This window comes from Ambystoma mexicanum, chromosome 4p, assembly GCF_040938575.1.
Source record: "Ambystoma mexicanum isolate Mex_15411 chromosome 4p, UKY_AmexF1_1, whole genome shotgun sequence".
Taxonomy (NCBI): domain Eukaryota; kingdom Metazoa; phylum Chordata; class Amphibia; order Caudata; family Ambystomatidae; genus Ambystoma; species Ambystoma mexicanum.
Genome location: NC_090927.1, coordinates 298,673,897 through 298,962,254, shown reverse-complemented (window position 1 = coordinate 298,962,254; position 288,358 = coordinate 298,673,897). Strand labels below are relative to the sequence as shown.

The window sequence follows — 288,358 nt, the reverse complement described above, 5'->3', positions numbered from 1 at the left end:
CAACTTACTAACATGTCCAGATTGCTTTGGCCTCACAAAGCTACCAAGCAAGCAGGCAGTGGGGATCTAATGTCTAATGTTATACCCGCTTTGGCCAAGGCCTTAGCTATCTCTTCCCAGTATTGTCTGATCTTCATACAAGCCCAAAACATGTGCACCAGGTCGGCGTTAATCAGTCCACATTTCGGCAGTATTGTCCCCATGCTTGACTGAATTTGGCTATTTTCCCTGACGTTCGATATGCCCTATGCGTTACATATAATTGAATCAGCAGTAGCTTAGCATTTCTGGACACTTTCTTATGATAAGCCATCGCTTTGCTCCAGCTGTCATCCATCAATTGTTCCTGCAAATCTGCTTCCCAGTTACGCATCGTCTGCGCCAGCATATCCCTTGGTCTTGACATCAACGTCTTATATATTCTCGATACCGCATGCCCACCTTCTGAAATATCGTTGAGTGTTTCTATTATTTCATCCTCCTAGAGTACCCTGTCTGCCTCCGGCCATTTCTGCTTATGTTGCGTGAGAAGTGTGGTGTGCATAATATGTTGGCCCATCATCACCCCTGTTTCCAGGGCGAGTACCTTGAAATTAATTGGTCTCCCCTCCCGCAACACATCCCCCACCGTCGCCACCCCCATGGGATCCCAGTACTTCCTCACGTTGAATCTAAATTGTGTATCTTCCGGCTTCAGTGTCACCAAAGCGACAAGCTATCTGCCATATTTTCCTACCCAGCTGCAGCAATAACCGGGATCGTGAGTCTTGCATCTCTACATTCCATATCACCTCTTTGAGGAAGAATGGAGCGCATGCTACTTGTAGCAGTTGATTATCTTGGGTCGGTTTCATCTGACAACCAATGTGTGACAAATTGGAGTTGCCTCACCACAAAATATGCTTCGAAATGTGATTCTTTTATACCCCCTTCGTCATACGGGCTCTGCATTTTTGTTAGTGCCACCCTGCTCCTCGAGTTATGCCAGAGGAATTCTCGACATATAGCATTGAGTTTCCTAATAAAATGCTTTAGGTATGTCATACGGAAGATTGGTGAAGTAACGAAGTAGTCGCATCTTCAATAGTGCATTCCTACCCATTAGTGAAAGCGGCAACTTAGTCCAGAAAGCCATAGATTTCTGAATACTGTATGTGTTCCGTCTTAGGATCCTGGAAAATATCTACCCCCAGGTATTTGAATGTACACACCTCCTTCTTTATCGGTAACTCCGGTAATGTGTTCGTAGGTTTCCCTCTATAACCTCCCAGGGGGAACAGACATGACTTCTGCGCATTGATTGTGATACCATACAGGTTTGTGTACTGCTTCAACACATCCAGTACATACTGTAAGTTTGTTATTGGCTGTTGTAGGTATAGAAGCATATCAAGAAATCAAGGTCCTACTACCCTGTATAAATATACCTGCTTCTGAATATTCTTTCTGGAGATGCACCGCTTATGGTTCCAAAGCTACAATAAATAATATGGGAGACCATGCACAGTCTTGTTGTGTGTCTTTACTTAACTGCCAGTGCTCCGAGATGGGGGTGCCCACTGCCCATCTTGACTGGCGCTACTGGGTTACTATATAACAACCGTACCCATTTAATGTATGTGGACCCTATACCAAAGCTTTTCAATACTTCCAGAAGCCACGGCAATCCGACCGAATCGAATGCCTGGACTGCCTCCAGAGGGGCCACAGCCAGATGTTATGTACTTCCTTGGGTATAGTCTATGATATGATGTAACCTCCTAAAATACCATGTTACATTCCTGTCTGGAACATACCCAGACTGGTCTGGATGTATGAGTTTAGATGTATATTGCTGACTTCAGCCTATTGGCCAAAAAAGCCGTAAGAATCTTCCCATCCTGATTAGGCAGTGAAGTCTGTACGACCCACAGTCTGTATCTGGCTTACTGGGCTTCAGTAGTGGAATAATAATTGACTCTCTCAATGACATCGGCAGAGTGCCTGTGTCTAACGCTTCATTCAGCATAGCCAGCAGCGAGGGGAGAGCGACATCTGCCATACATTCTTTATAAAATTCACTTGGTAGTCCGTCTGCTGCGGGGGCTTTACCAGTCGGCAACTCTCTTATGGTGTGTTCCAATTCCTCTATGGTTATGGGGGCTTCCAGCCTGTCCGCGGTTTCAGCCTCCAATGTCGGGAGTTGAATCTGTGAAAGCACCTACTCGGATAACTGAGTTACTGATGTCTGTGCATACAACTCCCTGTAATCATCCTGAAAATATGTATTTATACCTTCCTGCGTCACAAACTCCTCGCCATCCACCCTTACAATCGCTCTCATCATAGCCCGCTTGTATTCACTCTTATAGAGCCAGGGCAGCAAGCGTCCTGGCTTATCTCCTTCGCCATGTTGTCTTTCTACATATTTCTTGTAACTAAGCATACCTAACCATCTCCAGTGCTCCATACATTCTTGTTGCAGATGGAAGGCTTCCTGGGTTCTCTCCAGAGGCATGTTCCTTGAACATTCCATGGCTTCTAACTTAGTTTCCGCCTCATGTAGGTCCTTTTCTACTGTGGCTTGTATTCCTTTTGTTTTAGCTATCGCCGTCCCTCTAATTACTACTTTGAAGGCTTCCCATAGCGTACCCGCTGATCTTACACTTGCTGTGTTATGTTTAAAGTGTTCTTTCACATTTCGTATCTCGGGGAAAGTACAGAGTTAAGTATCGCTTGGCTGCGGTGTCTGTTGCTGTTGCATGGCTCTGCTATTTGCTACTGTTGAAGCCCGGTGTTTCCTTGCAGCAGAGAAGAGACGTGGACGTGATTACATCAGCCTGATTGACAGCATTCATGTGGCCCGCCTCTGCCGCACTGGGATTGGCTTGCTTTCTTGACCTTTCATTGGATTTTGTATTTGAAAACAACACGCGCGCATCGCGTGCGCACATCTCGGGCAAGTACTGAGTTAAGTACCGCTTGGCCGCTTAGCTGCACAGCCACGGTACCGCGATAGAATCCATCACATTTAGCATCTGTTCAAGAACCCTGGAATATTTATTTACTTGCACTCCTCAAGGGCGAGGAGGAACAACATTCGTGTGGTTGGCCTTCCGGAGGGGGAAGAAGGCCAAGACCCCACAAACTATCTGGAAAACATGATCCTACAAGGGATCGGAGCAGGGAATCTTTCGCAAGGATTTATGGTGGAGAGGGCGCATCGCGCCCTAATGAGGAAACCCCGGCCGGGGGCCCCGCCAAGACCGATCATCGCGAGGATCCTGAATTACAGGGACAGAGAAAAGATCCTCGAATATTTTCGTAAGGGCGGTACGATAGAGAGAGCATCCACCAACATCACAGCATACCCGGACTATACGATACTGGTGCAAAGGCAGAGGTATAGTTACATCGTCGTCAAAAGAAGGCTGAGGGCGGCGGGAGTCAAATATATGCTGCTGTATCCGGCACGATTGAAGGTGCTACATAAGAACAAAGCGCTATTTTTTGATACCCCGAAGGATGTTGTCACATGGCTGGACCTGCAGGGCTGCCCAGAACAAGAAGCGGATCGTGATCGCCAGGGGCATACCGAATGAAGAGTTTGTAATACGGACATTGTGTGGGTGAGTGGTAGAGTCTGGTCTCTGGATCTATCTGGAATCTAAGTTCTGGAGTTTGGATTCTAAGTTCTGGTCGCTGGATATTGTCTGAGTTTGAAGTCGTCCGGCAAAGTGCTGCTCAAGAAATCGATTGAAGAGTGGAAAATGAAGTCCCTATCTGGGTCTCAGCAGTCTCCTTTTATGTCTTTTGAAAGTGGGTGGGAAGGCTGACTTTCTATGCCCAACCCTCTGAGGATTTGATAGGTTAAAGGATTTACTGTCCTCTGACTGGTGAACGGAGTAGTGAGTCAGAATGAGTCATCCGGTATCATCTCTATGACTGACGGAAAGAACACTCCCCCTTGCATTTACTTAGAAAACAATTTTTCATAACCAGACATGCTTCGCAGATACACAAGTTGTTGAAATTACATGTACACATCACAGATTAATTAAGACAGGTCTCTGTTCAACCCTGATCTTTCTAAGAGCTTGGGTTCAGAAATGACAACTTATTTGCGATTTTCGTGGGTTTCACAATATTGGGTTCGCACCAAACCTTACACAGAGGTACACACCCTCTCTGCGCATATTACAGTAAGTTTTCATTTTTCTAGCATAAACACAGCAGTGACAATATTAATAATTACGGGGCTTGGCCTTAGAACATCCCACAGCATCCAACTTAGTCTCAAATTGTGGGTGCATCTTTCATATTAAGAATCCCCAAATTGTACATTTTTGTCAGCTTGAAACAATATTTTATGAACAATTTAATAAAACATACATTTACCGGGCTCTCTGAATCCACAATGGTTTGTCTCCGCCCCTAGAAGTTTGGCTCTGACTCAGAGATCACATGTCTTGCCTTCCCCCAGAGCAGTGTTGTTCAGGCACACCCAAATCAGCATATTCTATTCAATTAAAAGAGTCTATTGTTCCTTTCTCCAGGCTGCAGGGAAAATCTCCTCCCTCTTAATCAACAGGACCATGTGATTTTCTGTGCTGTTGCTAGGAAGACTAGGTGTGAAGGCTTCCCATGGACAGCCAGCCTTTGAAGTCTTAGCTACATCAGGTTCCTGTTTAGCTCCTGAAATACAGGTCTCCTGTCAGAATTTAGATCGCTAGCGCCGGTCAGTGTCAATCACCGGTATTGCACCCATTTTTGACAGCTGCCTTACCAGTAAGCAATCCTCAAAAGATACTTTGTTCAAATATAGATACACTTCTGTGGACCTCAGATTCATGTAGATTCTTGCGGAAGAATGATGTTGACCCCCCCCCCCCCAACAAGGAGGTGGGACCTTTTTAGTGGTTTTGGTGAGCCATGATATTAGCACTTTTTGACATCAAGAAAACGAATTCCCAACAGCCCTGGGTTGCTTTTGGTAATCAGTATTGCTATTCCCAAATGGTATCAGGCTACTGTGTGTGTAGCCCAATGGTGGTTTTAGGCAGTGACCTCCTGTGCTCACTAATATAGGCAAAAGTGGATGGCAGCCTATTTTTCAGATTTTTACTGTGCATTTTTGGATGATTTCTGGCGAGCAGCATGCTTTCCGGCGGCCATTATGATGTTTCCGCTGCCAGTAATGCACAATGATGTAGCAGAGCTTGGATGAGTGGGTTCAAACATCCCACAGCCCGCACCAGCAACATTGTGTCTGTGTGTGTATGTACGGAGGTGGGGGGCTCACGGGCCACGTGGCAAGTGGCAACAGTGGCGATGAGTCAGGATGATGACCCAGGCACAGCAGTAACTTTCAACGGTGATTCCTTTGATGTGTCCGACATAAAGTGCACTGTTCGAAACATGCTGCGGTGTAACGCTCACCTGGTATCCACAGGGATGTCACTCAGCCTGTTCTGACCTCTTACGACCTCAAATCCTACCCTGGGGTCTACTCGACTGGAGACTGGGCCTGAAACACAGGATTGGTAGAGTTTAACTCCATATTGTCTCTGTGTGCTTGAAACCCTTCTTCCCCAGGGTCCAACCCTTCCCTTTGATCCACAGCTCACCTTGTTTTCTTGGATAGTGTGCTCTCCGTCCGGCTTTCAGCGCAGGGGCGCGTTGATTGATGCAGGCTCATTGCTGCCTAGTTACTTCACTGGCAAGAGTCCGACAGGTAAGTATAATGAGTCTTTTGAACAGTTCTCTAACTTCGTTCCTTTCCTTTCCTTCCTTCGATGATGGCTGGGGTCGGGGGATGGCGACGTGCTGCTGAGATGAGTAGCACTGAAGGTGAGTGAGAGCGCGATGCAACCCTTTCGTATTTGTATTGAACTGAGTTCTTTTTCTGTGTCTTCTAGGTGCCGCGACGTTTTCAGCGTGGATGCCGGTTATGAAGAAGAAATGCGGTGAGTAAGCACGGTATGCAGCTCCTCTAGATGTTTCCACGCTAACCTGGAGTGTCTTTTCCCTCTTGCAGATGGATGAGAAGTTCCGGAGACAGAGTTCCCCCAGAGCGGCTGGGATTCAGGTAAGCGTTTGAAGCTCGCACAATCTTTAAAAATAAGCAAAGATTTGCTGAATGCTTACTAATGCCTTTTTTCTGTTCTTTTCCCTTTTCCTTAGGAAGTGGCGTGCCGCGATGGGAATGACACCGCCGAAGATGCCTGCAGAACAGAAGAAGCGATGAATGATGGGCAGAAGCGCCGCAAGGTAAGGCTGTTCCTAACGGTGTTCTTGTTCTTGCAGGAGCTGAGTGCAGATGAAAGATGCAGGCCTACTGGCGACCGATCCGAACACGGTGAGTGTCACGCTGCAGGTGCAGAAAACACAAAGCATGTTTCTCAGCCTGGGCGTGGCTTAAATAGTCTCTGGGTATCCCAGGTGTCTCTGGGCTGAACCACACCCAAAAGACTAGAATGCACATACAGTTCTGGGAACCGAAATATGTGGGGGCATCCATCTTGTCCCCATCAATGCACTACAAGTCCAATCCCTAATGTTATCCTATGTGAGTGAGTCTGGTGCCACAAGCGCCAAGTCTGACTCCAAGCGGGTCTTTGGAGGGATGGAGAGGCCCTTGAGGGCTATGTAGGTGATCTTGGCCTGGCTCCAGCCTGTCATCTTGGAGGGCTGGGGACATGAGGGGCAGGAATCATGACAAGTAACCCATTAAGGTAATAATTCACTTGGGTGTCATCCGCATAGTTAGTGTAGATGACACCCAAGCCATCGAGGTGATCAAACAGAAGCTCCATAAACAATATTATATAGGGTAGGCAAGGCGCAGGAGCCCTGAGGGACTCCACATGAGATTGGAACGGGATCTGCAGAGGAATAAGGAGAGAAGACTCTCTTGGTCCTGTTGGCAAGAAAGGACTGGATCCAAGTCGCAGCATTGGTGGAGAAAGCAGCTACAGTAGTTAGATGCTTGGTGAGGATCTGATGGTCAACCAAATCAAAAGGCTGCTGACCGGTCTAGCAGCAGTAGGATGGTGATTTTGCCGTTATCCCATAACTCATTCAGTTGGATTTTTAAGTCGAGGAGGGCCGTTTCTGTACCATGTCTAGGTCTGAATCCGGATTGATGCCTATGAGGTTGTTGTCTTCCAAGTGCTTTTGTATCTGGATATGCTTGGTTAATGATTTTTAAGAGGAACGGTACTGTAGTTATGGGTTTGTAGTTAGTGGGGATATTCGGATCTAAGTTAGGTTTTTTGAGAAGGTGCATGACCCAGGCCTCCTTAAGATTATCATGGACAATGCCGGCTTCGAATGAGGCATTGATCAAGGAAGTGATGAAAGGTGCGAGGTTCTTGGCTCCTTCCTTAATAGCCGTGGCTGGGCAAATGTCCCCTTGACATTTAGAGGGGTTTAAGCTGGCTATCATGTCTTCAACCTCTTTTGTGGTGACTGCTGTGAATTGAAAAGGGTGACACGGTATGGGCTGTGAGTCATGAGATTGGTTGAAGTTGGTACTAAGCGTCAAGATGTTTTTTTGCCTCTATTTTGGTTTGCAACAGAGCAATTTTATCTAGAATGGCTTTTTGGATCTTGGCACACCAAGAGGCGTTTTTAGTGCACACAACTATCAGTGGAATTGGGGTCTCCAATTCCCTGAGGATAGTGAAGACCTTTTTTGAAATTTATTTGGCATTTTGTATTCTGGCGTTGTAGGTCTCTTTTGGTGTTTAATATGGCTGCTTTGTATTTGGCAGCCGCAGATATAGATTTATCTTTGTTGAAGGCAGTGGGTGTTTTTGTCCAATTATGTTCGGTGGTTCCGTTTGCTTTGCGCAAGGCTTTTAGGTCAGCAGAAAACCACTTGTTTAGGTGTGCTGTTGGCTTAGCTTTTTTAATTTTTAACGGGGCAATTTTGTTTAGTGCCTGAAGTAAGGTATGGTTATACAACTCCACTAGTAGTGACAGGTCCTTTTCAGAGCTACTAGATGGATTAGTGATCGGTTGAAGTAGAGGTCGGAGATTCTCTGCCGTAATGTTATGGTTGTTTCTCGTTGCGATCTGTGGCGCTAGTAAGGCCTTTGGAATAGGGCGCAGGCTGTCCTGTATGGTAATTGAAATGCAGTGGTGGTCTGGTCATGGACAAGGAGTATTGGCAAGCAGGGTGGGCGAACAGTTCAAGTCTGCTACCCAATCCAGGATTCTACCTTGGATGTGGGTTGGGCCGCTAACATGGTGTTCGAATCCAAGTTGAGAGATGGAATTCTGTACCGCGATAGCATTGGTGGTGTTCACATTGTGAAGACCTAAGTTGAAGTCTCCCAGCAGAACAATTTGGGAGTTCAATTTGGTGTTACGCGAGATGAGGAATGTGATGTCTTCCTCGAAGGATATTTGGTCCTGGGGGACGGCATATGAGATGTACCAGAAGAGTCTGAGAGGCTCTTTCAGATTTCAACTGAAAGAGGTTGGGAAACATTCTTTGGTGAGTTCTGAGACCGTTGTGTTTTCACAATGAAAACCACTCCGCCTCCTCTGCCAGATTCTCTGTCTGCTCTAATAATGGTGTAGTCTTCTGGGATTGCTAGGGCAAGGGAGGGCCCTGAGGCAGAATGTAGCCAGGTTTCAGTTATTGCCTGAAAGTCAAGCTGGTTAGTGGAAATGATGTCAGATGTCTAGCGCATAAGTGATAAGAGATCTGGAGTTTGAGTGTTCCTTTGATACTGGGTACACTACAGGTGGTTTTTGCAGTGACTACAGTACTGGTTGCAGCCACAGAATGTTTCTTAGAGAGGTTGGGCAGTGTGCCCGTGCTGGTGGTGTGGAGAGATGCATTTAGTGGGAGAAGAGTTATGCAAGCTGAGACTTATCGGGGGTTTAAGGTGGGATCTTAGTCTGGCACTCAGTGGGCATGGTTGATTAGGTGTGGGCAGAGAGGTGAATAAGGAGATCCATTGTGCTGGCGTCAGGGGGCAGTAGTCGGAATTCACCAATGCAGAGTTATAAGTCATGGGTGTGATAGGCATGAGCGAGGGCAAGAACCTAGTGGGTGTAATTTTGTTGAAGAGGGGAAGGAGAGTAGCCATAGTGAGGGTTACTTTCCGTAGGGTAGCCATGAGTGACAGCAGTCAGAAAGCAAGACAGCAGTCAGAAATCAGGATGCAAGGAGCTTGGTGGCCTCTTTTCATCTAAACAAACAAGTTTTTTTATTAGGGAAATTCAATCACCTAACGTTTAATGTCAGACATTAAACAATACCTTTACAATACCCATTAACAATGTCTCTTCCTTTGCCCCCTCCCGGTCCGCCAATTCCCAGAATTTTAATGTTACCTTTTAGTACGCCCATGAGTGCTCCGTTTCTGGTGTCATTGTATTCAGTCTCAAGTTTTTTCAAGGTTTCTTCTATTTTACCCAGCTCCTTTCCCGTGCTATCATCATTCCATAGAACCAAACTTTAAATGTATCCCATATAATGGCGTGTGTCACCATAGATCCCTCGTTTATTCTGAAAAAGTTGTCCATTTCTATCCTTAGGGTTTTGGCCAGGGCAGTCTCAGTGAGTGCAGTTGGAGCCATTTTCCACATAGGGCAGGCCTATTTTCGGGTGTCAGTTCTACCTGAATTACTATCAGGGAATGGACCGACAAGGTGCATGGAAGTCGCATGGATTCATGCAATCCAAGACCAGCCAAAAATCAATTCTGGATAGTGCATCATGCACCGTGGAATAGTATGTGAATTCAGCTTTATTGGGATGTTCGGCTCTCCATATATCTACTAGCGAGTACTGTGCCAGGATCTGCTGTATCGTTTGGGCAGCTCTGGTATTTACCAGATTTGTCGTGTTGGATCCGTCTATGGAAATATTCAGAATGGTATTGAAATCGCCCCCACCTCCCACAGAACAGGGGCATCTGGTGTCTTCCCAATCAAAGTTGCCACATGGGCACAGAAGGTTGGGTCATCGATATTTGGGCCATAAGTGTTAACTAACGTAACATTCTCATTATTGATTGCCCCTGTGATAATCACATATCTGCCGTTGGGGTCAATATGGGTGGATTCAGTATTGAAATGTATGGATTAGTATGATCACGCCTTGTGCTTGTGTGGAATATGGAGTATAGTATCTCAGGCTGCCCCACTTAGGTGCAATTTTGCTGTGTGTCCTGTCAATGGCATGAGTTTCCTGTATCATTACCACATTAGGCGAGTGTTGCTCCAGATAGGCCCATATCTTCCTGGCTTTCATCGGGTTGTTTAAACCACGGAAATTCCATATCATCAATTTAAAATTATCTGGCATTCATATATAGTGTGTGTAACTTGCTCTGGATTAGATCTTGGCTCCCCAATATATTCGAGCACTCTGCCTTTTCATCCGTTCCCCCAAGTGCAGGTTTTCTGGTTTTCATACATTCACACAACATACGGACCTGGCCGAGTGAGACAACTCTCACCCAGCCACCTTAACATAACTTGGACAACTCCCCCCTCTCCTCCCGCACCATCCACCCCGACTCGATGATGTTTTCCCATTTGAACCATGGATACTCCTGAAGGCATTTTGTTGGCCGCCATAACCTCCCGATCAGACTCTGGTGTATTCCACCTGCTTTTAATTACTGCATATTTGCATGCCTATTACTATTTACTCATTAAGTAGTTATGTCCCACTTAGGGCCGGCTCAATTGTTCTCATCTCCCCCACCTTCCCCAACTCTTATCGAGTTATTCGGTTCTTTATGCCGAGGTAGCAGTGAGGCAGGTATAGAGGCCTTGATATAGTTGAGCGCATCCGGTGGGAACTCAAAGAAATGGCCCTTCCCCTGTACCATAATTACTTTCAAAATGATGGTACTTTACGTGCTCTCAGAAGCCTCTTTACAGGGTTATACGTTCTCCTCTGGGCTTGCACGCCTGCTGCAAAGTCTGTGTAAATGTGGCTGTTTCTTGATTCAAACCGCAGCGTATCAAGTTCTCTGGAAAGCTTTAGGATAGTATCTCGGTCTCTGCAGTTTAGCAGCCTGGCTATAATCGTACGTGGGGGTGCGCCAGGACGTGGTGTTGGGGCAAGGGTGCGATGAGCTCTTTAGACAAGGAATTGCATGGAAAGTGTGGAGGTGTCCAACAGAGTTTTTAGGAGACACTCGACAAAGGGTTCCATCGGGCACCTACATGCTGATATGGGCACACCAATCATTTGTATGTTAGGCCTGGAGCGCAATTCCAGGTCCTCGCACTTGTTTTTTATCTTGGTTAGCTCCGTTTTGAGGGTCGATACATTGTGGTCATGTTTATGAAGAGTATCTTCGGCCGTGCTGACTCTAGTTTCCACCTCATTGATTCTCTCACTCTACTTCTCTAATTTCGCTTTAAGGGAGCCCATGGTGTTGACAATATCTTCCAGTTTCACATTTATGGCCATGAATCCACTCTGCATGGTCTGGAGGAGGTGGTCGTCTCATGTGTTTCCCTCCGCCGCCCAGTCCTGATCGGCGTTGGAGTGACATGCCACCTCAGCAGACGAGGGCCAGGGACCAGCAAAGGAATTGATTGGGCCTTTTTTCCTTGTTGGTGTCTTTAGTCATGATGCCAGGGGATGTTGTGGAATGTTGTGCCAGTATTTGTCTGCAGTAAGTGGCTGTTTCGGATTCCAGAGTCATGGTGCCTGGCCTGCACAAGTTGTCGGCTTGCGATTTTATTGGTGATCGCCTTGTGTTCTCCATTGTGTTCCCTTTGACCAGTATGTGCACTTCATTTTATCCTTGAGATATGTTGTATGGTCAGTGCTCGAGGGCCCGCCACGACCACGTATCATAAGGAGGTGTTTACAGTGTAGTCAATACGTTCCGGTGATTCCAACATAGGCCGCAATCACCAGTCAAACAAGAAGTATTAGCCCTGGGAAGGCCCTCAAGCAGAGCTTGAGTATTTAATTGTAGTATGTGGGAATCACGGCAGTGTGTTGTGGCCTCTGTTCTGCCAGCAAGGAGTGGTCCGTACGCAGCAGCACCGCCTCAACCTTAAGGGCCCCAATCCCATTTCGTGAAAGGGGCAGTGCACCTATCAATTTAAGTGACCTGACTGTGCCACTTGATTAAACCTCCGTGTCTGGCAATCTTCACTTCTCTTCACTCTCGAGTGCCCCAAGTCTGCATCAAGTGTTAGCACCCTTAGTTGCAGCTGTGTTAGTGATCAATGGCACTACATTTTCACCAATTCAGTGGCTGGAAGTAATGGGACCTTGCCCACTTCCGTCACCTTTTGTGAGAAATCTACGAGTCACAATAAACCGCAACCTAGAAACATAAATCAAAGCCAGGCATCCAACGTTGCTGCTTCAACTAGCCCTGCACTTTGCAGCACTTCATACCCTACCAAAGTGTCACATAAGTGACCATGGAAAGTGATCTTCTGAGTACCATCTCTACCTCTACCTCAGACTACCTATTTAACAGACTCCAAAGAGTCCAAAAGGTGGCAGCAAGACGAATACTTAGAAAAGACAAACATCTCTCCAGCCCTCCACTGGCTCTCAATCAAAAAGAGGATCTACTTCAAAACCCTATGCATCGCCCAAAGCTCCTACTATGGCAAAGAATCCACAAGAGGGAAATTCTCACACTATATACCCTCAAGAATAACATCTAGCAACAACTGACTTTTTTTAAAAATTTAAAACATGTTTTTATTGCATTTTAACAGGTAACACTTAAGAGTAAACTGTGGGACTCAAACAATGTCCCTTTACCCTCCAGCCTACCCCTCCCACACTGCCCTCCCCCCCACCGGCCGATAGATGGTTAGCCAGATGTTGGTGTGTCCATTTTATTGTTCCCTCATGTGAACATGTCCAGGATTCCGATTCTATGTGGGCACCATTGCAGCATATAGTCACTTTGGAGGTATTCTAGCACCAGCCCCCAGTCTGTTTGGAAGTTTTGTCGAGCCCCTTGTAAGTTATATGTAATACGCTCGAGTGCTATGAGTAGTCAGACTCTCTCTAGTCATTCTATCGTTGTTGGCGGTGATTTCTGTTTCCATCATTGGGCTATTGTTAGCCAAGCGGCAATCAGTAGGCCCATAAAATTCCTCTTCTGGGTTTTCGTTATCGTTCTAGCTCGGGGGTCCCAAAAGCCGCCCAACCACACCTCTTCTTTTATTAATTCTGCCCCTTTGAAAATCTCTTGCATTTGGGTTTTTATCTCCGACTAGAAGTCCTGCAGTTTCGGGCAGCCCCACCAGATATGTCTCCAGGTGCCCACCTCATTGCAGCCTCTCCAGCATACATTTTGTTTTGTGTTGTACATTCGTGTAGCCTTTCGGGGGTGTAATGCCATTGGATCATTATTTTTGTCCAAGTTTCTCTTTGCTGGATCGCCCAAGTCCATTTGGGGATGATTTGCCAGATGTAATCCCATTGGTTTCTCGTGATCTCTCTCCCCAGTGTAGTTTCCCATCTTTTCATGTATTGCCATTTTGTGTCTTCTGGCTGGAAGTTTATGTATGTGTATAGTGTTGAAACAAATGCTTTGTCTCCTGTGTGTGACATAATACATGATTCGAATGGGGTAAGATCTCTCATGGCTGCCAGTCGTATCCTTGGTGTAGAGAGCCAATGATGAAGTTGGTCATATTGGAATTTGTCTTTTTCCGTGAGGTCGAGGAGTGAGCGGCATTCCGCGAATGTTCTGATCTGTTGGTCTTCGTACAAGTCCCCCACTTTGGTGCATTCGGCATCTACCCATTTTTTTAACTTTTCTTTCTCAGTGCCGGGTTTGAACTACGGGTTCTCGAACAACAGCATAAAGGGGGCCGGATTTATGGACAGGGTTTCTTTTTTTGTCGCCCTATTCCATATGTCGAGGGTGGCGCTCAGGATTTTGCTGATCCTGAGGTTTGGGTGCCTGTGCTCGGGGTTGGTCCAAAGTAGGTGTTGGAGGTTTTTCTTTGCCACTGCACTGTCTTGTGCCGCCCATATCGTCTGTGATGTGTTGGGAATCCATTCATTCAGGACCCACAATTGGGCCGCCTCATAGTATTTCCGGAAGTGTGGGAGTGACATGCCTCTTCTGACTTCGGGGCTGTAAGCGCTATGCTGGAGAGTCTCAGGGTTTTGTTCTGTGAGATATATTTGTTGATCATTTTGATTAGTGTTTTGAAAAACATGGGCGGGATTCTGATTGGTAGAGCGTGAAAGTGATATAAAAGTCTAGGTAGTACTGTCATTTTTATCACAGTAATTCTGCCACACCAGGACGTCGAGAGAGGGGTCCATTTGTCTAAGTCTCTTCTCACTTTGTCTAGCAAATGCGGGTAGTTCCCCGCGTATAGGCCTTTGGCAGAGTTGGTGAGGTTGACCCCCAGGTATTTGAGCCCTTCCTCCGCCACTCAGAGTTGTAGCTCTCCTGTGCGATTCTGAATTTTCTGTTTGTCTCCGGCTAACACCATTAGTTCTGACTTTTGCCTGTTTATCTTCAGGCCCGAAATCCAGCCAAATTCGTCTATTGCTTGTATTAGTGGGGGTAATGTGTCTTCCGGTTCCGCTAGGGCCATCAGCATGTCGGCCGTGCAGGCTGCTGTTTTGTGGGACGTGCCCCCCATTGAGATGCCTTTGATTTTGGGTGCGTTTCTTATTTTCATCAGCAGCGGCTCCAGGAAGATGGCGTACAAGAGTGGGGAGAGGGGGCACCCTTCCTTGGTACCTCTTTCAATTTTTATTGTGTCTGAGAGTTCCCTGTTCACCACGATTCTGGCCGTTGGTGTGTTGTAGTTGGCCCTTATCATGTCTATGTAGGTTTCACCAAGGTCAAATTTCTCTAGAGTCCAGAAGAGCATGGACCATTCCACTCGGTCGAACGCTTTTTCCGCGTCTATTACAAGGAGGGCGGCCGGGGTGATTGTGATCCCTGTTTTCTCAATCAGGTGGATGATTCTTCTAATATTATCGTGGGTTGTTCTGTTGAGGATGAATCCTGATTGATCCTGGTGTATCAGTTTAGGGAGTAGTGGGGTGAGTCTATTGGCTAATATTTTGGTATTGTCATGATGCCTACCCCCGGGCATCGGGATCGAGTCCATCAGCCCCGGGAGCAGGCATCCAGATACTCATTAAAACCCCAACAGCCCCGGCTGGGGGCTGTTCGGATTCAGTCCTGGCGCCTTAGGCGCCAGTCTCATAGAAATCAGTCCTGCCGCCAGGCTCATAGACTTTACTTACCTTATGCAGACCATGCTGCAAATGAGTCCAAGCCAACGTGAGGCCTGGATGGGACTATTTTATTACAGGGACTATTTTTTACTCGGGTGTGGTTCTGAGGATCTTCTTACCTGGGACTACTTTGCAGGTTATTTAAACCATGCCTGAACAGCAGCTCATGCTTCGTGTTATTCTGCATCCAGCAGCGTAACGCTCACCGTGTCTGCAAGTCAGCATCCAGTCTTCTGCCACGCCCGCCTGGAATCTGGAGCTCCTAGACAAAAGGAAAAGAAAGGAGAAGAGGTTAGATCACGGACATTATTTGATTCTTTACCTGATTCCCGACCCAGCACATCTGCGAGCTTGGAAAGGACGTTATTTCAGCACGCGTCGCTTCGCCAGCAGCAGTGCCGCGTTATACTCACCAGTCCACCACATCTTTCAACTCGGCGCTGCCTCCATCATTTTCTTCGTCGAAACCCAGCACCTGGGGGGGAAATAAAAGGAATAACAAGGTGAGCCGAGAAAACCGACAAAGACAATCTCTTTGCCACCATAGGCTTACCTGCTTTACCACCGCAGGTATTCTCCTTTAATTCGCTGCATCTTTCTATGCCGCACCTATAAAGGGAGAGAAAACAGCAAGTTAAACTCCTGCAACTTTTACCGGACAGTGTTTGGTAATACAGACTCTTACCGCCATCAGCTGCCTCTAGGCAATATTTTTTTGGACCCAGCTACAACCTAATGAGGGAATGGAACAAGAGTGAACATCGGACATATTGAACTCTTTGAACTTTATAGACACTGGAGTCAATATTCCTCCGGAACTCCTCCAGTACCTTCAAACCAGTGAAGTAACTGGTATCTACGCGCCCCTGCATGCCATGCAGGATGGAGAGCTCATCATTTAAAAACATAAGGTGAGGTTACAAAGAGGGGATATCGGAGGTGATTAGTGGGGAGGACGAGAACAGTTGGGGGGGCCATCACTAAAGTCCACGGGTGGCTAAATCCCTTTCTCCACTTGCAGAAGAATACTTCTAGGAGTCCAACAGACAAGATTAGGCGGGCCAGTCCAGTCTGTCATCTCTTCACTACGCATCACGTTGGTGGAGACCACAGCTGTCCGGGTCCGATCGACACCCCTCTGGGAACCAGGTGAGCGTAACAGGTATATAGTTTGCCATCTAGGTTAATTAGTGCTATGGGACGTATGCTCCTGGTGACTCTAGATTCCTCCCTTTCTTATGGAAGACCAAGATTTGTGCCTTGTTCATTGTCCTTTTGATGTTGGCAGAGTCTTTGAAGGAGTTGAAGAGATCTGTGAGTATTGGGCTTAGAGTTCTCTCATAGGTTTTGTAAAAGGTGGCTGTAAAGCCATCTGCGCCCAGAGCTTTATTTTTTGGCAGCTCTTATCGCCTTTGCGACTTCCTCTACCGTTATGCGCGCGTTGAGTGCCATTTTCTCCTCTGGTGTGATACTTAGGCGTTTCATATCTTTTAGGTAGTTTATTTGGTTCATCTCTTTTGGTTTGTCTGAAGAATATAATTCTTGGTAGAATTCTCTGAAGACTTCTTTTATGTCTTTCTCTTAAGACTTCTTTTATGTCTTTCGATTGCGTTTTCACTTGGTCATTGCGGTCCCTCAGCGCCAGTACTGTTTGCCTTTGTTTTTTTCCTTTCAACTGCCTCGCCAGATGTTTGTCTGCTTTAACTTTCAAGGTGTACCAATGTTTCAAGTGTAGTAGTTGGTTCTCTGCCCTCTTGGTTCGGATCGCCTCCAGCTGTCCCTGTAAATGTCTATAAGCCCTTTTTAGTTTCTGGGTTTGCTTTTGAGCAATTTCTTCTCTAATCTTCCCTTGTTGTTTTCGAGCTCCTCTTCCCATTTTCGGGGTTGTCTATCTTTGCTTTAAAGGCTATCATGTGTCCCCTCATGACCGCCTTGAAGGCTTCCCATAGTGTATCCTTGGTCACTTCAGGGGTATTGTTCTGGTCGAAGTACTCTTCTATGTAGCCTCTGATTTATTTATTTTATTTATTTATAATTTATATAGCGCAGAACCACTGACCCTAAGGCTTAAGGGCGCTAACAACAAGCAAAACAAATAAAACGTTCACGAAGAAAGAGGTCACGGATGATAAATGTTATACCAGAAGGGAGGATCTCAGACCAAAGAAAAGGAGATTAATTAAACAGATAGATCTTAAGTCCTTTCCTAAACACTCTATTAGAGCTTTCATTTCTAAGTTTAAGTGGAAGGTTGTTCCATGCAATGGGAGCCGCAGAATAGAAGGCTCCACTCTTTGTCTGAGATAATCTGCAGTTTGGAACGACAAGTTGAGAGAGGACATTAGATCTGAGACTATAGTTACTGGTCTTAGGTTTAAATTCTTCTTTAAGGTAGTTTGGACCAGAACCTGTGAAGCAGTTGAAGCAGATGGAAAAAAAGGCGAAAGAGGATACGTTCCTTGATAGGAAGCCAGTGAAGTTCCCTTCTAGATAGAGAGATATGGTATGATCTCTTTTTGTCCATAACAACCCTGACCGCATTATTCTGCACTTCACTTCACATTTTGGAAGACCAATGAGAAGACTGCTGCAATAGTCTAACCTGGAGCTAAATCAATGCACGGGCCAGCGTCTCTCGACTAGTATGAGAGAGGAAGGGGGGTGCATGAGAAAGTAATTTAATGTAGTATGAGGACGAGGAAACCAAATTACCGACCTTGGCTTTCATACTCAGATTACAGTCCAAGTAAATCCCCAATGTCTTAACCTTTTTCTTGGTCTTTATGACACAGTTATCAATCACAAGCTGGGAGTATAAATCTTCCCCTTCATCACTGGGTAGTGCTTAACTTCTCAGGGAAGTGTCCATCGCCACAGGCCCGATTGTTTGCGGATGACCGGTAGAGTGATCCAAATAGGGGCATGATCTGAGATTGAGAAGGGGCCGGTCTCTACCTCCTGTATCTCACCCGGAAGACTCACTGACGCCCATATATAATCGATTCTGGAGCTTGATCCGTGCATGTGAGAGTGATGTGTATCCCGGTGTCGGGCCTCTAAATTTCCGCCAAACATCTTCTAATGCTAGATTTTGTATGGCATTCCTTAGTGCTTGTGACGGGGCGCTCTGTTGTGAGAGGTTGGGGTTTGATCTGTCTTCTCCTGTTTTCCAGGCCAAGTTGAAATCTCCTGCCAAAATGATCTCTTCATGGGAGAAATTTTCCAATTTGTAAAGTGTGTCTTTCAAGAATCCGTCCTGGGCCGTATTGGGAGCGTATAATGTTACCAGAATCAGAGGACGGTTCTCTATTTGGATCTTTGTTGCTAAGTATCTCCCTGGTTTGTCTTCAAGGTTATCTCGAATGTGGACGTTGAGAGAGTCGGCAAAGGCTATTAACACCCCCTTATTTTTCTTTTCCCAGTCGTTTGCTTGAATTATCCTGTTATAGCGTTTGTCGGATTTTCCGCTTATACTTCATCTGTATATGTGTCTCTTGTAGCATTACAATATCGTATTTCCCCTGTCAGATTTGGTGTTCGACTTTTTTTCTTTTTACTGGGGAATTTAGTCCTCTGATGTGTGTCAGGATTTTCAGCCCCATCCTGTTGTATGTTCATCTGAGCTTTGTATCCATCTTTTTGTTGGACTGCTGTGGATTCTTATCAGCGTGCAGGTGGTTTTCCCTTTCTCCTGCAATGTTTGCATCTCCTTCTTCCCTTTTAACGGTCCCTTCCCCCCATAATGGTCCCCAACTTCCCCACTCCCCTCCCTTCCCCTTGAACTTTCCTTGAGGAGGGCCATGGGCCCTATGATCGCTTGGGCGTGTTGCCCTTCGCGCCATGCCCTCTCATACTCAGGGGTAACTATAGCGTGAGGAGTCCTAAACCTCACTAAACGTCTCTTAGGATTCGTTTGCAATGCCAGCTCGCCATGGCTACGTGTTGCCAGTGGTCACCTTTTATTTACTGAGATTTCATAGGAAGTCTAGTGGTCATTGTATTGTCTCTCTGGTGGTTGCGGCCATTATTTTCGTCTTGTTGAATCCGTGGCACGTCTCGATTTTGCATTCGCAGTGGACCAGCCTTTTGGGGTCCTTTTCCCTTGTGGTGGTTCCCTGCCATTATTCTGCGACCCCTCCTCCTCATGTATATTCAAAATCTGCTCCCCTTCCTCGCTCGTGGTGATCCTTTGCTGTTTCCCTTCCCACGTGAACAAGAGTCCGAAGGGGAACGTCCATTTATAGCGTATTTGTTTTGCCATCAGTTCTTTTGTTATATGTAACATCTTCCTGCGTTTTTGCAGGGTGCATTGTGCGAGGTCTTGATACAGTTGTATTTCTGTCCCATTCATTCTGATGTGATCCATCATCCTGGCTTTTCGTAAGATCTGCTCTTTTTGAGGGTATGAAGCCATTGCTATCTGGACGTCTCTGGGGCGGGCGCCTGGTACTCCGCTGCGGTGGGGGCCTACTCTGTGGATTCTATCCATCTGGATGACTGTTTCGTCCTCCTCTTCTAGTATTTCTCAGAACACCTGTTGGACTGCTTGTTTGAGATCCTTGTCTTCCACTGTCTCAGCCATATTTTTGATCCGGATGTTGGATCTGCGTGACCGATTTTCTAAGTCCTTGCATTGGGATTCTAATTCTTGGGAAAAACTCGCTAGTCTCTCCTGTACTTCCACAAATTGTTGTGTTTCTTAATCTAAGTTATGCACCGTCTTTTCTAGTATGTCTGTTCGTTCTTCTAGGTTCCCTAAATCTATTTTCATCTCCTGGATCACTTGTTTCATTTCTCCTTTCATGGTCTCGAATTGGGAGTGCATGGAGGTCATGAATTGGTCTTGGAATTCTTTGAGCCATTCCGTCAAGTCATCTTTGGTAGTCATGTCTGTGTTGTCTTCCTCACCTGGGTCACTTCCCCCTTTCTCGCTTTGTACGGTTATTTTCTGGTTTGATGGCGTGTTCGTGCCCCAGAGGCGGTCAAGGTTTTGATCTGGTTTCACCTTGTTAGATGTGGCTTGTCCTTGCCTGGCCAGGATTTGGACATGTGTGCTTCTCCTGTGTTATCTTGGGTTGGATACTTAGAGTTCCTCCAAATGTGGCTAGGTCCCTTGCTGGATTACTTTTGTGCGTCTATCGCCCCGTCTCCTATATTCCTTTCGGGTGCTGTTGGTTTCGTCCTTCCTGTGGGGATTATTCTGCGTGGGATTGCCACCTTTGGGCTGGAGAGTTTGGGGAGAAAAAGGTCACTGGCCTCTGGCCCCACTGCTTTGCCTCGTGTTTGAGCTGTTAGTTGTTGGCGAGCGCCTTTGTCCCCTTCCTGTACCTGTTTGGGGAGGCTTGCCTTGGATCCTTATCTTATCAGGATCTGTGATGTGCTGGGGGGGCGGCTCTACCTGCGTGATTACGAGGTGCTGTGCTTGTTGCTGGGCGGGTTGTATTGTAGTGCCTTGCCCCCCCCCCCGGCTGTCTGCTGGGTTTTTGGTGAGGTTGGGGGCAATGGCTTGGTTCCCTGGGGCTTTTTCGTTTGCCCCTATGGCCCTCTTTGCTGGTCTCGCAGGGATATATTATGCTGTGGGGGATGGGAGGGAAGGGAGATGCAGCTTCTCTCTGCAGATCCTCTCGCCGGCCCCTGGCCTTCCTCTTGTGCCCATGGGGTGTTGCAATGTGAGATGTGGGTCCCCCCTCGTCTGCCTTCTCCTCACCTCTTCCGTGTTGTTGCTGGAGTTTCTCGTATGCTCCCGCGGGGCGGCGCGCAGCTCCTCACTCCCTCGGTTCCCGGCTCCGTCTCTGGGGCCGAGTCTGCAGGGGCTCTCCCGTTGCTCCTGTCGGCTGTTGCTGGCCTCCCCACAGGATGCGGTGGGGCGTCGGTGTCAAGGACTCCCTGCTCCGACTCGCATGCCCTCCGGGGCTCCCCGCCGCAGCGTCCAGTGTGCGGCCTGGGGGGGGGGGGGAAGATTCCTGCTTTACCCAGGGAGGTTCGCCGGAGGCTGGGCGTTCCGCATCCACCTTCGAGCCCCCAACTAGTTTAAGTTTCTGGCTGCTCTGCTGGGTGACGTGTATGGCTAAGCGGGGTTCTCGCTTCGCCGGGTGCTGCGTGTGGGGTGCCTGCTCTTCTGGGTTGTTGCGTGTCTTGCAGGATTGGTGGCCGCCTGTTTCCCGTTGATCTGAGTTGGCCCGGGTTTGCGCTCTCGCTCTTCGCCGGGTATGAGCGCGGGTCCGCTGGATGGACGTGCCTCTTTCCCAATATCTATCTTCAGTTGACCTCCAGGTTCCGTGCTCACGCTTTGTTTGCTTTGCTTTATGTTGCGCCCTCATGCTGGCAGACGGCGCTCCACTCACGCACGTCTGCTCAGCACAGCCACCATCTTGGAATCTACTACAACAATGAACTTTTAATGATATCAAATTTCAATTGAAATGAGACAAAACTCTGGAATTCGATACCCAAAAACCTCTGTACAGATTAAGACCACCAAATCTTCAGAAAGCAGCTAAATGCATAGCTCTTGAACTGATCAGCTCACAAGACCATAGTCTTAAACTGCCAGATCGACCAGGCCCAATAGCCTCAACCTCCTCCCACAGATCTCACTTTCAGAATTACAGAAAATAATGGGAGCCCTCCCTCAACCCAATGACCAACTCACAATAATGATCAGGATGCAACCTATTTCAGACAGTGATAGCGTATGGCTACGAGCATGCCAGTTTTAAACAACCACATCGCTCATTTGGTTTCAATCTCTCATCTTCTCTACCCTTCACTTGATTTGCAAATGTCTTTCTACAGTAACTTGGGATTTTGCAATGCTTGATCCATTGAGTCAAATACTGATGTGTTAATTTTATTTCTATTTACTTATCTTTCCTTTGACTCATAAACTTGGCGTATGACTGCTATTTTGGCTGCTCTTACTACTTCTGTATTATCTTTGTAGCACACAGCCAAGCCAATTTCCTTGGGAGGTGAATTGTGTTTAAAACGGATTGAAACATTGATTTTCTGTAGAAAAATGTTTTGTGTAACTCTGTCTGATATTTGAACCAATAACAATCCATGTGTTACGGTATACATAGCTTTAAAAAGGAAAATAGACTTTTTAAAATCTTCTAGCATTGATGTACTATTTGAGCCTTTCTTCTCTTGGTATTTCTGGTTCTGCTCTTCATTGGATTTCTACTGCACTGGTTTAATCATTCATTTGTGTTACGTTGGAAGGGGGCAGTGCTCTTCTCCCTCATCGCTTCCATTTGGTGTTCCCCAGGACTGGGTTTTAGGTCATTTGCTCTGTATACTATTCCTCTTGTTTCTATAATTAATGACTTTGGTTTTTCTGAACATGTAAAAATAAAAATCTTTTTTTTCTACATTCACTGTTTATCTAATAATCTTTCTGCTGTTAATTATTTGATGTCTTAGCATTTTCTTTGTTTAAATATTACCCCATGTGACGGAGCCCACCTACTTTAGTAGGGTTTGCTAACAAATATATTTGAAAAACATGCAAATAGTGATTTTTAAAGGACTTTCCTTCATAGGAATTAAAAAGTATTTAAATGTAGCAAAACAAATAATAGTTAAGCGTGAGGAATAACACACTGCAAGCTTTGTAACAAATTCTTTACTTCAAAGGAACGTGATGAGGAGAGATGGAAGGAACAGAACGTGGTGCAATGTGGGAGGTGATGAAAAGGAGCAGAAACCAGGATACCCACACAAAGGAGGCCAATGGCGCTGAGACCTACCAGGAAATCTCCACAGTTCCCTGTAGGTTAGTCCACCAACATTTGCTATAGTGTGTCTTCCAATTCCTTTTTCTGTTTCTTTTCCTCCACTTACTCTACCCATTTCTAAGCAGGCCTGTCATTTGGTCTTTACTTTTTGATACTTTCTGTTCTCATAAGGAATATATTACAGCATTGGTTCATGCATGTCGTTTCCAGCTCCATAATATCAGGCACATTCATAATTTTCTCCCTTTTTCTGTAAATAAACTATTGTGAACTCTTGTTTCCTCATTTAGGTTATTATTTGCATGTAATTGTATTCAGCAGTCCTTATTCTTTTTGGTTTAAATAATTCTGTCTGTTTATCCTTTTCTGTCACAACACAAATTGTTCTCGGGTCAATGTTGTGTTGACTTTTGTTTATGTATTGTTTTTCAATGCATTCATGCACTAGCCACTCACTATCTTTGTGATCTGGTTTCCTTTTACTATCATCTTCTTTGATCACGTTCTCAGTTTCTGCTTTCTGCTCAGCACCCTCATTGCATTTCTTCTAATTTCTTGTCTTTTTAACTCTTATCCCCTACATTGTGGAATAATCTTGCCCTTGAGATTAGTATCATTCCTACATTATCCTTGTTTTGAAACTGATATGTTCCTTTTGTAATTGGGTTCTTATGACTATCATACTTTTACTTCATTATAAATTTTTCTGGTGTTCAATTACTGTTCCCTTCCATTTTGGTTCTATTCTCTTGCATTGCTGGCTACCTCTTTGCTTAAAGGCGCTATATAAGAAACTGTAAATAAAAAATAAACCAAAGGGGAAACCAACACCAGTAACAAGCACCCTGCCTACTTTACAGCCAGACGCATCCCATCACGGATACCAACCTGGCTGCACATTCAAGTCTTCCGCTCCCACCACTCTTTCCCCAAAATATCCACCCCTCACGTCACCAACCTCCAATCCATTTGTACACACCCCCCCCCCCCCCTCCCTAGTAAGCAACCTCTAAATAAATCACAGGACAAGTCAACACCCTAGGAATATTACCAAACTATGAAAGTAACTCATCCTTTCAGCTCAACCACACTACAGCCGCATTAGTAGACAACACTGCTGTAAGCATTTGCTACACTTTCAATCTTTGGGATCTTCTTTCAGGATAACATACCTGTGGAGTCGACCTTAAGAAGCAAGTTCACATATATCCGTAAAGCAAGTTTATTGAACAAACGACTGGGAGGGGCTAGATGATGCCTTGGAATTAAACTAACCAGAGTCTCCTCGTACTACACAAGTTTACACATTTTAAAACACTCCCACATATTTCATTACAAAATAATCCCCCCTACATGATTGGTCAAACCTATACAACATACATTTGCATCATTTCATATTTACAGAACGCCCCTTCTCAGGATCTTTCCGTAGTAGGTCTTACATTGTTACATTGTTACATATTCACACAACAAACATGTTATTACTGATTCCATCTGGTCAAGGATCTCTAACCCCGGTCGTGATGCACATGGTCTTTGCAAGGACACTTCAACAATATGAGAAGGGGAAGAGATAAATTGAACTGGTGATAAGTATCTTATCCGCCCAGACTTGCTGGCATCCTCATGTCACACTAATCTATACGACTACCAAGTCAGTATGCATGCCCTCTAGCAACATCTTGGTCATTCCTAAGAACCTGATTGAAACCCATAAACCATTTGTCAACTCTGTCCTTAAGCATCCCTTTACACCGGGTTTATTACCCGACCCCGAACTGACCCTATGAGGTGGCTGGACTTCCCTGGACAATCTAACAGGCTCCCATGTACTTAAAAAGATTACATTTCCTCTCTACAATAGTACGAAGTCGTAAAAACTTGAGCATGGCCGTAACTGACCATTTGATGTTATCGCAGCTGCTCGATGCCATCCCTCAGCCTGCAACCTCGCTTAACCAGCTTTCCCGGTCACACAGAGTTTATTTCAACACCCCAGGTTTCTGGACCTTTACAATCCCTATTTAGGGGGAGGCTTGCGGCATACAGCTTTGTGTATTTGCCATATGCCCTGTGTTCCCCAACTGTCGCCGACATATGTCCCTAAAGACCCACAGTGTGTGCATGTATGTTCAAGACTACTGCATCCCCTCACAGTGGGTTCTCCTTCCACAAATCTCCTTTCTCGCGTGCACGTGCATATGAATCTCCTCGCTGCCTATCATTTAGGCGCTACGTGGCACACCACACACCTATATTGTTTTCCTATTGCATTGGTAGATTTGACATGTTACTGTACCCGTGTGACTCTAAAATGTATCAACTAAACACAAAGTAACACTAATAGGAACACTTATCCCATTCACATCAACTACACAAGATACATGCTAAATCACAACATCACGCCAACATCGCAGTCACCTCAGTCACAAATATGGAATGCACAACGCAAACCCCTTTCCTATTGAAACCTTTGTCGACCACTAACATACCCACAAACTTTGATGCCCATTCCATAAAAAACACACTGGCACCAGATACTTCAGATCTGCACCCATCAACACTATATATTTTGTTCTGCCTTTCCTACGATGTCACATCCCTCCTCCCCCCAATCTCTTTTCTTACAGGGCCATGCACACCAAAGACGACAATATCATCATCAAACACATTGGTACTCAAACCATTTCCATGTAAGGTACTAACCTATACTCATAGACCCTCACCATATAGGAGGTTTTGTCCTGAAATACTCTGGTATGCATACCATTGCCAGGTATTGCTATCAAAACGCCAGATTCTCACGTTATTGGCGGTTCTTTCAAACACCTAGTTATTCCGAAGAAAGCTACAGGCTACAAATTATGTATGCAGCCCATCCAAATATTGGGGTGAGAATTGAAGAGGGGCTATATGTAAACAATGTCCACTTTCCAACCCCATATGAAACGAGATACCTACAGTCAGTTAACCTTTGAAAGGGTACCCAGTATTTTAAAAGACTTATTTGAAAATCAGCTTTTTGTTTGTGCAATTTTGGTTGAATCAACCAATTACGTATACAGATGCATATGCATGTAGATGTACACGTGGTGGTGGATGTTCGGAGGGTGGAGATGTTGAGTAAGGGACCCCCCCCACCACGAACAACAAAAAACTATCAAAATTATCAAATTCAGGTTGACCAAAATTGCTCGTACAAAATGCAGACCTTCAAATTAAATTCTTTCAAAACATGTAGCAACGTTTGAAAGGCTTATGTAGCGTAAAGTCACATGTTCCAGGGTGGCGGCAAGCCACTAGCCTGAGCCTAGGTAGGCCTGAGTAAAGTGAGGGCATCAGTAAGGCATTGGGGCTGGTACCACCCAGGCCCGCCCAGGAACATGGTGTTAAGCGCTATTCACACACGGCTCATTGTGCCAGGTATTTTTTCCAATAAATATTTTTCCCTTTGATGAATAAGCACATGTTGTGCACCCATTCATCAAAGGGGACATTAGGTCACTTAAAGATGGCCATCACGATTCCAAGATGGAAGCCAGCACCGAGTAGACATGCTGACGGCGCTCCCAAGCCCCGATAAAGTAACGGCGTACCCACCACCCCGCCAGCCACCCCAGAGAAGGAGCAGATAGGAGCGTTATAATGCTTAATAACGCGAGAGGAAGCGAGTGGCAACAAGGAGCAAGAGGAAATCTCGCTTCAAGGGCGAAGGAAAATGAAAACAGCAGAAGGAGCACGACATGGCCAGGCAGAGAGGCGGCAAAGCTGACACTTGGGCATCCTGATTGTAAAATTGGGACCTAGGGAGGAGCGGATATTCACGAGCGGGACAGAATGGCATCTGGCAACCAAGGGGAAGAACGAGCCAGGCAGAGCCCCACGGACCGACGGCAGCGTGGAGGCAGTTTGCACCCCAGCAGAGAGGAGGTCCAGTGAGCGGAGCTTCCGAGGAAGCGGGAGAAGGAAAGGACCCCGAAGTCCCAGTATACCAGCAGAAAAAAGGCAGTGGGTCCAGAGGGACCCCCGAAGCACACAAGGGGGGTGGTTGTAACACCGACCCCACATAGGACACGGAGGCACCAAGGTGCAACGGGCTGATGTGCCTGGCAGTGAACAGAGGAGAGAAGGAAGCAGACAGCTCGCCCCCAATGGAGCAACGGTGAGAGGAAGACGCTATATATCACCCGGCAGACGAAGGAACGAATATCCCATAAAGTATTTTACTGTGGGAGCATGCCTAGGAGGGGGGAATCAGGAGGGTGAATTCCACGCTATACCGTTCGGGCCAGAGGGAGAAGCTGGGGGAGTGGACAGGAATATTATAAACTCAGCATTGGCAGAAATAGGGGAAATAGCCCCTAAGTGGAGAGAGTCAAGGAGAGCCACAGACTAACAAGGCTCAGAAACGGGCAAGCCAGAAAAGCAAAGAGGGACACCACCCAGGAGAGGAAGAGAAGAGAGCTGCACGCCTCAATCAAGGGGGAAACCAAGAGGGAGGCAACACAAGAGAGAAGCAAATTGTCCTGCCAAGACACGGTATGTAGAGCAAGAGGAGGGGAGAGCGCTGCATTAGGTGGTGAGAAGAAAACTGCCCTGGAGTGGCAGAAGAGGAGAAACATACACTTCAGCCTAGGGTAGGGGAGCACACCACAACCACCCATTAAGGGCAGCCCCAGGGACGGCAGCGGCCCCAGAGATCCAGAAGAGACATGACCACAAAAACTAAAGGCAGAACAGTAAAGACAGGTCAGACACCGGGGGTTGCACATGGAACCCTCCCAACCATGTGGCCCACACAAGAGGACAAAGACGCACCCAAAAGCAACCAAGAGGGGGTGACGGGATGCAGCACCCCAGAGGACATAGAATCAATGAACCCCATGTCGCGACAGGACTTCTGGGGGGGAAATGCTCACCCTTCTGGCCACACTGGCCAAGACATTTCAAGAGCAACAGGCGGAAGAAGGGGAGGGGGAAAACTGAATACCCTAGGAAGGGAGTCGTTTCTTACCTGTAACTCCATTTCTCCAGTGTTGGTATCTTTCATGGATTCACATGCTGTGAATATTCCCCGTCGTCAGGCTGGGAACCTCGGTCATTTTAACTTAGCTTTTTCCTGTGGAAAACCTCAACACTTCAGTGTCCTATCAACATCCTTTTTGGGTGCTTTAGTCCCCACCAATAGGATGTAGGGTATAAATAGCCCCACCCCCACGGCTTCCCTTCAGATTTTAACCTCCAAAGTAGAGCAAACCTAAACAAGGTTTGCTTGCAGGGGCGGCCGGCGGGCGCATGTGAATCCATGAAAGATACCAACGCTGGAGAAGAACAAGTTACTTTCTTACCTGGTAACGTTCTTTCGATGGGATGGTCCGACGACGTATTCCATATCTATGACAGGTAATGTCCACAGCTGTGCTGCTTCGGAAAATCGTCTGCGTCGATGCGCCGTCCCCGAGGACCTCCTCCGACGTCACCCGATGTGATAAGCAGGACACACGACGCCCATAGCCTGTTAGTTTTTCCCCCCCAGAACGTGTGCCACCAGTTTTCTGCCAGTCAGACACACAAGGCCTTGCGGAACGCAAGCTGCAATCGCAAAAGAAATTCTGCAGCAGGGAAGATAGGGAGGGAGCGATATGGAATACGTCGTCAGACCATCCCATCGAAAGAACGTTACCAGGTAAGAAAGTAACTTGTTCTTCGAGGGGATTGGGTCCTCCGACGTATTCCATATCTATGACAGACTACCAAAGCAGTACCAAGCAAGGAGGTGGGAAAAGAATTTAGAACACAATTTAGCATGCCCAATCAAATTGCGGAATATAGGACTGCCTTGCCAAAGGCCAGATCCTGCCCTCTGATGGAATCGAGGGAGTAGTGACGTACAAAAGTATGTTCTGAAGCCCAGGTGGCTGCATCACAGATGTGACAAATAGGAACACCCCTCTGTAGGGCAGTAGACGCAGCCACTCCCCTGGTAGAATGGGCCCGCAAGCCAGCCGGAGGGTCCTTACCCGCCAAGCGGTAACACTCGGAGATGGCTAAAATAAACCAACAAGACAGTCTGTTTCGTCACAGCTTGTCCCAAACGTTTTCCAGCATAACCAATGAAAAGTTGATCGTCCACTCTGACCCGGGACATGCGCGAAATATAAAAGCTCAACGCTCTCCTAGGATCAAGCCTATGGAGCCTCTCCTCTTCCTTACCAGGATGTGGAGGAGGATAGAACGCTGGAAGAACAACCTTCTGGCTCAAATGAAATTCCGAAACCACCTTCGGAAGAAAAGGACGAACTCTAAGGACAACCCTGTCCTTATGAAACACAATGAAGGGTGGCTTAACTGAAAGTGCCTGTAACTCACACACTCTGCGAGCGGAAGTAACCGCAACCAAAAACACAGTTTTAAGAGTTAGCAGTCTCAAAGGGCAAGAATGTAAAGGCTCAAACGGAGCACTCATAAGAAACTTAAGACCAAGGTTCAAATCCCAACCGGGCACCAGAAAAGGTGACGGAGGGAACACATTAGTGAGCCCTTTCAAAAACTGAGAAATTAAAGGAATCTTAAAATAGGAACATTCTTCAGACGAGCGCTTAAAGATGGACAGCGCCGCCAGGTAACCTTTAATGGTCCCCACTTGCAAGCCCCTGTGGGCCAAGGAAAGCAAAAAAGACAGAACCATGGGAATGTCACATTCAAAAGTATCCACATTCTTAACTCTGCACCAGTCGCAGAACTTTCTCCAACGGCAACGGTACAGAGACTTTGTTGAGGGCCTTCTGGCCGAAAGCAACACCTCCATCACGTCTTCAGTGAGGTCCCAATCCTTATACCTCAACCTTTCAGAAGCCAAGCGTGAAGGTTGAGGGATCTGACCTCTGGATGGAGAACCTGAACCCCCCCCCCCCCCTCCCGTGAGAGCAGATCGTCTCGGTAGGGAAGATGACATGGAGGGCAAATGAACAAGTCAAGAAGGTCCGGGTACCACGTCCTCCGGTCCCACGCCGGAGCAATGAGGATCATTCGGAAACTGAACCTCCGCAGTACTTGCGGGATGACGGGGACTGGAGGAAACGCGATCAGCAGTGGGAATTACCACTCCACCACAAACACGTCTCCTAAGGCTCCTTTTGGAGGAAATTCCCGCAAGCAAAACCTTTTGCACTTCCGGTTGACACTGGAGACAAAGATCTACTTGAGGGGTCCCCCAAAGGGCGAAGATCTCCAGGAGAATCTTCTGAGCCAGCTCCCACTCGTGAGAGATCGTGCTCTGCCTGCTCAGAGCGTCCGCCTTCTCGTTGTTGTCTCCGGCCAGATGAACAGCCGAGATCGAAACTCCCTGCTGGATGGCCCAGAACTCGAGCTGCATCGCCTCCCTGCACAGAGGAAGTGACCCTGCCCCCCCCCCCACCCCCCTGTTTGTTGAGTTAGTGCATGGCCACCGTGTTGTCCGTTAGAATCGGGACACTCTTTCCTCGCACAGTCGGCAGAAAAGCCTTCAGGGCAAGCCCGACGGCCCTCAGCTCCAACAGATTGATATGGAGTCTGGACTCCGACGGAGACCAACGACCGCTGACTGTCAACTCGTTGGCATGAGCTCCCCATCCCGTGAGGGATGCGTCCATCACGATCGTCACATCCGGCCAGGGCAGCCAAAATGGGGCCCCCTTCATCAGATTGCCTTCGATGGCCCACCACAGAAGGTCCTGGGCGACCGAGGGCAGCACCTGAACAGGGTCCGACAGCCTGCCAGAGGACTGAGGCCACTGAAGCTTGAGTGCCCACTGCAAAGATCTCATCCGCAGACGAGCCTCTGGCACCAGAAGAATGCAGGATGCCATGAGGCCGAGCAGTCTCAAGAACTCGGACGCTGGGAGATTCTGGGCAAGTTGAAACTTGTGCACCATCTGCTGAATGTGAAGAGCCCTCACCTGGGGAGGAAAACACTGCCCCAAGGATGTGTCGAGCACTGCTCCGATGTACTGGAGCCGCTGCGTTGGTGTCTAATGGGACTTCTTTAAATTGAGGGAGAAGCCCAGCTCGTGAAGGGAGTGGCAGGTGACGGACAGATGATCCAGGACTTGCTCGGGAGAGCTCCCCCTGATCAACCAATCGTCCAGGTCGGGGTAGACCTGAATCACCCCTTTCCTGAGATGCGCTGCCACCACCACCATGAGCTTGGTGAAAACCCTCTGGGTGGAGGTCAATCCGAACGGCAGGACCCGAAACTGAAAGTGCGAGTTGCCAACCGCGAACCTCAGGTACTTCTTGTGCTTGGGATGGATCGGCACATGGAAGTAAGCATCCTTGAGGTCGAGAGACACCAACCAGTCCTGAAGTTGAAGGGCCTGCAGGACTTGAGAGAGAGTAACCATCTTGAAATTGTCCTTCCTGAGGAGTTTGTTCAAACCGCGCAAGTCTATGATGTGTCTGAATCCCCCGTCTTTCTTCGAAATCAAAAAATAAGGGGAATACCATCCCTTGTTCCTCTCCGCTACAGGCACCAGTTCTATGGCGCCTTTCTCCAGCAGGGCTTGAATTTCCTGTGCAAGGAGCGGATCCGGACTCTTCAAAGAGAGGTTCCCAGGTGGATTGTCGTGAGGCCTCTGCCGAAAAGGAAGACAGTAGCCGTGGGTTATGATCTCCAGAACCCACACATCTGAAGTAATGGCTTGCCACTCTACAAGATGCTGCGCCAGCCTTCCCCCCAACTGGCGAACCATGGGACCTGGCCTCATGACTGAGTGGTAGCGGCTGCGGCGTTGCCTGAGGGCAAAGAGGCAAATGCCTGAGCGGCCTTGGCACCTCAAGTATCCTTGTTTCCACCTCTGGCACTCTTACGGTGGCCTCTTTGACTGCTAGCTCCTCTCGCTTTACCCTTCAGTAACGAGTAATAGCGAAAGGAACCTCCCCTCCATTGCTGTCCCCTAGGACGAAAAGGCAGAGGTTGGCGAAATGCAGCGCACAACGACTTTGCTGCAGCTTTGGAGGTCTGCAACCTCTCAAGGCTCTCGTCAGCCTTGCTGCCAAAAAGATGTTCACCGTCAAAGGGCATGTTGAGGAGCCGGGACTGCACATCAGGAGCGAACCCAGACTTCCGCAACCCCGCAAACCTGCGTATTACGGTGCTCGCTGCCATGGACCGGCTGACACAATCTGCCATGTCCAAACCTGACTGAACGGCCTCACACATGGCATCCTTGCCATCCTGAACCATAGCAAGGAAACCATCCCGTTAGTCCCCTTCGGGAATATGTTCAGCCGCTAATGCAACACAGTTCCACAGAGTGTGTGTGAAACGAGACAAGGCACATATGGAGTTGGCTGCCTGAAGCGCCATACCCCCTGAAGAAAACACTTTCTTCGCCCAGCCGTCAAAACATTTGTCGTCCCTATCCGGAGGGATGGTAGGATACGACGCCTGCTTTGCCGGGGCCGTAGCCGCCTGCACCACCAAACTCTCCGGAGTGGGGTGCCTGGACAAGTAGCAGGGGTCGCTACTGGCTGGACGGTATTTTCGCGACAAAGACTTGCCCACTGCCAGGAGACTCCGGGAGCCGCTGCCACCCTTCTCTGCAAAGTCATATGAAACGGCAAAACCGGGTCAGTGGGGGGGACCAAGATCAAGGATGTCCGTGAGATCATCCTGAACAAACTCCCCTGGGGGGCTGACCAACCCAAGTACTCGGTGACCCGAGACATAAGGCGCCGATATGAAGAATCGGCATGAGTGCCAGGCTCCGGCCTACAAAACTCCACCTCCAGAGAGGTGTCCAGTTGTTAGGCAGAAACCTGTGCAGTTCCCTCTGGGACCACTGCAAAAGATTTAAGACTACAGGTGTTTGGCAGTAAACCCACTTGGTAGCAGTCTGTACCACACAGATTCACTTGGTAGCTGTGGCTGAGCAGTCAGACTTCCCTCAAGAAGAGTTAGGCAGTATACAGAGTATTCACAATAGGTCAAAAGAACACAGTAGAACAAGCAAACACTGACCAGAGCTTGGTGTAAAAGAGATATAATTATTTAATATTAAGCATTTCAAAAACACGGTCACTAAAAGCTATACACTCGCTTAAAAGAATATTAGACAAGTCTTAAGTAAAGCCCCACTTATTTTCAGACAGCGGTGAGCGCTTAACGCAGATGGCACTCTAATAATTTGGTTTAAAAGGGAGAGAAAGGCAGAGTATAAATTGAAACAGATCCCAACACTTTCACAAGAACACAGCAAGAGAGGAAGGCAGAATCAAACCGTGAAGTTAGAGTTCAGAAAGCCGGATCCACTTTAAGAGGATCAGAACGAAATGTGTCCAAGGTCTAACGGTTGAAAAGTGCACAAAAGTCTCAAAGCTTCAGAAAGAGTTGGACCAAAAGAAAGGGACCAGTTAGATGGTCACGGCGGCCAGCTGTGATGAGCGTAAAGACGAATCACCCACCTTACGCTTATTCCATCATGGCCGCGCCGGGTTGTGAACTTAGCGCAAGCAACAGTCTAGTTGTTTCTTCCCATCGAGCAACGCAGGATGCTGAGGTCACTTGACCGACGCGTTGCTACTCTCTTAGGAGTATACAAACGCTTTGTGAGTATAGCTATCACTGCCCTTCTACCTAACTTATTTTTACATTCTCAACTTTTGCCTCTTACCCACTTCTTACTTCTCATTCTTGGTTTTTCATCTGCACACAGAGTTCGGCATTCGAACAGAATGAGATTCTTGAGCACGAAAGTAACAAGCCACGCCTCCCATGTACGTGCCTGCACTCGGTATTGTTTCGTGCTATCCATCCAGGTCGGTTTTCCTTCTAGACCTGTTTATTACGATCTTAGTCCAACAGGTCACGGCGCTATTATATATTGAACGCATTGTGTTTACCGTTACAGTGCGGCTCCTCACGTACGGCCAGGCAGCTCCTACCGTCGAGCCGTTTATTTACATCAAACAGCTGAATACTGTCACGTAAGTGGCCGGTCTTGGTTCCTTCGAAAACATATCTTGCTTAAATATTGTTCCCATTCTTATCATTTCTGTATTTTCACAACAGTCTTGAGAACGCATGGATCTTCCTTCCAACAACTAGTCGTCTCTGACTTACACCTATTGTGGTAATTCTAAACCTTTCTTATCTTTGTTCCTTGTTTAGTTCACTCCTCATTCCTATACTGAACCCTGTGTTTCTCTATACATGTTTCATTCAGCATCGGATCAGCATAAATAACACCAGAGCGTAGAGACGGATCTTCAGTTCCTTCCTGCCCGTCTCGTGGAGTCAACGCTCCCCAGCAGCACTTCGCAGGGTTTTCTCCCCCGTGATTCCTCCGGCTGCCAAGCATTTGAGCTGGGCTCCAGAGGGGTTTCAGGGCAATTTCTTTATTCAGCTGGGAAACCAATTTGCAGGCACACTTCATGCTTGATCTTCAAGCCGGCTAGGATCCTACCGCCCATCCATATTCCAGGTAAGAGATTCTACGTTATTTTTGTTCCAATATACGAAGGCTGTTGTATTTTGAAAACAAATTCAGATTGATCATAACACCAGCCCAGTCCAGAAGGTTAAGGGATTATTATTACCTTGTAGCAATCTTTAGAAAGGGAGGCCTGGCGGACACGGTACCTTAAAGTGGTGAGAATACTCCAGCGGGGGCAGTTGTTCCTGGCAGCGGATGCAAGTCGGTGCTTCGTCTGGGGAAGAGAGGATCTCGTCGGGGAGGAAGACAGGAGTCCGTTGCACTGCCAGGGAAGAAACCAGCCGCAGAGTTCTGAGTTAAAAGGAGTGGTCCTTTTATTCGCGGTCCAGTGGTAAGTGGCTATCCGGTTGCCGGGGTGCTTGGCACGGGCAATTCGACCACAAGACGTCCTGGGATGCGAGAAAAAGAAGGTAGACTGGTTGTGCCCACCAGTCAGGGGAAGAAGACTCTCCAGCCGGGAGATCTTCTCTGTCGTCGGGAAGTGGCGAGTCGGTTCCGCAGGGCTCCACCGGTGGTGTCGTCGTAGCAGGTCGGCTCAGCTTCTCCGTCGTTGGATTCTCAGGTCCTGTGGCAACTTCTGAAGTTCCAGTCCCAAAAGCCCTGCTTTTATGCAGCACACACCCCCATTCACTCAGCCTAGCTGTCAAACATGCTAAGTGGTGAGCCGGCCGGCTCACCACTTGGGCCAATCACACACGAGTGCGACTTGAGTTACCAAGGTAACTCAGTCCAGGGTGCCTAAACCCCCCTCCCACACCCTCTGTGGTACCCAGACAAAGTGGAACCACTTTTGGAGGCTTCTGTGGAGAATCCCGCCAAAAAGTGGAACAAAGGGCTCGACTTGGGTTGGCGTCACAGAAGGGAACACAAACGCCATTTTAGAATCTAGTTCTGGCAAAAAAATACCAACCGGCGAATTAATATTAAATAAATAAACCGGCAGTATGTTCGAGGCTATGAGAATTAAATAATTAAAGTTGGTCGCCTCGAACAATGGGAAAATCCCATAGAGATATATTCACGGTGGAATATAAAAAGTAGTATCCATTGCCACCAGCCAAAACTCGATCAAGGGGGACGGAGACGTGCCCCCTCGACTAACAGACCCTGGGGCAATCTAATTGCCCCGACCAGTACCTCCACAATATGATGGTTTGTACTGGTTTCTGTTAATAATTTGGGAATAGCAAAGCCAATGGTGACTTTACATGCCCTGGGAGACAGTCAGTCCCAGGGTATGGAGTCTATGGTGGGGTGTCACTATGACACCCCTGTGTCACTGCACGGAGGGTACGGTGTAACACACATAGTAAAAACACATGAGACCCTATGGAGTAAAGGACCCCATAGCCCATAAAACACATTAACAGTCAAAGGAACACCACAAATCATGTCCAAGAGTGGGAGATAAAGAGTCTCACTCTTGGCAGGAGAAAAAACCAAACTCCAGAAATCCAGCAAAGCTGCTGGGGGACTCACTAGGTTAGGAAATTCAGCCTAAACAGAGAATTCTCCCTAACACCAGTCCACTGGAATCATGCAGGGACTGCCTCAGGTCATCAAACTGGCTATGGCCCGAGATAAGCTCATCTGGTTCTGTAACCAAGCCGTCATCAGAGCCTTCATCACCCTCTGAAATGTACTCCAGGCGAGGAGAGGAAGACATCTGGGGACCAAAGCAGTGCCTGACCTTAGCCAGAGCCTTTCTAGGGGCTAACCCCATGCCACGGGGCCCCTCCCACAGCACCGCCTCAAAAGGCGTCTAGGGCGCTGAACTAGTCGGCGCCAGCGTCGACAGAAACGACGTCGAGCGAATCGACGTCGGCTGCAGCGCCGCCAGCATCGGCGGCGTCGACACAGGCCTCGAAGCCGGAGCGCCGAGCGTGTCTCTCGACGACCTAGGCGCCGACAGCATCAACGACCCCCTCGGAGGCGGAGCCACGAGAAATCGTCAGCGCCCTCTGCGCCACAGGCGTCGACGTCTTCTTCGAAGACGGCACAGGATCACGTGGTTTCGAGCGCGTCGAGGACCGGGACCTGGAACGGGCATGGCGAGAACGGCTACCCTTGTCCGAGCGGGACCTCTCCCGCGAGCCGCACCGACCACCCGAGGCCCGAAGGCGTACGAGCGGTGTATCTCGACCGGTGCCGACCGACCCCACTCGGAGGCACGGACGGACTGGTGCCCTGCGATTCAAGAATCTCAAGCATCTGCTTCCCGAAGGAAGCCCATTCCTCCGGTGTCGCTTGCATGGAGGGATAAGCGACCCGCCGACGGGCGGAGTCCTCGGAAGAGGACCGGGAAGGCGACCGATGCCGGCGCTTACGGGAATGCCTCGAAGAGGCGGAGGAGTGGTGAGACAGACTCCTGGAGGGAGACCCACTGGACTTCCGACGATGACACGGAGAGTCACCCCTCGAGTCATCCGTAGAAAGCCCCGCAGACCTCGACTTCCGGGGCTTAGATACCCGACCTACCGACAGCTTCTTCTTGCATTCCCGCAAGGCCTTTGCCGTGAGCGACGAAGTCGACACAGTCGTCCGTATCGTGGGCCTCCCCGAGGCACCAGAGGCAGGCGTTGTGCGAGTCCGTGACCGACATCTTGGACCCACAGTCCCCACATTTCTTGAAGCCCCGACGCAGGGTTGAAGACGAAGTAGACATCGCCACAAACTGGTCTTCACAAAAAAACGAACAGGTTCAACGAAATGAGAAGAAAACAGCAAACTCCAAAGAGTCTAGGTGTACAGAGATTCACGTAGCGAACACGTTCGCGGAAAAAACGGAACTGAGGCTGTGGGCGTCGTGCGTCCTACTTATCACATCGGGTGACGTCGGCTGTCGTAGGAGGTCCTCTGGGACGGCGCATCAATGTCATCGACGCAGGAGCCGAAGATTTTCCGAAGCAGCACAGCTGTGGACATTACCGGTCATAGATATGGAATACGTCGGAGGACCCAATCCCATCGAAATGGAGTTAGTTAAGAAACTACTCCCTTCTCCAGCATTGGATCTTTCATGGATTCACATGCTGTGAATAGATTACATAGCAGTACCAATCATGCATGGCAGAGTGGAAAAGCAAACCAATACAGAAACAATCACATACATGAGACAAAGAAACCCATCCAGTGATCAAGGTCAAAACAAACACCCCAAAGCTGCGGGGCTCATCTTATTGAAAGAGGCGTTGCAGGACCGTCCGTCCCACCTGCACATCCTCACCATGCTGCTGCTCCAGACAGCAATGCCGAGTAAAGGTATGCGGCACCGCCCAGGAGGCCACCTGGCAAATGTCCACCAGCGGAATCCCCAACCATAATGCCGCCAACAAAGCCATAGACCTCAGTGTGTGCCTCCGAGTTTTCCCCAAAGGCTTTCCAGCTTTAGTGTGGCCAAACAAAATAGCAGAGGACACCCTTGCCAGTCCTTTGACGGACGGCCCATAAACCACAAACAGCTGTTTAGATTGTCTGAAATCATGAGTACCCTTCAAATAAAACTTTAACGCCCTCTTCACATCCAGTGAATGCAGCGCCCGTTCTGCAGGCGTGGAGGCTGAAGCAAAGAACGAGGGCAACACATTACAAGAGAGTTTGTGAAATGTTGTTGGCCCTTTTGGAATAAAGTGCAGATTTGTAGCCAACACCACTTTGTCCTTCAAGAATCGCAAGTATGGAGGGTCCACAACCAAAGCTTGCAACTCAGACAACCTTCTGGCCGAAGTAATGGCCACCAGAACGCCACCTTCTAAGACAAAAACTGCAAAGTAGTCGTCGACATTGGTTCAAACAGCGGTCTCATCAGACCCGACAGAACCACATTAAGGCTCCACACTGGCAGAAACCTCTTGACTGGAGGGAATGTACGAAACAACCCCTTCAGGAAATGCTTGATGACACGATCACTAAACCGAGGCGCCGCATGTCGCCTCAGAGTAAATCTAGAAATCGCTACCAAGTGTACCTTTATGGAGGATAACGCTGGACCCTTTTGTGCCAACCGCAACAGGTAGGGAAGAACTTGCTCAGGAGAAATGTTCAAAGGGTCCACCCCCGGCTGGCTCTTACACCACACACAAACATTTTTCCATTTACACGCATAGGAGACATTCGTGGACGGTGCTCTTGCCGCCTCCAAAATGCTCTGACAGTCACTGGAGAACCTTAGCAGGCCATATTCGGAGAAGTCAGGAGCCAAGCTGTCAGTCAGGCTGAGGGATACCGGATTGCAGTGTCACACAGCACCCTTGTCCTGAGACAGGTCTGGCGTCGCTTCCAACCGAATTGGCTCCACTACGGACAGACAAAGGAGATCCAAGAATCACGGCTGTCTGGCCCCGAACTGAGCCACCAGAATCACATGGCATGGGTATCTCCGAATCCACTGGAGGGTCTGTCGAATGAACGGAAACGGAGGAAATGCATAAGCAAACCAGTCTGTCCACGGGAACGCATACCCTAGAGACTCGGGGTGAGCTCACCTGCTGGCGAACTCCTTGCACTGTTTGTTCTCCCTCGTGAAGAGATCCAACGGCGGATGGCCCCATTTCTGGAAGATCATGACCACTTGTTGCTCCTTCAGCTGCCATTCTTGGAGCTGGCCTACATCCCTGCTGAGTGCGCCTGTCTGCACAATCAACACACCCGGCAGATGAAACGCCACAATGCCAATGTCAGCAACAGAGCCCAATGCTAAAGTTCTTGTACTTCTTTCGACAGCATCCTGGAATGCATGCCCCCCCCACCCATTTCCTGAGATAAAACATTGTGGTGGTATTGTCTGTCAACATCCTCACCACCAAACCGCGTATGCGCGTCAGAAACGATTTCCGGGCCCAATGCATCGCTCTCAACTTGAGCACATTGATGTGGAACCGAGACTCCATCTGAGACCACAGACCATGAACCTATGAGCCCTCGAGAAGCGCCCCCCAACCTGTCTGAGAGGCATCCACCACAATTGTAAATTGGAACTCCGGTTCCAGCAACGGCATGCCCCGAACCAGATTTTCTGAGCACTGCCACCATCGAAGACTCTCCACCAGAGAGGCATCGATCACCACCTTGTCTGACCACGAGCCGCGACTCTAAGCCCACCAGTACGCAAGGAACTGCTTCACTGGCCTCATGAAGAGACGACAGTTTGGCACCAGCGGAATGCATGATGCCATAGCCCCCAGCAGTGACATGTAGGTCCAGACCGATACTCGTGCACCCCTTTTCCACTCTGCCGCCCTTTGCTAGAGCTTCAGTACCCTCTCGCCCGAGGGCTTCACCATTCCCAGGTGAGTCTGAAACTCGCCCCCAGAAACACAAAGTCCCTGGAAGGCGACAAAGGACTTCTCGAAGTTTACTGCAAAGCCTAGCCGTTGCAACAGCTGCATGGTAGCCATGAGACTTCACTGCGCCTCCGCTGACAACGAACCCCGCGCCTCCCCTGACAACGAACCCCGCACCAGCCAGTCGTCCAGGTACGGGTATACGTGATGACCCTCCCGTCGGAGCCACGCCGCCACCAGCGCAAAACATTTTCTAAACGTCCTGGGAGATGACTTTAAACCGAACGGGAGTACCCGAAACTGGTAATGATCTTTTCCTATGACAAACCACAGAAACTTGCGGTGCCGTCGATGCATGGGAATATGGAAGTATGTATCCTGTAAATCCAACGATGCCCGAAACTCGTCCAGCTGTACAGACCGAATGACTTCCTGAAGCGTGAGCATCCTGAACTTCAGGCGTTGCAGTCTTGTTAAACGCCCGAAGATCCAGAATGGGCCGCCACTTGCCGTTGGGTTTCTTCACCACAAAGTAGCGGGAATAGACCCCTTGGCCACCGAAACAAATTCTATAGCCCCTTTCTGTAGCATAAGTACAACCTCCTGCCACAGGATGTGAAGGTGAGGTTGCACGGCATACACTGAAGGAATGGAAACCGGGGAACACTTCAACTCCAGCGAGTGGCCCTGGCGCACCGTGTCCAACACCCAACGGTCTGACGTAATCTTGCACCACTCGTCCATGTGCATTGCCATCCTTCCCCCCAGCAGACTGCGCTGAAGACAGTCATTGTTGTGGCTTAGCCCGTCTCCCTTTAGGAGGAGGAGGGCTGCGCACCTCTTTTCCTTGAGGCCTGAAAGTCCTGACTCTTCTGCGCCGACCTTCTATCCCCCTGGGAGGAATAACCAGACTGACCGTACCCCCGGTCTCTGGTGGAAGTAAACCAGGCATTTCCCAAAGCCCCTAGGAACGGACAAAAGGAGCGAAAACAGCACCCACTCTGCAAAGCTCCTTGATTTAGCAGTCTCCTCCTTTAGAGTCCTCCTTCATTCCCTTGAGGGCCTCATCAATTTTCTCTCCAAACAACTGCTCCCCCCTCACAGGGCAAGTCCAGATCCTTATAATACACCTCTGGACAAAAGTCTGTGGACTTAAGCAAGGCTTGGTGACGCAGCACAACACCGTTGTTAATCTGCTTAAAACCGGACTCTGCCAGGTCAACAGCAATATTAATACTGTGATTGGAAGCCTCCTCGCCTTTGTGGGATGTTTTTACCCATGCATCAAGCCCTACCATAAAACTGTGCATTACTGGCATTGAAAACATCATGATGGCCAGAATTCCCCAGAGAGTGCACAGGGAAAACATGAAGAATAGGCTGCCACCCATTTTTGCCTATGTTGTGAGCACAGGAGGGCACTGCCTAAAACCACCATTGGGCTACACACACAGTAGCCTGAAACCATTGGGAATGGCAATGCTGATTGCCAAAAGCAACCCACAACTGTGGGGAATTCATGTTCTTAATGTCAAAAATGGATGCAATACTGGTGCTCACCACTATCAGAAAGCCGGCGTTTTAAAACCACCAGACTTTTGTGTAAAACTGAACAAATTAACCCAAACCAGGCCAAGGAAAGATTTGCTAAGAGGTGGATACAATGTAAAACTATATTCTGAAATGACTTGAAGGAAGTAATTATTTAATGTATACATAAAAAAATAGCTGGGGATGTCAGCAGCTTAAGTGAATTTGGGTTTAAAGCCACTAAAATGAAAATGTTTAGAATAACTGAGTGACCTACTTGTGAGTGTAGGTTGCAATTGTTTAAATTTCATAGTTTTGAACTTAGAATCAGCATTCTAGCTGAATGTGCAAAAAATGTAAGTTGGATTTGAATGTAGAAAACTGGGAACTAAAGGGACATTTAGCTGAAGCCTGGCTGAAGAGAGTGAATTCTGCCCGGCAACTACCCCCGACAGGAGTGAAACCTGCTCAGCCACTCTTCCCAGGCCTGGCTGCATTTTGCTGCCCCTGCCAAAAGGAGAGGACACCTCTCTGATTGAATTAGGGGAGTGGCAACTGGGGACTACAGGAAACTAAACAAAGCACTGTAACTGGCTCAGGCAAATGTTATATTTGGGGGGCCGTAAAGTGGCTTCCTCTTGGGAGAAACTGGGAGGGGCAGTGCCTGTGAGGCCAAGCTGAGCTTGGGGGAAGTGGATAAACCGGAAATTCCACCATGTGCTTTGGAAAACCACACCCCTTTGGGGCCAGAGCATGATTTTAAAAAGATGGATAATTCACAGTGCGGACTTGTCAAAATTATATAAATATCATCATTTTTGTGATTTTTCTGTGCACATTTTAAGAGGTGTTAGGACCCTGTGGTATGTTCTTGGGGATAGTAGCGGAAAAAAGGGTTGTTACTCCAAATGTATGCATGTTAAAAATCTGACTATCATCTGAAACCCATATCCCTGGTACACATCTGTGTAAAATCTGGAAAGGTTTAGAGGTCGTTATCTGGATGAAAAGGGGAGAATTCTGTCATAAGTGGACACAACATCGTACAAAGACAGGGATCGGATGGTTTGGTGCTACAGAAAATGTTAACTGGACCTATAATATTAGAAAAATGGTATATAGATAAATATGTTTTTGGGTCAAATAGATTTGTGTGCAATTTGACAAGGGGAGGTTCCTCGGACCATAAAACCTACAGCATCACTTTGACACTCCATTTCTTCCCCCAATCAAGGGAGAGAGGAAAGCTTGGCCAATGATAAGTGAGAGGGGCAGGCTTAGCTAGGCCCAGGCACACACCCATTTTCGAAACACATAAAAAGGAACATTGAAACCCAGGTAGAGACATTCACTTTCCACTTTCTTGCGGGACGCTTTGCCAGGAGAATTCAGACTTCACATCCAGAGATCCAGACTTCAAATCCATCAATTTCCAGAGACCAGAAATTAACTCCAGAATTTGTAGCAGAGAGGCCTGAATCCACAAGCTGAATCCTCTTCAGCAGGCCTCAAAACCAACCAAACTATTCAACAGTCGGGCGAGCTGTTTGCATTTTTCCCAAGAACTTTTGCCAGAACCAGCGACCCAGAAGGCAGAATTATCCAGAGAGATCAGACCCAGACCAGATCGCTGTACAGTGCTGAGAGCTGACCCAGGTCGCTGTGCGCGGAACCAGTACCAGAGAACCGCAGCCAATCCTGACCCGATCCGTGACGAAGTCGCATTCCTGTCCAAAATCTAGTGTGAGTACCCAGCTAGCACTGTGCCAAAACCAATCTTAGTTTAAAATAATCTACTCCAAACTATTTTAGCCTATTAGAACTGCCTCCTAGAATCGTGTCATTCTGTCATCTTTAAAACTGAAAACTGTCATCTGTCATTCTGAGCTTAAAATTTCAAATCCGAAAAAACTACCTTTACTAAATTGGCCGTATCTCCGGTACAGTTTGTGCTAGGAGCGAGTTTTAACTGTCATCTTAAAGCTAAGATATTTATAGTGCCTCCGTAATTGCGCTCGACGCACGAGACTAAATTTGCCGCGATTTGACATTTTGCTTAATTTCAGCCACGTGTAAAAATATTTGTCCTTGCTTTCCTTGCTGAAATTCGTGTGCAACCTGACAATCATTCATAGAGCATTGCTAAAGTGATCCTGAACTGATTCAAAGTATCTATCACCTACCCTGAACCTCTTATAGGGAATTAAAAGCCTTTTTAGCATATTTTTCACTTAATTGCAACCACATCAAAGCATTTTGGGCCTGTGTTTAAAACTCCTACCTGTTTTCCTCTAAGCTTGCTAGGGGGGGAACTGAATTATATTGCTTGCATTCCTGAGAACTGTATGCTCTCCTTTTTATCTCCTTACCTTGCATAGGTGGGGGGTGGGGGGAGTGCATTGTTCAAGAAAAAGTGATCATATCTTTTGGTTGAAATCATATCAAGGTTATTTCTGTGCTGCATTCTGTCTCACCTTGCCTTTCCTTGAACCATATAAAGCATTCTCTGCCACCTTATTCTTCTGTTCCTATTTATAAGTAACCAAGTACTGTGCTACTGTAACATTATCCATTGTTGATCACTATCTTCACAAGTGTGCTATCAAACATTAATAAGTGTGATATATATTGTTTAATTTTCAAATAAACCTTTTACATTTGCAAAACAAACCTACTTCTTGGCTCAGCGGGGTCGGGAGATTCTGAGAGAGGGGTGTTATATAAGGGTTGTCATCCAGAGTAAATGAACTGGACATAAAAATACATCAATAAGGGCTTCCATCAGCATCCCAGACTAGGCATTGACTTAGCTGTAGTGTTGAATTAAAGTCGCTTACACCTTCACGCACCAATAGCATGGCAGCCTTGCGATGCGCCTCAGGTAGATGCTCCAAAAGAGGAGCTAGCCGATGCCACATCTCACGATCATAGTGTGCCATAATCACTAAGGAATTGGCTGCTTTCACCGTCGTCGCCCCAACAGTCAAAACCTTCTTCCCAAAGGCATCCTGTCTCCCGGTGTCACTGTCCAGAGGGGTAACACACTTGTGCTGACTCCGGGCTTTACGGCTGGCCACTGCCGCCGCCACCAACACAGACTCATGTGTGGGCTGCAACACTGAGCACTTCGGGGTAGAGTCCGGGGCCTTAAACTTCTTCTCCAGCCTCCCTTTGACAGCTGGTTCCGAGAAGGCCCTCCTGCCACACGTGGTACAGGATAGGCACAGAGAACACAGATTTCCGTCTCTTGCCCATGTGGTCAAACAGGAAGCACTACTTCCGCTCCCTCCTCCGGAGCCAAACCAAATTCCACACACGCCTTAGCCATCAAGGCATGGAACGCCCAACATCGTCGGGAGGGGATGATTGCGCTGGACGAGGCTGTTCCACCTCTCCGTCCGAATCCCACGCCGGGTCCCTCGTGATGAAGAGCCAGTAGACATGGTCTCTCGAGGCACACTGTCCGACTCTGACTTCAGCAGCTCAGACTCCTCAGGGTAGGAACGTGGGCGATCTTCACTCCCCGGCAGAGGCACCGGCAACCCAGCCGCAGCCGACGAATGCGGAGGAATGCCTGCAGCGTCCATGACAGGCCCCACATTCAGAGGAGGTAACCTTGAATCCAGCTGCCCAACAAGGATTGCAGCGTGGACAGAACCTGGAGTGACAACATAGCCTGCAGGTTCACCAGCAGGTAACTAGCCGGAACAGCAGCCACACCCACCGACGTCAAAGGTCCAACACACTGCAGGCCCAGTGCCGACGGACCCAACACTGGCTCCCGATCATCATCCACCTCCGAGGACACCGAAAAAGCAGCCGCTTGTTGATGTAGAATGGTGTCAGGCATAAGCGAGTCAAAGGCGGAAGACTGCCATGCTCCACTCGTCGACAGCAAACAGTCCGTATCCATCCTTGACGACGAGAAAAGCATCATGCCTTTATCAAACCCTGTCGTCGCTGGAGCCGATGACACAACCGTTGACGACGACACAATAGCTGGCAGAGTAACCGTCGACGACGGGACCCCCGTCGACAAGGATATCGTTGGAATCACCACCTGCGCTGTAGACTTCCCAGGCAATCCCGCCTGCTTGGCCCCACTGGACCGGTGCTTAGAGGACGACCTTTGATGGTCCCCAGAAGAGTGGTGCTTCGATGAGTCTTTCTTGGCCTTCACCAGCGACGCCAACTTCTCGGGCCTACCTCCAGACCCTCGGGAATGGTCCGACTGACCATGCTTGGACGAAGCAGCACCTTTTGACAGCTGCTTACCCGTAGAGGCTCTACCACTCTTCCCGACCTTCGACCCAGGAGCAGGACAAGACTTCTTAGGAGGCTCGGCTGACGCCACCTGGCCATGATCCGCCACCTGAACAGGCGGTTCAGAAGACAGGCTCCGCACCGACCCCACCTCCGAGGCAGGGTGGGTACCCTCGTGCAGCCAACACACCAACCGCCGATTGCGGTCCTTAAGAGTCTTTTGCGAAAAAACCTCTACAAATCTCACAAGAGTCTGCCGAATGATGGGGGTAGAGGCAATCCATATGCCCGTCACCCTCATACACCTTCAGCCCGCAAGTCGCATAGGGCCGGAACAGAGACTTCTTCGGAGCCCCAGAAGACATCACAAACACAATAGCACAAGCATGTGCAAAAAACCACAACGAACACGAGGTGATCGCAAAATTTTGGAGACGGTTGAAATCTGAAGGGAATCTGGGGGCGGGGCTATTTATACCCTATGTCCTATTGGTGGGCACTAAAGCACCCAAAAAGGACGCTGATAGGACACTGGTGTCAAAGTTTTCCATAGGAAAACGCGAAGTTAAAATGACCGAGGTTCCCAGCCTGGCGGCATGTGAATCCATGAAAGATCCAATGCTGGAGAAGTGCAAATATAGAGGTGGTGGAATCATAGGGGATGGAAGAGGGGCAGGGGGGAGTAAACACCTTAAAGTTGGAAAGGGCGGAGATGCCAGAGAAGGGAGAGAAGAGGGTAAACGAGGGACAGGTATAGGGGGGTGCAGAAAGGGGGGAAGGGAGTGCAGAATCTCAAGACGGGGAAACAGGAAAAGATAAGGCCAAGTGGGGCAGAGTTCTGGGGAGGAAGGAAGGGAGGGATTATTGCTAATGTCAATACCTCACAATGTGTGGCCCCGCGGTAGGTCACCTTCGGAACTATTCTGACCAGAGTCCTGCCACTCCTAGTCACACCCCGATACCTGATGCCAGGCGCTGCATAATTGGCTACCCAGAACATTCAAGCCAAAATTATACCTACACCCTTAGCCTATTGTTGCAACGGTGAGACTGTAAATCCAGGTGTTGCCCTGCTTTGTGTTTTTAGCCTACTGTACTGCTAAATCTAGGTGTTACCCTGCCTGTGCATTCTAGCCTACTGTGCTGTTCTAAGTCTAGGTGTTGCATTTTAGCCTACTGTGCTGTCTCAAATCTAGGTGCTGTCCTGCCTGTACATCCCAGCGCACTGTGCTGTTTTAAATATAGGCGCTGCCGTGCGCACTTTAGCCTATTGTACTGCTGTGCATTCTAGCCTACTGTGCTGTTCTAAGTCTAGGTGTTGCACTTTAGCCCACTGTGCGGTCTTAAATCTAGGTGTTGCCCTGCCTGTGCATTCTAGCCCACTGTGCTGTTCTAAATCTAGGTGTTGCCCTGCTTTGTGCATTCTAGCCCAACTGTGTTGTGTCAAATCTAGGTGTTGCATCTTAGCCTACTGTGACGTGTCAAACCTAGGTGTTGCCCTGCCCGGTTAGCCGGCGTTAACTGCAATATCAATGTCCTCGCCAATACCCCATGCTTATGGTCTGACCATCATATCATAACTTTTAACATTGAAGCTATCCCGCGGGCCCCTACCCTGATAGCCCAAGCCCTCTCTAATAGAAGAAAAAAGGACATAACCAAGGAGAAACTCCTCCCTTTGCATCTCTCAGCACCGCCATAGACACCTGCAGACATCTACAACAGTACTATGCTTACAGCTATAGATTCCATCGCACCCATCAAACGTAGGAAGTCTAAACCACGAGCACATCTCAACTCCTGGTTCACCCCACAGTTAGGAGTGCTCAGCAAAGCTAAACGCTCTGCTGAAAATCGTTGGAAAAGCCACCCCTCTGATGAAAACAAAGATGGCTTCTTTCTTGCCTCTCTCACCTACAAAGATGCTATTATCACTGCCAAAAGAGAATCCCTTATTCTGCAAGCTGAGTCGAACACAAAGGAACTCTTTAAGATCATAAAAGAGCTAGAAACTCCAGCCCCCCCAGCTCCCTGCACCAACGATAGTAAATGGTGTGCCAACATTCAGGTAGCCTTACTGAATAAAATATCTATGCTTAAATCCAAAATCAAAGTTAAGCAAGACAGTCTGAAACTTGACAACCAACCATCCCCCTCCCCTCCTGCTAGGCCCCCCTCTCTAGATTCGGCCAACATTAAACCATTTGCCTTCTCACCACCACTGAGGTAGAAAACATCATCTTGAGAATGAAACCTTCTAACTGCCAAGGCGACCCTTGCCCAGCCCCTATCATTAAGGACTCTGCACACGATCTAGCCCCTTTTATCACGGCTTTCATAAACTCCTCCTTTAAGTCAGGCATTGTCCCTGACAACCTCAAGGACGCATGGGTGATCCCATTGCTTAAAAACCCATCCCTTGACCCAAACATACCCACCAACTTCAGACCCAGAACGACTGTCCCATTTTTGCTCAAGATCCTAGACCGCGCAGCATACCTCCAGATTCAAGACTACCTGGAATCCAACAATCTGCTAGGTCTACGTCAATCTGGATTTCGGCCCAGACATGGGACCGAAACGGCTCTGATAGATTTAAAAACCCAAATTGAGGTACTGAAGGACAAGGGTAAACTAGCATTGCTACTTCTCCTCGACCTATCTGCAGCATTTGATAGTCAACCACCAGATCCTATGCAGCCACCTCCACTCTGCTGCCCACTTCTCCACCTCAGCCACGGCCTGGATCAAATCATTTCTGAGTAATAGATCCATGAGGGTCTTTGCTCCGTCTGCATCCGCAGATCCATCTCGCATTCATTGCGGCGTTCCGCAGGGATCTTGCGTGTCACCCACACTCTAACATTTGCACGAAACCACTCTTCGATGTGCTTGACTATCTGGGTGTCTCCTACACAAACTATGCAGACGACACCCATATACTCATTCCCATCACAGGTGACTATCTAGCTGACTCCAAGGCCCTCAACGTCTACCTGGTCATCCAAGCTTGGATGGCCCAACACGTTATGCCTAAATGACAAGACTGAGCTCCTCATCTTGGGTACGTCGCAGCGCCTTAGCAAACTTGAGCCTGCCTACAAATCTTTTGCCATTGACGGCAACACCATCCAAGTCTCGAAGGACACCAAAACTTTAGGTTTTTACCTTGACGCCACCTTACCCTTATCTCGACAAGCAAACACAGTCAGATCAGCTTCTGCATACACATGTAAACTCATTGCAGCCTGCAGACCGTTTCTGACCACTCCCAACACTATCACACTACCCAGAACCCTCATCATGGCCAGAATTGACTATTGTAGTGCCCTCTACTTAGGAACCAGCCAAGAGAACCTGAATAAACTTCAAACAACCCAAAATAACGCTATTAGAGCCGCCCTAAACATCCCTCGAAACCACCACATTTCTGAATCCAGAACCAATCTAAAGTGGTTACCTGTAAAACAGAGAATCTCATTGAAAGCACTGGCCCTCACACACAAATGCTTGGCGACCAAGGCCCCCCCCTACCTCTGCTGCCGGCTGCCCCGCCACTCGACATCCAGACCTCTAAGAACCGCTCGGACCCACTGTCTTGCGATCCCGAGGTTCAAACTCCAAAGAGCAGGGTGCACAAGCTTCCCTGTTTTAGCTTCCAAGCTATGGAACGCCCTTCCCGTTACAATCAGATCTGAAGACTCTTTCTATAGTTTCAAAGCCAAAACCAAATCCTGGCTCTTCAACCAGCACTAGACCCGCTCATCTCACCTTGCCTTCAAACTCCTATATTTACAGACATTTTTTGCCCCATATCATACCTGCATTGTAATTTATGTATATAGAATTGCTTGCTCATTATCTTATGTATTAGTCTTATATATGTATATATGCTCTGATTGTAACATGTACTTATTCGTAAATTCTTCTATGTATATCAGTATGCTCTGTATGTAACCTGTGCTTAAATTGCGCCCCGATACCCTTGGCCCCGATGGTCTGCGCATTATAAATAAATACAAATACAAGGAAGTAGATAACATGAGAGAAGTTAGGAGGAGGGGGGAATACTAGAAGGCAGGACACATACTGGTCTATACATTCAAATGGTCGACCCATAATCCTAGAGATTTCTAGGAGTATTGGAGGAATTTGCGAGGGGGCACATAAATGGGAGATTTGAATATGGCTTGGCATAGGGGGAGGAGGAGGAGTGGCATTGGCTGAAGTGCAGGATAGAATAGACAGAGCGGGGTTGTAGGATGTGTGGAGGGGATTGAATGGAGACGAAGAGGGATATACCTTATTGTCGAGTGTGCATGGCACACAATCGAGAATTGACTATATTTGGGTGTCCATGCCGCTGCTGGGCAGGGTGAGAAAAGTGGAGGTGGGACCCATTGGGATAGCTCACCACAAAAATAGTGCCTGAAAAAGGAACTACATAGACAAAAGCAAGGTATCTGGGGATGGAAATACCCGGGAAGCTTGTTGAGGGATCCGGTGATAAGGGAAGACATGGAAAGGAAGATAAAGGATTTCTTCTAAATTAATAACAGACGGGGCGAGCATTAGATGGGACGCATGCAAGGACATGATGAGAGGGGAGCTCATTGCTGCAAAAGCCTGTATGGATAAACAGCTGAAGGCATTAGAGACAACTGGAGGCAGACGTTGAGGCAACAAGGAAAGCAGTGGAAGAAACCCCCACAAGGGCCACTCTTAGAACCTACAGGCGGGAGCTTGGACAGCTCCGAGTTCTCAGAACAAATAAAGCAGAAGGGGCACTGCTCTTTGTAAGGCAACGGTACTACGCTAAAGCCAATAAGGCAGATGCACTACTAGCACGTCTATTGAGGGAAGCGGGGGCGAGAAACGCTATAACAGCTCTAAAAGATGCGAAGGAAGCACCTTACCCATGCTAAGGACATACAGGAACACCTAGCGGGATTCTACGAAGATTTATACACATCACAAAACCCCCAGCATTAACAGGTAAACTTCCTTGAGAAACATAAGCTCCCCCACAAAAGTAAAGACACCCAGGATTCACTGAGTCGGCCAATAGAAGATAAGGTGAGGAAGGTTGTAACAAATCTACTTGAGAACAAGGCGCCAGGCCGGATGGCTATACGGCAGCCTTATACATGACATTCGCCACAGCACTCATCCAACATCTGACGCAGCTTTTCAACACATTTAAGAACTCGGGCCACATTACCCCATCCATGGTGGAGGCAAAAGTGACCTTAATCCCGAAACCTAATAAGGATCTCAAGGAATGCACCCCATACAGGCCCATTACCCTCATAAATGTAGATGCAAAAATGTATACCAAAATATTAGCGAATAGATTGGAGGGACTCTTACCTAAGCTAATCCACCCAGGCCAGGCATGATTTGTGGGGGGTAGGGGAGAAGACAGACGGCAGACAATATCAGGAGGGTGGCACATCTCGTGGAAAAGGTGCGGAAAACGAACACTCCCACTGTCCTTTTAGCACTAGATGCGGAGAAGGCATTTGACCGGGTGGAGTGGTCCTTTCTGTTCCAAATCATGGAGATAATTGGCCTGGGGGGGAGACTTCCTCAAAATGGTGCAAGCAAACTATTGCGACCCGGTAACGTGTCTGGTGATTAACAGGGAGATGTCGCAACCCATCCGCCTGGGCAAGGGAACAAAGCAGGGGTGTCCACTTTCCCCATTGCTTTAGGTAATATATTTGGAGCCTTTCCTTCAGGCAGTACGGGAAACGGAAGAGATACAGGGGATAACCTTCAGGGGGCAGCAACACAAAGTCGCAGCCTTTGCCGATGATATGATGTTGTCACTCACCAGACCCCAGGAATCTATCCAGGCAGCGAGGGCATTACTAGAGAGGTTTGGGGACGCATCAGGTCTACGTATTAACATCAGCAAATCGGAACAACTGAATCTCACGCTAGAAAAAGGAGCCCAGGACGCATGGAGGGCATCAACACCATTCATGTGGTCTCCAGGGGGGATCCGATACCTAGGAATCCAATTTACGCCGACCCGAGCGGGATGGTACGTAGCACATTACCTGCCATTACTGAAGTGGATATGAAGGAATCTTAGAATATCCTGGATAGGACGGATGGCGGCATTGAAAATTTATCTTATACTTATTTCAGGCAATACCACAAGTCTCTTCCGGGAAATGAGGAAAATGACAAATGACTTTATATGGGAAGGTAAGAAGGCTAGGATTAATAGGCACCTGCTCATGTCCCCTAGGAGGGAGGTCTTTGTGGACACCCAACTATTGTATCATGCAACACAATTAAGAGTGATTAGGGAAAAAGGAGTGTTCAAGCAGTGGAAGGGGGGAAGATGCATGGTGATACAGGATCTGTTTCAGGTACAAGACATCCGCTCCTTCGTAGACTGTAAACCGGAATGCACACTGGGGGAGGGGGAAGAGACTGAATGGCTCAATTAAGACATTGGGTACCAAACCCAAATATTAAGGAGGCAACCACTAGAAAGGTAACAGCATTTGAGGGATTTCTATTGATGAATGATGGGTCTAAAGGGCTGATATCCAACTTGTATAGCATTTTTAGAAGACACCACCCCTAGAAATAAATGGCCATATATGCATTAGTGGGAGCAGGCACTTGGATAGGAGATTACAAAGAAAGAATGGGGTTAACTATGGGGAAAGATTCTTAAGTTAGCAAGAGCATCTCAGCTACAGGAGACCTGGTAAAAAAATCATCTACAGATGGCACTATACACCTGCCTGCCTACACAATATGTACCCGGAGTGCCCGCTGAGTGTTGGAGGGGATTGTGGCAAGCAGGGCACTGAAGAACACTTATGGTCGAGATGCCCCAAGATAGAGCCCTTCTGGCGGGAAATACAACTAGCGCAAATCCAGGCATTTGGGACAGGAGGAGGCAGACCCCTGGAATACATCTTATTAGGCCTCACATGAGGGGGAATGAATCTGAACCCAAAAATCGGGAGAAGACGAGGATTGTACTGACTTTGGCAGCAATGACCATCATAGCACAAAGATGGAAGAGCCCAAACATTCCCACAATACAAGACTGGCTGCGCAAAGTGTGGGAAACGGTGGCCCTGGAATGGGCCACTTACGCAAAGAACAATCTGCAGAACTTTGCGAAAGACTGGGGAGAGATCTTGAACTTCAAGGATGATTTTCAGATACAATGGTGCCCCCAGCGCTTCAAATTGTTAGACATGCACTGAACTCATTGCACCGGAAAAAGTGAATAAGGAAAGGAGGTGGGGGAGGGTAGGGGAGAGGGGAAAGAGTTATATATGTTGTAAAATCAATAAAAAGTTAAAGAAAAGATGGCCATCATGGAGAAAGAAATAGGGATTTGGGAGAGAATCCCTTCTCTCTATCCAAGGCAACCTCTTGTGGCAGATGGTGTGAGGAGGTAGGTGTCGTCAGAAATAGGGCCAGCAGGTAATTGAAATAAGGGGAACGGAGGGATGGGCTGGGAGAGTTGAGTGGCAAGGATAAGACCTGCAGCCCGGCATGCAGGAAGCATCAATCTGCGGTCATGGGTTGCAGTTTTATACCCGGGAATTCTGATCACTGTTCAGGGACGCTGATTGGCTAACACCCCCAGGCTGGAAACTAGTGGCCTATTGGGGACAGTATGCTCAGATTCCACTCTACCTAGTTAGCACATCATGGCCATATAATTCCATTAGACCTAATTAGTACAGCAATACCAAATTCCAGTATGCCCCATTTCAACAGCAAAGCCTCCTTCATCACGCAGAGTTAGCACATCAGGCCGGAATTCACTATAGCTTGTTTGCAGAGACTAATGTATGTCAAGTAAGCATTTTCTTGCACTATTCCATTATGCCCAACACTTGTTCACATTAGTTTCAGTAAGCAAAACAAGGCCTAATTCCTGGATGGATGACCAGGCCCCAGTTGAATGTTACTTTCATAAGCACCCAATGCCAATTCCAACAGGCCTCTCCTATCTGCACTCTACTAAATTTGCACTCAGTTGACAGGTTGGCCAACCTCCATGCACATTTGCCACTGCAATGGATTAGTTTCAAGTTCCGACTGTCTTGGAGACTAATAGGTTCTACCCAAGTTATATTAAAGTTAGATAAAAGTGGAGGAACGTTTTCCACCATGGCAACCAGTTACTGAAATCCCTCCTAATTTCCTGGCACTGAGAAATACTTGGCCTACGATAAACCCATTTGGCAACTTTCCCGGAAATTGCATCCTCGGGTCTGGCTCATTGCGCTTTCTATTTGGTTTTAAGACGTTATCTAATTAAGAAGTTGTGGTAATTGGAGGATTTACCAAAGTGTCCCAACACACTGCATCCAAAAAAATAGCAAATGCTAGGTGGTAGTTTTAGTTTGAACAAAATGCTACTCAAATGCATTGTTTTGTCTCGGTGATAAGCACAATGTGTAAATTCCTTGATACAGGATGGCAATTAAGACAACCCATATGGCACTGCTGCATCTCGGGCAGGTAAGGGAAAAACTCCATGTAAAACTTTAAACATCCCTATAATCAGCTTGTTCAACCTCTGTCACTTTGTGGTTGTATGGGCTTTTTGCTGAATGATCCGACTGAGACCTAAAATGTCAATTTTAGTGAACTCTCAACAGAGAACTTACCTGGCCCCCTCTCTAAGCTCCTATGAAGAGAGTGGGAGACATGATAATGATTTGTCATTTTTGAAGAGGGTGGGATAAACAAGACAAAGGGTAGTTCTACAAGCATATGAGGGCACTTCTTGGGGGGAGCGGCAGATATCCACATTGTAATGGTGGCGTGATAGCTGGCAGAATTATTCAATGACAGGCCAAGCAACAACTGAAAAAATATGTTCTAGGTTTACAGAATTAAAAACAGACCACGTTTTATTCAATCATTATAACTTTATTACAACATATTTACAGTGCAAACATCACAATGAGGCCAGTTCATCATTAGCTGCTCACAAAATAGTCACGATTAATACAGAACATCTATTCACTTATTAAGCCCTTCATTTACTTCCTTCCAGATCTTCTCCTGAAGCTCTGTGGTATCATATATCTTGAGCATGTCGAACTCTTCCCACGGCTTGCCAGTCTTTTTTGCTTTTTCCATGTGTTCGTCACTCAGGTAAAGATCAAACCTTATTCCCTTAACATCGTACTTGGGTCTTTCCCAGCGTTTCGACCACGGTTTAGGCTTCATTCTGACTTTTATCTAGAAGGAATTTAGAGATTGCTTTATAAAACTGCAGAACACAATGAAACATGTTAATATGTACGTGATTGAATCAAACAAAACCAAAGAGTACGTTCACAGTCTACAAAAGATGAGGCTTCTCCATAGGACATGGAGCTACAGTAGTCAGGTATGGAGTAGCCACGTCGAGAAATTGTGTTTCAAGCTAACAAACATCCTTGTATAGTCTTGTCTTTAGGTTAGCAGGCTGCAAATATACCATTTCCCCATGTTTCATCATGTGCTGGAAATATCTGAAGTTTCTCCTATGGGGACGCTCCAAATTGGAAGATGTGGCAATTTATGAATCTGACAACAATGTGCACCTTTTGGGATGAACAAATTACTTAACCCTGGTAATGTTCTTTCTGATGGATATTCCTCCCAAGGATTCCTCATCTTGGATATATTCGATATCCCGCATGCAGCTTTGGAAACTTTGACAGCAGTGGGCACCTTGCATCGTCGACTCAAGCTCCCTTGGTGGCTCCCATCCTGCTCTCAGCCGCAACGTTGACACTGGTATAAACAGCACACACGGCACTCGTTGCCTCATGTTTTGCCCTTCTTCTTGCACAGCCGTCTCAGGGGTCAAATGAGAACCCAGAGGTTGAAAGAGGAAGGTCTAAATCAATGAAACGCCAGCCAAGGTTTGAGGGGCAGGTTGGGAGGGCGATGAAGAATCCGAGGGAGAAACATCCATCAGAAAGAACATTACCAGGGGTAAGTAATTTGCTCTTCTAATGGATCGTGTCCTCCCACGAACTCCTCATTTTTGATAGACTCCCATAGCAGTTCATAGATGGAGGTGGGACTAAAGAATGTGCCATTGATTTACGCTGTGAAGAACAGCTTTGCCAAATCTAGCTTCCTAACTGTACAAGGAATCTAGGTCCTAATTCTTAGAGAAGGTGTGCAGCATTGCATATATCCGGCACCGTTCTCTGAAGGTGCTAAAGTGGTAGCTACCCCTTTTGTGGAATGCACCCTTAATTTATCAGGGACATCATTGCTAGCTTAAGTGTAACATTCAGAAATTGATATGATCCACTGGTATAACGTCTGTTTGGTAACAGCTTGTCCCAACCTGTGTCTAGTATAGCCAACAAAAAGTTGGTTGTTTTGTCTGACATCAGTAAGCCTGCTAAAATAAAAACTTAAAGCTCTCTTAGGATATAACTGATGCAGTCTCTCTTCGGCCATGGAAGGATGAGGAGGTGGATAAAAAGCTGGCATAACTATTTTCTCTGTTAAATGAAATTCCATCACCTTCACCCACAGCTGGCCATATATAGCGATAAATGCACAAGGGTCAGATAAGCACATCTTAAAACTGTTGGTGACCCTGTAGTATGCGTGGGATGTTGAGATTATGTACACATTGCACTAATTTTGAGATCTCTAGAGTTTGATGCTAATTGACAATGATGCAGTCCACGGTTTATCCTGACACACCATCCTCTCCTCCCATACGGGGTACTCCCATATTCGACACAAATCTGTAGCCGGTCTCAGTGAAGCACTGCGATCCAGCTAACCTGTTTTTACTACCTGTTATCCACTGCTGATGAGCCACGAGGTCGGTGGTTTTCCCAATAACATGTGATTTGATGGTGTTTAGTATCCTAAGAATCTTTAGTGATTGAAATTTTTGTATTTTCTTGTTACTTTATAGAAATCAGAATTGTGGGAAACCTGAAAGAGTTGGAACAAATAGCAACCATAGCCCTGAGGATGGGTTCTGTAGTAATCCGAAACGCGTTGGCAATTGTTTGAATTCAATGGTGCTGTTTGGAATCATTTAAATGGACATTGCTGATTTACTCAAAACAATGTTCTAGTGTGATTGTTGTGAACACTAGTCATTGCAAATTGGTTTGAAAATGTTCCTTCTTCCTATTTTCTGTTAGTAGCAACCATTACTTCAGAGCTACTCTGAGAATGTAATATAGGACTCTCTGTAACAAAGTGTGGGGTACTTGTTGGTTTACAATTGTACTCTTCTTTATGATTTACTTTTCTGTATTAAAAAAACCCTGCATATTTACGTTCTTTCTTGAGAAAGATAACAATGTCCTAATAATTGCATATTTAAAGTTTACCCTCTCTCAGTTTGAGAGCAACACTAGTGAATTGTTCATAAATATTTTTCTTGTAAGAAACGTAACTGGTGGTAGTCGGTACTCCCCTATGGATCCCAGTGTTGGGATTACTGGAGAGACAGACCCGTGAGTAAAATTTGGGAAAACGTTTTGTTCCCAATTGGAGTGCATATGGGGCTACCAGGTGGTAACACACGGTTCTGTTCTGTCTAAATGAAATTCCAAAACCAGCTTTGGAGGAAATGAAGGTTGAACCCTCAAAACTACATGTTCCTTAGAAAAGATGGTAAAAGGAGGTTTGTGTGATAAACCCTAAAGCTTGATCACTCTACGGGCCGAGGTGATGGCCACAAGAAAAACAATCTAAGCAGACAAGAATGAAGAGGCTCAAGTGGGGCTCCCATTAAGAAATGTGGTACTAGATTAAGATCCCGAGCCGGAACAATGAAAGGAGCCGGTGGAAAAACTGAGTAACAATAGGAACCTTAAAACAAGAGCCTTGCTCAGGTAGAGTGCTTGTAAAATCGACAGCGCTGCCAGATAAGATAACCTTTTGCAGTAGACACCTGCAGCGCCTGGTCTGATGGATGTAATAAAGATAATAGGGGGAGTGTCACAAGAGAAAGGATCAATATTTTTAGCTCTACAACAGGTACAAAATGTAATCCAACTGAAGCGGTATAGTGCAGGAACGTGTACAGAAGTGGAAAATCCCAATCCACTGCAAACGTGTCCCCCAGAGCTCCTCGCTGAGGAAATTCCCTGGAACAGAACAGGTTGCATTTCCTGTTGATACTGGACACAAACCGATCCACTTGAGGGGTCCCCCAGAGGGCAAAGATCTCCAAAAGGACTTCCTGAGCTAACTCCCACTCATGAGGGACTGTCCCCTGCCTGCTCAGAGCATCTGCCGTCATGTTCTCTTCTCTGGCTAGGTGAACGGCCGACGGAGAAATTCCTTCTTGTAGTGCCCAAATCCAGAGCTGCATTGCCTCTCTGCACAGTGGTAGGGACCCTACACCACCTCTCTTGTTGAAGTAATGCATGGCACTGTGATGTCCGTCATTATCAGGAAGTTCTTCCTCCACACAGAGGGCAGAAAGCCATCAGTACCAGTCTGATTGCCCTCAACTCCAAGAGGTTCATGTTTAGCTTGGACTCCGATAACGACTGCTGATTGACAGATAGTTTATGTGGGCCCCGCATCCCGTAACTACTGTCATTTGTAATAGTTGCCAAAAGGTTCCTCTTTCATCACATTCTCCTTGCAGGCCCGCCACAGGAGGTCTGGTGTGACCTTGCCTGGGGCCTGAATAAGGTCCATCATCATTTTGGAGTACTGCGACCATTGGGATCTGAGGAACCACTGGAGGGACCTCTTCTTTGGACAGGCCTCTGGTACCAGGTAAATGCAGGATGCCTTGAGGCCGAGCAACCTCAGAAAATCAAAGGCTGGAAGATGAAGCGCGTTCTGAAATATTTCCACCATCTGCAAAATATGCTAAGCCCTTAACTTGGTGGGTGTCTTTCCCCAAGCAAGAATCCAGGACTGCTCCAATAAATTGACTATTTTGGGAAGTTGTCATGTGGGACAGCCTGAAATTGAGGGAGAAGCCCAGTTCGTGGAGAGAGTGGCAGGTGCTGAAGAGATGATGCAGGGCCTGTTCAGGAGAACTAGCTCTGATCAGCCAGTCGCCCAGGTAGGGAAAGTTGTGAATCCCTCCCCGCCTTAGATTCGCTGCCACCACCGCCATCAAATTTGAAGACCCTCTGGCGGAGGTCAGCCGAAAGGCAGTACCCGAAACTGAGAATGGCCAATGGTGAGCCTCCGGTACCTTCCTGTGCTTGGGACGTATAGGCACATGGAACTAAGCATCCCGAAGATCGAGTAAAATCAACCAATCCTGGATCTGAAGGGCCTGGGGGATCTGCGAAAGAGTGACCATCTTGAATCCGTCCTTCCTGAGAAACTTGTTCAAGCATCTCAGGTCCAAGATGGGTCGTAGCCCTCCGCCTTTCTTGGCAATCGGAAAATAAGAGTAGTACCATACCTGGTTCCACTCTGCTACAGGTACCCTTTCTATCGCACCTTTCTCCAGCAGAGAGAATCTCCTGCATAAGGAGCGTATCTGGTTCCTGGAAAGAATGATTGCTTGGGGGACAATCCAGGGGTATTTTCAAGAATGGGAGGCAGTACCCACGGGCTACTGTTTGCAGTGCCAAAGCATCTGAAGTAATGCTTTGCCATTCTTTCAGATGCTGGGTCAATCTGCCTCCCACTACAGTTTTGTGGACCAAGTACTTAAATCGGTTTTGTTTTTGTGGCTGCAGCAGAAGGCAAAGAGGCTGCGTGGGTAGTTTTAACTCCACATCCTTATGCACCACGAGGAAGTCTTCTCTGAACCATCTGTCAGTCGGCAGACTGACAAATGGAACCGAAAGGAGCAACCCCTCCAACTTTGAGAGGTTAAGTGGCTCTGTTTCGGTTGGCGAATTGCTGCTCTTAATGCTTTAGCAGTTGCCTTAGATGCCTGCAGTTTCTCCAAACTCTCATCAGCCTTAGAGACAAATAGATGAAAACCATCTAACTGCATATCTAAGAGCCTAACCTGCCGATCTGGCAAACGCTGACATGCGCAGCCACACAAGTCTCCTAGCAACCGTGCTCTCCGCCATAGACCGACTCACACAATCAAAAGTGTCTAACCTGGACTGTAATGATTGGCACATTGCATCCTTAACATCCTGGCCAATATTAAAGGAAACCTTCCCTCAATTTTCCTTCAGGAATATGTTCCACGGCTTGAGTGACAACATCGAACAGGGTGTACGAGTACTCTGCCAGATAACAAGTAACGTTAATGGCCTTCAGAGCCATACTCCCTGCTGAAATAAAACCTCTTTCCCAGGGCATCAAACTGCTTACCGTCTCTGAGGATGGATCGTTGGGTAAGCTGCCACATACGTAGTAGATGTAGCCGCTTGTACAACTTGACTTTCCGGTGTAGGGTGCTTCATACTGTGTCTATAGCTGAAGGCCTGCATTTACTTGCCAGATCCTTATTCACTGCTGGTGTAGTGCCTTGCTTCTGCCAACTGTCGAGGATTGTTTTCAATGCCATATGAAACGGCAAGACCAGATCCTTGGGAGGTCCCTTATTCAGGATGTCTGTCAGATCATCCTGCTCCATGTCTCCGACAGGACATCCACAGCCTAGGTATTCGTCACCTTACCCACGACAGACCTGTACGATGCATCAGCATGACCAGCTGAATCAGGGGTGGTAAAATATACTTCAGGTGAAGTGTCCAAGCCACTGGCTTCTTTTTGTTTTTAAAACCTTTATTTATTAACTTATTGTTACATATATTTCGCCACTGGCATCTTTAAAACAGTTGACCGCATTCTGCAACCTGGACTCTTCTGAAATGAGCGCTTCAGGTACATTTGGAGTACCCAGGATTATCCTCCTCCTCGTTCTCAAATATGAAACCCATGGACTTTGAGTGAAGGCTTAAAAACCATTTTATGGTTCTGAAAAAGTGGATGGCTTCAACTTCGAAGACCTCAACGTCCAAGTATTTGATGCTGACTCCTTTGATGGAGAAGAGGAAGGCAGTGACTTAGACTATCCTTGTGTCGACAAAATTCATCAACGCCACTCGACAGTGCTTCTCCGACCCACAGCCCAGGCTTTTAGGCATGCAAGTAGCAGTCTTTAACGACTCCCTGTCAGCCTTATGAGGCGCAATGGGTTAGAAACTTTCTTCAGTTCCTTCGAATGGCTGGGAGGGGACACGTTCTAAATACTGCTAAAGCATTTGAAGGCACAATTCCTCCTAAGCAGCCCTAGACAGCGACTTGCTAGGAAAGCTTACCCTTTTCCTGTCTGGCATGGATTCATTAGATGCAGGGGAGCGATGACGTCTCTTCTTCGATCTCTTATGAGAAGATGACAATGACGAATTACTCCTGGATCTGGACCGCTTGGAGTGTTTTGTGTTCTTTTTCAATCTCTGGGGAGAGATGTCCCTCAAACTTTTCTCATCAGAAGATCCCTTTAAAGAAGGGGTTACCGAAGGAGATTTGGATGCCGACCTACCCAGGATGAGCTTTCCCTTCCTCTCCTTCAAGGCCTTTAAGGTCATCGACCTTATGATACATCCAAGATACCAGAGGCATACCCTGTGCAGGTCTGTGATTGACATTTTCGAACCACTGTCCGCACACATATTAAATCCAGTCTTCGGAGTAGACATACTTCGAAGATAACAGGTAAAACGCAGTTGAAAATCGCTGAGGTGATTGAACCATTCACGCTTGCTGTGTATGCAGAAAAACGGAATGGAGGCAATGGGCGCAGTGTGTGTCATTTATACCAGCATCGATGTAACAGCCGGAAGAGGGATAGAAGCCACTGAGGGACATAGAGTCGACAATGCACGCACCCTCTGCTGTTGAAAAGTTTCAATATCAAAGATGAAGAATCTGTGGGTGGACACGATCCATTAGAAGAAACTCCCAGGCTTTCCTTTGTAGACGATAGGAAAGACAATCGTGCTACAGAAAAAGGTCATTTAAAGAGGCTACATGCGGGCTGAAAATGAACACGAGAATATATTTTTCCTAGACAGGCAGGGCTTAATTTGTAAAACAAAAATAAGTGCGAATCCCTAAATATTTCCCAACACATTCGTGCCATATCGGGGCAGGAGCTCCTTGCTGCCACCACCCACTGCTGTATCAATCATGTCAACATATTTGGAGTTGCAGCTGCAACACCCATCAGTTTGTTAGAGGTGATGGATAAACTACACATGCTGGATGCTGTGCGATTTACTAATACCTATCAATATAACAACCTTTTAGTGGTGCCTTGAAATGGGACATCAGATGTTTAAGTGCTTCTTTAAACACATCATCTAATGCTCATTTTGCTCAGATCCTATAGGTGGGCAAGTGGAAAATGTTGACCATCTAATCCACAGAAAATAGTCAAGTTGCTTTTTCCCTATAGTAAATGGATTGACAAATACATATAAAATCATTGCACGACTTTCCTATCAGTGCAGTAAGATCTTTAATAGGTCAGTAAATAGCACACATGTCCCCCTCAGCAGCAGCCTTTCCCTTGTGGTGTAGGCTGCTGACTGGTGACTGTCCGATTGTTGTCCTCGCTTGTCCCTTCTAAGGCAAGGTGTTCCCCTGCCCTGTTGATGGCACTGGAAATTTAGCAGAAATTATCACAATCGCATGCTGGTGTGTGTTTAACACTGAGCTAGACTGCAGGCTACCAGGCCTGCATATGTGCATGTTCCATGCTGGCTGCATAACAAAAAAGAAAGGGGCAGTGCCTAGCTGAACAAGGCTTTGCATGTGTGTTGTGTTTTGCATCCCCCTTCCTCCTGAGGCTTGGCTAAGACATCACAGATCATCCATCTGGTGCATAGATGGGTGTTCCAGAGAGCAGCAGTTGAGTGAGTGGCACTGGCAGGATAATGGATGGGTGGATGGACAGGCGATTGTTATTGATGACTGCAACTGTAGCTGATATCTACTATGATGACTGACTGTTTGCTGCAATCAATAAACAGCCATATAGTGAAGCCACTGCTTCATGTGTCATCACTGCATGCAGCCTAGGATACAATATTTTTGTGACAACGATGGGATGGAACGGAAGTGCCCATTAACTTGCCAATATTATTTTGACATGTGCAAAGTCTGCTGTGTTATTTGCTTAAAGCTCACGGCAACTGTGAGTCATAGACAAGGGACATTTAATGAGCTGGATAAGACATGCATTACTTACCATAATAGCATTTCTGATGATTCCATCTGCTTAGATTCACATGCTGTACATATAGTCCGACATCTAGTGGTAACCACAAAGTATTGCATCTTGTCTTTCGAGGATCGAAAGTGGATGTCGGCATAGGCGTGTCTGTAACACTATCCCTAAAGTGACGTGTAGTGTACCCAGAAATCCTCAGGCGTCGATGTCCCTCCGATTTTATTTTTTTCTGACGCGAGGGAGCCTTATGACCATCGTGAGCGAATACAGAAAGAGAGAAGTAGTAAGAGGTCTATGTTCCTTCAATCCGAGCGGGGAGGAATGGTGGGCGCATGTGAATCTAAGCAGATACAATCATCAGAAATGCTATTGCGGTAAGTGATGCATGTCTTCTGATGCTTGTTAATCTGCTTAGAATCATATGCTGTGCATAGACTAGCGAGCAGTATCCAGAGATGGAGGTGGGATGTGAGAAGGAACAGTAGTGAAAAGATGTCTTCGTACTGCTTGTCCCACCTGAGAATCAGACCTAGAGTGAGTGTCTAGGCAATAGTGCTTTGTAAAGGTGTGTACAGAACTCCAGGTTGCCACTTTGCAAACAGACTTGAGAGGAACATTTGCAATGAATGCTAGGGAAGCCCCCGTGCTCCAAGTAGTGTGTGCTCTAGGCTTGAGGGGCAGTTCTCTCTGGGTAAGAGTGTAGCAGAGTGTGATGCAGTTGACAATCCAATTAGAGATGGCTGATTTAGAGACAGGGACCCCCTCTCTACCAGCTGCCATTGAAACGAAAAATTGGTTTGTTTTCCTTAGTGGTTTAGTTCTTTCCAGATAGTACATGACTGCCCTGCGCACATCTAGTGTGTGTAGGCTTCTTTCTGCCATGTTGGTAGGGTTCTGGAAGAATGTAGGCAGTTCTACAGACTGGTTCACATGGAACTTTGAAATTAATGTAGGCGCAAACCTTGGGTGAGTGCGCAGAAATGCCTAATCTCTGTGAATTGTGACAAAAGGGTCTAGAATAGAAAGGGCCTGTAGTTCACCAACTCTTTGTATGGAAGTGACTGCCACTAGGAAGGATGTCTTGTAATTTAGTGCTTTTAGGCTTGCTTTGTGCATAGGTTCAAAGAGAGACCCCATAAGTCTGGTTAACGCCACATTTAGGTCCCATCCGGGAGCCGGGTTCGAAATGGGAGGATACATTCCTCTTAACCCCTACCATAAAAGCTTTAATTACTGGGATCTTCCACCATGACACCTTCTGCTGGGACGTAGTGTAGGCTGAAAGTGCTGCTAAGTGAACCTTCAGGGAATTGAATACAAGACCTGAGTCCAGCACGTGAGTCAGGTATAACACAATATGTGTAGGGGAACACTCAATGGGCTTGATGCCCTTGGTATTACACCATATGACAGAGCATTTCCATTTATTGGAGTAGCAATGTCTGGTGTTAGGTTTCCTTGCTTCTTTGAGTATATCCATGCATCTCTGAGGAAGCTGTAGATGTCCAAACACTAAGATTTCAAGAGCCAGGCCACTAAATTGAGAGTTTGCGGGCATGGATGGAGCATCCCCGCCCCCCTGTCCTGAGACAAATTGTTGTGAGGGCAAGGCAGTTTCATCGGAGGAATGAGACATTTCCATCCGATGGGAGTACCAAGGTTGGCATGCCCATACGTGGTTCTGAGGGTACTTGGAGGCGTAATCTGGGTATTGTGATTTCTCCAGAGTTGCGAACAAGTCGATCTCTGGGAAACCCCATTCTGCGAAAAAGTTGGGAGACTATGGGCCTCATAACTATTGCGGAATGGGTTAACGGGCGCCGCTAATGGTGACGGGGCCGTTAAACCCATTATGCAATATTACGAGGTTCCCTCGCGGGACCCGATGTGGACGTCTGGTTGTACCAGATGTCCAGAGCGGGTCCCACGAGGGGACCAGGGAGCTAACAACGGGCCGATCGTAATCGGCCCGTTGTTAGCTCCCGCACCCATTCCCATTGAGCCCTCTAGGGCTCAATGGGAATGGGGAAGGTCCGAGTCCGGGTTCCCTGAAGGAGGAATTACCAGGCCCTCCATACTCGGAATGGCCCGGTAATTCCCCATTCAGGGAACCCGGACCCGATTTTGGAGGCAGCCATGCCCTTTTTAAGGGCATGGCTACCTCCAAAGTCGTAATGAGGCCCCATGTCTTCGTGTAGTCGCCATTCGTACTATAAGGGCAGTGGGAAATCTTGGCTGAGCACGTCTGCCAGAAGATTGAGTTCCCCTGGAACGTGTTGAGACAATAGAAACATCTTGTGTTTGAGAGTCCACTTCCAAATGTTCTGAGATAGTTTGGACAGCCCTGGAGAATGAGTGCCCCCCCCCCTGCTTGTTCAGGTATTACATGGCTGTGGTGCTGTCTGTGAGGACCAGTACTGTCTTTCCCTGTAGCTGCATCTGAAAGGCTTTCAGTGCTTTGAACACTGCCAGTTGCTCGAACAGGTTTATGTAGTTGAAAGCTACTGCCGCGGGCCAAACCCCATGCGCTGTCTGTTGAAGGTGGTGAGCCCCCCACACTGTGAGGGATGCGTCCGTCTTGAGTGTGGCTTCTACTGCAGGGGTGGTGAAGGTTTTCCCCTTCAAGAGGTTTTCCCTCGACCCCCACCTCGAAGAGAACGAGGGCTACCGAGACAACCACTAGATTGTCGCATAGTCCGCTGGACTGACACCATTGGCTGTTTAGCCACTCTTGCATGGGGCGCATGCGCAAACACGCGTGAGGAAGCAAGTAAATACAGGATGCCATCATACCTAACAGTCACATTATCGTGCGTACCATCACCTCACAACCGGCTACATACTGAGGGACCTGAAACAGTGTGTTTTCTGGTTGGAGGGGAAGACGAGAGTCTTCTGTCCGAATAAGAGCCCCTAGAAACTTGCTTGAATTGGCTGGGGTCGAGGCTGGATTTCTTCTCGTTTATGGAGAAGCCCAGAATAAATAAAAGGTCGACCGTTCTTAGAGTATTTGCTAGGCATGTTTCATAGGAATCCCGTTATGAGCCAGTCGTCGAGGTAAGGATAAACTGGGATGAATTGCTTGTGCAGGTGAACCGCTGCCACTACCTCTGTAAATACCCTTGGGGCTGAAGCAATGCCGAAGGGAAGGACTTTGAACCGATAGTGCTTGCCCTTTATCATGAACCTTAGGTACTTTGTGTTTATCATGGAACGACCCCTTAGCGTCCTAAGGTAGGCAGCTTGTGCCCCTTTATTATTCACACCATGCATAAGTAGCCACTGTGACAGTCCTACAATCACTATAAGGGCCACAAGCAAGCAGCTGCAACACCACAGCAAGGTCCAGCGGGACCTATGGACGCCACGCTGCAAATCAGCCCAATAACTAGATAATGACCAAGGGTGAATTGCACTAGTTGCATATCAAGGCCCACCTGCCCACGAGGTACTCGGGTGCAACAAGGAAGTGTCACGGCTGGGCAACCTGAAAGAAGGTTGCGCAAGAGTTGATTAAACATTGCCTGCGCACATTACCATGAAAGGGCGAACCCACCAACTAAGTGGAGGATCACTTTCCCCACTTGCACCGCAACACCGGTGTAGTGATTTGCTGTTCATGTTATCTGTGTATTATGAGTGGAATGTTAACTGAGTGACATGGAATGCTGTGGGTGAGAATGTAGATGTATGGTTGAGAGTTCTGTGTGAGTCAGTTGGAGTTATGTAGCCTACCTGAGATGATGTCGGTGCATGTTGTCTTAGGGTCTGATGAACCTTCAGCACCTATACATATGTAAATAAATAAACCTAAAAGATGTACTGGAACTTTAATAAAGAAGCAACTAGAACATCATCAGATGCCTGAGTCATCACTGGGCACCCAGAGCTTTACAATGGCGACGAGGATGCTGGCTGTGCTGGGGGGAACAGCACTAAGGAGGCCACATGCATCGCCCCCCAACCTAAGAAGATCCTCTCAGGTAGGGCGAGTGCTTTATGCAGTAGGCGCAGAAGGGCCCAGTGCAAAGGGCACAGGCGATAAGGAGCTGCCCCAGGGCCAGGGGCAAGCTGACCTGCCAGCAGTTGGGCAGGCTAAGCACATCGAGGGCCAAGAGACTGGCAGAGGAACAGTGGCAGGGCTGAGGGCCCATTGACTGTCTTGAAGGGGGCTGGGAACCCGGAGCTGCGGCATGAAGGGCTGTAAGACCATGGCAGTAGCAATTGGAGAGGCTTGGAGCCTGAGCTGTGACTCGGAATTATGGATTATGGAAGTCATGTTGTGCAGCTGAGGGGCTTGCAGCCCAGGGCAGCAGCATTGGGAGAGGCTTTGAGCCTGAGTTGCGCCTAGGAGAAATTTGGGAATCACTGCTGCGAGGCTGAGGGGCTTGGGACCCAGTATTTGAACGCTTAGGAGGGGCCGTGAGCCCATTAGCAATAGCACCAGAAGGGGTCTTGGAGGCCGTTTGCTGTGCAGTGAAGCATCAAAGTGGTCTGGGCCAAAGGACAGTGTGCTGAGTGTATGGAGCCCACTGAAAACCAGAAGAGGATTGGACACTGCAGATTTAGGAATGGGCAAGGAGTTCTGGTTGTAGCCAATGCAGCAACAGGGGCTGGAGCCGATGTTTTTTTTTAAACTTTATTAATTTGACTTGACAAAACACAGAACAACAAATCAGAGAGGGGCACAACATGCCATCAATTTACAGTTATACCAAGAATCATTTACAGTAACATTTGGAATTGTAATGCAGATCACAGGGGGCAGATGGTTAAGGATGCATTGCGAACGGGACTAGCAAGAGGGTCAAATCGGAGGAGGGATCACTGAGGGGATTGGGATAGAGGAGGAGACTCAGAGTCTGAGTTAGAGGACGAGGCAGACAATTACGAAAGGGGCGCCAAATGTCCCTTGGCCTTGAATGTGAATGTTGAAGTGCCCCCCAGGTCTCCTCAGTGTCATGTGCCCAGGTGACTGCCCTGAGCCACTGCGTGTATGTGGGAGGATTGGGACGAAGCCAGCACAGTAGTATACAGCGCACTGCCAGCACCAAACCTAGACCTGCCAATTTCCTAGAATCCCGTTTCAGCCCGGGTAGATCGTGGAAGAGGCAGCGCATAGGAGAGGGGTCAATGGTATGGTCTAGTATGTCAGATATTGTGGAGCATATTTCGCGCCAATATTGCATCAGGCTTGAGCATTGCCAGATCATATATATATGTAGCTTGGTCAGCACCACATCTGGGGCAATTAGGCGAATTTTCATGGAACATATGATGCAGTTGAGTGGGCGTGAGGTGGTATCTGTGCAGAACCTTAAATTGCAGTAATTTAAACCTAGAATTATAGGACACTTCCTGGGTGCGCGTGCACATTCGGGACCAGCGCGCATCAGTAATCTCGACTCTGAGATCCTCCTCCCATTTAAGTCTAAGTTTAGTAAAGGGGGGGGGGGCGGCTCTGGTCTGTAGTAGGTTATAGAGTCTTGATACCTTACCTCTGAAGGAATCGGAGGAGCATAGTTCAGCAATTATGGGATTGTCTGGTGGAGCTGTGGGGAAACCGGAGTATCTGGCCTTAAGGTTCTTGCGAAGTGAGGAGTATTGCAGCCAGGCTGATGGTTTACGCTTGAGGGAGATAAGGAGGTCCGACCACTCAAGGAAGTTTCCCTGTACAAAGGCATCTCGAAGCGTCAAGAGACCAGCCTCCGACCAACGAGACACAATGGACTGAGGAATATATGGAACATCAGGGAAGAAGTTCCAGAGCAGGAGGTCCCCGTGAAATGGGTGAGGCGTAGCAACCATTGCCCATACTTTGGTACGTGCTAGGGATGTGCTAACTACGGGGTCTGCTGAGTCAAGATCAGGGGGCACGGGCTTAAGAATGATGGATCCAATTGTACGCTCACTAACCTTCAGCTTCTCAAGTCGGTCATGGGGAGGGGGCGTCAGTGGTGTTGAACCAATGGGATGCAAATAAGGATTGGGCTACCGCCCAGTACCTGAGAAAGTCGGGGACGCCGAACCCACCTAGTTCCTTGGGGGGTAGTAAGTGTAGCAAGTTTGAGGCGGACTGCACCGGAATGCCAGAGAAAGGTGTTTGTAATGCCTTGAAGAATTCATTGCCCGGCCATAGCGGGAGATTGGTAAATCGGTATAAGAGTTGCAGCAGCACTACCATCTTAAGTATACCGATTTTACCAGCTAGGGAGATGGGGAGTCTAGTCCAACTAGCGGTTTTAGTGGTCAGGTTAGTTAGGTAATTTTGATAGTTGTCGATACGCAACTTCTCCGTGTGTCGGGAGACCAACACCCCCAGATAAGTGATATTGGATTGAGACCAAGTGAAGCCCATTAGGTCAGAGGGGGGTAGCGTGGTATCAGTCAGCGGGAATAGGGCCGATTTAGAGCAGTTAACTCTTAGTCCAGATATGTGCCCAAATCAGGCTACATCTCGTAGGATTGGAGCCAGGTTGATTTCGGGGGAACGGATGTACAGGAGGGCATCGTCGGGGTATAAGGAGATTATATCGGCCTGTCCTGTCGTGCGTAAGCCTCTGTGAGAGTGTGACTGGCGGATCATGTCTGCAAAGGGTTCCATAGCTATTGCAAAAATTAGTGGTGAAAAGGGGCATCCCTGCCGTGTCCCCCTGGCTATCTGAAAGATGGTGGAACATCTGTCCTCGGTGCGGACCCTAGCTACTGGGCTGATGTAGAGGAGCCTGACTGAGGATCGAAATTTGGGGCCAAATTTACATTTTTCAAGGACTCTCCACAAATACTCCCAAGACACTGAGTCAAATGCCTTCTGCATGTCTAGGGTGGCTGCCACCGCCTGCGTATTGGGGTTTATCCTACTAATTACATTGAAAAGTCTTCTAAGGTTTAGGGATGTGGACCGACCAGGGACACAGCTGCCTGATCGGGGTGAATAATGTGTGGCATGAATGGGGCTAGACGATTAGCCAGTAGTTTAGCGTATATCTTAACGTCAGTTTATTAACGAGAGGGGGTGGTAGGAGCCACACTGGGTGGGGGGGGGGTTTACCTGGTTTCAGGAGGACTGTTACCATAGCCTCGCGGAGCGATTGGGGGGGGGGGTATACCTGTGTCGCATGCCTCCTCCCAGAGAGCCAATAATTGTGTAACCAGAATAGATTTGTAACGCTTGTAGAAGTCCATGGGGAGGCCATCCGGGCCATGGGCCTTCCCCCGCCGATAGCAACTCGATGGCCTCTGCAAGCTCTTCAGTGGTGAAGGGGCTTTCTAGGGAGGCGTCAGCAGACAGGACCGTGAGAGGGAGGTCATCCATGTAAAAGTCTATTTCTGAAACATGGGGGCCAACGGCTTTTGTGTATAGGGAGGTATAAAATGTTAGAAACTCAGTGTTGATGTCTTGAGGTGAGGTAGCAAGTGTTCCGTCAGTTCTTTCTATCGCTGGGATGTTGGGGGCCCCAAACTCGCGGCATATCAACCTGGCCAGCTTGAGGCCCGGTTGCTCACCCTCCCCGTATCGTCTAGCAGCGTTAGGGCCATCCAGGAATTTTACTTCTCGCTCTGCAAGACTGCGGAATCTATCAAGCTCCGAGCCCAATGACGCCAGTGTGTCGGGGGAATGGCCTTGGGCATACTGGGCATCCAAGTTAGCAAGGGACGATTCACAGTCTGCGATATCCCTCCAAATGTTTTTCAGGATGCCACACCCTTTAGCTATAGCAATACCCCTAGTGAAGGCTTTGAATGATTCCCAGAGGGTAGCACGTGAGGGTACTGAATCTGTGTTGAGCTCAAAGAACTCCTCAATGGAGGATTCAAGTTCGGAGGCGAAGGCCTGGTCAAGGAGGGCATGGGGCTCATCTTCCACTGTCTCGTTTTTTTTTAGGTCAGGATCCCAATTCAATGATATAACCACCGGGGAGTCATCCGATAGTGTCCTAGGAAGGATGGCCAAGTGGGATAGGCACCTAATCAGTACATCCGATAAAGGCCATCTATCTGTCTATCCTCGAATGCGAGTCATGGACAGAAGAATAAAAGGAATACGTGCGTGAATCAGGGTACATTAAGAGCCAGGCGTCAACCACTGCCAGTTGGGGGAGAGTTGTGAGAATAGTGTATGCTGCCTTTGAGAGCTGGCGAGGTCTGGTGCCCGATTTGTCTAGGTCAACGTCTAAGATTGTGTTGAAGTCGCCCCCCCCCCATATGATCGGGATCTGGGGGTAACTCTCTAGGACCGAGGCCAAATGGAGGTAGAATTTGCGGTCGTCAATATTAGGGCCGTAAATATTCAGGAAAGCTACCTCTTGATTTTGCAATTTGCCGATGATAAGTATATACCTCCCGAGGGGATCCATTTGTGAATGGGAACACCAGAACTTAAGGCTCCTGTGAATCAAGGTGAGAGTGCCTCGACCTTTGAGTGGAGTAATTTGTGTAGTACCTCTGGGGTCCCCATTGTTTAGTGAATCTCTCGCATTGTTCAGAGCGAGCGTGGGTTTCCTGGAGGCATAAGACTTGAACACCCTGGCGTTCAGCATAGAGTTGTATTTGACTCATATTTCTGTAGTTGCCCAGACCCCTCACATTCCAGCTCATGAAGGTTAGATTGCTATCCGCCATTAGCGTGGAAGGAATGTTTGAGTTCTATCCCATGTGTCCGAGTTGGCCCACGCTCTCTCGACCAGGGTATACGAGTCCTCTGGTCCTTAACTCTGTTGTGTTAGCGTGTCATGTGTGGTCTCTCTGGCGGTTGTCAAGTCTTTTTTAACATAATCACCAACCCCCACCCACATCCCTCCCCCAACTTGAGGAATGAAACCCCAACCACAACAACAAACTTTTCGGCATCAGCGTCTGGGGGCCTGTTAGCTGGCCTAGCGGAAGCGCAACGGACTGGAGAGCATATAAGAAAATCACCACTACAGCTGGATTAAGAAGTATGTATAGCATAGGTACACCTCAAGGATTGTTGTGCGAGCCAAAAGTGCTGCAACAACCGGGACATGCATTCCTGCAAGGGTTAGAGAGGACACTGCATAGATGAGGACCTAATCAGGACCCCAGTATTCCGTCCAGGATCTGATGAAAATACTGTGCGTACCAATTGCTGGGGCAGCATTAAGGTGGCGGAAATTGCTAAACACAATAAAAACATATGTTATAGGAGTACCGGTGAACAGAGGAACAGCTCGACAAGAAGCAACAAACCGAAAAACCAGAGCCATTATGGACGGCACAGTCAATATTATGAGCAAGGCTAATTCCGGCCCATCGCTGGCATAGGCTGACTTAATGCATATAAGCAACAGACTGAACTTCCACTGTGGTGTCGAGGGATCAGCCAGGGAAATGCTCATCGAGAAACTTAGAGGCCTCTTCTGGGATCGTGAAAAAGAAAAAGTTTTGTTGGAATGTTAATTTCACAGGGAACAGCATGGAGTATTTGACTCCTAAGTCTCAGAGCCTCTTCTTCACGGCTACGAAGGTTTGGCGCTCTCGCTGTACCGCTACTGAGCAGTCAGGGTAAAGGTGGATCCTTGCCGACCCCAGAAGGAAATCTCCCTTGATCCTAGCTGCACGTAAAAGGGCATCACGGTCCCGGAAGTTTAAGATCCTGGCTATGATGGGCCGTGGGGGGACACCAGGTCTGGGTTTTGCGGACAAGGATCGGTGTGCTCTTTCAATTGCAAACTGCAGGGATAGTTTAGGAGTATCCAGGAGTGTCATGAGGATGTGCTCAACGTAGTTCTCCATGGGTTTGGTGATATTGTCCTCGGGTACTCCGACGATACGAGATCATCATTTTTCTTCTCGACCGCAGACACCCGGTTGGTAAGTGTGGAGACCGCAGCACAGAGAGAGGCCAGGGCATCCTCGGCGGCACCCACTCTAGTTTCAATTTCAGCGACTCAACCGTCTGTTTTTTTCGACGTAGGCTTTTATGGAGGAGATGGTCCCATTCATATCGTCCAATTTGGTATGCAGTGTAGTGAACCCATCTCAAATGTACTCTAGCATCTTCTGTGAGTCGTCTGAGGGCGAGGGGGCCGAGGAGGCGGCGGCGGCGGCCTCCTCGGGGGCATCAGGCGCCGACCTGGACAGCGTTTTAGTGAACATGTTTAGAGAACTTTGCTTTTTCCCAGCGCCGGCTCCCTTAGTCATGGTGAGGACTGGGGCAGGGTTCCTGGAGGTAGGGAGAATGCGGGTGGTCAGCGGCAGGGTAATAGCAGCAGGACCAGGGCTATCAAGGTTAGTAGTGGTGTGGGCCTTCGGGTTGCTGAGTCTCTGTCCTGCTCCAGGTCGAGCCACGCTCACAGGCCTCCTTCAAGCTTGAATGCGCGTGGTGCAGTAGTAGTCCTTAAGAATTGACCCTTTATGGATATGGTGCAGGCAGGGGATTCACCAGTGGAATTGTTCAGCTGTCACAACCGGCAGGCGGTATATCCCTTGGGGTAGAAACCTCTGTGACTGTCAGCAATCCGGGTTGAGTCATATCCCCAGCCGGTGCACATGGAGCCCCTAGATTCTGCGCCACCCGGCGCTCACAGCGCTGGTTAAACAGGGTCCAATTCGGGCTTCAATGTGGCCACACTACAGCTCCTGGGCACGGCCCCCACCACAACAGCAACCCCAGCACCACAGGGTGGACCGCACGGTTCAATGGACCGCTAGTGGCTGCGGTCAGGGGGGGGGCAGCAACCAGCCGCCACGGCAATGGAGAAGCGCAAGGGGGGGTGCCCCCGGGCCGTTGCAGATTTGAGGCGCACCCACAAGCCCGGGTCTCCTGGATGGGCGGGCAGCACGTGGAGGTGAGTACAAGTGGTGTTCCTCAAAGAGGACTGGAGCAGTCACAGCAAATGCAGGGCGCAGCACCGGAGGAGCAGCCCGCTCACAACCCCCCCCTACCTGCTGTAAGCCTCTGTGTATGCGTCTCGGGGGGGGGGGTGGGAGGGGTAGCAGGAGGAGCCGAATAAGGGCAGGCGAGTAGCCGTTGACGCTGAGACAGCCACGGCAGTGCCGTCCAACGGCGGCCACAAGTCCAGAATGCAGGGGCACCAGGTCCGACAGGCTTCTGTTCGCAGGCCGGGGCGGTCCGGAGTAATCCCTGGGAGCGGCGACCAGGAGGCTTGGGTGCGTAGGAGAGGGGAAGTGTAGGGGAACGCTGCGCGGTCTCCCCAGGGTCCTTGCCACTTGGCGCGCTACAGGGCTGAGATGCCCCTCCCCCACGAAGGCCGCCCGCGCCGGGGAGTTGACCAGCGAAGAGGAGCCGCACTCAATGGAGCCGTGGCATGGGGCGGGTGAGGTGTCCGCCGCCCAATCTTTCGGCGGCTGTAGCGGAGCTCACAGGGGGGCCCCGGCCTGAGAGTCGGTGTGGACGTCATGAGCAGTTTCAGCTAGCTGCCACAGCTTTAGGAGAGGGGTCAGCCGTAGATGAGGTGATAACTGAGGATTTGCGCTCTCGAAGCCCGGAGCCCGTCACTCAGGCAGCCATCTTGCTTCGGCGCAACAGCGCCCCTGGAGCCCATGGTTGTGTAATGGAGGCAAAGCAGTTTTGAAGGAGTCCTGTACTCATGGTGCAGATAAGTAAAAGCAATAAGGTACTCTAAAGAAATTCTTACCTGTTGAGGAGATGGCGGGTGTTTTGCTCTGGGACTGGCAGGATGCTGTGCAGCGCTGTGTGAAGGAGAACTGGCGGATGCCCGTCAGCATTGGGGTCGGCGAACGGTGTTTAGGAGAGGGCTCCGTCGCTTTAATGCTGCTGATAAGGTGACCGTTGGACTGCAGAGTTCAGCACCCTTAAGCATCCCACCAGTAATGGTGACGTCACACGGGAGAGCCGGGGAGTTGGCGATCCTGTAGTGTGTTTGGTTCGAGTGTGTGGTGCATCAGCGTGTTACGGGCAATGGTCGCTGCAGGAGATGAATAAGCTAGTCAACCGTTAAAGAAAAGGGCCTTACAACGTGGTCCGACGTCATTACAGGAGCACTTCCTGGATTGTGGGCAGAGTGAAGAACGTAATACCAGGAAGGTGCAGCGTGAAAGGAAGTGGGCGGCGGCTGAAGGCTGTAAGTGTCACTATGATAGCGTGAGGAAGCTGTGGCAATGAAGGGCATGCCGGCAGCTACTGAAGAGGGGTTAAGGCTACCGGCAAAGCAGAGGAGGCAGCGCAGGATGAAGCATTCCGGGGAATTAAAGAGAAGCGCTGCAAGTGAGGTTTGGACTGTCGGTGTGGGACCGTAACCTCACAAAAGGTACTTTAATTTAAAGGGGTGCCAGCAAGAGGAGCAGTACATGAGGACATATGGGGGCGTGTTCTCTACGTTTTTTTTTGGTGTAAAGTTTGGTATTTGCACAAGAGGTCCGAAATTCAAGTTGAATAAATTGTGTTCATGTTATGGTATTAAATTGTATAGTAGTGGTGTCATGTGAGGCCTGTGGTATTTTTGCAGCGCTATAAATGCAATGTTAATTGAAATAATTGAATGTGCACGGAGTGGAGAACATGGTGTCGTGGCCTCTGTATAGTAAATGCTTAGGTAGTGATACGACGACGATTGTTTAGTGTAGCAGTGTGTCTAATGTTTTCTTCCATAGTTGGGACTTGTGGGAATGTCTATGGGAAATGTGCAGTTAGGCAGTGTTAACTTGGTACCAGGTAGCGATTGTTTATTTCTTTCGCACAGATGGACTAAGTGAAGCAATGAGTAATGTGGACTGGGGATGTTACTCTAAAGATGAGTCAGTAATGCATTTTGATTTTAATGCCACACTAATATTTTGCTTTGCGGGTGGGATTTTTCTTTTTGAATGGACATTTGTGCCTATTTTGGATGGGTTTTTGGTGCCTATTTTGAAGACTAAGAAGCTTAGTTAATGTTTCCATAAATTGTAAGAATATTACTGTAATGAGAAGTATTGCAGTGTGTGTTGTGTTGGTACGAAGGTTGTCCGTATGCTAGAGCCTTGATTAAAGTGGTGATTTTTCGTGTTGTGTGCCTAAAAGTTTAGCGAGTGGTGTGTTCTATGGTGTGTTTCTTCACAGCAGTTGTGTTCGATAGGTTGGGTTCAAAGAGCACAGGTGACGGATAGAGGTTGGCAACTTTTGCACCATGCGTGTTTTGGATGTTGTCTCGTTTGGAACGGCCAACCTGGTTTCTTTGTAAAGTGAGATGCACATCATAATGGTGGTGTGTTTTAGGTGGCTCTGAGGATATGAGTGGATCTGTTGTGCTGTTTTTATGGTGAATGTGAAGCATTTGGTGTTGTGTGTGATGATATTTCCTCATAGCAGTGGTTGGCTTGTATGGTGGAACATGAGGACAAAGGTGACGGATGGGGGTGTCGGCATTGGCGCTCTTGGTGCACTTGTTGTTTTGTGTTGTTTCACCCGGGTGTTTGGAACACCCAGCCTTGTTCTTTGGATTGTGTGGGTGCACAGCTTAGAGTTGTCTGTGGTGTGACTGTGAGGATAGTATTGGCATTCTGTTGCAGTATGATAGAGGAGTGAAATGAGAAACCTGAGAAGGTCAAGATTAGTAGTGGTGACATTTTCAGTGGTATCAGCCCAATAACTAGATAACTACCAAGGGAGAATTGCACTAGCCGTATATCAAGGCCCACCTGCCCACGAGGTACTCAGACGCAACAAGAAAGAAGCTTGCGCAAGAGATGATTAAACATTGCCTGCGCACAATACCATGAAAGGGCAAACCCACCAACTAAATGGAGGAACACTTTCCCCACTTGCACCGTGACGCCTGCAAACAAGGAGTTGAGAAAAGTGACCTTCCATACCGCAGCGCTATTAGGGTGACCCTGGGATACTCCGCTCTACTTGGGCCCACAGACAACGAAAACCCTAGCCGGGGGGCACTAAGGTCCTTCTCACGAAAGTGGGACGCCACCACAGAGCTCGCCAGAGGAACTCTGGACAACTGCAGAAATCGACCAACGAAGAGTGATAATAAATCTGGTGAAGCTCCGATTTGCCCAGACAAGCTCTGCCCATACACAAGACAGCGAGTGTCAAGGGGCATAGCGACTGCCCATTTGACAGCAACCAACAGGCTAGCTCCGACACTAGTAACGTGCAATGCCCCCACTAAAAGGGAAAAAGGAGTTCACAATTATGGATTCCTTCAATGCAGCCAAACCCTGAGAACAGCCACACTCCAGCACAGCGGCACAGTCTGAACAGCCTACCCCAGAAGCTGGCGCTAAAGACAATTAGGTGCTAGAGGCAATCGCAGCATTATGATCTACAAACTTTCATCTGCCTTGCTGCCGAACAACCTCAAGCCGTCAAATGGCATATTGAGAAGTCTGGCCTGCACATCCGGTGCAAAACCTGACTTTCTCAGCCACATGAATCTGCGTAGCACAGTACTAGATGGCATGGACCTACTGATGCTGTCAGCAGTGTCCAAACTTGATTGGAGGCATTCCCCCATAGCCTCCTTTCCAACCTTTACTATGGCTAGGAAACCTTCCCCTGCCTCACCATCAGAGATGCTCAGCTGCCGCTGTCATACAGTCCCACAGGGAGTATGTAAATCTTGCAAGGGTGCAAGTTACATTGTTTATTTCAATGCCATGCTACCCGAAGAAAACAAATCTTACGGGACCATGCATCAATTGTTTTGTCATCCCTGTCTGAGTGAATTGTAGGCTATGCTGCATTCCTAGTAGACGTGGCTGCCTGAACCACTAGACTTTCAGGTGCCTGTATTTAGATGCACATTTCTTATTAACTGCAGGAGCTGACTCAGGGTTTTCCCATGCAGTCATCACCTTCCTTTGCAAAGATATGTGAAAAGGAAGTATGGGGCCTTGTTGCGGTCGGCCCGAAAGGATGTCAGTCATGTCATCCTCTTGGTAAGTAGGGGAATTTCTCTTCCATCCCATAAATTCTGTTACCCTACTCATTAATCTCCTGTACCCTGCATCTGCATGATCAGCAGGGTCATGTTTTTCGAACTCATACTCTGGAGATGTGTCCAGGCCACTTGCTGTCTGCAGGCACTCATATAGGTCTGCCATTTTTGATTGAGGGTCAATCAACTCCTCAGGAACTTCCCTTGTTCCAAACTTTACACCAGCCCGTGAAACATCCTCCTCCTCTGAGGATATTTCCTTATAAATGGAGGACATGGATTTGAAAAAATCCTATCTATTTTGCGGATGAAAAATCTTCTCCGGTGGCATAGACTTTGCCTTCGACACAGAAGTAGATTTAGGAATAGGAATTAACGAAGATGTCGACAAGGGTGTCGACGTTCTTGGTAACGGCTTCGATACAGTCGTAGGAGCCTTCAATATCGTCGATGAGGATCCCCTCGACGACACCCTCAATGATTTCTCGTCGGATCTTTTTGTCTTAGATCTCCCCCTGTCACTTTTAGTATGAGCAGGGACATGGCCTTCACTAGACTTCTTTGAGAGGGTCTGGGCCGCAATCACAAAGATGTTTAACATTGAGGCTCTGAAGGCCTCCCACTTCTTCAGGGAATCATATTTAGAAGGGCAGGTGAGAACCTCTTCTGAAGATGTTGAAGAAGGGGAAGAGGGAGACCGGTGTCGCCTTTTCTTTGACTTTTCTGAAGAAGACTACTTCCTAAATCTACTCATCGACCTTGATTTCTTCGATTTGTGACGTCTTTCACTAGACTCAGCCGAGCCTTTTTTCCTTCTCGAAGAAGACTTTGAGGACTCCTCCCCTACCGCCAGTTTACCTCTCTTTTCCTTTATAGCTTTATTGGTCATAGCCTGATGGGAACCGCACTCGTCTCTCCGATGGTCGGGACCCAAGCAGCAGAGGCAATTTCGATCGGGATCTGTTATCGACATCATCTTCCTGCATTTCTGAAATTTTTTTTAAGGCAGTTTTAGATTGCTAAGATTATCCTGCAGCTAGAGAAGACATTGGTAACTTTCATATTTCAGTCAGCCAGGCTCTTAGAGTGGAATTATTAAAACCTAATCCCATAGAGAAGATATCACAAGCAAATGGTGGCTTGGATCGATTGGGGCTGGCTGATGGGCGTTCTTAAAAAAAAAAGGTGGTGAAATCTATGGAATCAACTTCATCCCTCTGATACCATGTGAGACTAAAGAGGCTATAATGGCTTTTTTGGAAGAATGTAAGCCAATCTTTGGGGAATATTTTTGGGGGAAATGTTACTGTTATCCTATGTACTGCACTGCCCCCCCTCCTCTGCACAATCTCAACGTCACCTGGCCTAGTAGGATCGTTGTCTCGGTCTTCCCTCTGTTTCCACTCCCTTGCCTCGTCGCGCCTTGAAACACTTGTGTATAGGCGCATTATACATGCCATATCATATCATTGTTCTACTTTAAGAAGCCTGGCCTGCTTGTCAGATTTGGGTGGAAGGCTACTCGATTGTAGCAAAGATGGCAAAAGGGGTAAACAGGTGGAAGACCATCTGAAGGGCTGTTAATTGGTATTAAACACTCAAAGATTAAGAATGTAACGCCGATATCAGACAGTACTATGGGCATTCTGGCAGTAGAAGTGGAAATTACTACTCGGAGATTGGACCTGAACATACTTCTATGAGAATTTCATTAGAGGATTTTACAGGGAAACTATTGGAAATCATGGGCGATAAGCTGAATGATCATGATGCAAATTTAATTATTGCAGGAGATTTTAGTTCTGTCTTCAAGACAATCAATCTTAAAGCAAAATCAGTAATAGTAACAGTCGTAAATGGAATACTTGGCCCTGGAGTGGGAGTTATTGGGAGCTAATGGTAATATTTTACAAGATTTAAAACCGAAGGCCACATGGAAATCTACTATAATTGACTACATTTACATGTCTAGATCTATGTTTAATATAGGCTCCTTGTTCAGGGTCCAAGAATCGGAAGTGAGAGATCATAATAAACTAATAGCCAACATTTATTTGGGGACTGAATTAAAGGCCTTGAAGGCACATACTTCTCTAACAGTGAACCAAGCTGGTAACCGGATAAGTACGTTTAGTAAAGGAGGGTCAAAACTCTCATGAGGGGTGCAGGAATTTGTTTGAGAGCATGATCTCGAGATCCTTTAACAAGCCTGCACGTTGATTGTTTTAAGAAATGTTTATGGTGCAGAGAAGTACCCGGCTTTCCTCGCCCAAATAATAAATCTTGTATACATCAATTTGACAGAGCTGTCTGGGTTAGGAAGAGTCTCTGTAGGCAGCAGGTCCGCTGGTTAAGATCTAGTGGAGAGGCCTATGAATTAGTAAAAAAACAATAACTTATGTGAATTTGCTGCGGTCACATAGGCTCAGTCAAATTCAGATTAATGGTGGAAAAATGCTACGTTGACTGGCCTTAAAAAGCTCCCTAAATGTTTGGCTCCTTATAAATGAGACTACTTGCCCACAGATAGCGCTTCAGTGTAATGCTGCCTCGGAATGTTCCTGGCAGAATCATTGGGATAAATTGAATGTTAACACAGTTGATGGACTGCAATTTGATTCAGCAAGTCTTAGGGATGTTTCTTTTGAGGCGAAAGATGTGGAGCGCTTCATAAAATCATCAAATTTGCCGGTGGCAGGCCCAAACGGCCTCACAAATTTAATTTTAAAGTCAAATAGGGAAATGTGGTCATTCCTTCTTACTTGGCTCTTTTGAAACATCTTGGCTACTCTAAAAATGCCTGAAACATGGAATCTCTCTATTATTGTCCCGCTCTTCAAGAACGGCGATCGGTCGGATCCAGCAAATTACCAGCCCATTGCCCTTATTGACGCAGACAGCAAGGTCTTTGCAGTGATGATATTGGAGAGACTGGAGAACCGAATATGGAAAAAAGTTCAGGTTTGATTACGAAGGGGTATGGCAACACATTTGAATGGGATTATTCTGACCACACTAAGAGAAAAAGCATGGTCGACCAAAAGTACTTCCTTGCATATATATCGCTGGTGGACTTCTCCAAGGCGTTTGACATGGTCAATCGTGATAGACTATGGTCCAAATTAAGACTCTGGGGCATTTCACCAGCGCTGCTGGTTATCCTGAAGTATATACATAGGGATACGCGTGTGCAGATTCGACTAGATGAGGAAGGACATGTGACAAATGACAAAGGCCACGCATGACTTTAGACAGATGCATTTTAGCTCCCTGTCTCTTTAACGTCTATCTGGCCGATCTAGATTATGCATTAAAACATGTTGCATTTGTTAGCCCCAAATTAGGTAACCACGGCATATGCTGGATGGGGTATGCAGATGATGGACCAAAATTGGGTTCCAACAAATACTAACCAGTTTAGTAGACTATGCTTGTTTGTATGATATGGTCATTAATCAAAAACAATCTAGCATTGTACACCTTAAAAGAAGCCAGTTATAAGCAGTGTGTGTATGGAGTTCAAATCCCAATTGAGAAGGAAGTAATCCACCTTGTCTTCCTAATTATAATCAGTGCTGGAGCTCAACAAATTACTAGTAAGTTGAGGGCCAAGACAGATATGTCAGTATAGCAAATGAAAGAGATCCTGAGTAAATGCTGTACATTTTTCAAAACTCCATTAATTAGACTTTATATAGGAAAGGTCGTGGCACTTCTACTCTACAGCTCTGAAATATAACCAGTCTGTTGCGAGTTATCTTGGGAAATATTAGAGGACAGAATATGGAAGCGAGCACTGAATTTAGCCCTAGCGCTTCCTATGCCTTAAGATATGATTAGGTCTTACATCTCTTCAGGCATGGTTCGGTTGGCGTGTTTTAACTTTGTATGACAAAATAGTATCCCCCGGTCAGGGAACTTTGTATGAGGATATCTGTTGCGTCATAAATACCAAATCTTCTAAATTAATGTCACAGATTAAACAAACTGTTGAATCCTCATTTCAAGGGTGTGATAAGACCTTGTCAGATTATAATGTCAATCCCATGGATGTGAAAAAGCGCTTACGAGAAATGGACTGGATCGAAACAATACATAAAAAAAGACATTATCGACTCCACTCCACCTTTTCTCTTAAGGATAAGGCCTTGGGTGAATTACTGAGGTATCTGGTGTATTATACATGTCCATTATATCAAAGTCAATTCTTGCGCTTCTGCCTAAACTGGTTACGTGCAGGCGAAGTCTTGTTTTTTCGGTCTCTGTCCAGGGATCCAGATTTGATCAAATGTAGTTTTTGTAATTGTTCTGGAAAAGTGCAATCATTACGGCATATTTTAATAGAATGCTCGTCCTCAATAGACATCCGCACACAATGCCTGCCTCGTTTTTTGGATACTACATTTTCAATCTCTCTGTATGCCATTTGAATTGGGATGAGTGCTGCTCATGAAATGTTTTTAACCACAGAGGTTTTAAGATTAATGGATATGTTGGGTTTCAAAAAACATATGCAAATGAGATTTATTTTTAGAGATTTGCTAATATTTGATGAACCCGAATCTAATGGAATTGCACATATTAAATATTGTTATATCATTTGTCGTAATATGAATGCTATGTGGTGACAATTACACTGATGATTTTAAGGATGTTTTATACTATTTATATGCATGAATTAATGATGCTTATGTTTTATGGAAGATTTTCAAAGATCACATTTTTATCATGTCAAATAGTTTAACAAAACAAATGTAAAAATCTTTTCCACTTTCCATTATATGCTCACTTAAAGGAAGGGGCTCTTGCTATAATCCAAGAGGTCTCCGCACTCTGACAAATTTAGAACATACTCCTGCTGCTCAAAAAACAGGTTGCTAACTTCAGAGAGGCAGGATTGTGGTAAAGAACTTGGCCCCATTCATCGACAGAAGCAAGAAGTGCCAGCGCATGGGAATATGATGGCAGAAAAGAGTTTGAGAAAGATTGTGCAGTAAGCCCTCCTGCCACATGTGGCTAACGAGATCGTTTTTATTGTCTCGCTCTTAAGTTTCCATAGCACTCTCTGAAGCAAAGGTACCAGAGGAAAGACATACAGAAATATAATGCGCCAATCCAGAGAGAACACCTTGTCTCTTGCCTGTACGACCAGATATCTGGATGCACTTGTAATTTGGAGCTGTTGCAAAAAAAGTCTATTTGTGGAGTGTTCCCTGTCTGAAGGATCTGAAGAAATATTGAAATACAATTTCCACTCATGTTTTGAATTCAGATGCTTGCAGAAAGGGTCCACAAGTTGATTTGTTGAACCTTGCAGATGGTAAGCTGTTAGCGTGATGCTCTGACTGATGGCCCACTTAAATTTTTTGGGCCATAAGGGACAATGCTCTTGATCTCATGATAAAGGTGTCTGTTACTACTCTTCCACTGAGCGGATGGAACAACAACAATGGAAAATGGACTCCCTTTAATTCCCGGTGATAGACATGTAGACAGGATTCCTGAATCATCCACAAAATTCTTGCAGCTGCTCCCAGTGAGCCAGGTCCCCTGCTAGCAAGTGGTCTGTCATGATTGTGATCTGATGTGGTAGTTCAGAGAAATCTGTCCCATTCACGAGTTTGAATAGCTCTGTCCACAAAAGCATAACCAATGTGAAGTGTTCCAAAATTGCAACATGATCTTCCCAGTCAATATCAGTCCACCGCCACAGGTTGTGAGTTTCTTGAATTTCTGTAATCATTTATCAGCTGCTGGGAGCAAAGCAAATGCAAGCAAATATTGTAATAAGTCTCTTTATTGTGGTCACTCGAGACTTTGTTTTGTAGATGAAGTGGAAGTCATGTCCCTTTATCTTTGGAGCTCTCTGTATGGTCAGAATAGCCGTTCTTGATAAGGTGTTGCCCAGGAACTGGACTGAGGTGGCAGAGGTTAAGATTAATTCTAAACCTTCGGACCATGATCTCTTGTTTTGTCAAAGTCACCCCGGGTGGGACGGGTATACCCAGACCTGGATCCTGAGCCTTCTCGGCATAGAGAGCCAAGCTACACCTCACCAATGATGCCCAATGAGGCCAAAACATGTCTGAGGTTGCAAGGGGTGTGACCAAGCAGTTCGGGCTGGACTGCTCATTTTGGGCTGGGACCAAGCCTGATTTGCTTTTGGTCTTTCACCTTTCTGTAATGGCTTGGCAGGCAAGGAATGATGGTCTGGTGGGTTGCCCAGAGCAATTCTAAAGGTTAAAATGAATTCTAAACCTTCCAGCCATCTTCTCTTTTGTCTTCATTTTAACCATACCAGGGCTCCCATGACTGCCATTTTACCAAGGGCGATATAACTTTGTTTTTATTTGGTGTAGTACAGAAAGACCACCAGATTATTCACCTTTCCCCTTGTCGCAGTTGCTACAATGTCCACTTAGGCACACTGGAAAGTCGGCACACACATGATTTGTAAACAGATTCTTAAAGTTCTCAATTCACTGTGTCAAAAATCTGACTGATTTATAGACCTATTTCTCTCCTAAACCTGGACGCCAAAATCTTCGCAAGAATCCTGGCCTCCAGATTAGAGCGCTGCCTTTCTCGCCTGATACATCTTGACCAAGCGGGATTCGTTCTCAATAGACAGGACTCCGACAACATCCGGAAGACTCTCGTGCTCAAATTCAGGTGGTTCGGGATGAAGGCGCGCTCCTACTGGCCCTCGACACGGAGAAGGCCTTTGACAGGGTCAGTTGGGCTTTCATGGGGGAGGTTTTCACGACAATGGGCATGGGCCCGAAGTGGCTTGGTTGGATGTCTGCGCTTTATTCCTCGCCCTCCGCCAGGGTAGTAGCGAATGGGATGGAGTCCAGAGTGTTCCCCCTCGAGCACGGCACACGACAGGGTTGCCCACTGTCCCCGTTAATTTATGCACTTGTAACGGAACCATGGGAAATCTCGGTCCGCAATGACAAAGCCATCAGGGGGGGGGGGGTACAGATAGGTGTTACACATTGCAAAATCTGCCTCTTCGCAGACGATGCTCTGCTATACATCACAAAGCCATCCCAGACGGTCCCCAGGATGCCGCAGGGTCTCGCACGTTACAGAGAACTGTCCGGCTACAAGGTCAACCTGGAGAAGTCGGTGGCATTCATAGGGGGTAACCTGTCAGACCCAGAGGCAGCCTATGTGGGAGGGCTCCCCTTTGCCCGGAGGGAGGAGGGGTTCCGGTATCTGGGGGTCCAGGTGACACGTGACCATGAGGACCTATATTCAGCCAACTCCCTCTCACCCCCTCTCTGGTCAGCAATCAGAACACACGTGGAAAGATGGGTGGGGTTGGGTCTCTCCTGGATGGCATGTCTTAATCTCATAAAAATGATTATCCTCCCCAAGTTCCTATTCCTCTTTCAGATGCTCCCGGTACTGGTCCCTAAAACATTCTTCATAGAAAAGAAGCGCTTCTTTTCTATGGGCGGGTAAAAAACTTCCTCTGGGCGGGTAAAAAAGATAGGATCTCTTACGAGGTACTGACCAGGCCGAAGGAAGACGGCGGGGTGTGATACCCCGACTTGGAAACATACCATAGGGCTTCCCAGCTGAGAATCTTGATCAACCACTTTAGCCCAGGTACGGAGAAACAATGGGTGGCTATGGATAATAGGGTTCTTGCAACCGTCACAGTGGAGGAGTGGCTCTGGGTCCCAAGGAAAAAGATCCCGAGAAGTGTCTTGAACCATCCAGTCGTGAGGGTGCTGTGGTCCCCATCGCTGGCTCACGACCTGGCCCTCTCCGTTGAGCTGCATTTGGGCCCCCACTTCTTAGCCAAGATAGCAGTGACAGCAGCATACCAAAAGTGGTTTGAAGCCGGCCTTAGCAGGACTGGCCACCTTTGGGTGGGGGGCACGTTCTTACCCTTGAAAGATCTAGAGGAGGCCCTGGGAATAGGTACCCTGTCCCCTTTCCGTTATCTCTAACTCAAGGGAGTCCTCACGGAACCATCATGGTGGGATACCCTCAGGAGGGACCTTACAGACTTCGAGAGACTCCTCCTCTCTGCCAGAGGCTCTAAGGAGATAATATCACGCCTCTACAAACTCTTCCTGTTCTCCGTCCCAAGAGACTCACTCCCGGCACGTACACAATGGGAGAAGGACCTGGGAGAAGAAATCGATGACGAAAGGTGGGTGGCGATGTGCAGGCAAGCTATAAGATCCACGGCCTCCCTCCAATATCGCCACCAGGCCCTAAAAGTCCTGCACCACTGGCATTACCCCCCACAGAGGAATACTAGAATGAGGCCGGGATACAACCCACATTGCTGGAAATGCAAGACAGCGAGGGGGGACAACATTCACATGTGGTTGGGGTGCCCCATGGTCCAAAAGTACTGGGGTGAGGTGTTAATGTGGATCAAAGGGGTTGATGGTATTGAACGACCCTCCTGCCCTTGGCTTCTCCTCTTTTGAATTGACTTCGGAGAGGGGCAGGAAGACACCCAGGATCACATGCTACAGATCAGGTTGGTGGCGGCCAGGTGCTGTCTGGCACAGAAGTGGAAAAACCCCGGAATGCCGGGGAAAAAAGCATGGGTCACCAAAGTGCGCGCCATCTACGACATGGAATTCCTTACACACCTACTTGACGAGGCTAAATCAAATATCGAAGAGACATGGCTGCCCTTCTTTGACAAATATGGTCGCCCTACCTAATGCGAAACACCCTGGCCGGGGGCTCCTCCCCCAAGGGTGATGGGTTGCTACCCACTAACTCAATTGCGAAACTTTATGAAACCTGGCCCGTGACTTTGGCGTACTAAGTAAATCATTCCGACTGCACCGCTATGCTCCTTGAGAACCCGCTAAGCAACCACCAGATGAAAACTTGAACGGGAAGTGGGTGGGAGGAGGGACAGGGGTGGGTGTGTTATTATTGGTTTCTTGTTATTACGTTCTTCAATATGTTCTGTGATGTTATAACAAATGCGAAACCCAATAAAATATGATTTTCAAAAAAAAGGTCTGACTGATAACTAAGGCTCAAGCCACTTTAGCAGGGTCAGTAATTTGTGAAAACAAAAAGGAATCTTCTTCCTTATCCATTTCTAAAAGGTATGCCAACTCCGATGCGGCCTTGTTAACAATGGTAATATTTTATATGAAATCATCAGGAGAAGCATAAGGTCTGAATAGCAGCCTTTTCTTTGGGACTACACGGTCCTCCTTAAGGCATCCAAATCAGCCTGATCTCAATCCTGGGAAGTTGGAAGATGAGGTGCAGCAGTAAACCAGCGATTAGAAAGGTATGGAGAAGCCAACCTGAGATCCTATGAAGGGGGTACAAGACCAAATGATGGAGTGCAGGAGTCACGTGAAGATTTGGACGAGGGATTTTCAGGTTTCACACAGTCTCTAACAACAGTGACCCAGCAGATAAGAAAATTGAATAGCCCATGAGACCAAGGACACCAAGTCTCATTGCGCCGATAGGACGGACGTGGACGTTTTTGTTGTGGAGAGCAGCACCCCAGAAATCCCACAACTGTTTAATTGGGCAAAAGCCTGGACTGTTGAGGACACAAAGAAAAACTTGATGAAATGGCCCCATGTTCCCTGGAAGAAGGGGGTGGGGGGAATAGGCTAACAGTGGCCAGCCCACATTGCTGGGAATCCCAGAAAACATCAAGAACGGCTTCTTAGTTACTGTAAACTATTTTAAGGCAGGGTGCAAAATTTACACTCGCCACTAGCCTTTGGCTGGTTATATTCGGCTCTTGGCGAGTGAAAAATGGTGCGCTGTGTGTATTGTTAGGTAAGAATAAGTGCAGTGCAATTGGTGAGGACTACACAAGGCGTATCTGCTTAGTATTAGGTAACCTACCTTTTAATATAGGCCTGTACAACACAAGTTGTTAGTGTGACTGAGCAGCCAGGCTTATCTTAAGAGGGGTATTTTGTAAAACAATTACAATCTCATAGTGAGGCAGGTAAACTTTTATCCCAGCAATAATAGTATCCACAATTCTAACTTATGCAGGAACAAGTACTGCCAAAGTCAGTAGGTTCAGAGGAGTGCCTTTAGGGAGCTAGGACAGCCAAAGTCAATGGACAAAGTCAATAGTTCTGATGCACTTCTTAGATAAAGTTAGTAAGTTCAGAAGAAATCACAGTAACTAAGTGAGCTACTTTGTAGAGAGCACACGCTGTTAGGCTAGCGCAGGTGACTTGAGATCAACTCCAAAATGTACTTCACAAGATAGGAAGCACATTTATGGATAAAAGGTGAACACCCCAAGCCCCATAGTTCCTGTGATTCAAGGAAAAGTGTTCCAGCTGGATTCCTCTTTGCTGCAGCTTGGCAGACCCTTGTTCCTGGACATTGGTCGTGGTTGACGAAAGGGAGGACATCGGTCAGGCTCCTCCGGCATGTACTCAGGAGAGTGACTCCTCAGCAATGGATTTTCTTTGTTTCAGCAGCACTTCAGTGTTTTGGTGCCTTTTCCTCAGCGGCAAATGAAGAATGAAAACTCTGGTTGGAAGAAGCTTGTTCCTTTGGTCCTGGACTCTGGTCAGGGGACTCTAGATCAAGATTTCCTGCTTCTGTAGGGTCCTCTGGATGCCCACGAAGATTCGGACTTCGCAAGACGATGCACTCAGTGTTCACAGGACCCCTGGCATTGCGCTTCTGCAGCTCTGGTAAGGCACAGCAAGTTGGGGCATGCGCCAAATGGAAGCTTGTCTTGAGGATAGTTGGTCTCACCAGCCCAAGGGAGGAAGTCGTCCCATACTGGTCTTCCCAGTCGATATGAAAACGGGGTCAGCACAGCTGCAGGGCTTCACCAGGCGCTTTGCAGTCCAGGAGCTTGCTGCTGGAGTCTCATCACGTCGTCTTCTATGGATGTTCCTCTCCAGTGGTCGACACTGCCTGTAGTCCCAAAGACCTCGCTTTTTATGCGATTTCCCTTTCATTCACAGCCTATGCTATCAATCACACAGCAGGGTGGCTTGTCCTTTCAGAACAGCCAGCCAATCAGGAATGGTTGCATTCAGGCACACCTAGAGACAAAGGACAGGGAAGATTTCGGGACCCTCCCTCACTTCCTGCCTTTACAGACACTGGAGCCTGGGCGGATTTCAAGGCTGAAGCCCGCCAAAGGCAAAACACACAAAGGGCTCACACCAGTTTTAAACAAAAGCCCTAAAGAAACTAACAAACAGAAAATGGCGAAAAAAGAAACCTAGGGCCAATTTGGGGAAAATGGACACCCATGGGTGCTGTACAGCACTCGAGGGTTCAGCCTGCGGTAAGAAATGCACACTGGTAGTAAAATTAAACCACTGCCACCAGCAATTTAAAGTAAGTTAGTGTACTACATGAGAAGTGGGATAGGAATTACTAAGTAATCCCCGCAGCCCTCCACATAGGGTGGTGTGTGCTGGTCCCACAAAGAGAAAGGTAAGAGACAGGGATCATCTTACTATTCTTGGGAACGGCAGTTCACCCAAGAAAATGTATTTAAACATTAGGAGAAGTCCAAGGGACTTCTTAGTGGCACTGCACCTAAGGTGCTGTGCGTCACTATACAAAAAGCAGATGCCTATGGAGTTTGTCAGACTCCATAAAACAGTCAAACGCAAAAATCCCAGTCAGGACAAATTCATGAGGGAGTGAGAAAAAGGTCCCACTCACTCACGAGGGAAAAATCACAATCCCCAAGTGCAGCAAAAGAGCTGGGGGTCTCTAAGGTTGAAGAGAATTAGCACAGAAATGAAAATTCTTTTTCATTTTAAAATGTGTTTATTGGCATTTAGTGATAATTACAAAGCGACACCACTGGAGGGTGTTTCTATAATTGCCAAAATAACAGTTTCATTTTCTGTAATTAAGCTGCACCACATTAAACAATAACATTCAAACAACAAATTAACATTAACTGTCTCCTTGTTTGGCGTAGTGAACAGTCTCCAGGCTTCCGGCAAGATGGGTATCTGGATAGTGGGGGGCGGAGGGCAAGACAGTTTCAGGTGTTATCTGGACCTGTGGTGGTCCCGCATTAAGGGACTTAGTCGGCCTCGTGGATCAGAAGATCGTCCAGGTGAAATTTTCAAGGGGGTTTATCGTCTGAGGAGTGGAACAATTTTGTCATGGTGTCTTTCCATGCTGCTAGTGCCATGCTCGAGTCTTCGGTGGATCTGGCTACGCTATCCTACCAGGCTGTCGTTTCAGCGTTCGCCCACTTTTAAGCTCTTTGTGCCACCTTTTGTAGTGCGGACCTGGAGGCTTTTTCCATGACATAGCAATAGTTATTTTAGCACATTATGTCCATCAATTTGACTGCGTGTGAGTTTAGCTCGTCTGGGATAGGTTCCTAAAAAACATTCGGCTGGGGTCCACTCATATCTGGTCACGCCTACTTCCTCACATGTTTGTTTTACTTTTAACCAAAGGTTCTGTGTCTTGTTACAGTCCCATAGCATGTGGATCAAGTTTGCGTCATCTGCCCCGCACCAGGTGCAGTTCGATTGCGTAGATTTGTTGAATGTAGCTAGTTTTCTCGGGGTTAGGTAAGTGCGGTACAGTACATTAATCTGTGTCAATCGGAATCTGTGGTTCCTAGAAACTTCCTTGGGGAATGACAGTGCTCTATCCCATTCCTTGTCCGTCACCTCCCGTCCCAGGTCAGTTTCCCATTTATTCCTTAGCTCAGCGCTTCAAGGGTTGGGAGTGTCAATTAGATGGCTATATATTTGGGACACTGCCTTCCCTCCCTCTCCTAGATTATACAGCAGTGTTAAGAAGGGGTCTGCGTCCGGTTTCTCAGGCCAGGTGTCCCATTTGGTTTGTGCTATTTTGCGGATCTTTTGATACCATAGATATTGGCCAGTATGAATGTCTTCTTCTGCCTGCAACTCCGCAAACACCCGGAAGGTTCCTTTGGCGTAGAGGTCACCCCAAGTATACACCCCTTTTTCTCCAAAGCCCGATATTATTCAGATTGGCATCAGTTTTACTTAGCCCCGAGATTATTGGCACTGGGGATTATGGTTGCTTTAAGTGCATGATCATGTTGGTCCTATACCATATTTTCCTGCCCAGAGTCGCCAGAAAGGGTGGCTTGTAAAGCAGGTTTTGGGGGACCCAAAATTAGTTCTTTCAGTTGTATCGGGGAGATCATGGCCTGTAGCAAAGGAGTCTCTGAAGTGGTCTTGTCTGCTAGCCACTTGGATACAAAGCCCAGCTGAGCGGCAAGGTAATATTTCTCTAGGTTCGGTAGTTGGATGCCTCCTTGTTTGTATGGTAAGAAATGTGGATAGAGCCACCCGGTGTCTGCCTTTTCCCCATAAGAATTCCCAAATTAATGTATCGAGTAGTCGGAAGAAGGGTTTTGTGATGTAAAAATGCACATTTTGGAACCCATATAGGAATCTAGGGAGGACAATCATTTTAACTATGGAGGCCCTGCCCATCATAGATGGTGGTAGTTTTTCCCAGAATCCCATAGATTTACGCAGTGCAGGTAGTGCCGCCTTTGTGTTATGTTCATGCATTAATTCCGGGGTATCCATTATCTGAATCCTGAGGTATCGGAATGAGGTGGTCTGCCATTTTATGCCCACTGAAGGGAGTTCTTCCACGTTCTCATCTTTCAGGCCTGCTAGGGGGAACAAGTAGGATTTGGCTTTGCTGAATTTTATGCCAGAAACCTTAGCATAATTGTCGAGGACTTCCAGCATTGTTGGCACATTAAGATGAGGGTTACGGACATATATTAGTACATCGTCAGCATATAGTGAGATGATGTGATCCACTCCACCTAGCCGTATACCTGCATCAAAAAATGTCTGCCTAAAGTAGATAGCGATGGGCTCCAAACCTAATATATAGAGCATGGGTGCAAATGTGCCATGCCTCTGACACATTTCCCAAATTTCAGCCGATCCTCGGCTTGTTGTAGAGAATTTTGACCCATCTAATGAACCCCTGGCCGACTCCAAATCCCTCCAACACCGCCACTTGCCACTCCCAATATATAGAATCAAATGCCTTGATGGCGTCTAGGGATAATAGTGCATACCGTTCCTCTCTTGTGTCAGTCTGGGCTATTATGTGCTGAATCCTGCGCAAATTCAAGGATGTGTTACGACCAGGCACAAAACCATTTTGGTCTGTGTGCACTATGTCTCCTATTACTCTGGACAGCCTCTTCGCTAGGATTGTTAATATTTTTACTTCATAGTTAAGCATGGCGAGCGGGCGGTAAGAGTTGCACTTATCTGCAGGTTTATTGGGCATGAGCATTGGGACCTCTAGGGGGTCTCTCATGCTATCAGGTAGGATCCCTCTTTCATAAGTCTCCAAGAAGACTTCATCTAATAGAGGCGTCAGAGGATTCATATGCCTTGTAAAATTCTGGGGGCAGCCCGTCGCTACCCCGAGCCTTACATGTAGCCAGGGATCGTATTGCTTCTGTTATGTCCTCAGGTGTGATGTCCATGTCTAAGGTTTCAGACTGTTCAGGAGATAATTTGGGCAGACCCATCTCTTCTAATGTGTCTACTATTTGTTCTTGGGGGACCATCTGCATGGGAGTATAATTGCGCATAGAAGCACTAAAAGGCGTCATGGGTTCTGTGCACCTCACCACTCTCATCTAGCAATGTAGTGGCTATGTGCCTGGGGTGTTCTTTTTTGCAAAGCCAGGCCAGTAACCGGCCAGGTTTATCAGCTTCTGCGTGTGTTCTGTTCGTTCTGGTGACAAAGTCGAATTTAGCCAGTCTACTCCACGCCTCAGAGCAATTCTCTCTAAGAGTTCCGAGTTCTTCCTCCCTCTTCGGGGTGTCTATGGGGGCGGCCTCTAGTCTCGCAATTTCCTGCTCCTTCTGGTCTAATTCGCTGCGTAGTAGTCTCCTGATGCCTCCGGCTTTTTGCTATGACTTCTCCCCGTGTTACTACCTTTAGGGCGTCCCATAGTGTACTTACATGTTCAACGCTTCGGTGTTGTCTGTTACAAAATTATCTATGGAATCCTGCAGCCCCTCTTTGAATGCCGGATCTTTCACGGCCTCCAAAGGCATTCTCCACATGGGAATGGGAGGCCTGGGGCCGGTATGGTTCCATTCTATCAGGAGTGGAGAATGGTCTGAGATAGTTCTTCCCAGATATTGCGCACCCTCTATCTGAGGCAAGTGCTCCCTACTTATAAAGAAATAATCTAGTCTTGTGTGGGGGTCATGTGGGGACGAGGTATGAGTAACCTCTTTCCCCAGGGTGTAGTTCCCGCCATGCTTCTGCCAGGTCTATCCCATCAACCATGGTGTTCAGGGACGTGGTGGCCGCTGAAGGGCCTTTAGTTGGAGGCCAGGACCTATCTAGTTCTGGGTTGTGGACGCAATTGAAATCCCCTCCCATACAAAAAAGCCATTCCGGTATTGTAGCATTTTGTTGAGCTGGGATGATGTTATTGGGGAAGTAGGAGTTCACCATGCATATTTCCATTTGTTCAAAGGTCCCCCATATTATCACATATCTGCTTTCTGGGTCTTTTTCCATCTTAATCGGGTGGAATGGTGCTTGGGGATTGATCCAGGTGTAAACCCCTCTCGCGTATCTGGAGTAGGAGGAGTTTTGCCTCCGATTCAGCAGTGCAGTGTCTCTCCTGTAGCAGAGCTATTTCCACTCTCTTCCTATGCAGGTAGGATTTAATTCTATTTCTGCTGAGGTAAGTGCCCAGGCCCCGCACATTCCATGTCATCATCCTTATTCGCGTAGCCATAGTGGTTTTGCCGGAAATTCGAGGTACACCCGCCCCACACCAGGGTTGTCCGAGATCATAGTTAAGTCCCCGCAAACTCCCCTTAGTTGCAAGTTCAAAGCCCTCAGGTCCGCTGTTTCCGCCCGCCCACCCCTCATTTTGCTATTTGGAGACTTACCAACTTTTTTAACTTCCATTCCGAGGAATGAAATAACCAAAAAGAACAACAAAGAACTGCACTCAACGCTTGGGGGCTCCCGAGCCTTTTGGGCCTCTCCAGGCCTTTCGGTACGGGTGGTGTGTTGGCATTCTGCCTGCACTGTTCCAGGTGGGGTGGGTTGTCGAGGATCCTGTGTTTGGCCCTGCACGCCCCTGCCCAATTGCGACGTCCACTTGTTGCGGCGTTAAGTAGAGTTGTATATACAATACTGTTTTTGCATGGTATGGCGGTCATCTTCTTGTGTAGTTCCAGTCGTCCCTTTATCGTTTGTTTCCTTTTATTGCTTCTTCAGCATCTTCCGCAAGGTTATTGTGTTCAAGCCACATGTTTGCTGCAGCTGGAGTATCTAGGAAGATTGCCTTTCCTTTGTAGAGTACTTTAGGTCTTACTGGGTACAGTAGCATGTACTCGAGGTTAAGTTTCCGTAGTCTAGCCCGTATTGGTATGAAGGAGTTCCTTGCACGTTGCACCACGGGATTGTTGTCTGGGTATATGACTATTGCAAAATGATTCCTTTTAATCACTCCACCTTCCCTTGAAAACCGTAGTATAATCTCTCTATCACGGAAGTTTAAAATTTTCGCTATTATTGGGCGTGGATGCGACCCAGGTGGTGGTAGTTTCTGAAGGGATCTATGGGCTCGCTCTACGGAGAACCCTTGGGTGAGTTTACCTGCTCCGATTTCTTGAAGCAGCATCGTTTCTATGAACTCGGTGGGGTTCGGGCCTTCCATGTCTTCCGGGATCCCGAGTATTCAAATATTATTTTGGCGGGCGCGACCTTCCGCATCTTCGGAGCGGGATTCAAGTCTAGCCACTATTGATTCCAGTTCTTGAACTTTAGATTTCAGCTCATGCGTGGCCTCGCCGGTTTCTTGTAGGGAAGCTTCCGTTTTGGCCACTCTTTACGTCAAATTGCGGCGTCCTGCCTCATTAGTTGTATGTCTGATTTTATTTCACCTATCTTGTCTTCTACAGATGTTTGTAGCACTGCAATAGCCTGCAGGATCTGAGCGTCTCGGGGGTCAACTGCCAGGGCTGGTGGCTCCACCGTGGCAGTGACCTCCTGCAGTGGTTGCTGCTTTGGTCTGACTGTAGTGAAAGAGTCCTATGTCACAGCTTTTGATCTGTTTTTGGGAGGTGCCATTTTCCCACTCGGGGGTTCCAGTTTTATGCAGTAGGTCACGTGCTTTAGCCTTGTGATAAATTTGGGAGTTCAGTGGTTTGCTGTAGGTAGCCCTTGTTTGGGCGTTATGCGGTTGTAGGTTAGGTTCCTGCGCCAGTCTGGATACCTTTCCACCAGGCTTTATGTTCTGCCTTGGGCCTCAAGCCTTCGGATGTGTGTTCAACACTCCGATTTAGGCAGGTGGGGCAAAGGCTCCACTTCTAGACGTGCCCGTGCCGGTCCATCTTCACCTGGTGATTCTCAACCACCTCCACTTTGATGGTCCCCCCTGACCAAAGTGCTCCCACTTGCCGTGGGGTATAGGTGTGGTCTGTAATGTCCAGCACTAAGGGGCGGTATTCAGTAAAGTAAGGAGCGGTCGCTTACTGTGTTTTAAACTACTGATGGTTTCGGGGGGGTGGGGAGGCAGGAAGGTGCGCGGCAGTGGGCCGGAATGGGCTGTTCTGGCCTTAACTGCCAGTTTCGGTGACCCGTGTGGCGTACTATGGTCACCGCTGGGCCTTGTTTGTGGCTTTACGCCCTGTGCCTCCCACTCGTCGTTGGTGTACTGAGGTGTTACAGCTTCACCTTCCACCCGCAGCCGCTCAGGGCACGCTGTGTGTGTGAATCAACTCCCACTGCTTCCCGGTTGTTTCCCCTGTTCCAGTTCACCTCCTGCACCTCCGCCAACAGATGCTTTGAGGGGGTGTCATTAGCGATCTTCCATCCGCGATTGCGGTTTAGCATTCGGGTCCAGTTCCAGGCAGTGCCGTTCTCCGGTCTTCTCCTGATGTTCCGCGGAGGTTGGCAGCAGGTGGCCCGTTCCGTCCCAGCTCACCCGCACTGTCCGAAGCTCTCTGCGTCCTCCAGTGCATGTCTGCAATCAGAGATCCTCCTTCCCCGTAAGGCACTCCGTGTCAGCTTTAGTGTATTAGGGCTCGGGGCAAGCCTCGGGTCCCATCTCCCGACAGCGATGCCCAGCGTAGTGAATTTGCCCGGGAGTGCCTCCTATAGTGGCGTTAGCCTCGATCAGTGGTCCAACCCAGCAGACCGTCTGGCACTCGGTGCGAGCTCACTGTCGTAACACACTGCTCGTTACTGCGGTGGAAGCCGCCATCTTGGGTGCCTCAGGGGAGCTTTTTCAAATGCTCCGTTTTCTGTGTTGCCAGTGCCGATTTCTTCTGACAACTCAGTCGAGTTCAGCAAAAAGGTTCTTCTGTGCCCAAACGTATTTTTTACCGCTGCATTTTTAGTATAATAACCGTAATATCGATTGCTGTAGGATCATGGGCAGGAGCACATCAGGATGTTGACCTCACTCCATGCGCGCTGGCCACGCCCCCTCCCCTCCCCTACATGCATGTATAGAATTGAGGTGGCAGGCGATTTCTTTCATGGCTTGCTAGTAGCTTGTAACTTGAACTGTTGCACCCTGCTTTAAGAGACATCCAGTTCATGTATTTACAATAAAGTTACAAAAGAAAGTAATTTAGATCTTGTTAGTTTCTGGTCAGTCACCTTCGTGACACCATTCATGTGCAGTATTCTTTTTACTGCTTAGAAGGGTTCTCTTACCACAAAGAAGAGATCTCTTACTACAAAATACGCAGGGAAACGCCTTGTGCTGCTTACTCAAAACCTGGTACAATAATCAAACATATAAACAAGAGACTGCCTCGTTGGAACACATGGTCCTAAATTACCACAAAGAAGCTTTAGAATGTGTTATGACAGTTTTTCTAAAGTCCAACTAAAGCCTTCATAAAAACATACATCTGAGGCAGTACACAAGCTCCACTCTTAGTATAAGGCTGTACCACCCGAGAATGTGGTAGCATGGACAGAGCAGCCAGGATCATTTTAGGAGGGAGAGAGTGCGGTAGCTGAGTACAAAGAAATTGTAGCATACATATGGTCCAAAGAAATACTATTGTGAAAATAAAGGGTTTATTTAAATACATGTAGACCAAGATAAGGAAAGTGCCATAACATCATATAAACACAATCATAAAAACCAACTCAATACCCATTGTATGCAAACCAAAGTATAACGTTATTTAGAGGAGCGAGAAGCAAGTCAAGGGGAGTCACACCTAAGGTTATACATTCAGGAAAGTGTACATTATTCTTGGGGAATAAGACCAGGTTAGATATACTTTTAGAATACAATCAGTATTTCAAGGGTAGTTGACCCAGTCAGTCTGTTATGAAATCACATAATCACCTAACCCGGTTACAAGTATAATCCTTGCAACATTACTTTTTGGAACTCAGTTCAGAGCAAGTAAACCAACTCAATTTCTGGAAGGGCCTGAAGCTACTCAATGATAAGTATGAACACTCAATTTTAGAATGCACCAAGAAAATCAGGGAAAGCAAAACAAGGTAATTGGCCTATTGGTACATAACTATCCACTACCTAATTGCTAGTTATACCCAGTATAATTTTAAGAAGGGCATAATACAGTTTCTAAGATAAGTATGAACTTTATGAAACTATTTTAGAATAGCACCAAAGCAATTCAGGGATGCACAACCCAGGGTTACAAGTTTAGAAGAGCAGCAGTTATTCAAGGTGAGTAAGGCATATATACTTTTAGGGGAGCTACCAGCAACTCAAAGAAAAGTTTTAACTAAAGGACTGTTTTAGATCTGTACAAAGCAGACCATTGAAAGGAAAACCCAATGATACACTTTAAGAATGACATTGGTTATTGGTAAGCGTTTACACTCAATTAAGCAATGATAAAACAGTATCAACACTTATTACGTTTTAGAAGGTGGGAAAACACTATAAAGCAACTTTACTATTTTTAGAGGGGCAGGATGCAACTCAAAGGTAAGCCTAAACTTAATGACACATTATAACTAATTCTTTCACAGAGAAACAGTTACCACACTAACTTCTTTAGCAAGTAAGTACTGTTATACTTTCAAGGCAGAATCCTTTCTTATCCAGTCCTTCCCTTGTCTATTGCAGGAGTTCTCTCAGTTGCACAAGAGGGACCCTTGTGGTCTAGGTGCCAGCTGTAGGCAGGTGGAGACAGGGTTCAGCTGCAGGGAAGTCAAAGTTACATAGAAGATCTTCTTAAACAGATAAATATTTACTTTCAGCGTTAGTTTTTAGGGACTTCACACAAGCCTCCTTATATGTGTTCCAGTATTAGGCCTGGGCAAGTGGTATGGGCAAACGCCTAACCACACAAATCGTCCACTCAGCCTCACAGGATGCACACCAGACTTGTGGTAAGTATTACCAAAGCCCACACAGTACCTTAGGAGAAAAGAAGAGCTTCTGAGTGGATGCCTTCAGGATGCAGTAGCACTGGACCCGGTCCCTGGTTTCTTGGTTTGGAGATGAAGGAACTGGACACTGGTTGGGAACTTGCTGCAGCAGTCATCAGAGGAGGCTTCCAGCAAAGGTTTCTTCAGGGATTCTCACAGCTCTGTGGATTTGGCGCCTTTTTATAGGAGCCAGATGTAGAACGAATATTGCCGGTCAGATTCTCTTCACTCTCTTGGTCCTGCACTCTGGTGAGGGGACTTCAGGTATTTGAATTGTGTTGCCAGAGATCCAGCAGGAGTCCATCAAGTTTCAGAGGGATTCGGACTTCGGAAGACCATGCACTGCACTCAGGCTCGAGGTCCCAGGACATTGCCAGTTTGCAGCCCAGCAAGGTCGCAGTACATCGTGGGATGGCTCAAAATGCAGGCCTTCTTGAGACTAGTTGATCCCACTAGCCTCTGGGTAGAAGTCACCACATTCAGGACCACCAGGCCGACTGTAAGGAAGGGTTGCATCAGGCTACGGTTACACAGCAGGCTCTCCAGTCGCTGGAAATCACCACAGACTTATTTTCTTCATCTTCCTCTTCAGATTCAGCTCCAGTGATCGACTGGTCAGTAGCTTCCAGGTCCGGAGTACTTATCAGGAACCACAGAACCTCTGCAAACTCTCCCTGCATTTTACAGAAAGAGCAGTCTGGCTGCCCAATCAGGATAGCCAGCCCCCCCCCCCATTGGGACTTGGTTCCTTCCAGGCAAGGTGAATGACAAAGGGCTGCAGAGTTTTGGACTCCTCCCTCGTTTCCTGCCTTCTCAGATACTCTGGAGCCTGGGTGTGAAATACAAAGGATTCCTGCCAACTACAAAACTTCCACTGAGGTCATTCCCACCTAGAATCGCAGGGGAAGACCTCAGCAGTAACAAGCAAAAATGGCGAAATAAGAAGGAGCCCACCATCCTAGCAGAATGGTGGCCCTAACAGCCTACGAGTAATAGGACGAAAAAGTCACTAAGGTAAAACCACTGGCACCAGCGATTCAAGTAAACCTGCAATTGTAACAACCATTTTACCAGGTAAGTAAGAAAGGGGATACTTTGTATCCCCCCCCAACACTCCACATAAGGAGGGGTGTGCTGGCTCACTTAAATCAAAGTGAAGAGGATGTGAATCCTACTTTACTTCTTGGGAAGTGTAGTTCACCCATGAAATAAGACAATTAAAAGGAAGCCACTGCATTTAAAATGCAGTGTGCTGCCATAGCATATTACAGTCAGTCCAAAGTTACAGGAAACTATAACTCCAATCATACACTATGGAGGGACATAAAAAGGTCACCCATAAAAAAAAAAAGAAAAAAAAAAAAAAGAGTAAAAGACTAGGTGACAGGGGAAAGATTCCCACTCGCCTAGGGACAAGTTAATTAATTACCAAGTCCAAGCAAAAAGGTCTAGGGTTGACACAGGTCAAGAAGATTTATCATGAAGATGAAAATCTTACTTAACAGAATGTCTTTGGTACTGCTTTTTCAAAATGGATACTGCTAACGCACGTATTCTTTGACTTACACTAAACACACATCAACCTGCAAATACACACAGGGCAGATGAGCAGATCAAACATCCGTTTCGCTGCATATCACACACCCACCATTCACAACCTCGCCAACCATCCAGTCACAGCATAGCCTCCCACTATAATAACAATGCTCACAATAATCAAGCCCCTCCCCCTCTCTGCTAACAGGACATGGCACCAAGACGCTGCCAAAATAGCAGAAGCTGTGCTATACAATGCCCAGCTACATTACAACCTGAACTACAGATTTCATTGACATCTGCCCATAAATCACTAAAATGGCAGCTCCCAGTTCAGTCTCCTGTGAAATCAAAGTCCCTGCTCCACATAGTTGCCCTATTGTATATGTCATTCCTATGTACTTGAGCAGAATGTCATCAAAGTTTATATCGGATTGCATCTATGAAACAGCATACCATAACAAACAATAATATATTAAAAGCTAAGTGAATACCGCCCAAAGTGTAATGTGCACAAACCTTCCTGGCTCAGCCCTTACCCCTCCAGTAAAGGAGCAACTCTTATCCGTACTTTATTAAAATAATTAGCTAAAGCCAAATTGATCGACAGATTGGTTTCCACAAATAGAAACATGGCCGGTTGGTGATGTCTCAGCCCTGATTACGTAAGTATATTCACAAGAAACATTTTCCTGAGGTCAGTATACAGGGGGGCCAGGATAGAATAAGGTGTATGAGCAACTACTTCCCCGCATAAACTACTATTAAGATCATCAGAGGAATGCTTCATCCACTTACACGTGATAGCTTTCACAGGCAGATTGTTAAATCTTGCTCATGTAAGAATGAATCTGTTTTGGCAGAAAGAAACTTGTAAAAGATAGGCTGCGCTGCGGAACGCCCCTATGGGGGAAAACCGAGCTTAAGCACTCACCTGAGGTTTCATAAGCATATCATCATCTCTAATTCTCCAGGGAGTTCAGAGCCTTCAGTTTTAACACTTTTAGAAATGCGCCTCATTTTTTCAGGAGTCTCAAAGAGAGGAGCCAATTCCAAATTATTTAATAGCAGTTAAATAAACCAGAGCCAGCCCACTTCATAAGACCCATCTAGAGATGATATTCCTCATCAGCTCTCTGGTGAGGGTACATTGTTGGCCTTCCCATATGGCCTTCCAAACTAACAAAGGTCTCAAACAGATCATGTCCATGAAATATGTAGTAGCTGTTTCTACATGTATCAAATCGATGGAGGCGGGAACCAGTAGTAGACCAGGCAAGAAAAATTCTCACTTTGTGCAGGCAGTTCCGACGAGGCTTCTCTTACACCCAGATTTCATACCCATAGCTGCCTGTAGCAATTGCTTTGCCCTTGTAAATTGTGAGCATATGTTCCATTGAGCTAAGATTGAGAGTTCTGGCAAATCTGAAGATGCCACCCACTATCTGTCACATTTTCTTTGGCTAGATGATCATCCCATTTCAAAATCTAAAACCCAAATAATCAAAGGAAGAGTAACCTGAAAGAATGTGGCCATCCAGTACGATCTGAGGGGTCTTAACCATAGTTTGGGGAACCAGCTATCATTTTAAGGCCTCCTTAATACTTCAAAGCATAAGATAGAGCTCCACCATCTCATGGTACTAATATGTAGCCGATTATACTTTGAAACTGTCCATTGTCAAAGGTAAAATTACCATCTGTGCCAGAGCTAAGACACCCATTGACTGCTCTGTAAACTGTTTCCATAAGTAGCTCCCATAGAAGTAAAGAATCTTCAGAAGTAGTCGGATCTACCAACATTGACTGAAAGACTGACAAGGCAGCTTCTTCCTCCACACTTAAGAGCAACTCTTCTGCCTAGACAGGTATTAACATTGGTTATATGTGAAAAGACCCCATTTTAAAGGTCTCGATAGAAAAAAAGACTGATTTACAATGCCCAATTTTATAATGATCGGAAAACCAGCATTGTAAAGGCCTTTTTCTCTTGAGACCTTTAAAATGCATTTTTTTTTTTTCATATTCAGGGGTTTTCACCTTCCGACCTGCATACCCCCACCCTCAACCGTGGGATTTCCCTTAATTGGGCATTTTGCCAACCAAACCCCCACCCCCAACCCCCCCCCATCTCTCAGCCCCCTCACCCCACCCCCAAACCAAAACACATACATACACACACGCATCCACCCACATGCTTACCCCTACCCCTTCTTGTCCTGCGCTTCCGGGTCCCAACGTGTCCATCAGCCCCTGTGCGCACTCGTGTGCGGCAGGGGTGTGACAGTCCCATTTAAAAAGAACGCTCCCCGTGCGGTCCCTGAGCAGTCTTACTAAATCTGTAGTTCTGTGAAAAGATCTTTAGAAAAAGATCTTTTCACCTAGGTTAAAATCACCCCCAACAATAATGAGGAAACTCATAGCTTTCCAGTGACTACCCTACATTAGAATCTCCTTAAGGGTATTTAACAAGTGCACCAAGCTACCTCTGGCTAAATGATTATACAATTTAATCAACCCGATCCTACCGGCCCACCCCCACCCTTCAGCAGCTGGAACTGGAAATTCCAATTTGACTGATTGGAACGTTTAGCGTGTCTTGGCAAGTTCACCGAGATGAAAATTGACAGCCCTCCAGAGGGACGGCCCCTAGAGAAGAATGTCATCACTGGCAGTAATTTCTAATGCTAGGCTCCAGAAAAGAATAAAAAAGTAAAAAACTATAAATTGGTTGGGAGGGAGGCAGAATAACAGATGGCGAGAACTCACGGCACAAATAACATGTTTTATCCTAATTCCTAGCTTCCCGTTGTACATCTCACTTACCTGGTTAACCGGGACCTCATTTGATGACATGAATACAGGTTTCATATTCACATCAACAGTACTGTATTCTGGAAGCGCATCTCTCAAATACATCAGATCCTCATCTAATCTCTTCTCCAGCTTTAACACCTCAATGGACTGGATGCGAGGACTGTACAAATCATACCGGATCTCTACACCTGGAAAAAGTAACAAATGAAAAATATCACTTGCAAGTTCCACAACAGTGAACAATATGGGTATCCCATGCACACAATGTCAGGATAATACTCCAAAAACCTTAATTTAGTTGGAATCACCCCACATACAAGAACATTTCCATAATATACATTGCGTTTTTCACTGAAGGTCGGTTTGTAAGGACAGAGTATTGCAGTCTAATTTATCTGGCCTTGGCCTAGTACTTCTAGAAATTATTTCATGGCGGGAAGCACCAATCCCAAGTTAATGGGAAGATTCTCCTGATCGCCTCATTTTGCTTACAGTATTTGTAGTGTGCAAAACGCAATAATTTTACGGTGCACAATAGTAAGGACCTTTCCATTCAATTGACAGTCGATGACTCAAAGACTTTTGCAAACATACAATTTCCGTGCTAATGCTGAAATTTCCAATTAGGATTTAGATTATTGGCTTTAAAAATTGACAGCCCCTTGGCACCATGCCTATCCAGTCCTATTATGTTTAAGGGCAGGTGCCTGGAAAATGTCAGTATGGTTATCAAATTGGATATCCTAGGATACAGTAGAGATACTAGGCAGGGGGTCCAGACTACAGCTAAAAGAGAAGGGGAATTGTTTACAAAGTCTAGGCATATAAAGCCACTACTTTAATAAAACTACTGCTTCAATGACAATTTGCCCCGATTCCTACTATCCTCCTACCTGCCCTATGCTCACAAAATGTGAACTTGCTCTTTGTAGACACCATTCCCAGAAGAGATGGGAGCACCCGATCCCAGCTCTGAGCAGAACACAAGAGCAAATAGCTATGAACTCCAGCAACACAAATTTTAAAAAAATCCATGTTTGATGAAAAATGTTTCTCTGTGCAAGCATATATTGTGTGACGATTCACTTGCTCTCGTCACTTCTCCCCAGAGGTGAACCCCTTTCTATGACGCTAGGGTGGTGAGGCTGTGTTGGGCAATAATTGATGTAGTAACCCTGTGGGAGACTGCACAACCCTTGTCCTGTTGGTATTAGGTAACCCACCTATTGGTATAGGTCTGTAATACACATGTTGGTAGTGTGACTCGACCCCTGGCACTCGGTTGCAGCAGCTGCAAAGAAGTACAGCCAGTTGGTGAAGGTCTTCCAGTCAAGTTCGTCTCAAGGTTAGTTGGTCCCACTAACCCAAGGGAAGAAGTCGTCCTCTCCGGAGCTTCTCTTGTTGATCAGAAAAAGGAGTTTCAGCACAGAAGCAGAGCTTCAGCAGCCATTTCAACGGTCCAGGAGGATCCAGCAAGCTTCGTTCACGTTTCTTCGTCGGGTTATTCTTCCCAGCTGTCGACTCTCTCTTCAGTCTAAGAAGCCTTGCCTTTTAAGCAGGTTTCTCCCATTCAGCCTAGCTGTCACTCACACAGCAGGGTGGCTATCCTACAAGGACAGCCAGCCAGCCAGCCAATACGGACTGGGTGCATTCAGGTAACCAAGGAGACAAAGGACTGGGGCGTTTCGGGCACCTCACTCACTTCCTGCCCTACCAGACACACTGGAGCCAGAGGCGGGTTTCAATACTGAAGCCTGCCAAAAGCAAAACAAACAAAGGGCTCAAACCTGATTTGGCGCGCAGAGTAAAACCTAAGAAAGACCTCACAAACAAGAAATCGCAAAAAAATAAAAAACGACCGGGCCATTTTGACACAATGGTCACCCATGGGGGCTATACTGCAGCTGAGGGTTCAGCCTGCGGTAGAAAAGCACATTGGTAGGAAAATTAAACCACTCCCACCAGCCATTTTAAGTCAGGAGGGTAACAAAAAAAATGTTACTTGAATAAGTAGGAAAAGAGACTACTAGGTAACCCCTCCAGCGCTGCACATAAGATGGTGTGTGCTGGACCTACAAAGAGAAAAGGTAAGCAAAGTCAATTTCACTTTACTATTCTTGGGAACAGTAGTTCTCACAAGAAAAGGTATTTAAAACGTATGAGAAATCTAAAGTATTTCTCTGTGACACTGCACTGAAGGTGCTGTGTGTCACCATACAAAAAGTAGATGCCTATGGAGTTTGTCAGACTCCAGGAACAAAGGAAACCGATAATCCAAATCAGATCAAAATACATGTGGGAGTTAGAAAAAGGGCGCACTCTCTCCAGGATTAAAATTAAAAAGTCCTAAAGTCCAACAAAAGAACTGGGAGTCTCCAAGGTTGAAGGGAATTAGCATAGAAATGAGAATTATCGAGAATTATCGCTAACAGGCTGCTATCTGATAGTCACCCATGGAGAGGAACTCCATTCCTGTGGATAAGGACGTGAGTCAAAGGCAAACCCGCTCCTCTTACCGTCAACCCTACAGGATGACAACCACCGCAAATCCTTCTAGCCAGATTCTTGTCCCTTGACAGATCTCCCTTACCCTCCCGACCTTGAGAACCCAAAGCTTAAAATACCTGGGAAGTTATTCAGAAAGCTCCACAGTACACTCTTGTACTAGCTTGTTGTCCAAGTCTGCTAGCTCTGATCTTGTTAAGAAGACTACGCTAGACTGATGAGCTCATTCTAACCTTTTCCTTAACAGGACTGAGACGAAGAAGACTGATGACAATACAAATAGTACAGCTGACTCAGATCACCAACCAAACAGATCACCAACCATTCAAGTACTGAGAAGTGGCCATCAGTAGCCATAAAGAGCAGACAGGGAAGAAGCAGCAATGCTACAGACTTCCACAGAGGAGTGTTCATGGGAGTCTCTTAAAAACAGACAAGGCACTTCACAAAAGAAAGAACAGTTCTGGATGTAGGCGAACCCAGGAGCATCAAACCAGTACGGAAGTCCGTCCAGCATGGGAGCTTCAAAAGAGGCATAGAGAACACGGTAGAGAGGCCGAATTCTGTCCTACACCGAAGTTGAGAAGTGGACAACGGGAAGCATTGTCCCCAGTGGCGTGGAGCTGGCCAGGAATGTGGCTGGAAGCAGGTAATCGGTGGCACGACCTCTGGTAGGTGGACCGTGCAGTCCTGTAGCGGCGCCTACACCGGCAACCAGGAGAAACCTACACAGGGCGAAAGCATCGGAGGCTAGAAACGCCCATGCATAGCAGAAAGCAACGTAACCCCAGGAAGAACCGGCAGAGCGTACCAGAGTCACTGACGGTAAGGGGTGTCACACAGAAACCGGTAGGGGTTTAAAAAAGGACTAGAGGGACATAGCCCGAACAATAATAACGATATGTCATCCTCCACTTGGCAGGAGAATGATCCAGGTGCGCCGGGTGAAAGGAGGATACAAGACAAGGGTCTGGGACCTGCACCGCTGTAGAGTGAAGCAGGATACGCACCTTCCTCCTCATGGCAGTACTCGGCAGGCGAGTGAACCAAGTGGGCCTAGCAACAGAGGGGAAGACACCAGGGTTTGGGACCTTAACCATTGGAGAAAGAGTAACGTTCCAAGTCATCTTCCTCGTGGCAGTACTTGAGAGGAGAGAATCAAATGGGCCTATCAGGGAAGAGAGAAGAATACATGTTTGGGCTCAGCATAATTACAGAGGAAATACCGGAGGGAGTTGCTCTCCAACCAGTGGTAGAAACAAGTCCACTGGGTTGCTTAGATGAGCCGCAAATCATTGTGCAGAACATGCAAGAACAGTTTGTGTCTAAAGGTCCGAAGGGGGTCATTCTCGCTGGACCTAAATTGCAGCCTACAGGAGAAGCCAAAGGAATGGAGACATTCCCCCGGATTTATGATGACTCTGACCCCCCATAATTGCGACGGCCGAAAATGCCAACTTTAACCCCCTTTACAGCACATACACATGCCGGGGGGACCCCCCAGAACCCTCCCATATTACTGTCATATACCCCCCCCCACATACATATACGGTGGAAGGGCGGTCTACAGAAAAAGAGAAAGTCAGCATTTCGCCCGTCAGAATTATGAGGGTGACATTTTGGGCCATTAACATTCCCCCTGGCGATAGGTGGCCCTTTTTGGAATAAATACCAGGAGAAGGGGGCGCATTCCCCTGGGCAAGAGACATTTGATCGCATCAAAAGGAGACTCAGAACGGCAGGGGAAGGGAGTCAAACCCCCTGGTACAGATTAGACTTTTCTTTTTTTTTTTTTTAAGAGACTCGCTCTTTTTCTACTCTAGGAGAAGGGAGTCATTCTCCTGGTGAAAGAACTTTTCATTAAGACTTTTTGGTTCTATAGTAAGTGCCAAAATTAGGCTTTTGACACAGTATTTTTCATTTGACGGACATTCTGACACTTCCTTTAGATATTAGTTGAGACAGGGAAACCCCTTTTAGAGTTCGGCATAGATAGGTTTTTGTTTTCATAAGATAAATAAAAATTGCATCTCCTGGCCAGTTGCCTTCTTCTGCACCCTTACAATGGGCTACACTGAAAAAACGAACAGTGGTTCAATAACCGAATTAGCAATATCACAGCAATGAAACGTCACAAAGTTTGCACAGGTACCAAGAACATTATCTTTTCTCAGCACCCCCATAACCCATTGATGAATTTATGCAGCTACCGAGGAATGAAACCCTTTGTGTCTCATCATATGCATTTACTAGCATATGTATTTATGTGCCTGGACTTGAGATAATGATGCTCTTTGACAAGATGTGCTGAAAAGATTACTGAGCTATTTTGATCAAATACAGACATTGGGCCTCATTATGACCCTGCCGGTCCGGAATCAACGGTGGCGGTAAATCCGCCGCCACTGTTGTTTCCGGACCGGCTGATTCCGAGTCCTGCAGGCGAGAGGTGTCACTCCCACCAGGTCTTACCTAGCGGGAGTAATGGCATCCGCCTGCAGGCGGAAATGGAAACACTGGCTCCGTCATAGACGGAACCAGTGTTTCCATTGTCTCCATCCCCATGGAGCCCTCTGGTACTCCATGGGAATGAGGATTTATGGAAATCCGCCTCCAGAATTACCGGGTCACCAGGGTTGTAATGCCCCGGTGATTCCGGCAATCACGAAGGCAGAATGGTATTTCTAGTCCGGCGGCAGCCTGTCAGTTTTTCCGGCACGGCTACCGCCGGAATCGTAACGAGGCCCATTGTCTTTTTGTGAAAAGTTAGTCAAGTGTTCCAGTGACATGTATTTTGTTTAAGTGTTATGATATGGCATTTATAACGCGCCTATACACAAGTGTTTCAAGGCGCGACGAGGCAAGGGAGGGGGAATAAAGGGAGAACAGACAACGATCCTACTAGGCTAGGTGTCATTCAGATCGCACAAGTGCATGGGTTGGAGAAAGAGGGAACGTTCAGGGGGGGAGGGGAGGAGACAGTGCAGTACATGGCATATAATAACAATAGGTAAGGTAACGGCCAGCAGGTTGCAAGAGCAAAGGTAAGTGTAGACATCAGGTGTCAAGTGCTGGTAGTGGGACTATAGGGATACAGCAACAGTCCCCAAGTGCTGGGTTGCCGGGCAGGCAGTGCAGGTGTGTGTGACTGGTGGGCGAGGGACCTGGGCCAGAGAACAGAGGGTGGCTAGGTAACCCGTGCAGATTCAGTTTCAGCCAGGAGGTCAGCAGGGGAGAGGAGGAGAAAAAAGGCAGAAGCAAAGAGAAAGGTTTTTAGGTGCTTCCGGAACCGGAGATGGTTCGCTTCAAGTTTCAGGGGGACAGGGAGGCTGTTCCAGTGGGAGGCCCCAGCCGAAGAAAGATCTTCCACCAACTCGTTGCTTGGAGAAGCAACTGAGCCTAAGGGAGTTGGAGGCGGAAGAGCTCGAGAGGGAAGATATTTAGGAAGATGAAACACTTGTGTATAGGCGCGTTATAAATGCCATATCATATCATATATCATCATAGGAAGAGAGAGTTGAAGGTATTGAGGCCCCAGGCCCCAGAAGGCCTTGTGGACAATGCAGAGGGTTTTGAACTTTTTTTTTTTTTTTTAAATATATTTTTATTTTGTTTTAAGTGAAAACAGTATAAACAAACTTGTGACATTATATACAGTAAGACAATAAACACTTAACAAAACACAACACTACACTCCCCCTCCCCCCCCCCCCCCCAAGAGCTCATCCACAGGGTAGTTCTGTATCGACCTGGTGTGGCCGGGTGACTTCCTCCTCCGAGGCAGTAGGTTCTCCTCGTACCCCAAACAGACCAGTGACTAATGACCTCCAGGCTACTAGGTTGCCCACATCCTCCTCCTCGCATTTACTGCATGCCTCTTGCCAGACCATGGTTTCGGCTTCCGCCCATTTCTGGAGATCCCTCCACCACATCTCTATCCTAGGTTTGTAGCATTGCTTCCAGTTCATAGCTATCCTCCTCTTAGCGAGTATATACGCTAGGTCTCTCAGTTTCCCCAGGTGTCTGGTGTTCTTCGGTCTGGGGAACCCCCCTAGAAGGCAAGCCCAGGTCGTGTCAATGCTTATCGGGACCCCTTTGTCAGCCAACTTCTGTGACACTTCTCTCCAGAAGACTTCGATTACTGGGCAGGACCAGAACATATGCGTCATGTCCGCGTCCTCCTCGTTACATTTCGGGCATGCCTGCCTGCCCGAGTTCGCAAACTTAGCTATTCTCTTGGGGTTCATATACGCTCTGTGTGTGATGTATAGTTGGATTTGCTGTAATCTAGCATTTCTGGACACTTTTTTATGATATCCCAGAGCCCGTTCCCACATCCCATCAGCCATCTGAACCCCCACCTCCATTTCCCATTCTAGTCTCAAGTCTGTCAAGTCCTTCCCCACTCGGGACATCACCACCTCATACAATCTGGAGATCTCGTGTCCGCCTTCTGATATGTCATATATTGTATCAATCAGGGCGTCCGGATCCTCCGCTAACACTGTCTCAGGCCAAGATTTTCGGATAATCCGTACCAACCTGAGGTATGTAACGTATTGGCCCCCATGTAACCCAGACTCTTCTTCTAGGTCTGCAAAATCCTTGATGGCCCCATCTTGCCATATATCTCCTAACGTGGCCAACCCAACCGATTCCCAGTACATTCTAATCGTTTTTCTAAGTTGACCATCCCCCGCAGTCAAGGCAACCAGTGGCACCTGCGGCGAACACGGATCCGGGCTTTCCAGTAGCTGGCATGCTCTACGCCACATTTTCCACCCAAGTAAAAGCATACCAGGGCGAAGATTTAAGTCTTGTCTAGGGACCCAGATGATCTCCTTCAAATAAAACGGGGTGCAATCTGTCCCAACCAACCTGGACTCGGGACATCAGAGAGCCACTGTGTAACATATTGCAATTGGCTCGCTACATAGTAGGCCTCAAAATGTGGTAATTTAATCCCTCCTTTATCGTAGAAGTTTTGTAGCTTCCACAGCGCCACTCGGTTGCGAGTGCCGTGCCATAAGAAGTCCCTGCACATACTGTCGAGTTTGGTAAAGAACTTCCTAGCTATTAAGTATGGTATGTTGTTGAAGAAATGCAGCAGTCTAGGCAAGACAACCATTTTAAGCAACGCCCCTCGCCCTATCATCGCTAGCGGCAGCTTTTCCCAAAATCGCATAGACGCACGGATTTTATCCACAGCAACCTGGGTGTTATGCAGATGTTCGTTTCCCACAGTGTGATATAGGTCTATTCCGAGGTATCGGAAGGACTCGGCTGCCCAAGGCACGGGCAATACCGGTAAGCGTTCCGTGGGGACCCTCGAATAATACCCTAGGGGGAACATGCTCGACTTGCCGGGATTAACCGCTATGCCGGACAATTCGGCATACTTCTGCATGACCTCCAAAATATACTGGAGGTTCTCTTCGGGATACTTTAGGTATAGCAGCAAGTCATCGGCATATAAGGATATCAAATGGCTCTTTCCTCCCACCTTGATGCCCACCAGGTCATATTGCTGTCTAAGATATACCGCTAAGGGTTCCAAGGCCAATATGTATAACATCGGGGACAAAGGACATCCCTGCCTAGTACCCCTACTTAGGTGCCACTTATCGGATATCACTGATCCCGTACGCACTCTAGCCGTTGGCTGGCTATACAGTAGTCTCGCCCATCTGATATAGCCTGGCCCAAACCCATATTCCCTCAGGACCGCAAACAGCCACGGCCACCTCACCGAATCAAACGCCTTAACTGCGTCTAGGGAGATCACTGCCATTTCCTCATCTCTTCTGTTCCCTTCTTCTATCACTCGGTGGAGCCGCCTGTGATTATGAGTTATATTCCTGCCAGGGACATAACCTGTCTGATCCGAGTGTATCAGTCTGCCGATGACCTTGCGCAGCCTGTCCGCCAAGACCGCTGTCAGGATCTTACTGTCTTGGTTCAACATCGACAGCGGTCTATACGATCCACAATGTTGTCTCGGCTTGTTAGGCTTGGGTAGTGGTACGATCAGTGCTTCTCTGAGCGTGTCTGGCAATTGGCCTCCCTCGAATGATTCGTTATACATCTCCAGCATAGGGGGGAGTATCTCTGCGCTATACGTTTTGTAGAACTCACTCGGGAGTCCATCAGTGCCCGGGGTCTTGCAAGTAGGCAGCCGTTTCACCACCTCTTCCAGTTCATCTAGCGTAATGGGGCCATCTAACTCCTCCCTTTCCTCTGCACTAATCCTGGGCAGTTCTATATCTTCCAGTGTGTCCCTGATTTTATCCAGATTGTCTTCCCCTTTGTCCTCATACAGCGCTTTATAATAATCTAAGAAAGCAGCATTAACCTCTTCCTGAGTGTGAGCCTCCTCTCCGTCTTCCCTTTCTATCATCATGACCGGGGCCCTGGGGGTTTCCCTCTTATAAAGCCATGCCAGTAGGCGACCAGTTTTGTCACCTCCTGCATGTTGCCTCTCCACGTATTTCCTGTAATTGAGGTCACAAAGCCGCTCCCAAAGCTCTGAGCATCGTTGTTGTAATTCGAGTACTAGGTCTGTGTCCCCTCCCCCTCTGGTACATTCACGCTCCAATTCTTTCTCCACTTTCTCCAGCTCAGCTAAAACCCCCCCCTGAAGGCCCTTTGATTTAGAAATAGCGTCGCCCCTCACTACCACCTTGAAGGCCTCCCAAAGTGTACCAGCCGAATCCACACTGCCCGTGTTCTCCTCAAAATACCTTGTAATCGTCTCTCTAATATCTTCTCTAAAGACCGGGTCTCTGAGCGCCTCCGCCCGAAGGCGCCATGTTGGAATCCGCCCTCTGGGGCGGCCATATTGCCAGGCCATCACCAAGGGTGAATGGTCCGACAGGACCCTCGCTCTGTATTCAACCTGTGTAGTTGTTATCACCACTTCTGGCGTAGCAAAGAAGTAATCTAGTCTCGTGTGCAACTGTTGAGGGGCCGAATAATGAGTACTGCAAGGCCGTGAGGTGTTTCAATCTCCAGACATCTTCTAGTCCATAGTCGTCTAATAGTACCCGTAGAGCCCTGGCCGCTGGGGTGGGCCTGTCTACTTTACTGTCGGACCTATCTATCTTGGGGTCAAGAACACAGTTAAAGTCCCCCCCCCCAGATAATCGGTTCCCCTGCGCACGGGCCCAGGCGTGTACATAGAGTCCTGAAGTATACAGCAGTATTCTGATTGGGGGCATATGTATTAATAATACTCAGTCCTCTGTTCTCAATCAGTACCCTCAGTATTACCAGCCTACCCTCCTTGTCTACCTCCTCTCGTACAATTCTGAGTGGGACATGCGGGGCCACCCAGATCAGCACACCTCTGGCATAGGCCGAGTACGGGGAGCCCACCACTGTACCACCCCATTTTTTCTTTACAAGGTCTAGTTTATGTTGGGCCAGGTGCGTTTCTTGTAGTAGGGCAATGTCGATCTTCTGTCGTTTAAGATACAACATGACTTTATTTCTTTTCAGGTAATTATTGAGGCCTCGGACGTTCCAGGTGGCAATCTTGAGGTCACCCATGGCAGCTATGTGTCTTCCCACCCCACTTACGGGAACCTCCAGCGGTGCTCGTGACACAGAAGGCGTCCCACTGCAGCCACTCCGCGAATAAGCTCATTCCCAAACTAACCACACACACAACCAAACTCCAACTCCCTTTCCCCTCCCTCTCCCACCCTCCCCCCAACACCACACACCCCAACTGTTGCCCAGCTTCAACAAAAGAGCTCAGGCACCCCCACATCTGGTTCCGCAAACACCGGTCCGTGCACGGAGCCCAGTAGGGTGAGGTCGCCCTAATGGCCACCTAACCTAAGCTATTGTGGGGAGAGAGTATCGCTCCATGGGGCTCCCGTTCAATGATAATCTCAATGTTTGTGACAAACAGTACAACCAACTGACCTTCCATATCGAAGGTTCCGAACCGACTATAATCAAGTCTCAGGGTCCATGAGTCGCGCCATCTTGCGATGCCATTTTACGTCTTCCGCAGCTCCTCCGAGTCCTTCTGGGGCCGGTCCGCCGATTCTTGAGGGCACCCCTGTGCGTCGAGCCACTCCATGGCGTCCTCTGGGGTCTCGAAAAATAAAGTTTTATGCGCCTGTATGACCTTCAGTTTTGCAGGGTAAAGCAACATATATTTGTAACCTGCCTCCCTCAGCCTCCGTTTCACAGTCCCAAAGTTCATGCGGCTCCGCTGCACAGCTAGGGTGTAATCCGGATACGCCGTGATGTTTGCTGCTCCTCTCTTGATCGTGCCTCCTTTTCGAAAATGTTCTAATATTCTTTCCCGATCACGATAGTTAAGAATTTTGGCAATGATGGGTCTGGGCGGGTTTCCGGGAGGCGGCCTCCTCGTTAGGGCTCTATGTGCTCTCTCCACTGCGAAGCCTTGGGATAAGGCCCCTCCGGGTATCTCTTGCAGCAACATGGTCTCAACAAAGTCCGTAGGGTCACGGCCCTCCGTCCCTTCCGGTAGGCCCACAATGCGGATATTGTTGCGACGGGCCCGTCCTTCCGCCTCCTCCACTCTATTTTCCAAGTTGCCCACCCTTTGGATTAGGGCGTGCAGTTTTGCCTTGTGGGTGGCACAGTCCGCCGTATTCGGGCCAACTTCTTTTTCCAGGGACTCTGTGCGCTCCGCCAGAACCCTAACGTCTTGTCTCAGTAGATTGACGTCCTCCTGGACCTCCCCAACTTTGAGGTCCAATGCCGTTTTTAATTCAGAGACAGTCAGTTCTAATTTCGACTCCCAGGCCGCTCTCAGGTCCGCAATCGCTGCCAGGATTTCTTGGTTAGAGCTCGAAGTCGTTGCGCCACCCACGGCCGGTGCATCCTTATTCTTGGTGGCGTCCGGGCCGGGGACGTTTTGGTGAAGTCGTCCAGCGTGGGCTGTTTCGCCTTAGGTCGCACTGCCTTACTGGACATGGTTCTGAGGATGTGCAGGTCTACCGAATTATGAGTGGGCGCACTACACGCTGACCTGGTTAGGTCTTCCCGCAACTCTTTTCAATCCCGCCTCGGGCCTATGTCGGCCATTTTGGGTCGCCCTTTGTTCTCAGCGTCTCTCGACTTTTCTTCTCCGATCTTAGCCGTCGTAGCTGCTATGACCTCCAAAAGTTCACGGTACTTCGGGTAGCACCTTCACACGCTGGCATGCATATCGTCGGTATTCAATAAGCAGTCGTACTGCACTGATTTGCCCGGATCTGTTCAGGATCTCGGGAGCTCCGCTGGAACGCGTCCTCCTACATGGCTCTCGTAGCCGGGTTTTGAACTTGATCCTCGCAGCCACTGGGAGCCAATGCAGAGATCTGAATTGAATGAGTAATAAACCTGGATATATTTTTATGAAAATTAACTAGCAAATCATGTGAAATAGGAAAAAATATTGAATACTATGTACTAATTTTAAGAGCATTTGCCATTCTGAACAAGGGTAAATTGAGGTTTCAAGGGAGTTTTTCATTGAAAGTTTGATAACCTAGTGTACCACCCTGGGTTTCTCCCCATTCACCTTTTTATTTTTTTTAAAGAACAGTAGAGCTCTGGGAGATCAGGGGCGGAGGGAGACCCAAGACATTACAGTCATCCATCCCCAAGCCTCTTTACCATAGCAATTGAACCCTTGGACTACTTAATCAGGAAGCAATTCAGATAGTTTTAGATATCACATTAATTTGTAACATCCTTGTACAGGGATGACCTGCTATATAGTATTCTGCCCCGAAGGGGAATTCCCTGGATTCCAGTCTATTCCCATCAAGTATCCTTCAACATATACCATTTGATCAATCCCCCCCCCTCTGGTTGACCTTCGTTCTGGCTCGCTCATCCTTTGGAAACGCTACGAAGAGCAGGCCGTTGTAAGAGGGTAGAAGTATGGTAGTAGTATCCCGATTGCAGTACTTCCCAAAAGGCTACATCTAACACCACAATAAATTACTAAACTGATCTCGGATGATGTAAGAATCAGCATCACTCTCACATAGGTGGGTGGGGAAAATCATTCATTAGGGTCCCTAATTTTAAGCTGCCAATGAAGTGAGCCCAGACAGGCCCAACCAGGTTGCACCTTTTTTTTGGTAGCAGCCGAGCAGCAATATCCCAGGTCCAAATGAGGATGCACCACACAGAGGCTGCACAAGATCTCAGCCACAGGATAAGTACCGATATTGGATGCTGTGCTCCAGATATCTGATCTCCAGGATTGACAACATTAGCAATGCACAACTAGGAACTGGTTATGCCCACCAGTTCAAGGGAGGAGGAACCATGGAAGGTCTCCACTGTCGAGTGTAGATCCGCGCTTCGACTTGAAATGGATAGCATGACTAGTGGTTTTGATGTCCCCCTTGGATACCTGGCTCCAGTAGTCATCCTCAGAATGGGTTTATTTCAGTCCTGCTGGGGGCACCATTGAAAGATAGTAAAGCTACAAAAAGAAAAGATTTTGCTAACAATACCCGTCTGTGGAACAGTTCTAGGCTTGAAGTGCTGGAACTGGCTAGCTGCATTCAATCTGTGCCCACCATGATGAGCCTGTCAAATTTCCACACAATCTTACTTGAGGAAGGCAGAATAAATAATTTCTTGTACCCCTGCCAAGCGCGTTTCCCCTCACACAGGATAAATCCTCCCTTGACTGTAGCTGCCCAGCAGAAAATAACCACACTGTGAAATAGCCACTATTACAGACATTGTACTTTCCTCATGTCGCTGAATAATTGTTGAGGTCCTTAATGTCATCTCAGTCTAAGCCACCTGCAGTGCAGCAATGCTTCTTCAGTACCCATCACCTTCACAACATGGGCTGGGGTGCCTCCTGAGCTCACCAAAGGTTACACCTGCATGGCCATCATAGTCACAGTCACAGTTTCCCCACAACTCTGTTCCACTGCTCCTCCCTTGTCCCAGTACAACTCTGCCAAACTTCACTATAGCCTGCCACGCAGGGACACCCAGCTGATGAAGGTAGGTTATGCTGCTTGAGCAGCATAGCAGACATCACTTTTGTGTTGAGACTGTTGCCTAAGGGGATACAAGAAAAATCTGAATTTCACCATGAAAGATCACTACGATGGTGAGGGGTACAGTATAAATATCAGTCCACATAACAAATGAATACCAGAACAGGTCATAAACAAGAGCCTGTCACTTTGCTACTGGGGACATCACATGTGTGGGTGGAGGTGCAAGGACTCTCTGAAATGGAACCATCACAGAGTTTCTTGAGGAGATCTCCACCTCTGAGCCTGAGGAGGACACAGAGTTAATGCTTTGGTCATACAGAAAGCCCTACCCTTCCTTAAAAGACGTCCCATAGCCCTACACTACATACCTAGCTCAAATCATTCATTATGTGCTGAAGAGCATTCGAAAACATCAAGTTCATAAGCATACCAAAACTATAGCGCGAGAATAATAAACAGGATAAAAACCTACCTTGGCCTTCTAGGATATTGCGAAGCACGAAGGTAGCTCCCAGTCCTGACCCAGATCTCTTAATGCATATTCCTACAAATCGGTTTGTTTTTCCATTGGCGTATGGATCTGCCATGTTCACAGCCATAATGCTTCCTGTCACAGACACAAAGGGGAGAATGGAATCAATATAAAGTCCTGACAGAGTGCAAAAAAAAACAAGACTGTCTATATAGTTCAGGAATACAATAACATGGCTGCAACAATGCAAAATGTTTCACATTACAGCACATTAAATAAAGCAGGGAATATGTTGCACATTACAGAGGATGCACCATAACATTTCAAGAGAAAGTCTCTTTTGCGGGTCACCTCCACTTTATTCCTGATCTTTTATGGTGTCAGGACTACCTTTTGCCCAGTAATAACCATCCAGGTCTCACTGGGGACGCAACTCTTTTTTGGCCCTTTTTGGATCCTTATGAAGCACAAAGTTGAGGACCATCTCCAAAGACCGCGTTAGTCTAATCAGTATCCTGACCCAAACAGCTGTATTGCTTCTGGTTGATCATGTACTTTGATTATAGTAGTTGTATGAGATGTAAGATATTTCTTTTTCCGAGGCTTCAAAAACATGTGAAGATTCCGTTATTTGTTGATAATCAAAAGTATTTACTGCACCCTTAAACCAGTTGACACACTCTGGACGGTTGTCTTGACCGATCTGATATTCTCCTACATGGAGAGTCAGGAACTCAAAAGAAAACACCCTGAAATAAGCCAGGTAGCAAGATACAACTGGGCCCGAGAGATGGAGACTAAAAAACTCTTCCTAAGAAAGATCAACAAACATTTACTGTGCCCCAGCATTAACATGATCCAAATTAAAGATTTAAGTTGAAAGGTACTTCTATCCTCCAAGAATAAATATTAACATTACTATTCGGGAGGTGTTGCAACAGCCATCTGTCTATCATCTAACCTAAACGCAAGACAGGTTTGCCAAACAAAAGATGGACTCTAAAGTGGTAGCTATGGCGACTTCAAACAAGGAGGTGGGTAGGCTGGGAGCGAGGTAGAATTAGCCCCAATGGTTACCCATAGAGAAAACACTGCACTGGTATGCTGACCAATATACACTTTATTATATAATTATTCACTAGAATTTCTAAAGTACTTTGGGTTAAACATTATGCATAGTAAAAGCACAGTGCATGTATACAAAGAGTAAAGAGCCATATGCATGTTTTAACCACTACAAATAAATTTCAATCCAAGCCCAATACTTGTTGGCAAGCAGTGTACATTAAAAGCTAAGGGGGCAGGTAGAAAAGGGGAACCACCGACAACAGTAACACACATTTAAAGAGTCATGTTCAGGACCCAAAATAGCAAAACATGAACAGTAACAATTCCTCACACCTCTAGAACATAGTAGAAGGAACAAGTTACTTACCTGTAACTATTGTTCTCCAGCATGGGTCTGGCGTGGATTCACATGCTCATGAATATTCCCCGTCGTCATGCTGGGAATCCTTGGTAAAATAAAAAACAGTTTCACTTTCGCTTACAAACTGCATTTCACCTCTAAACCAAATCACTGTCCTTGAGTCATACTGCCCCCATCCAATGACAGTCCTCTCCCTAAGCCCCTCTGGCAGCCATCTTCAGATATGGTAAGCACGTAAAGTGGCAGTATTACCAGAAGAGCTGCAGAAGGGACGGCAGGAGAGTTCACATGTGAATCCATACCAGACCCATGCTCGAGACCAATAGTTACAGGTAAGTAACTTGTTTCTTCTCCAGCATGGGGTCTGGCATGGATTCACATGCTCATGAATAACCATTACATAACAGTACAATATTACACAACCACGGGAGGTGGCAATGCTCAACAGAAGCAATTAACTCTTACCTCTGGAACAGACTCCACTCAAGCGACCAGGTTGTGTAAAACACTGCTTGGCCGACTCTGGACTCCTTCATGCAAAAAAGAAAAATAGGGGGAGTCCCTAATGCAAAAGTGGATCGGGACATTAAAGAAAAAAGGCAAACAATGGTATCCACTGAGCTAAATTTAGTTTTTGGAAGTAATTTAAATTGATGTGTATCCAAAACAGATATCACAATTGGTTGAAGCCTCTATAGATACTGAAAACAATCAGTGAGGTAGATGGGTTAACAATTTAATAATGCATATGAATGGAAAAAACAGTAATCAAAGAAACCAAACATCCAGGAAAATAATTTTAAAAGCAGAAATTAATTTTCATTAATGAGAAAGAGGAAATAAGGGTATTTAGTAATGCAAAATGTAATCATGAAGGGGAGGAAAAAAAAAAAATCGAACCATCAAGAAACAGAAAGACAAGGTTTTTTGCAGACATGAATCAATCTGAAATATAATAAAAATGAATCAAAGTTGAAATAAAATTAGAAATGGGTGTCCTATATAATAATATTCAAAGTACCACTCAAGTAACATATTGTTCGGTTGGACAAACTTCTCCTGGAATCCCTGTCGACGCAGTAGAACTTAGTGAAGGTGTGCGTGGACCGCCACGTAGCAGCCCTGCAGATGTCCAGCAGGGGCACACCAGACAGGAACACCGTCGTCACAGCGACCAGGCTGGGGCAGCGGTCGGTTCGCCAACCAATGACAGTGCATGATGCAGCTGGAGAGCCACATTGAGATAGAAGCCTTGGACAAGGCCTTCCCATGGTTCACAGGTCCAAAGTTCACAAACAGTTGTGAAGTCTTCCAAAATCTCTTCGTGCGTGTCAAGTAGAACTTTAAGGCACAAGCAATGGTCAGCGAGTGCAAGGCCCTTTCAGTCAGTTTGAGGTGGAATTCCAATGGAACCTTAGGCATGAAAGAGGGGTGCGTCCGCAGCACCATCCTCGATTTGTGAAAAATCAGGTATGGTTGCTTGCAGGATAGGGCCTTGATCTCACCCACCCTCCTGGCAGAGGTGATGGACACCAGGAAAGCCGTTTTCCACAAGAGTAACTTGAGAGGGGCCTGATGCATAGGTTCGAAGGCCTCCCCACCCCCAATGAGCCTCGCCAGAACTACGTTGAGTTCCCACAACAGGGCAGGAGCCTTCACCAACGGGAAAGGTCAAAAAAGTCCTTTGAGGAACTCCTTGGCCACAGTGAAGATCTTCCTGGAGACCTGGTGTAGCGGCAAATAGCTGCCAGATGCACCTTAATAGAAGTGTGTGCTAGGCCAGCCTTGGCCAAGGAAAGAAAGTATGGAAGAATTTGCGGGGCCGTGACCCTCAGTGGGGTAATCTACGACCGGAACCACATGGTGAAACGCTTCCACTTGTGACCGTAGCACTTCAAAGTCGACAACGCCTTGGCGAGGACCTCTCTGCAGTCTGCAGGCAACTCGTATCCACCAAACTCTAGTGCTGCAGGAGTCAAGCCCTCAGGTTCACTGATCCTGGGTCATGATGCAGGATTGCGCCTCTTTCTCTGGTGAGCAGATCCAGAACTCCCGGCAGCTTGACAGGGGGCGAAGCTGACAGACTGAGACAGTCCGGATACCAAATCTGCCTCAGCCACGCTGGGGCGATGAGTATCATCTTGCACAGACACCGTCTGAGTGTGTTGATAACTCGTAGCAGGAGCGGGAATGGGGGTGGGGCGAAACTCATACAGGAACAGTACTTCCGATGGAAAGGAAAACGCGTACCTCAGGCTCCTCGGCTGGTGGAACCTGCCAGCAAACTTCTTCCACTTGGAATTGGTCGCCGTTGCAAACCGATCTATCTGGGGCCTACCCCAATCGGCGAACAGGCGGTCCACCTGATCCTGGACGAAGCTCCCACTCATGGCAGGAGCGCAGTTCCCTGCTGAAGGAGTCTGCAATGGTGTTCTCGACTCCTGCCAGGTGAAGAGGGAAAAGGAACATCCTCCGTCCGAAGGCCCATCGCTCCAAGTCCTGAGCCGGGGATCGAGTGCACCCTTGTAAAACATGGTGGTGGTGGTGTGCGTGAAGATCCTCACCACCTTGCCCTTCAGGGACAGGGGAATGACTTGAGGGCCCAGTACACTGCCCGTAGCTCCAAGACATTGATATGAAGATCCTTCTCCTCTGGCAACCACAGGCCTCTGGCGTGAAGACGTCCGGTGTGCGCTCCCCATCCCTCTAGGGAGGTTTCCGTGGTGACCGTCTCCTGGTATGGGGGGGTTCTGCAATACCGTGCCTTAGTCAATGTTGAAGCAAACGCCCCACCATACTATCGCCGCCAGAACTCGACATTGAGTGAAATCTTTTCTGAGAAGCTTCTGGACACCTGTATCCAGCAGGCGTCCAGGAATTCCTGGAGGAGCTGCATCTGCAACCTGCAGAGCCGGACGAGGTAGATGCAGGACAACATCATGCCCAGCAATGACTTGATGGGCCGCACCGTGGCCGTCCTAGTCAACGTCAGCTGCTGCACCTTCCCCAGAATGGCTGCTATCCTCACCTCCAAGGGAGACACCAGGAAAGACACTGTATTGAGCCAGACGCCTTGGAGCAGTGCGTAATGCAATGGCACCAAGGACTCTGGAAAGTTGACCGAGGATCCCAGATTCATTAGTAGCCACACGGTCGTCTGTGTCTCCTTCGGCCAGCTCCTGCGAGCGGGCGCAAATCAGCCCGTCGTCCAGGTATGGGTATACGTTTATGCACTGTAGGCGTAGATGGGCCGCCACTGGTGCCAGGCACTTCGTGAACACTCTGGGTTTCGACTTCAAGCCGAAAGGTAGGGCCTTGAACTGGTAATGCTGTCCCTGCACTAAGAAGCGTAGAAACCTTTGGTACTTCCTGTGAATGGGGACGTGGAAGTAGGCGTCCTCCAGGTCCAGCAATGTCAAGTCTCCTTTTTCCAGTTGGCCGAGCACGTGTTGCACCGCGACTATCCTGAATTTTTGGGACTTGAGATTTGTTCAGACGTCGTAGGTCTAGAATGGACATCCAGCCCCCTGTCTTCTTTCTGACCAGAAAGTATCTGGAATCGACTCCGGAGTCTCTGGGGAACTACCTCTATTGCCCCTTTTTACAGCCTGGCCAGTACCTCTTCCAAAAGCTGAGGGATGTGCTGCTCCTGCCGGCCCATCGAAGAGATCCGCGGACACCTGCGCTGAAACTCCAAGGTATGTCCTTGGGCGAGAGCGTCCAGCATCCATCTGTCAGTGATGATCTTTCTCCACTCGCTGACCAACATCATCAGCCGGCCTCCCACCTGGATGCACGGATGGGGACTCGACGTCCTGGTCGGTTCAGGCTTGCTTCAGCACCGGCGTCCTGCCTTGCAGGCGATGGTGATGCTGTCCTCCGCTACCTAAGACCTAGGAACGGCTTCTGTAGGCTTCCTGAGTCATGGATCGGGAAGGCTGACGGTACGATGAGGAGAAACCTTTGGGAGACCTGCTATACTTTCCTCTGGAGGAGCGAAAAAAAGAAGGGCAATGCTGCAGGAGGGTGCCCAGGGAACGGGTCGCCTCTGTATCTGCCTTGATGGCCTGTAGGGACTAACAACCTTCCCAAATAGGTTATCTCCGTCGAAGGAGTCCAGTACCTTCGCTTGGACCTCCTGGCGGAAATTCGTAGCCTTCATCCAGCCTTGGCGACGAAGGCAGACACTGTTCCCCATCTGCCGGAACCCCATGTCGGCGATGTCCAACACCACTGTAACGGCATGATCAGACGCTACTTCCCCCTCCTGGAAAAGAGCGATTGCCTCCATCCTCTTATCGTTGGGGAGGAACTCCAGAATAGGGCGCAGCTTGTACCACTAATCTCAAGATGTTTATTTAAAAAGGTATGTTTTAAGAGATTTGCGAAACTGAAAAAGTGATTCCTTATGTCTGAGCTCCCTGCAAAGACTGTTCCACGGTCTGGGCCATAAACAGCGAAAAGCATCTCCCCTGGAAATTGTAATTGATTTCAATCCGGCACTTCACCTAAGTCAACACCTAGCGTGTATTGCACAACTGAAATCCTTATTTATTTGTGTCTGAAAGTTCTTTTATTCTTAACGATGTACCACTTATATCACGCCCCTCTCTTGGAACCCCCCTTCTCCCCCCCCCCGGTCACACTGAACCAGGAATCAGGCTGGTTTGCAAAGTTAAAATATTTATTTTTGTAGTTACAATATAATCACACTATGTTTAATGGGTATACAACGATCACCAATGGTGTGATTTAACACTAAGCAATCTCTTTAATCACAAGGAGTAATAGTGAGCAAGAACGATTCAGCACAGAAATAATACTTTTGTGTCTGTTAAAATCAAATAGCAATGTGGTTATTATTTCCCCATGCACACCCCTCAAGAGATAGGAGGAGAGCGAGCAGGCATTCGGGAATGCAGAATTCAAACAAAATGTCAATCCCAATTTCCCCCCAGCAAAAACAAGAGAGAAACATAACTGATTGACAAACTGTCAAAATGGTTTTAAAGTTACCTGAGAATGGATTGGGTAAAACACTAAATCTGGTTTAAATTGCTGAAATGGTTTAAATTCTTATGGGAGCCGCTTTAGATAGTTGCAGAGAAACGCTAACAATGATTTGATACTAATAAGCAATGTGAAAACTTAAAATTGAGGTCGGTGCAATCAAAAGCTGTTTTACACGTGTAATATTTTGCCAAGACGAACATTTTCTGAAACTTGTCTGTGCCCGGTAATCGTGATTGCAGGAAAACTATATGGATTTTGAATGCCGTTTTTGGTTCTATGGAAAGCTGTGGATGTTAGCTACAAGCAGACTTTTAAATTCTGTTCCTAGCATTTTTATCAGGTTCTAAAGACAAGATAGGATGGATTTAGATAGGGATAGACTATGGATAGTACATATGCTAGTGACAAAGTCCTATTCTATGGATACTCACTATATATGTTTGAACAGAACCGTCAGGAATTCTGGTCCGTCAAGATCAGGGATTCTGCTCAGGAATTCTGCTGGGTACACCGGACTGGACTGGGTCTGCAATGGCTCTGGTCACAGCTATCTGATCACAGCAAGGCACAGCATGGCACAACTGGATTGGGTTTTGATTCTGGTAATTTTTTTTTTTTAGCAGGAAAGCAGTTACATCAAAGCCCAGCTGTTTATTTTGTTCCCCATAGGTTTCTGGGGTGTGTTCAGGTTTCTGGAATTTTTAGGCCTAGCTGAGAATGGTTCAGCTAGAGAATGGGCTTTTCTGCTTGCCAAGTTTCTGGAGTCTGGAGCAAGCAAGATGTCAAGTTCTCTCACAGGGTGCTCCGCCAGCAATCGGTTAGTGGGTGAATCTGTGTGCGTCTTTCTAAGTCCTCAGCTGTCTCTATTTATGCTTACGGTAAGGGGGTGTGTATGCTGGCTTATCCTAAGCACGCCCCATAGGCAGGTTATTGGCTAGAGTCTCCTCTCTCCCTTGATTGGAGGAGAAAACAGGGTGTCACCATGATGATGTGGTTTTATGAGTCAGAGAATCCTCCCCTTGGCTTTTGAACATAAAATCTACTTTTCGTACAATACATATTTACAAATGTGCAACCTTTCTAACAATAACATATATAGATTACATATTTTGTGGAGCAGATACTCTTCCAAGCCCTGTCGCTGTAGGATCTTGGGTTTGCTTTTGACAGAATTTCGCCCTTTTTGTCCAGAACACCGGGTGCAATTTCGGAGCAAATTTCCACAAATGTGCGCATTGTATAGGGGCCCAAGCATGTGAAGTTTCATGCTTTTGACATAAATACATTTGGTATAAAACCATAATTTCCACTGTTACTTCCCAGAACATAAAACAGAGTTCTGGCGCCTCTCAAAATGTGCAGCCAAAAATTAGGTTCACATCTCTGCGGTTTACATAATATTTCACAGGCCTCCTTTGCATCATCGCTGTCCCCGGGTGAGTGTGCCTCAGCTGGCATTCTAATCTGCACATTTGTGAGCCCCTGCTCCCAAAAACCCCAAACCGCTGCACCCAGCCCCTGATTTCCCTCCCTCAACCCACGCCGAGCCCCGCTTCCTGAAACACCCCCTCCCGCCTCGCCCTCCCGAGTGCTGGTTGGTCCCTGAACGACTACCTTTAGTCCCTGGTCCTCGGCACAACAGCAGAGGCCTCCTTTGCATCATCGCTGTCCCCGGGTGAGTGTGCCTCAGCTGGCATTCTAATCTGCTAATTTTTGAGCCCCCGCTCCCAAAAAAACCAAACCGCTGCCCCCAGCCCCCGATTTCCCTCCCTCAACCCACGCCGAGCCCCACTTCCTGAAACACCCCCTCCCGCATCCCGACCCGCCCTCTCGAGCCCCGATTGGTGCATTGTCAGTGTTACACGGGCCATTACTGCCTCTCCCTGGGCAGCCCACTGCACGTGCAGCCCCTATCGGCTAAGGACCCGAGGCAAAGGACGGCTCCTACAGAGACGGCGCCAGGTCGAATCTGCAGGTATTCGCAGGAGAAGCAGGAAGCCAACAATAAGTAAGTGTGGCAAGGGCAGGGTCAGAAGCAATTACTTCCCACCATACTACCCTACCACTCAACCTAGAAACTAAGCCATTGTAAAATCTTCATATTGTTGTAGCATTACATCTAGGAGTGTGCATTTACAAACATGTCTGTGATATAGTTGCATTCATAAAACACGAAACTAACCGTTGAAGCTAGAAGTGTCCCTAATATCCTCTGTGAAAGTAGAATTTTGAAGTGTGCCCAATAGCCTCTCTGTGAAAAGTTGAATTTTGAAGTGCGCCCAATAGCCTCTCTGTGAAAGTTTAATTCAGAAGTGTGCCCGATAGCGTCTATGTGAAAATTGAATTTAGAAGTGAGCCCAATATCCTCTGTGAAAAGTTAAATTTTGAAGCACGCCCAATAGCCTCTCTGTAAAAGTGGAATTTAGAAGTGTGCCCAACATCCTCTCTGTGAAAGCTGAATTTGAAGTGTGCCCAATAGCCTCTTTGTGAAAGTTGAATTCAGAAGTGTGCCCAATAGCTTCTATGTGAAAGTTGAATTTAGAAGTGTGCCCAAATAGCCTCTCTGTGCAAGACTTGCATCTAAGCTGCGCCTAAAGATCCCCCCTGTACAAAGTTGAATTAAGAAGTGTGCCTAATAGTGTTCCCTAGTCGAAATGACTTGTGCCCCATATAGTCTCCCTATTCAAGGTTGAAATTAGAAATGTGCCTAAAAGCGTGCCCTGGTTGAAATGAGAAGGGCGCCCAATTGTCCACCCGGGTTGTATTTGGAGCAGTGCCCGATTTCCGCTCTGTGCTAAGTTGAAATTAGAAATGCACCTAATAGCCGCACCGTGAAAACTTGAAGTTAGAAGCATGCCTAAATATCCCGTCTGTGCAAAGTTTAACTTAGAAGTCTGCCTAATATCATCTCAGTGTAATGTAGAATTTAGAAGTCTGCCTAATAGTGTAATTCCCCTCTGTACAAAATTGAACTTAGAAGTAGGCCTAATATCATCTGTGCGTACAGTTGAATTTAGAAGTGTACCCAACAGCCTAACATCATCTCTGTGTACAGCTGAATTTAGAAGTATACCTAATAGTCTATGTAAAGTTGAATCTAGAAGCGTGCAAACGTGCTAAACTGCACTTAAAAAGTCCACCTAAACCATATCTGTGGCGTTTCTACATTCACTTTCCCCTTAATAGCTTACCTGTATTCCAGCTTACTAGAAGAAACCCTACCCAACAGCGTAACTGTGCTGTAGTTGCAACTAAATAGATTGCCTAATCAACATATCCTAAGGTCCTAAGGAAATCAGGTTCCTAAGGTCTAGCTACACTTCAAAACGGCCTAATATCTGCAGCCTAGTACAAGTAATACACTAAAACTTACAATAAGTGAATAATTACACCCTGCTCAGTGGAACCCTTAAACCAAGGCTAATCTCACCCAGTGATATAGCCAAACTTTTAAAGTCCAATAAAGTGTAAGTTGCACCTGAAACTACACCTAATAGCTCGTACTAACCATGAGTGCACCCACTCCACCAGGGTTTGCCGGAAACGACCACCGTGGACCGCCTCGCCTCCCGCCCCCCCCTTCCGAAATCATCCCACCCTCCTTCACATCCCCTACCCTTCCCCTTTCCAAACACCAAGCCAGAGGGGCACGATGGTGAGCCAACCACCCTAAGACCACTGCACCCCCGAACCCCACCATTGACCAGCCTACGCTGATCATGCCGCTCCCCTCACTATCGTAACGGGCACACCCCGCCCTGAAATCAGCCACCCCCGCCTTTCCCACAAACCCCCACCATCTTCCCCCCAGACCACACTCTTTCCCCTCCCTAAAAACTGCACGCTTAGCCCTAGCAAGAACAGAAGCTTCATCCCCCTCTCCCCCTCTGACCCCCCCTACCCTCTCTCCCACACCAATGGCAACAAAGACACTAAAGAGGAAACGTACCTGGTCCCCCTCAATCTCAGCACTGTTCGCCTCCCCTATCTCGACCCACCACCTCTTACCCCCCAATCACCACCTTCTCCCCGCCGTTCACCCTTCCTGAAACCCCTCTCCCTCGATTTCTCACCAACTGCAACTGAAACTCCTAACTGCCCACACCCCACCTTTAATTCCCCCGGGCCAAACCCAATCATCCTAACACACGCATCCACCCATTCCCACCCGAAACCCGCCAACTTTTCTGCTCGCCCACTTTTCCCAATCGATCATCAACCACCCTACCCCTCTTCCTCTCCAGTTTCCACTCTCCCCCCCACCCCCTTCCGCTCCAGCTCCGACACCAACCTCACCTACCGAAGTGAACTGAATCCCATTTAATGCCCGATCCGTAGCAGAAAACAGACACTGCATCTTTGACCTCCTCGCCTCTGACAAACCAGATCTGGTTTTCATCACCGAAACTTGGTTCTCTGACGACTTCGTCCCAATCGCCAATGAAGCCTTCCCCCCTGACTACTCCCTCATCCCACTGAACCATCCCTCTAGAGGTGGGGGAATAGAATTCGTTTTCAAGTGTCACTTCCACGCCTCAATCATCAACAACCAACCTTCCATTCCTTCCTGCGAATCACTCCTTGAAACTATCCCTCTCCCCGTCGTTCTCACACAGCTTCCTAATAATCTACAGACCCCCTGGCTACGATAGACAATTCCCAAGCAACCTCTGCGACTATTGCCACCCTTCAACTAAACCATCCCAACCTCACCCTCCTTGGAGACTTCAACATATGGCTCGACATCCCCACCAACCCTATGACACTCTCTGGTTGACGGTCTAGACGTAATAAACCTCCAACCCCACATAAACGGCCCGACTCACTATAAAGGACACACTCTTGATGCCATCTTTAGCTCCCACAACCGGATACATCTAATGCCCCCCAACCCCATCATCTGATCCGATCCCTTCATTGTTTCTTTCACCATTCGCTCACCCGACCCCCTTCCCGTACTTGAATCTGAACCTCCGAAGCTACGCAAATGCTGGAAAAAACTAATAATCGTTCCTGACCTAGCCGACGCACTCCTCCAGTCTCCACCACCTACCTGCCAACTCAAACAACTAACCCCCAACGCCTTTGACTCATGGCTCAACAACTCACTAATGCGGGTCACACCCTCTTGCAAACCATCAGCCCGCCATAGCCTGTTCCCTAGATGGTTCACACCTGAGTTGAAGGCCACTAAACAACTATATAAATACCTAGAACGCAAATGGCAGAAAGACAAAACCCAGGAGAGCAGAGCCACCTTGGCCTGACACCTTCATCAGTACAAGGCCGAAATCCGGAAAGCAAAAAAAGCCCACTACAACTCCTGAATCCCAAACTGCAAAAACCCCAGCAAAGAACTTCACAAAATCATCCTCGAATTCACCAAACCAGCATGCACTACGACTGTCCCGACCCCCTCAATCACTGTGCGACTCTCTCTCTCCACTTTTACGCCACGGCTCTCGAAAGAACAAATGCTCTAACCATCAAACTGGCTCTCTTAAATCCACCAGGCAACCCTCCCCCCATACCGGCCAACCCACCCCCTGCGACCACTACGCAACCAACGTTCGAATCCTTTAGTCCAATATAACCAGACCAATTTCTCAAACTTCTATCTGCCTGCAAACCATCCGGCTCTCCACTAGACCCATGCCCAGCCACAACCCTCAAAGAAATTTTCGCTTCCACCTGCGCAGGAGAACACGCAAGATCCACCATAAATGACTCCCTTTCCTCGGGTATCTTTCCGGACGCATTCAAAATGGTTCATGTCAAACCTCTAATAAAAAAATCTTCCCTTGACCCTCTCGAGCCCAAAAACTACCGCCCCATCTCAAACACCAGGTTCCTTGCCAAACTCATTGACCGAACCACCTACTCCCAACTAAATGCCTTTGTCGAAGCCAACAATCTCCTAGACCCCGCACAATCGGGGTTCAGAGCCCGTCACGGAAATTAAACCACCCTGACCTCAATCTGGGATGACCTTAAAATGACGGCAAACTCCGCGGGAAGCGCCGCATTAATCCTTCTTGACCTATCCGCCGCCTTCGACACAATCACTCAATCCTCCTTGACCGCCTCCACTCCCCAGGAATTCGTGGAACCGCTCTTAAATGGATAACTTCATTCCTCAAAGATAGGTACCAAATAACGATACTCTCCACCTATTCCTTCCAAGCCCGACCAGTCGACACGGGAGTCCCACAAGGAGCATCCCTATCTGCCCTCCTGTTCAATCTTTACTTGATCACCCTCCCACCAATAATTCGTTCACACAACATCCTGTGTTACAACTACACTGTTGATACACAACTAATTCTAAAACTCCTGAACTCAAAACCCAACTGTTGACCTGACCTCGCCGCCTTGACGTAGAGCTCTGGATGACTTGAAGCCACCTCTTGTTAAACCCCTCCAAAACTGAAATCATGGTATGTGGCAACTCCAAACTTCTTCCATACCGACTTACCCTGGCCATCCGCCATGGGCAACTCACCGACCCCCTCTAACTCAGTGAAAAACCTTGAATGCATCCTCGGCTCTGACCTAACACTCTCGCGCCAAGTCAACAACGTCTCAAAGTCCTGCCACTACCACCTTAAAACCCTTTGGCGCATCTTTCCATATCTCGCCTTTCCCAAACAGATTCTCCGCGGTCCAATCAATTGTTATATCAAGACTGGAATACGCAAACCCCCTCTACCTCGGAGTCCATGCTTACCAACTGAATAAACTTCAAAGGGCACAAAACGCTGCAGCCAAACTGCTACTTGCACTCAGCCCAAGAGACCACATCTTCCCAACCCTTAAGACTCGGCACAGGCTTCCAGTGGCCCGAAGGGTGACTTTCAAAACCTTATGCATCTCCCATCGAGCATTGCATAAAACTGGACCTCAATATCTTCAAGACAAGCTAAAACCCTACCACCCTCCACGCACTCTAAGATCAAGCTCAGCCAGCCTCCTAGTCATACCTAAAACAAACTCAGTCAGGTTAGGCGGATCATCATTCTCAGCCTTGGCCCCCACGCTGTGGAACGCACTCCCACCCCACATCCGCCTAACTGAAGATCTAATGTCTTTCCGCAAACTACTGAAAACCTGGCTCTTCACCTAAAACCAACCCGTACGCAAACTAACCGAAACAGAATAACAGCATCTCAAATGTCACCAATCCAATAAACTACTAGATGCGAGAAATTAACATCTAATAACCGCTAATATAAAATAAAAGGACAAACAGAATAGAACGAGTAAAGTAGATCAAAGCAGTGAAGTGAATAATAAGAATAAATCATACAAAAACAGGAACGTGATTTAAATATGAAATGCATGATGAATGAGCGAAGTGAATGGAGTAGATGATATCGTTAGAATGGATGAAATGTGCTGAGCGGATGAATGTGTTGAGCAGATGAGTGTATAGAACGGAGGAGTATGTAGAGCGGACGAGTGGGTAGAGCGGAGAGGGTAGAGCGGACGAGAGCGTAAGTACAGAGAAGTGTGTAGAACGCAGGAGTATGTAGAGCAGATGAGGGTGTAGAACGGATGAATACGGAAGTGCGGAAGAATGTGTAGAACGCTGGAGCAGATGAATGTGCAGACCGAATGAGTGTATAGAGCGGATGAGTGCGTATGAGCGAACGACTTTGTAGAGCTGATGAATGCATATAGCAGATGAACGCGTGGAAAGAACGAGTGCATAGAGAGGATGAGTGCGGGGAGTGGAGTGCGGGGAGCGGACGAGTGCGGGGAGCGGACGAGTGCGTGGAGCGGACGAGTGCGTGGAGCGGACGAGTGCGTGGAGCGGACGAGTGCCCAGAGCGGACGAGTGCCCAGAGCGGACGAGTGCCCAGAGCGGACGAGTGCCCAGAGCGGACGAGTGCCCAGAGCGGACGAGTGCCCAGAGCGGACGAGTGCCCAGAGCGGACGAGTGCGTAGAACGGATGTGTCTAGAGCGAAAGAATGCATAGAGCGGATTGCGTAGAGCGGATGAGTACGTAGTGCCGCTAAATGCATATAGCAGACTGAATGGATGAAACGGGTGACATGATGTGGATGGAAGGGGCAGTGTATGTGGATGGAACGGGCAGCGTATGTGGATGTGGATGGAACAGATTGGAATGTGTGGAGCGGACTGGAGTGCATAGAATTGCGTGACTTACATGGAATGTTTTGAAGTGCATGGAACGTTTGAAAGAGCATGTAACCCATCATATCACATCACCACGCTTACTCTCTTCTTTACACCACCATTCAACTAGAACACAGAGATACTATGACACCATTCGGTATAACTGTTCTCATACTAACATCTGCTGCATACTCCCCATCACTCTAAGTAAACACTGCTGGTTACACCCCCCCCAGCCAGGCATTCTCCTCAGGCCTAACGCAGCCACATTCGGAGTGGATAAATCCTGCCAGAACGAACACATACTCCTGATCTCTCAACCACCACACCTACCGCTAAGAAGCAGCCATTACACGAATGCCACATCAGCTGCGCACATATCCGGTGCTCACACGCACCTTTCACTCTCTACTGACTCGAACTCCGGTTCCCAAGGGTGTTCAACCTACCAGCGCCTTCAGACCATACCAATGGTACATAAGGCGCTATATAAATGCAAAGTAACATAACAAACAATCTTACACAGTAAATTATCCGTCTTTTTAAAAACGTGCTTTTTGTCATTGTGAATCAACAAATGGTTGTCTATCCCCGCCTCCTTCCTCTTCTTGCAGCTCAGGAGCAATTTCCTCCCAGTTCCTTCAGGCAGAGGCCATTTACGATCCTTACTAATTAGCATCTCTTTGAGCTGGAGGAAGGCCATTGTCCCCTTCCCACAGCAGCCCCCAGCAGCCCAAATTCTCCTCCCACCCCTTAACTCATCACATGGGTGTGATTTCCTGGTGGAGAGAGAGGCCTGGCCTTTGTTGGGGGAAGTTGTTTTACTGGTTTGGCTTTGAGTCAGGCTTAAATTAAAATGTCAATTTGTTGCAATTTTTTTCTTGGTTTAAAATAAACTTTCTAATTTCCAAACAAGCAGCTACAACACTTTTTTCAGATTCTAAACCATGAGATTTAAATAGTTACAACCTAGGTTACTCTCAATAACGGGTCACTTAGATTTCAGTTGTAGAAGTTTACAGTGTTAATGCAGGCTTTTGAAAACAGTCATTCAGGCAGCTGAGGGTACTGCGCCCAGATTTTGACAGATCCCACAGGCAGGCATTTTGGCTGTGGGTGTTTTTATGACAACTTCAGCTTTTCAGGATATTGCAATTTCACAATGATTTCTGGAACTCAGCAAATTGTGACACCCAGCAAGAATATTGGATGTTTGTGGGTGTTTTGTACCGGCATTCTGCAGTTTCAGCAACCAAGAAAAAGGATTTAAATGCAAGATTTTGGATTTCTTTCAGCAAGCACTGCTTTTCACTTTGTGCTCCATTTTTACTTGTTGGGCAGCCCAGTGACACGTTTCAGGAGTGAGATCTCCGTTCCACCCGACAACATGCATTGTAGATTTGACAGCCATCTGTTTGTGCTTTGTAGAGCACCATTTTCATAGGTTTTGGCGCGCACAAGGGTTTTGTGGCCATTTTGATATTTCTGGCACCACCAGGACACAGGGATGCCGCAGGGCAGAGCATAAGTGGGTTAATACATCCCACAAATACAGTGGGAAGGCGGGACCACCAGGAAACGTTTGTTGGCTAATTGGAATGCTCAAGAAGGTTGGTATGGCATCAATTTGTCAACCAGATAGGAGAGGGCCAGGTTATTCAGACATTTTTAAATCCGGCACAGAATCTTAAAAGTCAATTCTGTTGCCCACCACCAAGCAATGAAGGGAACAGTAAAATGCTGGAACTGGGGACTATCTGGCAACTTTAAAAATCATTCTAACTTCTTCATTTTGTGCCCTCTGAAGCCGGTGCAGATGTTTATCATGGAATACCTGCCAACATGCCATTACCATAATCTAACTGGGGGTTAACCAGTGCTCCCACCCAGTGCTCCCACCACAGAACCAGAAAGGACACCCAGCCACCAAAAATCAAAGCAGTTATTCAGCCAACACCACAGGGTCCAGCCAGTATGGCAATACCTAGTCCTAAAAATGTAGCAACAAATCGAAAATGACAGTTACCACACTGTGTCAATCACTTAATTGACTGCCTGTTAAAGGTAGGATTACTTTGAAGGTCTTGCGTTTAGTTTTTAGATGTCTTTGCCTCAAATAGAATTGGGGCAAGTAGGAAGAAAAAGCGGAAGTGAAAGAAAGGCTGGGGCATGGGCGCGTGAAGCTGAGCTCAGATAAGCAGAGGAAACGAGAAGGTGAGTAGCCACACTAGTGCTGAGGAGAAGACCCCCGATAGTGTTGTAAACTAGGAGAAGGGAGCGGTTGCGCATGGAGGACCACCAAGCATAGTCTTGGTAGGTAGACGTCGGGGAGGATCCAGGTAGGTTGTAGATAGTTTGGGTAGGGACATTGGGGACTGGTCTAGAGAAAGACCAACAATAGGCATGAGCAGTAGTTGAGATTGCAGAGCAAGAGGATGGAAATTAGGGTTTTTGTACCGTGGTGTGAAGAATTTTCAGAATGTTGAGAAGTTTAATATGAGCAGCAGAGACTGTAATAGTGATGAATCATTGCAGTCAGGAATCGCTATCATAGAGGTCCCCAAGGTTGTGGGGTTTGGGCGAATGAGCAAGAAGACCAGGCAGGAAGGGGATGGGAGACTGGCGAAAAGGGATGGAATTGGGAGCCAGGAGAAAGAAGACTTTGCTTGCCTCATGCTGAACTATTCAAAGACCAAAGAGCCAACCAGTGATGGACTGAAGTGAGACAGTTGGTAATCCATTCTGAGATGGATGAGGTGAAGGAGGCAGGGAAAGGAGAACATTCGAGTGCCAACAAAGAGATGATAGTGAAAGGGAAATGACAATATTAGTCTTCTTAGGGCAGATGTATAGACACCGACGAGCAGATGCTCAATGACTGATCCTTGGTAGATGCTGAGAATGGAGAGGTAGAGGTCAGAGGTTAGCAAGATCGAGGAGATTTTAAAGAAGCAACTTTGAGGTAGGTCCAGGTGAAGCATATTTATGAACCCCAAAGGTCCTGGAGAGTAAGGAGGAGAGCGGGGAGTGATCAGCCATGTTGAAAGCAGCAGAAAGGTCCAAACAGATAAGTATTGGAAAGAGTTTGGAGTGGTGAGCATCAGAGATAATTTAGAGGCAAGCATGAGTGTAACCTTGCAGTGATCGTACGGAGGGCAGACTGAAGTGGATAAAAAAAAACTTATATATATATATATGCACACACGCACACACACACACACACACACACACACACACACATATATATACTAGGAAGTACCAATGACTACAAAAAATGCATACAATTCTTTTCAAACAATCTATTAAACACTTTATATCATTTGAAGTAGACCATTTCTAAGCAAAAAAGTCAAGACTTCACTGATACAAATGCAATAATGTAGTAAAGTAGTATATAGTGTGTTATGAATTATTATGGGTGATGGACGAACGAGCTAAAACAGTTGGCCACAGATCAGATGACTACAATAGGTGTCTACATTTGTCTCTTGCCACTAGCCCTTGCCTTATGTGCAACCGTGTACATTGTATTCAACGCACATTAGTGGTCTCTCACTGTTGCCAACATTGAAGTCGTCTGATCTGTGGCTAACTGTCTTAGCTCCTTCATTCATCATCCATAATAGTTCATAACATACCCCCCTCAAGGCAGTTTGACATAGAACAAAGATTTGTAGCTCTGTGAAGTCATTAGTACGCTTACAAGGATAAGTACATAAAGATCGCCTATATCAGTGGCAAACAGAAAAATATGTATACATTCATATTTTAGCACATACTGAATTATTTACAACCCAGCAGTAAACCCCGGCCATAAACGCAGGCCAAAAGGTGCCCTTTCTTAGGCTCCACGACCCACCAGCACACCCCTGGTTAATGGCCCTTGTAAAAGTAGGACACCCAATATTATAGCAACACTGTAGGAACCCATTCATAATGACTTCTAACGAGACACGAAACTTGGGCAGCTCACCCCTTGCCCTGAGACCCAACCTCGTGACCTATGATTCCCGGCCAACAGGATGATGGTAACCATGTATTGATGTATCACCAAAGGACCCCACTCTAGGTGCATTCCTCCTGTGTTGCATTAACCTGTAGAATAACCTATTGTAGGATTTACAGGGAAGGATAATATTGCGGTATTGAATGAATGCGGTGTGCGTGGCCTTAGGGCAGAAAGCCAAGGAAGACGTTCATCAATGACACTGGCCACGCCTGGCACAACAGCACCGCCTGGATGAGCCCAGCTGACCTGCCCGGCCCACGTTGGCAACCAGTGACGTCCACCAACCACGGCGCACCACATCACAGCTGCACCTATAGTTAGTCGTCGCCACCCAATCCCCACGAACATGTGCCCCCTATAGTGTGTAGGTTCTTATGACGCATTTTGTAAATATATACGCCGGTCTTTGCTAGTGTCTGACGGAGCGCTCTCGGAGTTTGCAGAGTCCTTTGCATGCCCTATTTTGACTAATATAAACTCCCATTAAGCTCACCCGCACTTGGTCTTAGCCTTATTCCCAATCCTGGGAGAGTCCATTACTGCCTCTCATTGCGGGGAGGGTCGTGCTATCTGGGGACGCTCGCCTTCACTATGTGCAAAATCAAGAGACCGGTGATGTCTATGACTCTTGGTCGTTTCCCTTAGAGTGAATGGGCTTCTGCTCGGGGAAAGAACTAGGCGTGTCATTTGCTCCTAGACCACTTTACACCCCATTATAGTAAAGGCTTTCCGAAGAGGTTTAAGAGCGACACTTGCTTTTGGACACTTTAACTGTACATGTGTATTCTGGTATCGGGCTTCCTGTCCTTGGCTCCTTATCTGATCTGACTGGTGCGAAAAAGCATCTCTTGAATTTAGCCGTTTTAAGACAGGGATATGCCACTTGTGGTTGGGTTTCTGTGCTGGCAAGAGAAAGCTTGATATTTCCTGTTCTGCCTCTCACTACAGCCCAGCAGCAGATTATGCGTTTTTTCTTCGCTGGCCACACATTCGTTTTTATTAAACAGAACCTATATTATCTACAGCATGTGTCTATGCTTGTCTTTTGAAAGCAGCTCCTGTATTATGTGTAAACGGGTGCTTTCTGCTCAACAAACATTTGTAGCCTCTTACTGTGGAGTTGCTAAACCCACGTGCGTTATTCATTCAAGGCATATTTTTCTACAGTAAGTGGCTACATTTGTCTCTTGCCTTATGTGCAACCGTGTACATTGTATTCAACGCACATTAGTGGTCTCTCGCTGTTGCCATTACTGAAGTCGTCTGATCTGTGGCGAACTGTCTTAGCTCGTTCATCCATCATCCATAATAATTTATAACAAGTTGTCTAGCCACAACAAGATTGGACACAATAGTTATAATTAGCATGTACTGTTCCATGTGAAATAGTTAAAAGCCTCTGGGAAGAGTTAGGCTGTGCTGAAATAGTCAAATGTAATATGTTTTTGTCAAAAGCTTTTTTTAAGCAATGATTTGGTTGTACAGTTCTCGATGGATCAGTAAATATGCATGGCAACCTATTTTACTGTACACTAGAGGTTGTGAGGGCTATTCTTACTGTTCCTATATTGGCTGCATGCCTACCATCATCCATGATTTATGTTTTACTTGGGTTGTGCACTACCTATAATACTTATTTAAATGGATATTTGTTCTAGGTGTGATTCTAGAATAAAGTGTGCATCTTTTGCAGTATACATATGTAGTCTCCCCTCCCTTGAGTGAAGTCCGACTGCTCTGTCAAAGAGGCCCATAAAGAGATTTGGTCTAATTTGTGGTTGGAACTGTGTCTTACCATTAGGATAGGTGGTGTCAATTCCTCATCACAAGGCTGTGGAAACATCTCCTGACGGCATTAATAGACCGATCCCAGCAATTTAGTTATTTGTTTTTATATTCCCATTTCCCTAACAGATGTGGAACTGAAATTAGATAAACAGAAAAGCTCATGCCAAGCAAGAACCTGCAGCCAAGGGTCTACAAAGACCCCTGGAAGCATTACACATTTCCCTGAACCTGGTTTCTAACAAGGGTGATCAAGTGCAGGGAAATGCACGCAGAGATTCCGCAGATCTGGACCAAGGAGGCACCTACCTCTGTGGCACCCTCTACTCACATTCTGCAGGTTAATTGCTTAAAAGCTTTGAATCGACGTGCGTCAGCGCAAATACACTTTTGTGAAGTCATGCACCCCAATAAGTTGTCTTTTTGTACACATTTTTATCACCTCTAGGACCAGAACCTTTCCTGCACCCACAAGGGAGTGCACTAGACCCCCAGTAGGGTCTGTGGTAGGAATAGAGGCAGCGGCAGAGAAAAAGCATATACCTGTCACTATGCAGCAAAAGAGAGTAGTCCACAAACCCCTGCAGTGGGTTAGCAGCCCTCACTCATACACACAGGACTGCTTTACTAATGGCATAATGTATAGGGGGTCTACTGTTAAACCTCCTACCGACACTTCCTCATCAAAACATGCACAATATATTATCAAACATTATTAGACTATTGATATAGATGCCCCACACTTAATACACATGCACAAATGTACAGGAATGAATAAAGAACACTCAATGAATGCTCTCACACTCTCTTGCAGAGTCCATTTCTTTTTATTAACAGAAAATAGTAATCGAAAAGCATTGCAACTATTATTGCGACTACACAACACACTCAATATGAGAAAGATTATTAATGAAAACACCATCATTTTCTAGCCTATATCTCTACTCCCAATGAATCAACCAACTCAAAAACCATAGCAGATCCTTAAAGGAAATAGTATGCTCACCACTTCTCACTCAAATGCCTCATCAATTCAACTGCCTTTTCAATACCTCTTTCTCAATGTGATATTAAAACCGGTAAAACCATCTCTCATACTCCTAACAGTTCTCTGTGCTAGTAGCGAGCCGAGTGCTGGAAGGATTGCGTAATTATTCACTTGTACAATACAATTTTAAATGCAAAACTGCCTCATGTTACTATAATGCTTATATATATGCCTACATATGAAAGGTTTGTAAATAATGCTCACAACTCCAGAAAGTATTTCCCCTTGTTTAACTAAAATACAATCCAGTTCTTTGTGCCCCACATACACACAAAAGGAGCAATGATTTTGTTTATTTGCCCCATAGTGTATTTAATAATCACTGCAGAACCATACACACCAGAAAACAGGATCTTGTGGAGTTAAGCCAAGGCAGTCACAGGAGCAGCGACTGCTGAAAGTACTTTCTAGATGCACTGAAGAATTGACTTGGAGCAACCATCCTGTTGATGCAAAGACCATGCCTTTGCTTTGACCTCAGCTGGTAACTGCTCTAACCTGGAGTATTTTATTTGCAACCTCCTAACAGGAGACTGGCTGGGCTCATTCAGGTACAGTGCGACCTAGCCCGATGCAGTTTTTGACAAGCTTGCAATCACCAAAACCTTAAAGCGACCTTTGTTTGCACAAACTAGTTATGAAGGGCATTTTGCCCAGTGGTCCTTACAGTCCAGACATATTACCTAGGTCCCCCTACCAGCCCATCTTTGTCTCAGCCTTTTCCCGCTAAACACTTCCACTGACACTTGAAAGAATTATTTTTAATGTGTCCCCAGCAACAAATTTAATTGTGCAATAAAGATTTGATTAAAGATTCACACATCAAAATGATATCCCTTGAAGCAACCATATGACAGAATATCAGTTTACCAAGAAAGCAAAGCCTTAAGGTTTGCTGGTGGGCTATGCCTTCCCTCCCCAGTACCCACAGGTGCACAGCTTGAGTCAAAACACAGAAATCACAATAGACCCAATACATACAGATCTATGGCAATTACATTATGAATAAAGTAATGAATCCCATAGCTTGGTCCACCATAATGCAATGGGTAGTGGTATAAGGGAGCAGACAATAACATGGTGTTAGAAGCTTTGATTGAGGAACCAATAATTCATTACAATGGAAATCCTCCACAGCGCCAAGGAGAACTACTTTAGGATCAAGGGCGAAATCCAGATTAGTTAATGCTTTAATGCGGTATAAGACTTCGTGCAAAAACGGCCATAGCATACAGCAAGACCACTACTCATGGAATAAGGTACATCTAGTGAAAAAAAGACATATCTAGAAAAAGGGAGGAGAATATCTTATTTAGCCAGACAGGAGTAAGGTACAGAAAACAACATTTCATACGCACTTTCTTTTGCTTGAGTTCAAAGCAAAATGTAAAATCCTTTAAACCAATACCACAGTACATGCGTGCCTTTAATGCAGTTCCAGGCGTTTGTGTAGTTGAGATACCCTACATGCAATAAATGAACCAAACCTGTATATTCCCTTTTACTGTAAGGGATAGTGTTCAGGTGGGAAACCCAATGACATAGCTGCATATATCTAAAGTCCTGCCCTACTGTCAGAAAATATTTTACGATGCATTTGGTCAGATTTAAGCTTCCCATCCATATACAGCTGCCCTACAAACAGGCGGCCTGCCGTCACCCATTGATGAAAGGCTTTACTGTGTAATCCTGGTGTATGGACTGTATTATCCCAGAATGGGAAGAGAGAGGTTCTGTCGTTTGTAATTTGCATTAGGCATAATTCCGATATATTAAAATTGATTGAGGAACCACTAACCTTATATGTGCTTTAATATAACACAAATGGGATTTCAAGGGCATTGGGCAGTAGGCTCGCTCGAGATCGCCATTTCTAACAAGTGTCTTGGTCAGGTTAATCAAAGCTGAAGCTAAGCTGGACTGCCATTAAATAAGTTTTGCTACTACCAAGCATCCATTAAATGATTGGTCATGTGAGTCTTCAAAGAAACGTTTGGCGTTCCATTGCCCCAAATAAAATGAAAATCTTGCACTGTAACAAGAGAACAAGACATGTAAAACTTAACTGGGAGGGCCTGAAAAACAGATAACGCATGTTCATTTTTATGGCCGACATGAGACCCAGCCATGATAATGTCAAGGCCTTCCAATTAGTTAGATTACTTGCAAGCATGGAATGCAGCAGGGGGATACTTTTGTACAGAGCAGGCAGCACGTTAGTAAATATAAACCTAGGCTTTTCAGATGAGATTTTGCCCACACAAAATTGTATTGCTGCACAAGAGATTCCAATGTTTTGGGAGATGCTGTACAATTTAGAAAAGTAGATTTGTCACATTGCATTTGATAAACCCCTGCCAATTTAAAATGAAGTACTTCTATAAAATGCGTGGGATGGAAGCCTGGGGCACTCCAAGTAAAAAGAGAATACGATCAGCAGAAAGTGCTAGCTTATGTTGAATTAAGCCTTGTATAGCAGTCTAATTCTTTGGGCCATATGCTGCATGGAAAGGGCGAACACTAAAGGAGTACGAAGGTACGTAGCCTTGCCTAATGCACTTAGAAATGGCTATTGGAGTGGAAAGGAGTATTCCTTTTCATCCTAGTTTAGGGGCAAACATTGGCTTCCAAATATTTAAATTGAGGGCCAAGTCCAATTTTGTGACATGCGCTGGTTAAGCAGTTCCAATCCACTGGGTCCAATGTCTTCGCAGCACAAACCAAGAGCGTTCAGCTAAAGGGCGCCTTTCATGATGAGCTACTATTATGTGCTTGTTTTCCCAAAATAAATCATGTTTAATCTGAGACCATTAGTTTTGGGAGCAGGGTGCTAAGCGACGAATACCTTGGAATGAATGAAAGCATCATAATCAATACTACAATTGGGCAGTTCAGGAAAACGATTTTAATGGGTAACTGCATAGTATTTTATTCTAGGATCCCGAGCTTAAAATCCTACTTTGCAATAAATCATGTTACAAGAGGGGGATCATTTTTAAAGTGCCAACCACAGACCAAAGAATCTTGGCACTCATCTTGATTGCATTATTGTTCATTTTGTCTGGAAATCAAATTCTATACAGTTTGAATGGTTTTGTCATCTTTCATTTGTTGCTGGAATTTGAACGCAATTATCTCGCAGGATTTGAACCTCACCAAGGTATCAGTGGGACAAGCCAGAATACAATGACTACTGATAAAGAAAGCAATCATTTAAGCAGCCACAAAGCCCTTCCTGGACATGTACCAAAACGCTATACTGGGATTCTTCAACCCAGTCGTCTGAGATTCGTAAACATGAACTTGCTTTAGATCTGACCTACCAGATACAAAAGGATATAGCACCACCCTATTCTCCTGCCACACCTGTGATCTGAAAAAGACTACCATAATGTAGGGGTCAGAAGGTCCTCTCTAGTGGCTCAGTGCGCAGCAAACCGCATACCCAATTGCATGGCCCTACCCAGTTTCTAAATCGAATTGTGCAGAGGCTACTCTTACCAACTATCCCCGCTACTCATAACCTGCGACACAAACACCTTCCTCTGCAGGCCAGAGAGCCTTCTTATTTTCAGAGATACACCAAAAGTAACATGTGCACAACATAACCTAGCAGTTTTTCTGTAAACCAGTATAGATCCAAGTTAAAGCAACCTTAAATCTTTCTAATTTAAGGCACGACAAACACACTAAAATTACATGAGTCCCCTAGTAGAGGAAGATCTCTATGTATCAAGGGCTGAGAAGCAAACCTCACAAAAAAAACTAACAAAACCTAGATAAGCCCTAACTGATTCTGCTACTCAGAGAAACTGCACAACTATATAAACTGAAGTGCTAAGTGCAGATACAGACACGAAGAAAAATGAAATGCTACAGACTACTTGATAGGAAGAGCAAAACATTAGCTTGCAAATAAGTACCCTGCACAAAACCAATAACCAAGCACAAGGTCAGACATCACAGGTCACAGAATGAAAGCAGGTGGAACAGGTAGACCCAGAAAGCAGCCTAAGACCTGGTCTGTCAATGTGATCTGGGACTTCTAGAAAGTGGTTTTTACTTCCCTACACACCAAAATGTGAGGTAGCAGGTAGATGTTACTAGAGGGAACCCGAATCGTCCCACACGATCACACACTTTAGATAATTTAAAGAGGAGCACAATATGTGTATTTTTCTTGGAGAATCCACAGAGCTAGCAGAAAAGGCAAATGATGGAGAGTGGGGATAAAAGAGCAACAAAAAAAACCCGTATGAAATCAGAAAAAGAGAACGAAAGCAAAAAGAATGGAATATTTTCTTTAGCCTGTTTCCATTTTGTCTTAATTTTTCTTGAAATATAAGGGCACAATGTAACCATTACCTTAATGAAATCACCAGATAAACATAACTTATACAGACCTGCATAGAACTCTGGAATGGTAATTGCTTTCCTCCTTTCAATCATGTCCTTCCGTTCAGCATAGTATTTGAACGGGTCTTTCCTCGATCTAGGTGGAATGAACTCTGGGCTTAGGTACCTGTGGAAAAAACAAACCTGGTGCTGAACACAAAACTGATAAGCATAAACATTACAGAGCAGCAGAAAATGGGACGATTGCCACATCTGATGGTTTCTCATCCATGATATGTGAAAATATGCATTTTAGGAAAATCGATCGGGTGTGTTTAAGAAGGGTCGCCTATAAAAGAAGCATGACCAATACAGATGTGTAGAGCGTTTGTAGGAGTACCCTGCAACACAATACAGACCGTAAAAATGGGGCAGAATCACACACAGACAGGATTTATACACTAAGCAATGTGCGACAATGCATGGTAACCATACTAACACCATACAAATAGCAACCTTCAGGACAGCAGACTTTATAAACACTTATTTTGTAAAGAATTAGCATGTACGAAATTCGTTCCGCTTCGTGTGTTTTGCACCAATTGATTGTTGGACTAACTAATCACGCACAGTCACTCCAGACCCATGAAAGACGATAACATACTTACCAAAAGAATTGCAGATGCGCTGTTGGGTCCTAAGGGCGCCATGTCGAGCGACAACTCGCCTGAATATTTCACAAAGTCGCACCTAGCCTTCCATAAGAATTAAGTCATTACAAAGTGGTCCAAGAAGGGTACACAAATGTGTGCCCTGTGCCCCTCTAAACAACGTAACATTTTAATCCCACTATGTGACAAGCACATGTGCTACTTGTGGGTGCAATCTGGTGAAAACTGCTGTGCCACACAGTATTGCCTTTTCCTGGAATGTTAGTTATGAATACTCGAATACAAAATTGCATTTATATTCAATATCTGCTGAATTTAAGTTGCAATCTGTACATTTCAAGTAATTAAAGCATAAAAGTATGTGAATGGTTACAAAGAGACCCGAATAACAACTCTTCAGAATATTCACAGACTACACGAATTGTTCACATTTACTAACAAATTACAGAGCTAATATGACTGGTACAGTTCCGCTATATTAGCTGCTTTATTCACAATATTTATATGATGATTATACCTGGTTTCAGGACAAAGTTGAACACTTTATAGGGAAAAAAAGCTCTTCTGTATTTTACAGGATATGGGTTGGTCTTGTCATAGTAATGGACAAGCATGGTGGGAAGTGATTGCCTCCGAGAGGAGGACAGCATGCCCTTTGAAAGTTTTACATTTGGCTGCAATGTTTACTCAGCCATTCCTTCGCAAGTTGATAAGCAGAGTACCATTAAATTGGGCAATAACACCCGTTATTACAGTCCGTACATGCAGGAACACTGAATAAAACACACGGTAATATGATGGAGGCATGAACATTTGGCCTATAAGATAGCTTTATGAATCTTCTGTTCATGTAGAGAGTTTGTGAAGATGTGAAACTCATGGGCCGGAAATGTGAACTGGGGAAGATGCAATCTTTTCAGTCTGCAATTTGTCCTTCAGTGAAGTATGTATGTGCAACTTTTCAGCAATGAAGCCTGCTGAGGATTTGCCATGGGAAAGAGCCAGGCAGACTGAGCTCCTCTTAGTCGCTGTGAAAATAAAAACCAAATGATCCTTCCAAAGTAAAGGGAAAGGACACGTAAGGCAATCTATAAGAAGGACAAGTGGAGTAACAGTCTAGTTTGAGGTCGCAAGATCTACCTGTTAAATGGTTGATCTACCCGTTAAATAGATATGTTCAAATTATAGTGTGGTATGGACTGTAAAACAATGAAGTTCGTGGTCGACATAAAAACAAGGGTTCAGAATCAAAAACTACTGTGCCCCGAATAAATTAAAGGCAAGCAAAGTAATTCTTCACTTTACAATCGCCTGCCTCCCCGTGAGACTTTCTGATCATCTAGCTTCTACTATATTACATGCTATGTGACAGTTTTATTTGAAAGCATCAATCCAGCTGTAGACGCAAACCACTCATCCCTAAAACTCTCACTTTGGAACACCGCTCCACCCCTCCCCCCTGCTCTCCATTTTTAAAAGCAAATTATTATTATTGGCACTTCATACAACACCATAACAAGTTATCTGAGAGCTACATCAATCTTAGTACACAAAGGTGGTAACCATCCTGTGGTTACATTGTAAGATTCAGTAGGTCCATACTATGCCATTCAAATATTATGCAACATTCAAAGTACTAGCTCGTGGGGAACATTTCAGTCGGGTATGATGGAGGGAGTAAAAGGATCGGCAGGGAGTTTGAAAAAGAGCTGAGTGTCGTCTACTTAACATTGGAAGTTGGATGAGAAGGAGGAGATGAGGCGTGCAAGCAGAGCAAGGTAGATGTTAAGAGCCAGGGGGAGAGGATAGAACCCTGGGAGACACTACAGGTGGTGAGGGAAATAGGAGAGGAGAAGGTGCCCAGGATGACTTGGGAAGTCTCTGAATTTCCACAGTTCTGTCTGAATTTCTGCCAATGTTGCTTTTTTCTCATTTGCACTGAACGCTTTTTCCAATTCTTTTTACTTGTTCATTTTTGCCCAGCTCTGCTCCAAGTATCTGCAGTATGTCTGCTCATTTGGAGATACACACAGCACTTAAATGCCTCCCACAGTATCTGGTTGGATTCTACCAGATTCAGATTTTTTAGCAAAAGAATAACTGAATCTCTTGGCTTAGATCTGACTCAAAGGCCTCATCCAGCAGCATGTTTGATTTGAATCTGCAACACCTACCAACGTCTAAGGAGAGCATTCATGGTGGTTTGTCGTCTGAAGGGTAGGAAACCGATTTGACTAAAGCCTTCCCAGGCTCCAAAGGTTAGTGGTGCATCCCCGCCGTGAGTATCTATCGCCCCATTCCATGCAGTTTCAGCCTCTCACCAGCGTGCAAATCCCCTAATCCATACATCAAACTGGGCTGCTACGTGACTTCATAACATTGCTATACATCTCTTGAATAGTGTGCATGCTAGGTCTATTAATTTTATAGCAAGTTTGTGCATCCCCCGCCTCTTCACAGGTCTGTTGAATTCGGGACCAGAAACACTATCACAGGGCATATCCACAGGATGTGTAGTAAATGGGCATTATCCTGGCGACAACAGGGACAACTAGCAGGTGCATCTTTTTTAAATTTAGCCACCTTAGCAGGGGCATGTATGTGCGGTGGAGCATGTTGAGTTGTATGAGCCTAAATCTGGCGTTACGATACATTCTTGACAAAGCCCAGTGCCATTGCCCACTCCCTATCCGTAATTTCCAAGCCCAAATCATTTCTCAGAAACTGCCCACTGGCTAATCCCTCCCTTTACCTGAGGCTAGGCAATTCTCGAAATGTTCCGCTCTCATACATATCGCCCCAAGTATTTATGCCAACCCTTTCCCAGCATCTAACTGCCTTTAACTCATCCAAGGTGTTGCACGTGCGTTCCAGGATTGGGATGTTAGGAGGGTATGGATGTTGAAGTCCAAGTACTCTCAATGTTCTAGACCAGATCTGTCTGCCCACGCACAGTACCAGGGGTTGAATTTCGTTCAAGCCCTTTGGGGACCACAATGCTTCTCTAAGCAAGACGGGTCTCACCTGGGCGTTAAGCAGCTCATGGTCCGATGTATATTCGTCTGATAACCATTTCATGATAAAGCTTAGTTGGACATCCAAGTAATAAAATTCCAAACGTGGGAATGACTCGCTACATTTCCATAGGGGAGAGGAAGTATTAATGTCCAGTCTGTGCATTTTTGACCCCCACAGAAAGTCTCGAATTACGCCTTCCAATTTACGAAAGAAGGAGGCTTCTATGTAAAAAAGGACATTGGTGAAGCCGTATAAAAATCTGGGGAAGACTGACCATTTTGGTAATAGCAACCCTGCCCATGAGGGAGCGAGGCAGTTGGGACCAGACTTCTTGACGCCCTCTACTACTCTTCGTGTATTAAACATATGCATGTCCTCAGGGGAGTGTGCAATTTGTATGCCCAGATATCTGAAAGAGCATGGTTCCAATTTCAAGCCCAACTCGGGTAACGCAGCCACATCAACCCCACGCAAGCCTGCTAAGGAAAACAGGCATGACTTTTGTTTGTCAAAGGAGATTCCCGAGAGTCTAGCAGAGTCATCCAGCACCTCCAGTATTATGGGCAGGTTATGATGTGGTTGCCATTAGCAGCACATCTTCGGCATACAGGGAGATGAGATGCATAAAGCCCCCAGCCCTAATTCCTGCCTCCAAGTACTCTTGTGTCAAATATACAGCTACCGGCTCTGAAGCCAATATATAAAGCATGGGCTAGAGTGGGCATCCTTGCTGCGTTCCCCTCTGAATATTCAATTGCCCCGATATCTGCTGGCGAGACCATACTCTGGCTGTAGGAGAGGTGTATAGGATGTGGACCCAGCGAATAAAATGTGCAAACCTGGAGCCCTGCAGCGCTGCGTCTATCCATTGCCAATACACTGCATCAAAGGCTTTGACAGCGTCTAATGACGCCACCACATAGTGCTCAGAGCTTGCATTGGTCTGGTCAATAGTGTTGTAACCTATGCAAATTATGGGTAGTATTCTGGCCAGGTACAAATCCATTCTGGTCACAATGCATCAGGGTTGTGATTCACTGGCAGAGACGTGTTGCCAGCATGGCGGTAAGCAGCTTTACGTCATAATTTAACATAGCTATGGCCCGATACGTGTCACACAGCTCGGCAGACTTTCAGGGCTTGAGAATAGGCACTATCAATGTTTCCCACATAGTATTTGGAAGTACGTCTATCATAGGCTTCCTGAAAGACTTTTTATTAGTGTAGGGGCCTGGGTTGATTTGTACATTTTATAAAATTCTGCCGGGAGGCCATCACGTCCCGGTGTTTTACCTACAGAGAAAGATGTTACTGCTTCACCCAGCTCCTGTAGCATAAAGGGTTGATCCAAGAGGTCTCTCTGGCTAACCGTGAGTTTCGGGAGTCTAATAATTTGGAAGATTTCTTCAGGGGGTATGTGTGTGTTGGGTCTATACAGTGTAGCATAGTAGTTAGAAGAAATATCATTTATTGTGGTCTGAGCTCTGCACGGGCCCCGCACTCATGTCGTAGTATCGTGGGCAACAATTTAGGCTGTTCCCTCTTACATAGCCAAGCTAATATTTTCCCAAATTTGTCCCCTTCATTATGTGCTTGGGCAGTTCGAGTGGCGACGTCGAACCTTGACAGTCTACCATTCTGGTAGGCATTGGGATCTGGCCTCTAAGTTCCCCTTCAAGTGAAAGCACACCCAAGTGCAGTCCCTTGAGCTTCTTCACTTGGGCCCCCAGGATCTCCAATTCCTCCCTCAATATTTTGCGAATTCCCACAGCTCTGGCCAGGGACATCATGTGGGGGGGGGTCGCAAGAGCTACCACTGCTGATTGGCCAGCGACCTCTGTCAATCTCTTGAGACGTCTGGAATTTCATCCTATCAGAGCGGTGCTGCGTGCTTGAAGGTCCGCCATTTTGCAAATGTGGTTTATCTTCTTACATGCGCTGCGCTCGGCTCCTCCTGTCCATGGCCAACTTCTTCCTCAAAAACACGGTGAGTCTCAGGTCGGGTTGCTGTGGCGGTGTGTGTGAGTCTCAGGTTGGGGGGCGCTGGGATGGGTGTGTGCGCTGCTGGTTTGCTGCTTTAAGTGTGTGTGTGTGTGTGTGTGCTTACTTCTGCGCCTTCACACACCAACAGAACTCTGCTGCTCGGCTGCGGTGCTGCCGCAGGTCCCTGGCCCATTGGCAGTTGCAGTCACACAAGTTAGTCAGCGAGTTCAGTTGAAGCCCACAGGTCAGCCTGGGCCTTCCGCGGCGGCAGGCCAGTTGAACTCACCTGCGGCTGACTTGTGTGAGTAGCTTTACTGCATAAGCGGCTTGACTTTGAATTGCCCCCACCCACATGGCCTCCCTGCCCTCTCGTTACCTTGTTTGGTGCACCCGACCCACCCCCATGCCCCCGTCACGGTGTTTGTTGCCCTCACCCACCCCATGCCCTCCGTTACCTTGTTTGTGCCCCCCACCTACCCCCATGCCCCTGTCACTGTTTGTTGCCCCCATCCACCCCATGCCCTACGTTACCTTGTTTGTACCCCCCACCCACATGCCCTCGTGACTGTGTTTGTTGCCCCCCATTTGTTTTGAAAGCGTGAGAGTGCGACGGTAGTAATGTATAGAAACTAGAACTTGAAATATTTTTTCCTCTTGACTTTTGCAAGCACTTTGAAGAGATACAGGAAGATGATCAGGTAGCAGTATTTGCAAAATGCACTAATCAAACTCATTTTAAACTTAGCTCTAGGTTCTGAAGGAGATGAAAATCGGAGAAGTCTGGCTGTTTGAGCAGTAATGAAGTCCATGAAAGCTTCAAACAGCACAATACAACAATGAAGGTAACTTGTAGAATCAGAAGAAAATGGGGTAAGTGCCAAAATCATTAAAGACTGTGGATCCCATTGACTAGAAGAATACATGTTCTCTGGTTAAATATTCTCCCTCTCCCCTTTTATCCTGGCTTTCCCCTATTCCCATACCCGCCCCTGTCCCCGCAGAATGTGATTTCGCTCTGTAATCCTGTTGAAATAACAGGGCGATCCACATAAAGAGGGGATTTGGGTTCATACACTTCCCATGGCAACATGGACCTTGATACAAGAATGGATCATCATATGTAGCAGTGTATCCAATGTCACAATACACTGATATCGGGACCATATTTTTCTTAGTGTACTGAGGGATAATGCTTTATGATGCCACTTCCTGTGATGTCACATGGGGACGTGGTCAAATTTGCACCACTTTCTGTGATGTCACTCTTGGGGTGTGGCATTGTGAAGTCACTTCCGCTACCCCTGGCATTTTGGTGGAATAACGTCCCTGGGTTCGGTCATGGCCTCACCCCTAGTCACCACCTTCAGGGTTTCCCAGATTGTCCCCCAGCTTTCTACACTGCCTATATTATTTTCCAGGAAGGAGACCAACATGGCACAGAGTTGTTCCCTAAAGGATGGATCGAGCAAGGTGTCTGCAGGCATGCACCATGTACGAATGGGGGTTTAAGGTGTTCAATTATCCCATGTGACCAACAAAGGGGAGTGGTCGGAGACAGTGTGGGCCAAATATTCAGCACTAACAAATCTAGCCAGTTGACCTGACCCAACCAAACATAATCTATCCTCGTGTACAGTTCATGTGGGGGACGAATAGTAAGAGTACCCTCTGGTCCTAGGATGAAATTCCTTCCAAAAATGCACCAGGTCTTAAGTTGGTGATCGCCGTCTTCAGTGCAGTGGTTGCCAGATACAGGCCGCCCTCTGTGAGGTGTAGATCTGTCCAGTACTATGTCCCGTGCACAGTTGAAATCGCCTACCATATGAAAAAGGCATCTTGTCTTAGGGCAATATGGGTTCACAGTGTTTGAATAGGTGATGGTATCTTGCGATTAGGAAAGTAAGAATTCACAATGGATACTTCCTTACCACCAATGTGGCCCTGCAAGATTAAATATCGGCCTTCCGCATCTATCTGCAAATCCAGCAGTCGGAATATGGTCAGCAATCCATATAAGCACCCCTCTAGCGTATTTAGAGTGCAGGGTCCCATATATAGTCCCCTCCCCAACGATTCCCTACCACCGCCAGTTCCACAGCAGTCAGGTGAGTTTCCTGGAGAAGAGCTATGGATTATCCTTTTGCGGTGCAAATACAATTTAACCCTGTTCCTGCGCATAGAGGTGCCCAGGCCCCTCACATTCCATGTCAGTACTCTTATTTGTGCCATGATCCGTCACCTCTGTCTCTGTGCAACCATATTGGAGGGAGAAAAGGGCACATTTGCGCATCTAGCAAAGCATTAATTGCAACATTGTCACTGTACCAACACATAAGGCACTGTCCCATTTGTAACATGACCAGTAACGCCACCCAGCCCAAATCACCTTGCAACCTACAGAGCATAAGAGAAGTTTCACTCCACAAGCAGGATATTCTGAACAAAACGTAAATGACAAGCCCTTAAATGCAGGGCACAAACAGTGTCCAACAGAATTGTCCCGTTCGGACAAGCCAGTGCTTGGCCAGTGTAGTAATGTCAGCAGGCACTCGATAGACAGCAATTTAATGTTGATGATCCATGCGGATAGGGGTGGTCTGAACCTCACCCAATAGGCGATGCTGCCCACCCCCAATGGGTAGCAACTGTTCAGCTCTGTGCAGGGAAATCCATTGCAATTCAATTTCAGAGGCGTCTGACTCCGCTCATATTATCTTCGATACATGTATGTTCCTGTATTGTTTGTCTGAGCCAGCATCGTCTAGGGTCTCATACAGGGCGCCAAATCAGTTCCAAACCTCCTCTCGCAATCGTCCAGTTTCAGCGGGTTCCAGTGCCTATCAATGTCCATCTCTGACAGGGTTGAGGCCCCTAATCTATGGTCATGAACCTCCAGGTTTTTATGTTCCATCAACATGGACACTGCTTCTGGACTTTCGTAGAAATGCGTCTTTCCACCATATAATACTCAGCCTGGCCGGATATATGAGCAAGTATTTAATCCCTTTCTGCCTAAGCCTTGCTTTAACTGGACCAAATGTATTCCTTTGTTGCTGTACTAGAGGGGTGTAGTCCGGGTAAATAGCTATTATAGAGTTGTCTCTCTGTATTGTCCCCCTCACCCATCTCTTGAAAATTGGAGGAGCACTTCCTGTTCCCTAAAATTCAGTATTTTGGCCATCACTGGGTGGGGGTACGTCCCCTGCAGAGGACTCATCTGGAGGGATCGGTGGGCTCGTTCAACAGCGAATCTATGCAACAGTTTTCCGGTGCCCACTTCCTGCAGAAATAAGTTCTCTATATAGGACGTGAGTCCCGGCCTTCGGCGCCCTACGGGATCCCTAAAACCCTGACATTATTTCGCCGAGAGCAGCCCTCGGCCTCTTCAGCTTTCCATTCCAGGATGTTGTTTCTGGATTCCAGTGACTTCATTCGAGTAGCCAGATCTTCAGTGTTGGTAGCCATGTCTTTTAGCAGTACTTCCATCGACATCACTCATTCCGCAAGCAATCTCACATCCTGATGTAGGAGTTGGACATAGACTTTCACCTCCTCTATTTTGTTCTCCAAGGGTGATCGTAAAGCAGCAATTGCCGCAAGCACTTTGTCTTCCTGAGTGTTGGATTGTGTTGTGTTGTCTGATCCCCAGTTGATGGTACTCCTGGAGCAGAGTCTGTTGTTCGTGACTTTGCCTGGCTAATGAAAGAATCCATCGTAGGGTCCTTAGACATTGCCAGGAGGATAAACCAGTGCCTGGGCACTGGTCCGTGAAATTGATATATAGAAGTACGTGCTTATGGCGCAGGTGGTCTCAGGGGTCAGTGATGTGTGCACACAGCCATTCAAATACCTAGGTCCAGTCCAATGTTAAGAGCCCAGGATGCGCTCCAAAGTCTCTGGCCAACACCCACGGGTGAACTAGGGCACCAGGGGCAGTGTCTTAAGTGCAGTTTCACAAGCATTTCTCAGGTGTGTACAGGGGGAGAGTCAAGCACAAGTCCCCACAAGCAGTAGTTCAGGGTGCATCAACGCAACACAGGGTGCTGCCCAGGGCTGTCCCAATATCCAATCATGCGCATGTGGCAGTCAAGTCATGGGTACAGTGTCTGCCATCACAAGTAGCCGGAGTATGCACTCAGGCGGTGAAGCTTTATGTACTCCGTTTGCGATGTTCAGTACTGATCTCACAGCCAGTCTCTGGCGCTGTCAAGCTAGCCTCATGGTTTTGTAATTATCTACCAAACTAAATAAGCCTGCAGGCTGAGTTTCAGTGCCCCACAGCAGTCATCTAGAAGGGGCGTGTTGGCATGCGAGGGGCAGGGGGAACTGCACCATAATCTGTGCACTGGTGGCCCGCAGTTATCGGCCCCAGCTACAATAAGCACTGCACCCAGTGCAAGCCACGTACCTTCCACCACACTTGCCGCTGTTTACAGCGCGACAGCGTCCCAGAAACCGGGTCGTCTTGCCCCTGTGATCCCGGCTCACTGCATCTGGCACACTGTCCTGATCCACCGATCCCCAGTGCCACCTCTCTCACGAGCCTCCTGTCTTCCTCTCCTCGTACCTACTCCAGGTGGGGGTAGACGGGGCTGCGTAGCCGTCCCGTGCACCTTTCTTCTTCTCAGCCCATATCTAACAACGCCACGTGCCAGATCTGCATTCTGGGCGGCCTGACACACGCCCCCCCTCCTCCTCCTCTTGGTCACCCAGGTTGGAGACAGCGCAGCGGTTCCTCCAGTTTCATTGATCAGCCGAGGACCGCCCGTCCCGCAAGTCAACTGGGGCAGCCTTCCTTTCGCTTTCAGCTAAGCGTTCTGGCCACCATCTTGGGTCTCCATTCCCGAGGCCCGTTGCTCGCCTCAAAACTGTTCCCAGGCACAGATTTTTGTCGGACAAAAACACGACAAGTTGTCCAAGCTATATTGCACTGGTTAAGGTCGTCGGGATCTTCCAGGCAGCCTCGGAGTACCGCAAGCAGGATCTTGTTACAGGATCTTAGTGGGAGCTCCCTCAAGTCATGTCCTCACGGCTTGTGCCCAGGCCACCCCCACCTCCAACAAAAGGAAATCTTCACACTCAGAACAGTGTTAAAATACAATCCCCATATTACTATAGAGCCCCCTACCCATATCAATACGTCCGGTACCCAACTATAAAACTCTGGGGAATCCGTGTTAGGGCTATAACATGTCAGAAAGCACACAGCTAAGTCACAATGTGCCCCCTGACCCAGAAAAGCCTCTCCACTTCATATCTAGCCATTTCTTTAAACCACAACCCTAGTGACCTTTGAATCAGTATCGCCACTCCTCACGCACATGAAGAGGTAGAGGAGTAGTATCTAGGACATTCCCATTGCTGTGCAAAGTTTGCTCCTGAAGTCGTTAAATGCGTTTCCTGCAAGAACGCCACATTGATCTTGTGTCTCTGTAAATTTTCGCAATATGTGCCTGGCTTTGTGTGAATGATTGCCCCCAAACCCTCTGATATTCCAGTTGCCCACCTTAATTATTTTCCCCCCAGAAGTCGTAACTGTTCCCTAATATACTTCATGCACTTGTACCACATTATATTGACCCATATGCCTCCCTCCTTTTATACATTCTTTAGCTTCCCCAAGGCTGTTGGTCTGTGGCTGCCCCAGATGGCACTCTCCAAATCTCTTTTTTGCAGTGTAACTCCCTTCGACAACAATAACTGTTAGGCAAGAACGTGTGTAGTACCCTTTGGGCGACTACAGCAACCTTGACCTCCTGGCAACAGGAACCCAACTAAGTCTGTACTACACAGGTTGGTAGTGTGGCTGAGCAGCCAGGCTTATCTCAAGAGGGGTCAATGTGAGCAGTAGAATTTTTACACAGATTCACAGTGACAAGTACTCAAACTCTTACACTCAAGGTTTCTTGATTAAACCATTCTTAATTTAACAGTCACTTGACTAAGCCTTCTTCAGAAGGGAGCAATATATAAGCAACACACAAATACACACTCTTAGTTTCTCTAATTCAGCAGGTAGCACATTTGGGATGGCACACAGATATTGTCTACACTGGACATTAATATATCACTGGTACCTTTAGAGCAATACTCTGTTGGTGTCAAAGAAAAGGGTTTGGGAATAAAACAAAGGTTACACAAATATTCTGAAGCAGGTAAGTACTTTTGAACCCCCAATGCAAAGCAAATTAACCCTTTCCTGAAGGAGAGGTAAAGCACAAAGTCAGAGGTAAGAAGAGTCTTTCAAGGAGCCAGGCCAGCCAATGTTAAATGAGCAAAAGTCTAGGTGAGCTGAAGCACTTCTTGCAGGCAAGTAAAAGTCTTGCACAATGTTTTAGTCTCCGTAGAAAAATAGTCAGTGTATGGCCACAAGCTAGAAGGCTTGTGAAGGGCAAAGTTGCAAGCAACTCTGCAAAAGCAACCAAGAAAAGTCTCAACTGAGAACAAGCAAGGCTACACAAAAAGAGGTAAGTTCCCTTAGTTTTACAGTAACTTTGGTTAGAAGAAATGGTTCCAGCTGGCTTCTGTTCCTGTGTAGGTCTGCAGATCCTGCGGTTCCTGGGCCTCAGTCTTGGGGACAACAGGGAGATGTCTGGGGCCTCCTGCACTACAAGGGAAAGGTCGGCAGCAGCACAGGGCAAACTTCAATTCAGCAGCACTTTGCGGTTTCAGCTCCTCGCGTCTATAGCAAATAGCACCACCGCGGTCTCTCGGATACCACTCTGGACTTTCCTTGCATCTGTGGTCCAGCACTCTGTTAAGGTGGCTCAGGCTTGGTCAGTCCTGCTTCCTGGGAGTCCAAAGGATCTTCCTGGAGCTCAGGCCCTACTTAAAAGACACTCACTTGATTCTGGTGTTCCTCTCCCTGCACTTTGGTTCCTGCAACAGCAATGGAAGTACAGCCAGCTTCGAGAGGATTTCCAGATGAGCTTGTCTTGGGGTCGATTGGTCCCACCAAGCCAAGGGGAGAAGTCGTTGTTTTCAGGTCTTCCCTAGTCAAGGCGAATTAGTAGCTTCAGCACAGCAGCAGGGCTTCACTGGGCAAACCAACGGTCCAGGAGTTGCAGCAGGGATCTCTTTCAAGTTCTTCTTCGGATTCCTTCATCCAGTGCTCGAATCTATCTTCCAAGCCAAAAAGCCTCGCCCTTTATGCAAGTTTCTCCCATTAATTTGCAGTCTAGCGGTCAATCACACAGCGCGGTGGCTGTCCTCCGAAGCACCGAGTATCGGGATTATAGAGAAAACAGGCAGAGGGGGATGCCCGCACATACTGCGGAATGTGGATGTCGGTATGAGCGTGTGAGGCACGTATTACTGTAACACCAAACTTACATCGTAGCCAGCCCTCACCAACGCAGACCCTGAACACCGGGTGCACAGAGGAAGGAGGTGGCGTGGGACACCAGTGAAGATCGTAGAAGGCTGATTGGGGGACAACCAAGCACGGCACTGTTAGGGAGAATTCTCTGTTAAGGCTAATTTCCCAAACCTAGTGAGTCCCCCAGCAGCTTTGCTGGATTTTTGGGGTTTATTTTTTTCTCCTGCTAAGAGTAAGACTCTTTTCCTCCCACTCTTGGACATGATTTGAGGTGTTCCTTTGACTTTGTATGTGTTCTATGGGCTATGGGGTCCTTTACCCCATAGGGTTTCATGTGTTTTTGATATGTGGGTTACACAGCACCCTCCGTGCAGTAACCCAGGGGTGACGTAGCGACCCCCAAACATAGACTCCATACCCTGGGACTGACTACTGTCTCCCAGGTCATGTAAAGTCACCATTGGCTTTACTAGTCTTAAATTGTGAACAGAACCAGTACAAACCATCATATTGTGGACGTACTGGTCGGGGCAATTCGATTGCCCCGGGGTCTGTTCGAGGGGGCACTGTCAAGTCCCCCCGACAGAGTTTTGGCTGGTGGCAGTGGATACTACTTTTTATATTCGACCGCAAATATATTCCTATGTGATTTTCCCATTGTTTCAGGCTACCACATTTTTAAATAGCCGCGAACATACTGCCGGTTTATTAAATTAATATAAATTCACCAGTTTGTATTTTTTGCCGAAAATGGCATTTGTGTTCGCTTCTGTGACTCCAACCCAAGTCGAGCCCTTTGTTCCACTTTTTGGCAGGCTTCTTCACAGAAGCCTCCAAAAGTGGTGCCACTCTGTCTGGGTACCACAGGAGGTGTGGGAAGGGGGCTTAGGCACCCTGGACTGAGTTGCCTTGGCAACTCAAGTCGCACTCTGGTGTGATTGGCCCAGTGGTGAGCCGCCCGGCTCACCACTTAGCATGTTTGAGTGACAGCTAGGACTGATGAATGGGGGTTTTCTGCATAAAAGCAGGGCTTTGGGGACTGGAACTTCAGAAGTCGCCACAGGACCTAAAGAATCCGAGGAGGGAGAAACCGAGCCGAACTGCAATGACACCACCGGTGGAGCCCTGCTGAACCGTCTCACCACTTTTCCCCCGACGACAGAGGAGATCTCCAGTCCGGAGAGTCTTCTTCCTTTGACTGGTGGGGATAACCAGTTTGCCCGTCTTTTCGCCTTCCTTGACCATCTCGTGGCCGCCTTGCCTATGCCAAGCACCCCGGCAACCGGAATACCACGGTTTACCACTACTGCGAAGAAAAGGGTAGAACCTTGTAACCGGAAAACTCTGCGGCTGGTTTCTTCCCTGGCAGTGCAACGACCTTCATCTTTCCTCCACGTCGAGACCTCCTCTTCCTCTGGACGAAACACCGACTTGCACCCGCTGCCAGGAACAACTGCCCCCGCTGGAGCTTTCTTCCTATTTCAGGTACTGTGTCCCGCCTGGATTCCCATGCGACAGATCGTTCAGGGTGACAGTAAATCCTCGACTTTCTAACCTGGGTTGCCCTGGGGCCTGTTAACTAACTTTTCCTGACTTGATCTCAATCTTTTATGAACTATCTACAAAGACTCTTTGGGCATAACCCCACTGTGTGATCCTGGACACATTTCACTTGCTCTCTCGAATAGTGGGCCTGGCATTTGAACTTCCTTGCTCTCCAGTAGACTTTGCCTAAACCCGCCTCACTGTGGTTCTTTGAAAGGTATTGAAATTGTGTGCTTCCATAACTTTGCCTTTTCCCTCCCTTTTTCTATAACTTATTAGAGTGTCATCTTATGTTAAGCGCTCACCTCGGTCTGAAAATAAGTGGTGTTTCTCATTAAGACTTGTCTAATAAGTAATCAGGGTTGTATATATATAATAGTGACTGTGTGTTGAACTTAACTCTTTTTGTGTTAGTGTAATTTACAAGTGTGTCTTTAAATAAATAATTATATACTTTTACACCAAAGCACTGGTCAGTGTTTGCTTGTGCTACTGTATCCCTGTACCTATTGTGTATACTCTATATACTGCCTAACTCCTCTTGAGAGAAGTCTGACTGCTCAGCCACAGCTACCAGGTAAACCTGGGTGGTACAGACTGTTACCAATTGGGTTTACTGCCAGCCACCTGTAGTCCTAAATCTTTTGCAGTGGTCCCTAAGGGAACTGCACATGTTTCTGCCTAACAGGCACTGAATACCGAAATACACGGTACATAAACGCAAATAACTCCACATCATAGCGGGTATGTCCCGCAGTAAAGTCGATGCAAACCCGGAACTCACAGTTGGGTACCGGAAGAATGATCAAGTGAGGCACATAATCAGAGGCCTGCTTCTGTTAACCCCTCATAAGTGCTAATACGGCGAAACAATGATAAGCGACAAGTAAGAACTCCCTTACGACAGCGACATGCAATTGGTGGGACACCCAAGCTGACGAGACGGGCGCTGGAGCGCATACTTGCAGCACGCTATGTGGAGTTTCACCCGGGTGGACTTCAGGACACAACACCACAACACTCAGGGAAGAAGACACTAACCCCCAAACACTAACTAGGTCCAAGATGAAGTGAAGGGATCCGAAGCCAACAGGACGCCATTGAAACAAGGTGAGCAAAGATCAAATCGTACTAGGAGGCGGAGGCGGGGCCACGGAACGCAAGTGTCCCTGCGGAAGTCTGAAGGGCCGGGAGGCTGGTGCGCTGGGCAGGTATTAACTATGCAAAGATTGAGAAAGTCATCTGTAAGAGTGCCGGGCCCCCGCCTAGTAAACCCCAAACTCTGGGTTCAATGAGCATTGTTGAGGGGGTATCAGCAGGAAGCTCTGTACATTGAGGACAGGCAAGAAAAGAGGAGCATGCCGGGATACAAAGTAACACACTGCAATGGAAGCAGTGCATTCACACATCCATGCAGACAAGGCACTTTATAGGATTTCCGGGGAGGGGCGAATGGCAACGCACAGTAGTACAGGTCAAGGACTGAGAAGAATCTGGGCTGAAGTAGCAACGAATCTTAAGGTACGCAAGAATCTCATAAGAGGGGGGCCTGGGGAAGAAGGCGACCTAGGACGACTACCAGAAGCACGTAAAAGTAGCACGTAGACATGCAACCGCAATCCAAAGGCAAGACATTTGGCGAAGGGCCTCTTGCGCACAAAGCCCAAAGACCCTATGTTGTAGGGTGCACAAAGGAGATCACAAGCCCAGGTGGTCCTGATCTAGGAGGAACAGGGACAGGTAGTTCCCTTGCTACAACTGCACACACTGAGCACTAGCAGGGACCTGGAGCAGTAAATATGTGGCACCACAAAATTACATCAAAAAAGGCAACTGAAAAGACACCTGCTACAGTAGCACGTGATATGACGAGCTGTGGAGCGAGGAAGTATTCATGTCCACTAGGGGTGCATAACAGACAAATAGCGGGCAGTGTAACCTTTTAACCATGCGACAACCCACGACTGACGCCTACAGTGCAGCAGCAAGGTGGAAGCAATACAGAGTAAGCCCACCCCGCATACACCAGACTCCAACAGCAAAAGCATAGAGCAAAGGAAAGACTGGCACGTGGTGATCACATCAGCAAAAACCTGATCTGCCACTGCATCGAAGGCTCCCAAAAACAAGGTGAAGCAGCCCACGATAGACACGTTTGGTAGATCAGCGCAAACATCCAGAGGGTACACAGCCAACAACCTCTGCGGCACAAAGACAACAGGTCCAAATAAAAGGGGGACCAACTAGTCCTGGAAGCCATAGCAGCTTTAAAGACGGCACTGGAATCCAAAATGGACGCCATCAGCCTAGATGTGAACCTTTTGAGGCAGGAGGTTAGGTTGCTGGCAGAACGTACAGGAGCTCTGGAATAAGAAGCAGCAGTGAACACAAGTAACTGGAAAGACAATTCCAGAGGAGTATCGATATTGCAACAAGAAGTGCGGAATCTTGAAAGCAGAGCGGAAGAAGCAGAAAGGTGAGCGAGGCGGAACATACGAATCATCGGGCTTCCGGAAAGGCGTGTAGAAGGATCAAACCCGGCCAACTTCATAGAAAATATGCTGCTGCAAGAAATAGGCCCAGGAGCCCTCACTCCGGGGTTTACAGTGGAGAGAGCACATAGGGCCCTGTCAAGGGGGCTGCCACCTGGAGCTCCGCCTCGGCCCATAATAGCCCGAATACTAAACTACAAGAACAGAGAAAAAATTCTCTGCAAGGGAGAAATTCAACGAGCATCGGCCAACGTCACTGCTTACCCGGACTACACCTTCACGGTGCAAAAACAGAGGATGACATCAGTCAAGAGGAGGCTACAGGAAGGAAATCTCAAATATATGTTGTTGTACCCGGCCAGACTGAAAATCATACACAAGGGCAGCGCTGTCTTCTTCGAGACCCCAGAAGATGCATGTAAGTGGATGGACACAGAGAACTTACCAACCGAAGAGGATGACCAAGCGAGAGGGGGAAGAGACACTTGCAGGCACAGAGTAGACACTGAACAACCACGAAGGATATCAGCCACTGAATTGTAATCAAGCACAACCGCGACATTGAAGAGACACGTACTAAACCTTTTTTTGGTAGAATACAGGAACCATCAGTGAAGTGCCCAGCCGGGTACGCACTGGAAAGAAACACCCTATACCTGAGACTAGATTGGTTTGTTTTAGGATACTAGCAGTTTCGTATCCTCCTGCTGCACTCTGAGCACCAGGACAAGTGTAACACGTACGCACTGAATCAGGATACGGCAGCCTATTTCCGGTCATTATATCCTAAGATCAGCTCATACAGGGATGGCACACCGTTAGGCAGAAACCTGTGCAGTTCCCTCTGGGACCACTGCAAAAGATTTAGGACTACAGTTGTTTGGCAGTAAACCCACTTGGTAGCAGTCTGTACCACACAGATTCACTTGATAGCTGTGGCTGAGCAGTCAGACTTCCCTCAAGAAGAGTTAGGCAGTATACAGAGTATTCACAATAGGTCAAAAGAACACAGTAGAACAAGTAAACACTGACCAGAGCTTGGTGTAAAAGAGATATCATTATTTATTTAAAACCACATCTAGAAAAACACACAGGCACTAATAGTAAGCAATTCAAAAACACAGTCACTAAAAGATATACACTCCCTTAAAAGAATAGTAGACAAGTCTTAAGTAAAGCCCCACTTATTTTCAGACAGCGGTGAGCGCTTAACGTAGATGGCACTCTAATAATTTGTTTAAAAAGGGAGAGAAAAGCAGAGAATACATTAGAACAGATCCCAACACTTTTTCACGAACACAACAAGAGAGGAAGGCAAGTAACACCGTGAGTTTAGAGTCAGTAGGCCGGATCCACTTTAAGAGGATCAAACGAATTGTGTCCAAGGTCACACAGTTGCAGTGCACAAGAGTCTTGTAAAGGTTCAAAAAGGAGTTGGACCAAAGAAAGAGACCAGTTAGAGGGTCAAGGCGGCCAGCCCAGTCCAGAAGGTTAAGGGGTTATTATTACCTTGTAGCAATCTTTAGAAAGGGAGGCCGGGCGGAAACGGTACCTTAAAGTGGTGAGAATACTCCAGCGGGGGCAGTTGTTCCTGGCAGCGGATGCAAGTCGGTGCTTCGTCCGGGGGAAGAGAGGATCTCGTCGGGGAGGAAGATAGGAGTCCGTTGCACTGCCAGGGAAGAAACCAGCCGTGGAGTTTCTCAGGTAAAAGGAGCGGTCCTTTAGTTCGCGGCCCAGTGGTAAGTGGCTATCCGGTTGCCGGGGTGCTTGGCACGGGCAATTCGACCACTTAGCCGGTCGGGGGTGTGAAGAGAAGAAGGTAAACTGGTTGTGCCCACCAGTCAGGGGAAGAAGCCTCTCCAGCCGGGAGATCTTCTCTGTCGTCGGGAAGTGGTGAGTCGGTTCCGCAGGCTCCACCGATGGTGTCGTCGTGGTAGGTCGGCTCAGCTTCTCCCTCGTCGGATTCTTAGGTCCTGTGGCGACTTCTGAAGTTCCAGTCCCCAAAGCCCTGCTTTTATGCAGCATACCCCCATTCACTCAGCCTAGCTGTCAAACAAACATGCTAAGTGGTTGGGCCAATCACACAAGAGTGCGACTTGAGTTACCAAGGTAACTCAGTCCAGGGTGCCTAAACCCCCTCCCAAAACCCTGTGGTACCCGGACAGAGTGGCACCACTTTTGGAAGCTTCTGTGGAGAAGCCCGCCAAAAAGTGGAACAAAGGGCTCGACTTGGGTTGGAGTCACAGAAGAGAACACAAACGCCATTTTAGAATCGAGTCCTGGCAAAAAATACCAACCGGCGAATTAAAATACCAACCGGCGAATTAATATTAATTAAATAAACCGGCGGTATGTTCGAGGCTATGAGAATTAAATAATTAAAGTTGGTAGCCTCGAACAATGGGAAAATCCCATAGGAATATATTTGCGGTCGAATATAAAAAGTAGTGTCCACTGCCACCAGCCAAAACTCGATTAGGGGGGACAGAGACGTGCCCCCCTCGACTAACAGACCCCAGGGCAATCGAATTGCCCCGACCAGTACGTCCACAATATGATGGTTTGTACTGGTTTCTGTTAATAATTTGGGACTAGTAAAGCCAATGGTGACTTTCCATGCCCTGGGAGACAGTAGTCAGTCCCAGGGTATGGGGTCTATGGTGGGGGGTCACTATGACACCCCTGTGTTACTGCACGGAGGGTGCTGTGTAACACACATAGTAAAAACACGAGACCCTATGGAATAAAGGACCCCATAGCCCATAAAACACATTAACAGTCAAAGGAACACCATAAATCATGTCCAAGAGTGGGAGAAAAAGAGTCTCACTCTTGGCAGGAGAAAATAAACTCCAGAAATCCAGCAAAGCTGCTGGGGGACTCACTAGGTTAGGAAATTCAGCCTAAAGAGAGAATTCTCCCTAACACACACAGATATGGGGGTGGGTGATTTTAACGGCACGCTTAACCCGGCATCAGACTATAAATTCACACACCCAGCCCCTTCGGCCAAAGCCCTAAATACGCTGTTGCGCGCATTCAAATTGTCTGCTATAGGGAGGGTGCTGCACCCGCACGACAGGCTATACTCACATTAGACTGCTCCTAAGGATCTCTACACGAGGTTGGATTATGTGTTCGCAGGAGAAGAGACCCTGGGTGAATTCAAAGGATCGAAGTACAAAGCGCAGGGACTTTCAGACCTTGCCCCCTTAGTGATCACGTGGCAGTTTCTTTTCCTGCGGGCTAGGATCCCGACATGGAAGCTCAGAGGCGAATCAGTGTTCTGGGATCACCTAAGAGAAGGGGTGAAAAAATACTTCAAATACAACACGGGCAGTGTGGAATCAGCAGGTACATTATGGGAAGCCTTTAAGTAGTGGTTAGAGGAGCGGTAAAAGCGAAAACAAAAAAGGTATGCAAAACACTATAAATATGAGACCTGCACAAAACAGAATTTAAACTAGAAACCATAGAAAGGTCGGAGGACAGGTCTAAAGAAAGGGCACAAGTGGTTTCCCACCTACAGCTAGAATGTCTGGAACACTGGAATAGGATAGGCATGCTGAGTTACAAGAAATATGTTGAGCGACAGCATGCAGAAGGAGATAAACCCGGACGCCTGCTGGCTTGGCTTTACATGAGTGAAACTAAGCGGAAGATGATACGAACGATTGCGGGGAGGAATTGGGAGATGTGCGAGACGCAGCATGGGGTGAATAAATGTTTTTACGACTACTACAGAGAGAGGTGGAGGAGGCACTATCACAGATAGAACTCCCAAAGATGGACGCAGAGGATGTTAATAGGCTAGAAACCCCCATAACTATAGAAGAATTAAAACACATTGTAAGGGAGTTGCCGACGGGCAAAGCCCTGGGGGCAGATGGGTTGCCCAGCGAATTCTACAAAGAATACATGACAGATGTCATGCCCCCGTTGCCAGCTATGCCCAATGAGGCGTTAGACACAGGTATACTGCCCGGGTCACAGAGAGTCAATTATGCCCCTATTGAAGCCCAACAAGCCGGACACCGATTGTGGCACATATAGATTCCTCTCATTGCTTAACCAAGACGGGAACATTCTCACAGCCCTAATGGCCAACAGGCTTAAGCCGGCTACAGCCAAGCTGATATACTCAGATCAATCGGGGGACGTGCCACACAGAAATATCAACCTTAGAAGGCTACACCACATAATTGACCATACCTAAGGGAACAACAATTGGCAGTGGCCTCACTCGGTGTAGTCAAAGCGCGTTGGGACTCGTCAGATGGCCATGGTTGATGGCACTGTTGAAAAGCTTTGGCATGGGATCCACATACATCAAGTGGGAACAGCTGCTATATAGTGAACCGACGGAACGGGTCAAAACAGGTACACTTACCTCAGAACAGTGATGGTTGAGCAAGGGCACAAGAAAGGGCAGTCCAGGGCCGCCAATGCTTTTCATCCTAGCATTGGAACCATTAGAGGAAAGAATATCTAGACACAGGTAGAATTACACCAAGAGGACAGCACTTGATTTCCCTATACGCGGACAATATGCTCCTGTACCTAAAACATCCAGAAACCAATTTAAAATATATTCTAGATGCGTCGGAGTGCTACGCGGACCTATCGGGTATAACGATCAATGTGCTGAAGTTGGGTTTGTTCCCCCTGGCGGGATACCGGTGGAAACCTGTGAATACATGGTCTGTGCTAGCGATTAGGTGGAAAGTGCACGCATTCAGATACTTGTGAGTAGACATTTTTCATGATCCCAAGACAGAACACGTACAAAACACACTGAAAGCGATAGACAGAATCGATAACTCCATGACCTTCTGGGTTAGGTTGCCGCTGTCATTAATGGGGCGAGCCGCACTGTTGAAGATGGTGGTGCTCCCGAAATTACTGTATGATATCCCGAAAGCCTTCTTTAAGAGACTTGATGGTATATGCCAGAGCTTCCTATGGCATAACTTGCGGTGTAGGGTGGCACTCCTGAAACTTCAGAACCCGTACGAACAAGGGGGTATAAAAGTGCCCATTTTCGAAGTATATTTCGTGGCGAGCCAACTGCAATTCATGGCCAAATGGCTGTCTGACGAGCAGACCCAAGAGACACAGCTGCTACATACAGCATGTGCCCCATTCTTTCTGAATGAAGTGATATGAACAGTCGCGCCGCGTGATTCGTGGACTCCTTTGTTGCTGAGGCAAGGCAATGTGGTGCATGGCTTGCCGGTTGCTGCAGAAGGAAACACCATATTCCCCCCAGATCCCACTGGTGACACTTAGAAGGGAAGATACCCAACTGAGACTAAATGTGAGAAGGTACTGGGAACCAATGGAGGTGGCAACGGAGGGATATCTGTTAAGTGAATGGAGATCGAAAAATCTTACGGAACTAGCGTCAGATACGGGGGTAAAACTGGGCCAACATCTTACTCATACCGGCCTCCTTACTAGTCTAAGGCAGAAATGGCTGGGTACAAACGGAGAACTACATGATGATCAATATATAATATTTCAAGGGGGGGGGCATGAAGTGTGGAGAATATGAGTTATTGATGGCAAGGCCAGGAGATACGCTACAGCAGACCAAGCGTAGCTGGGAAGCAGATTTGCAAGAGCAACTGACGGATGAAGTATGGGGCAGAGCGATGGTTTATCACAAGAAGGTGTCCGGAAACGCAAGGTTAGAGTTCATCCAATTGTATGCAACCCATAGGGTGCATCTAACCCTGAATAAAATAGCCAAATTCAGTAACGCACCAAACAATCCTGCCCAAAATGCAGATTCATTAATGCAGATCTAGTACACATGGTCTGGGCCTGCACGAAGATTAGACAATATTGGGAAGCGATAACCCAAGCTTTAGCACGGGCGGGCATAACACTAGATACTGGATCTCCAAGGGCCTGTCTGCTGGGTGGCTTTACAAGATCGAGGCGGGCTAGACATGCGAGTAAGTTAAAAGATCTGGCATACATACTGGCGAAACGCAGAATAGCAATGGGGTGGAAACCACGCAAGAGACCGCAAGTACGTTTATGGTGGGTGGACCTTCAAAAATTGATGACTGCAGAAACCTCAGTATGGCAAGAGGCAGCCTATCGAGGCCAGGATGAGAAGAATGTAGATTTGGACACTTGGAAACAGATGTTATCTAATATAGCAGTCTCTGGGTAAAGTGGCACAGTTGTATGCGATAAGGCAGAGATATAGTCGAAAATAGAGACTAAAGTAGACACAGAGTACAGTCAGTTGCTCTACGATAGTGTGGAGTAGGCTGGGATGTTGGGGAGAGGGGTGTTGGGACCAAGGGGGAATATACAGAAACATTTTGATACCGATTGCAATGTGAATGGATATGTAAGTCTGCGAGTTACCTTGTTGCAAAAATTAAATTGTTTTAAAAAAATAAAAAATTAGCAGCTCTTATTTCTGAGTTGGAGTTGTTCTCCCTCACAGTTGCAACATCACTGTCTCTGTTCGGGTCCATGGTCGCTGACATTTTCTGCCTCTTGGAAAAGGAGTGGACCTCAAAAGAGAACTTCTGATGGTTATCATGTTCCCCGTTTTCCAGTCTGGGTCTTGCCAACCAGGATCACTGTGCACAATCTCTGTGCAACTTCCCAGCTCTTTATCCATCTTATGCCACTGTGGTTGTCAAAGAGGTCTCCTTTCGCCCACAGTTATTCTTCCAGCAGCTCTCTCTCTGGTTCCTTTGCCGTTCCCCCTCTGCTCTTTGAGGCCTGCGCTCCAGCCAGGACACACCCAGTGATCGGCTGTGTCTCTAGGGCTTGGTGTGGCCTGCCGCCCAGCTCAGCCCTCAAACACCACCGCCTGCCAGTCGCAGCCTCCAGGTGTTATGGGGGACAGATCAGTGGCCGGTCTGCAGGATCCAGATTGTCGCACGCGGAGCACAGTGCATCCTCAGGCCGGCCCCTGCCTCCAATAGCTCTCCAGGTCAGCCACTGCTATGCCACTGAGGAACGTTGTGGCTCTCTGCTCCGAACCCACTCCCCCCAGTCCTGTCACGCCCCTGGCCTCACATCCATCGGCCAAACACTGTTCACGGACGCGACGCTCCTCTTTCTCAGCAGTGCCTCTAGGCCATGAGCCTCCACTCTGGGTTCACATGATGCCCCTCTGCAGCAGTCATGACGAGTGCTTCCCCCGGTCACCGTCAGATACCTGCCATAATTGCGCATTGGTGTGACCCGAGGAAGACTTCTGATCCATCAGGATTAATAATTAGGAACGACAGGCACAACCGAGCTCAAAGAGGAGCAGCCACAGAGTTGTCGCCAACTTAGAATGGGTCACAAGCACCCCCCCCATACCCCACCCCTACTCTCCACAACAATCCCAACCCCCTCTGCTATCCGGTCAATGTTATTTCTGATCTGCTGGGCGCTTCCCATATGTACAGATCTATGCTGCCCCTCACCTAGGTTCCCACTTTATAAACCGCATTCATACATCTACCGCCAACCTATTTCACATCCTCAGCTCTGGAATTTCTGCTTTCTTTGGCCCAGAAGGGTCTACAGATTAGCACTGTGATGGGTATCTTGCTGCCCTTTCAGTTTTCAAGATGGCCCCAGAGCAGTGCTTGTATTTCATAATCCCCTATTCATGCTATTTTTTTTTTCTCCAGGGATTGTGCAATCAATATCCCATGCCAGTTTGTTGTTCTGGCGTGGGCCTTCAATTTACGGTGCTCCGTCTCAGCCCCTATATTCTAGTTTTTTAAAGTTGCTCACTGTTGAAGTGATTTTCCCATGCACCATCACTGCCACTAGATGGGTGAGTGATCTTCAGGTCAGTTAAATCTCCCTATTTGGTTTTATCCAAAGAGAAGGTGACTGACAATGAGAATCCTTCCTCCCAAAGGTGGTTTCTGATTTCAATCTCTCTCAAAAGATCTAGCTTCCTGTTTTCTTTCTTCCACCTCATTCTTGCGAGGCAGATGAACAATTCCATCAGCTGGACCCACAGCGTGCTCTCGGCTATTCCGTCTCACGGTTGAGGGACGCCAGGAAAGATGATCAGCTTTTTGTGGGTTATACTTGTGCTCTTGCTGGCCCGGCTGTGACCAAACAGACCCTTTCAAAGTGGATATTCCTCTGTATTTTGGAATGCAATGATCTGCCCGGTAAGGTTGTGCCTTAAGTGTCTCAGAGCTCATTCCACCAGAGGGCTGGCCACACCTAGGTGCTGCAATGTGGAGTCCCTGTTTGCCAGGGGGCTATGTGGGTTTCTCTGCTGAAGACGTTTTCGCATTCTCAATCAGGAGAGTATTCTCGTTTTAGTAAAGCTGTCCTTCAGAGATTTCTGGATTAGGTGGCATCCTTGATCTCCTCCCTATCAAAGTACTGCTTTGGGAGTCTGGCATTGATGAGGAATCCGTGACAGGAAGGAGTTCATTACAAGAACAAATTACTTACCTCTATCTAATGTTCTATTTGATAGATGTTCCTCCCACGGACTGCTTATCACCTTCCTGACCTGCCCCACTTGGCAGATAGCTAGTACACCTTGGTTCTGTAGTCCCTCAGCCTGAGAGTGCTAAGGAAAATGGTTGGAAATAAGGTCACAGCGCCTTGATATATACTGTCCCCAACGTCCTGTCCGTCACGGTGCACTTAGAGGAATCGAGCATAGCCACACTACACCCCCTAGAGGCTGAAAAGATTCCAAAAAGCAGCTGTACTGGGCAGTCAGGTATCAGATGAGGAATCCGTGGGAGGAACACCCATCATAAAGAACAGAGAATTAATTTGTTCTCTACTATGGAGAGCAGAGTTCTCCTGCACTGATAGTAAGGAGGACTGCTCAGAGTCCCCCGCAACAAATGAGCTTAGAAGGGTAAGTTGAGCAGGAGGGCTTTGTTTCCCTCAAAGTCGGCAAAGGGACAAAACAGCAGAGGGTAAACGGTCCCATTGAGGACTATGGATGGAAAGCAGCATAAAGAATCATCTTTCTTTACACTGAGCACGGGGGAAAAAAGGAGCATGATGAGTGCCATTTATGTAGCAGCAACATCACATCAGGAGAAGAGACTGCATCGGATTGGATGGCTGAACTACACTACACTCTTTGGTGAAGTTTTCTGAGAACAGCTGCTGCTGGTGGTTATCTATATGAATGAGGAATCTATGAGAGGAGAATCCGTATAAAGAATATTACCGAAAGTCATTTTTCCTTCTAATCAAAGGTTAACCAATGAAATAGCGGGTCCAATCTCCACTCACCAGAGATGGGGTGCAGTTTACTAAAGCTACCCCTCCATTTGGAAATGTTCCTACAGATCCCCAAGCCTTCGGCAGGAACTTGATCCCGAGTAGGCTAGCTACAAGGTTCTTTGGACAAAGAAACAAGGACCCGTCTTACAGTATGAATTCCTACTTCAAACAATTCTGGCTATCACAAAAGATTTTTCTTTTTGCAACTTGACGTCAATGGAATCCTGAGCTATTTGCTTCGGCTCTAATCTGATGACATTTGGAGGCAAGCAGAGTCTTTTTGTTGTACTTTCCTGTTATTAATGGTTTTCCTATGATCCGTTTATTCTCCTGCTTAATCCTTTCCTCTGAATGCATGATGTGTGACTGCAGGTATGAGGTCATGATTGGAATGCCTGGAGTGTGACTGACTGGAATGTTGAGCGTGTATGAGATTCCACCCAGGGCAGTTGGTGATGATGTAGTCTGGGTGGTGGGAGCCAGTGGACTCCCCTCTCACTAGGTCTCGGCATGTACCTGATGTAACCAGATTAAAGCAACGTGAAGATTACTGCTGACTACCCGAGTATCCTTTACAAGGTACCATGACTTATGGACTTAACATTCCCTTGCTCAGTTCGCCTATTTTGAGGGCATTAGTCAGCCTATAAGGTTACCAGTTCAAAAGGAATATGTCCCCTGTGTGAGATTGCAGTATTATTTTACTGTAGAACATATAAAACGTACAGTTGGTACTATGCATTTCCTTTGACGGATAAGGGGCATGTGACTTGTCTGAATCCACATTCCAGCCAGGGCAGGTCTGTTGCTGGGCAGATGTGACCCTAGAAACTGTTCAGGATTGGGCAGCCCTGGTTAGTTTGAATAGTGCAGAGCCTCCTTGTTATTGGCGGACTGGAGCAACCCTCAGTCCGAATTTGGGATGAAAGGGAATTTTGCAGCATTCAGCAGAGTGAAGTTGTGACACCGATGGGTAGAACTGGAGGACACAAAAGGATGTCACGGAGGACAACCAGCATAGCAAACGCCAAGTACTTCTGGAAACAATTCCAGAAAACCCTTATTGACTGTGGGACTAAATTGTTTTGACGCCTGCACGAGAATCAAGAGGGCAGGTGGGAGGGAGGCGCAGGTTGCCGACTGCCGATATACAGTAATCTACACTATAGTGGTGACCTGGCACAGTACCAAAAAACCTAACAAAAACCTAATAATAAATGATACATAGTGATAATAGGCAGGTGCACTACTCACTTTCTTTGAGGCTCTCCGGCTTTCCGTTTGTCTAGGATGACTGGTTTAGGTGGAGGCTGAAATTTTGCTGGTTCTCCATCGCTGCTTGCAGTGCTCAGAAGTCGATGTGACAATGGCCATAATCCTTAAAACACAGATACAAGGTACATGTTCAGACGGGAGTAATCAAATATTCCAAATACAGCAAACCAATTGTGCATTTCATTTCACTTAGCAGAAATGAATACTCAGAACAAGAAGTGGTCAACAAGGCTCGAAATGATACACATACAGACAGACCCATGTCTGACATGCAGCACACCTAAAGGCTTGATTGTGCAGCTATCCAGTCAACAGCAAGTGTGCCTGTGGTATCCTTTGCGTTTTCTGTGCTGAAGCCTGTCCCAATGTGCATGGTACTCTTCTTGCAGAAAAGCAATCGATCCTACACATATTACAGGTCCTTCAGAACACAGCTGCAAGGATTGTCACAAAATGTCATTGTGACCACATTTTACCTACCCCCAAAAAAACGACAACAACCTCTACTAAGAGCACATATAAACTTTAAAGCCCCAACCTTGCCACACAAATCTCTGTATGGATCCACACAATTTCTACCTTGAACAGAGGGCAAAATGGTATTTGGCAAATAGAACTCTGTGATACCAATACAGGTGTCTTTGGCTCCCCTGAGATTCGAATGATCTAGAGCGATGGGACGAGCATGTCAAGTCCACATGGTTAAGCCACGGAACGCGTTGCCTGAGGAACTACGTAGAACTGATAACATACTTGTGTTCTATAAATACCTGAAAAAGTTCACCTCACCCTAGGGTTCAGGAAATGTTAATAGCAGTTTACATTTTTTTTAAACCAGTTTATCTTTAATGTTAAAAGGTATTTATATAGCGCACTGCACCATCTCCAACTGAGTTGGTCCCCAGGCGCCCTGGCAAATCTGTAAAACAAGAGGTGGGCGGGTTAGTCAGGTGAAGGGGGAGTAGGAGGAGTGGTGTGCTGTTGGCGGCTTCAGTTCGGTATACACAGTGCACTGAACTATGGTGCGAGTATCGGACCGGGCGAGACCTTGTGTGCTGTTGGTGCGGTTTATTTGTTTGTTGTTGATGCAGTGTGGTAAAGTGAGTGCGGTTTGCTGGACGAGAGGTGGTTGTGAGAATGTTCAGGTGGGTTAGGTACAGAGATTTGAAAGTTGGGTTAGTGGGGTGTTTATGCCGATTCTAGAACATCTTGTTCCATTTAGGTTGTAATCCTATGGGTGGGATTATTGCCGATTTCCTTTATTGGTCATCTGTTGTGTGTGATGGTGCGGCGTGCTCCCAAGTGTAAGTGTGGAAGCTAAGGATTGGATCCCTCTGGTGTAGGAGCTAAGGATTGGGTGCTCCCTATTCCCTTGCTATCTATTGTGCCATAGGTCTGTTGGAGGTTGGGTGCGAGTCAGGGTGCTATTGATGAGTCACCCTAGTCTTTCCATCTTGGTCTGCCTATGTATTCAGTCTTTAGTGTCCTCCTATCATGGCTGTCTCTTAGTTAGTGGTTCGGTATGTTGTGGAGTGTCTTACTTAGATTATATTTTTAGTTGAATGCTTGGTGGGAATCAGGATCTGTGTCTTCATTTATCTTTGTTTTAGTTGTGTGTGTGTCCCTGTGGGCGGTCTTCTAGTTACGAGGTGAAGAGCCAGCGTTTGAGCAGTTTCCTGAATAGTAGGTGGTTTCAAGTGTTGCGCATGTTCTTTGGTAGGTCGTTCCAAGTTTTCGGTGCCTGGTGAGAGAAAGAATATCCTCAGAATTTTCTTTTATTGTAGGGTTTCACTTCCAGGCAGATGAGTGCACTTGTCGGTTGATGTAGGCGTAATTTGTCTCTCAGGAACTCTGTGCATTGTTTGTGTATTGCTCTGTACACATTGTTTTGAATTTTTATTCGTTGTTATATTGGTAGCCAGTGTAGTATTTTTAGCGCAGGTGTGATGTGTTCTCTTCGGGGTCGTTTGAGAAGCAATCTGGCTGCTGCATTTTGTATGCATTGTAGTTTATTTCGAAGTCATTCAGGAATCTACTCTGGACATGACGAGAGCGATGATGGGGATTGTTTTGTTGCTGAATGACATGAACGGTAGGATCCTTTTTGCCGCTCGCAGGAGAAAGAAGCATTTGTTGAGTACAGCGTTTACTTGTGGCTCTAGAGTAAGATTGTTGTCCATCGGCACCCCTAGGTTTTTTCCAATCGGCGATGGTGCTGGGGTTATACCGAGCTCTCTTGGCCAAGGAATGTAGTGGTTGTCTCCTCTGTTTTTTGTGACTATCATTATTTCTGTTTTGCCTGGGTTGATTTTGAGGTAATTCGAGTTCATCCAGTTGAATACATCATGAAGGCAGTTCTCTAGGGTTTAATTTTTTTCTCGGGTGTCTTGTATTTTGAAGATTTGTGTTGTCAGTGTAGTTGTAGCAGGTGAGGCGGTGTCCTTTGATGATTTTGATTAGTAGCGATGGGTAGGTGTTGAATAATAGCATGGAGAGGGATGATTCTTGTGGTACTCGCACGTGGAGTCTCTTGGGTTTTATTTAAAAGGTTTTCATATGGTTTCCGTTCTGTTTGTTAGGAGGGATCTAATCCACAGTAGGGCAGTGTCTGTTATTCCCAATCCTTCTAATCTCGTTAAGAGGATGGCGTGGTTAACTGTCGAATGCTGCGGATAGGTCTAGAAGTATCAAGCCAGTACTGTTGTCAGAGTCTGGGTTTGTTTTTAGGTCGCCCCATATTGAGAGGAGAGGCGATTACGTTCCTCTCATTGGTCTGAAACCTACTTGTGCCTGGTCTAGTAGGCAGTGCTCTTCTATGAAATCTTGGGTTGTTTTGTATATGTACTTTTCAAGCAGTGTGTGTGTATGGGATGTTAGAGATGGGTCTGTAGTTGGAGAGGTCCCCTACGGATTCTGCTGCATCTTTGAATAGTGGCCTGATGTACGCCGATTTGAAGGGATGTGACACTTTCCCAATCGAGATTGAAAGGTTGAGGACATTCCTGTGATATTCTATGGGAATTCCTTGTTTAAGAATTAATTTGTTTATGTCCGTGGGGCAGGGGTCTTTAGGACAACCCGAGTTGTTGCTTTGATTTACCAATTTGACGAAAGTCTCCACTGATATTTCGGGGAAGCTTCGTAGTTCGTTTGGAAGTTCCTTGTGAGGATAGGTGGGGTCCGTAGTATGATCGAGTAGCCTGCTTTGTATGGTTAGTGTTACACTCAGCTGGTCTCTGCGGAGGCGTTGGGGCACGGTTGTAGTCCTCCCTGAATTTGAATCACCCCCTTCAGGCCTCGCCCTTAGTAGAAAAGCTGTGAGCAGTGGTACGTGGTGATACTGCTCCTGCATGGAGATAGGAGTGTGCGAGTGCGCCAATCTGTGATTGTTGTACCTCTCGAACCCTTCACCCCAAAGTACAGTTTCTGTGAGCATACGCCGGCCCATAAAGCTCACCTGTGAATTATGGAAGAAAAGCTCTCAGTCCTGCTACTTCGGGCAGGGGTGCGTCGAATGGGATCTAGTTCCTTAAATGATCCCCAATAAGGAGTAGTCCAGTCCAGCTACGACTATGATTCTCCTTATGATTGGGAAGTCTTTCTTGAGCTCTTGTGATGCTTTTCGTTCTCTTTAAGGCGTTTATATGTTGCTCCTATTTATGCCCGCAATAGCGTCTCTCTTCCATTTTCTTCCCTTAGATGGAAATGCGGCCTCAATGCAGCTGTGAGACGCGGCCGGATGGAAGATGGATGCTACCGCAATGTTCGACAGCAGGTAAGTGATGGTTTAAGGAAAAGCGCGAAGTATGGCGAAGCACAACCTTAAACTGTTTTTTCCCCCCATGTCTAACCTTGTCTTCTGTTTTTCCTTGCAGGCGCTGCTGTCGACGATGGAGCGTGTCGTGCTGCGGTGCCAAGAAGATGATTTCGGCTTTCCGGAAAGTGTAAAGATGAATACTTGCTTTGCCGAAGGGATGTACGGTTAAGAAAAGCTTCCCCCAGTTGGTAAGTATGCTGGCAGGAAGCAGGATGTCCAGGAAGCAGGATCTTCAAAAGGTAAGTCTGACCTCAGGCGACAGTGAGCGTTACGCTGCTTGCAAGTGCAGAATAGCACAAAGCGTCTTGAGGATCGGGGCAGCTTATATAGCTGAGATCGTGATTACCAGCCATACCCTGCCACTCCTAGAGAGTGAGCACGTGCAAAGGCGATCCATTAGCAGCCACACCCAAGAATACACTTGGGGCTGCTTAATGGATGGAATGTGCAAGGTTAATGCAAGTGCTATGTCCATAATAAAAGCCTTTTGGTGTTAAATGGATGTTCTTGTTTACTTTTGTTCATGAGCCGGTAGTGTCCACCCAGGTCTCCTGTGCATGCAACCCCTGCATGCTTGTGCCCCTGACTTCATGACCATGACAGTTGGATGGTGACGATTTTGTTTTGTTTTTTTAAGTGGTCTGCTAGGTCACTGCATAGTTTCATCGAAGGAGTTGACGTATTGTTACAGCCAGGCAGATTTGTTATTTCATTTATGATTTTTAAGAGTTCTTTTTGGGTGTCTGGTGCTTTGAAGATTCGGTTGTCGTAGTATTTCCTCTTCACTTTTTGCATTTCCTTCTTGTACGAACGGATATGTTGCAGACATTTCAGTTTATTTGCAGTGCTGTTTTTGATTCTCCAATCTAGTTCTAATTTATTTATTTTTTTCTCCATGGTGCTAAGTGGTGGGATGACCCTTTTTGCTATTGCTCTTTTACGAGAAGAAGTGAAAGGTTTTTCTTTGGCGATGTTGTCGATAGTTGTTACAATTCAGCTGTGGAATAGGGCAACTTTTTTGTCCAGGTCCGCTTCTTCCATAAATGTTGGTTGTTGTCAGTTAGGTTGGAGTTCTTGATGGTTCTCCAGTTCCTTTTCATGGTGGTCAGTGGTTTTTTTTGTTGCTTGTTTATTGGAGTGGTCATTGTGACTACGAAGGGGATGATGAGGTGGTTGCTCTAGAGTATTTGAATTGGTTGTGCCGTGGTGATGACTTCTTTGTTGTTGAAGATTGCGTCACATGTATGTCCTGCCAAGTGGGTTGCTCCTTTGACTAGTTGTTGTAGATTCATTGCTGCTAGTTGGCTGGTTAGAGATTTTTGTGTGGTTTCTTCATCGAACCAGAGGTTGAAATCTGAGGACAATCAGGTCATTGTGATTGATGGCTAGGGTGGTGATTGCTTCCATGAAGGATTCTACAAAGGTTGTATCGTAGGTTGGCGGTCTGCAGAGCACTATGAATTTTAGGTTTGTTTTGTGGTTTACGGATAGGCATAGGATTAAGGATTTGCATTCACATTTATCGATGTTTAGTGGGTCTTCCAATTTGATAGCAAGGTGTTCCTTGTGGATGATTGCCAGTCCCCCACCCCCTTTTTGGTTTTTCTGTTTGCGTGGACACATTTGAAATTTTCAGGCATCCAGTTGTTGATGGCAATCTTGTAGTTGTCGTCTAGCCACGTTTCAGTTACAAATAGGATGTTGATACCTCTGTCACATACAAGATCGTATATTTCGATGGTATGTTTGGACACTGCATTGATTAAATTGCAGTGGATCTTTTTGGTGTGGTTATGCTTATTAGTTGTTCCTTGTTTTGGTTTGTTGTTCGGTCGTACTGCTTCTGTACTGACATTCAGTGTATGAGGATGAGCAAAGGCTTCTTCATTGAATCGGTCTGTTAGGTTAATGGTTGGGTTGTTGCTTACTAGTACTTCACCGTCTTGTCTGGTGTGTTGTAAGTGTTGATGGTGCCCCTTTGTTCTTGTGATGTATGGGGTGAGGGGGTTGGGGTCTTCCCGCACTCTTCATGTGTGCTCCCGTCTTTTTTCTGGCTGTCTGGGGCGATTCTTTGCTTGTCTCGTGATCTCGGTGTTGTTGGGGGATCTAGGTTCTGGGGTTGTCCCAATGTATGGTGTAAGATAAGGATTATTCTCTTTCGAAGTGGATTCTGATGCTATTGGTTTTTGGCGGGGTGTTTCCTGCATTTGAGGCCGTTACTACTGGGGTCAGTTGGATTTGTGTATCCATGTACATTGTGGCATTATCTTGTTCTCTTTCTCGGCGCCCATTCCTGCTTTGGGGCATTTTGGTTAACAGGTCAAGTGGTCGACTAATGTCTTGTGCTAGTTGCAGTACTAGTGTTTCCTCTAATGTTGTTAAGCTTGGGTGCTTTCGGGAGCTGTCTGTTCTCTAGATATGGGTCAAGTTAGTCTTGACAAAGTTTGCTCCAGTGCAACGCAGGCTAGCAATCCCAACACTATCACAGTGCAGAGCAGGCACGCAATTGCAATACTATCATAGTGTAGGGCAGGCTTGTAAATGCTATACTATCGCAGTGCATAGCAGGCCAGCAGTCACAATGCTATCACAGTGCGGACCCCTTATAGATGTGGATAAAGTTAGTTTCAACAAATTTGCTCGAGTGCGACGACTAGTCACAGCTAGATTTGAGAGGTCTTGTATAGTGGGAGAGAGGCCTACGCCTGACCGTGCAAAGGGAGTACAAGACTAAACAAAGCTAGATTCGAGTTCAAGATTAAAACACAGCTAGACTTGAGAGTCCTGTATAGTGGGAGAGAGGCCTACACCTAACAATGCAATGTGAGTAGAGGACTAAACACAGCTAGATTTGAGTATAAGACTAAACACAGCTAGATTTGAGACTCATGTATAGTGGGAGAGACTACCATCTTAGAAGGTACAAGTTAATAATCACACTACTATCCTAAAAAGGGTCAGGCTAACAATCACAGTACTATCTTAGAAGACACAAGCTAATAATCACAGTGCTATTTTAGAAGGTTCACACTAATAATCACATTACTATCCTAAAAGGCGCAGACTAACAATCACAGCACTATTCTATTGTGGTGCTATCTAGAAGGGATTCAAGTCAGTATGTGGAAATCTAAGGGTGTGGCATAGTCTAATAATCATAGTACTATTTTAGAAGGCACAAGCTAATAATCGCAGTACTGTTCAATGTATGGAGGTTTGTTATGAAGCAGAGCTTCAAGAGTAGATGGATTGCTCTGCTCTCCACCCTAGCCACTTTCTTGTTTGTCGCTGCTGATTGACGGCTGGCCACTGGCTTCCCTTGCTGGCACGTGCAGACACAACATGGAACCGCCTCTGTTGGAACCACCCTTTGCCTTGGGGCCCTTAGCCGCAGGGGCTGCTGGGCAGAGGGATGCCCTGGGGTTTCCCTTATGAGGGCGTAGTTCACCAATCAGGTTGCAGGGGTGGGGCGGGAGGCAGGGAGAGGGGTAGCAGGAATGTAAGCAGACTGCCAGGGACCCCGGCATCGAATGCGCTTCACATGCTTTTGAAAGTGCCTAAAAATAATTTAACTAGCTGCCCTACAACAATGGGGCTCAGGGGGTACTCACCACGCATGGGATTGTGGACATGGCGCAGGTGCGTCGAGCGCAGCCAGGTCTTTAGGCCTCTGTTGCTTTGAAGCACCAATAGGGTTGCGGGGTGGTGCAAGAGGCGGGGAAAGGGGAAGCAGGAAGGGTAGCAGGCTGCCAGGGAGCCCGGCGCTGAGGTCTTTAGGCCTCTGTTGCTGTAGCTTTGAAGCACCAATCAGGTCACTGGGGTGAGGCAGGTGAAGCAGGAAGGGAAGTGGGCTGCTGGGGATCCAGGCGCTGAGTGTGCTTTTTAAAGCACCTAAAATATTTGTACTAGTTTCCCTATAACACTGTGGGTCAGGGGTTACTCACCACACCAGGCATTGTGGAAATGGTGCGGGTGCCACGAGTGCAGTCAGGTCTTTAGCCCTCTGTTGCTGTAGCTTTGAAGCACCAATAGGGTTGCGGGGTGGTGCAAGAGGCGGGGAAAGGGGAAGCAGGAAGGGTAGCAGGCTGCCAGGGACCCAGGCGCTGAGTGCGCTTCACGTGCTTTTTAAAAGCACCTAAAATATTTGAACTAGCTGCCCTACAACACTTGGGGTCAGGGGGTCCTCATAACGCCAGAGATTGTGGAAATGGCCGTTTCATTTACATAAAACATTACAATCAACATCAAATCATGGTGCAAGGAATGACAACTGCTGGGATTCCTACTAACCAGGTACACCAGTTATCCAATGGGGTTACTGAATCTCCAACTTTAAAGTGTACCTAGAGATGTTAGGATTAGAAGAGCAGCAGAGCCGATAAATGCTTCAGGCACTGACGGGCAGAGAACAGTTAAACACACCCCCTATGTCAGTCTAGAAAAATGGATACCTCTCATGAATGATGGCAAACGTATTTTGGTGGCCGTGGGCCAACCGTCTCATGTACAATACGATAGAAATACAGGTTTCCGAGTTTACCAATGAATGGCCATTTTGATGTAACAAGGATCGCCATTTTGTTTTCTAACAATTGTTCATTGCTTTCTGTTCTTATTGCTTCGCAGCACATTTTCTGCTTACACTGCTCGACTGTTAATATTGTTGTTTGAACGTGAAAGGACAAGGCCGCGAGGCTAATAAGAGTTTGTTGAAACACAACGTAGGCAGCGCCAGGAAGGAATGCCCGGCTCCCTCCCGAATGTAGCCTAGAAGCAGAGCCGCAGGGCATTTAATCATTTCACAGCTGCCAGCCAGTCTCGTTATATGGTAGAATGTTAGAATAAAGCAGCTAAAGGCTTGAATTATGCTCTTCTTACAGCCCCCCTTTACTGAGCCCTGTATAGCGTGTCGGCTCCCAGGACACGAATAGCACCTCATAGATAGCAAGGTCTAGCTCGCTTCCAAGAACAGAAGCACTGTGTTCTGTTCAACCACTAAAAGATGCCTCCGCACTTGCAAAATTGCATATTGTTACTAGAATAGATATTTGAAGGTGTCATAATTGTCGAGAGTGATCATCATCACACCGAGTTCAAAGAAACGCAATAAAGGGTGGTGTTAAACATGTCATAGCTGATTGTATATGCATTTTGTATATATGTAACTGACGTACGTAATTCACTCTCTTGCGTCCCTCGAGGTCTAGAGATGCACGTCGCGAGGCGTGAGACCGAGTTGGCCAACTGAGACTATTTGCTTTGCAATAAACCCTAGCTTTGGGAATATTACCTTGTGTCTGGCGTATCTATCGTGTGTGGTGACTTGCCTTGTTTCCATAGACGTAAGGGACCCCTAGGGGCCCCTTTCAAGATGGCGCCCGAATAGGGACCCTCCCCCACTTGTTCCATCATATACATTGTAAATGAGTAAAGGTGGAGAACGGCGAGGACGGGACGATCGAGATCAAGAGGTGTTCGGGGCGCCCTGTAGAAGAGATGAGAGATTCCTTTGCAGATCTGCACACATCTGATCCCTGATCGACGTACCCGGCTAGAGAACAAGGAGGCGAGGGTCCCGAAACGAGGCGGAAGCCAAGGAACGCAGACACGACGTCATTGGTTGCGTCAGTATACAGACGATTTGTGTCCTGAAGGACAAATTGATTTATCAGGCGAGTCATTCCCCGATTCAAAGTAATCCTGATATTGGTTGAGAGTTGACTTTGCAAAATCAAACGCCCTAGGTAAGGTTGATTAACCAGGGGGAAGGTTGAAACATGCCTGGGGTATTGTCCACCCTAGCGGGGTTTTTCCGCTATGGTAGCCAATCTTTGGAAGATGGCCAAATTGCACCACCTGGGGGAACGCCGGCATACGAGATGTATGTGAAGTATGGAGTGGGTGCAATAATATTCTGTGAGACTTGGCATAGGCAAACCAGAAAGCAACAAGACCATCAGTGGCCGATTAATGGTAGCTTCGAGATAGCGAGAATAGATAACCTGAAAAGGGTGTTGATAAGAAAGAAAGCGCGTCCTGCAGCATTTGATATTGTTAAGGACTGGAGAATGGAAGCAATGCTCCGACTTAGAAGTAGAGCGAAGCATGCGCGCAGGCATAAATCGAAAGGTGAAGTAGTGGAGGAAAAAGGAGGAGGAGGAGGAGTGGACTGAGAGTCTAAGGAGGTCAGGTAGAAGTGACCAGTTGAATATAGAAAAAATATATCCACAACGAGAATTGCACATAGCAGATGAATTGATAGAAAACATATTGATCCATACAAAACAAGGCCCAAGATCAGAAGTGAGGCCAAGCACGTCAGTAACTATTGCCCAAACCCCTCCCGACGCCCAAACTCTCCCTCCCGTAGCTCAAGCCCTCCCACATCCACAGACCGCGCATGTAACACTTCCTATTAGCCAACCAGGCCCACAGCAGACAGTCCCTGCTTCCGTTGTCCCATCCGCACCTCCCACCTTAGATACAGACTCTGTACCGTCCGTCCCTCCCGGGGGTGAAATAGAAACCACGGGGGCGAGAGGCGGGACAGAACAAAGATGCACAAGGGTAACTCGCAGTGCGATCAGCAAAGAAAGGAAGGTGGAATTACAGCAACAGGCAGAAATGTATATAGACGGGAATGATGGGACGACATTGGCTTCGATATATGACTTCCGAAGAAGCAACGAAAGACAGGTAGTGTTGGAATGTATGGGTGAATATTTGGTGGCGAGATGGAAACAGTTAATTGGGAAATTACCAACGCAGCGATTGTTAGATTTGAATGCATTAGCACGCTATAGAGAGAGATGAAGTGAGAGAACATGTATATGGACTTTTTGAACTGAAAAATGAATTAGATAATGATTATGCTGAAATGTTTACTGCACCTGGGTACAGGGGTAAGGATATCGGGAGGCATAGGAAGGAAGCGGTAGAGCCATATATACAACGATGACATTCAATGTCGTCAGTACAGAGGGGCGACAAATTGAAAGTATGTATACGAGAAGTGTTTAGATGGATGTCGGATCCCAGTATCCCCACAATGGAGATACATGAGATATTTGATGAATATTCCATGCCCATGAAAAGAAAGTCACTGCAGTCGATGGCTGAACATTTACTAGACAAATATGTAAAAAACGACAAGGCCAGTCCACCCGAAATAATGGCAGTACATAAGAGAGCACTAGAGCGAGGGACAGGAGAGACAGCCCTATCGCTTGATCTGGGAATATTATTGCACATGAGAGAAGGGGGAGGGACAGTAAGCAGGGCATTTCCTATGAGGGAGGTCCCACCTACCTTTGTGCCCAACGTAGAGGTTCCCGCGACGGGCAACGTAGCGGCGCAGGTAACACCAGCCCATTATACCGCCCGATATGTGCATGTCCCCTTTTCCAGACAGGAGGTGAACAACATAAAGCAGACGATTCCCGATATAAGAAAGAATCCTGCAGGGTTTTACAAGGAAGTAGAGTCCTGCCTACAATCATCCGTGCTTACCATGGGTGACATAGACCTAATATTCCCAGTGATCCTGCCAACAGACATATGGAAGCAAATAAGAAAGGTGGATGACGTAGCGACCTTTGGCGCCACATGGGCGGATTTGATAATAGAAGACAGGAATAAAGCGGTTGGAGGAACACCGGGAGCGAACTTGGTAGCATTACCAGCACGCATAGTGCAGAAATTAAAAGAAATTGTCCCAGAGAAAAGAATTCAATGGGACAAATTGACTGTATGTGCACATGGCAAAGATGAGTTAGCTACAGATTATTTTAATAGGTTTGAAGAAGTATTTACAGACTTCAGTGGGCAGGATGTGAGCTCGGAAGCGGGAAAGAGGTCATTTGTTGACAAATATGTGATGGGGTTAAAACTTCCAATCCAGAACCTAATAATGACATCAGAGAGTGCATGGCAAGCAAAAACGCTAGGCGAAGTGTTACACATGGCCCAATATTATGAGAACAGAGTGACTGCGTAGAAAGAAAAAGAGGAGAAGGATAGGGTAAATCTGAAGACACTGGTGCTACTGCAGCAAGTAGCAGGACATAATAGAGGGAGAGGGAATGCACAAGGAAGGAGTAATTCGAATATGCATGGGGGGCCACTGGGACCAAATCAGTGTGCATACTGTAAGGAGGAAGGACACTGGCGTGCACAATGTCCACGTCTGCAGAATAGAAATGGGTCTGGTCAAAGAAGACAGCACAGAGGGCACCAAGGAGCGAATGGACCAAATAGGAATAGTATGCAGCAGCAGCACCAAAATAATGGAGGAAATCAAAACCAAAGTGCTCCTAACCAGAGTCAGGGTCAACAAAACCAACAGTACAATGGAAATCAGAGTGGGGGAAATAGAGGGAAGAGTGGGAACGTTTTTGATACACAGCCAAATACGTATTACAGTAACAGTAGTGATTACACAGCGGACAATGTGTTATTTCCCAACAGTAGTGATTACACATCGGACGATGTGTTATTTCCCCAATAGGACAGCCCAGGGCAGGGGACGGAACCAGTGTCTATTCCCGTGAATCAGAGAGGACCCTACGTAGAAATGAGAGTCTGGAATGAGGAGCACCGCTTCCTTGTAGACACAGGAGCGCAAAAGTGTTGGATAGACCATCACTTGGTTTCCGGATATACCACTGTCAGGGCAAAATAATGTTTCCGTAGGGTTCGCAGGTACACCAGTCATAAACCCAGTGTCCCAACCAGTCCCAGTTACCATAGGACCATTCACTGAACATTGTCCTTTCCTTTTTTTTTTTTTTAAATCAATTTTTATTAAGTTTTGTATATGTAGTACGACATTACATAGCATGTGTAAGCATGAGTTAAACAACCAATCGTAACACCCCACCTCCCCCTCCCCCCTGTCCCTCCCCCCACCCCCCTACAGTTCAAGTTCTCGTTAGTTGCTTGTTGGACAGACTTTCCTGAGACAGTAGTATCGTTACACAGTGCACTTGGCGCGCCGAGATCATGGGTCCAACTGGGAGAAGTTCACAATCAGGTCGGTGCGCAATGGTCCAGCGCCCCTGGGGGAAGACCCCGGGCCCAGGCGTTAAGTTGGTCGGCCATATTTGTCAAAAAAGGGGAGCCAGATTTCCTCGATGTTGGACTTGGACTCATCGAGTAGGTGTGTGAGAAACTCCATGTCATATATGGCCCGCACCTTGGTCACCCACGTTTTTTCCCCCGGCATTTCCGGGTGTTTCCATTTTTGTGCAAGGCAGCATCTGGCTGCCACCAACATGATTTGGAGCATATGGTCTTGTGTGCCCTCCTGACCCTCCCCAATGTCGATTCCAAAGAGGAGGAGCCAAGGGCAGGGAGACCGCTCAACCCAGTCCACCCCTTTGATCCAGGCGAGTACCTTTTCCCAATAGTTTTGGACCACTGGGCATCCCCACCACATGTGGATATAGTCCCCCCTCTCAGTCCTACATTTCCAGCAGTCTGGGTCATATCCTAGCAATCCTCTGTGGGGGGAAGTGCCATCGGTGTAGTATCTTGAGGGCGATATTGGAGGGAGGCCGTGGATCGGTTGGCCCGCCTGCACATCTCCGCCCATCTTTCATCATCAATCTCCTCTCCTAGGTCCCTACCCCACCGTGTGCGTGCCGGTGGAGGATCCCTGGGGACAGAGAACAGGAAGAGTTTGTAAAGGCGAGATAGTATCCCCTTGGAACCCCTCGCAGACAAGAGAAGCTTTTCGAACTCTCTGAGATCCCTCCTGAGGGTGTCGCCCCAGGATGGCTTGGTGAGGACACCCTTAAGCTGGAGGTAGCGAAAGGGGGACAGGGTGCCAATTCCCAGAGCCTCCTCAAGATCACTTAAGGGCAGGAAAGAACCCTTCACCCACAGATGGCCGGTCCTACTAAGGCCTGCCTCAAACCATGACTGATACGCCACTGGTTCTGCTATTTTGGCCAGGAAGGGAGGGGCCCAGATGCAGCTCAACGGAGACGGCCACGTGGTGAGCCACCGATAGTAACCTCCTTCTCCCCACAGGGACCACAGCACCTTCAAGATTGGATGATTCAGGACGCTTCTGGGGATCTTTTTCCTTGGGACCCAAAGCCATTCCTCTATTGTGACCGGGGCAAGGGGCCTGTTATCCATGGCATCCCGTTGTTTTTTCGTATCTGGGGAGAAGTGATCAACCAAAACCCTCAGCTGAGAAGCTCTGTGATACGTGTCCAGGTCAGGATACCCCACTCCCCCATCTTCCTTAGCCCTAGTCAACACTTCGTAGGAAATCCTAGGCTTTTTGCCTGACCAGAGGAAGGTGAGCAGGACTCGCTTCGTTTCTATAAAGAAAGTCTTGGGGATTATCACCGGGAGCATTTGGAAGAGAAATAAAAACTTAGAAGGAGAACCATTTTTATGAGGTTAAGGCGCGCCATCCAGGAGAGCCCCGATCCCGCCCACCTCTCCACATCTCTTCTGATTACGGACCAGAGGGGGGGGGGGGAGTTAGCTGTGTACAGTTACTCAAGGTCACGGGTAATCTGCACTCCCAAGTACCGGAATCCCTCTTCAGTCCGTCTAAAGGGGAGCCCTTTCACAAAGGCCATCTCCGGATCTGACAGGTTCCCACCCATAAATGCCACTGACTTATCCAGATTGACTTTATAACCCGATAGTTCCCCATAGCGCGAGAGGCCCTGTAATAACCGGGGGACTGTTTGGGACGGTCTGGTGACGTAGAGTAGGGCGTCGTCCGCGAAGAGGCAGATTTTGCATTGCATGTCTCCCATCTGTACTCCCCTAATAGCCTTGTCATTGCGGACTGATATTGCCCATGGTTCCATTACTAGTGCATAAATTAGCGGGGACAGGGGACATCCCTGCCTTGTACCACGTTGGAGGGGGAACTCTCTCGATTCTGTCCCGTTTGCCAGCACTCTAGCAGAGGGGGAAGAGTAAAGCACGGCCATCCACCCCAGCCACCTAGGACCCATCCCCAGAGATGCGAAAACCTCCCCCATGAAAGCCCAGCTGACCCTGTCGAAGGCTTTCTCCGCATCAAGAGCCAGTAAAAGAGCCCCCTCGTCCCAGACCCCCACTGTGGCAAGTATATGGAGTGTCTTCCGTATGTTGTCAGAGCCCTGCCCGTTGAGGACGAATCCCGCTTGGTCAGGGTGTATCAGGCGTGGAAGGCAGTTCTCAAGTCTGGAGGCCAAGATTCTGGTAAAAATCTTGGCATCTAAGTTAAGGAGTGAGATGGGTCTATAGGACCCACATTCTGTCTGGTCTTTACCGGACTTGGGTATGACGGTGATGAGGGCTTGCAGAAACGTCGGTGGAATTGAGTTTCGGCTCCTAATCGGATTGAACAGTTTGGCCAAGGGCTTCACCAAGATCGATTGGGTCTGTTTATAGAAATCAGCCGTGTAGCCGTCCCCCCCGGTGCCTTTCCTGCCTTCAGTCTCTTAATGGCGCTCTCCACCTCTTCCTCTGAAAACTCCCCCTCAAGGGCCCCTAGGTCTTCGTCGGATAGCTTGGGGAGGGGGTGCTCCGCCAAGTAGGCGGAGATATCCTCCAGTGATTTGTCTGCTTGCCTGGAATGAAGTTTGCTGTAATAGTCAGCAAAGCAGTCCGCTATTCCCTCCCGGCCCCTGTGAGTCCTACCTTCCCCATTGCTAAGCTGGGCAACCCCCCTTTCCACCCTGCAGCCCCGGGACCTTTGTGCCAAAAAAGAGTTTCCACCCTGTCTCCCCGTTCATAGTATCTTTGCTTGGTGTACCGCATTTTCTTAATAACCTCCCCTATAAGAACCGTGTGTAGCTCTTGTCTTTTGCCCTGCATCTCCTCCAGAAGTGCGTCTCCGTCTATCCCGGGAGCGCCCAGTCTGGCCCGCAAGACCCCCAACTCCGCCCGGAGCTTGCCCTCAATCAGGCCCCTTTCCCGTTTACGCCTCAAGCCCTCTGCTATGAGGAGACCCCTAAAAGTGGCTTTTCCGGCTTCCCATACTGTGGACATGTCGGTCTCACCATTGTCATTCGTCTCAAAGTAAGCCGACATTTCTTGTTTCATAAAGTCCCGAAACGCGGGATCCCTAAGAAGCGTGTCGTTGCACCGCCAACGGGTGGATCTTGGGGCGACAGGCAGTGACCAGTCAGCCACAAGCAATTCGTGGACCGACCACATTATGGCCTCCACCCTCGGCCATTGAACCACCCTGTCCCCCTCTTCGGAGATTCGCATGAGATCAATTCTAGTGTAGGTACAATGTGGGGGAGAGAAAAAGGTGTAACATCCCTGACCCGGGTATGCCTTGCGCCAGACGTCCACCCAGTAATGGTCCCTCAGGAGGGCCTGCAGGGCCAGATTATCCTTGGAGATCCCCCCCCCCCCCTTGGGCACCCCTCCCTTGGCAGACCACCAGTCCAGACGGGGGTCAGCTATCAGGTTGAAATCCCCGCCTAGTATCATGGTCCCTTCTGCCCATTCATCCATGACACTAAAGATCCGAGTGTGGAACTGCACTTGACCCGAATTGGGCGCGTATAAGGCGGCCAGGGTGATGCGTTGTCCCTTGCAGAACCCCTTGACGCCTAAGAATCCGCCCCCAAAACCTCTCTTGGTTTCTACCCCTGTGAGGTGGAACGCTCTTCCCAGGAGAATACCTACCCCCCTCTTTCTTGGAGTTCGCATGCGAGGCCCAGTAGTTGGAACCAATATCCTTCCCCTTAATTCTGGATTCCCTTCCCTGTTTGTAATGCGTTTCTTGTAGGAAGAGGACTGTTAGATGTTGTTTTCGGAACATATTGCTCGTAAGGGACCTCTTATTTTGGGAGTGAAGACCCTTGACGTTCAGCGTGCCTATCCTTCCTTCAATCATTATCGTCTTTTAGGTTGTGCACCTTGAACCCCTCGTAGCATCTGCATTTCAGAGCCCGCAGCCAAGCAAGTATCTGTGATTTTAACTGGTCCCCCCCCCCTCCTCCCTATCTCTTTCGCTAGTCATTCCACCCCCGCCCCCCCAAGCCCAGGCCTCCCCCTTTGCCCCCTCCCCCCACTCCCCCTTCCCCTGTAATGTAAGGCGTTCGTCCACGTCCCCCAACACGTGTCGGGGTTGGTCAATGAACCACCAAGGACTCTAACCCCAGCCCCGGGATTTTTGTATTAGGGAATCTCAAATCTTAAAATCAATGTAGGTCAACCCCCCCCAAATCCTCGGTGCAAATGACCGAGGTGGAATTCTGGAACCGTGAACCCCCCGCTTCAGCTTGTAAACACCAAACTCAGACTTTCTGCGTGGGTCACCACAGCAAAACAACTAACATTTAACAAAGTTCTGCCCGCCCTCCAGAGCAGCAGGCCGCATGCCGCGCTGACGCGGCGCCCAGGCGTGGCCCCTCCGGGTCCCAGGACCCCTTACTGCCAGATCCTGGAACTGTTGCTCATTGTAGGATTTCCTCGACCTCCGGAAGGGCGATGCTGTTATGGCTTTGGGTGGTCCTCGGAGGTCATTGACGGGTGCCTGGTTTTCCGAAATGTCGAGCCCCCTTGACTTTAGATTTGCCGCTAAGCTGTCCGAGTCTGTCGGGGCCCCTCGGGGGGGTTCCGGGCTCTTCCTTCTTGGCCATTTGAGTGGCCCGCCTGGTCGCCAACCAGGTCGTCCGTGGCCCTTTGAATGTCTTCCTCAGACACCAAGCAATGTTTCTCCCCCAGCCACTCAAATTCCAAATAGAAGGGGTGGCCCCAGCGGTATCGGACCCCCTTTCCCTGAAGCCATCTTGTGAGATTTCCACATTTCCTTCTCATAGACAGGGTGAGAGCTGATAGATCCTGAAAGATGGACACCCTGGAGTCACTGTATTGAATATTGCCAAGGTTCCTCGCTTTCTCCAGAATTTTATTGTCCTTGTAATAGTGCAGCCGGGCCAGGACCGAGCGCGGGCCTCTGCCCCCTCCTCCTGCCCGATGGACCCTGTCAAACTTAATCGCACCTTCGGCGTCTGCTCCCAAGACAATCCTTACAATGTCATGTACTTTGCCCTCAAGGACTTGTATGGTTTCTCCCTCGGCCTCCACTAAACCAAAAAATACGCAGGTTATTTCTTCTCTCCCCGTTTTCCATATCGTCCACCTTGAGTCAGAGTTCTTCTTCGCGTCTTTCCGTGTCCCGGAATCTGATCTCCATTTGGGTCTCAAGGAGGGTTGTGGAGAGCTGATTGTTTTCGACTCCCTCCATTCGATCTTCCAAGGTGGTGACTTTAGTCGTGAGGTCTGCCAATTTGGCACCCATGTCCGTCCTTATCCCGCGGATCTCCTCCAGAATCGTTTGGATATTGTTCTGGATAGCGCCCAGGTCTGGGGGCGGGGTGGAGGGGCCCTCGGTCGCCATGATGTTCTCGCTGGCCACAAATTGGTATTTCGACAGGTTTTCTTTCCAGCTCATGGGAGGTTTGTTTTGGCCACCTGCTAACGGCGGGGTAGCGCGTTTTCCGTGGTCGTCCCTGTACGTGTCCGGCTTGTCTGGATCTGTTAGTTACCCCTGTGGTGGCAATTCCCAGATTTTGCGGTTCGGGGGCTCTGGATCACAGGCGCCCCTGGATTCCCCCCTCTAGTGACCGTGGGGGAGGGGTGCGTTTGGGGGGGGCGCGCTCCCGCGTCGGCCCCCGGGCACCCAGGCCCCCCGGGTCGAGGGGGACTCGCTGTGCGGTAATGGCCTCCTGGTGGCCTGTAGGTCCGCTCAATGTGGTCCTCTCTGATTCCGGCCTCACCCGAGTCTCTTTTCACCTGGCTCCGGGGTTCTGGGATCACTCCGGGTCGTGTCCCGTCACGATGGGGGAAAGGGGGGGGGGGGGGAAGGTCAGGGGGTGCACTCCCCCATCGGCCCCCCGGCGCCTTTGCTGTTCCGTGGGTCGTTGGCCCTCTCCGATTCAGGCCTCTTCTGCGTTGTGCCGCGTCATTCCCACTCTGCCCGATCCGTGCCCAGTATCGAGGGCCGGGGTGGGAAGCCCCGATGCGCTGCGGGTGTACGGCCTTGGGGTCTTCCTCTGTGCAGCGCCGCCTCCTTCTCACCCTCGGCTTACTTACTCCCACAGTGGCCGCGTGTGTGCGGGAGCTGCGGCCTCCTTCAGTCCCCCGCGCCGAGCCGCGGGGGAGGGGCCGCGGGAACTTCCATGCCCGTAGAACTCAGGATGCAGCGGGGGGCCACAGGTTCCCGCAGTGTATGGTGGGGGTCTCGCAGCTCATGGGACCCTCGTTCCGTGCTAGCACCGTCGTTCACCCGGGGCTGGGTACGGAGCTCGAAGCTCAGGCGACCATCCTGCCTGCGCCCCCTGGTGGCCTCCGTCCTTTCCTTTTAACAGAAAATTGTGGGGAGAACCTGTTGGGATTAAATTTGTTGAAAAAGTTAGGTGCAGTTATACATTGCACGGCAGACGGGGTGTTCCTGACGATTTGGCCACAGGATGCCCCTGTGTCAGAATTCATGTCTGAAACTTTACCAGGAGAGCGAAGTAAAGTGCCAACCTGCATATGGGCAATGCATGACAACGATGTAGGATGCTTAAAAATAGAGCCAGCAAAGATCCTTTTGAAAAAGGGTGTTACACTACCACGAATTCCCCAATACAGAATTTCGGCTGAAGGTGAGAAAGGATTGAAGAGTATTGTTACAGATTTGGTGAAATTAGGGGTGATTGAAGAAATTACAGGCAGTACTTCCAGTTTATAAAAAAGGAGGCAATGAAGTACCATACCGTTTCATAATTGATTTGCGCACGCTAAACAAAGTAGTAGATCCACAATTTCCTTTAGTCCCAGATGTCACTACAATATTGACAATGATACCTGTTTAGTGTAGTTGATCTAAAAAATGCGTTCTTTAGCATTCCGGTGGACAAGGACAGCAGATATTTGTTTGCGTTCACATTAGAAGGAGATCATTTACATTTGCGCGGATTCCGCAAGGATGCACGGAAAGTCCGAGTATTTACAGTAGAGCATTTGAAGAGCAGCTAGACATGCTAGAATTACCAGTGGGTTGCGTACTCTTGCAATACATTGATGATCTGCTGACACACAGGAGATTTGTAAAGAAAGCACTGTATTACTACTGTCACATCTAGCGGCACATGGCCATAAAGCTAGTTTGAAGAAGTTTCAATATAATCGAAAGGAGGAAGCTTATTTGGGCTATTTCGAAAGAGGGGAGAAGGCTAACGCCAGAACCCATAGAAAGTATTTCTTGTATGCCTATTCCAAATACACAGAAAGGAGTCAGAGCCATAATAGGCATGGCTTCGTATTGCCGACAATGGATCGGTAATTTTGCGTTAATTATGAAACCGATGGTGAACTTGACTAGAAAGGATGCGGTTATGCCTTTACAGTGGGATGAGGAATGTCAGAGTGTTTGATCAATTGAAAACCGCATTATGTTCTGCTCCAGTTTTGGGCACACCGAATTATGAAAAGGTTTTTAGACTGTTTGTGTGTGAAAGTGAAGGATGTGCATTGGCGGTTTTGACACAGGAACAAGGTGGAAGAAATAGGCCGTGCGGCTATTTTTCTTCCACGCCGGACCCTGTAGCGCACACTACCACAATGTTTGCGATCTGTCGCGGCGGCTGCTGCGTCGGTGAAACAAACGGAAGGAATGGTATTGGGGCATACTTTAATTCTGATGGTGCCACATGCCATAGACGTTCTATTAAATAGGACACAGACGCAACACCTCACCTCGGCTAGATTGACAAGATATGATATTATCTTGTTCGCGCCCCATATCCAAATTATGAGGTGTAGCGCTTTGAATCCTGCAGAATTATTGCCACTACCCATAAAAGAAATTGGTGACAACGAATCACCCCCCCCCATGATTGCTTAATGGTCACTGAGGAAGAAACGAAGGGGAAGAGTTGATTTAAGTGACACCCCACAGAAAGAGCCAGATGGAGAGCGAGTTATTTTGGGACGGCTCTTGTTTTTAATTACCTGATGGCATGACAACTGCCGCCTACGCTATCACTACCCTAGAGAGTAGTTGTAGAAAGCAAAAAAAAAATCCCCTATAATTCGGCACAAGCCGCAGAAATAATAGCATTGACCAGAGCCTGCGAGATTTCTGAAAATTTGAATGTGAATATATATATACACACTGATGGTCAGTATGCTTTTGGGGTGGTTCATAACTTTGGTCGACTCTGGGCTAAGAGAGGTTTTTGACATCACATGGTGCCAGAATTCAACATAGCCCTTTGATTGTACGATTACTATCTGCACTCACGTTTCCAAAGCACCTAGTAATAGTGAAATGCGAGGCACATAAAAAGGTAACATGCAAAGTAGGAGAGGGAAACGCATTTGCAGACAAAATTGCGAAACAAACTGCCACTGATTTAAATACTAAGATGACAGTCCAGACCGAGGAAGTACCCTGTATGATAGAAAATGGAATTGCCACTGTCAAAGAAATGCAGGCCGAAGCCACGACCAATGAAATACAGGGGTGGGCAAAGGGCTCTGCTGAGTTAGATCTGGAGGGTTGTTGGGTGGATAAGGGAACTAGAAACTGGATGTTGCCAAATTCTTATGTGACTACAATGGTCACAATGGCCCACAGTCCTACTCACATCTGTGCGAAAAAGATAATACAGCACCTATCCACAGTATGGCAGAATGTAAACATAAAGAAGAATGCAGAGAGGTTGGTGCGGAACTGTGTCATGCGTTTACAACACAATGTAGGTAAGGGAACAGTGACTCCAATAGGCAGTTTTGGCCCGCCCTCTATGCCTTTTGAGGTAATCCATTTTGATTTCATAGAGATGAAGAGATGCCAAAACTTGAAATATGTCTTAGTGGTGATCTGTGCATTCAGCTAGGGGTGTCACGGTATTAGTTTTATGACGGTACAATAACCTTCTTGCCAAATGACGGTATATCATGGTTATCGCGGTATAGCCGGTGGAGTTAACTAATCTTAACAAATATTTTCTAAAAGGTCATAAATTGGCAGATTTATCATCACAAACAAAACCAGGCACCTAGGGCCAGAATTGGGCTTTTCAACATACTTTCCACTGAAATGCCACCCCTTGCTTCCACCAAACACAAACACACGTGTGGAGAGGAGAGGCGGAGGGGAGCCCTGCTGCGACTGGCAAAGCAAACTGAATAGCTTTTCTTAAGTGGTCATTTTGGCTTTTAGCCCCCCCACTGGCTACTGTTGAAGATGAACATGTTGCTATCTTGATAACCTGCATGCCACAGATCAATGGAGTCTGATGGTAGTATACGCTTGTGCGCATACACACACACGCACGCACTCTCTCTCTCTTTACATTACAGCCTTCAGTTTACTTGCGGGCCAAAAGGTGTTCAGTAATCACGGACATGTTACACTTTGGCATGGCAGCAGAGAATACCCACAGAGATGAGTACATTTCGCACTGTGACTTATATGTAAATTCAATGATGGAACCAGGGATATCCCCCATTGTCATATGTTTAGAAAACATTATCCATTATAAATATATAAACCCCAAACCGCCAACCCAAAGTAAACACTTTTCCTTCTTGGCACTGTATTTATTCTTCTTATTGCTAACATATTGATTTTGTGTCAGGCACGTGTGGTTTATGGAATGGCATTAAAAACTGCTCCAACTGAAACTACTTGGCAGACGGCACATCCAACAGTGCAAGACCAAGACTGCGCAGCACTTGCTTACTGCAGCCTTTCCAAATCAGATTGAAAAGCACACTTAACGGTATGAACGGTATACCGGTATAAACAATGTGACGGTTATTATTGTTCAATTAAGTGGTTCACGGTATCTTTAACGGTATACCGTACATCCCTACATTCAGCAAGTGGGTGGAGGCATATCCCTTAAAAGATTGCACACCAATAAGCACGGCAAAAGTAATGCTTAAAAAATATTTTTCCCGTTTTGGCTTGCCCCGTGTCCTATGGTCAGATAATGGTCCACATTTTGTGGGCGCAGTGGTGTTACAGATATGTGCGGGTCTTCAGATTGATAAGAGATGTCATAGTTCAAGGCATCCGAGTTCGGTCGGTCTTGTGGAGAGGCACAACGTGATCCTCAAGTCAAAAATAAGCAAGATATGTGTAGAAAGCAAGTTGAGTTGGGTGGATGCATTACCAATAGCGCCATTATGCATGCGTACGTCTGTACAGGCTAGAACTGGGTTCTCCCCGTACGAAATTGTAATGGGGAGGCCGGCAAATGTTTGGTGCGCACCTCAGCCAAAATGACTTAGCGAGGTAGAACATCCTGTGCTTAGTACTTATTAAGGCCTTTTAATGCAGAAATTGCGTTTGATTCATCAGCAGTTGCAGGAGGCTCTACAAGTGAGATACACCGGTCCGGGGCACGCGCTGGAGCCAGGCGACTGGGTGCTGCTAAAATATTTTGAAAGAAAATCATCGTTACCACCCAGGTGGCGCGGCCCCTTTCAAGTACTATTGGCAACGCAGACGGCGATACGGGTGGATGGACGGAAGTCGTGGATCCATGCCACCCATGCCAAAAAATCCCAACTTCGCTGAAAGACTTGCCTGACCCAGGTGACCGGAAAGAGACAGCGGTCCCAGAAACGAAAGAAACTTGCCAGTAAGCTGCCACCAAATCTGCCCGAGCGAGAAGTGAAACTCGAAACAAAGCCTGAAACGATTGCCAAAAAGGGGGAAGGGCAAAGAGTGCCCCAACATTGCCCAACAGAATCTACATCACTGTTGGCCGACACGAAATCTGCATTGCAAATACCGGCAGACACTAAACGTGTACCCCTTTGGCGCCCACCAGCACACCAAAGACCGAATCTGCATCACTGGCACGGTGCACACCAGTACCTGCAGTAGCGCCACAGGCTGACTTTGAGCCTGGATCTGGAAGTGCACCGGCACTGTTCACGGATCACAATACCAGGAGTGAGGCAATATGATTTACGGCCTCGAAAGACAAAGTGATCCACAGTTCTTTGGTGCCTATGTTAACCTCTGGTTCTGCTCATGGACGAAGAAAGAACGAGGTGTAGACGAGAGAAGCGTGAGAATTGTGCACGTCCGACAATTCAAGACTCGCGGCTCCTCGGTGCAATCATAAAAGTACATGTGTCTGGAACCAGAGCGGACAAGCTGGGCGCACATGGTACTAAGGCAATAGATAACTGACCAAAAGTCCTCTGAGCAGTATGAGAAAGGACAAGTGATCTTGCCTAAAAACAAATAAGCAAATCCAGGCTATACAGGACTGGCAGAACTGAACTGACAATTCCGTTGAATTTATTGACAGCAGAACAAGTGCAACGAAGAGAGATATCCACGACGAACTCTAATAAGGAAGAAGGACGATGAGAAACATGTCGGGACCGGTTTCAGCCTCCTCCTGCACCGCTGCTGAGAATAAGTTAATTATAAAGACTGTAAGCTTAAGGAAAACGCATGGTAAAAAGAATTGTATGCTGGCACTGACAATAATCATGTGCTTCACGAGTGTGGTAGCACCAATAACGACAGCCTTAGTATTATGGTATGTGGAATCAATACACCCATTGGGAATGTTTTTATCAATAGTTAATATATCCATTACTGAAAGCCCGGTTCAGGTGATTACTTGTCCCCAATGGAATAAAGACACAGGGAAGGGTATGGGAAAAATACGCTGTTATTGATTATGAATATGACACATGCAATTCTAAAGAAAACAAATGGCTGGGTATGTGCCCATTTACCGCAGCATGCTGGGAAAGGAATAGGTTGGTATGTACAACCATTACCATTAGGTTCTGCATGTAGTGCATCTTTAAGTGCAATGTTCTATGGGAAATGGAATCAGAGTGGTACGGGTTAATTAGACAGAACAAACATGAATGAGTTTGAGGAAATAATTATGAGGCCTGTGGGTTGTTCCATATAGCGCAAGTGATGACCCCAGAACCTACGAGGAAAAGTACGCGAAAAATAATACGACAAAATAGACAAGATAGATTGTCCCCACCAGTTAAAACATCTGTGATGACGTTTCATGTAAGAACAGACGGGAACAAAGATGCAGCCCCCCCCCCCCCCTTCTTACACAGTGAATTATAACCTGAGAACTGTCCCTTTTTGTCTGAAAAAGAAAGGCTCCTATTCAGTCGGAACATTTACTGGATGCATGAATACAGTGGTATTAAAATGGGAAATAGAACCAGTATATGTGGGAGATCCAGTTTATTTTATATGTGGAGAGAAGGCATATCCTTGGTAGCCCAGAAACTGGGGAGGTACATGTTACCTAGGTCTACTGTTCCCAGGAGTGTTCCTCTTAGAAACAGCAGACATGGCCAGACTTTCCAGATCTAGAACCAAAAGGAGTAGCGAAGGTGTTTTGATAGCGACTGACGTAGCAAAATCATTCATTCCATCCTTGTCCCAGATAGTGAACTCCTATAACATAAGGCAGCTGTCCAGAATACTAAAAGATACTATAAACACAACGACAGATATACTATTTAACATGACGTTGGAAGAAAAAGGAATTAGGTTAATGACACTGCAAAATAGAATGGCTCTCGATGTGATCCTGGTTGATCGTGGGGGAATTTGCAAGTTTGTGGGATCCGCGTGCTGTGTATTTGTAGATGACTATTCCCCTACGATTTTTGAAGCAATAAAAAAATGCATGTCCTAAACTCCGAACTCCCTACTGGAGAAGGGGGCTGGGGAATAGAGTCCTGGTTTTGGGGAATATTGCGTTCTTGTGGGTGGAAGTTGATCTCGATATTAGTAGTGGTGTTTGGAATATTCATAACGTGCTGTTGTTGCAAACACTGCCTACCGTTAGTTTGCACTGAGGTAACTGAGGGATGTACGAAGGGATGTATGCATATGATAACAAGAAGAAAACAAACTTATGGCCGGGATGACAGACACAAATGAAATCAGTGAAGAATTAATGGCTATAGATATTAATGAAGATGCTTATAGTAGTATGCAAAACTCAGACATAAGTACTTCAGACTTATCGTCATCAGAGGAGGATACAATAAATGAATGAGATGTTTGGCATACGGCCAAAGGAGGGGTTGTCAGTCTAGAAAAATGGATACCTCTCATGATTGATGGCAAACGTATTTTGGTGGCCGTGGGCCAACCGTCTCAAACGATACGATAGAAATACAGGTTTCCGAGTTTACCAATGAACGGCCATTTTGATGCAACAAGGATCGCCATTTTGTTTTCTAACAATTGCTCATTGCTTTCTGTTCTTATTGCTTCGCAGCACATTTTCTGCTTACACTGCTCGACTGTTAATATTGTTGTCTGAACGTGAAAGGACAAGGCCGCAGGGCCGCGAGGCTAATACGAGTTTGTTGAAACACAACGTAGGCAGCGCCAGGAAGGAATGCCCAGCTCCCTCCCGAATGTAGCCTTGAAGCAGAGCCGCAGGGCATTTAGTCATTTCACAGCTGCCAGCCAGTCTCGTTATATGGTAGAATATGTTAGAATAAAGCAGCTAAAGGCTTGAATTATGCTCTTCTTATGCCCCTTTACTGAGCCCTGTAGAGCGTGTCGGCTCCCAGGACACACATAGCACCTCATAGATAGCAAGGTCTGGAATGTGACTCTTCCCCCGTATGTAGCTCGCTTCCAAGAACAGAAGCACTGTGTCCTGTTCAACAACTAAAAGATGCCTCCGCACTTGCAAAATTTCATATTGTTACTAGAATAGATATTTGAAGGTGTCATAATTGTCAAAAGTGCCCATCATCACACTGAGTTCAAAGAAACCCAATAAAGGGGGGTGTTAAACATGTCATAGCTGATTGTATGACATGCATTTTGTATATATGTAACTGATGTACGTAATTCACTCTCTTGCGTCCCTCGAGGTCTAGAGATGCACGTTGCGGGGCATGAGACCGAGTTGGCCAACTGAGACTATTTGCTTTGCAATAAACCCTAGCTTTGGGAATACAACCTCGTGTCTGGCCTATCTATCGTGTGTGGTGACTTGCTTTTTTTCCATAGACGTAAGGGACCCCTAGGGGCCCCCTTCACCTATACAAAACAATTCTGATGGGTCAAAACATTCAAGACCAGCATAAAGAAGATCTCAAAAGAACGGAGAAAAGATATGACAAGATGAATGTGATGAAACGCTGACTGAAATTCTACATAATGAGACAGTAAGTTGAGGACAAAGTGCATGAATTCCTAACCAACTCAAGGAGCTAGGTGTTTCTTGCTTCGGAGACATAAGCAGCATACAATATTAGTGCAGTGCGGAAGCAATGGTATGGAAAACGATACAGAGTAAAGATCTGTGTCTTGGAAAAGCTATGATCAATGAGAAGCAAGACAGCACTACTGTACAGAAAGTCAAGTCAAGCAGGAAGCCACACCATGGCAATCAGTTTAAAGGCAAAGCACATCATAAAAAGGGACCTTAGAAACAGAAAGATTTGTAGAATTGAGAAGTAAAGGGTGTTACAGATTCAGCCAGCAAGGACATATAGCAAGTTCACGGAATGCCCAGCGAGAGATCTGCTACCAAATGCAATAAACATGGCCACAAAAGAGCAGAAATATCAAGAAAGTGATTCTTAGTGAAGAATGCACTGACACTTCATGTATGCCCAAAGCACAACATGGCTCCAAGCGTTGTCACATGGAGAAAAAGCAGAAAACCACACTGCAAAGTTACATTGGGACGGGAACGCAAAACGCTTGCAGATGTGGCAATCCTTTCAGAGATATGTCTTGAGAAAGCATTGTTTTGTGGCAAAAGGTATGCCGGCTGAAGCAAACATTGCTGTTCCATAAAAACAAAATTGTTATTCTTTTCATTTTAAGTACTTTCCAAATGCGCGAGCCAACTCTTTTTTAAATGGGGATTTTGCAGAGATGAGGAGCAAAGGAAAGTACAAGATGTATGAGACCCACTATGATCTAGTGAACTCCAAAAGCTGTCTCCATAAACTGAAGGGGTATGTAAGATACAAAGTTCAGTTTAAGAACTGCAAAATCAAAGGAAACGTGTACATTACAAAAATGGAAGTCCGATACTAGGATGGATCCACCAACGAAGACACCACCACCAAACTAGATCACAACATGGCCAAATGAAAGGCTTCGACAAGATGCTAGAAAGATACAAGAAATGTTTCAGCCAGCAATTGGGGCCCCAAATGGCCATTTTCACAAAATGCACATCAAGAAAGGAGCATGCCCGGAGATCCTCAGAGCGGTACTGGTCATGGCGAGTGATGAACTAGAGGACTTATAAAAGAACGGTTAAATGAACTGCTGTGGGACAATTGTTAGGGGTGACCAAAGAGTTGAGCAACATAGTAGTCAGCCAAAAAAGGCAGACCGGTTGTGTGTCAACATAAGAACCCTTAACAAGGAAGTATTCTGCGACAGTGTTCCATTGCCCAGCATAACCAAGTTGTTATCACTAACAGCAAAGGATCACCTACCAACAATTTAACTACAACTGAAGTGTAAGCATTTAATATTGTTCATAACGCGGTCGGGTGTGTTCCATTACACAAGGCTCCCATAAGCTGCTTCAGTGTTTTAGAGGTTGAGGTCAGTTACACTGGAGGATACAGATTCAATACAAAAGCAAAAACTAAAGCTGAGCAACATGACGCCTTACACAACGCACTGATGGGGCTAACACAAGAGCAATTTTCTAAACCAACAGTTGGATTATCAGGAATATTAAAAGTCATCAATAGGATCAAACTCCAAAGAACGTTTAGTCAAGAGCATAACAGAAGCCTCTTTCCTCAAAGACAAGAAGCAACTAAAACCCTTGATTCGAAAGGCTGAATATTATGCCAAGTTCAGACTTTTTTATCAGCACCAAATGCTTCAAAGCACCACTAAGCGAAGGGGCACACTAAACATGATCTTGCAAATATGAGAAAGCATTTAAAAAGGTGAAGAAGACGATCTTAAACGATCTGTATTTGCATCCAACACGAAAACTGTAAACTGTATTATATGTGGACGAACATATGGCCAGACAAGAACAGCACACATGCAAGATGTTTTCAAAATCTGTGCCTTAAACAGAGAATAGAGAAGGAGATGCTTGTCCTAGATGTGTTACTGCAAAACGTACCTATGGGGACTCTATGTGCGACTTCAGATGGATCATGGGCCGTTTGTGAATACACTGGGACCACGAAATGCAGGAAATCAGATGCTATAGCTAGACTGGCTGTCATCTAAAAGGAATGAATACCTTTTCTCATTAGAACACATCCCTGGATGGCAAAACAGTTAAGCGGACTGCCTATTCCATTTACTGCTCGAATGAGAAAGGAGCCCAACATCCCAAAAAGGAAAAGAGGTGCGAGATTCTGGCGATCACATCAAAATAACTCAAAATGAGCAACCACATTGCTCAGGGATATCACGCTCACCTTGAAAGCAAGACGACATGGAGCAACACACTCTGGATATTAAGCACGTTATAAATAACCAATTACAAAAGGAATAACACAAAAAGGATGGCCGGATGAGCTGAACTTACCACCTGGCCTAAAGCCTTATCACAGAAGTGAGCGACTGAATTACATGCAAATTGAGTAACTACTTGATTTAACAAATTAGTTCTGACCACAAAAGCCCAAGTGTGACTCATTTAACTTGTGCTCGAAGACCACTTAGGAAAGAGCACACAAAAAACAGACTGTGTGCAAACACTATTAGTCACCTGGAGTGGGCAACAAAGTGGAGAATCATGTAGACTCTTGTAGCATTTGCAGTGAAAGCGACAAAAGGCTCCCAACACCTGCAATGCTCATATCCCTGGAGTTGGAAGCTTGGAGAAAAGTGGGAGTTGACTTAATTGACATCATGGACCACACTCCCATTCAATCTTTTTGCCAAAGCTGCCACTTTTAGAGGCTCACACTCAGATGATTATTGGCAATAGTGCAGGGTTTGAAAATGCTGGGAGCCATTTAGCTCCTATAGCCTAGGAGAGCATGGTTGGCTTGAAACCAACATTTACCAGGCTCTACTCCCCAGATCAACGGATGTTGCACAAATATACCTATAGGAAATTAGCTGTGTGCTAATATGTATAATTGAGCATTAGGATACATCTCGAAGACATTCAAAGTATAATGGTGTATATATAATGGGCAACAATGTTATATAGTTTGCATAACATATTTTAGTTAAATTTGAGGCAAGCTATATAGTAGCTCCTGCCAAAACGCAGATGTTCCAGAAGGAGTATGCCATACAGCATGTAAGGGTGGCCCTGTACCAACCCCAAGAATATGGGCAGATGGAAAGTATTAATAAAAAAGTGACAAACAACGCTTATAAGGCAATTTGAATGTGAGGAAACTGTCCACAAAGTAGTGGCCTGGCATTCCACGTTCTACCACATGAGGAGAAGGCAGGGTAAAAGGTCACTGACACCATCGAACTTGCAGAACATATTCATAAGACTTAATGCAACACGGCAGACCGTCTTTTCGACCACCAACTAAAAAATGGTAGCCCAAACCATACAAACGGTCCGACTCTCCTCGGGTGAGATGGTTACCGAGACACACTATTGCACAGTTCCGCAAATTCTATTTGCACCTATACCAATCGGAAGTACCAGACCCACACTGTCAAATAATGTACCTTAACGCAGTTACGCTCCCTCGGCTTACGCCGGACAATAGGGATCGGTTAGGTGGTGATATTACTCACAAAGAGTTTCTTGCGGTAATCCGGAACCTTGCATTAAACAAATCAGCAGGCCCGGATGGATACCCAGCCCAGTTTTGTAAGACTTTTCGGAACACATTGATGCCTGGATCGACTCATTTATATAACTCCTTCAGACATTCGTGTTGCATTTCCACCTCACTGCTTTTATACTCTACACCTGGAGCCACTTCTTGCCAAGATAAGACAGACGGACACAATTCATGGGATCGATTTCAGGGGCATCCCGCATAGAATTATGGCCCACGCAGACGATTATGCTGCTTTTGGCCTCGAGTCCTCTTCTCTCCTTGCAACATCGGTGCTGGAACTGGCGAACTTTGAGTCAGTTGCAGGGTTAAAGATAAAAATTACTAAATTGGAAATTCTAAATCTATCCCTTTCTGCGGAAGAGATGATTATTTAAGTAAGGGGGAGTTTGGGGGGGTCGAAGCCCCCCATAAATAAAAATAAAAAAAAGGAGTTTTTGGCGATGAAAGGGTGGCGATGAAAAGTCCCACGAAGTAAAATCATTCGGCGAAATAACGTAGAACCAGCTAGTCGTGGGGGTTTGCTATTCCAGATTAATGAAGTGATGGCCCTGTTAAATATTTGGAAGAAGATAGGGGGTCCCCTAATTGGTAGTGCCTGAAACATGTATAGAACCTTAGGTAGAGTGACCATTTTTACTGAGTTAATCCTGCCCAACCAGGACACCGAGAGTGGTCCCCATTTTGGTTCTACGTTATTTCGCTGAAATAATTAATTAATCTGGAATAGCAAACCCCCACGACTAGCTTTGAACACGTTAATGAGGTCTACAGCAAGAGGGGGGGTTGGGTTTGCCAAATTTTCTGAAATATCAAGCTACTCAAATCCGGGTTATGAATGATTGGTGTGTGTGAGACTCTGGTAAAAGATAGGTTCGATGGAGCGGGCACTTTCGCAGCTCGAAAACATGCTGTGGCTGCCAAAACAAGATCGACCCCTGAATATTCATAAAAGTGTGATCATGAAGCAGGTCTAGGAAGCATGGGACACAGCAGTTAAGAAATCACCTTACGACTTTCCCTTCACCTCTTATGCCCCTATTTAATAACCCATAATTCACACCAGGCCTGGAACCCAACGCATTCGTAGAGGTTGACTAAACTACAGGATATGTTTCAAGATAAAGAACACAAATCATTTATACAATGCAAGTTGGAAATAGAGCTTTAAGAGTCTGCTCATTTTCAAGTCAGGCACTGCATATTAGCTCCCCCGTATAAGAAAGCAGCCAGCAGTTTGTGACTTAAACCCATTTGAAGTTTTTTTTAACTAACAATCCAGGAGCTGTAGCTTTTATTTCCAATCTATATAAAATCATAGTAGACATTATTCCTGTGACCCCTCTGGACTACACACGACGCTGGCAACTGTCCTTAGGAGAGCCGCTATCAGAAGCCCAGTGGGAAACCCTTAGAAGGATATACCCAAATATACCATGTCTATCCAAATTAGGGAATTTTGGTACAAAGTATTTACTCAATGGCATTATACACCAGTTTGTATACATAAAAGGAAGCCCTCTACCTCAGATAGATGCTGACGGGAATGTGGCGCGTTGGGGGATTGGGTGCATATCTGGTGGGGATGCCCAGTGCTCTGAAATTATTGGGAAGAAGTAAACAAAAATAATGTTTTCTTTGCAAGGGCCCAGGACTCTTAGATCATGTAGTCTGGTATTTATCGAAAAAGACTTGAGACATACCTCGAAAAATGCAAAGCTTTTGTTATCTTACAACTAGAGCTGCTCTTGGTAATTGCTCAAAACTGGAGGTCAAAAAACCACCTACACATCACTGAATGGTTTGTTAAGGTATGGAACTTTGTAGCTCTCGAGTGGGGATGACATACTCCATATAAGGAGAGAACAATCTAAATTTACCAGTGACTGGGACATGGTGCTGGACTTTCTTCAGCAAGATTATTATATCTTGCATTGTCCTCAGAAACTTCGCATCTTAGGTATTGCTTAATTTAGAACACACTGTTGGACTGTATCATGTACTGTGGGGCAAATGGGTGGTGGGAAGGTGAGGTAAAAATGTTGTTCGTTATTATTCAAAATGGCAATAAAAAGAAGAAAAAAAAAGTAATGAGTTTTCCTCCAGTTAAGTCTACAACTGCAAAGTTACAGTCTTTTCCAGGATCTTAGAAGGCCATGGCAATCCAGCAATCGGGTGTAATTTGCCAGAACATGAAGGTTCAATGTAGGTTTCTTTAGCAACGGCGTAAGAACAGACTTTTTGTAATGTTGATGGAACCATCCCCCCCACACACCCCTCTGCACCCCCGACCCCACCCCCCCACATCAACATGCCCCCACCACACAACCTCCACCCCCCTCCGCCCCCGAGTCAGAGCTGCATTCACAAAATCTGTTACAAACAGTGTAAGATCAGGGGCATGCTTTACCGTCAAATATGCTGGCATGGTATTGTAATCATGATTCGTGGGTTTAAGCTTTTGAATTATGACGTCAATGACTTTTGGGTCAACAGTTGAAAATGAAAAACAGGACACAGGAAGCGTCAGTGTTATATGGGAATCTAAGGGCTGAGCAGGGGGCAAAACTGTAGTAGTTTGAGAATCATTACTCGTCAGAATAGAATTAACCTTTTCATAAAAGAACCCATTAAACTAATTTTCTAAACACAGCAGGGAACCAGTTTAGATAATTCCAGGCCCATTCAAGGGCCTGGAAATTTTTCATTTCAAATGACAGTTTATAAAAAATAGCAATCCTCCCCACCTTGCGTATGTCCTTGGTTCTCAAATTTAATCAAAAAACCAATGGGAACAAGTTAATGAAACAGAGACAGAAGTTGAAACCATGTTTCCGTAATAAAAAGACAATCTAAGTTAAATTAAGTGATCAAATCTTTCAATGCCACAACATTTTTTACTGCTGAGTAAAAGGTGGCATTCCGACTCCCTCAGGCATGGGTTTCCTGCATTAACAGAATATGAATCTTATGTCGATTGATGTAGGATGCCATCTTCCAAGCCTTGGAATAGTTCCCCAGCCCCCTCACGTTCCAGCTCCAACTATTAATGGTACCCATAGAGCCCCATAGTGCATCGCGTGGTATCGCCAGCCCATTCTGCCAGTCTAGGCCTGTAGGTGGATAATCTCACGTGACCCCCAAGACCAGAGGCACCTTCGCATGATTCTTCAATACAACCAGAATTACAGGCTTCTAAGCCACACAGTGCTACGTGCGCCACCCAGGCCACAAGACGACCAGGGTGGACCTTAATTGCCACAGGGGAGGGCTAGCTGTTGTGTAGTCCAGCTTCGCCAGCAGGGCCAAGCGTACACCGCCAGCAAGTTTGTCACCAGCCAGGCTGCCAGTCTATGCCTGCTAGCGGACAGTCTCACCTGACTCCCCCTACCCCCCCAACCCCAGAGGCACCTTCCTGTGAGTCTTCAGTACAAACAAGAGAATAGGCCACTAAGCCACAAAGCACTTTGTACGCCGCCAAGGTCACAGGGTGTACAGGGTGACCCTCTGCTGCCAAAGGGGCAGGCTAGCTGTTGTGTAGTCCAGATTCTGGTGACCTGAGTCCACCCAGGCTACCCTACATCCCAGATGCTCCTGTCATTCACAGCGCCCCCAGCACCCCAGGCCCATGTCCCCATGGGCCATCAGGGTCCGCCCTGCAACACCATAAGTCCGGGTGATCCCGGCAATCCAAAGTGCTGGGCCCCCTGGCACTGGTCAGGCCGGCCGTGTGACCAGCGCCGGCCCCACAACAATGGCGACAAAGTGGAAGGACCTCCGCGGCTTTGTCAGTCGCCCGCAGGAGAAAAGAGGATCAGCAGCATCCAATGCCGTGAAAGGGAGGAGTGGATGCCCCAGCGCCCTGCTGGCAAAATCCACCCAGCCGCGGCCCTCAGTCAATAGGGGGAATGTGTGCCCGCAGCCCCTGCAGCATCCGGCGCCAAGTCATCCGTTTTGCTCCTGCAAGAGGGAGAAGTGCCAAGATCCACCAGAGCTCCAAAAGATGAAGAGTGAAGATGAAGTGGCATCTCCTGCCAGAAAGGTGAGAGGCCGCCCCAACAACCTGCCGGTTACTTCATCATGGCCGCGGCCCTCAGTCAAGAGGGTGATTGTGCGGCTAGGATGAATATGTACCTGCAGCCCCTGCGAAACCCGCCGCAGGGATGGATTAAGGATCATGCCGTTGCCGCACACAGAATCAAAATCAGCACCTGTCACAAGGAGGAGACCGTCCCTGCTGTCATGTAGTCACGTGGCGCGACAGCAACCTCCTGCCGTCACGCCTAGCTATTAATAAAGGGGGCTTTCCCGCACCATGGCAGTGTGCGCGCCGGGAGCCCGATACTGCAGGATCTGTATCCGTGTGTTATTTTCATGGACAGGAGGGACAAGGCTTGCATGCGGGGGTCCTGGGGCAAAGCAAACCACAACATTGGCTACGAGGATGCAGCTGGGCAGAGGGGAAGTGTTCCAACACTGATTTTATCTCTGGCAAACTGATCCGACGCCTGTCGGATGCATTGATCATCACGGTAAGGCAAACACCGCCATTTTGTGATCCCAACAGCAGCGGCTCCACACGTGGAGTGCTTGTGCGCCGTTTGGAAAATGTTTGGAACCCACAAGGAGAGCCCACGGGGCAGTAGACTACAAGCAGGGCCACAAGGACCCTTTCTACAAAAAAAAAATAATAATAAATATGAAGATTTGTTTTCTTTCTCTTTCTTCCATCAGTATTTTCTCAGTTCCACTGAGTTATTGACCATAGGGGCAGGCGTGCCTCACACCAGGGCATGGTCACCAAGAGAGAGCAGAGCACCACAGCGTTCGACGTCCCCAAAGTGCGACAGCAGGTGCAGGTCGCGGCCTACTTTCACATAGGAGATGCCTGTGCGACCATGAGTGATGAAGATGACCTCCAAAGAGCCGTTCAAGGTGCTGTAAGGCCTCCTCGGGCAGGAAGGACACCACGCCAACAGGGTACAATAGCCCCAATGCCAGAATCTGACACTTCAGGCAACCCCTCAAAGCTGGGGCCGAAATGGTTGCTTTGGATAGAGAGGTTGGACATGTATAGAGCAACCGGTGAGACAGATGACGAGGCAAAAATTGCAACTCTCATATACTCTGCTGGGTCGGAGGTTCGCAAGATTTTCAAGTCCCTCACTTCCATCGACAACTCCTATAAAGCAGCAAAAGACAGCCTCAAAGAACACTTCTTGCCGCTGGTTAACCAGGACTATGAGAGGTTCATTATGTGCGGTGCTAAGCAGCGCATGGGAGAATGAGGACAGCATGGTGAGCAACCAACTGATACAAGGGTGTGCTTCAAGGAAGCTGCGCCGCCAAGTGCTGTGTGAGCCTGGTTTGTCATTGGCCCACATTCTGGAAATGGGCAGATCATATGAACTGGCAGAAACTTGCGCAACAAAAATGGATGCTGCAAATCGTTCGCTGAAAGTGGAGGACACGTGCGCAAAAGGGCACCAGCAAAGCACTGGTCCAGCAAGGCCCAAGAACTGAACACCTGCTGCCCTGCCCCAAATGTGGTAATGACCTTCTGCACGTGGGGAAATGCCCAGCGAAGGGGAAGAGTATGCAGACACTACAGAACAGCGGGTCACTTCACGCGGATGTGTAAAGACCCCACACCCGTGACTATTCCCAGAGGGCCCAGCAGGATGCCCAATGACACTGCAAGGCGACAGAGGCAAGTAGCGGTTGTCGAACATGAGGCCCCAAGTCAAGAACTGGAAGAGGAGGAAGAAGAAGTTTTATTCATTTCAAGCATAGAAATCAATAAAGAAAAAAAGATGAGCAAAAATGTCAGTACTTGTAGACACAGGAGCGTCGGTGTGCGTGTTGGCGACCTGTCACTACGAAGCACTCCTGGGGCCTCCAATGCTGTCGAAAGCCCAGGCTAAGATTTTCATATTTGGCGGCACCCGACCTGGCCCATGAAGGGAAGGAGACTAGGGTCAAGTTCTTTGTCACCGACCCAAGTAATCCTTGGGATCGAACATTTCGCCTTTAGTGTTTATGCCGAAGATCGTTGAAAAGATCAAAACGGTGTTCGAGGGTGTTGGGAAACTAGGGGGTGAGTCCGTCAAGCTGCACATCGATGAAACAGTACGCCCGACTGCACTGAAACACTGTTGGATTCCTTTTCATCTCCGACAGCAGGTAGAACTGGAATTGCAGAACTTGGTGAGACTGGACATCATAGAAAGAGTAGAGGGTCCCACTTCTTGGGTAACCCCCATCGTTGCAGCGAGCAAGCCAAAGCAACCAGGGTCGGTACATATCTGTGTCGACACAAGTCTTCCAAATCAGGCTATCAAGTGTGAACGACACATTACACCGACTCTTAGCCACGTGGTGGGGGAACTACAGGACGCGAGAGTGTTTTCAAAGCTGGATCTGCTGTCCAGGTACTATCAGCTGGAGCGCCACCAGGACTCTCGTTACATTACCATCTTCACAACCAACCAACCAAGGCCTCTATCAAAACAAACGCTTAAGCTTCGGGGTCTCTTCTGCAGCAGAAGTATTCCAGAATGTTATACGTGGAGCCTTGGCAGGTCTTGATGGGGTCAACAATCTCAGCGATTTTTGGTGTACGCCATGGAGGCTGAACATATGGCACGACTCGCAAAGACACTAGAGGATTCCACTCCTTGGGCTCACTCTACATCGCAAGAAATGCGAGTTCCTGAAAGAGAGAGTTCTTCGCATTTGTATTTCATGAGAATTCCCCCCCTGGATCCGCTGAAAATATGTGACATCCAGGAGGCGAACCCACCAGGGAACGTGTCAGAAATTAGGAGCTTCTTCGAGATGGTGACATATTGCAGTCGCTTTATACCAAACCTGGCGACCCTCCTGAAGCCCCTCAGGCTGCTGACGATAAAGGACAAAGTAGAGCAGAATGCCTTTGAAAACCATCAAACGGGCACTCACAGGAAAAGAGTCTATGGCATTCTTTGATCCGAGGAAGGAGTCTGAGATAATTATCAAGGCCAACTCGGTCGGGCTGGGAGACGTTCTGCCGCAACATGATCCGCACAGTCAGATGAGACTGATTGCATAGGCCAGCAAGGCGCAAACTAATACAGAGCAACGATACTCCCAGATCGAAAGGGAAGCCCTAGCCGTCCTATGGGGATGCCGACACTTTTGGATTTAGATACTGGGCAAGGCTGTTACGGTAGTGACGGACCACAAAACGCTACTCCGTACAATGGTGGGGTCCTTATCCAAACCGCCCCTGACGATCGAACACTGGATGCTGGCACTGAGCGAGTATGGGGTGGTGCTGAGATACAGACCTGGAGCCCACAATCCTGCGGACTACCTCTCGCGTCATCCGAGGAGCGGGGGAGGGGAGGACAAAATGATACAGAACAGATGGCGGTCGAAGAACCTGTTCGCCTGGCTCTAGAAGCCGCCAAACCGATAGCACTCCATTCAGGAAGTTGTGGACACATCAAACTGTGACGGGTGTTTTGAGGTGGTCAGAGCAGCCATGACCAGTGGCGATTGGAAGACCGGCATGTCCAACCTCAACCGCAGGAGTCAAGATGTGCAACAGGACCTGGAGCAGCTGTGGTAGGTGAGACACGAACTGTCAGCAACTGACGAAGGACTTATTTTAGGAGGACACCAGTAAGTGATCCCACAGGCACTAGTGGGAAGAGCGACTGAGTAGGCACACTGTGGCCAGCAGGGAACGGCTAATACCAAGTGGAGGCTACGGTTGAAAGTCTGGTTCCCAGGCCTGGAGATGAAAGTGGACGAGTTTATCGCCAACTGCATGTGGTGTCAAGCCACCGCACCAGGCAACAAAGAGCCGGGGATAGAGTCCATGCCACGCAGCGACCAGCCATCAGACATTGTCCCTGCAGACTGGGTCCACGGGCTCGGGGGATGTACTTCCTAGTGATAGACCAATGCTGTTGATATCCCGAGGTCAAGCTAGTTGAGTCCACATCGTTTGACCAGGTTGTACAGGTCATAGAGAAGATGTTTGCAACACATGGCTTCCACAGGATAACATGCTAGGACAATGGGCCGCCATTTCAAGGGGAAAACTCACAGAATTCATGGTAGACTGTGGGATCACACACTCCGAGGACTCCTCCCAGAGATAGAAGGCCGACCCCCAGTGACCATCGATGATGAGAATGTCAGAGGATCGGAGAATCCATAATGACAAGGAAAAATCTCCAACAGCATCTCAACCCACGAGACATAGCCATTGGAGATACTACATTGGTGTGTAATCATCACCCAGAGATGAAATTATCGCTCACCTATGAGCCCTCCCTCATGGGGGTGGTCCAAGTCAGAGGCTTGATGGGGACCGCCGCTGATCGAAGGGGAAAAGTGACACAAAACTTTTTTTTTCGAAAATTTGGTGAAAAGGAGAGACTAGGAGAACAAGTGGAAGGAGTTCCCCTGACTGGAACCTCAGGTGTGCAGTCAACACCAGAAGGCGGAGCGGAAGACGAGATGCCAACACCAGACGGGGTAGAAGATCATGCCACTGGGGAGGCTGGCGGGAAAAGATATTCAAGCCGAGAAGGCAGATTATGCCTTGCATCGATTCCGAGACTATATAATGCGTAACTAGGCTCGAAATGACACGGTCCAGAATACGCCACCCGATGTTGCCCATCTCATGTTTACACTGGCTACATTCAGAAAATGTTTATTTCATTGTTATGAAAAAGTTGGAATGTGATGTGGTTACGTGGCACGACAGCAATGTCCTGCCGTCGCACATAGTTATTAATAAAGGGGGCGGTCCCGCACCACGGCATTATGCACCTGAAGCCCGATTACTGCAGGATCTGTGTCTGTGTGTTCCTTTTAGGGACGGATGGGACAAGGCCTGCATGCGGGGCACCTGGGGCAAAGCAAACCACAACAGCTGCCTGCCTGCATTGTCCTCGACGCTTCGCCCTGGATATTCCCAAGCCTGCCGAGTGTGCGCTGAACCTGATGCAGCATCCGCCACCAAGAAGGTAGAGCCAACAACGCGGCTGTCCATGCACCCAGTCACCATTCCTGGGCTTCCTGCAGTGTACTTCTGTCCACACTCCCCACAAGCGGCAGCACATTCATGTACGCACAAAGAGAGTTTAAGGAGAATGACACTGAAAGAGTACATGGCAAATCTGCTCAACAGTTTTGAGTCCCCCGACAGATGGCTCCTCCCCCCCCAAGGTGGCAGAGCAAAGAGTAAGACCATCTCAGATGCTGCAACAAAACTAAACTCAGAGTGCCTGCAGCGCAGCAACCAGCATAATTCGACAGTCACCCGTTGGCCACGTCACGCTTTCAGGAACAAAGAGCTTGCAAGCGGCCTAGTCACAGTGTCCATAGATTGCCCTTTAGACTGGTTTTGTCGCTGTCATGGACTGTGGTTAGCCCCAGCAAAGATGAAACAACCTTCCTGTTGCAATGCACATAGATATTCGAATGGTAGGTTCACAATATGAGAAGACAAGGTGTCAAAGGCCGTTACGTGCCGGTCAACTGTCGACGACTCAATGTTGTGCGACTGTATGTGTTTCTGACTATCACTATCCTCGAATTCCACTCAAATATGACGAGAGTACGAACATGATGAGGGCAAGAAAGAAGTTTGGGAGCAGTAGAGATTCGATCCTCGCCAATATGAAAGACAGTACCAAGAAATGCACAGCAAGAACCCGGTTCTGCATGTACTTTTGGTGCTCCTTGTAGCAATATAAAGTAGCACCCGTTATAATCCAGCAGCACTCCAGGATGCCTCCAAGCTGCAGGTGGTACAGATGAACATACAAAAAGATTCTTAAAAGAAAAGTGAAGAACTGAACTGGAACATGTCCAAGGAGGAAACATATGATGGTTGCAACTCTAGTGTGCCCTTTGCTACCAGCAGCGTCTCGCCAACAACTCTTGCCTGGGGGAGTGTGGCACAGACACCATGCCACATGTCTCTTGTTTCCTCTCCAAACATCGAGGGACTAAGCTGATATGGCCACCGGGTGTGGTTTTTCTGGTCATTGAACTGTGCTATCGACTACCCTGAAATATTAGTACACCTTTGAACTGGTTTCCTGCAGCCCCACGAATGCTTAAAGAGGACTCATTAAACATATCTAAATTCTGCGAGCCTGTATATTCTGAACATGTGTAAAGTGGCCTCAGTTAGACAGTATGTGAAACTGTGCTCCTGCAGTTTGTCGACATGCTCTATATGGTACCAGCGGCTGGCATTGGTGTCATTCAGTGGTTGAAGTTCCACTCACCCCAGCTTCATAAAAGGGTCTCATAATTGTGGTGAAACTACCAACGTTCCACCAGCAGTCCACCAACCCTGACTGTGACCCTCAATGTACGTGTATGGCGTTTGGCCTGGTCCGAGTTCCAATGTACGTTGTGCCTATATTTCAAAGTATCGCTGTTTGTGACTTAATTTAATGTCCAATGATTTTTGTGTTTGTTTCATTTGTTATGGAAAAGGAGGAGTGTGGTATCCGGCTCCTTTAAGGTGTGTCATGAATGGATGTTAATGAAAGGAGCCCCCTGCACGGACACATGCTTTAGAACTGCGGCAGACTCCAAGAATGGAACTCCTGCCTCCGTCTCTCATTTCGGGCCTGGAGGCCCACACTGTGTGATCACAGTCCTGCAGATTTTGCTGATTTGGGCCCCCTAGCTTTGCTTGGTGCCCTGGGTCCGCCCCGACCACCTTATATCCCAGATGCTCCCAGAACCCCAGGCCCATGGGCCATCAGGGTCTGCCCTGCAACACAAATAAGCAGTGCTTTAAGTGGGCCGGGGGCGAGCCCCGGCAGTCTCCCAAAGGTGAGGCTGAGCCAGGGCCCTGGCTGGGCCCCCCAGTCCCACCATACCACGACAGGAGATGAGCCCGCCAACATGATTGAGTCAGGTAGCTGTGACTGGCAGAAGTGACTGCCAGCCACAGCGTCGCACTAAAAGCAATGGTGTGGCTAGCTGACACTTCCGTCAATCACAGCTGCCTGCAGGAAACACACTGCAGCATCTCCAAACTGTAACGTCCTCTCCTGACTCGTCACAAGCAGTCGGGAGACGAAGTTACAGGTCCTCTTGTTGTACATGAACAAAAGGGACACAGCCCCTTTAAGAAGGGCAGCAGGGAAAGAGCGGGAGGAAAGCGGAAGGGGAGGGGGCTGGAGGAGGAGAAGGCAGAAAGGGTACAGAAGTGAATAAAGGAAGTTCACAGCAACGCTGGCTCCGTCTCGTTATTGCATGGTCAGGCGTGATCGAACAGAGCCCAACACTGACGACGAAGCCGATGCGATTTTTCGCGTGCCGGCAGCAGTGGCAGGAGGGCAGCAAGCCCAGCAGTCGGGAAGGGCCCGTGTGCCCTGTTGGAGGGCCTGTGTGCCCGGAAGAGTTCGAGAGGGCCTGTGCGCCCGTAAGCCCAGCAGTGGGAAGGGCCCGTGTGCCCCGTTGGAGGGCCCGTGCGCCTGGCAAAAATTGAGAGGGCCTGTGCGCCCATAAGAGAGCAGCGGCCTGTGTGCCCTGCGACAGCAGCGGCCCGTGTGCCCAGAGGAGATCGGGAGGGCCCGTGTGCCCCGCAAGTGGACCCATCGGCGACTTTGGAAGGCCGGCGCACACATCAGCGAGCCGCGGCCCGTGTGCCCACCGGAGCTTGAAGAGCCAGAGACGCGGAAGCCCGGAGAGCCGGAAGAGGCCCGTACGTCGTCGCGTAGGACCGAAGAACGGAGAGTTTCAGCCGCGAGGAAAACCCGCAGGCCCGCGGCGCCAACTACAAGTAAGGTGCCGGGTAGGGATAACTGTAAAGAGGGGAACCCCGTGTCTCCCGCACGTGATATTTCACAAACACACACTTAAGGGTGAACGAAGTTACGGCAAAAAGAGAACCCCGTGTCTCCCCACGTGACATTTATCATACGCCAGGAAGGCCACGTTAAAGAGGGAAACCCTGTGTCTCCCACGAGTGACACTCAAAATAGTAAAGAGCGCACGCCATGGCACAAGGGAATCCCCGCGTCTCCCCACGTGACATTAACAAAATCACACGCCAGGAATGCCACGTCAAACAGGGAAACCCCGTGTCTCCCACAAGTGACACTCAAAATACTAAGGAGCGCACGCCACGGCACAAGGGAATCCCCGTGTCTCCCCACGTGACATTAACGAAACCACAAGCCAGGAAGGCCACGCTAAGGAGAGAAACCCCGTGTCTCCCACAAGTGACACCCAAAAAAAAAAAAATACTAAGGTGCGAGCAACAACTGGGAGGGGGGGAAGGGAACCCTATACCAGGCAAAAACTCCACTGCAGAACCTTGCACCACACCCGGACAGCAAGACCAACCTGGGCACATGTGCACAGGAAGACACAGCGCCAAGAGACAATCGTGATCAACGCCCACGCGCCACCTGACCAACTAGAGCATACCAAGCAGCAACATCATGTCGGCCCAGGATACAGCGGATCCCAATGCCCAACCACCACCACCAGGAGCACCCTCCTCTTATGCAAGTCTAATGAGGAGACCCGCCCCGTTCACATTAAACCCACACCACGACCAGGGCCAACGATGGGAAAAGTGGACAGAGGAATTCGAGGACTTTGTGGGTGCCATTGGCACACAAGAACCTCCCAACATACTAAGTATCTTTGCAAATGTCGCAGGGAGAGAAATTAAAAACATCATCCGTAAGATTCCCCTACAGGACCGCACTACATATGCGAAACTCCAACAAGCCATAAATAAAAAGATTGTCATCTCACCCAACCGTGACTATGAGAGATACACTTTCAACCAATGTGGTCAATTACCTCACGAATCAATAGGAGAATTCGTCATTCGCATTCAAAGGAAAATATCGAAGTGCGATTTTGCCAACTTTAATGACGAAGAAGCCATAAGGCGACGCATCATAGAAGGTTGTGTATCCTCGATGTTCCGGAAACACCTCCTAAAGAAACCCCTATCCCTAAAAGAAGTATTGGACCTAGCCAGAGTTTATGAGAGAGTGGACATCCAAGCAGCAGCCATTGAGAACCCCAAGAAAGGAGAAGTTATAGCAGCAATGCACCCATACACCCGACACCCAGCTCCACAGACAAGGATAAACCCGAGGTACCCGACACAACGAACACAAAGCGACCGCCAATGCTATCGCTGTGGCTTCGAGTATCCGCACAGAGGTCCGTGCCCTGCCATCGGCCAACGCTGCATGAGATGCGGTATGGAAAACCATTTCCAAGTGATGTGCAAGGAACTACTACCGGAAGGGAGCTTGACACGCCCGCGACCTGCCGCTCGCATGACGAGACACACACGGAACAACACCGCCAAGCACACAGAAGTGCGCCATTCCCCACAAATACTTATCAACGCCCAAACACCGTAAGAGCCCTTGAGGGGCTTCAGATTGAACCAGATAGGAAAGATCATGAACTATATGACATCCACCAGAGCGACTTCATGCAAAACCTGGAACACGGGACGACCTACAAGGCAGAAACCCCAAGCCCCTTCGAGCAAGGAAGAGACCCATATCTCGACTCCCCACCACAACATCAGCCGGGAGGGAATGAACTAGCCCGATACCTACAAGATGGCTACGACAGAGTACGTATGCCTCCTCAGTGCTGAAACTGAAGACACCTCAGCTCCCAGAGTAACAATACAGATGGGAAGTACCAGAAACAGATTTATCATCGACACGGGAGCGACGGTAAACGTCATGAATGAAGACATCTACCGGGAAATAGCCTCCTCGTACCCATTACAAGAATCCAAGACTCACATCTTTCAATGGGGAGCAGCGCAGCCGATGACTTCCAAAGGAAAATTTCAATGTGACCTACGGCAGAGGGACATCACAGTAACTGCCACGATACACGTCATAAAGAGTCCATCCGTCGGCCGCTGCCTCCTCAGCTACCGCACGGCCAACGCCCTCGCCTTGATTGACCTACACTACAACCAGTCAGAAGTAATAGAGGGACTACCAGTACCACACAAATCCGTCAGAGCAATGATTGACAGACCCCTGGTGAAGGGAGACCTCAAGAGCCAATTGCCCAAGTTATTCGAAGGAATTGGAATGCTAAAAGGATCATGCATCAAACTACACATCGACAATACCATCAGGCCAGTACCACAACACCCGCGCAAAGTGGGCTTCCACCTTCAAGAACAGGTATCAAAAGAAATCCAACTTCTCCTTCTCAACGACATTATAGAGAAAGCAGAAGGGCCAACACCATGGGTATCGCCAATAGTAATAGTTCCCAAGGACAATGGTCGTCTCCGCATATGCGTTGACATGCGCATCCCGAACACGGCCATCCAGAGAGAAAGGCACCCAGGCCCGAGCCCGGAGGACATGTTGATCAGGTTAAACCAAGCAAGGTTCTTCTCAAAGCTTGACCTCAACCAGGGCTACCACCAGCTCGTCCTGGACCCAGAATCACGGCCCATCACCACATTTGCAACGCACGACGGCCTTTTTCGATACAAAAGGCTAAACTTCGGCATATCATCTGCCGCAGAGATCTTTCAAGAGACCATCAGACGCCTCATAGCATCGGAGATGAATGCACTAAACTAAAGTGACGACATCTTAATATTTGGAAGAGATCAGGAACAACACGACAGAGCCCTAAGAACCATCTGCTCCATCCTACAAGACGCGGGACTGACTCTCAATGAAGACAAGTGTGACATCAACAAGACAAGCCTTAAATTCTTCGGCCACATATTCTCGAACAAAGGGATAACAGCCGACCCGGACAAGATTAAGGCCATTACCGATCTCCAGGCGCCTACGACCACGGCAGAACTGCGCTCCCTGCTGGGCATGGCGGGATACTGTTCACGTTACCTCCCGAACTACGCCACAACAACTGACCCACTCCGCAACCTCCTAAAGAAGAATACACCATTCGTATGGGATGCACCCTGTCAGGAAGCATTCATAACGATAAAAGAAGGTCTCACCAACAACCGGCAACTGGCGTACTTTCGTCCGGACTGGCACACCATCATTACGGTCGATGCAAGTCCAGTAGGACTAGGAGCCATCCTTGCCCAGACCGACACCGCAACAACGCTCATCACGCAATAGTTGCATATGCCAGCCGAGCCCTGTCACACACGGAAAAGGCCTACTCCCAGGCAGAAAGGGAAAGCCTGGCTGCAGTATGGGCATGCGAAAAATACCACCACTTTATCATTGGCCGGAGGTTCACTCTAGTAACGGACCACCAAGCCCTAATATCAATCTTCTGGAACCCCAAAACGAAAATGCCACCTCGCACAGAGCGGTGGGGGATAAGACTGCAAGAGTACGATTATTGCATTGTCCACAAACCAGGAGGAGACGCCAACCCAGCAGACTATCTATCCAGACACCCCCTACTGGACAAAGACGGCACCCTAGCCCAGGAAGCCACAGAATACATCTCGTACCTGTCATCAAATGCCATGCCACCGACCATTTCGACTGCAACGTTCGAAGAAAGGAGCAAAGCCGACCCAACACTCAGAGCTGCTGTCTTTCTCACTCGGTCCAACAAATGGAGGGAACGCCACACAAAAGGAACCGGAGGGGAGGATGTAGACCAGAAGGAACTTGACCGGCTGGCCAAGATACACAACGAACTCGTAGCCACTGACCAAGGACTCTTGCTACGGGGGAGAAGGCTAGTAGCACCAAGGGACCTAAGGAAGACCCTAGCAACGCCGGCACATGAGGGCCACAGGGGAATAGACAACATAAAACGATTTCTCAGGAACTATGTCTGGTTCCCCTACATGGACGTGATAGTGGAAGACATGCTCAGACACTGCAGGCCCTGCCAATTGGCAGCGAAAGGACCAAACCCAAACCCTCTGCAACTAACCACACTCCCGACAAGACCCAGGCAAAAGGTCGCAATGGACTTCTATGGACCTCTAGAAGAAGGGGGTTATCTATTAGTAGTAATAGATGAATATTCGAGATTCCCCTTTGTTAAGCATACGCCTTCAACGCCCTTTATGGAAACCGCACCCATAGTGGACGAACTATTCAGCGAGTGGGGCATCCCCAATGTTGTCAAGACCGACACCGGTTCTCCATTTCAAGAATGAGAATTCGCAAACTTTGCAAGCCACCTAGGATTTCACCACCAAAAGATTATACCTCTCTGGCCCCAAGCCACGGGATGGTGGAAAGGTTTATGGCCACCATCAAGCTAACCAGACAAAAAGCAGTAGCAGAACAGACGCCTCACCCGAAAGCCATCTGCAGCATGCTTCGGAGCTACCGAAATACCCAACACGATGCCACGGGAAAGCCACCAGCTGAGCTCATGGTGAGGTACCAACCCAGGACAGGCATTCCCCGATGGGAGGACTACACCCCTGAAGAAGACCTAGCCATCAGGGAACGAGATGCCGAAAAGAAGAGAAAGGCCAAGCAATGGGCCGACACCAAACGGAGAGCAAAAGAACACCAACTAGAGATGCGGCAAATGGTCCTGGTGCAACAAACAACGCAAGAAAACGGACACCCGATACAGCCCCGAGCCGCGAATCATCACAGCCATCAAGGGACCCATGATCACAGCGACGGGAGAACTGGGAGACGTCACTCGCAACTCCTCCTTCTTCAAGAAGCTATATCTGGAGGAGCCCGAAACACAAGAGACACCCGACGAGAACTTCAGTGAAGAAGAAGAAGCAGAACCCCCAGTGGAGTCAGCCGGCGAAAGCCGAGAATCCCCAGGGAGACCCCCTAGAACAGTAAAGAAACCAGTGAGGCTCATCGAACAGATGTAACTGGGCTCTCATGTCAAGTACGGGGGAGGTGTTGTACATGAACAAAAAGGGACATAGCCCCTTTAAGAAGGGCAGCAGGGAAAGAGCGGGAGGAAACCAGAAGGGGAGGGGGCTGGAGGAGGAGAAGGCAGAAAGGGTACAGGGGTGAATAAAGGAAGTTCACAGCAGCGCTGGCTCCGTCTTGTTATTGCATGGTCAGGCGTGATCGAACAGAGCCCGACACCTCTCTTGCCTGTGGGCAGAATCATGCCCGCACCCGCTCCCCAGGTCACCAAGGCCTCTTTGACCCTTGGCGTACCTTGGGGCTGTGCGCTGCAGATTCGAGAACCAAGACCACAATTGAACAGACCCGGTTTATTTATGCACCGTTTGTCGGATATGTGTATCCGACAAACAATGCATAAATAAATGAACTGGGTAGTGGTCTGTTCTAGCTCTGGGTACGACATAATTTATTTATGCAATAAACTAGGTCTGTTCAAGGAGTGAAACCAAAGGTGTGAGAACAGAGAAAGTAACAAGGTGATGAAGTAAGGTGAGGGGGCAGGCGGGAAAAGAAGCAGAGTAACAAGTGAGACTGGAGGGAAAAGTAGGAGAGGACAAGAGAGTGAGAAATGAAAGTGGTGAAATATTCAAATGAAATAGAGAAAAGTTTACTTGAGAGAAAATAAGGGGTGGAAAGATGGGAATACAACAGAGTCAAGGGGTGCATACATTGGGGAGAAAACTATGGAAAGAGAATGAAAAGGAGGAAAGAAACACGAAAGTGACAGAAAACCATGATGTTACAGAAGAATGAATGATAGAAATTAGGTGAGAGAAAAGTCAAAGGTTAGAATGGAAAAGAGGGGTGAAGGAATGTGAGCAGAGGAGAAGACAGAAAAGATGGGTGGTAATAGAGATGGGGAAGAGAAGGTGGAAAGGAAAGATGGAAGGAGAGGAAATATAGGGGTGAGACTGGTGAAGAGGGGCAAAGGATTGAAAAGACAGGAAAGGAAAGACATGAGAATGGAGCAGAGGAGTGAAGCAATGAAATCAAGGAAAGGCAAGAAGAAAGGGACGACAGAGAGCCTAGAGAAGAGTTAACTGACAAAACGCTCGTAAGACACTTCTTGAAATAATGTTAAAAGACCTATCGGCAGTCTGACCTCATACACACATAGGCAGACTCATTGGACAGGCACTCAACAACTACATGCCAGTTTCTTTTTGGTTTTCCTTGAATCTTGACTGTCCCTGAAACCTTTTAACTATTTTGATAGGCTGAAGTGTTTGGGCCCACATATTTTCTCTAAAGCCTATCTTCTCAAAAAGTGCCACCTGTTCATTCCTCTTCCGATGCACACAGCATTCATGACACAGAGCAACACCCAGGCAGGGGGATTGCTAGCAACACATTGAGAGTTGTGTTACACAGCATAGCCATCCTCAGTCATCAAGCCAGTAGTGGCCCCGGCATGCCGCCGCCATGCCCCGAAGCGTCCCTTTCTTGCGGCTCCCCTTCCCTCCCTCCTCCCTGCCCACCCCCTCACCCCTATTGGTCCATCAAGGCTCTTAAGCCACCTTCCCAGGGCAGCCCTACGGCTAAGAACCCTGAGGCGAAGGATGGCTACACGAAGTGTCTGCAGGTGTCCGCAGGGGGAGCAAAGAAGCCAACAGACACCAACAAAACTGTAAGTGTGGCATGGGTGGGGAGGAGAGCAAACTCCAGAAAGCCCTTGTCACTCTACCTTACCTCTCCTAAACGCATAGTGCCATAGAATCACACCATGCATACCTAGAGAGATTTGTCATCTCCAGCCTAACTCCATTCTTGGCCTGACTGTAAATGTTGTACTGCATTACGCACTAACACACTAGCCAATGTTAATTAGCGCCACATCGATAGAGAAATGTCAAGATTAGCCTGCATCACCTTTAGACAGGTCTAACAATGTTAGCATGTACCACACTTAGCTGGATTTCTCAATCTTAGCCTGCCCTGCATCTAGATAGAAATGTGAATGTTGGCATGTACCACACTTAGATGAAACCGTAATGATGACAAGGGCAACACCCAGATGGAATCATGATCACTAGCCTTCCTCACATATAGACAGAATTTGAAATTAGCAAGCACCACACACTCAGATGGAATAATGAATGATAGCAAGCATCACACCTAGACATAATTGCAAGGACAGAAAGACCAACTAACCAATCCACTAACAATTTCACCCCTCTGCATACACAGCTCAAACTCTAAACCAACACAACCACAAGCCTAAAACGCAGCAATCCGCACAAACTTCACTACACTGCAACAACAAAAACAAACCGCACATAGACTTGCACAACAGCACACGACTACCAATCGTAAAACACCCCAAGCCCAGCCAACGGACCCACCAGGCTAAGGCAGCCAACAGCAAATCACTGCTCTCTTGCACTTTTCCAGCCTATTCCCACTCACTCAACCCCCCCTCCCTCTTTCAGAGCCGCCAGAGCGCCAGGGGACCACTCCGGTGGTGATAGTGCGCGGTACAAATATCCTTTAACATCAACATGCTGCCACCCCCATGGCCTCCAACTCAAGTTTACCTCCACTGTGGTCCTTTAATAAAGTGAGGCCCACTTCCAAGGTGCTACATGGTAGCTCTTGCTGGACTACCTGAACTACTACTTCAAATAATTTTTGAAGGGGTTTGCAGGTATAGCCGACAAACAATGCATAAACAAACCTTGTAGTGCCCTGAGCAGGAACAGTTCTTGTATCACAAGGTCTCACCTAAATACAAGACCCGGTTTATTTATGCATTGTGTGCCGGGTGCACATGCTGATTGTTACGCGTGACCCTCCCAATGTGCATTGCCCCTTTAAGGGGATGTGTTCCTCCCACGTGTGTTGCCCCTTTAAGAGGGGCCATGACTGTGTCATGGCCCAAGCTAATAAAAGGAGCTCCTGCAGGCACGTGAGACAGAGCGGCTGCAGACTCCCAAAGAGGAACGACTGAGTCCGTGTCTCATTATCCATGTAGGCCCCAGGCCTACACGTGGAGGCGCAGGCCTGCACGCCCAGACACTGAGGGACTCGCATGCCAGGATGGCAGTCGAGGTCCCATCGGTCAGAGGCCTGGCAGGCTGTGACCCCACGCCAGGGTGCCAGAGGCCCTGGCACCCGGGGCCATGCCGGATGTCCATGGCAGGCCCCCACCCCCACACATAGTGGGACTGCACGGCGCTAGCCTAGATAGCGCCCGGGGCCGCCCGCCGGATGACCATGGCCGGCGACCCCCAACAAGGACGAAGAGTCCGCGTTACCCCCCCCCCGCTACATGTAACGGAGACGGGGGGGAGAGGAGTATTCGGCCCCACCGCGGTTTCGCGTGGCCTGCGCCTCACCGCCGCGGTTTGGCTGGTGTAGGCCCGGGCTGCCCCGCAGTGGGGTACACTGGAAGAGGAGCATTCGGCCCCACCGCGGCTTCGCGTTGCCTGCGCCTCACCGCCGTGGCAAGGGCGGTGTAGGCCCGGGCTGCCCCACGGTGAGGTACATACCTGGCGGCGTCCCGCTGCAGGGGGATGATGAAGGCGATTTGCGGCATCCATCGCCGCACATGGGGGAGCAGAAGCCGTAACAAAGCGGCATGTGGCATACATCGCCACGCCACAAGAAGCGGATGCGGGAAGAATGGCAATTGGATTTTTCCCGGCCGCGGCCCTCTGAGGAGGGTGCTCGTGCGGCCGGGGTGTTTGTCCCATTTGCAGCCTTTCCTGGCCCACCCCTATCTGGTGCAGCATCTCCTGGCACCGGAGAGAGAAGAATAACGCGACCGCAGCCGCGAGGAGGTGGAGCTGTAGGCCACCGCTGCGGTGGGTGGACATGCCCTGCATGCCTCCGCCTGCCCGCGGCCCTCCAGGGAGGGTGCTTGTGCGGCTGGGGGCAGGACGTGCCTGCGCCCTGCAACAGGAAAAGGCGACAAAGTGAAGAACTGGTGGCCCCTACCCCCAGTGGATGCCGGCGGACCGGCAGGTGCCGTGATGAGGCAGGCCATGCCCCAAGAAGACATAGGGCTGCTGATGCCACCAGCAGAGAAGAGAAAAGAAGTCGAGCGACCAATGCCGCGATGGAAGAGGCTCTCCCGCTGGGGAGAGGGCAGTGGTTCCATGCCCCAAAGGAAGAAGGGGGCGGGAGTCCAACCCGGCCCTCGGCCCTGTCAGCGGGAAGTAGCTGCCCACTGCGCCCAATAAGCCAACCTGGGTCTGCCGGCGGTGGCGGTAAGGAGGCGCTGTGCGTTCGGCAGACGCAGACACCCGCTGTGACAGCTGGAAGCTTCCAGGCCGCTGGCGCTGCGATTCCAGGCCACCCAGAAGCACATTGTAAGGTGCTCCGCGTCGGAGCAGGAGGTGATGGCGATGGCCCTCTGCGCACTCCATGCTCAGGTGGCGACAACAGCAAATGGCTGTGGACAGCCATGTAGAACCAAGAACATGTCGCCGGAGAAAGATCCCCGACCCATCATCCAACAGGCTCACGTGGCCCGCAGGGCAGGGTGAAGGGAAGGCGCGCGATGTCAGAGCTGGAAAGGTGCCTGTTGCTCCATGTCAGCCGGGGCCAGGCTGGAGGTGAGAAAGCAGGACGGCTCTGTGTCCGAGCGACAGAAAAATAACCCGTTGCTCTTCGAGATCCTGGGCCGCAGAACATGGCCCCGCAGTGATTGGCGAGGAGAACAATCTTGCAGTCGTGTGTTGGAACGGTGATGATAGAGGCCTTAGTAGGATCCCGGGCCAGGGGGCAGTTGAATAAGGCAAATCTACGAGCCCAGAGCTTTTCCAACCCAAGATCTGAAGTGCAAGGCACGTTGGCAGTGGTGTCATCAGGGCCTGGAATGCTGCAGGCGGTGGGCCTAATAAGAGATAGAAAAGGGCCCCTTTTCGATGAGCCCAGCCCAGCAAAGTCAACTAAGAAGGGCTCCAACACCCATAACACCCATGCGAGAGGAGCGGAACAAGGAACATGTGGCTGCCCGCTCCACCCTCGGTGCCACATCACCAGCGTCGCCCTGTCACGTGTGTCCCACTGCCATGGGCGCGTGCTTCTGCCTGAAAAGGTGACCTGGGGCACAATGGGTAGCAACTGGTTGATCGAGTGCGGCAGTGCACAACACGAGTCGGCGCTGGGTTGGACAGGGGACTTACACTGGGTGAGCATCGGAACCCCGGGCTGCGACATTTCTGCATCCCAAGCCCCGTGCACTGTACACTGGAGTGACAGGGCCATGGGGGGGAAATAGGACACCCTGACATGTAAGGCACTTGCCGGCCCCGCAAGTGGCCTCGACACCCTGCCACGAAGGTCCCCCTTCAGACCATCTGAGGACCAAGGAGTTGGTGGCCCTGCCTGCCAACATCTCCCGACGTGCCATCAGGTCAAAGGACCTGGGCACCGTGGGTCTTGGGGGTATACCTACCGATCCACTGAGCCCAACCACCAAGGGGTCGGACCAGCGACTACGGGTGACCCTGACACTCCCATGAAGAAGCGGTGCACTGGGCAGGTCGGGATGAGTCCGTTCAATGCAGAAGAATGGGAGTGATCACATATGCCATACCGACACTGGCCACAGGGCAGAATGGATCCACCAGCACTACAGCATTGCCCCGGGCTCTGTGCACCTGAGCGTACTGCACTCTGCGCGTCATGTACCTCATCACGAGTGCAGTGCCCAGGGTGCTGCACGGAAATGGACAAATGACTCTGTGCACCAATGACTGCCCTGAACAATTGAAGCATGGCATCGACCCAACACCAACCATGGCCTCACCGTGGCCAACGGGGAACTCTCACCTCAGGCCCTCACGGGTCGCAGGCATGAATACCAGGGCATCCGGCGTTCTGAGTACCGCAGGGTGTCTGACCAGGGAACCAGGCGGCCCTGGACCCCAACCCCAGGAACAGTGCCGGGGGTCTGAAGTGGGTTGCAGCTCAGAATGAGTGCTTGTGCGCCCTCTTGCGCTCCTAATGGGGGGGAGACGCTCCGGACTGGGGAACATCACCGGAGAGGGGGCAGGTGATGTCCTGTCACCCGTGCCCGAGGAACAGCACTGTGCCCCACCAACCTCCCGTGGAGAAGCGTGGACGCCCGTGACCGGGGTCCCTCCGCGCTGAACAGCAGGGAACTATGCCGATGTGGCCCCTGGCACCAGCCAGGTGCGGCTTTGCCGGCCATAAACTGTACCTTCCCTGGACCTGGACCCGGGAAGTGACTCCTAAACAGACGCTGGTGGTAGAAGACGGACTGGTATCCGGCGGCCCTGTAATCCCGTGGGTGTGGCGTAAAGAGGACTCTGTGATCCGGTGCCTTGCCGCTGTAGACCTGTATATTAGTAACATGCTTAGAGTGGTCTCCGTAGTGAGCCACAAGGGAAAGCGGTGGCCCCGCATATAAGAGGCGTACATAGCGCCAGCCGCAGAACATGGTGTTTTGTTAATGGTGGCAGGTTCTAACCCCAGGTTAATAAAGGGTTTTGTAAACAGTGGGGAAATGCCTACATTCCACCGGCAGCTCACCCCGCGACTGTTTCCCCACGTAGCAGGTTGAGAAATGTTGGGGTGATGTTTTGTTATCATGTTGAGTTATTTATGCATGTGGCCGTGTCATAGCTTAGCATGTGGTTATTTCGGCACGGTCTGAAGCAAGAAGTAGTTTGTCGCTCTGTAACCAGTGGGACGCACGCATGTTCAGCCACGTTTGTTTGTTTGTTATGAAAAAGGAGGAGTGTTACGGGTGACCCTCCCAATGTGCATTGCCCCTTTAAGGGGATGTGTTCCTCCCACGTGTGTTGCCCCTTTAAGAGGGGCCATGACTGTGTCATGGCCCAAGCTAATAAAAGGAGCTCCTGCAGGCACGTGAGACAGAGCGGCTGCAGACTCCCAAAGAGGAACGACTGAGTCCGTGTCTCATTATCCATGTAGGCCCCAGGCCTACACGTGGAGGCGCAGGCCTGCACGCCCAGACACTGAGGGACTCGCATGCCAGGATGGCAGTCGAGGTCCCCTCGGTCAGAGGCCTGGCAGGCTGTGACCCCACGCCAGGGTGCCAGAGGCCCTGGCACCCGGGGCCATGCCGGATGTCCATGGCAGGCCCCCACCCCCAAACATAGTGGGACTGCACGGCGCTAGCCTAGATAGCGCCCGGGGCCGCCCGCCGGATGACCATGGCCGGCGACCCCCAACACTGATTTAGCTATTTAGTTTGTACCAAGAAGACTGTTGTGACATGCACGTAGTTATAGTAATTTTATTGGCGGACCATTTTTACGTGTTCGTCTTTAGGCCCTTCAAATCTTAGACCACGCCCATCGTGCAAACCACGCCCCTAAATGCGCCCCCCCAGCCCCCTCATTTTTTTACCCCACTTAAAGCACTACCAATACGTCTGGGTGATCCCGGCAGTCCACTAAAGTGTTGGGGCCCCCAGCACTGGTGAGGCTGTCTGTGTGACCATCGCTGCCCCCACAACAGTAATGTCACTACCCAATGATGTAACCCGTTTAAGAGGCTCAACACCTCTCTCCAATACTCCCTCCCCGCTAGGGTGATTTTAAATTGAAAAGTTGACCCCGCCTCTGCTACTTTGTGGGCATTGAGAACTAAACCTATCAATACCCAAAACATTTCCAAATCATAAAAGCAACTCTGTGTGCTTTAAAATAAATATTTGTCATTACTACTATACATTAAACATGGTAAGTCTTCAGTCCCCTCTTTCGTGCCGGTGCTTTCCTCGTCTAGCACGACTCACTGTACACCTGATAACGTCACACCCCTCTTCTCCAGTTTAGCAAGGAGTCCTACCCCAAGTCCAAATCAGCACTCACCGCTCCTTGTAGATAACCCGACCCCCAGCTGCGACCGCACAACTTTGCAGTAGGAAGCCGCCATGACAGCTCAAACTCCACTAGTGCGCATGTGCAGGCAACAAGTCCAGTGTTGCCAGGTCGTAGGGAAAAAATAAGCTGAATGCCCTTCCAAAACAAGCCCAAAACAAGCTGACTCCCATCCAAATAAGCTGAAAAAACAAGCGTGCACCTAAAAAGTTGTGGAAAGGTCTCAAAAGTAAGAAACATAACACAACAAGAAAAACATACATAGACAGAACACTGACATAGTGTGTTAGAACAACAATATTTTATTGCATGGTGACTAGAAGTCCCAGATTGCAAAATAATATGGCCCTGAAATACATTGTATTTGTATTTATTGTTTTATATAGCGCCTTAATCCAAGGCGCTATATAATATTGTAACATGGCCAATTGGAAGCTGAAAAGAAACATGGCCTTCCTGAATACATCTATCTGAGAAAATGTTGTATATTGATTCCAATAATCCTCTAACCCAGTCTTGCAAAAAAAAGTTTTCAAAAAACAAATAAATAAAGGATGTTAGTGGATAATGCGTCAGCACTGGGGATATCACCAGGATAGTATTGCTATAGAGTGACGCTTGCTAAACTAAACCAATCCCCTTCTTTACATGTCAGTGTGTCTGTCTGCATGACAAAACTTTTAAAGTGTGCTTTTTTTGCATATGTTTAGGCATTTGGCATTGATGGGCCACCTGGTGGGCAAGTAACGATCCCATCAGTGCAAAACACCTAAGCATATGCAAAATACAGGGCGCACCCGAGAGCAAGACAAAGCAGCAATGGCCGTCAAGTGCTGCCAGCAGCCCAGTGCAGGACGCTCTGTGCGACGTGTAATGGCCTTAACAGCAATGTAAACAAGCCCAATTACAGGCGCAGAGACGGTCCAACAAGCGGACAAAAACCAGGACAAGCAACCTCCAAATATTATAAGCATAGGGCTTCCCAGACTTGCGCTTCGTAGCTAGCGACACAGAGGAAGGACTCATGGACCTTCTAATCGCCATCTTGCGCAGGGAGATTCTCACAGACACGTTAAAGCCGGAGGAAAAGTAATATACCAAACAGAAAGCGCAGTCTGCTCGATCTGCTATAATGTTATCAACTGTTTAACTGTCTTACAGCTGCTTGCTTGCAGTGTTGTTTCAGTAGTCTGATTGGGGCATAAAGCCAATTTCGAGGCCTCTCATAGCCCTGCTCTGCTCACGTTGCTTTTAAGCTACACATTAACTTGATATTGTTGCAGGCACTGCATACTTGCCAACCCTACAGATTTAGGCAGCAGGGTACTGCTTTTGAAGCAGCCCTACCACCTACATATTTCAGTGGCAGATCCTACTGCATTTTACAGTGGCAAGTCATTTATGTGATTCTAAGGCAGGCTCCGGGACAGAGCATGCAACACATTAATTAGTCTGTCTATACAGTGGACTGGTAGGTGATTACTTTGATTGCACTCAGACCAATCCACTGACCTGACAGCTGCATGACTCTGTCTGTCCTGCACTCTTGCTTGCCGGTGTTGTATGCTATCCTGCATCCCCATGGTAGCAACACCTGTCTCCCTCAAGCACAGCAACGAACTGCTAAGGCTTAGATGCGCCACTATATTCTATGTGAAGGCCGGAGGCTCGGATTATGCTTTCTCTTCAACTTTACTGTTCAGCAGCAAAGAAAACAAATACCATTGAACATGAATACAAAACTAATAAAAACTACAATAACAAGTTTTTCTGAGTTTTTGTAGTCCATTTCAATTGGTCTTCGAACTGACCATGTGATAAGTCTGTAACCAATAAACAAAGTCCTCAGTGTATACAACCTCCTGTCCTCTTTCCATTCCTCCTCTTTCTTTGCTGCTCGGCAGCGAGTTAAGTACTTTTTCATTCTATTATATGTGTGAGTGAGAGTGTTTATACAAGCTTAAGATAATATTTTGGGAACACGACACGTGTGCGCTTGATCAGGCGGAGCATATCTGCGTAGAGTTAGTCGGCTCTTGGGAGTTGCGGCCGCGACGGGGCTGGTGCACCGCGGCCGCAGCTCCTCAGATCCGACGCAGAGGGCACTGCGACACGGAAGAGAGAGCGTGACGGGACTGCGTAGTTCCGGCACTCTCGCTCCCATTTAGGCATTCAGGTTTCTCGAGTACGGAGCGAGTGATACGAACGTTGTGCAGACTGATTCTTACGATCGAAAGATCCATTATTACAAGAACTTTACATTCCGCCTCAGCACGCATCGTTTCTTTTGGAGCGTAGCGTCCTGTCAGGAACTCGACAGCGCCCCTGCAGGCCTACTCAGGTACCGCACGATAATACGGGCACAGTCCCAAGTAAAACCTGTCAATTAGAATTTTATATATATATATATATATATATATATATATATATAATCACGAACCAGGTGATCTATACTACATAGATACAGATTTTCATATATATGTATCGAATCTCTTTACAGAGAGGTTATAAAGTACAAAAACCCTGGTATATATATATTATATACAGACACCTGTATTCCCCAGAGGCTGAGAACCATGAGCTCCTCCAGTGATGAGGGGAAGGCTAGTATTAGCCAAAAGAGGAGCCACTCGGAAATGACGGATGTCCTCCATAAAGCCCTGGGGGCTTCATTGGGACATGGACCTCAGCAAATAGCGCTGATGGAGGACTGGGTCAGATTCTCGCAGGGCCTGGAGGAAATCAAGGGCCTTAAGGCACAGAAAAAGTCAAAAGGGGGCAATAAAGGAGCCCGCAGGGCGGAAGAAGCCCACACCCCCCCGGGCACACCACCGAAGAAGAAGGGTGGTAAAAGGAAGAGAAAAGGAAAAGCGGGGCCTAGCAGGGGACGTGAAGGGTCCTCAAACACCTCAGATGAGGGGGAGGACGACTGGGAGGAGGAATACTCTGAAGAGGAGGAAGTTCTATCTATATCCTCCTCAGAAGATGAAGGCCACAAAGCGCTGAAGAAAAGGAAGAATGAGGAAACAGAAGAGGATGGTGCAGAGGACGATGATTTCGATCCAGAAGCACTGATTCATCCCAGATCATCTGAATGGGAACCGCCCAAAAGAATAGCGGCATATTCAAAGAAACGCCTGAGAGCACCACTAGCCAAAGAAGCTAGGAGCAAGATGAGGGCAGAATGCCCCAGACCTCACCTCCCAGAGCGTGCTGCGGAGACACCCACCATAGACGAGAAGATGATAACCTTCATGGGTAAATACACAAAAGATGTGAGGAAGGGGCTGGACAGATCCTGGCGATCATGCCAGGACAAGATGCTAGACATGACGGGCCCACTCACAAAGATTCTCCAGATGGGAGAGGAAGCCAAAGTCAGAGGAGAGCCAATAGACCCGTCAATTCTAATCGGGTGGGCTCAGAGGGCGATATGCATGTTGGGGAATGCCAATCATGCTATTACCACGGAAAGGAGGAGATCTTTGTTGGTGAAGATCGACCCCAAATTAAGTGAGCTGGCCTCCTCGGAATCTGCCTCATTGGCAAAAGGAAAAATGTTTGGGGACTCCTTTATCAAGGAGTTAGCCAAATTTGTGAACTCCTACGCAGCCTTGGACAAGGCTCAAGCCTCGCTCAAGAGAGTGTTCGGGAGGCACATTTTTGGACAGGCCAGCAGAGGCAGGGGTAGTTCGGCTGGCCGGTTCCAATACAATCAATCCTATCAGGACAGAGCTCATTGGAGAGAACAAGAGGAACGCAGACAGACACCTTTCTTTCCATCGAGAGGTAGAGGAAGAGGGAGAAACTGGCGAGGGGAACATCAGCAGAATAACCCAGGTGAGAATAACATCACCACGTCTAAATACCCCAGTAGTAGGTGGGAGGACAGCTCAATTTTTAAGAAATTGGTTGAACATATCGGGGGATTCCTGGGTGATACAAACCGCTCAAGGCTTTTATATAGATTTTCTAGATACACCACATCAGGAGAAACCACCAAGAGGGATGGTAATGAACAGGGAAGACAAGATCTTACTGGAAAGAGAATTGAGAGTGCTGGAAAGCAAAAGAGCTATACGACCCGCATAAGGTCAGACAGGAGGTTACATAAGCAATATGTTCCTAGTAAAAGGGAAAAACAAGACAAGACCAATTATAAATCTGAGAGGCCTAAACGGTTACGTGGTGTACAGACACTTCAAAATGGAAGGGATACACCTATTAAGGGATACACTAATTCAGGGAGACTGGCTAGCCAGGATAGATCTGAAAGATGCATACCTGACTATTCCCGTAGCAGAGGAACACTGCAGATTTCTGAGATTCATCTGGGGGGAAGCGACATGGGAGTTTCGATGCCTACCCTTTGGCCTGGCATTTGCACCATGGTGTTTCACTAAGATGATGAAGCCAGTTGTATCACACCTCAGAACTCAAGGGATAAGACATATAATATATCTAGACGATATATGTCTGATGTGGCAAGAGAAGGAGACATTGATAGAACAAGTACAGATAACAATAGATTTGCTAGAAAGTCTGGGTTTTATAATAAATTGGGAGAAATCCAGTTTAGTACCAATGCAGTCAATGGAATTCCTGGGTTTCATAGTGGATTCAATTCAGGTTGAAGATCTATCACCTCAGGAAGGGCGCTTCATACGAATCAAAGGTGACTATTTCACAAGAAGTGAGGGAAGAGTTAGAATGGTGGCTCATTCATATGGATGCATGGAACGGGAGAATGATATTTGGTTCATCCCCGGACCTGATCATCGAATCCGACGCCAGCAGATGGGGCTGGGGAGCTCGATGCGGAAACCTGTCGACAGGGGGCAGGTGGTCGGATCAAGAGACGAGTCTCCACATCAACTGCCTGGAATTACTGGCAGGGTCCTTTGCAGTGAAATGCTGGATCCAGGAGAGGGTTCAATGTTGCGTTCTGCTAAAAATGGACAATGTCTCGGCAGTCAGGTATATCAACAGACTGGGAGGGACAAGATCCAGGTTAATAGCAGAACTGGCAAAGGACTTCTGGGAACTCTGTCTGGAGAGAAGAGTCTCAGTGACGGCGGAATATCTGCCGGGCCAGCAGAACGAAGTGGCCGATTGGAACTCCAGATACCTCAGAGACGCCAGCGATTGGAAGCTGGATGAGGTGGTGTTTCAGAAACTGATGTCTCGATGGGGTCCATGCCAGATCGACCTATTTGCATCGAGACTAAACAGGCAATTACCCCGGTTTTTCAGCTGGAGACCGGACCCAGAAGCAGAGGCGACGGATGCATTTCTGCAATCCTGGGGTCAACAGAAGAACTATGCGTTTGCTCCGTTCTCCATGATAACGAGGACGCTAGCTCAGGTGAGATGACAGGGAGCATCCCTAATCCTAGTTACGCCACACTGGAAAGGGCAGGTGTGGTTTGCCAGCCTGCTGGAATTGACTCATCAGAACCTAGTGGCTTTACCCAACACAGAATTCATCATTCGAGATACCAGAGGTCTCAGTCATCCACTGGTGAGGTCAGGAGGACTCAATCTCTTGGCGTGGGCGATTTCATGAGATCTTGGGTTAGGCCAGGACTATCGGATGAAGCTGAAAACATCATTAGCGAATCATGGGCCCCAAGGACACACAAAGCTTATAGATCAGTATGGGTCAAATGGAGTAGCTGGTGTTTGGAAAGGAATAGCCATCCCGATGGAACGGATGTAGTACATGTAGCTTATTTTTTAGCCCAGATGGCAGCTCAAGGAAAGGCGTACAGAACTATCAACACAGCCAGGTCTGCGATATCTGCAGGGCACCCTAGGGTTGAAGGTTTAGCGATTGGGGAACATCCATTAATCTGTAGACTTCTGAGAGGGGTAAAGATGCTCAGACCCCCTAGCGAGAAATATAATCAGTTATGGGATGTAGACAAGGTTTTGAGACTATTTTTATCATGGCCAAATAATCAGGATTTGACACGCAAAGCAATTTCAGGCAAGTTAGCCATGCTCTTATGTCTTTTAGCATATAAGAGATCTTCTGATGTTAGAGCACTGGAGATTAACAGGAAAAGTACATCCCCGAACGGAGTGATTTTTCTCATAACTAGGAGGACCAAAACGGGGTTCAGATCTATTTCCTATGAGGCTTTTCCAAACCAACCAAAATTATACCCAGTCAGATGCTTAACAGCATATGAAAATATGACGAGGGAAGTAAGGCCCCCAGGGGTGTCACAATTATTAATAGCAATTTGTAAACCATTTAAAGCGGTTAGACCGGCTACCATAGCTAGATGGCTTAGATGGGTGATGGATCAAGCGGGTATCGATATCGAGAGATATGGCGCTCATTCAACTAGAGGAGCGATGGCTACTGAAGCGTATAACATAGGAGCTAGAGTAGAGGACATTATGATATCTGCAGATTGGTCGAATTAATCGACTTTTAAAACTTTCTATTTTAAACCTATGGAAAGTGCGACATCGTTAGTGGTGAGTAAACTTTGAACAAGCATAATCCGAGCCTCTGGTCTTGACATAGAATTCAGATTTCCAACACATTTGTTACAGAAAGTCATAATTCTATTAAAGACACAGAGGCGAAGGATTATCCCACCCGATCAGTCGTAAAATGTAATGTATTGTAAATCATTTATGGCTGACATTGATTATGTTTATTGAGACATACAGGATGTATATTATATGGAATTTCGTTGTTAATGCTTAATTGGGCATATTATAGAGTGTATAGCTGAAATACGATTGTCCCATCCTTGTTTCAATGTATAATCGCCTCTCTGATTGTTTTTTCTTTAGGGACAGCAACAGACAACAAGCAATCTGGAATTTGATCTAGGATGCGACTGGAATGGACGGAATTTCAAAGTAGTACTGGTCACAACCTCGCAAGGATAAAGAAAGAGGAGGAATGGAAAGAGGACAGGAGGTTTTATACACTGAGGACTTTGTTTATTGGTTACAGACTTATCACCTGGTCAGTTCGAAGACCAATTGAAATGGACTACAAAAACTCAGAAAAACTTGGTTATTGTAGTTTTTATTAGTTTTGTATTCATGTTCAATGGTATTTGTTTTCTTTGCTGCTGAAGAGTAAAGTTGAAGAGAAAGCATAATCCTTCGCCTCCGTGTCTTTAATAGAATTATGACTTTCTGTAACAAATGTGTTGAAAATCTGAATTATCACATCACATGGACCCTGACCTGGACCCCGAGTGGGAGGGCAAAACCACTGCGCATATGCCACCCAGCCAGCACAGAAGGCCACAGAGAGTATCCACCACCCGAGCCCCGACCTAGGCCCTGATGTGGGAGGCTGAATCACTGCACCCCAGGGAATCACAGCGCTGAGTTGGCTCGCTAGCTGTGACAGTGGCCACTCACCACGTCAGCTGGACTAAGAGGCTTATGTCGCTGTGGTATTTGATGCCCTGACTGAGTTTACCACCAGCTTGCCATCCTGGGACTTCAAAGACTGCTCCCGGGACATCACCAACCTTGGATTCAGCACAGCATACTGTGATCCATTTGACCGACTCCACCAATGGCCTCTACTACATCTGACATAAGAACAGAATGTTCAGGTCCCTGTTGTGATCTTTATTCATCCTCCTTGCCATAAAATGTGATTAAAACAGAGACCCACTCAGGTAATAGAAGGTTTCCATATAATACATTTTATTGGATATGTAAATTCTCCAAACACAGGTCTGTACCCCTGGAAGTGTCAAGTGCCTCTCCGAAGAAGCCGTTAATGGTGACAGCCGTCACATAATGAGATACGTGATGGTGTTCCAAAATAGAATGTTGGAGTGCCATTGTGTGCGTAATGAAGAAGGAGGAAGCAAGCACGTGATAACATCTGGGAATAAGAGAGATGCCATCCCGTGCAAATGTAGATACAACACAATGCTAATAAGCAACGCCAAGTAAGCAAGCATAAGTGAATGATTGGGATGAACATTGCCAAGAGTCAACTGAGCATTGCCAAGAGTCAAGCATATATTATTGCACATTACTGAGAGAAATTAATCTTTGAGAAAAGGAAACCTGTATGCAAGAGAAACCGGGACAAAGAGCATTGCAGGGTGTAATCCGGGTTGTACAAAAAGGACTTTAAACTGAGTTTCCTAGCAGGAGGGTGTACTGGGAAGCTTATGTTGGACATTGCAAGTGAAAGCTACTATACCAGTGAATTATCTATCTATCTATCTATCTATCTATCTATCTATCTATCTATCTATCTATCTATCTATCTATCTATCTATCTATCTATCTATCTATCTGTGCACAGGGCGCACACAAAAGAGAATACATACAAACATAGTGGAACAAGCAAGAGGAGAATGAAGGGGTGAACCAAGACCACCCTTGAATAGGCCAAAAGTATCAGTAGGTGTTATTAAAAAGTCGGCATACACAGAAGGTGGACACCAAAAACATCATTATAAATTAACCATGTCCCGCATCAAACAAAACGTTTTTAAGTGCTTCTTAAAGATAGCCGTTGAGCAACATTCAGCAAGATGTTTAGGCATTGCATACCATAAGGAAGGGCCCCAAAGGTTAAAACTGGCACAGCCAATTTTCTTCAGTGAAGAGAGAGGTTGTACCAAGCTTATGGTATCATTAGATCGCAGCGAGCGTCCAGTTGATCTCTTTTTGAGCCTAGAGATGAGATAAGATGGAGCTTAACCGTGACACAATAGCTAAGCCCTTGTTCTGTAGCCTTTGTTGAATAGGGAGCCAATGTAGACTCCGTCTAGCCTCAGAGATGTGCGCATTCCGTTTGAGTCCACTCACTGCACGCACAGCACCATTCTGAATGATCTGCAGAGTCTTGATATTTGCCTGAGAGCTGCCAATAAAAAGACTATTACAATAATCCAATTTGCAATTTACAATAGCTGCTGCAATCATGGCAAGATTTTCTTTGGACGGGAAAGGCTGGATCTGCCAGAGCAACTGTATAAAATAGTGGCAGGAAGATTTTAAGTAGCTGGCCTGCCGATTGAACGACAGTTGAGGATCAAAGAAGACTCCCAGAGTCTTAACAATATTAGAAACTTGAATATTATGTTGACCAATCATACATTTCTCGTAGCTTACATCAAGCTTCTTAAACCGTTGCTGAGTGCCCAAGATAAGCAACTCTGTTTTGGCATTGTTAAGGGCCAGTGAATTCAGAGCCATCCAATTCTGGATTTGTACAAAGATACGATATGGCATTTATAACGCGCCTATACACAAGTGTTTCAAGGCACGATGTGGCAAGGGAGGGGGAACAGGGGAAGACCGATAACGATTCTACTAGGTCAGGTGTCATTCAGATCGCGCAAGTGTATGGGAAGGGGAAAGGGAAAAGTTCAAGGGTGCAGGGGGAGGGGAAAGTGCAGTACCTGGGATAGAAGGATAAGAATAAATAAACGGCCAGCTAGTCAAGTGCAAGGTAAGTGCAGGCATAAGTGCAGGTAGGGGGACTGTAGGGATACAGAAACAGTCTCCAAGTGCGGGGTTGCCAAGGAGGCAGTGCAGTTGAGCAACTGGCAGGGCCGGGCCTGTGAGCAGAGAGGGAGGCCATGTAACCAGTGCAGTTTCAGGCAGGAATCAGCAGGGGAGAGGAAGAGAGAAAGCAGAAGCAAAGAGGAAGGTTCTGAGGTGCTTCTGGAACTGGGGAAGGTTCTCCTCAAGTTTCAGGGAGGCAGGAAGGCTGTTCCAGAGGGAGGCCCCTGACGAAGAGAGAGATCTACTACCAACTCGTTGCTTGGAGAAGCGACTGACCCTAAGGGAGTTGGAGGTGGTTGAGCGAAGAGCTCGGGAAGGAAGATATTTAGGGAGATAGAGTTGAAGGTATTTTGGCCCCAGCCCCTAGAAGGCCTTGTGGACAATGCAGAGGGTTTTGAATGTAAACCTCACATCCACTGGGAGCCAGTGCAGAGATTTCAGTCCTGGAGAGATACAATCCCTGGGCTTGAGGCCAAGGACAAGTCTTGCAGTCCTGTTCTGGATAAGTTGCAGAGGGCGGAGAGTAGAGGCAGGCAGATTTAGATAGAGGCTGTTACAATAGTCCAGCATAGAGAGAACCAGGGCTCTGGAGACAGTGAGCTTCTGGGGGAAGGTGAGGAAAGGAAGATTACCTGTGATGAGGTGCAGATGGTAATGGGACTTCTTAGAGACATCAGAGATGTGAGGACAGAAGGAGAGTGTGAAGTTGAAGATGACCCCGAGGTTTTTTGCCTTGCAGGTGGGAGCAGGAAGAGGGCCAAGAGAGGCAGGCCAGAGAGCTGCAGGGAAGGAGGGAGTGGGTGTGCCGATGAGTAGAATCTCAGTTTTACTGGCATTAAGGCAGAGGTCATTGGCTGCACACCACACCTGGATAGCAGACAGACAGACACAGATGAGGGAATGAGAGGAGGAGGCTGAGGGTAGCCTGAAAATGAGCTGGGTATCATCCGCATAGCACTGAAAATTGGGGCAGAGAGCGGCGATGCGGTGGGCAAGGAGTGCCAAGTATTGGTTTAACAGCCAGGGAGAGAGGTTAGATCCCTGGGGGACACCGCAGGCAGAGAAAAAGATATCAGAGAGGAATGACCCAAGTTGGACCTGGGAGGGTCGATCGGAGAGGAAGGAAGTCAGCCATGCCAGAGCCTGACCAGTGATACCCAGGTTATCACGGAGACGGTTGAGCAGGATGGCATGGTTGACAGTGTCAAAGGCAGAAGAGAGATCAAGCAAGATGAGGACGCAAGGGGTGTTGGAGTCAAGGTTGGAAAGCAGGTCTTCACGGATGTTCAGGAGAGCAGTTTACGTGCTTCTGGCAGCTCTGAAGCCAGACTGATGGTCATGGAGGCAACCAACAGATTCAGCGTGGAGATTAGCTGGGAGATGGCCAGTTTCTCCAGGAGCTTGCCCAGGAAGGGAGTGATGGAGATTGGGTGGTAGTTAGCCGGGCAAGAGGGGTCAGCAGAGGGCTTCTTAAGAAGAGGGTGCACTAGGGAGTGCTTTAGAGGGGATGGGAAGATTCCCGTGGCGAAGGAGTGATTGCAGAAATCAGCCAGGGCAGGAGCCAGGGAGTCGATGTGGTCCTTGATGGTTTTGGACGAATAGGGGTGAACCTGTTTCGACAAGACTTTCATAGATCAGACTTGTCTAGAAACATCGTCTGCGGAGAAAAAGGGAGAGGCAGAGAAGGGGGGGGTGGCTGCAGAAGGGCCAGAGGAGGAGCAGGCGATAGGGGGAGGGAGGCGATAGGAGGAGAGTGAGGACAGGATGTCCTGAGTTTTAGAAATGAAGTGAGCAGCCAGAGCCGTGCAGAGTGCCTGGGAGGGGACAGGAGAGGTAGAGACTGCGGCAGCATTGGCCAGATCCTTGTAGATTTTAAAGAGTTCATCCGAGTTGTTTGATGCCGCAGAGATGCAGGCTTGGATATGAGCTCTCTTCTGGGTGAGGACGGAGAGCCGGTATGATTGATAAGCTCGAAGCCATCACTATAGACACCAGACAGCATAATGACAATCTGCGTATCATCGGTATAATTAACAAAGTATATGCCCATAGCCGAGAGAAGGTCACAGAGGAGTCTCGAATATATATGAAAAATCAGTGGCGAGAGACAAGACCCCTGGGGCACACCGCATGTCACTGTTGAGCGGTTATAGAAGGCATTGTCCTTGGTGACATTCTTGCTTCTGGGGCCCAAGAAAGATATGAACCAGGCAGTTGCCTCTGTGGAGCATCTGCCAACTGAGATCAATCTGCGCCAACAGTTAATGATTGACAAGATCGAAAGCGGCAGAAAGATATAATAGCAGCAGAAGTGCTGTATTGCCCTCATCTATAATACCTGCAATATGTGATTTTAAATCAAGCAATGCAGACTCAGTCCTGTGATTAGGGCGGAAACCGGATTGCTGAGCGGCCAATATGTCATGATTCTCCCAAATGGCTGCTACTGTAAATAGGCAATTTTATCCAATATTTTTAGAATGAAGAGGACGTTAGTTATTGGTCGATAGTTACCAGCTTCTGCTGGGTCTAGGTTGTCCTTTTTCAGCAGAGGTGTTACCCACGCCTCCTTAATTCTTTCTGGGACATATGACTCTTGAAAAGACAGATTTATAAATCTAGTTACCCATGGAGCGAGAGTCAAGATAAATTCTTGAAACAGAGATGCAGGGAAGACATCTCCTTTACAGGAGGTGGGTTTAAGTTTGCAAACCACTTCCATGACCTCATCTGTAGAGACTGTCTTGAAAGTAAAAAGAGGTGGGTCGGTAATCCATTCAACCTCATTTGTAATAGGGATCACATGGGTAGGTAATGCCTTTACTTGAGTGTTATTTATTTATTTATTTTATTTATTTGCATTTGTAAAGCGCGCTAGCAGCCAAAAAGGCATTGAGGCTCTGTTACAGAAGGTGAAAGGACTTGTGATTTACAAAACAGGTGATCAGAGTCTTATAGTTACACATACATTGGCAGGCAGAGATGACATGTACAGGTTCAAAATGATGAGAGGTCATTTAGACAAAGAGCCTGGTTTTGATAGCCTTCCGAAAGGCTAGGTGTGACTCAATCAGTCTTAGGTGAGGTGGCAGAGCGTTCCAATGCGTAGCTGCAAGGGTGGAGAAGCTGGAGCCACCAGCTCGCACCTTGCGTGTTATGGGCGTGATGATTCTGTTGACATAACATGATTTTTTTTTTGATTTTTTTTTAAAACTCTTTTTTATTGACTTGACAGCACAACAAAGGACCAGAGGAAGACCACAAGGCACCAGCATAATTTACAAACAGTATGAGGAAGAAACATATACAATTGCATGAATGTAGCATATCAATAATGGGCAACACACAGAGAGTAATATACATGCCCCGTGATAGTATGGTATTTAGGGGGAAGCATCTGGGGATGTAGAAGAAGAGGTGGGGGGCGAGGTCATGGCAGAAATATAGTCACGGAATCTCGGCCAGATGTCCCTTGGTCTGGAGTGGGGATGTTGTATAGGACTCCAGGACTGCTCAGTATCATGAGCCCATGTGACCGATCTGAGCCACTGGGCGTAGATAGGCGCTCTGGGGCGAAGCCAGCAAAGTAATATACAGCGAACTGCCAGTAGCATGCAGAGGCCTGCCAATTTTTTAGCATCGCGGGGGAGCTGTGGGAAATCGTGGAATAAACAATGCAGTGGGGTGGGGGTGATTGGGTGATCTAGAATGTCTGATAATGTAGAGCAGATGTCTACCCAGAATTGGGACAAATGGGGGCATAGCCATAGAATGTGTATATAGGAGGCCTGATCTGCGCCGCACCTAGGACAGGTAGGGGGGTTGGCGTGAAACATGCGGTGAAGTCTCACGGGTGTATGATGATACCTGTGTAAGACTTTGAACAGAATGAGCTTAAATTTAGTATTGTAGGAGACCTCATGAGTCCTGGCGCACATCCGAGCCCACCTCTCATCAGTTATTTCGGCATCAAGGTCCTCCCCCCATCTGCGTCTCAGCTCGGTGAAGTGGGGGGCCGCTCTGGTCCGAAGTAAGGAGTAGAGCTGCAACACTTTACCCCTGAAGGAGAGATAGGAGCAGAGCTCCTCCACTATAGGTTCATCAGTGGGCAAGGCGGGGAAGTCTGGATAGGTGGACTTGAGATGTGCTCGAAGTGAAGACTACTGTAGCCACACCGAAGGTCGTCGCCTGAGTAGGGGGGGGGGTCAGACCATTCTATGAAGTTCCCCTGTTCAAAGGCATCACGTAAAGTCAGGAAGCCAGCAGTGGCCCAGCAGGTGACTACCGAGAGTGGGATGTGTGGAACATCGGGAAGGAAGTTCCACAGAGGCAGGTCCCCGTGAAACGGACAGGGTGAGCCGACCATGGACCAGAGTTTAGTCAACGCCAGAGACGTACATCAGCATAAAGGGAGACTATGTCGGTCTGGCCAGACGTGCGCAGCCCTCTGTGTGAGTGTGACTGCCGGATCATGTCAGCGAAAGGTTCCATGGCAATTGCGAAAATAAGCGGAGAAAAGGGCATCCCTGACGTGTTCTTCTAAATATCTGAAAAGGGGAAGAGCATCTGTCTTCTGTACGGACCTTGGCTGACGGGGCAGTGTAAAGGAGCTTTATCCAGGCGTGAAAGTTGGGGCCGGATTTACATTTCTCGAGGACGCACCACAAGTATTTCCAAGAAACTGAATCAAATGCCTTATGCATGTCTAATGTGGCTGCCACTGCATGTGTGGCCGGGTCGATTCTGTTAAGGATATTAAAGAGTCTCCTTAAATTTAGGGAGGTGGACCTGCCCGGGACAAAGCCCGCTTGGTCTGGATGAACAATGTGGGACATATATGGTCCCAAGCGGTTGGCAAGGAGTTTGGCAAATATTTTAATATCGCTATTAATCAGGGAGAGGGGTCTATAGGAGCCACACTGCGTGGGGCTTTACCAGGCTTGAGGAGCACCGTGATGAGTACCTCACGGAGAGATGGAGGGAGTATGCCCAATTCGCACGATTCCTCCCACAGGGCCAGCAGGTGCAGCGCTAGTTGGGCTTTGTATAATTTGTAGAAATCCATCGGGAGCCCGTCGGGGCCGGGGGCCTTCCCCGCTGCCAGTTACTCGATGGCCTCAACGATTTCCTCTAGAGTAAAGGGCCGCTCAAGGGAGGCACTAGTTTCGGCTGCTAGGACTGATAACGGGAGGTTCTCTAAGTAGGAGTTGATTTCGGTTATCTGGGAGGTGTCGACCTCCGAGTATAGGGAGGAATAAAATGCGAGAAACTCAGAGTTGATGTCCTGATGGGAGCTGGCGAGTGTGCCATCTGATCTAGCAATGGCCGGTATGCTGGGGGCACCAAGTTTGTGGCGTAGCAGTCTAGCCAACATTCTGCCGGGGTGTTCACCCTCGCCGTATTTCCTCGCCAAACGAGGGGAGTCCAGGAACTTAACCTCACGTTCAGCAAGGCCACGGAACCTGTCCAGCTCAGTGCCCAGATTTGCCAAGGTGGCCGGGGAGTGATCTACAGCGTACTGTGATTCATAAGCAGATAGGGCCGATTCGCTGGTGGCGATGTCGGCACGGATGGTTTTAAGGATACCACTGCTCTTAGAGATGGCGACTCCTCTCGTGTGTGCCTTGAAGGCTTCCCATAGCACGGCATGTGTAGAGACGGAATTTAAGTTAATCTTGAAATATTCCTCAATTGAGGGTTCAAGCTCGGAGGCGAAACCTGGTCGAGGAGCGCGTGAGGGCTCAACCTCCACAGCCTTGGTTTGTTGGCGTCAGGTCCCCAATTTAAGGAAATTAGTACTGGTGAGTGGTCCGATAGTGTCCTAGGGAGAATGGCTAACCTAGTTACGCATCTAATCAGTAAGTCTGTGACCAGCCATCTATCTATTCTAGAGTGGGAATTGTGTACTGAGGAGTAAAAGGAGTAAGTACGGTCATCAGGATGCATTAGGCGCCAAGCGTCCATCAGTGCCATGGTAGGTGAAGCTAGAAGAAGCCCAGGTGAACCCATGCAGATCCTGAGGGGGTTGCGTCAAGTCCGTGAGCAGGAATAATATAGACTTGGAGCAATTGACCGTCAAGCCTGATATGTCCCCAAATCGAACCACATCTATCAGTATCGGTATCAAGCCTGATATGTCCCCAAATCGAACCACATCTATCAGTATCGGTAAAAGATTAATTTCAGGGGATCGAACAAACAACAGGGTATCATCAGCATAAAGGGAGACTATGTCGGTCTGGCCAGACGTGCGCAGCCCTCTGTGTGAGTGTGACTGCCGGATCATGTCAGCGAAAGGTTCCATGGCAATTGCGAAAATAAGCGGAGAGAAAGGGCATCCCTGACGTGTTCTTCTAAATATCTGAAAAGGGGAAGAGCATCTGTCTTCTGTACGGACCTTGGCTGACGGGGCAGTGTAAAGGAGCTTTATCCAGGCGCGAAAGTTGGGGCCGGATTTACATTTCTCGAGGACGCACCACAAGTATTTCCAAGAAACTGAATCAAATGCCTTATGCATGTCTAATGTGGCTGCCACTGCATGTGTGGCCAGGTCGATTCTGTTAAGGATATTAAAGAGTCTCCTTAAATTTAGGGAGGTGGACCTGCCCGGGACAAAGCCCGCTTGGTCTGGATGAACAATGTGGGACATATATGGTCCCAAGCGGTTGGCAAGGAGTTTGGCAAATATTTTAATATCGCTATTAATCAGGGAGAGAGGTCTATAGGAGCCACACTGCGTGGGGCTTTACCAGGCTTGAGGAGCACCGTGATGAGTGCCTCACGGAGAGATGGAGGGAGTATGCCCAATTCGCACGATTCCTCAAACAGGGCCAGCAGGTGCAGCGCTAGTTGGGCTTTGTATAATTTGTAGAAATCCATCGGGAGCCCGTCGGGGCCGGGGGCCTTCCCCGCTGCCAGTTACTCGATGGCCTCAACGATTTCCTCTAGAGTAAAAGGCCGCTCAAGGGAGGCACTAGTTTCGGCTGCTAGGACTGATAACGGGAGGTTCTCTAAGTAGGAGTTGATTTCGGTTATCTGGGAGGTGTCGACCTCCGAGTATAGGGAGGAATAAAATGCGAGAAACTCAGAGTTGATGTCCTGAGGGGAGGTGGCGAGTGTGCCATCTGATCTAGCAATGGCCGGTATGCTGGGGGCACCAAGTTTGTGGCGTAGCAGTCTAGCCAACATTCTGCCGGGGTGTTCACCCTCGCTGTATTTCCTCGCCAAACGAGGGGAGTCCAGGAACTTAACCTCACGTTCAGCAAGGCCACGGAACCTGTCCAGCTCAGTGCCCAGATTTGCCAAGGTGGCCGGGGAGTGATCTACAGCGTGCTGTGATTCATAAGCAGATAGGGCCGATTCGCTGGTGGCGATGTCGGCACGGATGGTTTTAAGGATACCACTGCTCTTAGAGATGGCGACTCCTCTCGTGTGTGCCTTGAAGGCTTCCCATAGCACGGCATGTGTAGAGACGGAATTTAAGTTAATCTTGAAATATTCCTCAATTGAGGGTTCAAGCTCGGAGGCGAAACCTGGTCGAGGAGCGCGTGAGGGCTCAACCTCCACAGCCTTGGTTTGTTGGCGTCAGGTCCCCAATTTAAGGAAATTAGTACTGGTGAGTGGTCCGATAGTGTCCTGGGGAGAATGGCTAAGCTAGTTACGCATCTAATCAGTAAGTCTGTGACCAGCCATCTATCTATTCTAGAGTGGGAATTGTGTACTGAGGAGTAAAAGGAGTAAGTACGGTCATCAGGATGCATTAGGCGCCAAGCGTCCATCAGTGCCAAGCAGGGGAGCGAGGTCAAGATCGAGTAGGCCGCTCTAGACAGTTGACGAGGGCGAGAACCGGCCCTATCCAAGGTGACGTCTAATATAGTATTGAAATCCCTGCCCCATATGATGGGGATCAGGGGGTAGCTCTCAAGTAACGTGACTAGGTGATGGTAAAAGTCGGGGTCGTCAACGTTGGGACCGTATATATTCAGGATGATTATCTCCTGGCTGCAGTATACCAGTGATGAGTACAAATCTACCAAGTGGGTCTATGTGGGATTGATGAAAGGTAAACTTGAGGCTGCTATGTATTAGGGTAAGGGTGCCTCGACTCTGAGTAGAATAGTTAGTGTAATATCTCTGGGAGCCCCATTGTCTGGCGAATCGCTCACATTGCTCTGAGCGAGCGTGGGTTTCCTGTAGGCAAAGTATCTTCGCTCCGTGGCGTTTGGCGTGGAGCTGGATCTGCCGCATCTTCCTATGATTGCCTAATCCCCTGACATTCCAGCTCATAAAAGTCAAGGAGGTATCAGCCATTTTCATATGAGTGGCGGTGGAATAAGCAAGGGTGGATTCCAGGGTCGTGAAAATTGTGTACTTTAGGTGTATGCAGATGGTGGACTGTATATGTGGATTGCTTGGGCGCGGTGTCTGCGGGGCCTCCAGAGGCTGTCAAGACATTTTTAAACCAGAACGTTCCCTTCCAACCCCCCACCCACATCCCTCCCCCAATCAGAGGGACGAAACCCGAACAAAACCAGAACAACCGTGAACCTTTAGGCATCAGCGCCTGGGGGACTGTTAGCAGCCGGCCAATGGCCACCGGACTGGGGAGAGCGTCAGGAGGTTTATATTACGTGGTAGGTAAAGGTGGAGAACATAGAGAGGGTGCAGGTCATCACGGTACCCGAACCATAAGCTAGGGCCCGCAGAGAAACAGGATGGGACCGTGCGGTCCGATACAACGCAAGAGAGGAACATGCAAAATCATGGTTGGTGAGGGACCAGGGTGTAGGAACATGTGTAGGAACATGACACATAGGTGGATGGGTTGAGAGAGCAGGATATGTCCAGGCTGTGAGTCCAACAAGAAACAGATAATAGGAACTCTGATGAGACAACATGGTAACGAAACATCGCCTATACGGAAAGGTGAAGGGGAAACAGAAGCAACCTGTGCAGTAGTGGGCTACGATGAGTAGTTCTCACAGTGAGGGAGGGAGCGCCATGGCGGTCCGATCCCATGGCACAGGTATGATAATAGATGATGAAGCATGTGAGACATATTAACATTGTTTAGATCAGCCAGGTATGTGTTTGACTATAAACTTCGAAGCCTCTTCCGGGATGGTATAGAAATACGTTTGATTAGAATGTTCGATCCTCAGTTTGGCAGGGAAAAGCATGGAGTACTTGACTCCCAAGTCTCGAAGTTTTTTTTCACCGCGAGGAAGGTTTTACGCTCTTGTTGAACAGCCACCGAGTAATCCGGATACAAGTGTATTCTAGCCGCCCCCAGATGTAGCTCCCCCTTGGCCCTGGCCGCCCGGAGCAGGGAGTCGCGATCGCGGAAGTTGAGGATCCTGGCTATGATGGGACGGGGCGGAGCACCCTGCCTGTGCTTGGCAGTTAGGGATCGGTGGGCTCTCTCCACTGCAAATTGTGCTGACAGCTTGGGGTTGTCCAAGAGCATCAGGAGGGTGCGCTCCACGCACTCCTCCATAGGCTCATGAATGTTGTCCTCCGGTATATCTACAATGCGGAGGTTATTCCTCCTGGAGCGGGATTCGAGGTCGTCATTTTTCTTCTCGACCGCAGAGACCCGGCTGGTCAAGGTGGTTACAGCGGTACGCAAGGAAATCAGGTCATCCTCTGCGGTGCCAACCCTTGTCTCAATTTCAGCGACCCTGCTGCCCGTCCTCTCTATATAGGCCTTAATAGACGAGATGGTCCCATTCATATCGCCTAACTTAGTGTGGAGTGTGGTGAAACCCCCTCGTATGTACTCTAGCATTTTCTGCGAGTCGTCGGAGGTGGAGGGTGCAGTGGTGGTCGGTGATTCCTCCGGGGGATCAGAAAGTGACTTAGAGGGGGTCTTAGCAAACATGTTTAGTGAACTTTGCTTCTTATTGGAGCCGGCTCCCTTAGTCATGGTGGAAAGCAGAGCTATAAGTTCAGGAGTGCTATAGATGGGGAGCGGTGAGAGCACAGTCATGAGGAACTTAGAGCAGGCGGTTCACTGCGAGGAGGAGTGAGACGAACGGACAGAGCTCCCGTGGTACGGGTTGGATGTCACACTACAAGGGGGGAAGGCGAGCAGACAATGCACCGGCAGCAGGCGGGAGGGCAATTAGCAGTAGTACAGGCCGGCCGCCGGTGTAGGTCAAGTGAACCAGGAGATACACAAAGTCCACGGCACAACCGGGCTCGTGAGGGCTACCCGCACAGCCCAGGCACGTCGCCGTGTATAAGTGAGGGTATATGGCAGGCACCACACCAAGACAGTCAGTAGGTAACAGGCTATGGTCCCCTAGGTTGCCATGGGCCGACAGGGGCAGGGCATCGCCGGGGGAACGGGGGACAGGCCAACCCTGAGCTGGGCGCGAGAGAACAAGCAGTGGCGGTATGGGACCAGGGGAGTGATCCGCCGGGAGCGGAAAGGTGGTGGACGGCAGGGTCACGCCAGTAAACCAGACATGTTGCCCCTGGGCTACAAGAGCACAGGGAAGTCAAAAGTTTGTAGTGCTGGTAGACTCAGGTCTGGTGCAGCACGCCGGTTCAGTCAGCTTGTGATACGTGGTAGGGAAAGGGGGGGAGCGGCAGTGCGGTGCGGGCCCCCAGCTGTAGTATGCGCCCCCACAGTGCACGGGGGGAGAGAGCAATTTCAGGAGAGGCGCCCCAAGCGCAGGGGGCTCGGCGCAGAGCTTAGTAGAGACGTGGCGGGCCGCGGGGCGCGCCTGTAGTGAGCGGAGCGGGCAGCACGGGATCACCGGAGCTAGTGGGACGACTCCCCCCGTGTCACCCACCTTGCCACGAGGAGAGTTCTGTGTTCCGTGGGAGGGGGGCACTGGAGGAAAAGCAGGTAAGTAAGCTGGAGGATAGAGGACCTGCAGCGATGACTCCGTTCCCCGCCGAGTGAGATCAGGAGGCGGGGGGACTCCGGGGCCCAGTAAGCCAGTCACGTTGCCTCCGGGTTGCAAGAGCACAGGGAGGCCAAGGTTTGTGAAGCTGGTGGTCGTAGGCTGCAGTACGTGTCCAATTTCAGGAAGGGTATCCCCAGAGCGGGGGGCCTGGTGCGGATCCGCCGCCGCGCAGAGGCACAGTGGGCCACGGACACCCCCCCCGTGTCCCCTACCTTGCTGTAAGCAGCGATCTGTGTTCCATGTGAGGGGGGGCAGCAGAGGGAGGGCAGGCGAATAGGCTGGATGAGAGAGGACCCGGCGAGGTGTCTCCGTCCCCCGCCGCGTGGGACCAGGAGGCGGGTGGATTCCGGGGCCTCCAGGCCCCCGCGAAATTGGCGGGCTGCAGTGGTCGTGAAGCCAGTGGAGCTCCGGTCCAGGGTGGCCGTCAGGGCCGCACGAGAGGGCTGGATGCCCCTCCTCCGCAGTGGTGTCGGGGGGAGCCGCAGATCCAGGAGCCGTAGCGCGGAGCGGGCCAGCGATCCGCGGCCCCAGTCCAAACGGGGCCCACAACAGGTAAGCAGGAAAGCAGGGTATAGGAAGGAGAACCTGCGTCGGCGTCCTCGTCGCCCGCCGTGCGAGGCCAGGAAGAGGGGACTTCGGAACCCCCAGGCCAGCACGAAGTCGATCAGCGGGGGTGGTGGCGCGTCAGAGTGGGGTCCTCAGTGGTGAGCGGGAGCTTGGATCTGGGAGACGCCGGGTGAATCCGCCGGCCGTGGAAGCTTGGGCCGCCCGGGAGGTCTGCAACGCCCCTCCCCCGCAGCGGCCTGCAGTGCCGCGCTCTCTGGTATCAGGGAGAGCTGCAGTTCCTGGAGCCGTAGCACGGCTCGGAGATGACACCACAGCCCCAATCCGAGCGGGGCTCAAAGCTCAGCCCCCGGGGGAAGCCTGGGTCCAGGATTTGGCAGAGGGGTAGGTTGGTGGTTCACCCACAAACACTGCCAGTGTAGAGTAGTATCGCAGTATATTAGGGCACCTTTTTAGGTTTTTATGCTCTTCCAGTCCGGAGCACTGCGATTAGGCGGCCATCTTGTTTCGGCGCAACTACATAACATGATTTTAAGGGTCTTGTGGCCGTGTGCTTGGTAATTCTGTGTGTAAGGTAGGGAGCGGCAAGTTCATGAAGGCATTTGTGGGTGATGGCGAGGGTTTTTAAGACAATTCTCTCTTTGACTGGGAGCCAGTGTAACTGCCTTCTGATTTCAGAGATATGGTCTCTCCTGGCGATACCTGTGGATGCCCTCAGAGCGTTGTTTTGGACTAGCTGCAATTTGGCAATGATTTTTTTCGGAGGTCCCAGCGAGAAGGGCATTGCAGTAGTCTATCCTTGACCCACTAATAGCCCTAGCAATGCTGAGGCAATTATGGCGGGACAGGAAGGGCCTAGCGGCGTTGAGGACTTTAGAGTAGTAGGCTGAGGAGGCAACGATAGCATTGACCTGTTTGTCCATGGACAGGTCGGAGTCCAAGTAGACTCAGAGGGTCTTCACGTGGTTGGAGACCTTGATGGGAATGTTGTCAATGGTGAAGGAGGCGTACTGATCTACGAGGTTGCCCAGTGTGGAGGGTGATCCTATGAGTTCAGTTTTTTCACTGTTGAGGCAGAGCCAGTTCTCTGCCATTCAAGACTGGATGGTAGAGTAGATGGTGGTGAGGGTTTTGGTATCTGCTAGGTAGTCGCCAGTGAGAGGGATGAGGACCTGTGTGTCATCCGCGTAGTTAGTATACGAGATGCCAAGGGAGTCAAGGATGCTGAACAGGGGCCTCGTGAAGAGGTTGTAAAGCGTAGGCGCGATGCAGGAGCCCTGAAGAACACCGCACGTGATGAGGTTAGGCGAGGCGGATGCTGAGTCAGAGAAGTCTTATTGTTAATGTTCTCTTGATGTCTAAGTGTTTTATTAGTGAAGCTATCATGAATGTGTTGGCACCATGAGTTGTCTGCGGGAGTATAGGAAGTAGAGGCACATCTTTTCAGTTCTTGTAAAATTGAGAAGAGCTTCTTGGGCTGAGATTTAGCTTTTGAAATCCGTGAATTAAGATGTGTTTCTCTAGCCTTGTGGATAAGGGTTTTAAACTGCCTCGGTTTACCTCGGGCTTAAACAGTGCGTTAGAAGTAGATAGTATATTTTTATATGAAGATTTAAGAGGAGCAAGTGTCTCAAATGCTTGATCCGCGGCTGATCTGATGCCAGATATAAAATCTTCAAGAGGCATCTGGAAGGACCAGAGCGGGAAAGGTTTCATGGGTAACCTTCAGCAGATTTCTAGATACACAGGGTATAGGAGGCTGCTGGTTACCAGAGACTATGTTTTTATGATTAATCTCAAAAGAGACCAGCTGGTGGTCAGACCATATGCAATTGTCCATCTTGATATTTGTGATAAGAAGATTTTTTGATAGGACCCAATCTAGCGTGTTACCACCTGTATGGTTGGGAACCTTGACATGTTGATGGAAGTCAACAGAATGCAAAGATTCATTAAGAGATGTGGCCACACCATCCATGGGATCATTTGCCTAGAGATTAAAGTCTCCCAGAATAATAGTGGGAGAGGGTTACCAGACATTTGGTCGAAGAAAAATGGTCGACAGGACATTTGGTCGAAACCATTTGGTCGAAAACCAAATGGTCGAATTTTTTTTATTTTTTATTTTCACCTTTTTTTTTTTTTTGGGCGGGTCCCCCCAAACCCCTTTTCTTTCTAAAAAAACCCTTTTTTTCCCTAAACTAAAACCTAAAAAATATATATATAAATAAAAAAAACATTCGACCATTTGGTTTTCGACCAAATTCCGTCGACCAAATGTCTTTCTACCAAATGTCCGGACACCGTGGGAGAGTGTAGCTTACATGAATTACCAAGGAACGCTAATAGCTGTTCTTCAAATAACAGAGTATGCATAGGTGGTCTATAAAAAAGTAACAGGTTTAAGGATCATACAGGGTTAAGATTGAGTTTAAGAAAAAGAGCCTCACAATGATCTAAAATGATGATAAAAGAGGAAACAATAACGCTTCAAGGGCAAGTGAAAGGAATATGTCAAGCCTTATTGTGAAGCTGGAGATGTGGAAAAATACCTGTGAAGCAGATGCAAGCAAGGTGTGTCGTTTGCGTGACCTGTAATGAGTGGACTATGTGGTACGACAACTGTGCCTAGACCGAATACACCCACCTAATGAAAAGCCACTTGAAACTGAGCAGAACTTTATAAACTGGTGAAAGGTAACCAAACTGAAGAGCTGGGAAGTGTCCCAAGGAATTGTGTTATTTTGGAACATTGAATATCCTGAAAAATTGTGTTGTTTTGGAACTTTGATATAGTTGAAAGCTAGAGGAAGGGAACCCCTCTTTTGGACAATGAACTTTTTGAACCTTGGGTCCGGGAAAACCCTTTTCCATCTAAGAGCTGGAAGAAGCTCTGAACTTTCATTTGTCCACTTCTTATTTGATGCTGACATCGCTACACATCGTATGCAGTTAGATGTGACGGCAAATATAGGTTTTGGACACAGACAGACATTTGCTTTGGACTTCCTGACACAGACTATCATTATTTTTATTTAGGTAGGGAAATACCACCTTAGCAAAGGGCTAGTTAGGTCATTTTCCAACCCTCCATTTTTAGTTAATAAAGGTTTGTACTAAACATCTTATTCAGTTGTCTGTGTCTACTTCATGATGCCTTCACAAATGTCTGTAGCCGTCTCCAATGGTGTGCGGTACTTGCTGTGAAGCACCCAGATGTCCCACCTTTCTCAGCGGGGCTCACTGGTTATGTGTGGCTGCTACGGCATCCATCGCAGGCTTCTTTGGTTGCTGCAGCACTCCGTTAGGTATGGAGAGCGTCTTGTCCCTTCTTCGGTCTTCGTTTGGCTTCCGCAGTCTGGGAGCAGTGTTCTGCTGTCACTGCGTGAGCCATGCAAGGGCTCGGGGTCTCCCGCTTCTCCTTATTGGTGGGACCGGCAAACCTTCCATGTCGCACAGTTCACGGTCTGCTCCTCTCTCCTCTGTGGGGCTTGCGAGCAGCTGGGCTCTCGCCGAGCCGTTTCTCCAATGAATGGGAGCTGCCTGCTCCTGCCAGCTTCTCTCTCAACCTCATCAGCTGTTGTCAAATCCCTTTGTTTCCTCCCCGGAATCACTGACCTCCTCCTCCACACCTGAACCTGATGAGCTGGTCTCAATGCACGTCTTCAAGGATCTTCTTCTGGAACTGTAGTTTCTCTTTTCTTTGTGAAGGAAGGACCTACCCCGAAAGGAAGCCACAGTGACTGCTTGTTAGATAGCAGACCTGTGGCCCCTCTCCCTGGATAGCCAGAACAGGGAAAAAGCCTCTGTTGGCAGAAAAAAACCCAGTAGAGAGGAGTATGGTTTGGATGCCATTGACTCGTCCAATATCTTCCCAACAAGATAGTAGCAGGTGGCATAGTTCCGACTGGAAGGCAGACACAGCTCGGTCCGGAGGGTAAGTTCAAAGAAATGGCTCTACAGTAATGTGAGCAGAATGAAATGAGGCTATGAGAAGTGGATAGGAGATAAGCAAGTAAGGAGCTGTTGGGCAAGCAGCCAGGGAAATATTGAACGGGAGAAACAGAAACGGCGCGCAGCACCATAGTAGTGCCGCGGGAACCGGAGAAGCCTGAGACACATAGAGAAGGGGAAGACAATGGAAAGCAGGGTAGAAGTGAGCAGAAGCTCCAAAGCAGCAGCCATAGAGAAGAACAGGTGCAGAAACCTGCAGAGGATGGAGAGCCTCCAGCACAAGCGAGAGAGTCAGAGAAAAAGGATAGGGTGTTCCGGTGCGGAACAAGGCAGAATAAACTTAGCGTATGGGTCGCAGCAAAGGGAAACAACACTGCAACATGCCATTCGCCGGGAGGGGAGGGATTAAGAGGCTCCGGGTGGCAGCCATGTTGTGCAACCACTAGACCGCTGCATTAGGATGCTGTAAGAGGATTCAATTCAACACTACAGCTAAGTCAATGCCTAGTCTGGGATACTGAATGGAAACCCTTATTGATATATCTTTACGTCCAGTTCATGAGTTCTGGATGACTACCCCTATATAACACCCCTCTCTTGGAATCCCCCTGACCCCACTGAGCCAAGAAGTAGTTCTGTTTTGCAAGTTTAAACGGTTTATTTGATAATTTAAACAATATATATATATATCACACTTTATAATAAATTAATAATTGAATATCACACTTAATCTGAGCAGTAATCAATAATGGATAGTCCGGCACTAGCACACTTCTTTATAATCAATGATGAGTGGTTATAGGATGGATACGATAGCAACAATACTTTTATGGTTTCAAAGGGATGCAATGTGGAATGAAATGCAGTACAGAAAATAACTTGATAGGATTTCAGCAAAAGACAATGTAATCACTTTCTTGGACAATTCACCCCCCCCCCCTTAATGAAATGTAAGGAGATGAATAGAATGGGACGCAGTTCTTAGGAATGCAATCAAATAGAGTTCAGTTCAATTCCCCCCCAGCAGCTTATACAACAGATAGGAGTTTTGAAACACAGACCCAAGTGCTTTGAATATGGTGACAATGCAGTGAGAAATATGCTGAAAATGCTTTTAATTCCCTTCAGGAGGTTCAGGGTGAGTGGTATCTAGTTAATATTAGTCCAGGCTCACTCTAGCAATGATTCAGGGATGGTTCTTAAGAGGCAAACGAAATTTAGTAGTTCAGGCAAAAGCAGCTATCTTTTTACAAGTAAAGAAATCGGGCCAAATAGCAAATCGCGGCAAAATTTGCGGGTGCGAGAATCGTGATTACGGAGAAAGTATAAGGAGTAGGAAGTCGGTTCTGAGATTCTAAGCTTTCAGAGGAAAGTTAAACCAAGTTCCTAGCCCAAACGGTTCCAGAGATACAGACGATTAAATAAAGGTAGTTTTTCGGATTTGAAATTTTAAAAGTTCAAAGCGACAGGTTACAGCTTGCAGCTAGAAAATGACAGGTGACAGCTTTGCAAACGACAGGTGACAGTTAGGAGGCAGTTCTGGTTAGATTAAAATAGTTTGGATTCGATTATTTTAACTAAGAGATTGGTTCTGCACAGTTCTGCTAGGTACTCACAATATATTTAGAAATAGGCCTCGCCACGGATCTGGTCAGGTTTTGGACTGGACTCCGGTTCTGGTCTCGGCACTTCACAGTGATCTGGGTCAGCTCTCTGGTTCTGCGAACAGCGGTCTGGGTCAGCTCTGCTCTGCTGGTCTAGTCTCTCTGGATTCTGGATACTGCTCTGCTTTCTAGGTACTGCTACAGGTTCTGGAGATTGATGGATTTGAAGTCTGGATCTCTGGATGTGAAGTTGTCGATCAGAATGCTCCGCAGCAAATGGAATTGAATGTCCTCTCTAGCTTCCAGTGGCTCTTTTTATGTCTTTTGAAAGTGGGTGTGTGTGCAGCATCACTAGCCAGCCCCTCTTTCAACTTGTCATTGGCCCAATTCTCCCCTCTCCCATGATTGGGGAAGGAACTGTGAGTCAGAGTGATGCTGTAGGTTTTATGGGTCAGAGGATCCTCCCCTGGTCAGTTTGCCCACAAATCTATATTTGATCAAAATACACATTTCTCAAATACATAGTGGTTTGTTATTGCATGTACATATTACCTATCACATGAGGTAGTCTCTGTCACAAATCTGCTCTTCCTGATGGCTTGCATTCAGAAACGGCAACATTTTCGATTTTAGTGGGTTATGCAATCTTGGTTCTTCATTAAACATTATACACATATACACGGCCTGTCCATACATACTCCAGTAAATTCCCATGTCTCTAGCTTAAACACAGAGTCTGTAGTATCCATAAATAGCGGGGTTTTGCCCCAGAACATCACACAAATTCCCAACGCGTCTTAAAATGTGCACAGAAAAATCACAAGAATTATGGTATCATTTAAATACTTTTGACAAGTCCTCACCATGAGTTATACATCTTTCTTAGAATCATATTCTGACCAACAGGGGTGTGTCTTTTCAGGTCACATGGTGTAGAAACCAGTTTATCCAGTTTCTGCCAAGCTCAGAGACCCTGCCCCTCCCAGCTTCTGCCAAGAGGAGGCTGTTTTACAGTCCCCCCAATAAACCATCTGCCTGAGTCAAGGAAGGGCTTTGTTCAAAAGGAAGCCATTTACGACCACCCTAATAGACCATCTGCCTGGGCCCAGGACAGGCCTTTGTTCAACTCCCTGTAGCTGCTCCACCCCTAATCTAATCAGAGAGGTGACAACTCCTTTTGGCAAGGGGAAGAGTGGCTGAGCAGGTTTTAACTCATGTGGGGGTAGATGTCAAGCAGAATTCAGTTTCATTAAGCCAGTTTTCAGATAAAATGTCATTTTTTTGTTCCCCAGTTTAAGTCAAGACAATTTTTACATATGCAGCTAGAATGCTGATTCTAAGTTCAAAACTATGACATTTCAACAGTGACAAACTATGTGACACTCAAAGTAGGTCACTCAGTTAATTTAAACATTTTCGATTTTTGGTAGTTTTAAATCCAGTTTCAGTTAGGCTGCTGCAGACCTGCAGAGCTCAGCCAGTCTTGTTATGAACATTGTTTTCGGGCTCTTCAGCTTCCCAGATTTAGTATGCACACATACTTCATTCTGCCAGATGTCCGCTGGTGTTCAGTGAGATTTTTGGATGTGTTGCAATGTTTGAAAATAGGCATTTTGAGCTGGCATTCAGAGAAACAAAAGGTGATTTTAAAGTGCGGTTTTTCCTTTGGCACACATTTCACTCATGGCACCCCGGTCCATTGTGCTCGCACTGGTGGGTGGCAAGTTAGACAACCTTTTTAGTGTGCACAAACTGCGTGGTTCTCCTAGATTCTGGCGCACATGTGGGCTTTTTGGCCATCTTGGATTTTCTAAGCCCACAGCACCAAATGTTGCAGCATGATAGCTCAAACGTGGGTCAGGTCACCCAACAAAGCCCCCCCACGTGACTGCCCTTTGAATTTGAGTCGATGGGGAGTCGGGTGCACAAGGGTTTTGACCCACACACTGGTCTGTCCGCATAATCTTCTTCCAATTCTGCAAATGGCACAGTTCAGCATCTTTTCCTCCATCCGGTACTGATCGATCGGTTCTCCTCGCCGGTCCTGATGGGAATATTGGGCGGTACCCTGAGCCCCTCGGATCGTCCTCCCAGTCTCCGGATCGTCCTCCTTGGCCAGTCTCCAGGTTTTCTTTCTCCTAGGACGACAAAGGAAGAGCGGCAATACCTATTCATAGACATTTTTCCCCCACCATTGGTATAGTGGGGTGGCATATAAATTTATAGTCAAAACATATGAACATGCACATTTCTTTTTGCATTCAAAAACAAAAACACCCACATTGAGAAACTCAGAATTTGATAGGTGATATGTAGGATATTTTAAGTTAGAACTGAATTAATCTGAGACAGTACCCTCTAGGATTCCAGAGGATTCCTCCAGTTGTTGCAGAGTGTGCCTGGGATGGCAACACTTCAACTGGTTAATGTGGACCCACTTGTCTTCCCCCTCTGCCAAACCGCCTTTGGGGATGCGGATCTTGTAGGCCACAGGGGAGATCTTGTCTATAATCTCAAAGGGTCCCTTCCATGTAGGCAAAAATGTTCGCTCTTTGGCCTGGTTCCTTTGGAAATTGTATAAATAGACCCGGTCCCCCACCTGATATTCCTTCCTGGAAGTTTTCAGGCCATAGTGGGTCTTCATACTCTCGGCTGATCTTTCTAGATTCCGCTGAGCATAGGCAAAAGCATGCTGAAGGTGTTTCCTTAAATTCTCCACATACTCATGAGTTGTGGAGGCATTTATCAACGTTTGCTCTTGGGTTCTGTAGAGCAAATGCTGAGGAAGCATCATCTTGCGTCCAGTCATCAACTCAAATGGTGACATTTTGGTTGCAGATGAAGGGGTAGATCTGATGGCCATTAGGACCAGAGGTTATCGGATATCCCAACTTGGCCCAGAATCTGCCACAAACTTCTTTAATATGCTCACAATGGTTCGGTTGTATCTCTCCACTGCTCCAGAAGAAGCTGGCCTGTAAGCAATGTGTAGCTTCCTTTTAACCCCCAGTATCTCCCACATCTTTGTCATTACTTCACTGGTGAAGTGGATACCCCTGTCTGACTCAATCCTTTGAGGTAGACCGAAACGGGAAAATATGTGGTTAATCATCAGGGCAGCTGCAGTTTCTGCCTTGCAATTTGGGGCTGGGAGACATTCCACCCACTTGGTAAACAAGCATGTAACGGTCAACATGTACTTGTTTCCTCTAGTCGAGCGAATTACAGGGCCTACAAAGTCGATTTGCAAATCTGACCATGGCAGTGTCATCCCCCTCTTTTGGAGGGGTGCACTGTGCGTGAGGGATGATGGCTGAAATTGTGCACACACAAGACACCCCTTCAAGTATTGGTCAAGGTCCTGCCCCATGTGTGGCCAGTATGCAACCTCTCTTAAGTTTTCCAGTGTTGTGTGAAACACCCTATGACCGGCGGTGGCCGCATCATGGGCGTGACTTAACATCAGGCTTCGGAATAAGGTAGGAACCACCCACTGATCGTGGCCAGCTTTGGATTTCCTTACCAGCAAACCGTCTTGGATTCGGAACATTTTTGGACATTTCATCAACACTCTTAGGTCCTCTTTTCCAATGTAATCGGTATCCGTCAGGGGAAAGTTCTCAGGGTCCTCAAGGTGCTGGTAAACTTTACCAATAATTGGATCCCCCTTCTGAGCTGTAATTAAATCAGCATCAGGGGTTTCCTTACTCCATTGTGCAATTGAAAGATCATTGTGAGCATTTGTCTGGGACCTAGTGATAGCAGTGACCTGGATTTCCCCCAACAGGCACTCAATCTCAATTAGATCCCCTTGGATGGCCCAGGTTTTGGCCAGCTGATCAGTTTTGGCCAGCTGATCAGCTAAGTCATTTCCAGTTTTGTCTGGTCCCGCTACTTTGGAATGACCCTTGATCTTTTTCCAATAGATGGTCATCCCATTCGATGTGACCAGATCATCAATGTTTTGGATTAACTTCCCATGTATCAGGGGTTTGTTATTAGCACATAACATGCCTCTGGTTTTCCAATTAACCAGGTCCTCCACGAACCCGTTCCGTACATAATCCGAATCGGTGATTATGACCAGTTCGTGGAGTTGATGTTGGACAGCAGTGAGGATGGCCTGATGCACAGCCATCAATTCTGCCACCTGACTACTTCGGGGATGAATTTTGTATCCAGCGGAGGGTTCTGGGAACTCCTTCACCCATGCATTCCCTGCGCCAGCCACCAGTTCTTTCTCCCCGTCGTTGTCAACATGGTAAGAGCATCCATCCACATAGACAGTGGGCATTCCCTCACACTTGTCCCCTTCAAAGACTTTGTGTGGGGAATTAAGGTATGCCTCCATGTTGTCCTTGATTTTTAGACTTTCGTCCTCGAGACAGATTTCTCTGGCACAATCATGCAAGTCAGCCAGACCTTGCGCGAGGGGACTCTTCTTGTTTTGGCCATATCGGACCTCCACAGGAAAGCCTTGCATTGACAGAATCCAGGAAGTAATTCGGGAATTACTCACATTTCCGGGCCGGATTCTGTCACTTTGGAGATATTGCAGAGGCTGCTGTGGAGTCTCCACTATGATGTGTTCGCCCTGGATAAACGGGCGGTAATTCTTCAATGCCCACACCGTTGCCAGGAGTGCCTTCTCACAATCGTTGAATTTTTCCTCCACAGAGGATAAAGTTTTGCTCGCATAGGAGATTACTTTATTGACCTTGTCATGCTTTTGGTATAATACTGCCGTCAAGCACGTATTAGAGAACCCCGTCTCCAGGAAGAACTCCTTGTTTCTGACAGGGTAAGCTAGTGTAACGCTCACCTGATTCCCGTAGAGGCGCCGGTCTTGACTGGGCGTATACCGTATCTTCAAAGGTGATGTGTAACACACGGCTGGCTCTTTGGGCTGGACCTCTGTGCACTGTATGCCTGACTCGAAGGGTAAGATGTCTGCAGATAGAAAATATGGGATTAAGGAACTGGGTTATTGAATGTCTCTCTCTTCTTCCCTTTCTCTTCTCCTGTAGAACCCCAAAGGTTAACGCTCTCACCTTAGGTAAGTGAACGCCGTGCTCTCCATCTGCCTCGGGGCAGGGTGCTGTAACCAGTTTCTTCACTGGATAAGGGGAGCAGGCCTCTTGACTTCAGAGGACTGCTGTCCGTCGTTTACTGCACGAACGGTAAGTTTCGAGTAATTCTAATGTCTTTAAAGTCTTTGGTAATGATGTTTCTTGTTTTGCAGGGTTCCGGCGATGGCGGATGACGGGCTGAAGTGAGTTGAAGATGGAGCCCGTGTGATGAATAGAAGCGCCTGGAAGCACGTAAGTAAGCGCTTGTTGCCTGCTTCACGATGCGCTCTAACTGTCTTTTTATTTTGCAGGTACAAGTTCGGAGCGGCTGCAGGGTGCTGGAATACCCACTGGGTTAGATGTGGAAAGGAGTAATGGCACGTGAGTATTAAAGTTCCGCAATGTCTTTAAACGCACCTTGTTTTGTCTTTCAGATGCGGGTTGCAGCGCCGAAGGCCTCCGGAGCGTGTGAAGAGTTGGTAAGCTTTTGTCTTTCAGATGCCGGAATGCAGTGTGAAGACCTCCGGAGCGCACGAAGAGTAGGTAAGCCTTTGTCTTTCAGATGCCGGAATGCAGCGCGAGGCGTTGGTGACAGCCGATGGACCAGGTAAGTGAAGAGCTGTCACTGAAGACCGTAATGCTAACCTGTTCTTTCTTGTCTTTATAGGTGTTGCTGAAGACTGGATTCAGGATGGTAAGCCTTTTTCCTTAGGCCCAGGATCAGATGCAGAAGACACGATGAGCGTTCTGCTGCAGAGGATGCAGAATAACGCAAAGCAAGATTCATCCATCGGGTGTGGTTTAAATAGCCTCCTGTAGTGCTTAGGTGTCTCTTTCCACAGCCACGCCTAGGTAAGAAAAGAGTTCCTGCTTTCCAGAAGAGTTCCAGTGTTCTGAATCTAGGGAGTGGCTCCTGCCCCACCCAACAGGAAAAGAAGTTCCAAACAGAAGAGGATCAGAGGCTCAACTGGCAGGCAAGTAAGCAGCATGGTCTGCTGCAGGTAAGTCCACCCAAGCATTATGAGCCCGGCGCTTCCAGCGCTGGGACTGGGCATATTTATGAGCCTGGTGCCACTGGCGCCAGGACTGGGTCCAAAAGGTCCCAATTGGGACTGGTTGGCACTCGGAACCTGGGTTATGGATCTGCTTCCAAGGGAGTTGGGAAAACCCTGACCTTTTGGAAGCAGAGATCATGACAGCTAGGCAGGGCGCTTGTGAGAGGCTTCTTTTGAGTTGTCTTACTACCTCGGCTTGTTCTGGACCCCATTCCCACTTGACCCTCCCCCCTTCAGGAGATGAATCAGGGGTCTGGTGATCTCTGCGTAGCCCTCAATGAACTTTCTGCTGTAATTAGTCAGTCCAAGGAGGCTCCTTAGTTCCTGCAGAGTTGTGGGGTCTTTCAGTTTCTGAAGTGCTTCCACTTTCTTTTCCTGGGGACAGGGACCCTGAGGGGTAATCTCATGCCCCAAGAAATTAACACGGGTTCTACACCATTGTGCTTTCTGAAAGGAAAGTTTTGCTCCGGCGGCCCTCAACTGGGTCAGAACATAACAGATCTCCGCTATGTGTTCCTCCACAGATGAACTTTTGATGAGGACATCATCTACATAAGCCAGGTTACCCCTTGCACCCAGGTCGGGCATGGCCTTGTGTAGGAAAATGTTGAATTCATTGCCGGAGTTGAGGTATCCGAAGGGAGTCCGGGTCCATGTGTACTGCTGGCCCCCAAAGGTAAAAGCCAGCTTGTATTGGTCCTCCCTACTGACAGGCACAGTCCAGTATCCATTGGTCAGGTCTATTGCAGTGAATACCTGTGACCCCTGAATCTGGGCCAGCCCTTGGTCAATGTAGGGCAGAGGCCATCGGGAAGTATGGACCCGTTTGTTGAGCTCCCTAAGGTCAGCACAGAGTCTCCACTGGCCGTTTGGCTTCAATATTCCCAGCACCGGATTATTGAAGGTGCTGTGGACTGGACGGATTATTCCCCGGGACTCAAGGTTCTTAATTATTTCAGTAAGGGACTCCATGGATGCGAGAGGCAAACAATATTGCTTCACAAACACTGGAGTCATTCCAGGGTCCGTGGGGATTGTTGTTGTGTGGATGTCGGTGCGGCCACAGTCATATGAGTCTACCGCAAAGAGATCTTGGAAATCCAAGAAAACCTGTTTCAACTTTTGCTTCTGTTCCAGAGTCACACAGGCATCAGCTAGGTTGACTCTCTCTTCCACCATCTGCCTGAAGCCTGGAAAGACTTCTGGTTTGGCTATCTCAGCAGCCTCCTCCAGCTGGGTGGAGAAGTCCCTGGTCAGAGTGCTGATTTGGACTGGAGGCCTCAGGTGGGAAAGGCAACCCTCATGGACCTTGAAAATCACCTCATCCCTCCTGAAGTCACAAGTCACATCTTCCTTACCATAGGGGCAGGAAGTGTACACCAGGAAGTTCCCCCCATGCCGGGTAAAAATCCTGTCTGGTGTTGTATTGTCATCACTGTTACTGTCAAAACAGTCCTTGGGGATTGGTCCTAACAGTTCATTTCCTAAATCAATGGAAAAATGTCGGTCATCAACCGCCATTCCAATAATGGTGCCTGCGGCTAGAGTAATACTCTTTAAGTCGCTGTTATCCACCTCTATTGGAATGGTGTCATGTTCTATGTTGACTAATGGTGTTGGGTTTACCCCTAACCCTTGCTGTTGGAGAGAAGCATTTAGATGTATGTAAGCATCAGGGTTTTTCAAATGTTGTCCTCTTTTAGCTTTCACCTCCAGGGAGAATTGTCGGGTCCTTTCTGGGATGGTGACTTCCTCTTTGATCTGAATTTCAACTGCATAAGGTAGCAATTGAGCTGACCTAAATGCTTTTTCTGGATCATCAAAGCCCATGGGATTATCCGCTAATCGGGACCAAGCTTTGAAGTTTATTAGGTCCAAACTAATGGCAAAGCGATTGAGAATCTCACTGCCTAAGTAAAAAGCGGCAGTGACGTCTCGCACGACCCAACAATTGTATGACTATGCTCTTGTTGCCAATGGAGATTTTGAGCATACACCTGCTTGGCAGGAGATGTTTGGAATTGGGTGCTTCCAGGTCCATTTCCCATTTGTCTATCAGTTTGAATGTGGGAATGGCTGGATCTTTTGGGAGTTGGTGGAACATGGCTTCGCTGATGAAGCTCTTACCGTTGTTCACACACACTCGAGCGAGAACAGAGTCCTTCCCATCATTTAACTGAACAGGGATGAACAACTGCTCTCCAATTTGCTGAATATCAGCCAGGCTCTGAGCTGATTTCACCTCTTTCTGGACTATAGGAGTGAGAGTTTCTGATTGTGGATTAGTAAAGAATTTCAGGGTGTTTCCTTCCAGTGTGGAATACCACCTTAAACTGGAAGGAAGGTTGATTTTCAGAAATAGAGAGGACCCCCATCACCAGTCTGTTGTCCTACTGCTATTACTGTCACGTCTGGAATTTGGTTGTTCTGGAGGTGAAATTCTACTTGGTCAGATTTTTGTTCAACCATGTGGCAGGTGCCGTTTAAACTAACATGGTTGACACTCTGTTTTAATTTTATTGGTCGGCTAGTCTGGGTCCAGAGGACCTTGTTTACACAATCTATTAGGGGTGACAACCTTCTCAGGAGGTCATTCCCTAGTAAACAAGGGGTGCCCTCTGGAGTCACTACTATGACCGGGTGTTTCACCTTGTGTCGCCCAATTTTAATGTCCAAGTCTGCAGTCCCCTCAACGGGAATTTCCTTCCCGTCAAAGTTCTGCAGTGGTCCAGGAAGAGAGGTGAGAGGAATACGGTAATTCTCCCCCCTTCCTGCATTAACTTCCTCAAAGGTCCTTTTGGACAGAAGGGTAGCTTGGGATCCAGTGTCCACCAGTGTCAAAATTGTACCCTGCCCCTGTACTTGTACCGGGGCATAGTATCTTCCCTCCTTCTCCTCAAGGGGGCACAGATAATGCACATTTTTGGACAACTGGTGGGCTAACTTTCTGGTTTTGGACATCGCTAGCGAAGAGATTTGGGCAGAATTCTGTGGAGAACCTTGGGAATCTGAAAGAAATAGTTGGCAACTGGAGATCAGAGCCATTGTGGGTTCCCCTGGTTCCGGTTCTGGGCCGCCCCCCCTTCTTGAAGGCAGTCACCAGGATGGGTTTGAACCAGGGGATTTCGGTATTGTGGGTTCTGGGATGAGATGATGGGCGGCGGCAGCTCAGTCTCCATATCTCCCCAGTCTGAATTGACATCCCTTGGGACCCATTTTTCCTTGGGAGGAGTTCCCCCATCTCTGAAGGAGAAGATCCTTTTCCCAGGAACTTCTCAGGATCCCTCTCCCTCAAATTGGAAGACCTGAACCTCCTCCACAAAGTGGGTCTGTTTGGGTCCTTTGTTTTTTTTTATTTACTTGTTTTTAATCATTTATGATTTTTTACAAGATTGTCATATAAAAATAATTTTTATACAATAATTTAAGATATATACAATTTTTCATGAAATTAGAATTCATCAAGTATCCATTCATACTATTTGAATAGCATTATATTTTTCTTTAAAGATTAATCATCTGTTATCATAGGTAAACAAAGATTATTCATGAAATTGACAGAGGCAATAAGTACACTCATGTTAGGTGAGTTTAGTAAACAAGACAATCTCAGATTAGGTTGGATATTAGCAACAGTGGATAGATGTTTTTTATACATGTTGTTTCTTATTGAGCATAATGCAGAACACTCAACAATGAAATGCTCTAAGGTTTCCTTTTGAAGCAAATTGTTACAAAATCTACAAAAATTATCTGATACAGCTAGTTGCCTACGCTGTGCCAAGATATCTCGTGTAGGCCACAAGTTGAAACGCAATTTCATGATCGCCATACGGACGTATGATGAGGGCGATTTAATCAAGTAATTTGCAACAATTCCCAGTTTTTTGTCTGGGAAAATAAGGCTGTTAAAATTTTTATAACCTAAACAGATATCTTGATTAGTCAACCAGTCTTTAAGATAGATTTTTTTCTTCGCTCGTTCAGGATTTTGAACTAGGGTCTCAACGTCTACATCCGCTGCAGCCAGAATTTGATACACATAGCTGGTCCATCTTACAACAAAGTTATGATTAGATGAAAATAAGTAATTGGACAGAGTAGCTATAACAGTATCCGCCGCTATGTTTACTAAGCATTTTCTGAATAGTGCACAAAGTTGCCAATGGTATTTGGCGTGGAGTGACGTAAGGCCCAATTCATATCTGATACATGAGACTGGTGTTGATTGAGGCAAATGCAATAGGCTTCTCCAATATTTAGCTTCCAATCTATCTAAATTTTTAGCATCGATGATGTCTCGTGTTTGCAAACCATAGAGGAGTGTAGGTGTCACTTTTTGTAACCAGTAACATAAAACAGGCATGATGGAAAATTTGCCGTATTTGTGAAGAATTATTTTTGATTGGGAGGTTGCAACCATCAGTTTATTTTGCTGTGACAGTTGGTGTTCAATGGTTGTTGAATTTGATTCAAATTGCGTTCCCAGATATTTATAATTGGATACAATATCTAAAGTAATATCTTTAACCATCCATACAAACTTGAAACTTGGTGAGCGTCTTGGTATATACACTAGTATCTGGGATTTTTTGATGTTCATAGAGAGTTCATTTTCTTCAAAATAAATTGAAAGCGCAGATATCAATTTCTGGAGACCTGTAGGTGTTCTAGATATTAAAACTAAATCGTCGGCGTACCACAGTGCTTGTATCACTGTGCCATTCATTTTGGGTGAATCTGTTAAGATCGAGGAAAAAACTTGTTGGACATCATAAATAAAGAAATTAAAGAGCGCCGAGGCCAAAATACATCCTTGTTTCAATCCTCTAGATGTTTCTATGATTGTCGATAGCAAGCCGATGGTGGATAGTCGAACCCGGATAGACGTGTTTGAATGTAAGGCATATATTATGTCTACTATGTCTTGTGGACAATTGTCTCTGCTTAGTTTTTGAAATAGTTTTATACGGGAGACAGAGTCGAATGCTGCATTTAAATCAACGAAGTTAAAGAATAAAGGGGTTTTGGTATAACGTGCTTGCATTTTTAGGGAATTAAGAGTCATAAGATTGATTGACGTCCCTAACCCACGAACAAATCCAGTTTGATATGGGTCTCGGCGTTTATTTTCTTTTGTCCAATTATTAAATGCTGATAGAACTAATCGAGTGAAGATTTTTCCTGGTGCATCTAATAACGCTATCGGACGATAGTTTGGTGGTATACTTCGGTCTCCTTTTTTAAATATCGGAACTATAATGGAAGTGCGCCATGAATTTGGAATTCTCTGGGTTTGCAACACCTGACTGAAGATGTTATTCAAAATTTTTGCCCAGTACCGTGGATATTGTTTTAGCATGAAGTTGCTAATACCGTCAGGGCCTGCCGCTGTAGATGATGAGGATTTGATGATAAGTGCCTCGATGATCTCCTCCGAGCATTCTAGGTTCCAGGTTGATGAACCCTGACGTTTGTATTCATATGTTTGGAGGGATCTATCCATGTATAATTTAGAAAAGTGCAATATCCATTGGTTCTCAGAAACACCATTTAATTGAGTTGTTTGGTTGGTTAAGTTTAATGTTAAGTTGAGTAAATGTCAGATTTGGGCAGAGTTCTTATTCCGTGTAGCTGCCAGGAAAGTTTCCCCATCTTGTTGAGACATCTGTTCTCTATGAGAACGCACCCAGTATTTGTAGCGTGATTTTAGCGCTTTGCACATGATAATCTTTTCTGGCCAGGGAAGACGGTTTGCAGATCTTAATTCTTTGTGTAGATCTTTTTTTTTTTGAGACACCAAATGATCATATGTATGAGTTGGTGCCCTAACAGATGGAATAAAAAAGGTTTTATAGGCAGACAGCAGTTCTACATATGATGTTGCAGTTTGCAACTCGATCTGTCGTAGCAACTTGTTATTTAGGTCTGCAAGTCTCGATGGGTACCACTTAAATCGAGATTTAGCATGATTAACTGTTAACTCTTGTGACATCCATAGGGAACTAGTGTCTACTTCACCTTTATCTCTCGACCAAGTAAGTAAGAGTATGTGGTGATCACTGCAAGTTTGCTTCACTATCTTAAGTTCTTTTGCTGTCATGAATTTCTTGTTAGACAAGTATAGATAATCAATAGTGCTTGCCGAAGAACCTCTTTGCCACGTAGCTTGCGGAGGGATATCTCCAGGGAGAGATCCATTGGTCATTCGCATGCCAAATTGTTCCATGAAGTTGTTCCATTTATGGAATTCTTGTTTTTTCTTCACAGCGTTGCATTTAAAGGCGTCTAAATTAAGATCTCCTGCTAATACAATATCTGTTATTTCTTTCGTTTTGGCAATGAGTTCAAACATCTTCGCTAAGGCTTTATAAAAGCAATCGTCCGTAATTGCCGCTGGGTTTCTGTAAATATTGATTAGCGCCAGTGTTTCTTGGTCATATGACACTTTCACCATTTGTACATGCTTATTTGGATTATCCCATGGTTGGAGTGTCATTTTAGAGCCCAGTTTGACGGCAACCATAAGCCCAGCCATCGGACGTCCCTTTTGAGCTGTGATAGCTGGGTTAATTACAATATCATGATTGTCCCAAACTGGGGTCATTGATATCCAAGTTTCTTGTAGCATTATGATATCCGCGTCTTCTAAAGTTGGATTATGACTTGTGAGTAAATGTGAATATCCTCTCGAATTCCAATTTAGTAATTTTATAGGTTTGAGTTTTCTCTCCAAAACGTCTTGTAACAATGATGGTTATAAATGAGAGGCGAGATGATGTTCACTCTCACAGACAGCTAAATTGCAATTAGAACACTGGCAAACGGCATTTATGGATTTAATAAATACTGGTTCTTCATTATCGATGTTTGCATTTTTTCTTTCCGGGTCTTGTGCTAACAAAAAGCCCATTGAGAAGAGCTTTAATCTGACTTGCCACAATGAATTCATAACGAGCCCTGATTTTATCCATAAACGAACAATTCCCAAGTTTGAATCACAAATAAATTCGACCTGATCTATATCTGATGACGTTAAGTCGCCTAGCTCCGGCACATCACTGAAGATGTTAAGTACGCTAGCGCGTGACAGATCATATTGTGGATATGGGGCAGCTCGACATTTTAAGATTAAAGTATGGTAGCTTACAAATTTCTTTTTACGCTGTTGCTCCATTTCATGCGACTTTGTTACAAAGTCTTTAGGATTAGAAGAATTCTTATGTCTTAATTCACTTATCATTTTATTTGATTTTTGGGATTGTTTATGATTACTCCGTAATTCCGGTTGCTCAGCAAAAGTAACTCTTCCTTGATTTTCGGGCGTGGTTCTTGGGTTGTTTACAGTCGCTAAATATGTTTCAATTATTAGTTTGATCTTGTCATCTTGTTCATAGTAGGGACTGGCTGTATTGGCAGTTTTTAATATGTTTAACGTTTCTGGAGACTTTGTAGATATTTGTACTCCATTTTCGGATAGATTTAAGCAGTGATTTTCTGCATTATGTGCATTTTGCTGGGCTTGATTTGAAATAGGTTGCGCGTTTATATTCTGTGTGCATACTTTAAGTTGTTTTTGATGGCCTTGATTTAAAATAGGCTGCGCATTTATTTTCTGCGTGCATACATTAAATTCCATGTCTTTTATTTCATGCGTTCGACGAAGAATATATGTGTCAACTGCTGCTTTTAGTTGCTCAACTTGAGACATATCTATTATTGATTGAGTTGATGGTTGATATGCTGCAGTTTGAAGAGCTGTTTTAGGCCTTAAATCAGCATTATAAACAGGTTGTGCATTCCTTTGATCCTGTACAGATAGAGAAACTTTGTCCAGAACTGATACAAGTTGACTCATTGGAGATTGATGTATTGATGGTATAAGCTGTTTTAAGGTTGATGTTCCATTCATTGTCATTTGACCTGAAGTTGGATTATCCCCGGGTTTCTGAGTTGCAGTTGGAACGACTGGAGTTCTGCACATTGTCACTTGACCTGTATTCTGATTATCTACAGGTTTCAATGTTGTAGTTAAATCGACCACTTGTGGTTGTTCAGTGCGGTTAGTTGATTTATTATTTCGTTTTCCTAAGTGAAACGGTTTCGACATCAGATGTGCAGCTCGACCTTTTTTTCTTGAGTGCTTATTGAACAGATCATATTGAGTTGTGTTAGTTTGTTGTATTGTACGTTTAGGAGATTGGTCCACACTGATCCATGAGGAATTTTGCTGAATGTTTTCCTGACCCTCCTCTTCGATGGGACAGATGATATGATCAAAGGCTGGAAGACTTGCATGTGATGAAGCTGGAATTGTTATAATTTCTACATTTTTTGATAAATCGTTGTTGGCTTCTTCATGTTGGCAAGCATTCATTATATTAGTTGGATATGATTGGATCCATACCGAGATCTGATCTATTTTACTTGATTGTGAATTGATTTTACATTCAAGAGATTCATATACTTTGAACAAACTTTGAATTGTTTGGTTTACTGCCGCAAGGGTAACTTCCAATAGACCAGCCTTAGTATTGACCCTTTCTTTTTCTCTGGATGATTCTCGCTGTCGAGGGGTTGGCAGTATATATGATACAGCTTCAGAGATTGTGGAGTCCATAGAGCAACGTTGATGATAATCAATTGGTGACCTATTAGATGATAGATTATCTTTTGTAGCCGAGGTTTGTCGTGGGTCTTCAGGAAAAACATCTTCGCTGTTCTCCTCAGTTTCATCCTCTTGAATTTCTGGTATTTGATTTAATTGTGTTTTCGCAGTTTTATTTTGCTCGGATTGATTTATAGCTTGAATCATAGTGTTATCTGATATTGGTAAATTATGAGAAATTTGTGGCTCAGAATTAGTAAGGGCATTTCGAATGGCTGACTGAGTAACAGTCAGTATTGGTAGTCTTGTATCTGGATTTTTTTCATTGTCCTGTGCTGATAGACTTTCTACAGACATTGTATCTGCGGAACGAGTCAATGATTCATCCTGCACAAGTTGCACTGCCTGGGTAAGTAATTCAGTAGGGGGACTATTATTTGTCACATCTTTGGATTGATTAGTGGATAAAACCAATAATGGCACAATGTTTTTTGCAACGGGGCAAAAATTTCTAATGTCTTTACTGGCAAGCTGAGATTTTGCTCGTGTTTTTGCACGCGGAGTCAAAGTGATAGACGTAGAAGATGAAATTTTTTGAGACTACTTTTTAGTCTTGATGAGATCCCATCTGATGAGGTATTGACATTTGACACTGCTGAGGGTAAATTGATCTTGCATGATTGAGGAATGGAACTCATATTTAATTTCTAAAAGTAGGCACTTTAAAGATATGAAGTTCAGTAGAAGAAGCACCTAACTGTGTAAGATTAAAATTGAAGTACTACGTATTAACTTTTTTAAACAAGAAGCTCTTGAATAAACATGTAAAGGAAGTATAAACTGATTACCAGCACGTACACCGTGATGAATAAGTCCTGCAGTTTGTGTATGGCTTGCTTGGGTATGCTAGAGGGATCAATGAGGGAATTATCTCCACAGTCTCCCTCAGGACACCACCAGCGCCTAACAGCCGCACAACAGTCGGCGCCCTTCACCCCTGTCGGGCTTAACGCCGCAAGGGTGGCTCGAGCCTGATGTTAAGCTCTGGGTGGAATCACGTGATTAATCACGTGCAGGCAATCAGGCCCGCCTCCTCCAGGAAGCACGGTGTCAGGTAGGAAAAACGCTTCTCCAGCAAGAGCAAGCTCGCAGTGCTGTATAGAAGCAACAATCAGGGAAGCGTCCAGGAATTAAAAGCTCTCCTTTACTCTGTGCGCCGCTCGGGCGGCTCGAGCGTGGTGTTAAGCTCTGGGTGGAATCACGTGATTAATCACGTGCAGGCAATCAGGCCCGCCTCCTCCAGGAAGCAGGGCGTCAGGTAGGAAAAACGCTTCTCCAGCAAGAGCAAGCTCACAGTGCTGTATAGAAGCAACAATCAGGGAAGCGTCCAAGAATTAAAAGCTCTCCTTTACTCTGTGTCCTTTGTTTCTCCTACCTCCTCTCTGCTCCTTGGGTGGCAGACTTTCAGGGGTAGGAGATTTTGTTTCCGGTTGCTGGTTTTCCAGGGGCTGTTTACAAGTTGGGAAGGAAGCTTCCTCCAAGGTTTTACACCCCCCTTCCCTTTGTGCCTCCTCCCTGGGAGCCGGTGTGTTATCAGGGTGCTGCCCCCGTCATTGTTCTGGAGCACTAGGTCCAGAGTTTGGGGCATTCTGCGGTGGCATGCTCATCTGAGGGTTCTGTTGAGCCCTCAGTATGTGACCCAGATCCCGTGCCATATTTTGGACCTGGCGCTCTAACTGGGAAACCCGCTCAGGCTGATACAGGGCTCTATTTTCTCCCCTGGGCTGATCCCGGGAAGGGTAGCTATCCCTTCTCTGGTAGTACCCCTGGTTGGGAAGATTTTGGTACCCCTCCACCCTTGGCCTCCCCTCTCCCGGATTAGGTTGTCTGGGCTCAGGGAATTGGGGAAAGAAGGATGGATGATTTTGGGGCTGGAAATTGGGTGGATACCTGGGGAAAAAGTTCTGCCCAGGATTTGGAGAATTTCTGCCCTCCTGTGGGAAGTTGGGAGGGAAGTTCCCTGGGTTAGGTGCTTGGCCGGATCCCCCACCTTGGGCTGGAGGAGTCCACACATAACCCAGGATTGGTCGGTTTCCCTTATAGCGGGGACTTACATAGTCAGGGGAGCGGGGGACCCCATTTGTGGGACTACCTCCTCGACTCCCTGTCTGTGACTGGCCAGAGGGCCTTCTGGGCTGTGAATTATTAGGTGCAGGTATGTTTTAAGGCCCCCCATCTCCAAATCCAAAACAGGGGTGACCTTTACCTCTGCCACCTTGGCAGCAGCAGGGGTGCTGTTGGTTTTGGGATTTTTCTGGGTATTGCTTTTATTTTCTATGGGCTTCTGCACCTCATAGATCCGGGTAGCCTGTTCATTGACCCAGTCTAAAGATCTTTTCTCATAAAAATCTCTCACGAGCTGGGTCATTATATATTTGGGCAAGGCATGGAAAAATGTATTGACAAATTCTCTGCTGTCTGTGCGCACCCTTCTGGTGGTCTGCGCAAAGGCACGTTTCAGTTCTTGCACAAATTCTTGTGGGGCCTGATCCTCCCCACATTGCAAATTGTAGGCTGCCTTGCGAGCCTCTTGAGGATTTCTGTGAACAGAAAAATGTTTCAAGATGGCCACCTTATAGGTGGACCATCTTAAATGATTTTGGTCCTCCAGCCCCGCAAAGAAACTGGAGTATTCTGGGGAGAATGTCCATTTGACGTACTGGATGCAGCTACTGCTGTCCTTCAAATGGAAAGTCTCCATCATTTGCTCATAGAGCTCCAAGTGTTCCCATACGGAATACTTGGCGTTCTTATGATAAGGCGTGATAACACTCCTTATTGCCTTTATTTGCTTCAATCGGTCCTTAAGCAAGGCCCTTTTTGCCTTATTGGCCTTTTTGGTTCGGGTAACCCTGGTCCATTCATCCTCCGACTCAGAGGCACTGCTCCCAGAGGTTCCTATCTGATCTTCCAGGTTTTCCCGGATTCTGCGAGCCTGGGAATGGCTGGCAGAATGTGGGGACCTGGTCTCCTGTGTCCTGTACCGTTCAGAGGAGTCTTCAGATTCCTCTTTGCTGCCAGGATTTGATGGGTACCCCCCCACTGACCTAACTGGGCAGAGGTTTTCAGGATGCCCTTAATGGGCCTACTCTCCTGGGGTTCCCCTCTAAATTGCACTGCGCTTGGGTGCCCATACCCGGATGCCCGCCCCTCCATTCCTGGGTGTTACTGGCCTATGAGCCCCATACTTTTAGCTGGATAGTAATCTGCCATCCCTGTGGCCCCGTGCTCATGTGCGCCAGGCAGCATGTGGGTGGCAGAGTCCAGGGACTGAGAGAGATAAAGGCCTCTGGTACTAGGGCTCCTGAGGTTATGCTCAGGAGTTTCCCTTTCCCAGCGAACCTGGTCTCTATCCGCCTCTGCTCCCTGTTGCAATGCAAGAGCCTGCGCTTTCAGTTCCTCCGTTAAGGCCTTACTAGACTCTATCAGTCGTTCCTGCATCGCTACCTGTTGTTGGAGCCTATCATTGTACTGACAGAGAGCCTTATTTTCTCTCTGTGCCTCCTGATTGGTCCTGGAGTACTGGGCCAGTCTCTGCTGCAAGAGGGTTATCTCCTGAGCTGTGTCCCTATTGGCCTGCTCCTTTCTTGCCAGAGCATCCTCCACCCTCCTGGTGTGCTCTAACAAGTTGTGGTGTTCTTTTTGGAGGTCGCCCAGTCCCTGGAGGGCCAGGTGATTTTCTTCCATTTTCCTTTTTAAGTGGCAGACTTCCTGGTCTAAGGTGTCCCTTTCCTGACCAAGAGCTTGAATTTGTGACGCCAGGTCGTCCCTTTGCCTTTGGAAGGCACCAGCTTTCTGGCGCTCCTGATCAAACTCTGCCTGGGTATCCAGGTCTTTCAGGATCAGTTTATTGCTCTCCTCTTTCTCTCTGTCTAGTTGGATTTGCAGGGTGGCTACCTGCTCTGTGCATGCCCTGTTGAAATTGATCTGTTGCTCCAGCTTTTTCTGGCTCTGCAGTAGGGAGTCCAAACTGTCTTGGCGTTCCTTCTGCAAGGCCAGAATTCTGGTATCCTGGTCAGCCTTTTCCTGTTGCAGGATATCCATATCCTTCTTTATTTTAATGATGTGCTGTCTACTCTCTTTTTCGGACTCCTGGCTTCTGTGCAGCCTCTGCTCAGAAGAGTCCAGATCAGATTGGGCCTTCTGTAATGCCAGCAGTTGCCTACTCGCCAGATCTTGGCCTTCAGCACATTTGTCCTGCATGGCTCCCATATGTAAATATAAATATGCCGCTACCCTGGCAATCTTGTGGTGCTCATCCTTGGCCTTAGGGGCCATATATAGTTCACTCAGGGCCACATGTAGGGGACCCTGATCTCCCCATATATCTGACCCTGTTTCAGTGATCTGGGGTGCGATTGCCTGCAACCAGACCGTCTGGTCCTGATGAGTCCATTCACCTCTCACAAATAGCTTATGTAAGAAGTGCTCTCTGGCTATTTTCATATCTACCAAGGTCGTCATTCTGGAATTTGAGTTCCTTCCTGACTTACAGAAGTTTGTATTTTATTTTTGCAAAACAGACCTTTTCCTTAGAGTGTTCCTTTGAAGAGTGCTTTACAGCGTAACACAGCGTGGTGATACGACCGGATATGTGTATCTGGTCAGCTGGCGCGCTGTGTTAATCTGCACAAGTGATAGATCTAACCCAAACGTCCGGCTCGAGCCCCCAATTTGTAAGAGGATTCAATTCAACACTACAGCTAAGTCAATGCCTAGTCTGGGATACTGAATGGAAACCCTTATTGATATATCTTTATGTCCAGTTCATGCGTTCTGGATGATTACCCCTATATAACATCCCTCTCTTGGAATCCCCCTGACCCCACTGAGCCAAGAAGTAGTTCTGTTTTGCAAGTTTAAACGGTTTATTTGATAATTTAAACTATATATATATATATATATATATATATATATATATATATATCACACTTTATAATACATGAATAATTGAATATCACACTTAATCTGAGCAGTAATCAATAATGGATAGTCCGGCACTAGCACACTTCTTTATAATCAATGATGAATGGTTATAGGATGGATACGATAGCAACAATACTTTTATGGTTTCAAAGGGATGCAATGTGGAATGAAATGCAGTACAGAAAATAACTTGATAGGATTTCAGCAAAAGACAATGTAATCACTTTCTTGGACAATTCACCCCCCCCTTAATGCAATGTAAGGAGATGAATAGAATGGGACTCAGTTCTTAGGAATGCAATCAAATAGAGTTCAGTTCAATTCCCCCCCAGCAGCTTATACAACAGATAGGAGTTTTGAAACACAGACCCAAGTGCTTTGAATATGGTGACAATGCAGTGAGAAATATGCTGAAAATGCTTTTAATTCCCTTCAGGAGGTTCAGGGTGAGTGGTATCTAGTTAATATTAGTCCAGGCTCACTCTAGCAATGATTCAGGGATGGTTCTTAAGAGGCAAACGAAATTTAGTAGTTCAGGCAAAAGCAGCTATCTTTTTACAAGTAAAGAAATCGGGCCAAATCGCAAATCGCGGCAAAATTAGCGGGTGCGAGAATCGTGATTACGGAGAAAGTAGAAGGAGTAGGAAGTTGGTTCTGAGATTCTAAGCTTTCAGAGGAAAGTTAAACCAAGTTCCTAGCCCAAACGGTTCCAGAGATACGGACGATTAAATAAAGGTAGTTTTTCGGATTTGAAATTTTAAAAGTTCAAAGCGACAGGTTACAGCTTGCAGCTAGAAAATGACAGGTGACAGCTTTGCAAATGACAGGTGACAGTTAGGAGGCAGTTCTGGTTAGATTAAAATAGTTTGGATTAGATTATTTTAACTAAGAGATTGGTTCTGCACAGTTCTGCTAGGTACTCACAATATATTTAGAAATAGGCCTCGCCACGGATCTGGTCAGGTTTTGGACTGGACTCCGGTTCTGGTCTCGGCACTTCACAGTGATCTGGGTCAGCTCTCTGGTTCTGCGAACAGCGGTCTGGGTCAGCTCTGCTCTGCTGGTCTAGCCTCTCTGGATTCTGGATACTGCTCTGCTTTCTAGGTACTGCTACAGGTTCTGGAGATTGATGGATTTGAAGTCTGGATCTCTGGATGTGAAGTCGTCGATCAGAATGCTCCGCAGCAAATGGAATTGAATGTCCTCTCTAGCTTCCAGTGGCTCTTTTTATGTCTTTTGAAAGTGGGTGTGTGTGCAGCATCACTAGCCAGCCCCTCTTTCAACTTGTCATTGGCCCAATTCTCCCCTCTCCCATGATTGGGGAAGGAACTGTGAGTCAGAGTGATGCTGTAGGTTTTATGGGTCAGAGGATCCTCCCCTGGTCAGTTTGCCCACAAATCTATATTTGATCAAAATACACATTTCTCAAATACATAGTGGTTTGTTATTGCATGTACATATTGCCTATTCCATGAGGTAGTCTCTGTCCCAAATCTGCTCTTCCTGAGGGCTTGCATTCAGAAACGGCAACATTTTCGATTTTAGTGGGTTATGCAACCTTGGTTCTTCATTAAAAATTATACACATATACACGGCCTGTCCATACATACTCCAGTAAATTCCCATGTCTCTAGCTTAAACACAGAGTCTGTAGTATCCTTAAATAGCGGGGTTTTGCCCCAGAACATCACACAAATTCCCAACGCGTCTTAAAATGTGCACAGAAAAATCACAAGAATTATGGTATCATTTAAATAATTTTGACAAGTCTGCACCATGAGTTATACATCTTTCTTAGAATCATATTCTGGCCAACAGGGGTGTGTCTTTTCAGGTCACATGGTGTAGAAACCAGTTTATCCAGTTTCTGCCAAGCTCAGAGACCCTGCCCCTCCCAGCTTCTGCCAAGAGGAGGCTGTTTTACGGTCCCCCCAATAAACCATCTGCCTGAGTCAAGGAAGGGCTTTGTTCAAAAGGAAGCCATTTACGACCACCCTAATAAACCATCTGCCTGGGCCCAGGACAGGCCTTTGTTCAACTCCCTGTAGCTGCTCCACCCCTAATCTAATCAGAGAGGTGACAACTCCTTTTGGCAAGGGGAAGAGTGGCTGAGCAGGTTTTAACTCATGTGGGGGTAGATGTCAAGCAGAATTCAGTTTCATTAAGCCAGGTTTCAGATAAAATGTCATTTTTTTGTTCCCCAGTTTAAGTCAAGACAATTTTTACATATGCAGCTAGAATGCTGATTCTAAGTTCAAAACTATGACATTTCAACAGTGACAAACTATGTGACACTCAAAGTAGGTCACTCAGTTAATTTAAACATTTTCGATTTTTGGTAGTTTTAAATCCAGTTTCAGTTAGGCTGCTGCAGACCTGCAGAGCTCAGCCAGTCTTGTTATGAACATTGTTTTGGGGCTCTTCAACTTCCCAGATTTAGTATGCACACATACTTCATTCTGCCAGATGTCCGCTGGTGTTCAGTGAGATTTTTGGATGTGTTGCAATGTTTGAAAATAGGCATTTTGAGCTGGCATTCAGAGAAACAAAAGGTGATTTTAAAGTGCGGTTTTTCCTTTGGCACACATTTCACTCATGGCACCCCGGCCCATCCTGCTCGCACTGGTGGGTGGCAAGTTAGGCAACCATTTTAGTGTGCACAAACTGCGTAGTTCTCCTAGATTCTGGTGCACATGTGGGCTTTTTGGCCATCTTGGATTTTCTAAGCCCACAGCAACAAATGTTGCAGCATGATAGCTCAAACGTGGGTCAGGACACCCAACAATGCGTGGGAATGCAGCAGCACAATTCAATGGCAGCATACCTTTCAACAATGCCACAGGCACCATGCACCCGGGCGCATGACAGCTGTTGGGCTTAAAGCTCCTGCCAAGGTGCCACTCCTTCCAACAACTAGAGAGCGGAGTGGGCTTTCATGCTCTAGTGATCTTCGTAACTCCTTGTCCCAGTATTTTTAAAGGACTCATACTTGGAGATGGGTAGTCAGTCTTTGTCCTTATGGGATATGTGTGGAGGTCATCCGCAAGTCTTGTGGGATGTGGGGTGGGTTTACCACTATAAGTCATTAAGGCATAAGGGATGGATGGTCCATCTCTAAAGGGGAAAGACTGATACCATGTCTAATCCAATGACGCCAACCTCCCCGCATGAGCGTTGCTTCCCCTCATGTGGTACTTCCTCCAATAGCTGCCTCCATGGTTAGGATCAGGTAGTGGCTGGCGTCCCCTGGCCACATGAGGAGAGGCTACCTCTGGGAAGGGAGTGATGACATCATCAGATTCATCACACTTTACAAATAATTGAGCGATGTAGGACTCAGCTACCTCTTCTACCGTAAAAAGTTCATCCCAAACCACAACAACAATTCCAGAAGAGGAAGCAGAAGAATGATTAGGTATACCCAGCTCAGCTGCGCAGGAAGAGGATACGAAGGGTTCAGTTGAGGATGACAGGGATGCTTTTTTAAATTTCCAGGTTCTTTAAGGGTGTAAAAGGAGGAGACTGACACAAGGGTGGCATAGTTTTGGTTATAGACTTATTTCTTAGGTAGAACACATCACTGTCCCCATTTCTACGGTAGGTTCCCCTGCCTTGAACTAAAACTAAAGTAACTGTCAGAACATCCGTTAAATTGCCTCACCTCCGGTTTGTAGGCACGACCAAAGTCAGGTCTTGGAGAGCTGCCTTCTACTTCCACCCAGTGGTTTCTGCTCTCCGGTCTTTGCAACTTCTCCGCTCCCATGCCTGACCATGCCTTCCCTGCTGTTGCTCTGGGGCTGGCTCAACAATGTGCTGAGTCCTTCTTTGGTTTTTAAACTCTGCCAATGTCCATTCCCTTGCGGAAGGCTAGAAGGCTGCTCCCAGTTCCATGGATCCATCTTCATGGTTCTGCGCATCCTCCTTGTGTCAGTACTTCAGAAAAAGGTATTCTTCATGTTATTTATCATCTCCTTCCCAGTACTTTCAAAAGGATCTTTCTTGGAGTTATTACTATAGCATATAGTGTTATGCTCAATAAGAGGTTGTGCGGTGGTGTGACCAGTGTGGTGACTGTGTGATTGGGCACTTGGGTTGTTACTATAAGGTCTGTACCCTAGGTGGTTGTCCTAGTCCCCAGGAGGGGAGTTCCTCCCCATGAGGTTCTCCCGCATTATACCACCCCAAAGGGGACTATTAGGTAGCGGCCTCACCTCTGTAGCCTCGTGAGTAGGGAGGGAGAGGTGACGGCAGCTAGTGATTTGTCACAGTTCTTGTATGCTGGTAGGAAATGCAAACGTCAGCCAAGAGGCATTGCCCGCGTACATGGCATGAGCACACCAGTGCTCATTGACACAGGCGCCTCTGTCAATGTAATGGCACTATCTCATTACAAAGCATTGCGCAAGCCACAACCCTTGACTAACAGTTGTGTGTGTATATTCACTTTTGGGGGTACAAACCCCCTCCCTCTGGAAGGACTGTTTGTGACTACAGTCCTACATGGTGATCAGCAGATACAAGCACAGTTCTACGTAACTGCGGTTAGTGAGGACACACTACTAGGCTGTGCCGTGGCTGAAGCACTACGTATTGTACATTTTGCATTTGGCGTGTGTAAGGAAGACATGGGGCCTCATTATGACATCGGCGGTAGCCGTGCTGCGAATGGGCAATTACCGGGTCATTACGGCTCTGCCTGACCCGGTAATTGCCTATTTGTGGGCGCCGGAAAAAAGATGCTCCCCATTCCCATTCGGCCCCATGGGGCCGAATGGGAATGGGGAGGTCGGAAGCACCGGCACCGTTTATAACGGTGCCGATGCATCCGACATGCTCGCGGGTGCCGCTCTGCCCACCAGGTCCGACCTGGTGGGCAGAAAGGCACCTGCGAGCACAACTTGTAGTTTGCCACTCCGGGAGCTATGGTACCGGCAAGCTTACCGGTACCGTAGTTCCCTGACTGGCAAACTTATAATGGGGGCCATGGTATCACAAGTATGAGACTGATACAAAAGATACAATTCCAAACCTTTGTGGGGTTTGACAAACTCCTACCTTGCCCTATAGCTATGATGGGAGTAGTCTCTACCATCAAATAATAAAGAAACACAGTCCTAGTCAGTCTCTGTTATCAAAATGGCCTATACCAACAAAGCCCAATGCCTGCCCAATCTTTTGTACAAAAAGTGTGTAAAGGGGAATATGTATGCAAAGAAAGGTCAGTGTTATAAAATCCATGAAATACAATGCAGTCTTCTTGTCTGGGATTTGGCTCTCTCCTGGATTTTCAGAGGCAACAATCTCTTGCAGGGAACTTCAGGGATTTCCCAACCCTTTGCTCTGATCCCTCGGTCGGTCGTTCTGCTCCAGTGGGGTCGCCTTTGCCCCAGAAGTTCTGCTCCTTCTCGTGTTCCACCCTTCTCCAATTCTCAGGGGTCTCCCTCAGTCGGGCGCGGACCCCTCCCTTAGCTTATCACACAGGTCTCCCACAGTTGGGCTCGGACCCCTCCTTTGCTTCAAACACAGGTCTCCCTCAGTCGGGCTCGGAACCTCTGGGTTTGCACAAATGTTCAATAAAAAAAATGTCTCTGGACCAATGTTCCCTCTAATTATTATTCTCTATGTGCGGAACTGGTTGGCTGTTGTGCACACATTATTTTCCATGTGCGCAACTGACTAATGAGGTAAACCACTTTGTGAGCATGCGTATTAAGTGAACTGCCATCTCAGAAGAGAGTTTGGAAAGTAATTTCCTCTTACTAACCACCACAATTCTTTACAAATCTGTGTAAAAGGTGCATTTTCCAAAGACATAGGTTAAAAAAAGGAAGTTATATGTTATAAAGAGAACTCATCAACCAATCCAGGACTTCAACATCTGCCTGAGTAACTTGGAAACATACTTCTGTGCAGAGAAAAATGTGCGTTTTATGCCACAGGAAAAATACAACAAGAGATATATGCTTTTGTAATACACATAACGATCAGGCTGTCAATGAATTCAGACAGAATACAACATTTGCAGATTAATTAATGGCAATTAAAATAAATCTGTCAATAAACATGTCAATAGGAGTTCCAGAGCCACTTTAATGAAGTAATACAAGGGACAGGAGAACATGCTGCTAATAATTTATGTAAGAATGATAATTGCATCAGAATAACTGCACCTCTGAATATGATGATCAAAATGCCTGTGCCTCTGCTTACTATCAACATTACGTTGTCCTGTGAGTTGTGAAAACACCAGTCTTACAACTAAGAGACATGTACACACTATCCATTTTACTCCTCCCCCAAAAAAAGGAAAACATGCCTGTTGGGTAGGAACTAGTGCAGTTCAACTGGTGTGGGACTACACAAGACTTATCTCCTTGGTATTAGGTAACCCACCTTTTAATATAGGCCAGTACTACACACGTTGGTAGTGTGACTGAGCAGCCAGGCTTATTTTAAGAGGGTTAATGTGAGCTGTAGAGCTGTGCAATGAAACCAGTAAATACAAGTATCCAATTAAACACCTACACACTTAAAGTTATATATTACATATTTATTTATTTATACACAACAATATTTAAAACATTCTTTAAAAAGCAGTTATTAGCTGTAACATTAACCCCAAGTTAGGATTCAATTCAAACAGAGAACAATAAAGCAGGTGAACAAGTCATTTATATGATACACATGTTCCAGCACCCAGAGGTGACGTCATTTGAGGTCAGTATAGCATTTATATAGTATCACCGTTGCAATATTGAGTTTTTAAAGAAAGTAAAGATTGGGGTTAGATCAGAACAGACTAATACATTATTAGAGCAGTTTGATTCTCCCAAAGGGATGCAGGCAGTCAATTATCCCAGCATTAAAGTGTTCAATATTTAAAACCTGTAAGGGAACACGCACTATCAAAGCCAATAGGTTCAGAAGGAGGCGTTTGGTGAGCCAGGACAGCCAAAGTCAATGGACAAAGTCAAAGTTCTGATATTCTTCTTCTTAGAAAAATGTTCTTAAATAGTCAGTGTTCAAAAGAGAAATCACAGCAACGCAAGAGGAGTCACCTTTAGAAAGCAAAAGCTGTAAGGTCAATGCAGGTAAGTAGAGGCCAACTCAGTGTAGGGTTAAATTGCACTCCCAAAAGATAGGAAGCACCCCAAATGGCAGTAAAAGCCCAGAGGAAAAGAACTAACAAGAAATGGCGAAAAAAGAAGACAGGGGCCATTTTGAGAAAATGGTCACCCTTGTGTGCAGCAATGCAGCTGAGGTATTAGCCTGCAGATACATGTCAATAGGTAGTAAAAATGAAACCACAGCCACCAGCCATTCAAGTGAGTTAGTGTAACAAAATGTGGTGTCTAGTTAAAGGATCGAATCAAAAGGGTGGACAGGTCAAAGGATCGATTTTTTTTTAATTATATATATTTTTTTAGGTTTTCGTTTAGGGAAAAAAGTGGTTTTTAGCAAAAAAAAGGGGGTTGGGGTGGACCCCCCCCAAAAAAAAATAGGTGAAAAAATAAATAAAAAAATGCGATCCTTTGGTGTCGATCCTTTGACCTGTCGACCCTTTAGATCCGATACTTTGACTGGCAACCACAAAATGTTACATGAGGAATGGGTTAATGGAATTACTATGTAACCCCCCTGCCCCCAGCACTCCACATAGGGTTGGTGTGCTGGACCCATAAAGTAAAAGGTATGTAAAACAGAGGTCATCTTACTATTCTTGGGAATAGTAGTTCACCCAAGAAAATGTAGTTAAACATTAGAAGTCCAAGGGACTTCTCAGTGGCACTGGACAAAAGGTGCTGAGTGTCACAATGCAAAAGCAGATGCCTATGAAGTGTACCAGACTCCATAAAACAGTAAGGAACATAGAAAATCATAGTCAGGAAAACACATGAGGGAGTGAGAAAAAAGGCTCCACTCACTCAGGAATAAAGATAAAAAAACATGAATCCAGCAAAAGAGCTGGAGGTCTCCAAGGTTAAGGGGAATTGGCACAGAAATTAAAATTCTCCCCAACAGTGCCTAACAACAATGAAAACAATGAACATATAGGAGTCTCCCCCTTCAACCCACAAAGCTACAGAGATATTTGTTTGAATCAGTGACCAGCAGAATAGTGGCATAGGAAGAAACTCTAATGATATTAATGCCCGATCCCAAGAGGAATTTTAAGGGGAAAGAACACCTTTTAATTCGCACAAACTAACCATATTGGCAAAGCTAGTTACTTTTTTACTCCCTGAAAAATCATTTGACTCCAAGTAGGGAGCAAAATATGATTAGAGCCTTGCTTGTAACCCTGACATAGAAAGTGAAATGACAGGGAACATAATGACGTCTATAGTTCTGCCCACCCTTCGCACCACAGCTAAGGCAAAATGAAACCAGAGCCTTATTTGGGTTTATTATGGATCCCTCTTGAAGAAAATCACATGTATCTGCCTTTTAAGTTAATAGCATCAATTCTCAGAGATGCAACAGATTAAGTGCCTTCCTCTGTAACTAGGGATCCCTGATGCATGGAGATGCTAGAGACGATACATATAAGCACATAGTTATATTGAAAAGCCCAGAGCAACTGAGCATTGAAAGAAAAAGAAGGTGCAAATGTTACTAGAATCGTCTATATTTAGCAAACAAGAAACCCATTTCCTTCACTGTACTGGCAAAACATTTGGCTTGGTTTTTTAATTTGCTACTTTGTTAATTACCCGCAAGGAGTGTGCACCTGTGCCCTTCTGCCCATACCCTTCCCTGACGCTCTGCTAGCCTACAATCCTAGTTGATAGAGCACTGTAGAAAGTGATGGATTGTAGTAGTAAACAATCACTGGGCCGTTTACAGACACTCTGCAAGCAAGGCATATGCCTCAAAATGATATTGTGTGCATTCTAAGACTGTCATGACTGCATGTACACAATTATTTTGCAGTGCATAAAAGATTGTTTGCAGCATACCCCACCTTTATATCAATGTGTAGGATTACACAAGTGCTCAGTGAAACAGTTTTTGTTTGGCAGTGGGTTACCATATAATGTGTGAAGGTCTATGCCCAATGGATCTCTGAACACATGGAAAGGGTGCAGATTGTGTGAAAAGGTGCCCTGATACTATAGACCCATAATGCCAGGCATAGTCCATACCCATTATCCCTTGTAGGCCAAGTAAATGATATTGCAATGTTGCTCTCCACTTACAGGGTAATGGTAGCAATGCTAAAGTAGGAGGCTCTGTGCATCACATTTGGCTTCTCAAAATCCTTAGAGGGAAATTTCATATTTGAGTTTTAGAATGCGTTAACTTGCAAGAGGACCGTTTCAAAGCACTTGCGTGTCATATGTGCAAAGAAGACGAAGTGTGGGATAAGGTTACACATCCACGTAGTCTGATTACTTACTGCCAGTATCCTATATGTGAGCTGGAATATCAAGACTTGTTAGTTATTTTTAGAGAAAGAAAATGTCAGATAATTGCTGTGGCTTGTGCCTTATTTAATCTTTTTGAATAGGTGAGAATTGTCTGTGTGCGCTGCTAAAAATCTTCTGAGCGGCACTCAGAAGGAAGCTGGGCAAGCGCACATGCGCACAGCTTAGAGGGAACATTGCTCTGGACTTCAGGTCCCACAATGCAGCTTTCTTATTTTGCTCCCACTTTGCCAGCTCCCCAAAACAGCATTCTACAGGTTCTGGGAGTTGTGGGGTTTCCAATGGGGCTTTTCTGGGGTCAGGGCTGTTCCACCTGCCCCTCAGAGGCCTGGGTTTTAATGTTAAACCCCAGGACGAGCCTTGGCTTGGGTCCGGTCAGATAGCTCCAGCTGCCCCTGGTCTGGCTGCCTGGAAGCACAGCTCTCTTGACACACTACAGCCTCTCCTGCACTCACAGTCCCAGTGACTTGGCAGCCTGTCCTCCTTCTCAGGGTTCCTTCCCAGGGTTTCTGTAGCTTCTTCTTGGCTCCTCCGGACAGCATGCTCCTCTCAGCCTCCCCAGCCCACTCAGAGTGTGCCTGTGTGCGCTGCCTTTTATACTGACTGGGATGCTTAACAGGTTTCAGGTGGGTATGATTGTGGAGGGAGGCCTGACCTTGCCTCATTTTCGGGACACAATGGTGACTGCCCATAGGAATCCCTGGTGCATTGGCTCCTATGGGTAATCTTCATAGCTCCCTTTTTCCTCTTCTTCTTAGTATTGTTCAAATATGGGGGGGGTGTGTAATGGCACTGCACATATTTCCTAAAGGCAGAGTGGGCGTGATGGTGATTGAGCGCCTGACCCTGCCTGGTCTTATTAGTGGGACAGGGACGTTGCATATCATTATAGGCAATCTTCCTCATCTCGGTCTTTGGGTTTTCATAGTGGATGAAGGGATTGTGGGAGTTGTAGTTTTTCTTAGGGATCATGGAAAAACCATATGGGATTTTGTCAGGGCAAAGGGGGCAGATGTATGGTTGTGGGTGAATGGGTTTTGGGCGATAATATCACATGATGGTTGAGGGGATGTCGGGTAGGGATGTATTGGAACGGGGGGATATCATGTCTCGCCCAAGGGCAATCCTCCCACAGTCTCCAAGGGTCCATTTCCCAGGTGATCCTCCCTCGCTTGTCCGCCTCCAGGGCGGGGATCCAAGAGCAATGGCCCTTCCCAGGCCACCTGAGTCAGGGATCCTGGGAATAGCATGGGAGAGACGCCTCAGGTTTCCCACAGGTGTATGTTGAAGATGTTCGATCTCTCATCGAATGATTCAGTACTGTCTTCAGTGGCATCAGCTGCATGAAGGGCAATCCAATCCACCTGCACATTGATGAAACTGTCCAGCCTGTTCCACTAAAACACAGGAGGGTCCCTTTTCATCTCAGAAGTAAGGTGGAGGAAGAAATTGAGAAAGTGGTAAAATTGGACATAATTGAACCAGTGGAAGGCCCCAACCATTGGGTTTCCCCAATTGTGATTGCACAGAAACCGAAACAGCCGACTCCCTCAGAATCTGTGTGGACATGCGTTTGCACAATAAAGCCATCAGACGTGAATGTCATATCACCCCCACGATAGATGATGTCATCTCAGATTTGCAAGGTGCAGCATTGTTTTCAGAAGTAGACCTGAGGGCGGGATACCATCAACTGGTTCTCGATCCAGTCTTAAAATATATCAGCACCTTCACAGCACATAAGAGACTATATTGTTATAAATGATTGATCTTTGGTGTTTCGTCGGTGTCAAAAGTGTTTTAAAATGCAGTTAGAGGAGCCCTCGCTGACCTACCCGGTTCCATCAATATCAATGACGATATACTGGTTTTTGCCAAATGTGATATAAAACATTTGGAACACATGGAGAGGGTGCTGGACAGAATACAAGCATTGGGCCTGACACTCCACAAAGAAAAGTGCATTTGCCTCCAAAAGACGTTAGAGCGCTTTTCAGGAGGAAGGTATCTTGGCTGATCCGAATATGATAGCTGACATTCAGATGGCCTAGGCCCCGGCAAACGTGTGTAAAGTTAGGAGTTTTCTGGCCATGACCGCTTACTGTGGCCGATTCATCTGAAATTTTGCGATGCTGTCAGAACCCCTAAGGAGTCTGACTGAAAAAGACAACCCTTGACAGTGGACCCCGCTCGAAGAAGCTGCATTCCGCAACATCGAAGACCTCACAGCAAAGAGCACAATGGCGTTCTATCACCCAAGGTGACAGTCAGAGCTGATCGTTGATGCAAGCTGTTTCGGACCGGGTGCAGTACTGCTACAGGCAGACTCTAGTGGTGATGTGAGACCAGTGGCGTACGCCAGAAGGGCATTATCCGCCATGGAACAACAATTGTCATAAATTGAGCTTCAGAAGCCCTTGCAGTCCTTTGGGGTTGTCTCCATTATCCTTTTTTCATTTATGGAAAACCAATCTCTGTGTTCACCGAGTATAAACATCTCCTCCCCATCATGTCGGGATCATTCCATGCGGCCTGCGGCAAGGATAGAGTTATATCTACTGGCCCTACAAGCATACAATGTGACTTTATCATATTGCCCTGGAGGCGCCAATGATGCAGATTACCTGCCAAGGCATCCTTCTCGCCGGAAACCGTGAAAAGTGTTTCAGAATCATAGGGCAAGCTATCACGAATGATGAGAGGAAATACATGCTCAATCATTTGGACAAGCGCACCCAAGAAGCAAAGGTTGCCCTTGAGCAATTGTCAAAAGTAAAACATGAATTCACATTTGCCTCGGATGGTGCTGCTAAGAGGCTCGCAAATGGTCATCCCGGGTAAACTGGTGCCCAAGGTAATTGCCCATCATGGATACCAGGGAGCTGCCAAAAGAAAGGATTGCATTTGACAAAAGGTCTAGTTCCCTGGATTGGAAGAGAATGTCGACGAGTATATCAAAAAGTGTGTGTGATGCCAGGCAGAAACCCCTGAGCTGAAAGCTCCCCCTATTCAGTCAATTGCCAGGAGCTGCAATCCATGGGAGAAGACACACATTGATTTTTGATCCTTGAGCACAAATTACAATTTTTTGTTAATGATTGAACAGTGGTCACGCTACCCGAAGGTAGAGTTTGTGTCCTCAACAGCCTCTACTGATGTGATACAAGTGATGGAGAAAATGTTTGCAACCCACGGCTTCCCTATTGAAGTGTGCTCTGATAATGACACACCATTATAAACTGAGAGTTTCCGCACATTTATGCTAGCATGTGGTATTTATCACCGAAAAATCATGCCACTGTGGCCGAGAGCAAATGGGGAGGCAGAGCGGTTCATGCTCACATTAAACAAGATATTCCGGATAGCTCATGGTCGAGGTGTTTGTTTCAATCATGTCCTATATAAATTCCTGTTTGACTATCGGCTGACTCCTCACTCTTCCACAGGTGTTGCCCCAGTGGAGGCATTATTTCAGCGGTGTCCACATGGGCTAGTTCCCAATCATGAATCCCAGACTCCATTGATGATTGACGATGAGGCAGTGAGAGTTGAAAGACAGAGGACCAATGAGAAGGAAAGCCAGAGAAAATGGTTGAACAGCCATAAACTGTTCAATGGAGACTCGGTTCTACTAGCAAGTTGGCTCTAACATAGGAACCTCGACCGTTCCATGTGGTGGATAGCGCGTGATTAAGGCATGTGACGGCTGAGAAACAGTAACAAGGAACTCTAGTTTCTTCAGGAAGTTTGAGGTGAGACTGAGGATTGGGCTGGCTCGGCAGGTGAAAATGCATTATCCAGTGCAGGGCTCATTCTGGGGCAAGCAGAAGAGAGTGTAGAAGATGAACCGGTGTTTGGAGATATGAAAGGCAAGGAGATGGGAGCTCAACCCAATTCTAAAAATGACATGTTGACCAGTGGATGTTTTGGTAGTCATAGCCCTCTGAAAAACTGTAGATGTCGGCCTGCGCATCTGAATTACTATTTTTATTTATTGGTTATTTATAATGTGCCTATACACAAGCGTTTAGAGGCGCAACAAGGCAAGGGGGAAGGGGGACAGGGGGTGGAGGGTTTGGCGAGACCATTGCGTGGGTAGACTGGACAAAGGGGGTCCTGGTGCCCTGTATGACTCTTGAAGGTGCCAGGCCGCCAGTCTAGGGCAGAGGGGGAAATTAGCAGGGGAAGCATAGGGGGAAGGAAGAAGAGGAGAGGAAAGTCTTGAGCTTCTGGAACTGAAGGAGATCCGGCTCAAGTCTGAGAGGGACAGGGAGGCCATTCCAGAGGGAGGCACCTGCGGATGCGGAAGAGAGTGATCTACCCCCCGCTCTCTGCTTGCCAAAGCGTCTGATCTGTTGAGAGTTAGAGCTAGAAGACCAAAGGGCTCTAGCAAGGAGGTATTTAGGCAGAGAGAGTTGGATGTAGTGTGGTCCCAGGCCTCAGAAAGCCTTGTGGATGATGCAGAGGGTCTTGAACTTGATTCTCGCAGCAACCGGAAGCCAGTGGAGAGATTTAAGGGCTGGAGAGATGCGGTCCCTGGGCCTGAGGCCAGGGATAAGTCTTGCAGTCCTATTCTGGATTAGTTGGGGCGGCAAAGGGAGGAGTTAGGCAGATTGAGAAAGAGGCTATTGCAATAGTCCAGACTAGAAACAACCAGAGTTCTGGAGGCATTGAGTTTCTGGGGGAAGGTCTGGAAAGGGATGTGGAAATGGCAATTTCTATGTACCCTTTTATTTGCAATGTAGTACATGACTTTTAATTTCCCCGCTGTATTCAATGTATTGCACAACTTCCTTTTCCAAAGTATTGGGTGACTTTCATTTTTCCCAAATGCATTTTCCTCTGTGTCCTCTGCACTGTGTGGATGGGGGAGTTGTGGACCCAAGCCATGATCCATCAACAAAGAACCGGTTCTATCTGTTGTTCATCTGCAGCCTGGAACCCCTTTCAACTCTTCCTCCTGCTCACCCCACCCTATAATGTATCTCCCCTTTGTCTTGGCATGAAGCCTCTCTGAACCCAGCAAACCAGTTCCACTTGTGTAGTAACCTCCCCTTTGGCTCCAACTGCCCAGCACTGTATGACTTTCAAGGTTTCTGCTTTGCTTTGCGGCTCCAGCTCCCCTGAAAAGCGAGCAACATGGCACACTTTCTTCCTTCTGACATCTGCGCTGTTTACATTGTGTCTTTAGGGGGTTTGTGGGATTCTTCCAGCCTTGGGAAAGGACTCCACCAGTTTCCCCTGTCAACTCCCAGGCAACTGCTCACGGCCAGTAACAAAGAGGTCACATTCCTCCCAAAGGCCTGCCAACTCCCCTGTCGTAAAGCCCGTTCAGCAGCCTCGTTGAGCTGAGACCCTCCTCAACTACCCAGTGAGAGTTGGCCTGCTTTTCTCCCCCTGTCAGTTCACTTGTTGTGTCACAAGTGGGGGGAGGGGCCTCTGGCAAGCCCACCCTGTAATTATCCCGAGTCACCAAGCTAACCTCCCTATAATTAACCTCCAAATGTAACTTGTCACTGAAAACCAAACAAATAGACGGACTAGTTGCCTGCACCCCATCTCCCCTGACAACCACATGTTGTATGTCTGGGTTGGGGGGCTGGCCCTGAGTTTCCCCTATTGAGGTAAGGGATTGGGGTGGGCTACTTGAAACTGTGTGCCCGCCTTGCACCCCATCTTCCCTGGCAATCACCTGTTGTGGCCCTGCAGCCTTATATAAACCTGTGGAGAGAGGGCTGGGGTTCCCTTTTTGTTCCTTGGCTGCTGACAGTGTGGTTGGGGCAGAGGCTGGAGACGCCCTCCTGGCAGGTACCCTTTCTCCCGTCTGGCCTTATCCTTCTGCCCTGGTTCCCTTTCTCTGCAACCCTGCTCTATTTCTGCACATGTGGGTCTCTGGGCATCTGTCACTTCTTCTCATGCTTCTCTCTCCTGGCCCCTGAGCCTCTGCCCCCCCACCGCCTGCCTCTCTGTCCCTCCCTGTCCCACTCTGCTTCTCTGTCCCCCTTGTGTCTGTGTCTGCCTCCCTGTTTGTCTGTCCCCCTGTGTGTCTCTCTGAACCAGTCTCTCTCTCATTCTCCCACTCACCATCTCTATCAGCCCCCCTTCTCCAACACTTCCCTTTCTCCCTTGGTGTCCCTTCCCCGACCTTGCATCCAAGGGTACTCCCCAGGCCCAGGTTTGGTTTCTACAAAGATGTTGGTGCCTTCATTGTGTTTCCACTTTTCCATGTAACCTGCCTGTTATTACCAGAGTGGGGACCCAGTTTGTCTGTGTACACAATTCACCCCCACCGGGCCTGTTGACTCCCTGGTCCAAAACTGTGGCTCTGACTGGGGTCTCCCACATGGCCTCCCCCATTTTGGCCTGCCTCCCACTTCCATAGGGAGAATGCCTCTAAAGAGATAGAGCTGAAAGTGGGCCTTCTTGGCCTGGTCCGTTATATGAAGGGAAAAGGAGAGAGAGGAGTCGAAGGTTTTTTGCTTTACAGGAGGGTGATGGGAGGGGGCTCATGGAGGATGGCCAGAGTGTGGGAGGGAAAGGGAGCAGCGGTCCCAATGTGAAGGATCTCTGTCTTAATGGCATTAAGGGAGAGATCATTAGTAGTGCACCATGCCCGAATAGCGGATAGGCAGTCAGGAATGAGAGAGGAAGAAGAGGAGGCAGAGGAGGGTAGCTTGAAGGAGAGCTGCATGTCTTCGGCATAACACTGGAAATTTAGAGAGATAGAGGAGATCAAATGGGCTAGAGGGACTGGTGGATATTGAAAATCAAGGGTGAGAGGATAGAGCCCTGAGGGATGTCCCAGGTGGAGAGTGAGATGGAGGAGAGGAAAGGGCCTAGTTCAACCTGGGAAGGTCGGTCTGAGAGGAAGGAGGTCCGATCCAGAGCCAAGTCTGTGATGCCAAGGGAGTCATGGAGCTGCTTTATCCGGGTGGCATGATTAATGTATTGAAGGCAGAGGAAAGGTCAAGGAGTATGAGAACGGAAGGAGAGCTGGAATCTAGACTAGAGAGCAAGTCTCTTCACGAGTGTTCAGGAGAGCAGCTTCCGTGGCTCTGGCAGGTCAGAAGCCAGACTGGCGGTCGTGGAGGCAACCAACTGATTCATTGTGGTGGATAAACTGGTAGATGGCCAGCTTCTCCAAGAGTTTGCCCAAGAAGGGAGTAATGGAGATAGGGCGGTAGGTAGTCGGACAGGAAGAGTCAGCAGAAGGCTTTTTAGGAGAGGATGCACAAGGGAGTGCTTGAGGAGTAAGGGGAAGGATCCATTGGCAAAGGAGTGATTGCAGAAATCGGCCAGGGCTGGAGCAAAGGAGACAATGTTGTCCTTGATAGTCCTGGAGGAGCACAGGAGCACCTGTTTGGATGAGACATTCATAGAGTGGACTTGTCTAGAAACCTCATCAGGTGTTATGGGAGAAAAGGAGGGGAGTAGGTGGGGAGGGAAAAGAGGGCCAAGGAATGCCAGAGAGAAGCTGAGGGAGATGGGTGTGGAGTAGCAGAGAGTGAGGAGAGGATGTCGTGAGTTTTGGAAATTATGTTAGAGGCCAGAGAAGTACAGAGGGTTGGGGGAGGGGGTGCAGGGGGAGGTGGAGACTGCTGTAGGGTTGGCAAGGTCCTTGCAGATTTTAACAAGTTCTGCTGTGCTGTTAGTGGCCACGGAGATGCAGGCTTGGATATAGATTCTCTTCTTTGTGCAGATGGAGAGTCTGTATTGCCTTTGGAGCACTATATTGTGGATGTATAAATGCACTCTCACATGAAGGGGTATGA

The 288,358-nt window shown here is 47.5% G+C and overlaps 1 protein-coding gene across 1 annotated transcript; it reads right to left on the bottom strand.

Annotated features, from left to right (window-relative positions):
- Window positions 1-54,409: 54,409 nt before the first annotated feature.
- MRPL19 (mitochondrial ribosomal protein L19) lies at window positions 54,410-225,010 on the bottom strand. The gene is made up of 6 exons (XM_069605848.1): window positions 224,875-225,010; window positions 169,565-169,688; window positions 142,106-142,224; window positions 116,279-116,413; window positions 102,311-102,489; window positions 54,410-54,745 (listed from the first exon to the last, which is right to left on the bottom strand). The coding sequence occupies exons 1-6, from the start codon at window positions 224,936-224,938 to the stop codon at window positions 54,524-54,526; spliced, it is 843 nt and encodes a 280-aa protein (XP_069461949.1). The 5' UTR covers window positions 224,939-225,010; the 3' UTR covers window positions 54,410-54,523.
- Window positions 225,011-288,358: the final 63,348 nt, after the last annotated feature.

Excerpts from the sequence above, each read along its gene's own strand:
- MRPL19 (XM_069605848.1), bottom strand. The coding sequence starts at position 224,938 with ATGGCGGCTTCCTACTGCAAAGTTGTGCGGTCGCAGCTGGGGGTCGGG. Across the intron at positions 169,689-224,874 it reads CGGGTTATCTACAAGGAGCG|GATTATGGCCATTGTCACAT; the intron begins GTGAGTGCTGAT and ends CTGTGTTTTAAG. Across the intron at positions 116,414-142,105 it reads CATTCCAGAGTTCTATGCAG|GAAGCATTATGGCTGTGAAC; the intron begins GTCTGTATAAGT and ends TGTCTGTGACAG.